The sequence below is a fragment of the Kogia breviceps genome, chromosome 9, assembly GCF_026419965.1.
Source record: "Kogia breviceps isolate mKogBre1 chromosome 9, mKogBre1 haplotype 1, whole genome shotgun sequence".
NCBI classification, from domain to species: domain Eukaryota; kingdom Metazoa; phylum Chordata; class Mammalia; order Artiodactyla; family Physeteridae; genus Kogia; species Kogia breviceps.
The window spans coordinates 36,240,477-36,528,834 of record NC_081318.1 but is presented as its reverse complement, the minus strand read 5'-3'; the positions used below and the strand labels follow the sequence as shown (position 1 = coordinate 36,528,834).

Sequence of the window (288,358 nt, the reverse complement as noted above, 5' to 3'; positions counted from 1 at the left end):
GCAGAAGAAGGCCTCATCCAAAGTAACATTCCTTCCTTACATGGTCCACATCCAGTGGTTGATCAGTGTGGATGCATAAATTCCTAAGCATCTCAGCCCAACTCAGGACAATTTTGAAGAGGTATTCTAGTTCCAGAGGGCAACTGTTGTTTTCTTTTGTCTGAGGGTAAACTGGTTATGGGTATCAAAGGACTTAAAAATGGTTTGTTGTTTGACTCAGCAATTCTATTTCTAAAAAAATAGTCATGAATGTAGGAAAAGATGTATTTCTAAGGATGTCATTGCAACACAATTGATAATATAGAAACTGTATAGGCAATCTACATGGCCAACTGTTGGATATTTGCAAAATTGTTTCAACCATACAGGTAAAACAAGGCCATGAAATATGATCCTGTGGGAAAACATTGAATAGAGTACAAAACTACTTATGATGTAGTATGTAAAAATAACAGTTTTCTAAGAAGCATATTCAGCATAATCTTTTTTCAAAGTGTCAATGCATACAAAAAAGATAGAAAGGAAATATAATAAAATGTTATCATTGGTTTCCTCTGGGAAAGTAAGATTATAGCACACTTTTTTCTTTGTGCTTTCTGAGTTTTCTAAATTTTCAGCAATAATAAGAAATGTCTTATAAATTTAGGGAAAAATACATATTTTACTTTTTTAAGTAGATTTTTTAAAACTCCTTCACAAACTCGTGAGAACTACCATGGAAACTGCTTTGATTCTGATTTATTTTGTTCCAGGAAGGGGTCGGGGAGCGGCTCTCTAGAAACACTTATCTTTTGCAGCCTGTTCATAACCATTTCTGATGGGACACCTCCTCCCCTATTATGTGTATCTTGCATGTGAAATTTTTTTTTTTTTTTTTTGCAACAACACAGTTCATCTGTACTCTAGACTCTCACCATGGAGCCTAAGCTTGAACTGATGACTAATCAGAACCTGTCAAAGGATAGTTGATGGAAGGGACTAGTTAGCCAACCAGTTTTTGTAGGGCAGTGGTTTTTGAAAAGTGCTCTGAGGAGGGCTACCTGATCATTGGAGCTGACCAGAGATGGGGTAGGGGAGTAAAGAGGGATTACTGAAAGATAGGGTCCCAGGCCTCCTCTGTTCCTTCTTCAACCAGAGTAGTTGTACTTTGATCTATTTTCCATGTCTTACTTCTGAGTAAGGTGTACCGGGAACTGAGTTTTCCTTGGTTTAAAGCAATTTTTGAATGACAGTTTTCTATGGTCTTTCAGTTCTATCCCGTAGATCACTCAGAAGTAGGTATTTGGACTTTATTAGCTTAGCTACTATTAGAAATGTCTTCAATGAATTATGATTCAACATCTGCTTTATATAAGGGGTGAAATAACTGAACATCCAGTTAAGTTTCTATTTTTGCATTGTCTGCAAGTATGCTCAGAGTCAAATTGTGTTCAATTTGTGGTAATTATCTTATTTTTCAACCATTATTCTACAAATAGCTTTGATTTTCAAGATTTATGATAGCTCATTTTCATATTTAATGACCTGCGTACTAATGATGTGTTTTTATTATAACCTGTCCTAAAACTTTTTGACAATTAAATGGAATATAAACATTATAAACAATACTTTAAAATTTCATAGAGACTATTACAAGTACTATATCAACTATGACTCATTTATAATTACAGCTAACTTGTTCATTATCTGAATGCAAATATTACTGTAGGCCTTTGGTTAATACTGTTCCATTTTACATACTAGATCAGTATTTCCGCTCCATCCCACCCCTCCATAACCATAGAGTAGTGTACTTGCATTACCAAGGTCCTATATGCCTCCATAGAACATGAACTGCACTTTAGACCAGGTGTTTTCCTTAAACATTTGTTTTTCTCCTCACAGCTGGAAAAGTAGTTTTCCTGGTACCTAGAGAGTGATTAGAGCAGAACCATGATATATAAAAATGTTTTCCTAAGTGTCCAAACTGTACTATATAGAAAAGAAAAAACTGTGTGTGGGCGGGTGTATTAAATCACTCTCTTTAGGGGAAATGAAGTTTTGAAATTCACTATTTATGCATAGGATGTTAAGTAGGATGTTTCCGTTAGAAATGAATGATTCATTTCAATTACAGAGAAAGGCATTTCATTAGTCGAAAACTTATCCAGACAAAAATTACATCAATCTGGTAAGAGATTATTTTTCTATTTTATATCTCTAAGTAGTAGAACAAAGCTTGTTTTCCATTATTCTAGGTGTTGGTGAACATTGTCTCTGTGTCCCTTCTATAATTAGTGAGTGTCCCATCTGTTTTTAAACACTTAGGTACTAAGATCTGGAAAAAGAGATTTCCTCTTCCTTTTTGTTCCTCCAGCGGGGGATTGCAACATTTTGGTGGTGTGTGAAAACTCTGCAGTTGGCTGTTTGAGTGGAATCCTTGGTTCCTAGTGAGGGAGTGATGATGGTGCCAAAGCTTCTCCTAAGTAGCCCTAGTATAGACTCCTCCATTCCCTGGGGCAACTGAAGGCCTGAAAATGATGAAAGATGTAGGAAAAAGTAGATCTATACAAAGTATCATAAAGTAGGTATGCTATTATCCTCCCTCTGTTATCAGAACTAGTTAAGCAGCTTAGACTAAATATTGTTTACTAGTTAGTTTTTCTACCTTACAGTCTTTATTCGTTCACAAATCTTATTCATTTGTGGAATGCCTATTTAGACTGGGGATACAGTGGGAGCAAGAAGAACATCATCCCTTGTCTGGTGAAGTTTAGAATTTAGTGTAGAGAGGCAGGAATTAAACAATTTTCACAAATACATATGCAAGTTGGAACTCTACTCTTTTAAAGGAAAAGTTCAAGGAAACAAAGTGGGGGCAAGGGTGGTAGTGGGAAATCAGCTTAGATCTAAAAATGAATGGGTGGGTGTAAACCAGGTGAGGAGTGAAGGGGTAGAGTATTTTACGCTCATTTTGCTTTGACTGTTTTCCTAAAAGCTAAATTGCATATATAATGAGCACCTTTCAAATGATCACACAGATCATAAAATGAATAATTTGAAAAATGGAAATAAAAAATCAAAGTAAAATCTTTCATATCATTCTCCATGTGTACTTGAAACAATAGTTTCATAGATCATGACGTTTTGTATAAATTTTTCACTGTAGCGTTTTTATTATTTTTTTGAACACTAAAGGGCAAGTTTTCTTATCATTAGATTCTTAGATCTTACTTTTGAGAGATTCCTTGGAAAACCAAAGCTATACAAGGTGAGTATTTTTCTAGATTGCTGACAATCTTGGCATTTTGAATGTTGTCAGCTTTTCCTGAAGGATTAGTAGGCTAAGACCTTTCCAGAACTGATTTCTGCTCTCCCAGGACTATCATTTATTCTCTCTGAGAAACATCTTCAGTGAAGAACGATTTGTCTTCAATAACTTTTAGATCTTGACATGTTTTAATTGTGGTTCATCAACCTCATATTGATTGTCCTGTGGCCTGAGGCTGAACTCTTCTTCCAGTTTTAGAGAGAGAGCACCATGGGAATTCAGGATAATATGATAATGCTTGTCTTGTGGATTATCATATTACAAATTTGCCATCCTTTACATTATTCCCACTTGCAAACTTTGCATTTGAATGACTTGTATATAGTCATTTTAGCAGACAGTTATATGCACACAGGTTGTGTTTATGAATATATGAATGTCTAAACATCCAGACAAAACATCCAGGCTTTGTCTGCATGAGGTCAAACATGCAGAAATTCACCTTTACCTGTTTCTTCTCCGTTACTGGAAACTGTGAAAAGACATCCAGACCAAACATAGCCCCTAGGGAGACTGGATATCACAGCTCCAATTCCACAAATATTTTGCTAAGTCTACTATCATGGGTTGACTTTTATTGCCCCCAAATTCATATTTTGAGGCTTTAAAAATCCCCCAGGGGACTTCCCTGGTGGCACAGTGGTTAAATCTCCATGCTCCCAATGCAGGGGACCCCCGGATTCGATCCTTGGTCAGGGAACTAGACCCCACATGCATGCCAAAACTAAGAGTTCTCATGCCACAACTAAGGAGCCAACAAACTGCAACTAAGGAGCCTGCGAGCCGCAGTTAAGGAGCACGCCTGCTGCAACCAAGACCTGGCACAACCAAAAAAAAAAAAAGATCTAACGAATTATGTGAACAACTATTAAAAAAAAACACCAATAAAACCCCAGTACCTCCCAATGGGACCTTATTTGGAAATAATTTGCTTGCAAATGTATTTAAGATAAGATCAAGCTGGAGTAGGGCAGGCCCCTGATCAAATATGACTTGGTAATTTTACAAAATGGAGAAATTTGTACACAGGCTCACACACACAGGGAGAACTCCATAAGAAGATGAAGGCAGAGATCAGGGTGATGTTTCTACAGGCCAAGGAATGCCAAAGCTTGCCAACAAACCACCAGAAGCTAGGTGAGAGGCATGAAACAGATCCCTCACAGTCCTCAGAAAGGACCAACCCTGCACATACCTTCATCTCAACCTTCTAACCTCCAGAACCTTGAGACAGTAAGTTTCTGTTGTTTAAGCTACCCAGTTTGTGCTACTTTGTTACAGCAGCCCTAACAAACAAATACACCCACATTTCAGTTGGCCCACCAGAATTAGTGGAGTCTCCAAACCCAAGTAAAACAATTTTGCAGCTCTCTGCTTGGATCTTACATCTTCCTTCATCTCTGTGACAATCAGGGCCTCCTCCCTTATCTGCCTCTTATGGAATATATATATTTTTTCCATTTCAGCTCTTTTCACAACTGCTCTACCCTACTGCCTCCCCTCCTCATCCTCTACTAGTTTCTTCCATTGTGCCTTGAAAAAACCCTTTCATCTTCTCTGAGTATTTCTTCTGCTTTTTTCACTTCAAATACAAACTGGCATTTTAATCCGAAGTATTGACATACACATACTTTGAAATCTGTCGTAATGAAATAATGCTCTGTGACCAGTATCTTGTCTGTGATTCTTTCTCTGTCTGGTTACAACCATGTTTTCTCCTCCCTCATGCCTATTCTTTCTTTTTCTACCTTTTGTGATCCTCATATCGTGGGCTTGTCACTCTTCTGTCAGGCCATTGATCCAGAGTATTCACTTGCCTTCGTAACCAGACTGGCCTTCTTCTGTCTCTTCAGTATTTTCTGTGGCATCCTAAAATTCTTTGCAGTCTTGGCTTTCTGACATATCCATTATCAATGATAAGTTACTCACATCACCCATTTCTCTGTTCCAACTTTGTCGGATAAAATGACAAAATAGTGCTGTTGGGTCCAATATCCATTTATGCTGTGTAATCTCAGCTGGGCCCTTGCTATTGCAGAGCCATTATGACATTTTCATAACAATTCTTCTGTTCTCTCTAATAAAATTCACCTCTGGTCTTGGTAAATCATTTTATCTTCTGCTTTGGTGAGTTTCAGCCCATATGACTTTGTGCCCTTAGAGTCTAAAAATGGAATTAATTGCATTCCTTTTACAAACAACTCTACTCTTCGAATTCCTTATGATTGTCTATGCAGTCAGCCAATGCAAGCCTCCAAATGTGAGCCCAAATTTACTTTCCTGGGAGTATTTCCTGTTTATATTTTGGATATAGTTCAAGTAGAATATATGGCATCCCCCAAACAGGCTTTAAAATTTCCCAACTTTATGCCTCTGCGAATATTTCATGCTTCTGAATGCTGCTATTTTCACTTTTCATTTTGTTCATTTCAAGTAATTTTCATCTTTAGAGACCCAGCTCAAATGCTGCATCTCCATTAAGCCATTCCTCATCACCCAGCTGGTACTTATCTATTTCCCTTTTACGGCATATATTCCACAAGTTATATGATAATTATTTTATTATTATAATGTATGCATTCTCCTTTTTTATATTAATAGATTCTAAGCTTCTTTAGGGCAGACGTGCAATTTTATTGCTCTTTATATCTCCTGTGTTGCCTGCATATGGTATTGAAACAAATATTGATGAATAAATAATTTAAAATGACTGTTTAATAATTATAGCCAAATAACTAGTCGCATGTTTAATTATTCATCTAGATAAAGGAAGATTTTTAAACATAGAAATCTTAGTATAGAAACATCATTAAAAAAATTTACTTAATTTATTTTTGGCTGTGTTGGGTCTTCATTGCTACGCGTGAGCTTTCTCTAGTTGCGGCAAGTGGGGGCTACTCTTTGTTGCGGTGCATGGGCTTCTTATTGCAGTGGCTTCTCTTGTTGCAGAGCATGTGCTGTAGGACCATGGGCTCCATAGTTGTGGGGCACGGGCTTAGTTGCTCTGCGGTATGTGGCATCTTGCCGGACCAGGGCTTGAACCTGTGTCCCCTGCATTGGCAGGTGGATTCTTGACCACTGTGCCACAAGGGAAGCCATGAAGCATCGTTTTTTGAGACGATGGAATAATCAGCCAAAACCAACTGAAAGGAACCAAACAACCCCCCCCCACAAACCCCCAAAACAAAACAAAACAAAAAACCAACCAACCAAACAAAAAACAACCAAATATAAAAAACTAGAGAATCTAATACATGAGGCTCAATTTTTTATAACCAGTATGCTGTAGCTTTCTCTTACTGTAAGGTATTATTTCCTAATTCAAAAGGGGGTTGTGAGGATAAATGAGAAAACAGATCTGTTTTTTTCTGTATATGCAGAATTAAAGTTGTGCAAAGCAGCCAAAAGCACCCTTTTAGAGTGTATGTCGATGATACACTTTATAGATTTACTCTGAATACTATTATTTCCCAGAGGATTTTCAGTGTAGGCGTTGTTCACTTCATATTGTCTGCCACAAGACACACTAACATAATGCTGAGAAATGCAAGTACAAAACCATGAGGATAAATTCTGGACTTCTCAGTTCTGTAACCTCAAAAAAGCAACAATGAATAAAATGTTGTCATTTGGGAACACAAAAAGAGATTCATGCCAAACTTTTCTTTTTTCTTTGAATTTTATCTTTTTTAATATAGCAAGTTCTTATTAGTTGTCTATTTCATACATATTAGTGTGTATATGTCAATACCAGTCTCCCAGTTCATCCGACCAACCCCCGCTTTCTCCCCTTGGTGTCCATATGTTTGTTCTCTACATCTGTGTCTCTATTTCTGCCTTGAAAACTGGTTCATCTGTACCATTTTTCTAGATGCCACATATATGCATTAATACATATTTGTTTTTCTTTTTCTGACTTACTTCATTCACTCTGTATGACAGTCTCTAGGTACATCCACATCTCTAGAAATGACCCAGTTTCGTTCCTTTTCATGGCTGAGTAATAGTCCATTGTATATATGTACCACATCTTTATCCATTCGTCTGTCGATGGGCATTTAGGTTGCTTCCATGACCTGGCTATTGTAAATAGTGCTGCAATGAACATTGGCGTACATGTGTCTTTTTGAATTATGGTTTTCTCTGGGTATATGCCCAGTAGTGGGATTGCTGGATCATAGGATAATTCTATTTTTAGTTTTTTAAGGAACCTCTGTACTGTTCTCCATAGTGGCTGTACCAGTTCACATTCCCACCAGCAGTGCAAGAGGGATCCCTTTTCTCCACACCCTCTCCAGCATTCATTGTTTGTAGATTTTCTGATGAAGTCCATTCTAACTGGTGTGAGGTGATACCTCATTGTAGTTTTGATTTGCATTTATCTAATAATTAGTGATGGTGAGTAGCTTTTCATGTGCCTCTTGGCCATCTGTATGTCTTCTTTGGAGAAATGTCTGTTTAGGTCTTCTGCCCACTTTTTGATTGGGTTGTTTGTTTTTTAAAATATTGAGCTGCATGAGCTCTTTATATATTTTGCAGATTAATCCCTTGTCCATTGATCCGCTTGCAAATATTTTCTCCCATTCTGAGGGTTGTCTTTTCGTCTTGTTTATGATTTCCTTTGTTGTGCAAAACTTTGAAGTTTCATTAGGTCCCATTTGTTTATTTTTGTTTTTATTTCCATTACCCTAGGAGGTGGATCAAAAAAGATCTTGCTGTGGTTTATGTCAAAGAGTGTTCTCCCTATGTTTTCCTCTAAGAGTTTTATAGTATATGGTCTTACATTTATGTCTTTAATCCATTTTGAAATTATTTTTGTGTATGATATTAGGGAGTGTTCTAATTTCATTCTTTTACATGTAGCTGTCCAGTTTTCCCAGCACCACCTATTGAAGAGGCTGTCTTTTCTCCATTGTATATTCTTGCCTCCTTTATCAAACATAAGGTGACCATATGTGCGTGGGTTTATCTCTGGGCTTTCTATCCTGTTCCTTTGATCTGTATTTCTTTTTTTGTGTCAGTAGCATACTGTCTTGGTTACTGTAGCTTTGTGGTATAGTCTGAAGTCAGGGAGTCTAATTCCTCCAGCTCTGTTTTTTAAACCTCAAGATTGCTTTGGCTATTCAGGGTCTTTTGGCTCTCCATACAAATTTTAAGAGTTTTTGTTCTTGTTCCATAAAAAATGCCATTGGTAATTTGTTAGGGATTGTATTGAATCTGTAGATTGCTTTGGGTAGTATGGTCATTTTCACAGTATTGATTCTTCCAACCCAAGAACATGGTATGTATCTCTCCATCTGTTTGTGTCATCTTTGATTTCCTTCATCAGTGTCTTATAGTTTTCTGAGTACAGGTCTTTTACCTCCTTAGGTAGGTTTATTCCTAGGTATTTTATTCTTTTTGTTGCCTTGGTGAATGGGATTATTTCCTTAATTTCTCATTCTGATCTTTCATTGTCCGTGTATAAGAATGCAAGAGATTTCTGTGCGTTAATTTTGTATCCTGCAGCTTTACCAAATTCATTGATTAGCTCTAGTAGTTTTCTGGTGGCATAATTAGGATTCTCTATGTATTGTATCATGTCATTGGTGCACAGTGACAGTTTTACTTCTTCTTTTCCAGTTTGTATTCCCTTTATTTCTTTTTCTTCTCTGGTTGTCATGGCTAGGACTTCTAAAACTATGTTGAATAATAGTGGTGAGAGTGGACAGCCTCGTCTTGTTCCTGATCTTAGAGGAAATGCTTTCAGTTTTTCACTACTGAAAATGATGTTTGCTGTGGGTTTGTCATATATGGCCTTTATTTTGTTGAGGCAGGTTCTCTCTATGCCCACTTTCTGGAGAGTTTTTATCATAAATGGATGTTTAATTTTGTCAAAAGCTTTTTCTGCATCTATTGAGATGATCATATGGTTTTTATTCATCATTTTGTTAATATGGTGTATCACATTGATTGATTTACATATATTGAAGAACACTTGAATCCCTGGGATAAATCCCACTTGATCATGGTGTATGACCTTTTTAATGTGTTGTTGGATTCTGTTTGCTAGTATTTTGTTGAGGATTTCTGCATCTATATTCATCAGTGATATTGGTCTGTAATTTTCTTTTTTTGTAGTATCTTTGTCTGCTTTTGGTATCAGGGTGATGGTGGCCTCGTAGAATGAGTTTGGGAGTGTTCCTTCCTTTGCAATGTTTTGGAAGAGTTTGAGAAGGATGGGTGTTAGCTCTTCTCTAAATGTTTGATAGAATTCAACTGTGAAGGCATCTGGCCTTGGACTTTTGTTTGTTGGGAGATTTTTAATCAGTTTCAATTTCATTACTTGTGATTGGTCTATTCATATTTTCTGTTTCTTCCTGGTTCAGTCTTGGAAGGTTATACCTTTCTAAGAATTTGTCCATTTCTTCCAGGTTGTCCATTTTATTGGCATAGAGTTGCTTGTAGTTGTGTCTTAAGATGCTTTGTAATTCTTTGGTGTCTGTGGTAACTTCTTTTTCATTTCTAATTTTATTGATTTGAGTCCTCTCCCTTTTTTGCTTGATGAGTCTGGCTAATGGTTTATCAATTTTGTTTATCTTCTCAGAGAACCACATTTTAGTTTTATTGATCTTTGCTATTGTTTCCTTTGTTTCTATTTCATTCATTTCTGCTCTGATCTTTATGATTTCTTTCCTTCTGCTAAGTTTGGGTTTTGTTTGTTCTTCTTTCTCTAGTTCCTTTAGGTGTAAGGTTAGATTGTTTACTTGAGATTTTTCTTGTTTCTTGAGGTAGGATTGTATTGCTATACACTTCCCTCTTAGAACTGCTTTTCCTTCATCCCATCAGTTTTGGATCGTCATGTTTTCGTTGTCATTTTTCTCCAGGTATTTTTTGATTTCCTTTTTGATTTCTTCAGTGATCTCTTGGTTATTTAGTAACATATTGTTTAGCCTCCATGTGTTTGTTTTTTACGTTTTTTTCCACTGTAATTTATTTCTAATATCATAGCGTTGTGGTTGGAAAAGATGCTTGATATGATTTCAATTTTCTTATATTACCGAGGCTTGATTTGTGACCCAAGATGTGATCTATCCTGGAGAATGTTCCATGCACCCTTGAGAAGAATGTGTAATCTGCTGTTTCGGGTGGAATGTCTTATAAATATCAGTTAAATATAACTGGACTGTTGTGTCATTTAAAGCTTGTGTTTCCTTATTAATTTTCATTTTGGATGATCTGTCCATTGGTGTTAGTGAGGTGTTAAAATCCCCCACCATTATTGTGTTACTGGTGATTTCCTCTTTTATAGCTCTTAGCAGTTGCCTTATGTATTTGAGGTGCTCCTATGTTGGGTGCATATATTTTTATAATTGTTATTTCTTCTTCCTGGATTGATCCCTTGATCATTATGTAGTGTCCTTCCTTGTCTCTTGCAACGTTCTTTATTTTAAAGTCTATTTATGTTTGATATGAGTATTCCACTATGGCTTTCTTTTGATTTCCAGTTGCATGGAATATCTTTTTCCATCCCCTAACTTTCAGTCTGTATGTGTTCCTAGGTCTGAAGTGGGTCTCTTGTAGACAGCATATATATGGGTCTTGTTTTTGTATCCATTCAGCAATCCTGTGTCTTTTGGTTGGAGCATTTAATCCATTCACATTTAAGGTAATTATGATATGTATGTTCCTATGACCATTTTCTTAATTGTTTTGGGTTTGTTTCTGTAGGTCCTTTTCTTCTCTTGTGTTTCCCACTTAGAGAAGTTCCTTTAGCATTTGTTGTAGAGCTGGTTTGGTGGTGCTGAATTCTCTTAGCTTTTGCTTGTCTGTAAAGCTTTTGGTTTCTCCGTCGAATCTGAATGATATCCTTGCTGGGTAGAGTAATCTTGGTTGTAGTTTCTTCCTTTTCATGACTTTAAATATGTCATGCCACTCCCTTCTGGCTTGTAGAGTTTCTGCTGAGAAATCAGCTGTTAACCTTATGGGAGTTCCCTTGTATGTTGTCATTTTTCCCTTGTTATTTTCAATAGTTTTTCTTAGTCTTTAATTTTTCCATTTTGATTACTGTGTGTCTCAGTGTGTTTCTCCTTTGGTTTATCCTGCCTGGGACTGTGTGTGCTTCCTGGAATTGGGAGGTTATTTCCTTTTCCATATTAAGGAAGTTTTCGAGTATCATCTCTTCAAATATTTTCTTGGGACCCTTCTCTCCCTCTTTCTGGGAACCCTATAATGCAAATGTTGGTGTGTTTAATGTTGTCCCAGAGGTCTCTTAGGCTGTCTTCATTTCTTTGCATTCGTTTTTCTTTATTCTGTTCCATGGCAGTGAATTCCACCGTTCTGTCTTCCAGGTCACTTATCCTTTCTTCGCCTCAGTTATTCTGCTATTGATTCCTTCTAGTATATTTTTCATTTCAGTTATTGTATTGTTCATCTCTGCTTGTTTATTTTTTCATTCTTTAAGATGTTTGTTCTTTAATTCTTCTAGGTCTTTGTTAAACATTTCTTGCATCTTCTCGATCTTTGCCTCCATTCTTTTTCTGAGGTCCTGGATCATCTTCACTATCATTATTCTGAATTCTTTTTATGGAAGGTTGCCTATCTCCACTGCATTTAGTTGTATTTCTGTGGTTTTATCTTGTTCCTTCATCTGGTACGTAGTTCTCTGCCTTTTCATTTTGTCTGGTTTTTTTTTGAATGGTTTTTGTTCCACAGGCTGCAGGATTGTAGTTCTTTTTGCTTATGCTGGCTGCTCTCTTATGGAAGAGGCTTCTTTCCTTCCTTCCTTCCTTCCTCCCTCCCTCCCTTCCTTCCTTCCTTCCTTCCTTCCAGCAATGGGCATCATAAGTAGTGCTTGAGTGCATTATTTAGACGTATCTTTATTGAGATAGGCCTAGGAATTGCTAATATGGCCTCTCCTCATTTAATATTAGCTCCCCTCCTTTCTTCTAATCATTCTGTTTGTAACTTCTTTTTTTTTGCTGCCTAATTGAGTTGAAAGATGGAATTAGAGGACCTACAAATGAGTAACGCTTACCATTTTATTTTTTGATAATGTTGAGCCATACTTTGTTGACTTGATAAGACATTTTGTTTTTGGCAAGTAGAGCATGTGCTTTTGAATTAGCTACACCTAAATTTGGATTCCAGTTCTACCATATATCCCCAGTGACTTTGAGCAAATCATTTAACCTCTCTTAGCTTCAATATCCTTATCTTTTTTTTTTTTTTTTTTTTTTTTTTGTGGTATGCAGGCCTCCCACTGTTGTGGCCTCTCCCGTTGTGGAGCACAGGCTCCAGATGCACAGGCTCAGTGGCCATGGCTTACGGGCCCAGCTGCTCTGCGGCATGTGGGATCTTCCCAGACCGGGGCACAAACCTGTGTCCCCTGCATCGGCAGGCGGACTCTCAACCACTGCGCCACCAGGGAAGCCCCTCAATATTCTTATCTTTAAGAAGGAGATAAAAACATTTACTTTGCAGAGTTTTTTTAAGTTTTACATTAAATGGCGTATATAAAGCACATAACACAGTGCTTGGCACATAATGCTTGTAATAAATGGTGGGTATTATTCTGTTTCTATTTAGGGAGACATATGATAATTTTTATTTAAATAACACACATTTAATAGGCCATAAATTCACTTTATAGAATGCTAAACAATTCATAGCTATGAATTGAGCTTACCCCATGTCTCCTCCACCACTTTGCCCTCCAAATCCAGCTTCCTTTTGGAAAGTACTTTCCCTGGGAAGACAGAGATGAGCTCCTGTGTTTGATGAACCACTGCAAGTAGAGTGGGGAGGGGACTGTATGTTGTCTCTTCCATGCAATTCATATATAACTTGCCCACTTTCCATGTATCTTCAGTCTTCTGTTGCCCCTGGATATTACTCCTCAGGAAAAACTATCTTTAGTGCCACACACAGGAACAATGTCTGCTGTCAAGCTCTGGGCAAGGGATAATGTAACTTCTCTCACTGCAAAATCTTGGTTTTACTCAGAATTGGACATCAACATGGAATTAGCTCCTTGGGAAAAGAGAAGAACCACTTAGGACTCTTCAGAATAATCTTTAGGTATTTTAACCTGTTCTAGGAAATTGATGTTCTAAAATTTTTAAGAAAAATATTATTCTTTCATTCGATAGAAATAAATTTTATAGTAGGAAGCCTGAACTTTAGCTTACACAGGGCCACTATAGAATTTCACACAAATTAATAGCATCAGAAGATTTAGTGATTTTTCTTACTTTTATTTTCCAGAAGAATATTAAAGGAAAGAGCCCAAATGAATATTTGACAATGTTTTAAGAATAAACAGAAAATTTAACTTTCATGTGATAATAGTTATAGAACCATTTCACCAGTTCATTAGATTGATTATACATACTTGTGGTACTATATTTATTGGAATGAATATGCATTGTTTTCCTGTTTCCTTATTACTTCTTTAATTATGAAGGTTCCTGAGATTGTGTCTATAGCCACAGTTACATTTTATTAAAAATAGTTATTTGGCTATTATTTGTATATTTGGTGATACATAATGTATCTTTATGTGCATCCAGTTGAATAATCATTTCCAGTTTTTTCTATTTTCTAATGAGTCATTTAATATGATATTAGATTTCAAATGATTAGTCATTTAAAAATAAACGCTAAGTACTTTTTTAGGTTTGTTTTATTTTTTCTCCAAATTTAAATTGCCATTTCTGTAACCTCTTTTGAAGAGCATGGGATAAAATTAGTTATATGGAATATGTGGTTTGTTTATTGGAAATAATTGTCACTAACTACTTATGGCAAAATCTGCTAATTCCATTCATGCTAAGCCTATGAACGGAAAGTATAAAATTTGTTTTAGATAAGAGTCAGTGAATTTAATATCCACAAATGGTGCCAGGTTGGCAGCCTTTGAATGATACCAGATGGACACGGAGATTTTATTTTATTTTTTGTAATGAACAAAATAGAGAAGCAGGTGCTACAGGACTACTCTCAGGGTTCCGTGGGGGAAATTTGGCTTCTGTTCTCATTCTAGCATTATTTCTTGCTTTGAAACAGCTAAGGACTAGGTATTGAAGGAAGTGGGTGAGTGGTCACCAGTTGGGAATTTCTGTTAAATGAATTACTACCATAACTACTACTGTGGTGTAGGTATGCTCACAATCAGGATTTCAATACTGGAACTCTCAACGTGTTACAGCTGTTCAAATCAATTAGTTTAGCATCACTGTATCTCAGTAGAGAAAGAGATTAGGATATTTTCACAGATGTGACAGAAGAAGCCTACAGAAGGGAGGAGATTTGCCCAGTGTTACATAGCTAGTTAGTGGTATACCCAGAACCCAACTCCACATTCCTAACTTTGAATCTGTCACTCTTACCATCCCACTACATTGCCAGAGTCTTAACAAGGAGAAGAATAAAAATATCATCTGTTGGTTTTTCCCACCTACAGTATGAACGTATGAAACAAACAATCAAACAAAGGAATTAGCTGTCTCTTGGAACATTTGCTTTGAGATAGCTCTTTCTTATTTGGTAGATTCTCCCCAGAGTTTCCACATAGACTTTTCTTCTTTGGCAATTAGCATATTAGAAAGGAAAAATATTTGCAGCCTAGTTTAAATCTTCTAATTAACAGTCATTATTGTTTTTAATGTAATCCAGTTATACTACAAACATTGGAGAAAACAATCAAGGCAAGCTGAGAGAGAGAAAAAACCTTTCACAGTCATCACACTGCTGATCTCTTCTAGATCATTTCATATTGTGGATATTTTCCTGGAGTTAAATAAAAGGTCATTCCCCAGTCTCTTCATATGAGTTGTATGGTATATGACTGTGTCCAAATAACCTAAAAAAATACTCTATATTTAATGGTTATAGCAGTGAAAATTGTCTCATCACAACATTGCAGAATGACCAAGTTATAGGACATAAAGTGAACAGAAACATGTATAAATGTGTAAATGTGTCTTGGTTTATAGTTAGAAGTTTTGCTAGCCAAACTTTAAGTGGTTAAGATGATTTTATACTGCTTATTCTACATCCTTCCTTTGCCATTTATTATTTCTGTTAGCTGCCATTCATTCTTGGCTGGGTATCTAGCCTGCGTATTTCTCAACTCTGCATCACTGGGACTGTGGGTCCTCTGGACAGGCTCTGTCCAGATTGCCTGGCACTCCTCCTCCCTTCTCTTCATGGACCTCTCCTCCCAGTTCACCCACCACTCATCCCAACCAGACTGGCTGCTACTAAGATCAGTCATGGCCAGGGCTGGCTGCAGGAAAGATTCAAGCCCTTCATTTCTAGCTCAGTGCTGAGACTCTATCCCAACAAACCCTTGTTAATTGTGTGGCCCTAATCCAGGACTTGTCTCCTCGTAAAGATTAATTTTTAAGAGTGGGGATAACAATGCAAAGGATAAGCATTTGAGCTTTGGAGACAGGCAGACCTAGGTTTAAAATCCAACTCCATCTCTTGTTGCCTGTTTGACATCAGGCAAAATACTTTTCCTTTCTAAGTCTCAGGTTCTATCTAATTAGAGTTGTAGGGGGGGTTAAATGAGAGAATTAATGCAATTAATCTGGCAGAGAGGAGTAAGCACCCGTATATGGTGCTTATTATGATGTAAGGCAGGAGATCATGGAAAGTCAGAGCTTGGGCTTGGGAGGCAGACAGACATATACTTAAATCTTGATGCCATTCATCACTAGCAAGTTACCTTTTTCTCAGAGCCTCAGTTTTCTCATTTGCAAAATAAAATGAATAATAGTGCCTATTTCACATAAGATTGAATGAGATAATAATTCTAAATTATTTGACACTCTATGGTATATCTGGAGAAAGAATGCAAGAAATCAAGTTAACGCTGTCTGTCCTACATTGCCTTCTCTGACTTCTACACTGTCATGGTCAGCTTTTCCATCAGAAGACTGGGTTACTCTCTTGCCACCCTCCTAGAAGCTAAGCACATTACCCAGAGAATCAGGAAATCAGCATTCATCCATCCATCCATTTATTTATTCATTCAACATGTATCTATTATTGGACTGTTGCTGCCCTTTTTTTGATCTCTGTGTTGGATTTCCTCCCATAACTGACAGATAGGTCTGTTCCCAAAGTCTTCCACCTCTCACTGGAAAAGCTTAATTTTAAGTCCCCAGCAGCAATTTTCAGTCTTTCCTGTCCTGCTATGGGTACTGGAGCCATATCCCATGGCCGCTGACCCCCTGAGCTTGTCCTTTACACTGTGCCTGATTGACTCTTTTTTTTTTTTGCGGTATGCGGGCCTCCCACTGTCGTGGCCTCTCCCGTTGCGGAGCACAGGCTCCAGACGCGCAGGCTCAGTGGCCATGGCTCACAGGCCCAGCCACTCCGCGGCATGTGGGATCCTCCTGGACTGGGGCACGAACCCGTGTCCCATGCATCGGCAGGCGGACTCTCAACCACTGCGCCACCAGGGAAGCCCTTGACTCTATTTTTAATCCAGAATGTTTTGCTTTTAAACTAATACTCAGCCCTTCCTCCCCCTGAAACTTATTTCTCCCTTATTTTCTTCTTTAAAGTCTAGGTTCTCATACTATCTAACATGACAATGAACTCATTTGATAAACTATTCTGAGCATATGGGAAAGAGTTAGAGGATACTATTTATTCAACCAGTATATTCTAAGGACCTGCCAGATGCCAGGCACTGTACCTACTGTGGAAGGCAGTGGTGAATTAGATGGATGCAGTACTTGTCTCCACAGATCTTACAGTCAAGAGGGGAAGTAAATAGGCAATTAAAACACTGTGTGCTGAAGATTTCTGTGACAGGAGAACCACTTAGGATGTGCACCTAATCCAGATTTGAGGGATCAGGGATGGCTTCCTGGAAGGAGAAATGTCTTAACCAAGAGAAAGGGGTGTTTGGAAGTCAGTGTTCCGGGCTAAAGCAAGTATAAAATTTCTGAGTAAAGAGAGGGCATGACTTGCTCACGGGAGCCAGAAACATTCAGTATGTCTGGGGAATGCCATATAAACAGGGATTGAAAATAGATTAGGTGATAGAGGTACACAGGGCCCAGGTTAAAAGTGGCTTTATAAGATACATCAGAGAGCTTAGACTATCCTAGGAGCATTAGGGAGCCATTCAGGGGTTTTAAATAGGGCAGGGACATTATCAAGTTTGATTTTAGGAAGCTCATTTTGATTAATGTACAGAAAGTGGTCTGGAAGCGGGGGCTAAAATACTGAGAATAGTCCATCCAGTTAGAAAGCTACTGCAGTGTTTCAGGTGAGCGATGAGATTGCTTGAGCCAGAGAAGTAGAGGAAATCTGCAATCATTCATGCACCCATTTATTTATTCATTCAACAAATACATATTGTGCTGGGTACTGTGCTGGGTTTTAGGGATTAAATGGTGAATGAAAGAGGCTAGAGGATCCCAGCCTTTAGTGGGGGATTCTGACTGGTTGTGATAAGTGCTAGGACTGTGTGCTGAGTATTATAGTGAGGGTGTCTAGCTGATATTTTTAGGAGTCAACTGAAAGACAAATAAAAGAAGTAAAAAGCAAGTTCAGATCTAAATTCAGTTATTCCACAAATATTTATTAAACATTTCTTGTGTTTCAAGAACTCTTCTTGTCTTGGAGGATATAGCAGTGAAAAAGAAAAATTATCTAGGTCATAGGGCTTATATTCTTGTGCAAGCTTTACTTTCTAGTCTTCTGATTCATGGGTATCAGTAAGAACCTAGAATAGGGGATGGTGATAGAGAGATTTTATAAGATAGATTGACAATCAAAGGTAAAAAAGACTAAGAAAGCAAGGCTAATTAATGTCTAGAGAATTCAGGAAGAGAAGCAGATTCGGGTAAGGAATAATGAGCTCAATTTTATATATGTTGAGTTTGAGGTATCCCAGAGATGTCAAACAAGAATTTTTCAGTAAACAATATTATAAAATGGTTAAAACATGTGAGCTTTGTATGTAGGTTGCCTGGGTTTGAATACTGATTACACCATTTATAAAGATTGGACAAATTATTTAACCTTCTTGTACCTTGGTTTTCTCAGTTGTGCAATGGGGATAATAATAGTACCAGTCTTACAGGTTTCTGTGAGGATTAAATGAGCTAATACATGTTAAGTGCTTAGAACAGTGAATGACACATAGTAAGTCCTAAATATGTGTTAGCCAATGTTATATCTGAAGCTAGAGTTGTGTATTTGGGAATCATACCCATACATTTTTTTTTAAACATCTTTATTGGAGTATAATTGCCTTACAATGGTGTGTTAGTTTCTGCTTTATAACAAAGTGAATCACCTATACATATACATACATTCCCATATCTCTTCCATCTTGCGTCTCCCTCCCTCACACCCTCCCTATCCCACCCCTCTAGGTAGTCACAAAGCATTGAGCTGATCTCCCTTTGCTATGCAGCTGCTTCCCACTAGCTATCAGTTTTACATTTGGTAGTGTATATATGTCCATAACACCCTCTCACTTTGTCCCAGCTTACAATTCCCCTTCCCCTTGTCCTCAAGTCCATTCTCTAGTAGGTCTGTGTCTTTATTCCCATCCTGCCCCTAGGTTCTTCATGACCAATTTTTTTTTTTTTAGATTCCATATATATGTGTTAGCATATGGATTTGTTTTATCTTTCTGACTAACTTCACTCTGTATGAAAGACTGTAGGTCCATCCACCTCACTACAATGACTTAATTTTGTTTCTTTTTATGGCTGAGTAATATTCCATTGTATATATGTGCCACATCTTCTTTATCCATTCATCTGTTGATGGACACTTAGGTTGCTTCCATGTCCTGGCTACTGTAAATAGAGCTGCAGTGAACATTGTGGTACATGTCTCTTTTTAAATTATGGTTTTTCTCAGGGTATATAGCCACCATTGGGATTGCTGGGTTGTATGGTAGTTCTATTTTTAGTTTTTAAAGGAACCTCCATACTGTTCTCCACAGTGGCCGTATCAATTTACATTCCCATCAACAATGCAAGAGGGTTCCCTTTTCTCCATACCTTCTCCAGCATTTGTTGTTTGTAGTTTTTTTTTTTTTTTGTGGTACGCGGGCCTCTCACTGTTGTGGCCTCTCCTGTTGTGGAGCACAGGCTCTGGACGCACAGCCTCAGTGGCCATGGCTCACGGGCTGAGCTGCTCCGCGGCATGTGGGATCTTCCCGGACCGGGGCACGAACCCGTGTCCCCTGCATTGGCAGGTGGATTCTCAACCACTGTGCCACCAGGGAAGCCCTGTAGATTTTTTGATGATGGCCATTTAGATTATTGTGAGGTGATATCTCATTGTAGTTTTGATTTGCATTTCTCTATAATCACTAGTGATGTTGAGTATCCTTTCATGTGTTTGTTGGCAATCGGAATATCTTCTTTGGAGAAATGTCTATTTAGGTCTTCTGCCCATTTTTGGATTGGGTTGTTTGTTTTCTTGATATTGAGCTCCATGAACTGCTTGTAAAGTTTGGAGATTAATCCTTTGTCAGTTGCTTCATTTGCAAATATTTTCTCTCATTCTGAGGCTTGTCTTTTTGTCTTATTTATGTTTTCCTTGGCTGTGCAAAGGCTTTGAAGTTTCATTAGGTCTCATTTGTTTACTTTTGTTTTTAATTTCCATTTCTCTAGGAGGTGGATCAAAAAGGATCTTGCTGTGGTTTATGTCATAGTGTTCTATGTTTTCCTCTAAGAGTTTGATAGTGTCTGGTCTTATATTTATGTCTTTAATCCATTTTGAATTTATTTTTGTGTATGGTGTTAGGGAGTGTTCTAATTTCATTCTTTTACATGTACTGTCCAGTTTTCCCAGCACCACCTATTGAAGAGGCTATCTTTTCTCCTTGAATATTCTTGCCTCCTTTATCAAAGATAAGGTGACCATATTTGCGTGGGTTTATCTCTGGGCTTTCTATCCTGTTCCATTGATCTATATTTCTGTTTTTGTGCCAGTTCCATAGTGTCTTGATTACTGTAGCTCTGTATTATAGTCTGAAGTCAGGGATCCTGATCCTCCAGCTCCGTTTTTCTTTCTCAAGACTGCTTTGGCTTTTCGGGGTCTTTTGTGTTTCCATAAAACTTGTAAACTTTTTATTCTAGTTCTGTGAAAAATGCCAGTGGTAGTTTGATAGGGATTGCATTGAATCTGTAGATTGCTTTGGGTAATATAGTCATTTTCACAATGTTGATTCTTCCAGTCCAAGAACGTGGTATATCTCTCCATCTGTTTGTATCATCTTTAATTTCTCTCATCAGTGTCTTACAGTTTTCTGCATACAGGTCTTTTACCTCCTTAGGTAGGTTTATTCCTAGATATTTTATTCTTTTTGTTGCAGTGGTAAATGGGAGTGTTTCCTTAATTTCACTTTCAGAATTTTCATCATTATTGTATAGGAATGCAAGAGATTTCTGTGCATTAATTTTGTATCCTGCTACTTTACCAAATTCATTGATTAGCTCTAGTAGTTTTCTGGTAGTATCTTTAGGATTCTCTATGTATAGTATAATGTCATCTGCAAACTGTGACAGCGTTATTTCTTCTTTTCTGATTTGGATTCCTTTTATTTCTTTTTCTTCTCTGATTGCTGTGGCTAAAACTTCTAAAACAATGTTGAATAATAGTGGTGAGAGTGGGTAACCTTGTCTTGTTCCTGATCTTAGTGAAAATGGTTTCACCATTGAGGATGATGCTGGCTGTGGGTTTGTCATATATGGCCTTTATTATGTTGAGGAAAGTTCCTGCTGTGCCTACTTTCTGGAGGGTTTTTTTTTTTTTTTTTATCATAAATGGGTGTTGAATTTTGTCAAAAGCTTTTTCTGAATCTATTGAGAAGATCATATGGCTTTTATTCTTCACTTTGTTAATATGGTGTATCACATTGATTGTTTTGTGTGCATTGAAGAATCCTTGCATTACTTGGATAAAACCCACTTGATCATGGTGTATGATCCTTTTAATGTGCTGTTGGATTCTGTTTGCTAGTATTTTGTTGAGGATTTTTGCATCTATGTTCATCAGTGATATTGGCCTGTAGTTTTCTGTCTTCTGGTTTGGGTATCAGGGTGATGGTGGCCTCGTAGAATGAGTTGGGGACTGTTCCTCCCTCTGCTATATTTTGGAAGAGTTTGAGATGGATAGGTGTTAGCTCTTCTCTAAATGTTTGATAGAATTCGCCTGTGAAGCCATCTGGTCCCGGGCTTTTGTTGTTGGAAGATTTTTAATCACAGCCTCAATTTCAGTGCTTGTAATTGGTCTGTTTATATTTTCTATTTCTTGCTGGTTCAGTCTCAGAAGGTTGTGCTTTTCTAAGAATTTGTCTGTTTCTTCCAGCTTATCCATATTATTGGCATAGAGTTGCTTGTAGTAATCTCTCATGAACCTTTGTATTTCTGCAGTGTCAGTTGTTACTTCTCCTTTTTCATTTCTGATTATGTTAATTTGAGTTTCTCCCTTTTTTTGTTGAAGAGTCTGGCTAATGGTTTATCAATTTTGTTTATCTTCTCAAAGAACCACATTTTAGTTTTACTGATCTTTGCTATTGTTTACTTCATTTCTTTTTCATGTATTTCTGATCTCATCTTTATGATTTCTTTTCTTCTGCTAACTTTGGGGTTTTTTTGTTCTTCTTTCTCTAATTGCTTTAGGCGTAAGGGTAGGTTGTGTATTTGAGATGTTTCTTGTTTCTTAAGGTAGGAATGTATTGCTATAAACTTCCCTTTTAGAACTGCTTTTGCTGCATCCCATAAGTTTTGGGTCATCGTGTTTTCCTTGTCATTTGTTTCTAGGTATTTTTTGATTTCCTCTTTGATTTCTTCAGTGATCTCTTGGTTATTAAGTAGTGTATTGTTTAGCCTCCATGTGTTTGTATTTTTTACAGATTTTTTTCCTGTAGTTGATAGCTACTCTCATAGTGTTGTGGTCAGAAAAGATGCTTGATATGATTTCAATTTTCTTAAATTTACCAAGGCTTGATTTGTGACCCAAGATATGATCTATTCTGAAGAATGTTCCACAAGCACTTGAGAAGAAAGTGTATTCTGTTGTTTTTGGATGGAATGCCCTCTAAATATTAATTAAGCCCATGTTGTTTAATGTACTATTTAAAACTTGTGTTTATTTATTTTCATTTTGGATGATGTGTCCATTGATGAAAGTGTTAAAGTCCTCTACTATGATTGTGTTACTGTCGATTTCCTCTTTTATGGCTGTTAGCATTTGCCTTATATATTGAGGTGTTCCTATGTTGGGTGCATAAATGTTTACAATTGTTATATCTTTTTCTTGGATTCATCTCTTGATCATTATGTCTTGTCTGTTGTAATAGTCTTTATTTTAATGTTTATTTTGTCACAGATGAGTACTGCTCCTCCAGCTTTCTTTTGATTTCCATTTGCATGGAATATCTTCTACCATCCCCTCACTTTCAGTCTGTATGTGTCCCTAGGTCTGAAGTGGGTCTCTTATAGACAACATATATCGGGTCTTCTTTTTGTTTCAATTTAGCCAGTCTGTATCTTTTGGTTGTAGCATTTAATCCATTTACATTTAAGGTAGTTATCGTTAGGTATGTTCCTATTACCATTTTCATAATTGTTTTGGGTTTGTTATTGTAGGTCTTTTCCTTCTCCTGTGTTTCCTGCCTAGAGAAGTTCCTTTAGCATTTGTTGTAAACCTGGTTTGGTGGTGCTGAATTTTCTTAGATTTTGCTTGCCTGTAAAGGTTTTAATTTCTCTGTCGAATCTGAATGAGATCCTTGCTGGGTAGAGTAATCTTGGCTGTAGGTTTTTCTCTTGCATTACTTTAAATACATTCTGCCACTCCCTTCTGGCTTACAGAGTTTCCGCTGAAAGATCAGCTGTTAACCTTATGGGGATTCCCTTGTATGTTATTTGTTGTTTTTCCCTTGCTGCTTTTAACAGTTTTTCTTTGTGTTTAATTTTTGATAGTTTGATTAATATGTGTTTTGGTGTGTTTCTCCTTGGATTTATCCTATATGGGACTCTCTGTGCTTCCTGGACTTGATTGACTATTTCCTTTACCACATTAAAGAAGCTTTCGATTATAATCTCTTCAAATATTTTCTCAATCCCTTTCTTTTTTCTTCTTCTTCTGTGAACCCTATAATTCAAATGTTGGTTTCTTTAATGTTGTTGCAGCAGTCTCTGAGACTGTCCTCAATTCTTTTCACTCTTTTTTCTTTATTCTGCTCTGCAGTAGTTACTTCCACTACTTTTTCTTCCAGGTCACTTATCTGTTCTTCTGCCTCTGTTATTCTGCTGTTGATTCCTTCTGGAGAATTTTAAATTTCATTTATTGTTTTCATCATTATTAGTTTGCTCTTTAGTTCTTCTAGGTCCTTGTTAAACGTTTCTTGTATTTTCTCCATTCTGTTTCCAAGATTTTGGATCATGTTTACTATCACTATTCTGAATTCCTTTTCACGTAGACTGCCTATTTCCTCCTCATTGGTTTGGTCTGGTGGGTTTTTACCTTGCTTCTTCATCTGCTGTGTGTTTCTTTGTCTTCTCATTTTGCTTAAGTTACTATGTTTGGGGTCTCCTTTTTGCAGGCTCGTAGTTCCCATTGTTTTTGGTGTCTGCCCCCCGTGGCTAAGGTTGGTTCAGTGGGTTGTCTAGGCTTCCTGGTGGAGGGGACTAGTGCCTGTGTTCTGGTGGATGAGGCTGGGTCTTGCCTTTCTGGTGGGCAGGTCCACGTCCAGTGGTGTATTTTGGGGGGTCTGTGACCTTATTATGACTTTACGCAGCCTCTCCCATTTGCAGATGGGTGCAGTTGTGTTACTGTGTTGCTAGTTGTTTGGCATAGGTTGTCCAGCACTGTAGCTTGCTGGTTGTTGCGTGGAGCTGTGTCTTGGCATTGAGATGGAGATCTCTGGCAGATTTTCGCCATTTGATATTATGTGGAGCTGGGAGGTCTCTGGTGGACCAGTGTCCTGAACTCGGCTCTCCCACCTCAGAGCCACAGGCCTGATGCCTGGCCAGAGCACTAAGACCCTGTCATCCACATGGGTCAGTATAAAAGGGAGGAAAAAAAGAAAGAAAGAAAGACAAAATAAAGTTATTAAAATAAAAATATAAAAATTTAAAAAGTAATTAAAAAAGGAAGAAAGGAAGAAGAGAGCCACCAGACCAAAAACAAATCCACCAATGATAACAAGTGCTAAAAAGTATGCTAAAGAACACCCCAAAACCCAAAAAACAGTTAGACAGAATCCTAGGAAAAATGATAAAAGCAAAGCTATACTGACAAAATCACACACAGAAGCATAAACATACACACTCAGAAAAAGAGAAAAAGGAAAAAAAAAATTCATTGGTCCCAAAGTCTACCGCCTCAGTCTGGGATTATTTGTTGTCTATCCGGGTATTCTAGAGATGCAGGGTACATCAAATTGATTGTGCACGTGTAATCCACTGCTCCTGAGGCTGCTGGGAGAGAGATTTCTCTTTCTGTTCTTTGTTCGCACAGCTCCTGCGGTTCAGCTTTGGATTTGGCCCCGCCTCTGTGTGTAGGTAGCCTGAGGGCATCTGTTCCCACCCGCACAGGATGGGGTTAAAGGAGCAGATGATTAGGGGGCTCTGTCTCACTCAGTCTGGGGGGAGGGAGGGGTACAGATGTGGGGCGAGCCTGCGGTGGCAGAGGCCAGCATGACGTTGGAACAGCTTGAGGTGTGCCATGTGTTCTCCGGGGAAGTTGTCCACGGAACACGGGATGCTGGTAGTGACAAGCTGCACAGGCTCCTGGGAGGGGAGGTGTGGATAGTGACCTCTGCGTGCACACAGGCTTCTTGGTGGTGGCAGCAGCAGCCTTAGTGTCTCATTCCCGTTTCTGGGGTCTGCGCTGATAGCCAAGTCTTGCATCCATCTCTGGAGCTCGTTTAGGCGGCGCTCTGAATCCCCTCTCCTCGTGCACCATGAAACAAAGAGGCAAGAAAAAGTCTCTTACCTCTTCAGCAGGTCCAGACTTTTCCCCTGACTCCTTCCCAGCTAGCTGTGGCGCACTAGCCCCCTTCAGGCTGTCTTTATGCAGCCAACCCCAGTCCTTTCCCTGGGATATGAGCTCTGAAGCCCGAGCCTCAGTTCCCAGCCCCCGCCCACCCCGGCGAGTGAACAGACAAGCCTCTCCGGCTGGTGAGTGCTGGCTGGCACCAATCTTCTGTGCACAAATCTCTCTGCTTTGCCCTCTGCATCCCTGTTGCTACACCCTGCTCCGTGGCTCTGAAGCTTCCCCCCTCCACCACCCGCAGTCTCTGCCCGCGAAGGGGCTTCCTAGTGTGTGGAAACCTTTCCTCCTTCACAGCTCCCTCCCACTGGTGCAGGTCCCATCCCTATTCTTTAGTCTCTGTTTTTTTCTTTTTTTCTTTTGCCCTACCCAGGTACATGGGGAGTTTCTTGCCTTTTGGGAGGTCTGAGGTCTTCTGCCAGCGTTCAGTAGGTATTCTGTAGGAGTTGTTCCACATGTAGATGTATTTTTGATGTATTTGTGGGGAGGAAGGTGATCTCCACTTTTTTTGTTTTTTTTCTTTATTCAAAGTCACAAAAATTATACTGATCCTCATCAGTTCATGCTGTCTCATGTAATTAATTTTTTTTCATCTTGATCTTTTGTTGGCACTTTTATGAATTCATCAATTTTCCATTAGAGTTCTGAAAATGCTTATTCATTCAGTTCAGCAGTATAAGTCAGTTACCAGAAACTTGTACTTGTCAGAGTCTTTTCCATGAATTCCTTGAAAATGAAACCCTTTTTGTAAACATTTTTGCAAAAGCATCAGAGTGCACCCAGAACTGTCTGTAATGTCAAAAGACATAAAAATGACCACAGTTAAAGATTTGATGAAAGTTCATAATAATGCAATTGATAAGGAAATTTAGTTATTTCTGAGATATACATTTTAAAGTAATAATGAGAATTATGACTTATAACATTATGCCAGAATATTTAAGATTTTTAGGAATTGCATGTAATATTTGAAACATTTATATTAACATATTTCCATACAAATAACCCAAATAAAGTTTAGTATTAGTTTTTCTTTTTTTAAATTTTTGAATTTAATTTACTTTTTTATACAGTAGGTTCTTATTAGTTATCAATTTTATACACATCACTGTATACATGTCAGTCCCAATCGCCCAGTTCATCACACCACCATCCTCACCCCACCATGGCTTTCCCCCCTTGGTGTCCATATGTTTGTTCTCTACATCTGTGTCTCAACTTCTGCCCTGCAAACTGGTTCATCTGTACCATATTTCTAGGTGCCACACACATGCATTAATATACGATATTTATTTTTCTCTTTCTGACTTACTTCACTCTGTATGACAGTCTCTAGATCCATCCACGTCTCAACAAATGACCCAATTTTGTTCCTTTTTATGGCTGAGTAATATTCCATTGTATATATGGAATATATATTCCACAACTTATTTATCCATTAGTCTGTTGATGGACATTTAGGTTGCTTCCATGACCTGGCTATTGTAAATAATGCTGCAATGAACATTGGGGTGCATGTGTCTTTTTGAATTTTGGTTTTCTCTGGGTATATGCCCAGTAGTGGGATCGCTGGGTCACATGGTAATTCTGTTTTTAGTTTTTTAAGGAACCTCCATAGTGTTCTCCATAGTGGCTATATCAATTTACATTCCCACCAACAGTGAGATAGCGTTCCCTTTTCTCCACACCCTCTCCAACCTTTGTTGTTTGTAGATTTTCTGATGAAGCCCATTCTAACTGGTGTGAGGTGATACATCATTGTAGTTTTGATTTGCATTTCTCTAATAATTAGTGATGCTGAGCAGCTTTTCATGTGCTTCTTGGCCATCTGTATGTCTTTGGAGAAATGTCTATTTAGGTCTTCTGCCCATTTTTGAATTGGGTTGTTTTTTTAATATTGAGCTGCATGAGCTGTTTATATATTTCTCTCTATATAGTATCATGTCATCTGCAAACAGTGACAGTTTTACTTCTTCTTTTCCAATTTGTATTCCTTTTATTTATTTTTCTTCTCTAATTCCCGTGGCTAGGACTTCCAATACTCTGTTGAATAACAGTGGCAATAGTGGACATCCTTGTCTTCTTCCTGATCTTAGATGAAATGCTTTCAGTTTTTCACCGTTGAGAATGATGTTTGCTGTGGGTTTGTTGTATATGGCCTTGTATTATGTTGAGGTAGGTTCCCTGTATGCCCAGTTTCTGGAGAGTTTTTGTCATAAATGCGTGCTGAATTTTGTCAAAAGCTTTTTCTGCATGTATTGAGATGATCATATGATTTTTCTTCTTCAATTTGTTAATATGGTGTATCACGTTGATTGATTTGCGTATATTGAAGAATCCTTGCATCCCTGGGATAAATCCCACTTGATCATGGTGTATGATCCTTCTAATGTGTTGTTGGATTATGTTTTCTAGTATTTTGTTGAGGATTTTTGCATCTATATTCATCAGTGATATTGGTCTGTAATTTCGTTTTTTTGTAGTATCTTTGGTTTTGGTATCAGGGTGATGGTGGCCTCATAGAATGAGTTTGGGAGTGTTCATTCCTCTGCAGTGTTTTGGAAGGGTTTGAGAAGGATGGGTGTTAGATCTTCTGTAAATGTTTTATAGAATTCACCTGTGAAGCCATGTGGTCCTGGACTTTTGTTTGTTAGAATATTTTTAATCGCAGTTTCAATTTCGTTACTTGTGATTGGTCTGTTCATATTTTGTATTTCTTCCTAGTTCAGTCTTGGAAGGTTATACCTTTCTAAGAATTTGTCCATTTCTTCCAGGTTTTCCATTTTATTGGCATAGAGTTGCTTGTAGTAGTCTCTTAGGATTCTTTGTATGTATTTCTGTGGTGTCTGCTGTAACTTCTCCTTTTTCATTTCTAATTTTATTGATTTGAGTTCTCTCCCTCTTTTTCTTGATGATTCTGGCTAATGGTTTATCAATTTTGCTTATCTTCTGAAAGAAATAGCTTTTAATTTTATTGATGTTTACCGTTTTTTTCTTTGTTTCTATTTCCTTTATTTCTGATTTGATCTTTCTGATTTCTTTCCTTCTGCTAACTTTGTGTTTTGTTGTTCTCCTTTCTCTAGTTCATTTAGGTGTAAGCTTAGATCGTTTATTTGAGATTTTTCTTGTTTCTTGAGATAGCCTTGTATGGCTGTAAACTTCCCTCTTAGAACTGCTTTTGCTGCATCCCATAAGTCTTGGATCGTCGTGTTTTCATTGTCATTTGTCTCTAGGTATTTTTTGATTTCCTCTTTGATTTCTTCAGTGATCTCTTGGTTATTTAGTAATGTATTGTTTAGACTTCATGTGTTTGCGTTGATTATGTTTTTTCCCTGTAATTGATTTCTAATCTCATAACGTTGTGGTCAGAATAGATGCTTGATATGATTTCAGTTTTCTTAAATTTACTGAGGCTTGCTTTGTGGTCCAAGATGTGATCTATCATGGAGAATGTTCCGTGCAAACTTGAGAAGAAAATGTAATCTGCTGCTTTTGGGTGGAATGTCCTATAAATATCAATTAAATCTATCTGGTCTATTGTGTCATTTAAAGCTTCTGTTTCCTTATTTATTTTTACTTTGGGTGATCTGTCCATTGGTGTAAGTGAGGTGTTAAAGTCCCCCACTATTATTGTGTTACTGTTGATTTCCTCTTTCATAGCTGTTAGCAGTAGCCTTATGTATTGAGGTGCTTCTATGTTGGGTGCATATATATTTATAATTGTTATATCATCTTCTTGGATTGATCCCTTGATCATTATGTAGTGTCCTTCCTTGTCTCTTGTAACGTTCTTTATTTTAAAGTCTATTTATATTTGACATGAGTATTGCTACTGCAGCTTTCTTTTGATTTCCAGTTGCATGGAATATCTTTTTCCAACCCCCCACTATCAGTCTGTATGTGTCCCTAGGTCTGAAGTGGGTCTCTTGTAGACAGCATATATATGGGTCTTGTTTTTGTATCCATTCAGCAATCCTGTGTCTTTTGGTTGGAGCATTTAATCCTTTCACGTTTAAGGTAATTATCGATATGTTTGTTTCTTAATTCTTAATGACAATTTTCTTACTTCTTTTCGGTTTGTGTTTCTAGGTCCTTTTCTTGTGTTTCCCACTTAGAGAAGTTCCTTTAGCATTTGTTGTAGAGCTGGTTTGGTGGTGCTGAATTCTCTTAGCTTTTGCTTGTATGTAAAGCTTTTGATTTCTCCTTCAAATCTGAATGAGATACTTGCCGTGTAGAGTAATCTTGGTTGTATGTTCTTCCCTTTCATTGCTTAAGTATATCATGCCACTCCCTTCTGGCTTTTAGAGTTTCTGTTGAGAAATCAGCTGTTAATCTTATGGGAGTTTCCTGTATATTATTTGTCATTTTTCCCTTGCTGCTTTGAATAATTTTTCTTTGTCTTTGATTTTTCCAATTTGATTAGTATGTGTCTCGGCGTGTTTTTCCTTGTGTTTATCCTGTATGGGACTCGCTGTGCTTCCTGGACTTGGGTGGCTATTTCCTTTCCCATGTTAGAGAAGTTTTCTACTATAATCTGTTCAAATATTTTCTCGGGTCCTTTCTGTCTCTCTTCCTCTTCTGGGACCCCTATAATGTGAATGTTGTTGCGTTTAGTGTTGTTCCAGAGGTCTCTTAGGCTGTCTTCATTTCTTTTCATTATTTTCTCTTCATTCTGTTCTGCAGCAGTGAATTCCACCATTCTGTGTTCCAGGTCACTTATCCATTCTTCTGCCTCAGTTGTTTTGCTATTAATTCTTTCTAGTGTAGTTTTCATTTCAGTTATTGTATTGTTCATCTCTGTTTGTTTGTTAATTCTTCTAGGTCTTTGTTAAACATTTCTTGCATCTTCTCGATCTTTGTGTCCATTCTTATTCCGAGGTCTAGGATTATCTTCACTATCCTTATTCTGAATTCTTTTTCTGGAAGGTTGCCTATCTCCACTGCATTCAGTTGTTTTTCTGTGGTTTTATCATGTTCCTTCACCTGGTACATAGCTCTCTGCCTTTTCACCTTGTCTATCTTTCTGTGAACATGTTGTTTGTTCCACAGGCTCCAGGATTGTTTTTTTTGCCTCTGCTGTCTGCCATCTGGTGGATGAGGCTATCTAAGAGGCTTGTGTAAGTTTCCTAATGTGAGAGAGTGGTGGTGGGTAGAGCTGGCTGTTTCTCTGGTGAGCAGAGCTCAGTAAAACTTTAATCGGCTTGCCTGCTGAGGGGTGGTGCTGGGTTCCATCCCTGTTGGTTGTTTGGCCTTAGGTAACACAACACTTGAACCTACCTGGGCTGTTTGGTGGGGCCAATGACAGATTCCGGGAGTTCTCACGCTAAGGAGCACCCCCAAGAACCTCTGCCGTCAGTGTCTTTGTCCCCACAGTGAGCCACAGCCACACCCCACCTCCGCAGGAGACCCTCCAACACTAGAAGCTAGGTCTGGCTCAGTCTCCACTGTGGTCACTGCTACTTCCCCTGGGTCCCGAAGCTCACACTACTTTCTGTGTGCCCTCCAAAAGTGGACTCTCCGTTTCTCCCTGTCTTGTTGAAGTCCTGCAGTGAAATCCCACTATGCTTCAAAGTGTGATTCTCTAGGAATTCCTCCTCATGTTGCCGGACCCCCAGGTTGGGAAGCCTGACGTGGGGCTCAGAACCTTCACTCCAGTAGGTGGACTTCTGTGGTGTAAGTGTTCTCCAGTCTGTGAGTCACTCACCCAGCAGTTACGGGATTTGATTTTGCTGTGATTGCACTCCTCCTGCCATCTCATTGTGGCTTCTCCTTTGTCTTTGGATGTGGGGTACTCTTTCTGGTGAGCTCCAGTGTCCTCCTGTTGATGATTGTCCAGAAGCTAGCCGTGATTCTGGCGTTTTCAGAAGAGGGAGTGAGAGCACGTCCTTCTCTCTGCCATCTTGGTTCGTTATTGATCTCCACTTCTTACTCTTCCACCGTCTTGAAGCTCCTCCCCCTTACATTTTTGTATGAGTTGTGCATATCACAAAGTTGCCACACCTAAGGTGTTACCATTAATATCATAGACATAGTAGATTTCCGTATTTATCATAACATCTGTCTGGCAGGTGTAAGCAGGGAGGAGTATCTTTTTGTATTCTGTACAAAGGTATTGAAATAGTTAATAGTGGCCCTAATATAGTTGATTACCATTTTTATGTCTATGGTATTAGATTTCCCAAGGAGGGAGTGTTAAGAGAGAGGCATGAAAGGCCTAGGGTAGCACTTTAATAAGGATAAAAAACAACATTTAAGGAAGAAGTGGAAACTGCAAAGGAGACTGAAAGAGCATGGTCAGAGAAATAGGAGGAAAACCATATGCTTATGATGTTTTGAAGGCCAAGGAAAGAGCATAATAAGAAGGGCAGAATGGTAAACTATGTCAAATGGTGCTGAGAAATCAGGCAGCCTAAGTACCAAGAAGTGTCTCTGGATTAGGATCCAGGACATGATTGGTCACCTTGGGAATAGAAATGGTGAAGGAAATCTGGCTGTCATGGATGGAGAATTATATAGAAGATGATATTTGGTGGTGAAAATGTGAGATGGCCTGGTAACTGGAGGAGACACAGAATTGAGAGGAGTTTCCCCCTTTTACTGGAGGCAGCAGAGTCATGAATGTATTTAAATGCTGCATATAAGAAGCCAGCAGAAAGGTCAAGTTCCAGGAGTGGAGTGGTGGTGATTGATAGAACAAGGGCTCTTGGAAGTTTGGGGAAAATGGGATGGGACATGGGGGCCTCCCCAAATCTCCAGTGTCACACATGTACAACTTAACAGTGTCCTTCTGGAGACTACTTCTCTTGCAGGGCAAGAATTTCAGGCCAAGTAAGTGGAAAAAATTATTTTAAGAGAAGGAATCTTGTGGCCTGAAATTACACACTGTAGATGGTCATCTACTCTGTGTATTGTTAGTCTTAACCAGCTGTTGTCCAATTTACAAGTGCCTTTACCTTCATTAGCTCTGCTCTCTGTGCATCAATAACATGACATTTTTGTTGATTTCAAGCTACAGGTACCTTCTAAAGCTGCAATTATTTTTAAGTTATCTAAGTTCTCTTGAGATTTCAATGCACACTGTTACTTTCCGCCACTATTTGGTTCCTAGAACCATAAGTAAAATAATACCTGGTTTCTACTTTCCAAGTACCCATAGGATCTGAATCTAGATGTGTCTCATGTCCCATCCATCTAATGTATTATTTCAGTCATTCTCAGACCTATGTCCTTCAGAGTATCAAAATGACAGATTATCTTTCTTCCTAACATCAAAAAATATTTTCTCCTTAGTCATTTTATAGCTTGTATAACTTTCAGGATATATAATTGTTTAAAGTTCCTTTGTACATGCTGAGGGCTTTATGTGTGTAGGGAAGATTCTCCGTAATTCACACATTTAGAATCTCCATAATTTCTTTTAGACCACTTGGGTGCTATTTATGGAACTAGAGTTTTTGTTGTTATATTAATCCATTATTATTAAATCTATTTGAAAGAAACAATGCAGTGTGGATGAATTAAAATTTCATCATGATACTCTTAGTAGAATAAAAAAGCATAGTTTAAATGGTGGAAGAAACTGACTCTGAGAACAGAAAAAGTTTGTCTCAGAGGTCATTTTAAGAATGATGAGACTGAAATCAAGAAAGATTGATGACATTGGCTGGGTCACTCAGTAGGTTGTCAGCGGCGTTGAATTAGAATTGAATTCAGGTCTTGGACTCTTAGTTAGAACTGCACTTTTTGTCATTTTATGATACTTAGAAAGAAATAGTCTTGCTTTTTCTAAAATATACCAGTATAATCAATTTAAAAGTAAAAAATATAAATAGTACACACACATTTTTGGCTACATAATACCTATGAATAGGTTAAGTAACCAATTTTCCCATCGAATTTTTTGTTCTAGGCTAATAAACAAACCAGTGACTTGCTGTCAGTTGATAACATAGAAACTAAAAGACATAAATTTATTTATGAAGGCTTTCAGGATAGTCAACAAAATACTTCCGGCTCCCCTGAAATTTCACTCTATCCAATGATTTGTAATTCCTTTCATTTCACTGAAACAATATGATGTGATGTGCTATAATAAGAATTCAATCCGTTGTGATATTATTGCCTAGGAATATTCATCAGACTCATAAACTTAGACATGATTAGGTTTGTCCTCCTCAGAGCCTTTCAGACTCCATTTTCCCATTAACTCATTGCTGTTGTGACATTTATGCCTTGGAAATGCCTTTTTATTTCCATAGACTTAAAACAGTTGTTTGTATTATCCCACGATGCCATTTATTTCATCAGCAGAAATCATGACCTTTGTTTTGTGTCTTCTCTTCTGTTATTTTGGTTGGTTCATGAGGCTGAGTCATTGGAATCCTGAGGGCAATGTGGGGTGGGCAGCCTTGGTTTTGTGCCCCCTGATTTGCCCTTTAGTGGGCATCCATTCACACATGGTTTTATTCAAATCCTTTATACCACGATAACCTTGAAAATCTTAATTTTATGGTATATCCTTTAGAAAGAGGAAGCATCTAGCAATTTCAAGTCTGTACAGTGGTGATGAGGGAAGAGAAATAGGAAATTGCATTTTTCGTTTGCCTTCTTTCGTTGTGATGCAGTGTAACTCTATCTGAATTTCTCAAAAATAATGCTTGCTAGAAGTTTCAAAATAGTGTAGAAATTCAGAGTGAAAGAAATAGAAACTTGTGCAAAATAGAAGCATGCAGTTTTTAAAAGCAAATTCAATAGAGAAATTTTTGTATTGGTTGTGGTCACTCAAAACAATCATTTGAATCTCTTGACCCAGAAAGCATTTCTTATTATTGCTGATGTGTTTATCATTGACATGATGGAGTCAGGTTGGTATTAGTCTTTAGCCATTTTACGAAAGGATGGCAGATGAATTGTGGAGTGGGCCCTAGAGAAGTAGAGCTGGCCCTAGAGAAATAACAGGTGATTGTAAATTCCTTCTGCTTTTCAAAGAATCCAGTTTCTCTCTCATCTTACACTTACTTTTGTGCTGCCTTGTTAAAGTTTAAAAAATTAAAACTTACTTGACTACCTTACAGTCGAAGTGGATATTGTGTCTTTGTTTTATTCACTATTGTATCATTGTACTGAATACAGTGGAACATAGTAGGTGGTGCATAAATGTTTGTTGAATGAGTAAATTAATTCTCTTGAACATTGATTTACAATCATTAAACAATCTTCTTTATGATCTCTCTCTCAGAAGTAAACCATAAGCCAACAGTCAGCTGAAGAGAGAAGGTCATTTGGGTTAATAAAAAAGGCTTATAATTATTTGTCCCTGATTCTTACAATTATTTAACTTTCAGGAGAACCACTGAACTGAAAGTTTTAGTTTTTTGTTTTTAAAAAAGGTATTAGCTGTAGGAATGGGTTTATGCAGATACATGCCCGTTTTCCTTTTTCTTTTAAATAGTTACAAAATCAAGAAATCCAACCATCCATTTTTATTTTTCACTGATTAATACCCAGAGTGTGCACTTCTCTAACAAACTATTGAGGTTTCAAGGTTCTCTTACTCTTATGACCAACTGACACTCAAATTGTCTCCACTTATTTTGATTTAAAATAACTATGATCATGATAACAATGATTTAATAAAATAATAAGTGCCCTCATATACCAAAGTCAACAGTATTTATGTTGTTGTTAACAGTCTATATTTGAAATGAAACAAAATTATTCTAAAGTTTACTTGAATATACCTTAAAAATTCAGTTGCTATTAGAAGGTTAATATTCTTAGCACATAAAAAAATGTATTATAAAATTGTAGGGTTATATTCTTTTTTTAAGTGTAAGTTTCCTTTATTTAATTTATTTATTTACTATTTATTTTTATTATTTTTGGCAGAATTGGGTCTTTGTTGCTGCATACAGGCTTTCTCTAGTTGCAGTGAGCAGGAGCTACTCTTTATTGCAGTGCGCATGCTTCTCATTGTGGTGGCTTCTCGTGTTGTGGAGCACAGGTTCTAGGTGTGCGGGCTTCAGTAGTTGTGGCTTGCGGGCTGTAGAGTGCAGGCTCAGTAGTTGTGGCGCACGGGCTTAGTTGCTCTGTGGCATGTGGGATCTTCCCAGACCAGGGATTGAACCCATGTGCCTTGCATTGGCAGGCAGATTCTTAACCACTGTGCCACCAGGGAAGTCCAGGGTCATATTCTTTTTTTTTTTTTTTTTTTTTTTTTTGTGGTGCGCAGGCCTCTCACTGTTGTGGCCTCTCCCGTTGCGGAGCACAGGCTCCGGACGCTCAGGCTCAGCGGCCATGGATCACGGGTCCAGCCACTCTGCGGCATGTGGGATCTTCCCAGACCGGGGCACGAACCCGTATCCCCTTCATTGGCAGGCGGACTCTCAACCACTGCGCCACCAGGGAAGCCCCAGGGTCATATTCTTAATGGCATTTCAAAGAGATTTTTCAATCATGTCATTAGAATCATCTGGTAAAAATTGGCTTATTCTAGAATATATTTTACAATTTATTTTAATTTGGGGGGAAAATACTGATATTAAAACAATATTTATTTATACTTGATAAGCCTAACTCTTGTTCTTAGTGATGTAAAATGCATCTGTGTGCCTTATTCCACTATAGCTTAATTGATTTCTAAATGGTGCTGTTTTTGTAGTCACCATGTGATTATTAAAATATTAGTCCTTATTGAAGAATAGATTAAGAGATATCCTTGTTTAACACAGTGTGACCACCTCTGAATATTGTCCAATGTGAAGAATGTTCCAATATAAAAATGTCTTTAAAAATTTGAACATGTAGCTTCAGTATTGCCTAGCATCTTAATGTTAAAATTGCAGAGCTGTTATAAATAAAATGTCACATAGCCTTTCGGATTATTTAGGACATTTGTCTGAAACTGATCACAAGGAAGCCAAGTGAGAAAGTATGATAGTTCAAAATTCATCACCATTAATGAAAACTTTAAAGTTCATTTGCCATTAAAAGATTAGTAGCATATTTATTTACAAAGGAGAGGGCAGGATTATCTAGATTTTGATTAAAGATTCTCTCTCTCTTTCTCTCTGCCTGTTTTGGAAATAATATTTGAGTTAACTTCTCAACTGGGACAAGGCAAAAATATTTCTAATTTAAAAATTTCCAAAATTACTATTTTTGCTCTTCTATCCTTATATGCAAATAATATTTCTACTTTTTAAGCATTTGTTTATCACCTAGTAGTAAGCTAGGGTACTTTGTGGGAGTGGAAAATAGGTAAATGACAAGGCCCATGAGCTTACAATCTTACTGGAGAAATCTGAAGCAATTAGAGAACAGCATCTTATCATGTAAAACCACACACAGATCACATATAACCTAGGCCTTGGAGAACTGAGAAGTTAACGTGGGTCAAAGTGATCAAAGATGGAACTTGAGTGGGCCTGTGGATTGGGTTGGATAGCTTGGGGAGAAAGAGAAGTGTGTGCCTATAGGAGGGGTGTGTGTGTGTGTGTGTGTGTGTGTGTGTGCGCGCACGCATGCATGCATGCACGCGTGTGTGTGTATGTTTATATGGTGTTGATAAGGAATGGAAAATAGAAAAGAAAAAGAATATGGGTAAATGACCACAGTGCTATATCATAAAATGTCTTATAATGGGGTTTGAACTTGGTCTTATGTACACAATAGAGAGATATTGAAAGTTCTTTAAAGTAAGGTCAAATTCTAAACTGCTTAAAATATTAGCCCCATCCTTTTTTCCTATTACTTTCAAACTTTTCTAACTTTCCTACAGATGAAGATTTTTTTTCCCTAGTGTCACTAGTTCACATCACTGGAACAACTTTATCATTCTCTATCATTTCTTAAGTACCTTCTGTTTGGTGATTATGTACATATGTCCTGCTACCTCTTGTTTCTGCTACTAATAGGGAAATGTACTTAACTATATTTTTCTGTCTTCTGTCATAAATATCTAAGGAGAAAGTTGGGTCTGGAATTTTCTTTATATTTCCCCCTGTTCATTATAATGAACACTCTATAATTGATCATGATTATCAATATAAGTATAGTTTTAGTTGACTGAAAATAGAATAGTTCTTGGTTGAATATTTATGAGGATCTATTTTATCATGTACGTAAAATTTAAGCTGGTCTTAAAATTGTAACAGAGCAAATATTCCTCAGCAAAAGTCAATATAGTAAGAAATGTCTTTCTCTCTTACTATTTTTCTTCCTAAAAATGATAATTTTTCATGCCCATGATGGAAATACAAAGCACTGGTACTCTGGCACTGCAGAAAATGCTCAAGACCTTCCAGGCATAACAAATAATAGCACAACAGAGAAGAATACAGGTTCTTTCTGCATCAGGGAACTGAGTGATATCATATCTAAAAGCACTGATGCAATAGTTGTACAGAATTCCTAGTGCAAGTTGGGTGTATCAGGGCCATGTAAAAATGGGAACATTTGTTTCCCTGAATTATGAATTCTAGCATGCATGAATATTTTCCCATGTGACCTACCAAATTCTTTATTAGTAGCTAAAAAGTTACTACCATGATAAGAATAATATTTTTTCCTAGTTCATTCTCATAAAAGTCAAGCCACTAGACTCAAAATATATAAAAATAAAGTATAATTAAATCATTTTGTTGCTGAAAATCAGAAATTGTAAATTTAAATGCACACTAATTATAGCCATTTAAACGTAAGCCTAGAGTGTGATTAAAAATAATAGCAAAACACTTTTGTACTGGGTTGAATTTATTTATTTATTTATTTATTTTTTATTTTTTATTTTTTTGGGTTGAATTTAAAAGCCAGTGTTTTTATGCATGTAAAGCATATCAAAAACAACTACAAAAAGAAAACTAGATTTGTGTTCATTTCACAAGTCTTTAAGACTAAAACCTCAGCCATACTAGATTGAATTTAAAGGTTTTTAAAGCATATAGTACAACTCATTGTACACAGTAGATGCTTATTAAGTAAGCATGTTCAGAGATGGATCATTCTGAATTGCAAACTGTGGTGGCATACTAAAATGTCTTCCTAAATTTTAAGTTTCATATATTTGAAACAGGAACTTGAAACAAATGTAGTTTAGTGGTCTCTAAAAGAAATCTATGAATTATTTATAATTGAGAGTAGAACATAAAAGGAATAACAGGGCACAGATATCCATAATTTGGTCATTTGAAATGGAAGCAGAGCATCAAGTCTGATTAAAATTAAAAGTGCTATTATGGGAGACCTTCAAGATGGCGGAGGAGTAAGACATGGAGATCACCTTTCTCCCCACAAATACATTAAAAAAAGCATGTCTACATGTGGAACAACTCCTACAGAACACCTACTGAATGCTGGCAGAAGACCTCAGACTTCCCAAAAGGCAAGAAACTCCCCATGTACCTGGGTAGGGCAAAAGAAAAAAGAAAAAAACAGAGATAAAAGAATAGGGATGGGACCTGCACCTCTGGGAGGGAGCTGTGAAGGAGGAAAGGTTTCCACACACTAGGAAGCCCCTTCACTGGCAGGGATGGGGGGTGGGTGGGGCAAAAGCTACAGAGCCACGGAGGAGAGTGCAGCAACAGGGGTGCAGAGGGCAAAGTGGAGAGATTCCCACACAGGGAATTGGTGCCAACCAGCACTCACCAACATGAGATGCTTGTCTGCTCACCTGCTGGGGTGGGTGGGGGCTGAGAGCTGAGGCTCGGGCTTCAGAGGTCAGACCCCAGGGAGAGGACTGGGGTTGGCTGCGTGAACACAGTCTGAAGGGGTCTAGTGTGCCACAGCTAGCTGGGAGGGAGTCAGGGAAAAAGTCTGGAGCTGTTTAAGAGGCAAGTGACAATTGTTTCGGGGTGCACGAGGAGAGGGATTCCTGCTCCGTGCTTCCACAGAAGGCAGAGCACCGCCTAAGCAAGCTCCAGAGATGGGCACAAGCCACAGCTATCAGCTCAGACCCCAGAGATGGTCATGAACACTAATGCTGATGCCGCTGCCACCAAGAATCCTGTGTGCAAGCACACGTCGCTACTCACACCCTCCCAGGAGCCTGTGCAGTACACCACTGCCAGGGTCCTGAGATCCATGGACAACTTCCCTGGGAGAACACATGGCGTGCCTCAGGCTGTTGCAGTGTCACGGTGGCCTCTGCCACTGCAGGCTCACCCCACATTCCAATTATGACTACTGTACCCCTCACTCTCCATGGCCTGAGTGAGCAAGAGAGCCCTAATCAGCTGCTTCTTTAACCCCATCCTGTCTGGGTAGGAACAGAAGCCTGAGGACAACCTACATGCAAAGGTGGGGCCAAAAGCAAAGCTGAACCCCAGGAGCTGTGCGAACAAAGAAGAGAAAGAGAAATTTCTCTGTGCAGCCTCAGGAGCAGCAGATTAAATCCCCACAATCAACTTGATGAACTCTGCATCTCTGGAATACCAGAATGGACCACAAATGTTCCCAAAATTGAGGCAGTGGACATTGAGAGCAACTTGGGGCTTGCTTTCTGTGTCTGATTTGTTTCTGGTTTTTATGTTTATCTTAGTTTAGTTTTTAGTGCTTGTTTTCATTGGTGGATTTGTTTATTGGTCTGTTTACTGTCTTCTTTTTATTTTTGAAAATTGTATTATAAATTTTTAATTCTGTTTTTTTCCAGTTTTTCTCTTTTTGTGAGTGTGTATGTGTATGTTTATTTGTGTGATTTGTCTGCTTAGGTTTTCTTGTACCATTTGTCCTAGGGTTTTGATCTTTTTTTTTTGCTTTCTTTTTTATGAGTGTGTGTGTGTATGTTTCTTTGTGTGATTTTCTCTGTTTAGTTTTGTTTTACCATTAGGTTTGGGATTCTATCTGTTTTGTTTGTTTGTATTTTTACTTTTCTTCTTTTTCTTCTGAGCCATGTGGCTGGCAGGGTCTTGGTGCTCTGGCTGGGTGTCAGGCCTGAGCCTCCAAGGTGGGAGAGCTGAGCCCAGGACATTGGACCACCAGAGACCTCCTGGCCCCACATTATATCAATAGGTGAGAGCTCTCCCAGACACCTCTGTCTCAACACTAAGACCCAGCTCCAGCGAATGGCCAGCAAGCTCCAGTGCTGGACATCCCATGCCAAACAACTAGCAGGACAGGAACACAATCTCATCCATTAACAGAGAGACTGCCTAAAGTCATCCTAACTTCACAGACACCCCAAAACATAGCACTGGACATGGCCCTGCCCAACAGAAGGACAAGATCCAGCCCTACCCACCAGAACACAAGAACAAGTCCCCTCCACCAGGAAGCCTACAAAAGCCCTTGAACCAACCTCACCTACTGGATGCAGACACCAAAAACAATAGGAACTATGAACCTGCAGCCTGCAAAAAGGAGACCCCAAACACAGTAAGTTAAACAGAATGAGAAGACAGAGAAATATGTAGCAGATGAAGGAGCAAGGTAAAAACCCACCAGACCAAACAAATGAAGAGGAAATAGGCAGTCTACCTAAAAAAGAATTCAGAGTAATGATAATAAAGATGATCCAAAATCTTGAAAATAGAATGTAGCAAATAAAATAAACATTGTATTTTCTACATCTAGAAGAAGGACCTAGAAGAACTAAAGAGCCTAGAAGAACTAAAGGACCTAGGAGAACTAAACAGCAAACAAACAGTGATGAACAACACAATAAATGAAATTAAAAATTCTCTAGAAGGAATCAATAGTGGAATAACTGATGCAGAAGAACAGATAAGTGACCTGAGAGATACAATAGTGGAAATACTGCCACAGAGGAGAATAAAGAAAAAAGAATGAAAAGAATTGAGGACAGTCACAGAGACTTCTGGGACAATATTAAACACACCAACATTTGAATAATAGGGGTCCCAGAAGAAGAAGAGAGAAAGAAAGGAAATGAGAAAATATTTGAAGAGGTTGTAGTTGAAAACTTCCCTAACATGGGAAAGGGTGTAGCCACCCAAGTCCAAGATGTGCAGAGAGTCCCATACAGGATAAATCCAAGGAGAAACATGCCAAGACACATATTAATCAAACTATCAAAAATTAAACACAAAAACTGTTAAAAGCAGCAAGGGAAAAACAACAAATAACATACAAGGGAATCCCCATAAGGTTAACAGCTGATCTTTCAGCAGAAACTCTGCAAGCCAGAAGGGAGTGGCAGGACATATTTAAAGTGATGAAAGGGAAGAACCTACAACCAAGATTATTCTACCTGGCGGGGACATCATTCAGGTACGATGGAGAAATCAAAAGCTTTACAGACAGGCAAAAGCAAAGAGAGTTCAGCACCACCAAACCAAATTTACAACAAATGCTAAAGGAACTTCTCTAGGCAGGAAACGCAAGAGAAGGAAAAGACCTACGAAAACAAATCCGAAACAATTAAGAAAATGGTAATAGGAACATACATATTGATAATTACCTTAAATGTAACTGGATTAAATGCTACAACCAAAAGATACAGACTGGCTGAATGGATACAAAAACAAGACCCGATATATGTTGTCTACAAGAGACCCCCTTCAGAACTAGGGACACAGAGACTGCAATTGAGGGAATGGAAAAAGATATTCCATGCAAATGGAAATCAAAAGAAAGCTGGAGGAGCAGTACTTGTACTCATATCAGACAAAATAGACTTTAAAATAAAGACTATTACAAGAGACAAAGAAGACAATGATCAAGAGGTCAATCCAAGAAGAAGGTATAACAGTTGTAAATATTTATCCACCCAACATAGGAGCACCTCAATATATAAGGCAAATGCTAACAGCCATAAAAGAGGAAATCGACAGTAACACAATCATAGTAGAGGACTTTAACACTTTCATCAATGGACACATAATCCAAAATGAAAATAAATAATGAAACACAAGTTTTAAATAGTACATTAAACAAGATGGGCTTAATTAATATTTATAGGGCATTCCATCCAAAAACAACAGAATACACTTTCTTCTCAAGTGCTTGTGGAACATTCTTCAGAATAGATCATATCTTGGGTCACAAATCAAGCCTTGGTAAATTTAAGAAAATTGAAATCATATCAAGCATCTTTTCTGACCACAATGCTATGAGAGTAGATATCAGTTACAGGAAAAAAATCTGTAAAAATTACAAACACATGGAGGCTAAACAATACACTGCTTAGTAATCAAGAGATTACTGAAGAAACCAAAGAGGAAATCAAAAAGTACCTAGAAAAAAATGACAAGGAAAACATGATGACCCAAAACCTATGGGATGCAGCAAAAGCAGTTCTAAGAGGGAAGTTTATAGCAATACATTCCTACCTTAAGAAACAAGAAACATCTCAAATACGTAACCTAACCTTACACCTAAAGCAATTAGAGAAAGAAGAACAAAAAACCCCAAAGTTAGCAGAAGAAAAGAAATCATAAAGATCAGATCAGAGATAAATGAAAAAGAAATGAAGGAAATGATAGCAACGATCAATAAAACTAAAAGCTGGTTCTTGGAGAAGATAAAGAAAATTGATAAACCATTAACCAGACTCATCAAGAAAAAAAGGAAGCAGACTCAAATCAACAGAATTAGAAATGAAAAGGGAGAAGTAACAACTGACACTGCAGAAATACAAAGGATCATGAGAGATTACTACAAGCAACTATATGCCAATAAAATGGACAACCTGGAAGGAATGGACAATTTCCTAGGAAAGTACAACCTTCCAAGACTGAATCAGGAAGAAATAGAAAATATGAACAGACCAATCACAAGCACTGAAATTGGAACTGTGATTAAATATCTTCCAACAAACAAAAGCCCGGGACCAGATGGCTTCACAGGTGAATTCTATCAAACATTTAGAGAAGAGTTGACACCCATTCTTCTCAAACTCTTCCAAAATATAGCAGAGGTTGGAACACTCCCAAACTCATTCTGTGAGGCCACCATCACCCTGATACCAACACCAGGCAAGATATCACAAAAAAAGAAAACTACAGGCCAGTATCACTGATGAACATAGATGCTGTTCACTGATGAACATAGATGCAAAAATCCTCAACAAAATAGTAGCAAAAAGAATCCAACAGCACATTAAAGGATCATACACCATGATTGGGGGAGTTTATCCCAGGAATGCAAGGATTCTTCAATATATGCAAATAAATCAATCAGTATGATACACCATGTTAACAAATTGAAGGATAAAAACCATATGATTATCTCAATAGATGCAGAAAAAGCTTTTGACAAAATTCAACGCCATTTATGATGAAAACTCTCCAAAAAGTAGGAATAGAGGGAACCTACATCAACCTAATAAAGGCCATATATGACAGACCCACAGCCAACATCATTGTCAATGGTGAAAAACTGAAACCATTTCCTCTAAGATTAGGAACAAGAGAAGGGTTTCCACTCTCACCACTATTGTTCAACATAGTTTTGGAAGTTTTAGCCATAGCAATCAGAGGAAAAAAAGAAATTAAAAAATTCAGATCTTTACAGAAGAAGTAAAACTGTCACTGTTTGCTGATGACATGATACCCTACCTAAAGAATGCTAAGGATGCTACAAGAAACCTACTAGAGCTAATCAATGAATTTAGTAGAGTAGCAGGATACAAAATTAATGCACAGAAATCTCTTGCATTCCTATACACTGACAATGGAAGATCAGAAGGAGAAACTAAGGAAACACTCCCATTTATCACTGCAACAAAAAGAATAAAATTCCTAGGAATAAACTTACCTAAGAAGGTAAAAGACCTGTACTCAGAAAACTATGACACTGCTTAAAGAAATTGAAGATGTTACAAACAGTTGGAGAGATATACCATGTTCTTGGATTGGAATAATCAACATTGTGAAAATGACTATACTACCCAAAGCAATCTACAGATTCAGTGCAATCCCTATCAAACTACCAATGGCATTTTCCCCAGAACTGGGACAAAGAATTTTACAAATTTTATGGACACACAAAAGACTCCGAATAGCCAAAGCAATCTTGAGAATGAAAAACGGAGCTGGAGGAATCAGGCTCCCAGACTTCAGACTACACTACAAAGCTACAATAATCAAGACAGTATGGTACTGGCACAAAACCAGAAATATAGATAAATGGAACAGGATAGGAAGCCAAGAGATAAACCCATGCACATATGTTCATCTTATCTTTGATAAAGGAGGCAATAATATACAATGGAGAAAAGACAGCCTCTTTAATAAGTGGTGCCAGGAAAACTGGACAGCTACATGTAAAAGAATGAAATTAGAACACTCCCTAACACCATACACAAAAATAAACTCTAAATGGATTAAAGACCTAAATGTAAGGCCAAACACTATAAAACTTTTAGAGGAAAACATAGGCAGAACACTCTATGACATAAATCACGCAAGATCTTTTTTGACCCACTTCTAGAGAAATGGAAATAAAATAAAAAATAAACAAATGGGACCTAATGAAACTTAAAAGCTTTTGCACAGCAAAGGAAACCATAAACAAGACGAAAAGACAACCCTCACAATGGGAGAAAATATTTGCAAACAAAGCACGTGGCAAAGGATTAATCTCTAAAATATACAGGCAGCTCATGCAGCTCAATATCAAAAAAACACAACCCAATTCAAAAATGGGCAGAAGACCTAAATAGACATTTCTTCAAAGAAGATATACAGATTGCCAACAAACACATGTAAGGATGTTGTACATCACTAATCATTAGAGAAATGCAAATTAAAACCATGATGAGGTATCACCTCACAGTAGTCAGAATGGCCATCATCAAAACATCTAGAAACAATAAATGCTGGAGAATGTGTGGAGAATAAGAAACCCTCTTCTATTGTGGTGGGAATGTAAATTGATATAGCCACTGTGGAGAACAGTATGGAGGTTCCTTAAAAAACTAAAAATAGAATTACCATATGACCCAGCAATCCCACTATTGGGCATATACCCTGAGAAAACCATAATTCAAAAAGAGACATGTATCAAAATATTCAATGCAGCACTATTTACAATAGCCTGGAAATGGAAGCAACCTAAGTGTCCATTGACAGATGAATGGATAAAGAAGATGTGGAATATATATACAATGGAATATTACTCAGCCATAAAAAGAAACAAAATTGAGTCATTTGTAATGAGGTGGATGGATCTAGAGTCTGTCATACAGAGTGAAGTCAGAAAGAGAAAAACAAATACCCTATGCTAACACATATATATGGAATCTAAAAAAAAAAAAGAAAGGTTCTCAAGAACCTAGGGGCAGAACAGGAATAAAGATGCAGATGTAGAGAATGGACTTGAGGACATGGGGAGGTGGAAGGGTAAGCTGGGATGAAGTGAGAGAGTGGCATGGACATATATACACTACCAAATGTAAAATAGATAGCTAGTGGGAAGCAGCCGCATAGCACAGGGAGATCAGCTCGGTGCTTTTGACAACCTAGAGGGGTGGGATTGGGACGGTGGGAGGGAGACGCAAGAGGGAACAGATATGGGGGTATATGTATATGTATAGCTGATTCACTTTGTTATAAAGCAGGAACTAACACACCATTGTAAAGCAATTATACTCCAAGAAAGATGTTAAAAAATATGTTAAAAAAATAGTGTGCTGCTATGAAGTTAGCACATGAATAAAGGAGAAGCCTGGTGAAAGAGCATTTTAATATGCTATAGATATTCTGTAGCATTGATATCAACAAGCTGGGATTAGTTTGGATCTACAGCTTCTTGGGTAGGAGCCTAGTTAGTTGAAATATTGTATGTGAGAAATGGCTCTCAGTGGGCCAGTGTCAGTTGTGGGAAGCTCTGTTTGTTAGAAATAACCATGTCATTAATGTTCTGGGTACACAGTTGACCCAGATGGACAAACCATAGATTTGTCCAAGCTGGAAGAATTTTAGAGATCAACCACTTTATTATACAATTGAGGGAACTAAAAGGTCAAGTGATTTGACGATGGCCTATAGGCAGTCAACATCTCAGTTTCTGACACCGAGGCTGGCACCCTTTTCCACATGGCACAGGACAATTGAATAGAAACTATATTTATTGAGACCCACACACATGACCAAACTGGAGTGGTGGTATGGCAGTGGCTGTCACTTTAGAAGATGAAATCTCCTTGGTACAGTTACTGGTAAAGTAAGAGATCAAATATAAAGAATGAAGCTGAATTGGGATGGATATAGGGGGGTTCAAATGGGAAAAACATCAGCTTTAGAAAATTCAGTGAAGGATCACCAGGCATGTAAACAATGACTATGAGTTAATAGTTATACAAGTGTGAGTACCATGTGGATGCATGAATGCCAAGTGGGAAGGACTCATGAGGTAATTCTGCCATTATATTCTCAATTAATCATTCCTTTACTATGTATAGTTTTGAATGTTATGAATGGTAGAGTTACAGAAGGCTCTGGAGAGATTTCAGAATAGGGAAATAAGTGTAAGTAGTTGGGACGTGGCTGGGAATGGTGATCCTGAAAGGTGGACTTTAAAGGGAAACTGGGTAACAGATGTCGTGAAAGGATTTTACCCAGCTTACTATAATCATCCCTTTAAAATCTTCACTTTATATAAAATGTGACAAAACTGATTTAGGACTGAAGAATATGAGCTAGATGTAGGTAAAACTCTACACATGGTATGAGTTGTGTAGTCCGCTTTCAAAATTTGAGTGATGTAATGTGAACAGTGTCCTTCTAAACATTCATTTGAAAGATCAGATGGATTCTTCTGTTTCTGTGCTAATATGATCCTACGTGAAAGTGGAGAGGGCTGTTCGACAACTGACTACTTACTATTCTTTGCTTCCTTTAGTGGAAAAAGGGAGAATAGCAAGGTGGAGCTGAAGTCTGAGGGCTGGAGCTCTGTTTTTGTTTTTGGAACTCTGTTTCTGCTCCGTCACTTCAGCTTCCATTAATCTCTAACCTTCTTCAGTTATTTTGTTAAAATGAACAATAGCAATAGCAGCAGCAACATAGCTAATATTTAGTGAATGCTCACTCTGGGCTGCCTGCTGTACTAAGTGCTTTACATCCATCTTTTGCCTATTACTATTGGGTTGGCCAAAAAGTTCGTTTGGGGTTTTCTGTAACATCTTACAGGAAAACCCAGACGAAAATTTTGACCAACCCAAGACTTAACTTCTCTGTGCTTCAGTTTCTTCATTTGTAAAGTATGGAGAATGATAGCATCTACTTCTTGTGATAATCAAAGGAGTTCATATATGAAAAGTGTTTAGAACAGTCTTTAGCAAATAGTATTTAATTAATAATAGTTATTATTATCTCATTTTTTAATCTTCAAAGCAAATCTTCAAAAGTAGTGGTTGCTGCTACTTACTCCCCCGTTTACAGATAAGCAAACTGAGACTCAAAGAGTTTAATGAACTTTTTTCAAGATCATAAAGATAGTAAGGGACAGAATAAGGACTTAAACTTCCATGTCTTGTGCTTTTTAACCCCTCTGCCATTTTGGTCCTCCCCTTCCAGGCACCTAAGCCCCAGCCACACAACATTAAACTTCTCTGATTAGTACTGGGATCCTTATGTTGAACACATCATGAGCTTTCAAATCTCTCTACAGTTTGCTCATTTTATTATTTCCTTTCTCTGAAATGGCTTTTCTAACTTTGTCAAGTAGATAAAATTATCCTTCAAGACTGAGTTCAGCTGCCACCTTTTCTCTCACCTTCCTTCTCCCATCTTCACAGAGTTAATTGCTTGTCTGTGTTTCTTTTACACTTATCTCATATGTCTCTTTCAGCACTTACCACATTGTCTCATAATTTGTTCGTGTCTCTGCTGCTAAATGGTGAACTATGAGAGAACCAGTAAAAACTAAAATTTATTTAAGATGCTAGACTCTCTTCTAAAGGCTTCATAAGGATGCACTCATTGAATCCTCTCAATAACACCAGGATGTATGCTGTATTATCCCTTTTTTATTGAGGAGGCATAGAAAGGTTAAGTAACTCGTCCAAGATGATATATGCAGTAGCCACACAATAAATGATTGTTGAATTGAATTATATTTAAGTAAAAATACTTACTAAAAATGATCAAAATTTCTTTTTTTCCCTGGAGAAAATGAAGTCTCTAGGATGGAGAAGAAGAGAACAAACTCCTCTTTCATCTAGTCCAATTTTTTTTCTTAAAGCTATGAAAAGAAACAGCTAATTAACTTTAGCTAGTTGAAGCTCAATTATCAATTCAGCTTTAAAGGTTTTTAATAATATAATAACTTTTTCCCATGCTATAGTAAATGACTTACTTCCCATTGATCATTATTCCCATGATCTTGAATACCCATATAAGTTAAATGTTATTTTATTGTCTGTTCAAAACTTCATAATCCAGGACATGCATTACAGTGTCAATTTTAATGCTGTGTCCAGAAACTATAATTTTCCAAACACACAGAGAAAAAAGCAACTGTTTTCTGCCTCTAAGCCAAGCTTAAGAACCTGTCTTTCTGAGGATGAGATCCTATGGCACCAGAAGGAGCCAAGGGACTAGATGTGAATGCCAGGTGTGAATAATTTCAAACCCCAAACCACCTGTTACTCCTTTAAGGCCTTTTTTCACAGTCACTCAGAGGGAAACACACTCTTTTTTACTTTGCTCTGGGGCCTTTCAGGGCTCCAGCCCTTGTATTAACTGCCTAATCTGGTGGGAGGAAAACTAGCTTTAAAAGCCTTTAAAGGGTTTGAGCAGCTAATAGACATCATTCCCTTGGCAAAAGGATGTGATATAAAAACTGCTTCTCCATTTTAAAAACAAGGTCTTATTTATGTAATCCTTTTATAAAGTTAAAGCCTCTTGGTTTAAATATATTTTTTAGAGCTTGTTACAATGCAGTAAATGGCAAAATGAGTTAGCCAAAACAATCTTTTCTCCATTGCCCCAGTTCTCAATAGCCCTTTAGCTTATTTGACTGCTTCGACTGATGGCAAAAAATAATCCAGTCATTTCCAAATGCTCCCTTAGTTTTAACCACTGTATAGACTAATTATGAACTTGTGCCTCAAAATTGAGCAATTCTATAATTTTAATATGGTATAAAAAAAGTTTGTGCGAGAATTAGCAAAGTCACAGAACACTAGCATACCCAGAGTTAAGAACAAAAGAAAAATGTCAGCAACAAACAATTATCTTAGTAGACCCTGCAATTTCCATTAAAAACATTTATGAGACTATTAACAAACATGAAAGTGATGCATTTTTGCATAGAAAAAGACTCACGTGATTCTAGAATGGTAAATAACCCATAATTCTGGTAATCATCAGTCTTGTATTTAGGCAGTACTTGAAACACTGCTATTTGTCATCTTATCTTTTTAATTTTCTTTTTAATATAAAGTTAATATAAGTTGGAATTTTTGTTTTGCTTTGTTTTAATAACAATATAGTTTATACTACACGTGGAATAAAGAATGGAACAAAGTAAATTTATCTAATGTAAGTAAATTTATCTACAGAAGTGAAGGGTTTTGGTTCTGTTTGCAACTGTCCTACAGTAATCCCCATTGCAACACAATGTGCTAATACATGCCTTAGCTGAAAAGGATATGTCTCTATAATTGTAAGTACATTTCATTGTATTTGCAATAGAAGTAAATTTTGGAGGCCAAATAAACTTTTCAGCTGATGAGGGCAGGGGTAGGGAGTTTTGTTGTATCTACAGTAAGGAATAAGAAAAACGCTGAAGGAGTAGCATGCTTTCATAATAAAAGATATGTACCCTGTTTCACAGGTTATTCCCATCTTTGCTTGAGCACCACGGGAGGCCCCCTGGGAATTGACATCTTAGTGCCTTCCTTTGATTGCACTTTACCCAGGCATTCTCATGCTAACTTGCAGGAAGGTAGGAGTATGGAAGAAAGAACATCTTCCTGTCATTTGAAGGAATTGAAATATCTCCACGTGGAAGTGGAGAGTCAGGAGTGGGAGGACTTTAACGCTCAGGTTTTGCTGTTACTTTGTGTAAGCACTAACAACGAGGGAACTTAGGGTTCCAAAACACAGCACGGGTGATTCATCTAAATGAAATGTGAGCAGAATGGGGGGGCTCCCTCTGAATTGAGGGAGTATGATATATAAAAGATCCCAGGGAATACTGGGAAAGATAGGGGATAAGGCATGAAGGGAAAATGGAAGACAGTCCATTTATGGTCATTAATATCAAGTCCATTTTAGAAACATTTACTATTTTAACACTTGTAACTTGTTGCTACTACATATTTAATTCTGTTCTGCCTGTTTTCTACTGTGCTCTCAGCACCAAGCTCCGTGCCCAACACATATTTGTTGAGTGAAGGAATAAATAAGCATTTCAGTTAGTATTCATGGATGTAGAGGCAAATGGATAAGGGGCCATAACCATGTAAAGACAAATCAGTTATTAACCTCTATGAAAAATGCTGGTGTTGAAACCCAACCAGCTAACATTTGAGAAGATAATTCAGTCAATAGGTTGTCCCACAAATAATTTTAAAATCTAATCACTAAGGTTAATTTTGTATTATTTAAATGGAGCCTCCGTGGGAAACTGAGCCAGTTACTCACCTCCTTCTGCCTCAGTTAATATCTGCATAGGATTTCACAGTCACAGACTTAATGCCTAGCTCCAGCCAGGCATCTCACAAATAAATCCACTGTGCACAAAAGGAACCAGATGAGATTATAGACACATCCATGCAAACACATCACCACTATTAAGGAAAACAATCTAAAGCCTGTTCAACTCAGATGTAATTAGTCCTAGAGGGACACATTATTACTGATAAAGGGTTTTTCTCACAGGGAAGTTGGACTCCCCAGTGGGAATGTATTTTTATGGGTTGAAGATTAGTAACATTTTCAAATTGAATTAGTTGCAACTGTTTTTCAATATTGAATATTGGAATGGGTGCCAAAATAGATAATGTGATTTGGTCCTTGAGTCACTGAAGCAGACTTTTATTTTATATAATTGCTACCATTACTTATTGATTTAAAAATAGCATTGATTAACTGGGGATATATCTCACCCACTGCTTGCCCCTTGACCTGAAATGCCAAGTTATTCAAGAGTAGGCTTAAATGAGAGTCACTACAGTTCAGTATTATTCACTGATCACTGGGGTTGATCACTTACCAAAGCTGTTGGAATATGTTGTTCCAAATAGCTAGGTAGAATCAGGCAATCTCACATGGTTGTTGCTCTTGACTCCCCAGTCTCCTAGTCTTAATCCATGCCTCAGGTTTTTGTGTGTATAATGGAAGCCAGTGTTGATAAAACCTGGTCTCTCTGGCCTCAAGATCATTGTTGAATTTTCTACTGATTGCTGGTGATATTTGAACCTCTAAGTGAAGCTCTTTATAAATACAGTCATGGTAATTAATTATGTCTCTACTGTAAACTTTTTGAGTTGGAAACATAATGTTATCCCAATATCTTTTGATAGCATTTCCTTAATTGTATTTTAGATAATGATTTTAGTACCAAAAGGGGTCTTTATTGCTAGATTCAGTTCACTGTTGTACATTAAATTTTGTCTCAGATCCAATCAACTTTGGTATGAAGTAAAAATGAGTTCAGAGTGCTCACTAAATCATGGCTTGAGCTCTCCTTATATGAGCAAAACTGAATTGTTGCATATATCATTGAAATATTTCAATGATTTATTTTTCATTACTTATATTTATATTGATGTTTCCTTTACAGAAACACTGTAGCAATAAAGAATTCTGTTCCATTAGACTCCTAATCTTTTCAAGTACCAAATACAAATAAAAACCCCAAACAAACTAAAACAATGAATAACAAACAAAAACAATAACAACTTTTCTGGTTTTGTCATAATGTAATTGTAAACCATTCTTCTTACAAGTTATGTATTTAGAATCCAAAATTTCTACCATGGCCCAAAATAAAATGTGATGGTTATATTAAAATTCTGAACCAACCAACTAAGCAGGTTTACATCTTTAAATATTACTGGCTTGTAAGAATAAATAGGATAAATACGACAAAAGGTACCAAATAATGCTTTTGCAGATAATATTATTTGTCAGTTTATCAGCTTTAGGTTCCCGATCATTCATGCATTTTCAGTTCCAGAATATAGTAGCTACAAAAATAAAGAAACAAAACCATAATAAAGCTAGTCTTCCTATTTTGTGCTTTCCTCCCAATTAAAAAAAAATTAAGTGCCAAAAATGTAAAATTTATTCCAAGAAAAGTAACAGGCTACACAAGTAAATTTTGGCAAATGCAACTTTATATTGAAATTCACACATCTGTATCTTGAAGAATGAGACTCACAGACTCTAATGTATTTCTGAAATACTAGAAATCATATTATAAGCTTTCACAAGTTAAAACTGAAATAATTTAAACGACCAATACACTGAATGTGCAGAAAGTATAAACAAGACTGTGCCTTCGGTAGAATAAAGGCTTTACAAATTGTGCAGGATGTCATACTAAGGCGGTGGTCTCCCCTTGACAGCTGACTTAAAATATAAACACACATCAACTGCCTGCTTCTTAGAACACACTAGAATGGGTAGCACAACTCAGAAGAAAATCTCATTATCCCAGTGATGTGCACCTTAATTTTCAAACCATGTGAGGAAAAAGGAAAAAGAGTATTAAATGGTGGTCCATGCACTTCCAGTTGCATGACCATGACCAGTTACTGATTCAATTTCCCATGACTCCAATTTGCTCCAATGCTAAATAAGATGAAAGATACTAGATAATCCTTTAAGGCAACATGTGTTTATTCTGCATTATTAGAACTGCTCAATTGTGACCGGTTGGAACCATTAATGTTGCCTCCCAGACCAGTATCTAGTATTTGTAAAATATAGATGAATTGCAAAAACTTTATACCAAATCAACAAAAACCACATAATACAGTTCGATGCTAGCAATTTCACTAGTAGGTAAGGAAAGTGGTATTTTGAAACAGTAATGTATTAATACAAAAAAAGTAAACTCTAATTGGAACGAATATACTGCTTTGGAATGCTCCCCAAAACTTACAAGGCGAGTTTTTTAAAGTGTGGTAATCCAATAATTCATGGCATGTCTTTAGTGAATTACAGTACTTTAAGTCCCCAAATATTTTAGTCCTTGCAAAACAATAATAGTATGAAATGTTTTAAGTCTTCAAACTTCTAAAATTAGTTTTTATCAACACATTTACCTCATGTCAACTTAATTTATTAAGATGTCCAATGCTAATTGTTTTTTTTGATGTTTTTTCATAAGTAGTGATATACACAGCGTTTAGCACTGATACTTAGCACCTGCTACTTTCATTATCTAGTTTTCAACCACATAAAGAAACTTAGGGCAGTGGTTCAGTCCTTTCTTAATTACAAACCTTCGCCGGCAGTCAGCAGGATCACTCTGAGATTTAAAATAGGATTATAGGTGAACTATTGCAAAGACTGCAGAGTGTTGCCCAAATCCTTATAACTGCTGATCCCATTCTTGATTTTCTTCTCAAGAAATGGCTACAGGCCACAATTGCTTAGCAGAGAAGGTTAGTGTTTCACAAGGCTAAAGATTTACAGATGCTCCTTCATATAACACAGTAAGGTTCCCTTGGTAACCTGGATTTTCTGCAGTAAAGAAGGGTTGTGCTGAAACAGCGCCTCAGCTCCCTGTTGGAGAAAATGCAGACAAAAGGATTGATTCCTGCTTGGGCAAAACTCATCCAAACAGCAGCTGTTAGAAATCCCCCTGGTACTACAGGCCCTCTTGCAAAAACTCTCCAGTAACAGGCCACCAGGTAGGGGCCCCACAAGGTTAAGAAGAGAAAAGTCATTATATAGAACATTCTGCTGATTCTTTTCTCCATTTTGAACTCATCTAAGACCAATAGCCTTCTTCTGCTCGTGGTGTTTGCATTTTGCCTGATGCCCAGCAAGGTGGGTGGTGTGGGACCCCTTCCAAATCCTGCTAGCCAATTGGCAGCTGCCTGGCCACTGGCTCCAGGGCCATGAAAAGTCCAGTTCTGGCTGACTGCTGCTACAAACTGGACTGGCTTCATTTTCCTTCGGTCGTGGACAAAAAATATCAGCTTGAGGTAGACAAGCTGTGTAGCTAGGAGGATGAGGGCAAGGAGCAGCATAAATCCTAAGGAATCATTAGCCCTGAAGGAGCGGTGTTGGAAGGTACATTGATCTTCTTCCCTAATGAATGAGTAAGTGCCCACATCCAAAACTGGGGGGAATGCCATGGCCACAGACAGAGTCCACACCATGCAGATCACAGCCAGACACGTCCAAAAGGTCAGCCTCTTTGTATAGAAGCGGTGATGGGCAATAGCTAAGTATCTGGTGACACTGATACAGAAGAGCATGAAAGCAGTGTGGAAACAGGACAAAACCCCCAGAAAGGCAATCACTTTGCAAGTCAGAGTCCCATAAGTCCAGGTAGAGCCATTTTTGACAGAGTTGAATACAAATGGGAAACAAATTGCAGATCTGAGGATATCTGAACAGCAAAGATCCAACAGGAAGTAGTAAGGTGCTCTATGCAAGGTCTTATCTTTCACTAGCAAAATGGAGATCAGAAGGTTGCCCACCACGCTGACTCCTATTATGAAACCCAAGGAAGTCAGTTTCAGAAAGGCTGTTAGAGGAGAGAGATTTTGCAAAATGTTGTCAGCTGCATGGCTATAGTTCGCCATAGATGGATGGAGGATAAAGATACAGCCTCAGTCAAGTCTCATGATCTAGATATAAGAACAAGGAAAAGATATATCCATACATTTTACTGAAAATGTAATCCACAAAGAGAACTGATCGGATCTGCAGTCATGCTTCCTCTTTTCTTCCATTTGATTTGCCATCAGAATATCTGGAAAAAAAAAAAGAGCTATCAGTTCTAAAGTTAACAAGCAATGATGTCAGGCAGTGCTAACATAAAGCTGTTCATTTATGGGGAAGCAAATAAAGTTTTAATTTGAATAGTATTATTTGCTTTAGTATTTTTGCTTGAGATTTCAGAGAATTGGCTTGTTTAGTTTTCTGAGCTAGATGAATTTTAAAATGTCCCTATTTAAAAAAACATACATTTGATTGGGCACCTTTAGGAGAGAAGGAATAAAATGTTCCCCAGTTGTAAAATATGCCAGTCCAGGAGTTAATCACTAGTGTTGCAATGGAATCTACAAGATTGCTAATAGGAGACAGAGAAGAGACTACCCACATTTATCTGAGGTCTGTTAGTATCTGTCAGTGTTTTCCCCGCAGCTTCTCTGCTGATATGGATCCAAAGAACCCTTCCAAAATATATGTCTTTTAACTCAAGTGCCACTATTCATGCTGCATATTATAAGAGGAATATTTGTTGATTCATCTTAAAGCACGATTTCAACATTAGACTTCTAAATTAATAGGAACTTGTCCCAGGATTTGATGTGATTTAATCTTTTGTCTTTCCCTCCCCACCCCCCCCATTTTTGGTAAATCTTTTCTCTTTTAAACCCACATGATTATTAAAAATGGTTAATGTAAATATTGGTCAGGGAAACACCCAGAGGAATAATGCATTTATATTTGTAAACCGTGGCTGCCTGAATTAAAATGAATTTAACATGAACCTGTATTTCTTGGGCAATTAAGCTTTTCCCATTTACACTGATAATCTTTGTTGCAAATTGCAAGTGGCTTCATTTTAAAACAAAATGCACATTGTTTCCTAGGTGTTGGGGAGCTCCACCAGGGAAATCGGCTTTCTCTGTTATTCCCACCAAGCATGTTTCCTTTGCCACTTCTCACTTGCCCGGAATATGCTGATAGAAGCCCAGGCAACACTGCGTTCGATGATTTTAATTTCCCCACCGGTACATCCCCGGGTAAATACCGATCGCATCATGCAACATTACGAAACCTGAAATCCGCCACCCCTGGATTTATAATGGGGGGGTGGAGGAGGGGGAGGGGGAGAGAGACATGCATTACATACGCGAAGATGGGGAGAGATTGCTTCTGTGCTGCAAGGGAACTGTTCCCGGTGATTCGCAGTCTGATATTCCTCAGTCTTGCAACGCTTTCCAGAAATGGAGCTCTCAATAAGCCCTACTGAAGATGCATTGTCTGAATGTACTTCCATTATGCAGTTTATTGTCAAAACAACAACAACAACAACAACAAAAAACTCAAGGAGGGCTCTTTCCCGGTGAACCTGCAGTTTCATCAACACTGTGCGCCCCCTCCCCCCAAACTTAACCGAGAGTATATCCTCCTACCTGTTGGTGTTGGATATCCCGACAGACTATAGCTTCTTCTTTCTATAAATTGCTGATTTTTTTTTTTGCCTTAGTGCCTTGACTGAGCATCCAGGCAGGGCTCGGCGGCGCCTGCGCGCTGGAGCCTCCTTGAGCTCCAGCCGCGTCCTCCCCTGTCGCAGCGGCACCGTCTCCCCCAGTAACGCAGGGGCAGCGGCGGCGGCGGCGGCAGCGGTGGCGAGGGCGGCGGCAGGGGCTGCCTCAGCCTCTGTGGAGCCAACAGGAGCCCCGACCCGTTTCCAGAGCGGGCTGGGTTTATTGAATGTCCTGTCCTGTTGAACTGGCAAAATTGGCCTGTGTCCCCTTGCGGCTCCTTCTGAACTTTTCCCTCCCTGCACTGGGAGTGGGGTTTGGAAAGGCTCGTTCAGGACCTCAGGCCCACCCTCTTCCCTTAGGGCAGCGCACCCCGGAGCTCGGGGTGCCCGCCCCCACCTCAGCTTCCGGGAACCCTCGCTTTCCCCATTTTCCTCCATGCTCTTTTAGGGCGGTCCAAAGCATTGGGAGCTTCTTTCAGCTTTCTTCTTTAATGATTTCCCCAGCTGACTGCATTTGCAGGTTAGCTTGGTGTGGGGGAGAGTGGAGGGGAGGGGAGGGGAGAAAGAAAAAAGAAAGGAAAAGAAAAAAAAAAAGGAAAAAAGGCATAGTCAGGAAAAATCTTGTCAATGGGGAAGAAGGAAAAGCAGGTTAGGGCAGCCCTTTGTTAGTCTTCTGTTCTCCAGTGCACGCAGATATGCGTTAAGCAGGAAGAAACTAAGTTCAGAGGAAAGCTGCAAAATGATTTATGTCCATTCTACTTTAACGAATATGACTATAGGACCAGGCTTACACAAATTTTAAATGAATGCTCCTCGCATTCCACCCCACCAAGCAATAGCCTCTCTTTTGCTTCTTGCAAGTAAGGCTGACCAATAGATTGGTAATGTCACAGCAGTTGTATGTATGTGAGTTTCCTTCCCCCCTTTGTTGTTAAGGAAGAAAAATACTAGGAATATAACGATTCATAAAACTTACACCCGTCCAAAAGGTCCGATGATATCACAAGACAGTACATAGCCTGACACCTGGGTGCTTAGGGATGTCTCTGGAATCATGGATTTCCTTATTTTACCATTTCATAAGAATTTTGTTTGTGGGGGTGGTATAAGATTTTAAACGACAACTCCACCTCCACCTCCAAAAAACGAGCAGAAATGCTTTCATTAATTCCCAAGGTAAAACGTCTGATTCTCCTCCTTCATGCTTATTGCTTTATAATAATCTGTTAATGAAACAGAAAAAATAAAGATCTTTTGTACAGCAATAATTTGATCTCCAGACAGCAGTAAAATACCTCATTGCTGGGTGGTGAGATTGTGACATTCGGAGGAACTCAAGCCAATCAGCATACAGATAATATGGATTAATTTACATATTGTATTTCTATTGGACATACCGAGGTAAAGCTTCCTCTGTTTAAAGCTTAAAAAGATTAAAAATGAATACTTCACTTTCATAATGTCACAGTCATGTTACAGTCATTACAAAACGCCCTATGTTGGTAATACTGAAATGAAGTTACATTTTCCTGATTTGTTTTGGGATGTCCTAAACCCAGTTAAGAAAAATAGATAATGATTAAAAAAAAAAGTATCTCCTCACTTTGGCGTTCCCTTAACCTAGAAAAATCAATTCTACAGCAGTACCGGAAATAACTTGAGGGCATTTCCATTCTAGTGAAACATTCCACTTTTTTGCAAAACATATAAATTCAGAAGTGTTCAAAACTATACGTTGGTTTGCAACTTGTAAGTGAAATGTCAAATTCATTTCTGTGAAACTACAAATCAATTCAGTTTGTTCTTTTTTACTTCCCAATTAGTGTCCTGATGTACTTTGCAAAGAGTTATCTCCTGAATTTCTAGGGAAAAAAATCTAGAAAATTTAAACTTAAAAAAAAATTTTAACTAGAAAAATTTCTAGTTAAAAAATCTATAGAGGGCTTCCCTGGTGGCGCAGTGGTTGGGAGTCCTCCTGCCCATGCAGGGGGCACAGATTCGTGCCCCGGTCCTGGAGGACCTAGCCGCGGAGCGGCTAGGCCGGTTGAGCCATGGCCGCTGAGCCTGCACGTCCGGAGCCTGTGATCCGCAACGGGAGAGGCCACAACAGTGGGAGGCCTGCGTACCGCAAAAAAGAAAAAAAAAAAGAAAAAATCTATAGAATAAGTGAAGAGCTATTATTAAGAGCTATTAAATAGCTCTTAGGGAAGAGCTATTTAAAAGTAAATTGAAAGAATGACTGCACAGCCTCCCCCTGAGGCAGTAATTTACTCTGCCAAAAGGGATAGGGCCAAGATCCAAGATTGATTCCTTAAAAATAAGGGAGGGGATATGTGTATGCAATATTCTTTCATAACCACAACTCAGGGTATATTAGAGCTATTACCTTTGCAGTTGAATACAGTTACATTTACTAGTTCTTTGGTTTTTCCAGCTGTTAGATGAGAATGTCATTTTCTTGCCTCACAAGGGGGTTTATGAAATTAGTGAGATATTTTCCATTTAGTTCATTAACTCTACTGGAGAAAACATGGAAGTCTGCATCTTTCATCAACAGAGATTTTTAAAAATATATTTAATACATTAATGGACAAAAGCTTCATATTATCTACAAATTCTCATATATAAAATTATCACTTCAGTTCAGATCATAACCTTATTTGATCATAGCTAATTTCTGTTTGATTTCTTATATCACCAAACCTGGAAAAATTGATTTTCAGGTTGAGAGTAAAGAGACAAAGCAAACAACAAAATACTGTATACCCTGGGTTTGAAGGATTCTAAAAGTTTGAAGAAGTGTAACGGTTTTCAAGCTCTCGGCATATTACATTTACTATATTGATCAGTGGATTAGGAAGACTGATGTAATCTGCTTAATTTGGTTCTTGTAATAAATATATACAATTTTTATTTCAAGCAGCAATTATCTTCTTTTCAGAATTAATCGAACATGTCAGATTTTTGCCAAATGCACAGTCTCATGATGGACAAATGCAGTATTTTTGTTCTAAGCATTATGTGAAAATGTGTGTCAGGAAGTAAACAATCCTTCACAAATGCAGAGAATGACAGGCTAGGATAAGCATTCTAGAGATTTTGTGACCATTCATTTAAAATACTATCTCTCCCACTTAACGCCTGTCATTAAACCTTTAAAAATATGTATCTTTGATAGTCCCAACTCTTAGTAAAGTCTAAAGTTATATATGAAAAAGAAGCTTCCATAAAATTTCTGGATCTTGGTAAGAATGGCTCTCACCAGGGACTTTTGTGCAGAAACATTTTCTAATAGATTATTTAAAAAAAATTCACTAACCTAGAATAAGTGACCAACAGAAAGGGAGAGTGTGCATTTATATTTTGAAAATGTTTTTCAGCTCCTAGTCTGTGGCAAAAAATAACCTTTTTCACAGGGACATCTAAATAACTGAAAGTTTCTAGGGGGCTTTGTACTCATGCTTGAGGAGCAGAATGGTGAAAGAATATACTATACCTAAAAAACTGCCACTGGATTTAAAAAATCATGCCTCTGGAGTTTGGAATAACCATAAGTGTGAACACCTCAAACAGTGAGATTTCTTCAGAATTTTAATGAGTTTTTAAAAGATTAAGAATATGGCATGTTTCTTTCCAAAATGCTAAAAGTTCATTTGTCAGATTTTTCTCTTTACTCTGTCACAAAACAGGTTCCAATGTGTTAATATAATAAATTAAAAATTTTAAAGCTAGCATCTCTAAGACCTTCCTTCTCATTTTAAGATCCAGGCTTTTAAAACTTAGCAATTTACCTGCTCTGATCTCTATTGTTCACAATTTCCTTCTCTCTGAAAACTTTAAACCTTGTTCCTTTATTTAATTCATTTAACAAACATTTGTTGAGGTTACTCTGTAGGAATCACTATGCTAGATCTTGCAAGAAATGAAAAATCAAGAGATAGGATCAGTGTACAGGCAGTTGCATCAGTGTAGGAAAAGCCTGAACTAGTAGAAGTAGAGCAGCTGAAATGAACAGAAACAAAGCGATAGATCTGATTGGTAAGAGAAGGTAGAAGCTGTGTTTTTGTTTTTGTTTTTTAATCAAGTGATTAGATAAGGGAAGCAAAGGAGATTGAGGAGTAAGAATTGACTCTAAGGTTTGGAGCTTGGATAACTAACTGGGAGGTAGGAGATGCCATTAACTAGAGGTAGCAAAAGTTAAAAAAGGGGGAGCTGGTTTGGTAAGGAAGATAATGAGTTAATTTTAGACAGATTGAATATGAAATGCTGGTGGAACATTTAAATGCTGATGTCTTATATGCAGTTGGAAGTGAAGACCCCAAATTCAGGAAGCACTTATAGGTAGGTGATGGTGGAAGTAGGTTAACTATTGGATGACATTGCCAAGGGAGAGACTGTTGAGGGATAAGATTGAGGTTAAATAAATAAACAGGCCCATCCTTCTCTTTCTGAACAAACTGTAAAGCTAAGATAATGTCTGTACTTAAGAAACAAGAAGGAACATGTAAGAACCAGAGCTAGAACAAAGGAAGAAACACCACTGTCATAGACCTTGAGGGAGGAGAGAATTTCAAGGGGAGAGTGGTCATCAGTATAAATTGTATCCTATAATTACCTCCTATAATAACCTATCCTATAATTACCTCCTATAATATCCTATAATAACCTCCTATAATTGTAGGAGGTTTAAAAGGATGAAGGATTAGAAGATATCATTGAATCTGGTGGTGAGGAAATCATTAGCAGCCTTGGAGAGAGCAGTTTCAGAAGAGCGAGTCAGACTGAAAGGGATTAACAAGTGAGGGGCATAGGCTTAAAGGCTTATAAGGTCAGTTTCAGAAACTATTTTGCTATTAATGACAGCACTGTTAGTGATGAAGGTTTTAATGAATCCTCTTGATGTTTTGTGAACAGTGTTATTTAAATAAATATAGCATGCCTTCTTCTTCTGGAAGTCTTTAAAACGCTTCTTCTATTACACACTGTTTAAATGTGATCCTGTGAATGAGAGCAAGTTTCCCTACCATGCCTGGTAAAACTTTAGAGATTTGATAAAAAGCCCTTGGTCTATTAAAATATTCTAAGTTGTCTCATTCTTTGTCTTTTTCTTAAAGATGAAGTTAGTCTCAACCATGAAAAAGAGAAAAGTGACCTATGTGGTATAGTATGAGCGAATGTGGTCTGTGTGTGCGCACGCGCGTGTGTGTGTGTGTGTGTGTGTGTTGGAGCAAGGTAGGGAGGCAAAGCAAGTGTTGGTAAAATAATTAAGAATTGGGAAATTTAATTTAATATTCAGGTTAATGGAGGGTCATACATATGTTATATGGATTATAAATTTTTCACAGAATAAAAATGCAGTCTAATTTTAAAAACTCAAGAAGTCTAAGACATTTTTTTCTTTGATTATTCAGAGTTACCTCAGTAATACAGTGAATTAAGGCTGTTATTATAAGCACCAGTTATATGATAATATGAGCAGATTATGGTTCTTTAAGCTTTTGTGGTGTTTATCTTTTTGATAAATGGGCATTATTAAAACATGACTGAAAGTAAAGAACCTTAGACTCTGATTTAAGAGCTTCCCATAGTAACTGTCCAGTCCTGCATTCTGATTTTCTGGTTAGCCCTTTCACTTTCATTTCTCCTAATTTTTAAAACTTGTTTTTCTCTTTACAGAGTAATAATTCTATAAAACAAGGACAAACCCCAAATTCCCATGCTTCATAAACATGGTTACTACTTTAACTTGGTTAACATTTGGTAAAAATAAAAGTGTGATATCTGCCTAATTTTACATCGGAAAGGGCATAAGTCCCGGCACAACATTATTTCATTCCTTCTGTAAATGTCAGTCTCCATCAGAATATGAACCCTATGCGAGTTCAGACAGTATCTTATTTTGCCCTTTTCTTCCCTGGTGCCCAGATCCAGCACATAGAGGGCACTCCACACTTTTTGTTGAACGGGTGATTATGAACCTACTACATAAAGGGTGCTGTGCTAGGCACTGTGAGGAGGACATGAAAGAAAAAGAAGAAAAAAAACAGTGACAGGCTCCAGCTGAACTCTATGTTTTCTTAATTTAATAAGGCTGGGATAATTATTTGTATTACGGGCAGAAAGTTTTCTTGGCCAAGGATTTACTCTGGATTTGGGGAAATTTTGTTTGCTTCTTAGCCTTATTACATTAGCATTTACATGATTCCTTATTTGCCTTACTACTTAATAATTTCAAACCATTTTTTAATAACAGTGTCTGTCATGCAGATTATGAGCCAAGAGCAGAAATTTATGCTTTGAGCTCCTAACCTGGTGCTCACATACATGACAAAATATCTCAGCTTTTATCTGGCTTTGGACTTATGATCATTACTTTTTTTTTTTTTTTCTTTGCGGTACGCGGGCCTCTCACTGCTGTGGCCTCTCCCGTTGCGGAGCAGAGGCTCCGGACGAGCAGGCCCAGCGGCCATGGCCCACGGGCCCAGCCGCTCCGCGGCATGTGGGATCCTCCCGGACCGGAGCACGAACGCGTGTCCCGTGCATCGGCAGGCGGACTCTCAACCACTGCGCCACCAGGGAAGCCCATCATCATTACTTTTTTTTTTTTTTTTTTGCTGTATGCGGGCCTCTCACTGCTGTGGCCTCTCCCGTTGCGGAGCACAGGCTCCGGACGCGCAGGCCCAGCGGCCATGGCTCACGGGCTTAGTTGCTCCGCGGCATGTGGGATCTTCCCGGACCAGGGCACGAACCCGTGACCCCTGCATCGGCAGGCGGATTCTCAACCACTGCGCCACCAGGGAAGTCCACATCATTACTTTTTTAACAGCCAAAAGGGTGGTGTATCCTGAAAACAAATTTAAATCTGATTTACCAATACAGAAGTGAAAACTCGATAATATAAAAAGAAAATTTTAAATGATGAATACTCTTTAATTTTGCAAATGGATTTTCATAATTATCTATAGAACAGACAGGACAAGGGTGGAAACAGAATCTGTCCATTTAGCTACTTGGAAAAAGACTTCACAAGGATGATATTACTCTTAGGTAAAAATCAGGATTATCTTTTCTTACACTTTGTCTTCTTTTTAGAAGATATTCCTTTCCCTCCTTTACCAGGCATAAATTAGAGCTGAATATAAGAGTTTCTTCTATAAAATAGTGCTGATTCATCTCATTAATTAAATACAATTAAAAAAAAGCTAAATCACTCTTTAAGTCCTCTTAGATTGAACAAAGCCCAGAGCTGATGATAGAGTTTGTAATCCTGGAACAAGGAGGGCATAGAAAAATGCTTCCAACAAATTGAAACAGGATGATAGCTCACTATCAGCAGGTGGTAATGACTGGGGGTGGGTGTATACAATTTCACCATATAGAAGTTGGTTGAGATTAGCTTTCTCCTTTATCTGATCTAGAATCATGGCATCCTGTATTGACAGTTGGTATGTGATTTATAGCAGTTTTTTTCTGGCACAGCTATCGTTAATGGGTCATTAATCATTTCCATGGGGTATGAGGAATACTGTTGCTTGCATGTATTATGAAAAATGTGAGTCTTGTTTATAGAGCTTCAAAATACCAAATGCCTTATACCTCTAAACTCTGTAGTCTGTACTGCTAACTGTTACCCACCATCTCCTTGAATGTCACTGTGCTGTAGAGAGGTGGGCAGGCTTACAAGGTGGAAATGGAAATGGTTCCATGCCAAGAGTTCCAATATTTGAATTATTTTTTGACTGTGGATTTCATATCACTTGATCCCAATTAAAACTGTAGAGTAGAGAGCTACGATTGTAGTTGTTAGTTGTTTGGGCAAGCAGTTGTCTAAGAGATACAGACCTGTGTTAGGTCCAGGTAAATAATCTGTGCTCTTGTGAGGCTTCTTAGTGTGGAAATTTCTGACAGTTTTAGTTCGTGTAGTGTCTCCTTCAGTCACTATGGGGTTGTGGTGTGTAGCTCCAGGACTGCTGTCCTTTTATTCTGTTCGTATTAAATTCTTTAACAATCAGGAGTCTTTTTAAGCTTCCAGGTCTTTACTATCAGGTTTCTTCCAATGGAACCATGGATCTCTTGAGTTTCTTTTATAGCAAATCGGTCAGTTAATTAAAAACAACAAATCCATCATTTAAAATTTAAAATTCTCTATTCATTAGGTATTCACTGGTTCAGGTATATATATTGTGTGCAGGTCCAGGTGTATTTATTGCTTAACATTATATAAAACACTTCCACATACATTGGTCCTTCTGTACCTAGAAAGCTTGTAAGTTCTTGAGGCAGGGACTAAAAGCCAGTTTGTCTGTACACACCCAGCCCAGGGAATGTTTTCCACTACACCATGCAGCCTTTTCAACATTCAGCCTCTGTTTAAGCCAAGTCAGCACATGCTTAATCTGCGCCCCCACTTACAACCTAAGCAGTTCTAAAATTTATCTTTAAAAGGCCCTTATCAACACCATATATAAGATGTGCACTTTTATCTTGGAGCTCTTCAAGATTTCACCTTCCACTTAAAATTTTTTTTTTACCCATTCATGCACTGTTAAGTCCCGTAAATTCTAATGGGAAATAAGCACATAAATCCTTGGCACTTGGTTGAAAAACTAGGAATCATGCAAAGACAGCACTTTTGTGTATAGCCTGCTTATAATCCACTCTATAATTGGTTTGTTTTTTGTGCCATCTGGTATTGAATTGGTGAGATTCTTGGTGGGGTTTTATGATGTCTTACTGCTGTAGAAGATCATACATACATTGACATTTGGTGAAGAGATGGACTGAAGGTTTGATTCTACTCACACACTATGTTCAGAATGATGTTTTAGTAAAAAGTCAAAAAAATCATGATTGATACATGCCAACATCACCCTCTAACTTGGGCATATACACATATGCTCGATATTAAACTTTCTCTCTCAATAATTTTGATACTGCATAGCTCTGTGAGTGCAAGATTTCTGTCTATGTTGCTCATCTTTGTGTCCCTGGGGGCTAGAATAGTACCTGGCAAATAACAGGCATTTAGTAATTATTAGTTGAGTAAATATTTCTGTTAAAAACATTATCATAACTAAGAATTAAATGCTTTTTCTTTTGCATATATTTCTTCTACTAAATCTCCAAGTACATACGGTACTTTGAAAATGAATTAAAGAATAATCTCTTTCTTCCCCTCAGGAGTTGTACCGTATATTATGGCTGAACTCTTTTTCTTATAATATGCTCAAATAGTTCTAAAGTACAGTATGTTCTAGAGAGCCCCAAGTCAACTTAAAAACTATGCAGTATCAAAATTAGCAAGAGAGCAAGTTAAATGCCCAGTATATGTATATATACACAACTGTGTGAAAAGGTTGGCATCAATCCTGAGCTTTTTTGACTTTTTACTAAAAGCTCATTCTGAACATAGCCTGCAATAGAATACAAAAAATATGTACAGTAGACTAATCTACTGATACTCTAGGGTAGAGGACTATAAGTGCTGAACTCATGTTTATCTTGGAGGACTGAAACTTTGTAATGACCATCAGGGTTGCAAAGATTTATTGACTTTTAGAGCTGAACAGTTACCAACATTTACCTAGTTTTTATGATTTATAATACATTATTTTATTGAATTCTAACTTCATCCTATGAAGTATCATTCTCCTTTCAATATAAAAAAAGACAAGTTTAGAGATAGGAATAATGAATAGTTATATGGTGTTTATAATGTGACATGTGTTGTTCTTTGCATTTATTAACTTACTTGATTTTCACAAAACTTTATAAGACAGGTTGTATGATTCATTTTACTGGTGAGGAAGCTTGAAGCACAGAATGATATAAGAACCTGCCCAAGGTCAATAGAAAAGTTGAGATTTGTGCTAAGTGACTTACCTCAAGAAGTGGTAAAACCATAAACTTGATTTAGGTTTTTCTTACACTAAATCTGACTCTAGCATCTAAACCAGTCCAGAGATATTTAAAGTGAGCCACATACGTAATTTTAAATTTCCTAGTAGCTAAAATAAAAAAGTAAAAAGAAACAAATAAAACTAATTTTAATAATGCACATTGTTTCAATCAATATATCCAAAATAGTATCCCAAATATTAAGTCAGCATATAATAATCCAAAAGTATTAAAGAGATATTTTATATATTTTTTGTTACTAAGTCTCCAAAATCCAGTATGTATTTTGCATCACTTAAAGGGCATCTTAATTCATACTAGCCACATTTCCAGTGTGCAAACCAGCTCTGAGCCATCAAGCCTAAAGTCTTTACATATAGGTAAGAATAAAAAGCTCGGAGAAGTGCATTCCCATACTCAGTTATTAATCAGGTGCATAAACGTCATGTTGGTAACCAGACTTGAAGAGAAAAATCAGTTGCCAAGACTTGAAGCCCGGTGAATCCTCTGCTGCCCTATTGTGTGAGTTGTGGCTCTGAGGGACCTGCTGCTTGGTTTCTATCAACAGCCAGTCTTTGGACCTAAATACGCAGAATCCACTGTACTACATTCCATCTTCCACACCTTGAAGGCCAAACCAGCTGGTTTCACTCCAGTGGGATACATGTTAAACCCTATTTGTTTATTTACTGTTGCCAAGTTGCATGAAACAGAAAGAAAGAGCCAAAAAAAGTTCAATCTCCATGGAACATAGGAGCCTGGAAACTCTTTTTTCCCTAGATTCATTCGCTGTTTAACTACAAATGAGCTGTGGAAAGCATATTGTCATAATGTGCTTCTGTTTGGGAAAAAGGCTGGAATCCTATGGACTTCAGAATGTGTGCTGTCTTAGAGATGTTTCCCTATTTCTTCACAGATGCTGTGGACTCTTAGAGGCTTATTACACTCTCCTCCTGTTGACTATTTGGAAACCCAGAATAACTTCTGTATTTTTACCCTAAATTTATTCAAACCCTTCAAGTTGCCAGATCCAGAATTGATCTAAAGATGCATATTAATAAGTAGAAGCTTAAACTAGTAATTTCTTTAATTCTGTCTTAATAATTGTATTACTATATTTCACAGGACTTGAATTTTAGAGGTAAGAGGGCCTTAAAAAGTCACCTGACAGTGGTTTTGGAACTTTTTTCCTTAAGGTAATAGCACAGGTTTTTTCAGATGAGATCATACTTGGAATTCACACATAAAACAGATAATGGTGGAGCTGCTAGGAGTGAAGTGGGATTGGGGCTGGGGCCGTACTCTGTTGGTGTTTTATTGTTTGATTTGGCAGCTGCCAAGGCAGCTCTGTGGAGCCTAGATGTCTAATTAACACAGTGAAAAACACTGCTTTAGTCTATACAAAACCCCTCCCCCCATTTTTTTTCTCCTTGCCAGGCTGATGATAGTCACAGACTTAAAATTCTAAAATATTTGACTTCATGAAAAATAGTCCAGGTGTGAGTACTAGAGTGATAGAACAGTCAAGGGAAAGAATTGTAATGAGAAAGAGCCAAGGTAGATCAGAATTATTGCCTGGGTATGAGAGTAGAACAAGTTCAAACTTGGCTGGTAGTAGATTGATGGGGACACACACACACACAGAGCGGGTGGCAGGGGGAGAGAGAGAGAGAGAAATCAGACAAAGCATTCAGTTTGGACAGGAAGGTAAGTTTCATTTCAGCAAATGAATGTAAAGTAACAGCCAGCCATTCACATGGCATCATTTATAAGTGCTAGTCAGTCTTGAACTGGAGTGTGGAGAGTCAGAGCTAGCCATATGGAGTTGTCTGCTCAAAATGGAAGCCCTGGGGCCCTACCCTGAGTGAAGTAATATGGAGACAGGAATTTTCTAAGAAAGAGTATGGGCAGAAGAGAAGGCCAAAGTCTGAGTCTTGAAGAATGAATGAACATTAAGGCATCAGAGGAGCAAGAAAAAAGAGTTAAGAAGATAGTAAAGGAGTAGCAGAGAGGTATGAGGAAAACAGTCCCACCATTCTCAGCCCCTCCCTGAGGCTTCCTTGACAAAACAACTAGCCTTTCTTCTTAAAGGCACTGTAACAACCTTGTAATCCGACCAAGTATCTTTTTTTTTTTTTGCTTTTACAGCAAATAAAAGCATAAGTGAAAATTTATTTTATCCATACAATTATTCATTATAGTAAAAGATCTTTAAAATGACTATGGATTCTCTTAAATAGAATAACTTCATTCCTTCCTCCCTCCTTTTCTTCCTTCCTGCCTCCTTTTATTTTTTGAGTTCTGTCATTTGAGTACAATGAGATGTAGTCTCCCTTACCAGGCCCGAGGTAGGAGGGGAACCTCTTATTTGGAAGAGTGCTTCCATTCACATAAAAAAACATGAAAGCAACCATTTAATGCCAGTTTTATTTAGAAAAAACATATAAACAAATTGGCAACAGCCAACTTATAAAATCATGAAATGCTCCTTCCTTGCTTTGATTTTATATTTTTATGGTAATGCTACTAATTTTGAATTTTATTTTGATTCTACTTGATTTTTACCAGGCTACCAAAGTAGATTATATTTCCTATGAAATCCTTTATTTTGTCATTTAAACCATTTGGGGTTTTTTTCTATGGACAGAGTCCTTGAGTCAGTCTTCAAATGTTTATTGAGTGCTCATTATGTTTTATGCTTTATCTTGGGTATTCTAGAATAATGCAAAACAAAAAAGACAAGTTTTCTGCTTTTAAGACTATTGCTATTAGATTGACATGATTAATTTAACGGATAATAAAGCAAAAGTTAACCTTCTTTTAAGCAGGACTAATCCTCAGCCACATGGTATAATTGTCTATATATTCTGGGGGCATTGACCACCCCAGAGCCTTCCCCACTTCTGGAAACCTTATCCTTCATCCCTCTTCCTAGTCTCAATCTCAGGAGTCTAATCCTAATTTGGATTTCCACTTGGAAGTTCTTGTTTTTAGCTTAAGATGCAGCCTCACGTCGTGTGATCATTCAGTAGACTCAGCCAGAATACCTCTAGGCCTTTAAGACCCAGAAGAGAGGTACCATTCATGGTGGAATTGCAGGTATCACAAAAATATTGAAGGGTGTATAGAACAGAGGCATTTTGGTTTTGGGTGCTTCCTGCTGGCTTTTCTTAAATCATGTCGTCTATGAAGGAACCACTTCTGCCTTTTTTCAAGGCTGGCCCTACTTCTGGTAACCTGTTTGCCAAGGCCTTCCTTCACTTTGCCCATCTCCCATCAAAGAGGAATTCTTGTTTGAAGTTCCTGTCAGTGGAATAGATATGTTGGGTAGACCATTCCTACTCATTTATATTTTCCTTTTACACATTAAGAAAATGAGGCCCACATTAACTTGTAAGTGATTTGCCCAGTGACCTCTAGCCTGTTTGCAGTGCAGCCAGAAGTGGGATCCTTATCTCCTTGACTCCTCACTTACTGCTCTTTTCATTATATCACACAGCCTTTCTTAGCCATAAACTTGTCACTTAGCACTGACACTGAGGAAAGAAACACTTCACTGTGTGGTTTTCTGTTCATTGTTGTAATAATGATGAAATTAATATGATTTCTTGATAGCTATCATTACTATTGACCACTAACAATAATAAATGTAGGGATCACTGGACAAGTAATGCTTATTTCAATTATGAAAACAATAAGAATAATCTTGAAAATGAATATTCAAGAACATATGATGATTTTTCTTTTCACTTCGTGTGCTCCCAATTGTAGACTGCATATTATAAAAGTACACAATGATTCTGGGCCTCTTCTCTAATAAGAAATTTATCTTTTCTCCCTGGGTAGAAACCTTTCTCTCCGCACTTAGATTTCAAAGTCTTTTATAAACCTAGACCTCTAGCATATCTGGTACAATACTGTATAGTAACCTCAATTATCCTCCACTTTTGATTGTATTTTTTTGTTTGTTTTTCTTCTGGCCATGCTGTGCATCATGCAGGATCTTAGTTCCTCGACCAGGGATTGAACCTGTGCCCCCTGCATTGGAAGCATGGAGTCCTAACCACTGGACTGCCAGGGAATTCCCCAATCCTCCATTTTAGAAAACATGGCTTCTTTAGAGGTTTAAGATAACAGATACTTTACAAATACATTTGTGTACGTATATCTGTCTATTGAATTATAATCAAACAATTAATATTTAAACATCAATTTCTACCTCACACCTGTCAGAATGGCTATGGTCAAAAAGACCACAAATAACAAATATTGGCGAGGATGTGGAGAAAAGGGAACCCTTTTGGTGGGAAAATAAATTGGTGCAGCCACTCTGGAGAACAGTATGGAGGTTCCTCAAAAAATTAAAAATAGAACTACCATATGATCCAGCAATTGCACTCCTGGGTATGTATCCAAAGAAAATGAAAACACTAATTTGGAGATACATGCACCCCAGTGTTCATAGCAGCATCATTTACAATTGCCAAGATACAGAAGCAACTGCACTGTCCATCAATAGTTGAATGGAGAAAGAAGATGTGGTATATATATACAGAATACTACTCAACCATAAAAAAGAATGAAAATTTGCCATTTGCAACAACATGGATGGATCTGAAGGGTATTATGCCTAGTGAAATAAGTCAGAGAAAAACAAATACTGTATGTTATCACTTATATGTAAAATCTAAAAAATAAAACAAACAAATGAATATAACAAAACAGATAAAGACTCACAGATATAGAGAACAAACTAATGGTTACCAGTGGAGAGAGGGAAGGGCAGAGGGGCAAGATAGAGGTAGGGAATTAAGAGGTACAAACTACTATATATAAAATGAATAAGCTACAAGGATATATTATATAGCATAGGGAATACAGCCAATATTTTATAATAACTTTAGATGGAGTATAATCTATAGAAATTTTGAATCACTAATGTTATGTACCTGAAACCTGTGTAATATTGTAAATCAACTCTACCTCAATTTAAAAAAAGTCAATTTCTAGGCTGGTTCAAAGGATATGAATATCTATTTGGCAACTGGTAAGAGTTGCCTATTTTGCTTATGGTAGTGCAGTGTTATCAATAAATGACAAGATGTTGGAAAGCACTGACATGTCCAGTATTATTTAAAAAATTGATTTTGAATAAATGATGGCAAATGTATGGGATGGAATATTATTTGATTGTTAAAATATCCATTAAATACTTAAATGTTAAATGCTGGGAAAACAAAATGGTATGTGTGCTCTACCACAGTTTTGTTAAATTTATGTTGTGGAAGGTGGCCTGCAAAAGTGAGGATAGTATAAAATGTGAGAGCACAAACCTCTCAGACAATTTGAGAATTATCTCCTCAAGTGGTTGTTCATTCTATTTCGGGTCACCTACCTTATTCACAGGGCTCAGCACTGATTTACTTCTGGCTCATTCCCCAAACCAAATGCTCAATGGTAAAGTCTTCCCTTTGTTGGGAGTATTCAAAGGAGCATGTCACAGGCCAAATATGCTTTGAGTAATGGAAGCATCAATGAAATTGAGTCCACATTTTTCTAAGAGAACTATTTTATAGAGGCCCAAACATTTGGATGATCAGGTTGATATTTGAAAGGTGAATTTTATTGCTTCTTTGTACCTTTAGTCATACCTGGGCACTGAATTGATTTACTCTTCATAAAGGGAAAGTCATAGGGCCCAAGTGAAAGATCCAACATAACAGCAAGGCGGAATCATAGAGTGGCTACATGATCCATTTGCCATGGCTAAGGGTGAAAAGTGGGTGGAACCCTATTTGGGGCTCTTTATTTGAGAGTCATCTTTGGAAATGTAGAAGCACTTTGAGCTTCAGTTATCTTTTCTTCTCTTTAAATTTTTGTCTGATAAAGCCTTCTCATCTGAATGAAATGTAGGCTTTGACATCACCTATGGTAGCATCATCTAAGAACTACAGTGTGTTGACAACTGTCTTGTGAGTACTTCACAGTGGATGATTTTCAGTGGATGACATTTAGAGTAAACATGAACTGCTTTCAGATAGACAGAGTTCACACATTTGTGTGTAAAAAGAAAACTCCCAACCTGCAGTATTATTAAAAAGCAATTATATTAGCTTCAGTATCATACCTTTTTCAGCATATAGACTTGTTTATTCAATGCTGTGTTAATTCTTCAAGATTATTTAGGAAATAAATTCAGTGCACAAATAAACAAGTATTTACTGAAACTTCTAACAGTATAGACAAGGTATGTTAGTACTTACAATGATAAAAAGACACAATTTTGATTTCAAGAAATTTAAGATAAAGGTGACGGGCAGGGGTCGATGGGAAGGGGAGGGGTTGGTAGGACTGGTGGTACAAAAGGGACAATAAGTATCTAAATAACCATAAAACAAGACTATAAGAAATGCAGTACTACAGTTATAAACAATGAGCTATGGACTCTAGAGTTTAGATGTCATTAACTCCTTTTGGGAAAGACTTCATGGAGGAGATGACATTTATAAAGCAAATGAAATATAAGCATGGAGGCATGGCAAGGCATTTGATTTTGGTAATTCAGGTAGTTTGGTGTTGCTGGAGTAGGAATAAGAGAATGAGAAATAAACAGGAAACATCTTGTGTTTCAAAATGGTGGGTCATTTCTAAACTAAATTAAACCAGTCATTAAATGTATCTACAATGCAAGATATTATATGAAGCATTTTTTTTTTTTTTTTTTTTTTTTTTGCGGTATGCGGGCCTCTCACTGTTGTGGCCTCTCCCGTTGCGGAGCACAGGCTCCGGACGCGCAGGCCTAGCGGCCATGGCTCACGGGCTTAGTTGCTCCGCGGCATGTGGGATCTTCCCGGACCAGGGCACGAACCCGTGTCTCCTGCATCGGCAGGCGGATTCTCAACCACTGCGCCACCAGGGAAGTCCTACAATGCAAGATATTATAAACAGTGTTTGCAATCATTCAGATCAACTAACTAGACTGTATCTTAAAATTTACCAAAATCATGTTCTATCATTATAATTTAGATGTTCAAGAAAATGTTAAAATCTTGCAATGAATCTCAGACCTGTCCTGGGCAAAATCTGAAAGGTTGGTAGCACTGTACTGAGGACATTAAGGGCACACACAGGCCCAGTGAGAGGGTGCCATGATCCACTGTGTATCCTGGGCTGGGGTGACCCTTTGCTACATTAACTCTGTATCATATATTCATTCTAAAAAAGATTGAGCAGCAATTTCTATTTGCCAGGCATTGTGCTAGAAACTAGGAATACAACAGTGAATTAATGATTCAGTCCCTCTCCTCATAGAACTTACAGTCCTGAGATGGGGTTGAGGTTGGTTGAGATACAGTAGACAGAGATTCAAATACAGGGTGGTATGTGCCTGATGGGAGATGTAAAGAATGCTGTGTGAGCATACTGTAGCCTGTGTAGTTCAGAGAGGAAGGGCCAGGGAAGACGTCCTAAAGAAGTGCTGTCCAAGCCTAAGATTTTAGGAATAAGGCAGGTAAACTGGGAAAACTAGGCCAAGCAGAGGAAGGAACATGCACATGAAGAGAGCAGGGTAAGTGGGGGGAATGAGAGAGAGAGGAAATGAACACACGTGGTGCTTTCTGGGAAGGCAATAGCTTAGTGTGGCTGAAAGCTAGAGTGTGAAATTGGTTGAGGGTCATGGACATAGAAGAGACTGGAAAAGTAGGGGAGGAAATAAGGGTAGATTAACAGTGCTAAGGTTTGTTAAGGATTTTATAAAACTAAGAAATCTGCTAAAAAAATTTTGAGCTGGTTTGTAACAGGGTCAGATTAGTGTTTTAAGAAGTTCACCATGGTTGTGTTTAGAAAAGATTGCAGAGGGTTAAGATGGGAGGTCAGAAGACAAGGCTAGGGTTCTGGTGTGGATCTCATCCACGTCATGATGTTGGTCTGAACTTGGGAAGAAGCCTTGAGGATGGAGAGAAGTGGGTGGACCCTAGGTATAATTTGGAGGTGGGTTCCATAGGACTTAGAGATGGACTGGATGTGGAGTGTGAGGGAGAGGAAGGTGCCACACACCCTCTCAAGTGTCTGTCTTGGCCACTGGGAAGATGGTTTCTATTAGCTGAGTCTCACCAGTAGTGCCATAAAGGACTGAGCACACAAAACTTCAAGGTTGTTTGTTCCTGGATCCTGCCAGGCGGACTTCAATTAGTGCGTGGGCTGTTTGCTGTGAGTGGGAGTGGCAGGGCTACGGTTTGTTTTTATTCTTCCTTCTTGAGACAATTCGTAATCATACTCATTCAGTACAGAAAATGAGCTGCCCCTGCTTCACTAAATTGAAATCCAAAAATGTACCAAATGACTAGACTACAGTTTTCACTGAGGAGTTCAAAGAGGAAATCAGCTCCTCATGCTGCCATATGAAAATGGGTAATTACAGTATTTTTTAACACGTTAGACCTTGTTATTTTCAAAATTAGGAAAACTATATGGGGCACATTTTTATCACTAGGAAGTCTTTTAGAGATTAGTGACAATTCTACGGATGAAAAAATTGTGGAGGTTAAATTATTGGCTCAAGGTCAATCACCTGGTAGTTGATTAATTTCTTTCTAAGTTGTACTGATGATGTCTTGAAAAGTGTTGATTAAACAAGTGAAAATGTGCACATGTTGTCATAGGGCCCATAAAATTGTTTTATGTAGGTATTTCAATGCCCTGGTAATTTTTGTGGCAAAATGAAAGAGTTGTTCTGACAAATCATCTGAAATAGAATATGGTATAGTTTCTGTTCTTGGTGCTCATGCCTGCTTCTAAAGTGTTTTGTTAAGTGATTTATGCACATTTATCTGGAGCATAATTATCTTGATTGAGACATATGGTATTTATAATCCCAATGTTTAACGAAGTGCTTCATGATTAGCCGTTTAAAAATAATTAACCCTCTTGTATATAAAATTTTGTAATTTCATTTCAGATTATCAAGAGCTAACTAATATTTTCAAAATTTTAATCACCCATATATAGTGGATTCAGTGGAAATAATGTGTGAGAGGGGTATTGTAGCTCTGATACTACAAATCAGTGAGAAATTAAACCACGTTTTAGTGTTTTACAGCAGTCATATTTTTCTGGTCTGCATTTTGCATTTAGATGTTTGGTGTATATTACTTAATCACAGAAGTGATTTAGAAAAATGAAGTTACTAAAAATTAGAAAAAACCTTAAATATGCTATTCTGCACACATATTTATTGATTTGGACCTATTCTCACCTAAGAATAAAAATCCTGTCTGGGGTTCGTAAGTCAATATAAGGGCTTTCTCTACATTCCCCATGTAGGAAACAAACATTAAACACATTTTATGGTGCTTATATCTTTATGACTTCTAATGAAATGAGATATGTTAAGAGTATTTTTCCTAGTGGAATATGGACCAGATCTTCTATTTTCCTGAACAGAGAGAAGCAAATTCCTTGCATCTCCTTAAATGACCTGGGCAGTTGCTGCTAAGCTTTCATTATGTAACTTAGTGAAGACCCATGGTTGAGCATGTTAGGAATTACTAAAACAGGTTCAATTACTTTCTTTCTTTTTTTCCTGTTTCTTTTCCTTGGGAGACTCAGGTACAGAAAAGGCTTGAGGAAACTTAGGGAAGCCAAATTTTCTTTTCTTCACAGATGTCTTTGAGTTTTAGCAATTTGTAAGCCTAGAATGATGAGGGGAAAACTAGAATAAAGAAAACAGACTCAAAGAAAATGTCAAAATTAAAATATAATGAACTGTTTAATAAGGGATTTGTTTACATAACTTTCTAAAGATGTCTTTATATATAAAAACAAAATTGATGCTAGTAGGTTTTTTCCCCCCTTGTGTCTAGAAAATATCTCCAAATTCCAATTATAATAACATCCAGCATGCCAAGTCTTTCACAGTCATTATTTTATGTATTCCTTACCCATCTCTGAGGCAGGTACTATTATTTTCTCCTTTTAACAGATAGGGAGACAGAAATTTACAAGAGATTAAGTGACCTGTCCAAGATCACATTTTAAGTGATGGAATCTGGTTATCTATCTAGATCTATTATTGGATTCCAGAGCTTGGGCTCTTCATCACTGTTGTGATACCATCAAAGAGGCTGATATGTCTGGGAGGGAGATGGTTTGGTTCCTATGCAGAGAATTCTCCCTTCATTATGTGCTGCAGGCTGTATAGCTACATCACTTTTCCTACACTCAAGGTTGGAAATGGCATTTGACAAGCTTCTGCAGAGCTTAGAAAGCCTAAGAGGGTGAAGGTGAATGTGATGTGTAGCTTCTGAGATTTCCTGGGCCTGGCTGGCTCCTTCACAGGTGGTACATTTGATAGTTTTTCAAAAAGCTGCCTTTGCACTCTCAATGCTGAGACAAAATATGGATACAGTTCATTTTTTAAACTTCATCTGCACTCCTGCATTCTTGATTGAGCTTATTGGGTAAGAGACAGGAATAAACAATGTATTATTGGATGGGTGAAAAGGGGAGGGTAGATGTGAGCGATCCTAGGAGAAAGGTCTGTGAGTAAAATTCCTTGAATCGATCATTTACCTGGTGCTTTAATCACTCCACTCCTTAAATACGCACTGAGGAGACTTGTGATTCTAGGATGGAGTAGACATCTTTTTTCCTATTTCTCCCACTAAATACAGCTAAAAATCCTGGATATTATTTATAAAACAAACATAAGATTCTGAAAGGTAGAAAGAAGGCAGATTGGCTAGGGACCTCAGGACCAGAAGACACGGTGGTGAATTCTCTAGATTTTCTTTTTGCCTCATAGATCTCTGACTAGGTACTGGACAAGGTGGCAACCCAGAAATGCCAGTGCGCTTAGACATGGCCATGGGCCAGTGGAGAACACAGGTGGAGTCTGAACTCCTACTCCCACCCAGTAGCCACAAGGTACCCCACCTGCAGGGTCAGAGGAGGGCACGTAGGGAACAGTAATGAGGTTCCCTCTGGACTTTTACCTCTGTCTGGCAGTAATAAGGCAGATGGAGTCCCAGAAGGAAAGAAGTAGATGTGGTTAAAAGAGTATTTGAAAAAATAATGGCTGAAAATTACCTAAATTTGGAAAAAAGACACAAACCTGTAGGTTCGAGCTGAGCAAATCCCAAACAGGATAAACCCAAAGATATTTATGCCAAGACATACCACAGATCACTTTCTGAAAACTAAGAACAGAGAAAAAATATCTTGAAAGCAGCCAGAGAGAAATGACAGGAAACGCACTGATTTTTGGCATTGGAGGAATAGGCTGGTTACCAGCGCTTCCCTTGATTTCATCTGTTAGTCTTCTATTTAACCAGATTCAACCAAGCTAAGGTGTACAGAGCATTTACTAGTTATCTGCAAATTATGCTGGGCACCCAGGGGACATTTGCTAATCCCATTCTTCCTGAAATTGCTCCACAGCGGATATTATCCCTCAGAGCAAATCAAGGAATTTCAGAATTGGAAACAACCTCAAAAAAAGGAAATAAAAGGGCAGAAATTTGCAATTTGGGATTTCTGGATGGGCTTCAGTTCTGTGAACTCCCTGAAATTAATCTAAAAAAATGCCAGCATGTATGTGCATTTTTCTAGGGAAAGGACCATAGCTTTCATCACAGTCTCAAAGGAGCTGGTTGCCCCCAAAACATTAAGAGCCACCATTAAGAGTTTCTGCTCTTTTCAGGCAAAACTATATAATCCAACCTAGATAGAAAACAGCTAAAAACAGAGAAGGTATTCCCCGTCATATACATCAAAATTCCTGAAAGCCACCTCATAATTCTCTACTTTTAAGGAGAAAATAGGAAAATGGCAGTTTTCTAATTTCTTCTAGGAACTTGTGGAAATGCAGGTTTATCAAAGAATGTTTGCCTGCAGTCTTATTTTGAACATTTAAAAAGTAGTACCTATAGGTGACTAAATAACCAATGCACCGTGATTTAAAATGTACTTTAGATTTCCCCTATCCCTGAAGCCATTTTATGAACTGTCATGTGCTACCTGAGCCTCCAGTAAAAACAAAAACAGGCTTTCCTGTTTTTTAAAAAAATGTACTTTAGGTATGATTTCTCCCAATGCCAATCGAAAAGTTCAGACATACAAGGAAGCAGGAGCAGCCTCTCTACATCAGTACCAATAGGCTGGTATTTTATAAGAGACAGGACAAACTGTCCCACAATCTGCATTCCTTTTTCCGTCTTTCAAAAAAAAAAAAAAAACATGTAAAAAAGTTCTATTATAAATCAACTAAACTCCAGTAAAAATTAAAACAAATTTCTATTGATTACACAATGTATAACAGCCAATTTATCAGACTAAAAAACTATTGGTGTTTTCTTTGGTGAAAAAACAACTATAACAAAAACAGATCCATGTGGTTTCTGTGTCTACAGTGTGGCTGTCCCTCACTCTTTGTACCCTCTACCAAATCCCTCATGCAATCCAGGTCTGCTCACACCTGGAGAAATGCACATTAAGGATTTTTTTTTTTTTTTTTTGCTACGCGGGCCTCTCACTGTTGTGGCCTCTCCCGTTGCGGAGCACAGGCTCCGGACGCACAGGCTCAGTGGCCATGGTCATGGGCCCAGCAGCTCCACGGCATGTGGGATCTTCCCAGACCAGGGCACAAACCTGTGTCCCCTGCATCGGCAGGCGGATTCTCAACCACTGTGCCACCAGGGAAGCCCCACATTAAGGATTTTAGATTGCTGCTGCCTGTTTTCTGATCAAAATTAAGGCTCCCAATGTTACCTGGAGAGCTAGAGATTGAATAATGCATTATTTTAGGAAAAAATTTGACTACCTGCTTTCATTAAGACCCTATAGTAGTTTGATTTACTCATACAATTCTATGCTGGCTACATCTACACAATCAAAGGAATCACTGGAGACCCTTGTTAAACATAGAATTCCAGACCCCAACCTACAATGACTACAGTGCAACCAGGAGAGGAACCTGAGAATCTAACAGTTTTTATCAAGTGCTTTGGGTGATCCTTGGGTTCAAACAAGTTAGAGCAATCTTCTTAAACTTGAATGTGCATATGAATTATCCTGGGTTCTTGAAACAAAAGCAGATTCTGATCCAATTTGTCTGGGTGGGACCTGAGATTCTGCAGATGTAACAAGTCCTAAGGTGATGCTGCTGGTGTGAGGACACCTTAAGTAGCAAGGCCTGGGAGATTACGCCTCATCTGGCTTGTGTGTAAATCAGTATAGGCCATTACATTTTCCTTCTGCATCTGTGGATTCTCTACCAGAGGCCTCTCCCCTCCCATGATGCTGCCCATTTCTCACTGATTGTATCTCTACAAGCTAGTGTGATCAGTTAAGGTAAGGCATTCTACTCTTCTCCACTTACTTTATAAAAAGTTCACACAAAGATAAAAACAGTCTGAAATAAACACCACACAGTAACTTACATAATGGGTTTATATTTAATATAGTACTTCTCACCATGGAGATGTTAGCAGTTTATAAAGTTTTTTTGTTTTTGTTAAACATTAAATCTTTTCTCCATTTCAATGTCAATATAAAGTATTTTTTTACATTAAATCTTTTCTCCATTTCAACGTTAGATACATCGAATACATTTTCTAAACTTTTTCCCCCACAAAGAGATGTTTTAATTTTTGACCAACTGTATTTAATATCTAGGTACAATATTAATTTGGGAGATAACAAAACAAAAATGCATTAAAAATATGGAGAAAAGACTCCTCAGTGATGAAGGAGGCAGTGATTATTACTAAACAGTGGCAATTTCCTAGGATTCTGGGCAAGAGTTTTCTTCTAATTGAGAATTCTGAAACTATGAAATATTACTTGTGCAAAGTTCAGCCATCTCACTTCTTTGACCTTCTTTCTAACTAGCAAATGCAAATTACAGACAGCATTTTTCAGTGTATTATTTGTTGTGAAGAAAACGTTCTGTTTTCCATTTAACATAAATATCAATTTGTTCCTATTTATAGGGAAATAACCAAGACTATGAAGCTACCCTATTTACTGTTTCTTGAGAACTTTCAGACACCAAAACTCAGTTCTGAACCTCAATAGCACAGAGGTTTTCAGGGCAAGGTTTGATTCAGGAGGCCCTTCAAAGTCACATCTGTCCATTTCTCTTTCGTGCATATACCCCCAAACAGGCACAAATGCCTGTAATGCTGAGAACCACACCTAACAAGAGAGCGATTGCATCTCCGGCTTCTACTGCTTCAACAACAGGCAGCACCAGAAGCAATGAAAAGACTAGGAACAATTGTGTTGAAACTGAGGTCATGATGTTGAGATCTTGAGGTGACTGGTTCTTAAAGGCTGAAGGTTCCTAGAAATTAAAACATGGAAACAAAAAGGAACAATTAAAAATTCCTACCTTTTCAAATGACAGTATAAATACATGACAAGTAACAGTCCATACAGCCTTTTAAATCAGAGACTTTATAAATTATATTCAGACCCATCTCCTCATTTTATGGTGGAAGAAACTGAGGGAAGTAAATGGTACTTAAAGATGGTCATTTGAGGCTAATCGCCCCTTCTCATGATAATTCCCCTACTCCAGCGATTTTTCCCCACTCTATAACGCCAACACCGTGTGAATCAACAAAACAGAAATTGAACAGTAGAACAAGAAAAGACAGAAGAGGCACAAGATACTAACTTGGAAACTATCCTAGTGAATGAAAATTATATTTTCTTAGGGTCTCTCCCATCCAGGAAATGCAAACAAATCCGGCAAAGTCAAACCACATATAACTCTGTGAAGTCGTGGGGGAAATAGTAAGACTTACCAAAGAAAGCGGTTTTTGTTTAATTCTATCAGTTCAGGATGCTGGCTAAGAGGTTCCACGTGACAGAGCCTATTATCAGAGGGGCGTAGCAGGATTTAAAAAAAATCGCACATTATTATTATTATTTTAAAGCGGCAGCTAGAGTCAGTGCAGAGCGGGGAGGTTGTACGTAAGGGAGAAGAATGGGTAATAACTAACGACAACAGTTTGTTCAAGCAGGGGAACTAGATTTAAAAGTTGGTCAGTTAGCCTATAAAGGAAAAGCTAAAAAAAAAACCCAAAACCAAAAAAACAAGTTCGTTCGAGGACTTGATAGTAGGACTTTAAAAAGAATCTCTGCTTTGGCTCGGCAACGTGCAAATCTGCTCCCTGATTTAAAAATACCCTGGGCAATCTAAGTAGCCTTCGGGGACAAGTTCGTACATTACCTTCCAGGAAGCAGCCATTACAGGAATGGCGAGCAGGGCGGAGTCTCTAAACTACACTTCCCACAATCCCCGGTGAGGACAACTCCCAGGATGCGCCGGCGCGCTCCTCTGTAACTGGTTGCGGGAAGATGGTCACGCTCTACCGGAGACTCTGAGGAGCGAGCTCCCGGGGCTTCTTCACGTGGCCAAACCTGTCACTGGTGAAGTAGTTTAGTGTAGCTGTACGGAAGCTGACACACACACAAAAAGGTAAAAAAATGACAGCAAGTGTTTTTTTTCACCCTGTTCAAGGTTTCAAGACACAAGAAGTTATGTCCTTTTCTTTGACTGAAATGCAGACACAGCAGCCGGAAGAAATCACCCGAGCAGAGCCATCTGTTTCAGATGCATTTAAACTAGCGGCTTCTAACATTTTTGAAGGAGGGAATCCCCTGACACCATCTTCCAAATGTGCCTTCTGACATTTGTTAACTCTTAAGCAATGGGGGAAAACATGTTTAATAAGACGTTTTGGAAAATGTCAAGAACATCTGTAGGGAAAAACAGGCAGTTTGAGGAAAAACAGGTTAAGCACTATAAGAAGGTCTCTGATTCAGTTTCTAGAGTTCTGTTTCCCTATATCAGGAGTGCAGTGTATGGTACGCTTTAGAGATTTCTTCTTCTCATTCATGTGTTTATGATACCCACCGTATATATCCCCAAATATTTATGGAAAGTTGTAAATTATTACTTTTAAGTCATTAAGGATAAATTATTTGCATATGTAAATCTCAGCCCTTTTTGAAAGGCTTTATTGAAGTCTAATTTAATCTATGAAGTCCTTACTGAACCTTTCTAATTACCCAGTCTAGTGAACTCTCATTTACTGACTAGAGGACTTATTTGGTACCCTGGAAATTGTCAGTTATTAATGATGTGGTTAGGGGTGAAGTCACTTGCCCTGTCTGAAAGCCGCCTAGGACTCTCAGACACAGCAGGTATATTTCAGTTCAGTGCCCATAATTGGCATGTAATTTTTATTGTTGTTCATCTTTTTTCTTACACTTTACTAATCTCTCTGCACTGACAGCAAAGCTTTATATTCCTAGCTTCTAACACACACACAGCAGGTGCTCAGAGATGTTGGCTAATAACAATTCTTTGAACAAATAAATGTGCCAATAGGACTTCCTGAGAGACAAAGCAGTGCCAAATAAACCAAAGCAAGGTGTCTTGCAAATTGGAAGTCTATGGAAAAGTACACAGTAATGTCAGCATTGCTTCTCTAAACTTGATTATTTTAACAAGTTCTGTCTTTGATTCATTTGCCTTGAGCTACTTCGGTTTTGTACCTTTCTAATCAGTTATATTTGAAATAGCAGCTATTTAAAAATACTCTTTTGCATTCTAGTGTGAACAATTTGGGGATTTAATTTTTCCCTATATGTTTATTCAGTTTGCTGAAGTCAGCAGAGACCACGGTAAAGTTAGTATTATTACAGACTTTTTCTAGGGGTGTCAGCGTTGAAGATAATGGGTTAGTTTTAAGTTTGAAGGTCTGCTGGTGATAAAATGCTTTTTCTTTAAATTATTATATTAAGAGATCATGATGACCTGGCCTATCTGAAAAAGAGTAGCAGAAGTTTGTGCAGAGATGTTTTGGGCCTGTGTAGTTTCAAAATAAAATTGGTTAACTTTACCTAACCACCATCTACCCTAATCAGGCAATTTAACAGGTGTTGCTGTATATGCTTTTGTCTGCCATATTACAACCCTAGTTTCTGAGTAGAATGGTATTCTAGTTCTCAGTGTTCTCTTCTTACTACCCTAACTAGTGATTTAAAAATAAATCAGACACCAAGGGGGCAAAGCGGTGGGGGGGTGTTGGGGGTGTGTGTGATGAATTGGGCTATTGGGATTGACGTGTATACACTTATGTGTATAGAATGGATGACTAATAAGAACCTGCAGTATAAAAAAATAAATAAAATTAAAAAATTAAAAAAATATATAAAAAATCAGATCATTTATTCCTTGCTTAAAGCTCTCCAGTTCCATCACAATAAGCAGAAGTCTATGTTCCTTATCAAGACTCACATCACCCTACACGTTCTGGCCTCTGCCTGCCTTTCTGACATCAGCCTACTACTCACTGATGCTCATTCCAATCACACTCATCTTTTTGCTGTTTCTTTTTTTTTTTTTTTTTTTTTTTTTTGCGGTACGCGGGCCTCTCACTGTTGTGGCCTCTCCTGTCGCGGAGCACAGGCTCCGGACGCGCAGGCTCAGCGGCCACGGGCCACGGGCCCAGACGCTCCGCGGCACGTGGGATCCTCCCGGACCGGGGCACGAACCCGCATCCCCTTCATCGGCAGGCGGACTCTCAACCACTGCGCCACCAGGGAAGCCCTTTGCTGTTTCTTAAGCATGCCAATTTTGTGGTTTTATTGATTCAAATGTTTATTGAATCAAATTTTGTTGATTAACGTTTAGTCACTGTTACACTGTTCGTAGTAGAAACTACCTTATAAGTAAGAAGTCTGCTTTTGGGCTAAATCATGAAGGTATTTCGACTGAGATTATTTTGAGTCTTTATTCAAAATTTAGGTCTTACATATTTTCTCCATAATATTAATAGCAAGGCATTATGTCTATGTATGTATAAGATGCAGTAGTACCTAAAACAGGAGCTACTTTGTTCAGAAACCTGTCTATAATGGTCCCTATTTACTTCCTCTGCCCACTTGGGGTGCAAATATTGATTAAGTCCACCTGGATGGTGTATTTTTTTTGTAGCAATACCTGAATGATTTCTTTAAGTACTTTTTAATGTTGGACGAGCAATATTGGCATTTTTGGTGAGACAGTGCTTTGTTGTGCCGACATAATATTGCAGGATATTTAGCATCTCTAGCCCATGCCTGCTAAATGCCAGTAGAATCCCCCAATCATGAAGACAATCAACTGCCCTCATGTATTGCCAGATAGTCTTTGGTGAGATACTGTCCCTAGCTGAGAACTACTCAAGATTTCATCAAGAAAATAAAAGTAGTAGTTGAAAACAGAATGAAATAGTACACACACACACACACACCCCAACATCAACACTGCAGTGCTCTAATGTTTTAAATTCTTCCTTCCTTGGTTATGCTGATTTTGTTGTTATCTACAGATTTCCTTCTGTGTCCTATCAGTATCCTTGCCAGACAGTTTCCACTGGTCACATTTTTATTCTCTTTTTAAAGAATTATTTATTTATTCATTTGGCTGCGCTGGGTATTAGTTGCGGTCCTTGGGATCTAGTTCCCTGACCAGGGATTGAACCCAGGCCCCCTGCATTGGGATTGCAGCGTCTTAACCACTGGACCACCAGGGACGTCTTGGTCACTTTGTTATAACAGTGCCGATATGCAAATTGAGGTGAGATTTCTGCTTTTATTTCTGCCACTTAGTCTTTAAGCTGTGGAGAGGTGCTGTGATGTAGTATATGGAATATTAGCTTTTTCCCTTGCTAGTTTTATGGATTTGAGTAGTTAATCTCTATGAAACTTAACTTTTCTTTTATAAAATATGCTGTGTGAGGATTAAATGAAATGTTTCTAAAGTGACCAAAAAGTTACCAGAGCTCAGTACTTATCAATTCCCTCTTATTTGTAGATCTGTTCCCCTGGTTACTGATTAAGAGTTAGGGTCTTTGGGGTTAGACCAGTTGGTTAGAATTCTGGCCCTGCTGCTTACTAACTGTATGACAATAGACAAGTTAGTAAGCTTTTCTAAGACTCAGCTTATCCATCTATAGAATGGGGTATAATAGTACCTACTTCACACGTATATTATGAGGATTAAATGAGTTAATTTCCAGAATTAGTGGCTAGCATGTAGTAAGCCCTCATTAAATATTAACTATTGTTACTATTTCCTGTTAATCAAATCCATGAAATATATGGGGTCTTCAGGATGTGGCTTCTCTCCATTGTGAATATGCTCTTCTGCAGACAAACATGGTAAATAGAAAATGTCTGTGGAACTCCCTGGATACAGAGGCATTTTAAGCTTCCTAGGCTTTGGGTTGGGAGCTGACTGGAAAACACTCCCCTGGTACTCAAAAGCTGTCCCTTTGTTGCCTTGATGGGATTTTACTATTTATTTCATACCTACTGGTGGTTACGTTTATGTTTAAAATATATTCTCCATTCCGTTATTGTCACATCATTGATTCATCATATTAGGTCCAAAGGGTTTTGAAAATGTGATTGAGAGGGTCTAGATATGGGTGAATAGCTCCAAGAAATCATTCAGCTGGAATGAACTCTATGGCCACCCCAAGAAAACCCAGCAAACAAAGACTCTTAATTCCTTTTGAATTCTAATTACAGCAGCTAATCTATAACTCTGCAGTGCTTTTTCTATAAATTGCAGCAAAGGAAATGACAGCATTAGAAGATTTGCTAAGAGGGAATTATAATAACTGAGACTGTAAGCTCAGAGGAATGTATTACTCTTGATAGATTGTTATGGGATACTTAATTGCAGAGCTTGCAGGACAGAAGGAAATACTTTTGTATTACCCCTGAGAGATGGCACTGTACACAGTGTTGAACATGGTACCAAGATTTTTACCTTACCTCCTTGGCTTCAGTAAGGTCCACTGTTTGAAGAGGATAAACATTATTCTTACAACCCCTACTTAGAACTAATTTGCTTATACTCATGGATGAAGGAACTCTATTTTCCCAGATAGCTTCAAAAAATCATGTTTGTTTCTTTTTAAAGTTTGTCTTTGACTTAGAAGTCAAGAGTCATATGATTGGTTTTCATTAGTTTATATTGTATACTGTAATTGGAAATGTCAACTCAGGGTTTACTAGTATTAAGTGATGTAGAGGCAGGGATTAATTTCTGGGATACAGTGAATATAATGATCTCCTCCACTCCTTTGACCTGAAGCTGATTTTTGATTTCTGACGTGCTTGCAAACCATCTTAATGAACTGTTATTTCTTAGTTATACCTCACATTTAGATGTTTTGTCCATATCACTGACCAGGACAATGACTGCCATGTTGTACATGTGTAGTTCCCTCTCTTCTAAAAGAGATGATCATTTCCTTAGCAGTACTAGAGAGATGAGCAGCTTTTTCTGTGCCAAGCGTCTGCTAGCTACAAGTTCTGCCTGTGAACATTTCTGATAGCAACATGAACCACAGCTCTTCTGAAGCAGTGCCACATTCCATCTCCCCTGACATTGCCCCGCCCAAGCTGTCTGAATGCTTCTGTAGGCTTTTATATAGTTCCTCTTTTGGCATTAAGTGTCTAGTGTTATCAGATCCAAAATTTAGTCTTTCAATTCGGAAGAACCTACGCTTACACTATACTTCACTGAAACAGAGATCACTGGTAGCCAATGATACTCAGAGACAAAGAACCTTACTTTAGACACTTATCTGAGTGGTGGAGGGCAAAATTTCACAAGTCAGTTGTTACTGAAAAGTGGTTTCAGAGAAGAATGAAGAAGTGGCTTCTGCTTATTTTATAACTGTTAGAAGTGAGTCATTGGTAGGCCCTGAAGGAAGGCACTTCTGGTATGCATCAGGGAAGGCATGATAGGCTGACATCAAGATTTTGCAGTGACTGATTTGTGTCAGGAAGTTCATACAACCCAGACTTCCTTATTAGCAATTGAACCAAGCCAAGTGAGTGGAGACATTTTATTGGAGCTTCACAATTAAAAAAGGCCAACCCAGAGTTAATCAGTATTTCCCATCAGTAATAGGACATTCATCACTGAGACTGTTACATTAGCGCCAACTAAGCTAACAGGATGAGATAAGCTGCACTTTCCAGAGCTATTCAGCTGCTGCTGAGTCTAAACACTCTGGTGTCAGTATCTTACAGACATGAATGGGCAAGCTGCAGAAGGTCATTTTTGGCATGGTTCCCGGCACCATCTAGAGCCCATTGCCGATGTAATCTTGATTTTCACTGATGAACCTCAGTAATCTGTGGGAGTCAATCGCACACACGAGCCTATGGTGTCCAGGAAGCAGAGAAACCACACCCACAGGCATTGACAGATTCAAATTTAACATTTCTGGGCTTCCAGGAGCAGGCTAAGAATACCTGGACCGGACAGATTTATAGTTTTGAAAAGTTGTGAAATTATCTTTTTATGTAGTACTTTATCCATGGTAATGGACTGATTAAAAACATTGGCTTTGGAGATGTCATCAGTTGGCCCATCTCTGCCACTTACTAACTCAGTGAATTTGTGCAAATTATCTAACTTCTTTAAACTTGAGTTTTCTCATCTGTAATGAGAAAATCACCAATCTTTTGTAGGACTCCCACTGTAGATTAAATGAAGTGACACATAAAATGCTCAATATGGTCAGTGTCTAGAACTCTCATAGATATGGGACTAGCTGATCAGATAATATTTAAGTGCTTCACAAGGAGATTTAAAGTGAAGATTATCTTGCCTCACGGGAGGGTGAAAAAGTATTTCTCATGGGAAAAAAAATATTTTCTTAGAAAACATGGTTTCATGATACATAGGCTAGGACTGATTGATTTATATTTAATAAACACTTAAGTAGTGACTAATATGTGTCAGAAACTATTCCACACATTAACAAATGTAAATCCATTTACTCCTTAAAATAATCCTGTGAGGGAGACACTATTATTATTCCCTGTTACAGGTGAGGAAACTGAGGCATGGTTAAGTAATTTATCTAAGGTCACGTAACAAGTGAGTGGTAGAATCAGGTTATGAACCCAGGAAGTCTGACAAAGACTGACTCTTAATCATTTGCCCACATGCTTTCATGTGGAAAATGTCCACAGTATCAAACTGCATTTTAATTATCTTTGAAATAAGGTGCTCTAGTGTTGCTTAGGAAGCCTAACTGTGGTGAGTCACTGAAGAGTTGTTGGTGTTTATACACTTCCCTCTAGGCCCTAGTTTGGTGAATGAATGAATACCAGTATTCACCTAATTTGTTAATTGATTTTGACTTAGATTTAATAGGTATATAAAAAATGTTTTTTAAAAATTAAGGGATGTTTGACTGAGGCTCAGAAGAGCACTTACCAATGGGCACAGACATCATATATCAAAGAACATAGATTGTGATGTGTTGGCAAATCTCAACTATCATGAAATCACTGAAGTCCATATAATATACAAAATTCAGAAAGGAAGAAAAGAAAGTCAAAAGAACCTTTTGAAAATCTTTGCTTAGAAGTGAAAAACTTAAACTAGTCATTGCAAAAGTATAGGGAGGTTATTAACAATTTAGTATGTGGAAATAGTAAGGAAATAGTAATTCCTGTGTATAGACCAGGGGCTCATTATGATTAAGCACTGGTAACAGTGCTTGACAGCACTGACAGACAGCATGAAATTTATAAAATTAAAAACATACCAGATAGAAAATGCAGGTAGCATAGGAGAGTGAATCATGCCCCAACTGGTCTTAGTGTGATTTCTCTTAAGTCTAAAGACTTAAAAAATTTCTATCTGGCCATTTTCTGAGTAAAATCACTCATTTTTCAGATCCGGAATTTCTTCTTTGGATATCTTAACTTGTTCTTTGAAAATGCTTTTTATCTAGAGTCAATTTAGACATGATAGAATGTGTTGGGGTAGAGTTTTTATAGGTAAGAAATATCTTGGAAGTGGTAACGTTTAGATTGATCTTGGGAACTTAAATGAGTACCTGAACCTTTTATGTAGATATTTACTGTGAATTTTCAGTTGACATATTGTAAGTGATTGGTCACTTTAGTTTTTAAATGTTTCTTTTGCTAAATCATATAGATGGTCCAGGTAGAGAACTTTATGGTATAACAGCAGTTTCTGTCATGGAATGATTTCTTCATCCATGAAATGGTGAGCTAGAGAGCAACAATAAAGTTTCTTTACTCTTGCCTGTAATATTTTGATTGTTTATAAATCTGTTCCCTGAGTTCTTTATGACAACAGGTTACTTGCCTGTAGATATTCTAAAAGTGGTATTGTTTGAATTTAAAATCTTCATGAATAAAAAATTATGACAAAAAGATCTTACTTTCTGGAAGAGTGATTTTACTCAAGGAGGTTGCCAGATTTTTTATTCAAAGGAAAATTCTTTATTTAAAAAATGGAGTAGATTATGTTTTAAAAGATGATTGCAGCTGGTTCAGTTGACGAAAAAGTCCCAAACAATGCTCTTCACAGTTTCACTTGATTGTGATTTGGACCCACTTTATGCATTTTAAGCTCTCATTTGTCAAGAGAGTCAAAATAAGTCATTGAACTCAATCTGACAGTCAAAGTGAAGCACTGCTTTTGTGAGCATGCCTATCAACACTACGACGTATTAAAGCGAATGTGGTGTGCTGCATGTTACGGAGATATAACCCTTTCATCTACTCTGCTTTAGTAGCACGCTTAGTAAGAATACTCAACATACCTTTTGGTCACCAGGCTTTTAAAGGGACCTCAAGAGACAACAGAGAGCCCAGGGATGAGTGACAGAGTTAATTCAAGTGATCCAAAAATTGGTCTTGGAAGAGGGTTCTAAAAATATATTATGTGGTTCACTTGCATCCCAATTACATGGGGAGTTTATTTTAAAATGCAAATTTCTAAAACAAGTTCTCTAGGTAATTCTTAGGTTCATCAGCTCTTAGAACCTTTGTTGTTGGGGAGAATAAGTTATTGGGCCTCATTATTTGGGAAGAGGAGACATAGAGGCAACTGAACAATGATCTTTAACTTAGTTAATAATAAGTTTATTAAGACCCAATTTGGATTATCCATCTTGCTCTCATGGACCCCTTTTCAGCTGCTGATGAAGCAGGAAATACAGATATTTCGTGCTATTTGTTCATGTTTCAAGTGGCATTTTTTCTCATTATTTCTTATAGACTTACCTTTCTCTAAAACTTACTTTTAAAAAAAATTAATTTATTTTTTTAAACAGCAGGTTCTTATTAGTTATCCATTTTATACATGTTAGTGTGTATATGTCGATCCCAATCTCCCAAACTCTGTAACTTACTTTTTAAAAAAATGTATAAAACATTCTGATGATTTCCATCTTTAGAATTGTAGAAACATCTCATTCCTCAGAGAAAACAAAGCCTTTCCTAGCAGGAAAAGGGACTCAGTCACAAAATGGACACTATTGGCAGCTTCAAAACATAATAATGCAGTTGTGACTTTCACATGGTTACTTCTTACAACAATCTTCTGTTAAAGATTAGGACAAAGCATTAAATGCAACTCGCTGAAGGTGATCAGAAAGGTATTATGTGGTTGGTTCCTAACATGTAGCTTTCTGGTGATTCAACATTAACCAAGGATTGAATTTTTAAAGCCTTGGACCTATCTTCCCTAAACATTTCTTCTCTCAGTAGGTGTTTGGAAGGGAAATGGATAACCTGGAGTGCTGGTATTCTAAATTGCTGGCTGAAGGCCCATCCATATGCTTTGGAACTGCGACCAGCAGGTAGCAAGATAATTCTGAAAATTGAGTAGCTCTAACAAGTGTTCTTGCCCACACAGTTACAGCTGGATAAAGTGGGGCTTGGGCCCAGGTCTTAACCTCTTTCAGTTATATCTCACTAATTTCTCATACTGTTCCAAGTATTATAATATCCTTGTAGTAGCATTACATAAATATTTATTGAGTAAATGAATAACTTGTCAACTGAAAAAAATGCACAATGTGAGAATTGTGAGTTAAGTTTTATTTGGGGCAAAATGAGGACTATAGACTGGGAGACAACCTCTCAGGTAGCTCTGAGGAACTGCTCCAAAGAGGTAGAGGAGGAAAGGTCAATATATATATGATTTTGGTGAAGGGGGATACGTGCAATCAGGCACACATTTTGGCAGAAGGTGGCTGGTAGTCATGAGGAGCAGATGTCTCTGTTAGTGATTTTAGTGCTTTTCTGGATATGAGAATATACAAGAAATTGGGCTCATAAAATATTCTCCTGAAAATATCTAACTATCTGAAGGCCTGTTGTGCCAGTTTTTCCCAGAGCACAGAGTGCTTCATTCTTGATCTCTACCCTGAACTCCTTTCAGGGCATGTTGAGGGTCAGCGACTGAAGTGGCTAGTGACTTCATCCTTGTAGAGGCAGATGGTGAGCAGCAGTCTTTAGTTGACACACTAAGACTAAAGTTTTAGTCAACATAAAGCTCAGTTTGAATCAATATGTGTGACATAGCCATGGAAACAGTGAATGTAATCGTGGGATGCAGGAATAGATGTGTAGTATCTCGAATGGAGAGGGAAAGTTCTGCTTTGCTCTTTCCACTTTGGGCCAAGTCTAGCAGTATAGTGTTCTTTTATGGGTTCCCCACTTTCAGAGAAACATTAACAAACTGGATATTAACCAGGACTGTGCTATGATAACACTAGAATCGTTAGTTGAAAAACATAGTTGAAAGACTATGAGATGTAAAGGAAAGGACTCATTGAGACTAACTAGTATTTTTGATAGCTCATCCCATAGGAGAGGCCCTAAACTAAAGGGAAGGAATTGGAGTTGTTCTGGGTGGCCAGTGGGTGACAGAGATAGAGAGGCATGTATTAGCTCAATGTAAGGGAAAGCTTTCTAATGTTCTAAGAGAGGAATGGCTACCTTGGTGAGCACTGAATTCTTGATCAGTCAGTAGGCTGGCTTAATGAACACTCTACATGATGTAGAAAGGATTCAAACTTCAAAAGGATGATGAGTTTACATGTCCTTGAAGGTTCCGTCTGAACTTGACATTCTGTCATTCTCTTATCTCCTCCTCCTACCACCCAAGTCTTACGCTAGTTGTCTGGAGCTCATTTTAAGAGTTTATTCAAGAGTCTCTGAGACACTGCTATTTATCTTTTCAAAGGCTTTATTCTTAGTATTTCTTTCTTTATTCAAATTGGAAGGGAAAATGGACTTCTTTTTCTATTTCTAAAAAAGAAAACTTTGTTAATGATTTCTTAATATTTATAAATACATAAGTATATATGATATATTGTTAATATTGTTCATATTTTATCACCAGTCTGTGTAACTGATACTGTTTCATAAACTATTGTATAATACTAAAGTGAACAGATGAAAAGTGGGTTCTGTATATTTTATTCAGACCAGTGACAGTTTTTAATCTGAGGATCAAGATAAAAGCTTAATCAAACTTTTGAATGTGATGTGTCCCTAAAATGGATTTGTTGTGGAATACTTACAAAATGCTTCCTGCCGTTAGTCAGAATGATCTTAACAGACTTGTGGATATCAAGTCATTGTACTGTACATTTGTACATTTCTGGATGATTAAATCTTGGGCCAAAGTAAGTTTTCATATTTCTTCTTATTCTAAATTTCAAATTGTGCTTTCCTGGGAAATGAACTATTTTGATTTAATTTCTGAATGAGTAAATCCATGAAACATTGGACATCAAAGTACAGTTGACCCTTGGGCAACATGGATTTGAACTGCATGGGTCCACTTATACATAGATTTTTTTCCAGTAAATGTATTGGAAAATTCTGTGGAGATTTGTGACAATTTGATAAAGCTCTCGGATGAACTGTGTAGCCCAGAAATATAGAAAAAAATTAAGAAAAAGTATGTCATGAATGCATAAAATACACGTAGATACAAGCCTCTTTTATCATTTAATACCATAAAATATATACAAATCTACTATAAAAAGTTAAAATTTATCAGAACTTACACATACACTTACAGACTGTACATGGCACCGTTTGCAGTTGAGAGAAATGTAAACAAATGTCAAGATGCAGTTTTAAATTATAAACATATAGGGACTTCCCTGGTGGTTCTGTGGTTAAGACTCCATGCTTCCACTGCAGGGGGCATGGGTTTGATCCCTGGTCAGGCAACTAAGATCCCACATGCCGCGGCCAAAAAAATAATTATAACTGTATAAAATCTGTGGTACATTATTGTCCTAATGTAATAATTTCATAGCCGCCTCTTGTTGCTATTGTGGTGAGCTTGTTTTGTAGCAAGAACTGTATTAGAAATTTTTGTGTTTTCTTAAAGTAACAATGTTTCCTATACTGTATTATGAATGTGACCATAATACTGTATGCCATGAAAGTTTTATAACAATTCATTCATTAGCATATAGGCTAGGCTACTGTGAAGCACTCCTGTAGATTACACTAGGCTACTATAAAGCAATTATATTGCTGCTTCATTATTAATACATGAATCATTATACCTGTAGATAAAAATGAATTTCTCTTTCAATATTTTATTTATTTATTTATATGGTTGTACCAGGTCTTAGTTGTGGCAGGCAGGTCCTTAATTGCGGCATGTGGGCTCCTTAGTTGTGGCATATGAACTCTTAATTGCAGCATGCATGTGGGATCTAGTTCCCTGACCAGGGATCGAACCCAGGCCCCCTGCATTGGGAGCATGGAGTCTTAACCACTGTGCTACCAGGGAAGTCCCTATCTTTTTGTTTTTGATGTCTAGTGTTAGTATTATGTATAACATCTACGGTGTTTTATACCATATAATAGGGTATTGATGTAGGTACTGACAGACAATTCATCTTGTCAACAGTTGATGTAAACTTATGGCATCTGTAAATACAGTATAGTACTGTAAATTTTCCTTAGGGTTTTCTTACTGTTTTTTCTTTAGCTTACTTTATTGTAAGAATACAGTATATAATATGTATAACATACAAAATATGTGTTAATCAACTGTTTATATTATTGGTAGGGCTTCCAGTCAGCAGTAGGCTATTAGTAGTTAAGATTTTGGGGAGTCAGAAATTTTCAGCTGCATAGGGGTTGGTTCCCTTAACCCCTGTGTCATTCAAGGGTCAATAGTATATTTGACTTTTGAGCATGTGAGTACCAAAATATGTGCAGTGTGCTGATCTGGAAACATGTTGACCCTGCTTATCATACTGTCTAGGTGCTTAGCTACTCAGTTAGGGAAGCAAAGCCTGAAAAAAGACCTAGGTTAAATTTTTGGTGTCTTCTTTTCTAAACAGTTCCTTGGAATCAGTTGTTTAGGTAAGAAGTTTTCTCCCTGGATTGCCAGAGAGTTTGGGAAGAAAATGTTCAAATTCTTTTTAAAATTAATTTCCTCTTGAAAGTAAGAAATATAGATTTACTAATATTTATCACGTGGTTTAACACTGGTGCCCTTACACTGCCAACTTGTCAAATAATCATGTGTTCTAAAGAGTCTCCCAGCTATTCTAGGAAGAGTGAGAGTCATCCATAGTGCCCATATTTATTAGTTCACTTTCAACATATAGTTGTTTACTGTAGTGTTTGTCTTTCTGGTTAAGTAGATGGAGCATATCATGCTATCTGGTTTTGATTTAATTAACTTTCAAAGATTCTTGCAAAAAAAAACCATGGGTTAAATATAATACTAACCACTCAAAGGGCTATAAAATGAATTTCATGATTTAATAAACACAGCCAATAATGTGCCTCATCTGTTTGGATCTTTTTATCTTTGTTTAGCATTTTCTTTTTAGCTTATGACAATCATAATTGAATTTAGAACCATACTTTTGAATCATAGCATCAATAAATGTTAAGCTAAGTTTGAGAGAAATGATGTATATTTGATTGCATTGATCTTTATTTTAGAATTTTTATTAAGAATATTTTAGTATGAGGAAAAATTTTTGGACCACTAATTAATAAACTGAAGTTATGTAAAGTTTTAATTTCATTTTTGTTTTATTTTTATAATACTTCTATTACTGTGTTTTTGAAATGTACCTACTAGCACAGTAATGGATATAATTTATATATTATATATATGAATATTTAAAACACTTTTACTCATAAAAGTACATAGTTCAGTTGACCCTTGAATAACAGAGATTCAAACTGCACAAGTCCACTTATAAGCAGATTTCTTTCAGTAAATATACAGTTGGCTCTCCACATATGCTGCTTCTGAATCTCCTGGTTCTGCACCCATGGATACAGAGGGCCCACTATGGGACTCAGGCATACTTGGATCTTGGTATCCATGGTGGGTCCTGGAACCAACTCCTTGTGAATGCTTAGGGACAACTGTAGAAAAATCTAGAAAAACTAGTCTACGTTTGATATACTGGGAGTGAAAGAGAAAGACACATATCATTTTATTTTTCCTGTAAAACATAAAAGAATGGATTTCTGCCTCCACTTGCATCTTCCTTTCCCCAAAAGGAATAGGGCCTTGTCATTCAGTTATAGGAAACTACTTTTAAGTTAGTGATTCTATTTGTACTTGACAGAAATTTCTGCTTAAAGGAAACAGATTTATTTTTGTGGGCAAGCCTCCTTTTCTGTTTGGCAGCTTGCATCTATATATAAAAGTTATATTTTCTTAAAAGGATAGCACATCAGCATTTGCTGTTGTACCGTGATCTATTTAGTTTTTGTGTCCATATGCTCTAGAAGAGAAACTTAGGTTTGTATCAGCTAGACAAATGAGACTACAGTTAGGCAGACCAACTGATTTAATTTCTACTCTTCAAAATGGCGGCGCCACCACCACAACAACAAAACTCAAAAAAAACAAAACAAAACAAAGACCTCAAAACCTAGGATCTTTTCATATCCTTTGGATTGAGAAGTGAATGGAATAAAAGAATCAGTTGATTTCATGGCAACCTTTCTTTCATTTCCAAAGGAGATTTTAAGAGATTGATTGAGAACATAAAAAGTAGATGCTATTCTAATAATTCTTTTATATTTTGATCAGAAAAGGCCTGAATCTTCATAAGTCCAACAAAAGTACATTTCCCCTATCTTTGAGAACATAGAGATCTACTGTGGACATATCATTTTTTTTTTTTTGGACATATCATTTTTATTCTCCTTTTCTTCTTATGCTCTTTTAATTAGAATTTCATCTAGAATATTTCTTCTCTTATAATTGGGTGATGATAAAATTATCCAATAATTTTTGCCAAACATTCAAAATTGTTCAGGATAAAGGGTAGAAGTAAGATAACCTATAATACCAATGAGTTGGTTCCTAAATTTTCTTACAATTAAATGTGAACTGGAGTCAGTTAGTGGTGGATTAAATTTTAGATCTTGTCTTTGCCTCAGTTAATAGGTTGACATCTGTAACAGAAGACCAAGACTGATACCAAGACCTATGAAGTCAGCAAAATTACTGTATACTAGTATATTTGCCTTTCATAGTTATTGACTTGAGTCTTAGATTAGGCTGCCTGGACATAGATTCTCAGATGAAGAGGTTTTCTGAGAAGTGGTCTCCAGAAATGCATCTGTAAGGAAGTGAGAAAAGGAGGATCAGGAAGCTGGAGAACCTGACCCACAATGCAACTGAGGCATCAGTAGAGCCTTTAGGGAGCTCTTGAGCTGGGATGTCCCTTCAGAGATACTCTATATTGAAGCAAAGAGGTTTTTGTTCCTTTGTATGAGTAGCTCATTGACTGTGAGCTCTCCCCTGAGAGGGAGCTTAACTTTAAGTGAGGCAGTTCTTTGTGGCCAAGGGCATTTCTCTGTGAGGGACACAAATGTGAACTGTAAAAGATGGTATTCCCAACAGCTGAGGGAAGGATGAGGAAGGAATCTGGGTGGAGCATCCAGTACCAATTATACTTAGTAAGGTAGCACAGTATTCTGCACTCAACCATACAGGATGTAGAATAGCAGCTTGGCTGGGAAGGTGAGTCCTTGTGGATTATGGCTTCTGATACTGGCAAGATTAATTAGAACTGTGCTTACTATGGATCATCAAAGCAAACAGAGAATATTCACATTTTACCCCCCTTCCTCACCCATCACACTCAAAATCAAAGCTTAGGTACTGTGTTTGACAGTTGAACCTTAGATTTTTTTATCCAAGAGATTCTTCTAAATTGGACAGATACAGAGTTTATATTGATGCTGACTGACTTATAATAGAATTAAGCTTTCACATTAGGAACTCCTAAGTCTTGGGTCACCTTGAATTTTTTGTTCTAAATTTTTTTCATTAGATAACTGGTTTCATGTTAATCATTGAGAAAGTGGTAATGTTTCTTTTGATTGAATTTGCTTTCAGTTATCACATTTGTTTACATTCAGATAACACTAAGCATGTTACAGCTGTGCAATTCTCTACCTCTGTTAACCAGGCAGTTCTTAATCACTGTGAAAAGGAAGCAGCTGATCAATTTTCAGACAGTTTTGTGTCACTGAGATGACCCTGAAACAATAAAGGTTGATTTTTATATTAATAAAACTAGAGTGAGCTCTTGCAAACTCAAACCTTGGTTTTCTGGTAAACATAAACCCATATATTTTTATATTTATAGGACTTGGCTTTAATGATATCAGGGTCCCTGTCAACCCTTAATAGTATAAAGTTAAAATTGCCTAGTTTATGTGTGTCCAAGTAGTTAAATGTGGGATGCAAAGCTAAGCAGCTTGGTTCATTGTTAGTTAACTTGGATCTTTATACACATATGATACAGTAAAACCAATAGTCATGCAACAAAATGATTTGAATTAAAAATTTTTTTTCAACAAATACTTACTGATGTGTTGGGGAAGCTAAAAGTGAACACTGACTGATGATAATCAATTTCTGTGGGAGTGCCAAGCAGGTAAGGTAGAAGGCATCCTGGAGGAACTAACATCTGAGATGAATCCATTAGCTTGAGTAAGTTTCAGCCATGTTCAAGGCAGGGATATGGCAGGGACGATTTTCTAGTAAGAGGGGGCAACAGGTGCAAAGGCCTTAGAGAGAGCTTGGCTGTAGTTCATGATAGTGAAAACAGACTATTTTTGTAAGGGTCAGTAAGGTGAAGAGGAGTTGAGATAAGCAGGGGTCTGATTACAGAAACATATATTGTGAGCATACCAGACTATCCTAAGAACATGGGGGAGCCACTGAAGTGTCTTTAACAGAAGAGTAACTTGACCAGATTTGCATTTTTGATTGATTACTTGCTGCAGTGTGGTGAGCAGATAGAAAGGTTATGAGTAGAGGCATCAAGGCCAGTGAGGAGACAAGGAAGAGATTGTGCAGGCCCAGATTGTGTGGAGACATTGAGATGGTAGGAAGTGGACAGATTTGAGAGTCTGTTAGCAAGAATAGTGGGTCTTGGTAACTCATTGGATATTAGAGGATAAAAAACAAAGGTGATATGCCTAAGCTGTTTGTTTTTTTTTAAAGAAGATGTTGGGGTAGGAGTTTATTAATTAATTTTATTTTTGCTGTGTTGGGTCTTCGTTTCTGTACGAGGGCTTTCTCTAGTTGTGGCAAGTGGAGGCCACGCTTCATCGCAGTGCGTGGGCCTCTCACTATCGCGGCCTCTCTTGTTGTAGAGCACAGGCTCCAGACACACAGGCTCAGTAGTTGTGGCTCACAGACCTAGTTGCTCTGCGGCATGTGGGATCCTCCCAGACCAGGGCTCGAACCCGTGTCCCCTGCATTAGCAGGCAGATTCTCAACCACTGCACCACCAGGGAAGCCCATGCCTAAGCCTTTGATGTAGACACCTAGATAGATAAGAAACAGAATTTTTTCTCTGTGGGTAGGTGATGTGAAGAAGTGACAGGTTTACTCTGGGTGATGATCCGTTGGTCTTCCAGTGTAGCCTGAGATAGGGATTGCGGTACATGTAGACCTACTAGCACCCAATTTTTTTCACTATTGGACAAAAGAAAAGACAATCTGGAGAGATGGAGAAAGGGAGAGAGAGGGAGGGAGGGAGGAAGGAGGGAAGGAAGAAAGGAAGGGGACCTAATGAATTTTTTTAAAGCCTCATTTTATTAGTCATCAGTTGGAGGTACTTAATTAACATCAAATGAGTGCAGCTGGTATATTAATGTTATCATTGCTACCAGTAGGGATTAGCCTGCGTGACACAGAGAGAGGGAGTTCCTTTGTAGGTCATGCTTTGAGAAACTGCAAAAGCCATCCTGACTTCTGCTTCTTTTGAATCCTGTTGTTTGTGAAAACACCTCAGTTTGGTGAGAGGGCATTGTAGGGAACAGTTGACTTGCATGGTATGCTGGTATATACTTCAAATACTTTTAGCAATGGGAATAGTATTGCCTGTTTTGGGGCTATTCTGTGATTAAGTGGAGTCTCTGATTTTTTTATAATTAAAATTTTTATTGAAGTATAATTGACTTAAAATATTACATTAATTTCAGGTGTGCAACATAGTGATTCAGTATTTTTATACATTACAAAATGATCACCATGATAAATATAGTTACCACTGATCACGATACAAAGGAATTACAATATTATTGATTGTATTCCCCATGCAGTACATTACATCGCTCTGGCTTATTTACTTGATAACTGGAAGTTTATACCTCTCTTAATCTCCCTCACCTATTTCACTCATCTCCTCACTTCACTCCGCTGTGGCAACCACCAGTTTGTTCTCTGTATCTATGTTTGTTTCTGTTTTGTTATGTTTGTTTGTTTGTTTTAGATTCCACATATAAGTGAAATCATACAGTATTTGTCTTTCTCTGACTTGTTTCACTTAGCATAATACCCTCTAGGTGCATCCATGTTGTCGCAAATGGCAAGGTTTCATTATTTTTTATAGCTGAGTAATATTTAGTTGCATACCACATCTTCTTTATCCATTCATCTATCAATGGACACTTAGGTTGCAACCTGGCTGTCTCCATGACCTGATGGGTCCTGGGGCTGGTACTGTCCCATTGGTGCGTGGGTAAGCCCCTAACACTGATAGGCTAGAAGGAGGACTCCAAAATGGTGCATGCCAGCACCAGTGTCCGCCTGGTAGATTAAGCTCCCAAAATTGACTGCCACCAGTGTTTATGTCCTCAGGGGAGTCTCAGTTGCCTCCCACCTCTCTAGGAAGCTTTCCAAGATTAGCAAGTTGTCTAACCCAAGCTCCTTTCAAATTACGGTCTCTGTGCTGGGACTGGGAGCATGTGAGCTTTTGTGTGCCTGGAGTCTCTCATTTCCAACAGCCCTTTGGCTCTCCTGTATATAAGCCCTGCTGGCTTTCAAAGTCAGATGTTCTAGGGGCTCGTCTTCGTGGTGCAGGACCCCCAAGCTGGAGAGCCTGATGTGAAGCTCAGATCCCTTGCTTCCTAGGGAGAACCTCCACAGTTGTGATTATCTTCCCATTTGTGGTCGCCTTCCTGAGGGTGTGAGTATTGATTACATAGTGTCTCTGCCCCTCCTACCCATCTCATTGTGGTTCCTTTTTTATATCTTTAGTTGAGGAAAATCTTTTCTGCTAGTCTTCAGCTCGTTCTCATAGAGAGTTGTTCTGTAAATAGTTGTAATTTTGGTGTGCCTGTGGGAGGAGGTGTGCTCAGGGCCTTCCTACTCTGCCATGTTGGCTACGCCCCAGGACTCTCATTTCTTTTTGTATGTTAAGGAAATATGTAGGACAATTAAAAATATGTTTTTAAAAGCAACAGAAATAACACCATCACTAAAATATCTGGTAGAATTTATTACCAGAAATTGTTTCTTTCCTGTGTTGAGGAAAAAACAATATTTTCACCCTTGAGACATTTATGAGATCCATTAATTTCCCTTTGAATTTCTTTTTTGTTAATTTGTATTTTTCCAGTGTTGAAGCTGGTCAATTTGTGCTAAAGCCTTTTCCTTTTGCATTTATATTACTTGAAATATATACACCATATGCTAAAATGTTTGTGTAAAGGTTTATGATACACACATTGTCATTTTTTATATACAACTGCCATAGATTTTTTATTTTCCATTTTATGAAGCTCTTTTGCCTCATGTCATCCTGACCATTGCCTGGCACACAAGACACAAGCAGCAATTCACAAGCATTGTAAACCCTCATAAACTACTCAGCAAGTTTCGGGGTGAGTCATCTTTCCCAGTTGAAACTTCAGGTACTTATTTTCCCTCTGGGGAACTGTAGAAGTACAATGGGATGAATAAACATGCTACTGTGTGTGAAAAAGCAGGACTCTTTAGGCCTTAGCCTACTGTCTTCTGATGTCATAACTCCAGTTGTTTTTTTTTTTTTTTTTTTGCAGGTATTCAATATGTGACAGCTCTGTATCCATCTGTCTTCATTTTGGCATGTGATCAGAGATTTTGATGCTCCTGAATGTGGGATTTGGACTGGGGATGGATGGTCATGAGAAATAAAGAGTTTTTGGTTCCGGATTACAAGTAAGTCACCTTCATATAATGAGAACCTATTATTTTATCCTGGGAGACATAGTCTTTACTAAATCATGGTAAAATTACCCCAAATAACACTCACCTTTATAGTCCCTCTGATCTGTTTATATTCTAACCATTCTCACTATGTTTCATTATAGTAAGTGGAGAACTGTCACTGTAATTATTCTGTACAATTTCATGATTAATGTGTACAACGAATTAAAATGATTTTATCAGACATTTTTTCCTCTAGATAAATCATTTTATTTTTTTAAGGAAAAATACTTCTAAACCGCCCTATAAAGAATATTGAGATTATTCAAAATCAAAGAACTAGATTTGTAGCCTATGCTGTTGTGTTGAAGACAGTATGTTAAATGAACTTGAAAGTCTGTGATCAATTTCAGCAACTGAATTTCCTTTTTTCTTATTTAACTGTTAGGGACAGCAGTAGAAATTTGACTTTAGAAGGGAATGAATAGCCATTTCCAGAAAGATGCTTGAGATTTAGAAATTGCATAGATGTATATTAAACAGGTTAAACAAAGGTGTTCTTTTTCAAGTCTGAGATTTTATATTCAAGAATAATATTGCTTTTCTGACATTGGGCATTGCATTTAGAAAAAAATAATGTCTCTATAAACACATTTGTCAAAAAAAGGTACTTTTGTTCACAAAGACCAATATTTGTGACTAAGGCAGTGAGGCTTTTAAACATAAGTTGTTATGAGGTAATTTAAAATCCTTTAGAAGAGCAGTAGGAACTGCCTGATGCACATACCCATAACTGTGAATCTCAAGATAACATCCTACAATTATAGGAAATGCTAGGTTTCAGGGTAGAACTAATAGACTTATATACTTCTCCAGGCATACTGAGCTCTGACTCTGTGCCTCAAGGTGGAGCTAGATGGAGTGTGATGATGTGGCCACAGACAGCACTGTAAAACCAAAGCACTTCTTGTAGTTTTATTGCAGATCACTGTCTTGTTCTCCACCTTCATCTTTTTGTGACCTCACTTTCCCACTTGTGCTTTGGTGTTTTAATGGAGGAACTAGCAGCTAACAAATTCCTGCTCTACTTTTTTTTGTGTGTGTGTGTGGTATGCGGGCCTCTCACTGCTGTGGCCCCTCTCGTTGCGGAGCACAGGCTCCGGATGCGCGGGCTCAGCGGCCACGGCTCACAGGCCCAACCGCTCCGCGGCATGCAGGATCCTTCCAGACCGGGGCACGAACCTGCGTCCCATGCATCGGCAGGTGGACTCTCAACCATTGTGCCACCAGGGAAGCCCTCCTGTTCTACTTTTGATACCTTCAGGGGTCCACATATTTATCTTGCCCCCCCTCACCTCCTCTTCATAATTCATTGAAACTGTTTGTTCTGTTGTGTTCCTGCCACACTACACTGGAGAAACATTTATGTCAAGTAATACATGATCCACTGGAAGTGTCTGCTCATTTCTTCAGATTCAGTTTGGGGCATCTTTTCCTTCAACACTTCTTTGATCTCCCCAGGTTGGGGATAGCTATTCCTGCCTTGGATCCCCAGAGCATGTTGTACCTGTTTCTTTCATAACCACATAACCCTTTATTGCACTCGTCTTGTTCTTCACTCCCACTCCAGACTGCAGGTTCTTCTAGGATGGGAAGTGTGTCTTAATCGTTTTTAATGCTACTGTGCCTAGCACCATGCGTAACCAGTTCAGAAGGACAAATATATACATTTATGCTTTCTCTTTTCCTGAATAAATTATTTTAAAAAGGAAATGCTGATGGGCAGGGAGGTAGGCATATTCAGTTCATCACCAAGTTCTGCTTATTTTGCCATTTAGACATGTCTTATTTCCTAGTTTTCCATCTTGTTCTCTCCACCCAAGCTCAAGTTCTCATTGTCTTTCTGTTGTATATTAAAATGGTCTCCTTACTGTACTGTATACTTACAAATTATTAGAATAAATTCATGTTGTTTGTTTTTTACAGTAATAATAATGATGATGACTATCTCCTAATGGGCTCCCTTCCCTTTAGTCTTAACTGACATTCATCCTCCAAATAGCTGGCATAATCTGAAGACATTCTTCCATAGCTTATAGGATAAATTCTAAGAGCCTAGCATGTTACATAAGACTTTTTGTGGTCTGGCCCATAATTCTCTAATTTCATCTCTTGTTATTTCCTGCTTCAGTCATACTGTACTTATATGGTCCCGTACAGTGCAGTTTCTTGCCTTTGCCTTGCTCTCAATTTTCCTGTTGCAAAAAATGCTCCTCTTCAGTCTACTTTTCTGGCAAACTCCTACTCATATGCAGTATACTGTAGAGGTTAAGAGAGAATAGGTTCATATCCTGGCTCTACCACTTGTTTATAAATGATTTAAGTTGCTCACTTCTCTGTGCTTCAATTTTTCTCAACTGTAAATCAGGGCTAATAATAGTATCTGCCTAGTAAGTACACAAATGTAAGCTATTGTTGTTTCTTTTATTCCTTCAGACCTAACAAAGAATTCTGCTCCTTCAGGAAACCTTCCAGGATTTTCCAGGATGGATTAGGTTTCCTTCCTATGTACTCCATAACTTCTTCTGCAAGTCTCTATTCTTGGACTCACCACATTTTGTTGAAATGGTTTCTTTCTATAACTGCCTCCTCACCAGACCAGAACTACTTGAAGGAAGAAATCATGTTTTATTTAGTTTTTTATCTTCAGCACAACACTTGCTCAGTAAATGTTTGATGAATGAATGAGTTGTATAGTGGGAAGAATTCATGCTTTGGAGTCAGACATATGTGTTCAAATCCAGTACTTACTATCTGCATCTGTAGAGAAGTAGCTTAGTTTCTTTCACACTGTTTCTTTATGTATAAACAGGGATTATACCACCCCCTCCTTTTTTTAAGAATTAATGATAGTATGTAGAGTGCACGGCAGTGCCTGAAATAATGTTGTTATTAGTATTATCTTGAAAATGTATAATAATTTTATCTCAGAGTTAGTAGGCAGATACATTTTTTTCCCCTGAAGAATCATCTTAACTCTAAAGAATATATACTGTATTGCTTGTGTTTTTCTAAAGCTCATTTCTTGTTTAATTTCCCATGAAGGTATCCATGGTTTCTTGAATACCTGCATTGTCCGTAACACTCAGTGGACACTTAGCTTTTTCTCCTTGCAGTTTCACCAACCTCTGTATGTTTGCTTTGTCTGTGCAAATAGATTGTAAGCCTTTTGAGGACAATAATCATATCTTATATATCATTTAGTTGTATTCTTATCTTCCCTGTCCATTGCTCTTACCCCGTCTTCCTAACAGAGATCTCTATATAAATAACAGGCCAATAAATGTTGATCTATGATGATAGAGGACCAAGAGCAGGCAGCAGCAACTGGAATGTCTTGTCTCTGGGAAGGTGCATCTCATTTGAAGTAGAATCTCAGCCAACAGTTAATGCAAAGATTGCACTGGATGTGAAGGGGAACATTAAAAGAAATATAAGACATGGTCCCTTCTCTGCAGAAACTGACAATCTATTTGGCAAGATAAAACATGCCCAAACTGAAATGTTAAGGAGTAGCACTGGACAGAATGAGATTAGGTCTACACAGTGTTCAGAGGAAGAAAAATTAGGAATTCATGCAGGTGAGGCTGAAGTCAAGAGGTTGTTGGGAGACTCAAAGGCAAAAAAGGCAGAACCTCATGGATATCTGAATACCTGTGATGTGCCAGACATTGTGATGAATCTGTGTTGTGCATGTGTGTGTGTGTGTGTGTCCCTATACATGTGATGGGAACTTTCTATTCATTCATTAATTCAGTAAACATTTTTTAAAATTGTGGTAAAAAACACAGAACATAAAATTTACCATTGTAACTGTTTAAGTGTACAGTTCAGTAGTGTTAAATGTATTCACATTGCTGTGCAACAGATTTCCAGAACTTGTTTCATCTTGCAGAACTGAAACTGTATACCAGCTAAACAACAACTCCCCATTTCTTCCCTCTCCTTGAACTTCTATGGTTTTATCTAATTCCTACAACAAAATTTTGAGATAATGTTAGGGATTCCATTCCACAAGGAATTAAATGCAGCTTAGAGGTTTAAGAAAATTTCCCGAGGTCTTAGAGTTAATAAAGGTAGAACTGCATGAGCCATGGTCTGCAAGGGAATGAACTATTAGGAACCCACAATTTTAGGCAAGATTGTGGAAGAGCTATATTTTGATTTTTTGTACGAGTTGGTTTTTATGGGCCATTCATGGCCACGGTGGCTCTTGCTTCTAAAATGTGCCATAACGCATCTGATACTGCTCTGCTTTCAGTAATTCTTCTTCCTAGGCCTTAGGTGTCTGATGTCTGGAATGTTTCAGAGGAAAATGGCTGCTGGATAGAGAACATCAGGAAAATGATAGTGAGTTTGTATGTCTGCTTTTTGGGCGTGTGATCCTCCCGGACACAAGGTATTGAAGACGTTTCTTTGGGGTGAAAGGTGTTGGATCAAGTTTGAAATATTGCTAGAACTGTTTGTGGAGTGGAAAGAAGGAACTTGAATGTATCTTAATGGAAAGCCAGCCTATTGGATTGATGGTGGCAAGGGCAAGGAAGTGTGTAGGTGATATTTTTTGCCAGATGTTCAGGATGACAGGGAGGAATGGAAGTGAAAATACAACAGCCAAAATATGGTCCCCAACTTAGAAGATTTCCCTGTTGATTGAGCCCTTATAAATAGACTTTTCCTGCTGAGATATATTCTGGCAATAGATTAGGCCACACGTGGGGTTCTACAAAGTAGTTGTTTAAGGAAGGCACCGGAGGTGGCAGATGTACTTGGAAGGATGAATCAGAAGTGGAAACCATTAATTGTGAAAAAATGCATTTTATTTTTTAGGCACTATGTGAAGTACTTTATATATATTTTGTCTAATTCTCAAAACATCTTCTTGTGGTAGGCATTATTGTCCTTATTTGATAAACTGTGTCTTCAAAAGGTAAATAATTTGCGCTAGATTGCTGGGATGGTTATTTAAACTATCATCTCTCAGTTTCAAAGCCACTCTTCTATATCTTGCTTTTTGATACTGGGGCTGGGCATTTGCAAATCACATTTCTGCTTTGTCAATTGGTTTAACTCTGTCAGTGGGTGTGCTAGAGGGAGACTGCAAGCAGGAGGAAGTAGATGGAATATGCTTCTTCCTCTTTGCTCTTATTTTCTGTTTTTCCTCCTATTTGTTTTCTATTGGCTTTTCTCCCCCCGTGAGTGTCATCCCAGCAGTGCTTCTTTACCTCTGTAGCAGCAGTTTGTTCCAATAGCAGCGGTTGAGTCCAGTTTGCAGTTTTTTCCCAACACCTGTAGAGCCAACCCTTAAAGACCCCAGTAGCAGCTGGGTAGCTCCCCATTTTCAGAGTTCTGGGACACCTCTGCCCCAGGTCTGGGATGCCTCCTACTTCTGAGCTCAGGGACCTAGCACTATCTGAGTATCTCCTCTTCTCAGAAGTCTGAGTTTCAACACCATGGGGTCTGTCCTCCAGGCTTCTATAATTCCCAGTTCTTCCTTTATTTCTCCAAACTCAGTGATGGCAGTTGCATCTTGCAATTACTATCTCTGTGATAACTTAGAGTTCTCTTTTTGTCTTTTCAATAGCTAATTAACAACTTTTACTGAATTAACAATTTTTTTTTGTACAGTATAGTGATTCACGATTTTTTTTTTTTTTTTTTTCGGTATGCGGGCCTCTCACTGTTGTGGCCTCTCCCGTTGCGGAGCACAGGCTCCGGACACGCAGGCTCAGCAGCCATGGCTCACGGGCCTAGCTGCTCCGTGGCATGTGGGATCTTCCTGGACTGGGGCACGAACCCGTGTCCCCTGCATCGGCAGGCGGACTCTCAACCACTGCGCCACCAGGGAAGCCCGATTCACGATTTTTAAAGGTTATATTCCATTTATAGTTCTGATAAAATATTGCCTGTATTCCCCATGTTGTACAATATATCTTGGTAGCTTATTTTATACATAATAGTATGTACTTCTTAATCCGCTACCCCTTTATTGTGTCTCCCCCCTTCCCTCTTCTCATTGGTAACCACTAGTTCTCCATATCTGTGAGTCTGCTTTTTTGTTATATTTACTAGCTTGTTGAAAGACAAACACTATATGATATCAGTTATATGTGGAATCTAAAAAATACAACAAACTAGTGAATATAACAATTCTTTATATTACTTTCTGTTTAAATAAATGATGTGATTTCAGTCTCTTGGTTGGATCATGAAACAAGTATATAACTACTCATCATTATCATCATCTTGTCCTCCATTTATTATTTAATATATGTTTATAAGGTAATAGAACTACATTTCTTTTCTTGCTACCGATCTGGCTGCCTGTGGGCTGGAGCAGAATTGTTCACGGGCACAGGCAGTTCAATCTTGCTAACACTGGTAGTGTCCAACAGCCCTGTCTTGATGAAGTTTTTTAACCTAAATATTCACCACTACTCAAGCCCTGAAGCAATTCCAGCAAAGCTCTTTACAAGGGTAGGGATGATGCTTGTTTTTCTCTGTTGAATCCATAGGACTAGGAACAAGTGTCTAGCAATGTTTAGTAGGTGTTTAGTATGAATTTGTGAACAAAGGATTGGATAAATGAATGAATGAGCAAGGCTCAGCTAGAACTTCGTCTTTTCTAGTGGATGGATTCTAGAAACTGACTTCCTGGATTTCTAACTTTATACCTGATTTACCCTTCAGTTTCCATCTGGAACCCAGGATGTTTGACTGAGGCATGACTGCCATTCTAGAACTTGTCCATCTCACACTTCTTCCTTTCACTATTGACACCTTTGAGCTAGTGGCTGGGGATTTGCTTCCAACCAGGTGGACCTTCCTTGAATCATGGTATTGCTATGGTCTCTGCCTGCTGCTGGGCTCTACTTGAAATGTCTCTGTGGAAGTAACTTCACCTTGAGCACTGGGGCAGTCCTCTTTGTCATTAGGATTTGCGTAGTAGCCAACCTCTTATGCTGTATACTTCCAGCTGCGTGAGCTCTGTCTGCCCCTGTCCCAACCCCAGCCTCTTGCCCACCCTTACCCCCCTGGAATCCTGGCCCATGCTCTTCTCACTGCCCGCCTTTGGAGATTCTACATGTCATGTGATTAAGCCTCAACAGTTTAGGATGTTTATATTTCAGATATTTTTTTCACTGGTGCTTATTATATTCAGCACAAACCAAGAAAACACTTTCTCCTTAACCTCACCTCAGAGGTGAAATAAAATTCACTTTATTTAGATTTTTTCCCGGTCCCTTTTATGCTTGAGTAAACTTTTCCTGGGTATATGACTATTAAAGCAAGGGTACATTAATATACATCCCTATGTTTATATTTAAACATGACTTAATATTATTTCCCCTCAAATTGGGGTCAAACATGATTTTGTGTAAGATTTAAAAATGAATATCTCATGTTTTATTTTCACTTGTTATTGTCTCTACTGTTTTAACTTTATCATGCAGAGAAGAACCATTCATGGATGGTTCTTCTTGGTATCACCTTGCTGACTTCTTTCTGGTTTTGCCTTCTCTACCTGTAATATCAGAGAGTTGTAGAAATTTCTGCATGACTCAGAATGTTAGAAAGACTCATATCATAGTAAAACAACATAACAGCATATCCTGAGCAGATTTTTCTTTTAATAATCAGAGTTCTGGTTGTCAGGTTGTACTAGAAGGCTTTGCAGGGTGGGATGCCTTTGAAGTAACCACACAACTGCTTCTCCTCTCTTTCCTCTGTGATTACTGTTGTTTTGGAATGAATAAATAGATGATTGATTTTATGGCCAGATGTAACGATGAGACCTCACAGAACAGAGTTAGTTGGAACACAGAAGTGGAGTAGAACCACAAGGTTCTACCCACAAGAGCAGACAGGGGAAGATATTAGCAGGAAATTACCCAATGAAATCTCAACAAATAGATTACGGTTAGCTGGGAAGTGTGTAGCAGGTAGTAGGGACCCAACAGTGAGGTCTGGAGAATAGGCACTACTGCCTAAGAAAACTGTGGAAGCCAGGCAGGGATTTAGGAATGGTAGGAATATAAGAGACCTAGGTCCTGGAACAAAGTTTGAAATCAGGGATTTAAGAGCTCAAATTCATACAGACTGACTCAGTGCTGGGTCATTGAGCTATGGCCTAAGGCTCTGTAAGTCTTTTTACCAGTAACTGGAACAAGCAATCATGAACAATAATTTAGGAGTTAAGTGGGATACATAGTGAGTTGGGTCTGATTTCCCTTTGTGTAAAATTTAGAAATGATAACATTGCCATTGGGCAAGGGTTAGATACTGTTTAGGATTAGGACAAAGGACTAAGACAGTAGTACTCCTCCTGCAGCTAATGTCCCTTGCACTTTTGTTCTCATTGTCGTCTGGGTGATTCTGTGATGTATTGGGAGGAGGAAATAATTAGTCAGAAGGGATCTTGGAAGTCATTGTAATAAAACATTTATGAATATCAGGTTGGATCTGGGGTACCACTTGACTCCTGAAGTGTGGATGATGGTTTATGGTTAATTCTATATCTTAAAAGTTTCTGTAATCCACAGGTTCTCAACCAGTTGTGATTTTACCCTTTCCTCCCCCAACCTAGAACATCTGTCAGTGTCTGGAGACATTTTTGTTTGTCATGACTAAGGGAGGAGAAAAGGGAGCTGCTGTTACTCCATCTAGTGGGGAGAGGCCAGGGATGCTGTAAACTATCCTACAGTGCACAGGAGCTCCTGATGACAAAGAATTATCCAGTCCAAATGTCAGTAGTGCCAAGGTTGAGATATTGCTGTAAACCAAATGAACTGTCATTCTTTTTATTATCTGAGGATTCTTTGTCACTATGGATATATTTCTTAGGCAGTTGTAACCCCCCCGCCCCCAATTTTTAAAAATTTTATTTTGAATGTCACAGAATCATCTTTCAGCACACAGTTATCTACTTGTTCTCCACAGATGAGCATTCTCAAGCTATGGTCCCTCTGTGTTTATATTTGTATGTGCGTAATTCATAGTGGTGGAACAGGATGAAACTGCAGACCTTCATAGACAGACATTCACAAGGGATTAACACATGACCTTGACTTTTGAGGCTTTCACCACCTGAGCTACTCAATGAAATAGGACTCTATACAGAGATGAAAAATGGTTCTCTTTTTTTCTCTAAGTTTGAAACTGCAGTGTGACCTAATATTTGTTTTAATGCTGATGAGTTCTTTCAGTGCAGTCAAAAGCAACAAAACCTTGAATGAAATCCTATTATTCTTGTAAACTCATGTGCATATTCTCTCCTTATCCAGAAACAACTTGGAGACTTGGCCTGGATTTTTTAGTGTCTGTATACCCTGGGCTACCAATAAAATGTATGCTGACTGACCAGAGTGGAGGGACCTTTGTTAATCTTTTAATCAGCTGGGTTTACTTAGGTCTTGATTTTTTCAGAGGAATTTTTCAGTAATGGGGAATTTCTATGCACCTTTAATTCTGGGTTATTGAGGGGCTAGATGAGTTCATTCCCTCTTCTAGTGTTCAGGTGCCTTAATATGTATCTAACATATAGAATCTTAGATTTGAAAGAGACCTGACAGGGGTTGGCAAGCTACTGCACAAAGCCAAATCTGTCCTGCTGTTTGCTTGTTTTTGAAAATAACCTTTTATTGGAACACAGAAATGCTCACACATTTACGTATTATATATGGCTGCTTTTACATTAAAACTGAAGAGTTGCTTGGTTGCTACAGAGACTGTATGTCTCTCAAAGCATAAAATACTTATTATCTGTCTCGTTACAGAACAAATTTTTTGATCCCAACACAATCCAACTTTCTGATTTTACAGATGAAGAAACTGATCCTAGAGATATTGACTGGCCCAAGGTCAGAATTGAGGTTAAAGCATGATAAATACATTTTGAGGGAGGATGATGAATATCAGACCAGTGACAAACTATGTTCTAACAGCAAAATGAGGGAAAAAATAAATATGCTATAGGTCATTTACCTAAAGACGAAAAAACCTGGCTTGATTGATTTATTTCCCCCACAGAATCGATCAGTCGTCTTTGTGTCATGCAGGTATAGCTGAAGTAAGGCCTGCGTCAAGTGATATCACAATGTTATGCAGTTAGGTCCCTGTTTTCCAAAGAATGGCAGCATATTTATTGGTCAGCCTCCTGTGTCTCAGTATTATATTCCTCAAAAGTTGAATTATTGATGGTAAGTCAGGGAAGACATTTTGGTAATTGCTGAAATCCTGAATGTATTAAGACTGACTAAGTGTCCCTGTGTTCTGCTGTGGCACCAGCTGACAGTGATGAAATCTATAGAAGTAGGACACATTTCCATAACATGAATATTCAGGGTTGGTGATGCAAGAATTATTATTAACCACTGAGAAGGAACACGTTCTCCTTATTATTTGATTGAATACTAAACGCTGCCTTTTAAAAATAATTCAGTATGAATACTTTGATAATGAGGAAAGAGATGCATGGGAAAAAAAATCTCATACAATTTTTCTCCTGATACATAAGAAGGAAATTAAATTAAGTTTAAAACATATAGCATGTCTAGAGGAACTATTTTGGAATCATTAGCTATATTTTATCTAAATCTGTCTTACAAATATTGAAGTATAATGCAATAGAAGTCAAGATAGAGTTTGATTTAAATGATTTATATAAAAATAGAATATGTAAAGAAGCATGCTTAACCATAAATAAAGACCCCCTGAAAATAAGTAAAATGCCTATTACAAATGACAATAATTATTACCCAAACAGTATTTGTTAGATATTGGACATTACTACATTTCTGAGAAAAGATATTTGCTTTTCTTAAAATGAAACAGTTTATACTTTTCAAAAGGCCTTAGCACCTGTAAGAATCCTGAGTATACAGCTGAAGTGCCACCATATATGAAGTACATCTGGTTCTTCATAGCAAGGATTTTATGTGTGAGTAATAGAAAATTAAGGAAACTTATTTCATTCATTTACCCTTCAGACATGAATTGAGCCTCTACAGTGTGCCAGGCCGTGTACCAGGCTCTGGTTTCGCACAAATAAAATATACACAGAGTCCCTGTCCTCTAAAAACCCATGACCTGGAGAAAGGAGCAAGCAAATAAATAGACAGTTTCTACAAAGAGCAATATGTGATACTTATTCTGTAATGGAGATAAGCTCAGGAGTCTGTTGTGCCCAATTTATCTCCGCTCTTGCTAGTTTCTCATTATTTGTTCTAGTTCTTTTCCCCTAATTAGTTTCCATGGGGTTGCCCCTTAGGCCAAGATTGGGTTTGGTACCCTTCTATTTTTCTCTTCCTACTGCCTCCTCCTGCCTTGAGGGTTTCAACTCTACCCTGATTTACAAATTGGGTTGTGTTTCCCCTTGACTACCCTCCCCAAACTCTCCGTACCTCAGTGCCTTGGACTTTAGATTTTCCACTTCTTCCATCTTCTCTTCCTCTTTTCCCTCACCAAAACTAAGCTATCTAATGCTGAGGTTCACTCTGTTAACTAGTAAATTAAGTAAGTATTCCATTAATTCATTAATTAATTCCATTAATTCATCTGTTAGGTGTTCCTATCAGGTATAAGCAAATATATCTCAGAATCTATGTAGCATTTCTAAATAGGAATTCTTGATGACCACAAATCCTTTATCCAAAGGGAATGGAGGGAAGTGAGGCTAAAGTTACAGGCATTGTCTTCAAAAGGTGGAAGGACATTTTTTTTGTTTCTTATATCACGCTATGTAGGTAAAAGGTAAACAAATGCGAGACTTGGTGAATCAAGGTTAGTGAGAGACTAGAACAGCCATAGATGTTTCACAGGCAGTTCTTTTTAGCACAATGGCCACTCATCCCATACTTTTTTCTTCCCCAGTTTCTTAAAAATATACCAGCTCTGTATGGGGCATGGCAGCATGATGTATTGTGAAGAAATATGGATTTAGTGTTTCAACAGTGTTCAAATCAGACTCAGTTTCTGCAGAAATACAAATGCATGTGCAAACACTTAACGTATGGGGTGGCTTCAGATGTCACTATATGTGTTCAGCCCAATATATGTGTTACTTTTTTCATTATTTTTTACCCCTTCCTTTCTTTACTAAGAGGGATAATAAGCAGTAGCTATTTGCACAAGTCTGAGTAAAGGAGCTTTGTAGAGGAAGCAAAAAGTTTTTCTGGAACTGACCTCCACAGGGCAAATTCAGAAACTGGCAGATCTACATTATTTATTTTTTTCGAAGAGAGAACTGCATCATAATCACACTCCTGGAGGTATGGTGTGAATGAGTGACAGCTGAATACCTCAGTCAGGCTGAGATGGCAACTGGAAATGAGTGCCTCTGAGGGAAGGGGCAGGGACCTCCTCCAAGGTTGCACAGAAGCAAGACAGCAGGCGGCATTGCAGGGAAGGCAACTGCTGGGAGATGAGCTATTATGGGATGCCTCTCTCTGAGATAGGGTAACAGGGTGTATATGCTTCAAGATGCTGATCCTATTCAGTGAGCCACTCTGGAAACTCTGGTTTTGACCTATGTTTTAGGCTTTTAAAAAGCAACACCCTGAAGGTAATTTGTTTGTTTTGTTTTGCTTTAATGACTTATAACATTACAACATGTGTTTAAGTGCAAGAGAGTTTAGAAAACATTTAGAGAAATGGAAAGTCACCGATGTAAGCAAAGTTGAAAAGGAAACATGAGTCTTCTGTTAATTTTACCAACAGGACTCAGGGCAGAAGTGGCTGAACTTTTTGACAGAAGGAATAGGGTATTGCTGGAAGGTATTTCATGGTCCTGGCTGAGATAGTGAGGGTAGGGTGTGAGCCAGGAACTCTTATCCTTACTGGGAAGAGGGGAAGAATGTCTGAAACCACTTCTTTATTGAGCAGAGTGTCAGAGATAGAAACAAAAAGAACCAAACTAAACTCAGTCATTACAAAGCATCTTCTTTATCTCTTCAGGCCCACAGAAGAGTTGGAGTAGGGGTGGTCCTGGGGATGAATGGCTATTGTCCAAGATACCGTGGTGGGGAGGCTATGGAAAGATGACATCAGCAGTGATTTCAGGAATAAGTAGATTAATTGTGAGTATTTGGACACTACCTGAGTCACTTGTGAGACCAGGAGGACACACTGGATAACTTCAGGGATCTGAAAGTCAAAAAAAAAGGGCTAGGAAATGGGCTGGAGAATGGTATAACCTATGATGTAGTCATGAGCCCAAAATGGGAAGACAAATAGGAAACAAAATACGTGGGGGAGGAGCAGGTGCTGGGATTAGAGGCAATTCTAGGATAACTTCCAAAGGGTAGAGATGTGCCAACAGTAGCTTGATGATAATCAAGTATTTTGTCAGGGCAGCTTGGTGCATTCTCTGGTAACCCACCCCCAAAACTGCTGTTCCATCAAAACTATAGCTTCTTTGGTCTAGGAATTTCCTGAATCTGTCTTGGGAGGCAATAATACCTTCTGGGTAAACTGGAGACTTCACCAGAGCCAGATGGGAGCTGACTCTAAAGAGTCTCCATGATAACTGCTATTGGTCACATTCCTTATGTCTGGGCTCATATAGAGAGGGTTTAGATTGGGTCTCTTTTCTGTCTTCTCAAGGAATGGAAATCATAACTGCATATTTCACTTTTTGTTATTGTAAATGATAATAAAGTCATTGCCAGTATATCATAGGATTAAACAAAAATGACCAAAAAAAAAAAAAAAGACCTATCAGAGCATTTGTTTCTTGATGTTCAATGTAGCCAACCTTATTAAGGACAGTATATCAATAGTATTGTTCTCATTTGTAGCAAAATTAAAATAATATTTCTGCCTCATGTAAGAATATAAAAATAAAAAATTGTCATTTTCTGGTATAAATGCAGTGATAGAATATGTAGGAACTTGTGATAACGTACTGTTTTTTAAAGGATGGAATTCAGTTTTTTGGTCCTGAATTAGAGTTGTGATTTGCTAAGTTTATTGTAAAAAAAAATGAACTCATTAATCTAGAGCTAGAAGCAATCAGTGAGGCAGATAAGGAGATTTCCCTGAGTAACACTGCTGGAATGTGTCTCAGTGTAGAGACTGTGAAGTCAGGGGGAGGCATAAGGAAGCCCAGTAAGAAGAAGTTAGACTAGGAGAGGGATGGACTGGGCTGCCCCCGAGGACCAAGCACTTCTATCATTCTTATTAGGGAGGAAATGCAATATTTCAAAAAACTCTTCTAAAGGAGAGGAATAGCTATATCTTCTAGGGCAACCTTCTCTCGTAAGATCTGCTTGTGTCCTGCTGCTGGGTCCTGTTTGCCTTCTATTGAATTGCACTCCTCAGGCATGTTCAATACTGTACCCAGAAGAAGACTGGTCATACAGGGAAGAGTGACTGTTTGGAGGGACTTGGGTCTCATTTGGAGAGTGAGATCATCTAACGTGCCCTTCAGCACATTCTTGCCAATTGACAATGGATGAAAATTGCTCTTCATGTTGATCTTTGGAACTTCATAGGAGCAGAGCAGCATCCCAACATGAAGAGGATTTTTGACACCAGTGACTTTTTCACTTTTTTAAAATGAATGAACTTATTTATTTTTGGCTGCATTGGGTCTTCGTTGCTGCGCGCAGGCTTTTCTCTAGTTGCAGCTGGTGGGGGCTATTCTTTGTTGCGGGCTTCTCATTGCAGTGGCTTATCTTTGTTGGGGAGCATGGGCTTTAGGCACGTGGGCTTCAGTGGTTGAGGTTTGCAGGCTTAGTTGCTCCGCAGCATGTAGGATCTTCCTGGACCAAGGCTTGAACCCATGTCCCCTGCATTGGCAGGTGGATTCTTTTTTTTTTTTTTTTTTTTTTTTTTTTTGTGATACGCGGGCCTCTCACTGTTGTGGCCTCTCCCGTTGCGGAGCACAGGCTCCGGACGCGCAGGCTCAGCGGCCATGGCTCACAGGCCCAGCCGCTCCGCGGCATGTGGGATCTTCCCAGACCGGGGCACGAACCCGTGACCCCTGCATCGGCAGGCGGATTCTCAACCACTGCACCACCAGGGAAGCCCTGGCACGTGGATTCTTAACCACTGCACCACCAGGGAAGTCCCAGAGTTTTTCATTTTTACTTCTTATTCGTTTGCTAGGACTGCCATAACAAAATACCACAGATTGGGTGGCTTAAACAACAGAAATTTATTTTCTCACAGTTTTGGAGGCTGGAAGTCCAAGATCAAGGGGCCAGACAGTTTGGTTTCTCCTGAGGCCCCTCACCTTGGTTTGCAGATGGCCTTCGTCTTGCTGTGATCTCACATGACCTTTCTTTATGCATGTGCCTCCCTGGGGTCTCTTCCTCTTGTAAAGACACCTGTCCTATTGAATTAGAGCCCCACCCATATGAACTCATCTAACCTTAATTAATTCTTCAAAGTCCTTGTTTCAAATACAGGAGTTAGGGTATCAACATATGAATTTTGGGGGAGACAAGTTAATCCATAACACTTCTCATGCAGCTTCTGTTGGTGGAGAATGTCAGTAGAGATGTAGCATAAGCATAAAATAAATATGATTTTTTTCTGAGCCACTGAGATTTTAGGATTGCTTGCTAATTCAGAACAACACAGTCTATTCAGATTAATAACTGTGGTTTATATTTTCTCTGAATTGAGCAGCAGCATATTTTTCCATTTAATAAGACAGGACAACTTTTAGTAGTTCCTGCGCTGCTATGCCCCTGCATATAATCAGGTATACTAGATTCCCCAGAAAGGATGTTTGAGTATGGTGACATTTAGGTGAGAAGCACCAGGTGGCATTGCAACATTATTTAACAACCATTTATTGAGCACCCACTATGCCAGGCCTTAGAGGTACAGTATAATAACTAAGACACTATATCCCTCCCACCCCAGATAGCCCAGGGAAGGAGAGATAGTAAACAAACACATAATTTATTAAAATGTAGGTAACTGCTAATAAAGGACTCTATTTCAGTTTTTATCTTTTCATTTTTGGCTTCAAAGATGACTGGTTTCCTATAAATCAAATCTGGTGTATCTGGAAGTTAGGACACAGGCAAGCACTGAAAGGGTAGTGTGGTAGGCAGGATGACTGTGAAATTGTTTCAGCTCTTTGTGGTCAGAGTTGAGAGTCATCAGCATAGAGATAATAATTGAAGTTGCTAAAATGGATGAGATCACTCATGTTGGCTGAGACTAATGAGTGAGAAGAAAAGAGGGACTAGAGAAGGAGCCTGAGAACACCACCATTTAAAGAACAGATAGAGAACAAGGTACTTTCAAAATGACTGAGACAGGACCTCTTGGAGAGGTAGGGAAAAAAGCCAAGAAAGTAGTACTACAAAGTCAAATGATGAAGAGAACATTTTCAGGAGTAGGAGGGAGTAGACAGTCCTGCTAATAGTTAAGTAACTTGAGAACTAAAATATGTACAGGGGATTTAGCAATAAGAGGTCAGTCATTGGTGAGTTTAATAAAAATGGTTTTAGTTGCATGGTAAAGATAAAACCAGATCCAGTAGATTGAAGCATGAATGAGAGTTGAGGAAATGGCCACGGGAATGTACACATCTCTTTTCAAAAATGTGGCTGTGAGAGGTATGAGGCAGAGTGATAGGACGAAATAGAAATGGGAAGGTTAAGGGCAGGTTTTAATGTTTTAAATTAGGAGAAGCAATTATAAATTATGATGAGAAGGGACAAGAGAACACAAAGTGTTAAAGATACAGAGGAGAGGGAGTAGTTTAATAGAGCTGAGTCCTGAGATATCAGGGGCAGAGGAGGGAGGGTAAATCTTAGGAAGGAGGACTTCTCTTGTTATAGGAGGGAAGGATGAGTAGGTGGCTGGAGGAAAGTTTATAGATTTGTAGCAGGAAAGTGAAGGAATTTATGTCTGGTGGTGTGGTAATCATTAGTGCTTCTGCCAGTTATTTCTGGTTTCTCCTGCAGGCATTTTGAAATTACACTTCCCTCCCTTCTTGGAGTGATCATGAGTCTTGCTTTGGTCATTAAAATGTGTGCAAAATCTTCTAGGTTGAAACTGCTAGAGCCAGTGGGTGATTTGTCACACTGTCTCCTTTTCCCTTTGCCAGTGTGATTAAGAGCATTCCAAAGAGTGGCTGCTCTATTAGCCAGCATGCTAGTGAGGACAGCACAGAGCAGACCCAGGTGATGTACAGTGAATGGGTAGCATGAGTGAAGAATAAATCTTGATTTTTTTTTTTGGAGCTACCGAGATTTTAGGATTGACTGTTGATGCATTGTAACCTAGTCTATTCGAACTATAATTGAGGCATGTATTTTCTTTGAGAAGCGAGAAGGGAAATCCTTCTAAGATGAGCCCTGAAGTGAAATTATTTTTTTTAAAGTCAATCTAGCTTATCAATCACATTTATCAATTTTACACAATTGGTTGAAAACAGAAGAAATGACTGACATGTTCATTTATTTCAGGATTTTAATTTTTCACATAGAAGCAGTAAAGACTCACAGTTATAATATCACAAAACCACTTTTTTGAAATATGCAGAATAGGTGTATTGTATTGAATAGTTTTTAAAAAGTAAAGGACAAGCAGGCCATTGCTGAAGGAAAGCTTCATTGCTAAACACGTACTTTAGAATATCCCCTTTCGAAATTATCATAGAATGAAAAGATAAAAGCATGATCTGGAGAGATATACAAAATGAGGGACTTGTGGGTTCCTGAAAACATCAAGAAGACTTGCTTTTCTACCAAAACATCAAGGCACAGTTAGGAATTTAAGGACAGAAAAAGATGGTAGAAAACCAGATCTTGATTCATGGTAAAAGTATGTGAAAGCTAGTAGTTTTATAAAATCTTTTCAACAGATAACTAGTGTCCAGTTAAATACAATTTCAATATATAGGGCTTCATATACATATATTTACATGAATATGTATATATATTATATATAAAAAACACAAAAATAGAAACACATTTATATATAGTTTAAAGAGGGTAGATAGTTCTCAATGCAAACCTTATAACAACAATTTGATAATAAGAGGCTTTATTGTCTTTGTTCCACTTTAGTTTAACAGCATTTTAAAAAATTCCTAAGTGAATGGCTTTGCAAGATGGAGGAGGAAAAAAAATTCTTTAACCTTAAACTCACTCATCACCCAGAATCATGCTTGTGTATATTTAATTGCTCAGATTGTTTAAAAACAAATAAAAAAAGAATAATGCATCATCATTTATTCTTCCAATTTCTTACCTCCGATGAAGTTCTAGGCCAAGATACTGCTACAGCTAATAATATTTTTATGTAGAGACTTTCCTGTTGCCCTAAATCTCACCACCTGATTGGTTGCCTACTCCGTGGCTTTTCCTGAGGTGAGTCTGTCATCTATAAAGGAAGTCACTGAATGGAGAAATCAGTACTTCTGTGTAAGGCACAGCCAGAAGGAGGCAAAGATCCTGGAATGGAAGAGCAGTGCATAGGCTATGAATTGCCTTATTTCATTTCCCATCTTTTCTGAGGATGACTAAATCTATGGACCACTTCTGAGATGATTTATATGACAAATTTATCCAAAAGAAGCATACATTTTAGGTGGGTGGCTAATGATAGAACTTACCTGAGATTGTAGGAGTAAAAAAGTGACTACACCTTCTCTAATGCTATGATATTTATTTTACATTAGATCAGCTAACCCTTTCTAAGTAACTCTTATAAATTGCACAGCCATTATATTAATTGATTTCATATTTCATCACTTGTGGATGTCACTGAGGTTTCCCCTTAGTTGATGACATTGTTTCCATGGTAACTAATGCATTTTAAATGATTAGAAATGTGAAGAGTAAAAAAGATCAATTAGAAATACATAAATCCAATTAATATATTGCAGTATAAATGTTTGAGGTTACAGATGTGAAATGCAATTTTTCAAAAGTGAACAAAACAGTCCAACAGAGCTTCCCTGGTGGCGCAGTGGTTGAGAGTCCGCCTGCCGATGAAGGGGACGCGGGTTCGTGCCCTGGTCTGGAGAGATCCCACATGCCGCGGAGCGGCTGGGCCCGTGAGCCATGGCCGCTGAGGCTGTGCATCCGGAGCCTGTGCTCTGCAATGGGAGAGGCCACGACAGTGAGAGGCCCGCATACTGCAAAAAACAAACAAAAAAAACCCAGTCTAACAATTGTGGTTGGACACTGGTAGATAGTGCATATACTGGTGATAAAGAAATCTGTACTCTATTGCACAAATTGTTTGACCATGCCATACTTTAGGCTTTTATGTAAATGAGCAAATGTGAAAGAGATAATCATACAATCAGCCATTAATTAATTGTGTGTTATCTTGATGCCTCCTGCCTCCCTCCTCTATTTTTCTGCCATTTCATTCTTTATTGGCATTTCTATCATAAGAGAAGGAAGAGAAAGTAAAATTTAAATGATTTTTATTTTGCTTCTCAATAGCTCTGTGAGGATGCATTAATTAATTAATTAATCAAAGGTTTATTGAGCACATACCAGAACTAATCCATGCTTAGATACCACAGATACAAAGATGCATGGTTCTTAACTGCAAGAAGCTCATTGTCTGTTGGAAATATAGACAAATTAGCAAATAATTGCAGTTGGGTAAAATAAGCCATTTGAAGTTGTCTTTAATCTGTATTTTTGCCTCTTTTGCTATAGTTGCATAACCAATGAAGTGCTAGAACTTCCCAAATATTTAGGGAAGTACTTACAGTTACTAATTTAGATAAAAAAAACATATAACTTACTGGAATTAAAATGCCATTTAGAAATATTAGAGTTCAAAAGAGGAAGAAAGCTGAATTGGATTATGGGGATCATAATCCAATGGATCATGTAAGTGTCTTTATCCGATGGTTCCCTCAGTCTTACTAACTGTAGTACCACTTAACTCAAAACTGCCAGAACAGACTTCCATATAGAAAATATTGTTTTCCCAAGTAGACTTACCAGAAAAGGGCATGCTTTTGACTGAGGTGGTCTCTGCTGCTGAGGTAGACCCTAAAGTAGCTGACAACAGTGACTGTCTGCTGCCCATACTTCCTTAAACTGGGAAGCAAGTCCTTCCTTGAAGGGGAAATTTGGGTGGTGCATTTCCATGGTACTGTCTTCATCATGACTATGTTTCATCTGGTCATTTCTCCTCATCTCCAAGACACCTAAACCTCGGCAAGCTCTGAGTCTTTGGACCTCTTCTCCTTCTACAATAATGTCTTTGGTAATTCCATCCTGTCTGTCTTTTTTTTTTTTTTTTCGGTACACGGGCCTCTCTCTGTTGTGGCCTCTCCCGTTGCGGAGCACAGGCTCCGGACGTGCAGGCTCAGCGGCCATGGCTCACGGGCCTAGTGGCTCCGCGGCATGTGGGATCCTCCCGGACCGGGGCACGAACCTGTGTCCCCTGCATCGGCAGGCGGACTCTCAACCACTGCGCCACCAGGGAAGCCCCTGTCTGTCTTTTTGAATATTACCTATGCTCTGGCTAATCTTAAGTTTATATTTCCAGTCTGGACATCTTCTCTGAAGTTGAGAGTCATAAACATCCAATTGCTTCCATGACGTTCCCTCTTGGATGCCCAATACGCATCACAATTTTTGTCCAGCACCGAACTCCTGATTCTTCCCTTGCCCTCACCCCAGACCAATTCCTCTCATAGTCTTTTCCACCTCAGTAAATTAACAACTTCCTCTGTTTAGTTTCTCAGGCCCAAAATTTTGACTCCTCTATTTTTCATATCCCACATGCAATCCATCAGCAAGTCTTGTTGGCTCCACCTCAAAATATATACAGAATCTGATAGCCTTTTACCATCCTGTCTGCTACCAGTCTGGTCCACTTCACCATCATTTGTTGCATTTCATTATGGCAATTCCCTCCTAACTAACTGGTCTCCTTTGTTTACCTTTACCCTCCTTCCACCTATTCTCAGTTTTGTAGCCACAGTAATATTATTAAAACATAAGCCAGATCATATCCCTCCTGCAGTGGCTTCCCATCTCATTCAGAGTAGAAGTCAAAGTCATCACAATGGTCTGCCAGACGCTGCATGAACAGCACCCCCTTTTCTTACCTTTCTGTGCAAATTCCTATTCCTGCCCTTGCTTTCCTCCTCTTCAGCCACACTGGGTTCTTTGCTGTTCTCCAGTCAGGCAAAATACTTTCTACTTAAGGATGTATGTGCTTAATGTTCCTTTTGTCTGGCAAGCTCTTCCTGGATATCTATGTGGATCACTCACCATTTCTTTTATGTCTTTGCTCATATGTCACCTTCTTGGAGAGATCTCTGTTATCATTTATAAAATATAAATCCTAAAAAAAAGGGGGGCTTCCCTGGTGGTGGAGTGGTTGAGAGTCCGCCTGCCGATGCAGGGGACATCGGTTCGTGCCTCGGTCCGGGAAGATCCCACATGCCGCAGAGCAGCTGGGCCCGTGAGCCATGGCCGCTGAGCCTGCGCGTCCGGATCCTGTGCTCCGCAACGGGAGAGGCCACAACAGTGAGAGGCCCGCGTACCACCAAAAAAAAAATAATAATAATAAAAATAAATTACCTTCATGGACCCTCTAGGAATGTGTCGGCAACCTCTGATTCAGAGGATTGCAAGGATTGGGAGGTTTCCTGGAGTGTTCAGAAGGATATATGCTGAGCCTGAGGTCTTGTAAGCCTTAATGTGAATCAGAATAATTGATCTTATACAGTAATGCTATTTTATGGTTTCAGAGTACATTGGATAAAGTGTCATATCTTGGACTTTCACAAATTCAGAGTAAATTTTTAAAATGAATGCATGTCTGACTGCTCTATTTTTAGGAGGTAGAAATATGAATCAAAATGGCACAACCATATACTATTCAGAAAAATGTAAGATTTAAAAAATATGCATATTTGAAATGGGCTTTTATTTCCTTCACTGTTCATTTCTGGGGGTGAGGCTTGTGGGGGTAGCGGTTAGCATAGCTTGTGAAGTAACAAGAACCAATACTGCAGTGTTTACCTTCATCAGACCCTGTTCTGATCACAGGTGAATCTTGTTTGTCGATAGCCAAGCAGCATGGCCTGGAATTTCGGAATGCAGACTCTGGAGCCAGACTGCTGGGGTTTGAATTCAGGTTTCCCCAGCTACCAGCTGTAACTATGGGAAATTACTAAACTTCTCTGTGCTTTAGTTCCTTCCTCTGTAAAATGGGAATAATAATAGTGCCTACTTGGTAGGGTTGTTATGAAGATTATATAAGTTAATTTATGTAAAGCACTTAGAATGGTGTTTGTCATTAGTAATCTCACAATAAATGTTAGCCACTATTACTACTATTATAAGAATTATTGTAGAATATCCAAGAAAATTCTGGAAGCTGTTAAACTTTTCTGGAGAAAAGATATATTGTACTGATCATGTTGTTCTCAGGAAGAAGGTAAAATGTAAAACAATAATCTCATGACTGAAAATAAGAACATTATAGGGACTTCTCTGGTGGCGCAGTGGTTAAGAATCCACCTGCTGATGCAGGGGACATGGGTTTGAGCCCTGGTCCGGGAAGATCCCACATGCCATGGACCAACTAAGCCCGTGCGGCACAGCAAGAGAAGCCACCGCAATGAGAAGCCCGTGCAACAACGAAGACCCAACACAGCCAAAAATAAATAAATAAAATAAATAAATTTTATAAAAATGAACATTATTAAGGCTGCCGTCATTTAATTTAACAATATGGCTGTCAACTTACGTAATTTGGAAAAAGAAACGCGGTGTTTTTTTAAGATGCTAGGAAGGAAAAACTCTTGCAGAATTTGCCTATCTCAAGATCTTATAAGTAGCTACTTTTGGAAAGAAATATCTAGTAGCCTGAAAAATACTTCACAACAGCAATCTTGTTATAATCTTACAAGGATAATCCTACAATTCAATAATGCTTTTGTGTACTTGCATACCTCAGGTATGCCTCATAAGGATACAGTTGCAAGGGTCTTTTGTGTCCCACTTTTGAGTTTTCGGTAACATCGAATTGGGCAATGCAGCTTTTGGCTGTGCCCCCACTTCTTAGGTTGTATAACATTTCACCTCATACCTCAAGAAGGATGAAATGCAGTTCTTGGGGAGTGCATCTGGGCCAACTGCTGGAGGGAAACACCAATTTCTCTCCCATTCTTGAGTACAGAGTTGCCAGTGGAGGAGAACGGGAACAAGACAGCAGACTATTTCCAGGCTTGGGAAATGGGAATTAACCCTGTCATCTAATTTTGTCTACATTTGCCTGTCTTATTTGTTTCTCTCTAATCAAGATCCACTGAGAACATGGTTGGGGGCCTGCTGGGAGGACTGGTAATATTAGAAGCCTGGCTCATAGTAAATCAGTCAGAATGGAAAGGGGTGTACTGTAGCCTCTGCAGACTACCATTCATTTATGTGACTCCTGCCAACATTTAAAATTTTAGAAGAAAGTATTTACAGGCATTTTTAAAGGTATTTAAAAGAATTCAGACAATTAGATAAAGTTGTTTGTTTTTAAACAGCTCTTACTTAGTGTAATATGTTTTGCATTTCTTATTTAAGATAAAGACTAACCAATGTAACATCATGTGTGAGCTAATGCACAACTATATTATCTATTTGAGGGAAGTGGTTATAATAATACTTCAGTAAACACTTACTGTGTGGGATGCACTTTACCTGCATTCTCTTAGGGAATCCACATGGACAACTAAAGTAAGCACCACTATTAAACTATGTAACTGATGAGGAAATTGAGTCTTAAGTACCTTGTCCAAAACACACAACTAGAAGTTGCTGAGTCAGGATTTGAAGCCAATCTTTTTGATTCATAGAGTTTTCTTGTTTAATCATTGTTGTTTCTCATTAAAAACACCAAAAGATATGTAGGTCAAGAAATGAACACCAACTCACAAATTGGTTAAGACTGAAAAAAGATATCTACAATTTAATGAAAAGAAAGAATTCTTAAGTAGGTTAAGGTAAAATTAAGGTTCAAAAGGCAGCTACATTTCTTATAGATTTCTGTACAACAGAGATTTGTTTGGAGTGAAAGTATGTAGCTCAATTCTATAGGGAAGCTTAAAATAATAGAATAAAGGTAAAATAACTGGGATTTAAAGCCAGTTTTATTATTATTTGTGCATATATTTCCCTTTATGGAAATGGATTCTACACATGCAATTTTAAATTCATGAGTTAGGGAATTCCTTGGTGGTCCAGTGGTTTGGACTCTATGCTTTCACTGCTGAGGGTGCAGGTTCAGTCCCTGGTTGGGGAACTAAGATCCTGCAAGCTGTGTGGTGCAGCCAAAAAAAAAAAAAAGAATGGTAGAATTTGAGTTCATGAGTTGTTCATTTGTTAATTCTCATGTTTAAATATAACTTAGCATTTGTGAATGAGTTAATGCTTTTACTTTTACAGGATTGTAATAAGGAAGAATAAATCTGACTCCATAGTGGATCTCTTTCTTTTAATTTAACCTTTGTATTCTATTGTTTTTGCTATAAGTTAAGAATGTTACATACATCTTGAAATATACTGGATAGCCCATTCTCAAAGCTGACCTTTAAAGGTAGCAACATAACACTTTTCCATTCATATAGAGGTAAAAAGTTGTAGAACAGAGAATAACATTTATCTTGTTGGAGGTTTACATGAACATCATGACCTGACCTAAGTGGACAGATGCAAGAACAAAGGATTCTGACACCAAGAAGTTTTCAACAACCAACCACACCCTCTCCCCTTTTAGTATAAAAGAAGCCTGAATTCTAACTTGGGTAAGGTGGTTCTTTGGGACAGTAGTCTACCATCTTCTTGGTCTTCTGCCTTTCCAACCTTTCCATATAAGGTTGCTGTTCCTTGCCCCAACAACTCGTCTCTCTATTTATTGGCCTGTTGTATGGGGAGCAGTACAAGCTTGGTCTCCATAACAAGATGACACTATTTCAGGATGTTTTCAGGAGTTCTTTTTTCTCCTAGTTTTCCTACCTGCCTGTCTGACATGTTGCACCCCGCAGGAGGTTTGTGGCAGTGTTGTTAACCAACTTGTAGTGACTAGGTTGAGAAATGCCATACAGCTCCCCCAGAGTGCGAAAGGAACAACAAAACAAGCACAGCAACAGACAACAGTATTCACAGGTAGCATCTCTCTCTGCTTCAGGTGTCAAAGCATGGGATTTTAGGGCAGAGGCTTCCCATATATGCATCAATGCAGACACAGAACCTGAAGATTATGGCGAGTACTTTTTACCCTGTGGTTTCAGCTTCTTATCTAAATTAAAAAAATTTTTCCGCCTCTGCTAATGGAGAAGAAAAGAGTGGTTAAAATATAAAGAAGTTTTAAAGTAATAGGCATTAGTGACAATCAAATGATGTACACATGTGCAGTTCCTCCCTTCTCATACTACAATCTCATTCTTCATAGAGAGTCTACCTTAATGGTTCATAAATATCCTTCTAGACTTATTCTAAGCATAAACACATAAGCACATGCACATATAGGCTTGTTAGCTTTTTTTTTTCAAAAAAATGGAGTCATATAGAACATCATTTGCAATTTGCTTTCCATTTTATTTAAAGCTATATAAGGGATATCATTCCATGTCAGTACACAAGCTTAGCCTCATTACTTTAAATCACTACATAGTGTTATATGGTATGTGAAATGTGTTATTTAGCCATTCCCCTTTTTAAAAAATCATAATTCAGATTGTTTCCACTTTTGCTATTAGAAACAAAGCCTAAATTTACAGCCTCTTGTTCTGAGAGATGGTGTAAGTAGGATGGATTTCTAAAAGTAGAATTACTGAGCGAAAAATATATGCATTTAAATTTTTGGTAAATATTGCCAAATTCTCTTCCTAAAACATTATCTAAATTGTTTGCTCCTACAGTAGTATATGAGACCTTGTTTTGGTCATATTCTTACCATCTAGACATTATCAAGTTTGAAAAATGTTATCAGTGCAACAGGTGAAACATGGCATCTTACTGTTTAAAGTTACATCTCTTTACTATAATAAGGCTGAACATCTTTTCTGTGAATTATCAGTTTATATCTTTTATTTATATTTCTTTTGGGCTATTTTTTTCTTATGGATATACATACAAAAGGATTTTATACATATATATTTATCAGTTGAACATGCAAGTCTTTCTTCCTAATCTATCAGTTGAAGAATAATTTAGCTAAGCTCTTTTAATTTTCCCAGCTCATTTTCTCGTGAGCATGTTATTGAGTAGAAAAAAGTGAAATATTAAGCAGCAGGACTAAAATGGAGGAGAGATAACCTATATAGATAATCCATATATTGTACCACAAATTCCTGAATAAGCAAGTTGATTGGGTCTCTCTATCTCCAAACTAGCTGGTCAGCCTTGTTAATTTAGTAAAATATGAGATAATAATTACAATGGCTCATAACATTTTTTACTTAACCAGAATAAGAATTCTTGAGGTTAGAGGCATTGTGCTTCTGTCTATTATTAGTGCTTAGCAGAGTGCTTGTTACATAGCTGGCTCTCAGTAATGATTGATGAATAAATGGAGTAAAAAGAAAATCAGGCAAAACAGAGGTCTTTTGTTAGAAACCATAGCAATTCATTTTTAAATGACATTTAAACATTAGTAGCTGATGCCATAGTCATACAGCCAGTATGATGCTTTAAGCCTACAATAGTTCCTAGGTAGGTTCATTTTTGCCATTTTTTTTTTGCCAGTTTTAAATAAGATTATTTTTCCCCCATGACTTGCGATATAAATCTGTAAATTATTTAAACATATCTGACTACCTTTCTGCCTACTAAGAACTCATACGAATCCTTGTAATTGACATTTAAAACCATTACCTTTTAAATGCAAACATCCATATGGAACTCAAGGCAATTTATTACCAAATGGACAGACTGTTTTATTGACCTTTTTTTTTCCTCTTGAGAAAACCCTTGGCAAGAGAAATGATCATTCAGGTACCTGGGAAATGTCATGAAGGCATTATGACACTAGAAAAAGTCTCCATTTACCTTAGAAAGAAGCTAATTTTGTTATCCCAGGGTCCACTTTTAGTTCCTTCCACCTCATGACTCATGACATATCCTCAAAAGATGTTAGTGACAATCCTTGAACCTCTAAATTACAGATTGATCACTCTTGCCTTTCTTTTAGAAAGGGCAGTAGCAAAAGCCTATAGTAAGTCAGCTTGATTGGTGAAAATTTGGAAAAATTGTTGGTCTAATGTTACCACTTGAAAAATGAAGTCAGTTAGGCAGGACTGTGCTACCATCCCCATGGCATTTAGCTTAGTTTGCAGATGCCTGAAAGTGTCACTCATTTATTCTGTCCATCTAAAAACATTTACTGAGCATCTACTCTATGTCAGGGGTGGGATAGGTCTTGGATTAAAGGCAATTAAGACATAACACTGCTCTCCAGGGTCTCACAGTTTGAAGTAATAGTTGCTTTACTCTTTTCAATAATGGTGAATAACATTTTCAAATCAATTCTAAGAATAGCTATAGATGTAGTTTAGGTATGGCCAGTTATTGCCTATCCACTGTAACAGGGAAGTGCTGTATAGGAAGAATAGAAATCTGAAATTGGATTGAACTATAGGAATAGAGCAGGTGTTTGGAGTACATGAGTTGCAGGTGCTGGGAAGAAATCCAGTAGGAGGCAAAAGTGATATCCAGAATTTCTGTCAATGAGTAGGCAAAGAGTCCTTCCTGGAGGGTCTAACACAGTGGTCAGTGAGAATGTACAATGAGAGATAATTCAACATCAGTAATCTTAGATGTCCAGATAGTCAGGCAGTTCGCATCCAAGAAGTTTGTCAGCAGATATTGAAGTGAGCAAGACATGGTTTCAGAGCTGGATTGTAGCCTGAGGCAGGTTGGAAGGGAAAAGAATGGAAAGAGTGTGGAATGTTTCTAGTTCTAAGAATATTTTTAAGGTAGATACTTAGTCATAATAGAAGAAGGCAGAAAACTGGTTAAGCAAACAGGCATATAGACTGGTAGGGGGACCCCAGGGCTCTGTTCTTTGCTATTCTTGCCCTCCACCTCCCACCTCACTGCCCCCCTCTTTCCTGCAACTCCCTGCTCCCCATATCCAGGCACATATTTCCCCCTTAAGGAGGAATACTGTTAGGGATAGGTCAAGTTCAAAGGCCCTCTTTAGGTCCTAGTACTAGAAGGTGGAACAAGCTAAGTGTACTTCTGCTGCAGGGCCTTTGTAGTTACTGCGATACTTCTGTCTCTCAGGTACATGCACAGCTTGCACCTCCACTTTATCTTTTTGCTCAAATGTCACCTTCTCAGAGAGACCATCTTGGCTTTGCTATATAAAATAATACTCCAACTCTAGGAACTTTTACTGTCCTTACACATTTTTAGTTTTCTTCATAACACTCATAACCATCTGATGTATTGTGAGTTTCCTCCAGACTTTTATCTGTTTTATTCATTAGAGTAGAGCTTGGCACAAGCAGCGCTTGTGCTCAATTAATACGTTTTGAATGAAAAAGTTGATAAATTAATGAATAACTCTTAAATATCTGTTTATAACTGAGACTGCTTTCCTGGGCCCCAGAGTCCTGTGAGTCATGAAAAGTAGATGTTAAGATGATGGACCTTGGGGCCTGACCATCTGGGCTTAGTTTCCAGCTCCATACAATTGTATGACCCAGTTACCTATTCTCTCTGTGCCTTAGTTGACCATTTATAAAGTAAGGATAGTATTAATAGTATTTACTTCATAAGTTGTTTTAAGGGATAAATTATAATGTAAGTGATAGATGTAAAACACTCAGAATAGGAGCTCTTATGCAATAGAAGTGCTCAATAGTTCTTAGCTATTATTATTATTGTTATTACTATTAAAATATCTAGCTACCTGCTTATCTACTGGGTTGTCAAACAGGCATCTCAAACTTAATATATCCAAAACAGATCTTTTGATGTTTTTCCCCAGACTTATCTCCCCTCCAGTGTTCACTGTCTCAGTCAATGGCACTATCCATTGTTCACAAAATTAGGGGAAATATCTTTGATTTTTCTCTTTCCTTATCTACCACATCCAGTCCACCGGCAAATTCATGAAGATTCTGTCTTCAAAATATATCCATGTCTCTGTAACTCCATTGCTATCACCCTAATACAAGATACCATGCTTTCCCCCTTTAACTCTAGTGCTATCTCTAAACTGGTTTCTTTCTCCTCCTCTTGCTCCCTTACAATCCATTATCACATAGAAGCCACAGTAATTTTTCATAAAGACTCCCCTGCTTATGTCCTTCGGTGACGTCTCATTGCTTGTGGAATAAAATACAAACTCTTTACTGTGGCCTGCAAGGCCCTGCCTATCTGAAACCCACCTACTGATCCAGCATCATCTGTTCCACTTTCCTCTTCATGTACACTAATTCAGCCACACTTGCTATCTTTTTTCTTCCTTGAAACTGTTTTCTCCCCTTTACTGACTCAGGGCTTCTGCACTGATTATTCCTATGGCATGGAATGCTCTTCCCTGAATTCTTTGAATAGTTGTTGCTTTTCATTCTGCACATCTTAGATCAAATGTCACTTATACAGAAAGACCTTCCCGTAATACCCTTGGTAAAATTTAAAGATTATATGTGCATAATTATATGATATTTTAACCTGAGTAGTTTACTTTAGTGAAATAATTAGCAGCGACTTTCAAGCTTTGTTTGTTGTTCTTTGGACAACAGTATATTATATTGAACCTGTCAGTAAGCTATTATATTGAACCTCATTATGTAAAAATGATAAGATCAGAATTGCTTTGCTTACACTGGGATGGGGTAAGGAGTGAGGACCTAGATTCCCAACTGCACATCCTTTTTGGTGGTACGCGGGCCTCTCCCTGTTGTGGCCTCTCCCGTTGCGGAGCACAGGCTCCGGACGCGCAGGCTCAGCGGCCATGGCTCACGGGCTCACGGGCCTAGCCGCTCCGCGGCATGTGGGATCTTCCCGGACCAAGACACAAACCCGTGTCCCCTGCATCGGCAGGCTCAACTGCACATCCTTTATGTGGTCCCCCAGAGTGATACTGACTTTTTAGGGGCCCAGTTCGAATACCAGAAGTCTTTATAATCTACACATAAATTGATTTTTGAATTAGAAAGTTGATCACAAAAGATCAACATATCTGGTCAATGTAACAAAGTCTGTAGAATAAGAGTTTCTTACTGCATTTTTAAATAATTTTTTTCTCATGCATTTGTTCCTACAGCTACATTTTCCACCCTCTGAGGTCAGTAAATAGGTATCTTTGTATTCCTAGCACCTAGGAATCCTTCCACACACAAGACACTCAGTAAATGATTATTGTCTAAATGATATGCATAGATGAAGACAGGTGAAATGTGTAACTGTGGCTTTATATTCTTTGTGGCCTTTATGAAAGTTCCATGTCATACTCTCATTTCATAGTTTATGCCAGTAACTGTTCAAGCGTGATACACTTTTGGCATACCTGCTGAGTACTTGGAAATGCTAAGTGCTTGCCTGGGTCATGAGGTTTTTTTTTTTTCCCTCATAAAAATTCTTGAAAGTTTAAGAATTATCCTCACTTTACCTATGCAGAAAGTGAGGTTCATAGAGTTTAATTAATTAGCACCTTGTTAAATGGAAAAGATAGGATTAAAATATTTTTCTGACCTCAAAGTCCATTCTCTTTCCTTTACATTATGAAAAATCCAAAACATAATTCCTTGATCAGTACAGAAAAATCCTGAAAGAATCATGTTAGTTTTGGGAGTAAAAATTTTAGAAGCTCTATAATGGTCACAGACAATGGGAAAGGGCAAGTATGATGACACCTGGCTTCCTCAAATATTTTATCTCTTTATATTAGAATTTTAAAACTATAAAAGTTTTAAAATAACACCAGAAGTGATTATGGTGAAAAACAGTATGTTCCTTTATTGTCCATCCAATTTCAATCTCTAGGTCAGTAGTTTTAGTTTTTTTTTCTGTGATTTCCACATATTTCTATATCAGGTTTTTACTGTTGTGTATTTACTGATTAGTTTTGGTAGTCATATATTGACTGCTTTTTATGATACGTGTACTTCTCCCGTGTACTTCTACCTCCCTTTCCCCATCCTCTTAACGTAGTTCTATTACTATTTTTAATTAACTCTATAATCTATGTGTACATCATCATGACAATGTAAATACTGTTTGCTGAGTTAAGAAGTACACTATAGTTACAGTAAATAATGGCCTTAGTTTTATTTGCCTACTTTTTAAAACATCTATATCCTTATTTTTCCATATACTCCATTATATCATTTATCATATAATTATTTATCAGGTCTGTTATTTCCAGTGAAGGGGATCTTGAAGAACTCCTTCCTCCTGTCTGAATTGGACTTGTTGCTTTTTGGGACTGCTGTGATGCATTGCTGTCAAGCTGTAGATTTTCTTTCCTACTCTCCTGGTTTGAGCCATCATTTCCTGAATCCAGTGCCTTCTGCTTTCTTGGTTTGCTCTTTTGTTTTGCTAGAGCACATTTCTCTAGTTGCTCCCCCAAAGAGGTTGTTTGGTGGTTCTACCATATTAAAGATGTCTTTTATTCTGCTTTTGGGTTGGGTTTAGTTTGAAAAAAATTCCTCCAGAATTTTGAAGGCATTCTTCTATTTTCTTCTACCATCCAGTGTTGTAAAGAAATCTAAAGCCATTCTGGTTCTCTATATTTTCTCTTCCCTCTAAGTTTTACCTATCCTTAAATTTCTCATGAATTTTCATGAATTATTTTGTATTTTATCCAACTCTCCTCTTGATCATATACTTCTGTGTAATCCAAGCCACTCTTGATTTGCGGTAGCCATTTAACTCTTCTCTCTCCTTCAGTTACTGATTGTTTTCCCATAGTAGTCAGACCTATTCTTTTAAAACTGAAGTCTTACCATGTTGCTTCTCTGTTCAAAGCCTCTCACTGGCTTCCCATCTAAGAGTAAAAGACTTCATATGATTTGGCCTTTCTTAGTTCTTTCTACCCTCACCTCGCCTCCTTGCTCCTTCCACTCTTGCCTCACTGGCCTTTCTCCATTGTCACCTTTCAGTTGACTACCATGTTTAAAATTTGTTAAGTCCTCTCATGTTCAATCCTTCTTTTCTGTCTTTATTTTTCTCCATGGCACTTACCACCATCTCATATATGGGCATACTTCAGATATTGAAGGTTCGGTTCTAGACCACCACAGTAGGGTGGATATTACAATAAAGTGGGTTACATGAATTTTTTGATTTCCTAGTGCATATAAAAGTTATGTTTATACTATACCGTAGTCTATTAAGTATGCAATAGCATTATGTCTAAAACAACAATGTACTACCTTAATTAAAAAATACTTTTTTGCTAAAAAATGCTAACCATTATCTGAGCCTTCAGCATATCATAATCTTTTTGCTGGTGGGAGGTTTGAAATATTGTGAGAATTACCAAAATGTGATACAGAGACATGAAGTGAACAAATGCTATTGGAAAAATGGTACCAGTAGATTTGCTTGATGCAGTATTGCCACAAACCTTCAATTTGTAAAAATAGAATTATCTTCAATTTTATTATTAAGCATAATAACATGAAGTATGCTTGTGTTGTTTATCTTGCATATTTATTTTCAATCTTTTCTCTACTGGAATGTAAATTCCACAATGACAGGGATTTTTGTCTCTTATGTCTTCCCTATTGTATACTCAGCACCTAGAAGAGTGCTTGGCTTATCCTACAAATGCAGTAGATAATTTTGATTAAATTAATAAAAAGTTAAAAATAATAACTATGAAGTAAAGGTAGAGCAGGAGACACAAGCATCAACACAACTGGTGATGAACACAAACACAAATGAGTGCAAAAATGGGCAAACAGAATAAATGGGGTTGCATAGTTTTGTTTTATTGTGGTAACAAGTGTAAATTTCTTCATAAGAAACAACCTTTATTCCTGGACATTCTAAGAAAAATTTATCATGAGAAATTTTGTGTGAGAGTATGGAGTAAATTTTATAATTATAACGTTGATATCTGTTTTGCCAAGAAAAGATTTCCCCAGGTAATTATTATTATTTTTTTAAATCAATTTTGTATAGTGAAAGCAATTCTTTGGGAGATCAGAGTGTCATTATTTTGGATAGGTAGTTTAATACAAGGATAAAGTGAAGAATTTTGAAGAATAAATATTTATCTACCCTTCAGAATGTCTTTCTTAAATATTAGCTGTCTCAGCCAAGCTTTGGAAACTAGTCAGATAGCAAGTTAGTCATGACTGAGGTCTCCATTGAGAACAGAGTGTAAGTAATCCCAGTTTGTATGTGAAAGGAGATTCACATTCTCTAGATATGTGTGTGAGTGGCCAAGACAGGAAATTTTTTTTAACAGAAAACGATATTTGATCTGAAAAAGAACCCACATTGAAACTTGGTTGAAGTCCCACAATAGCCAAGCCAGAGGCACAAATTTGGGAGCCTTTGGTATGCAGGTGGGGGTTGATTCTGTGAAGACACATAACATTATTAAGTAAGAAATTTTTGAGGTAAAAAGATAGTCAGAATGATATAGTTGCAGGTGTAAGATGTGATATGAGAAATATGGAACATTTGGTTGCTTTTTGGTTACTCGGCCTGTGAAACCTTTTCCTGTGTTTTGGATAATCTGTTTTATGGGGCAGGGTCTGGGACCACTGTTGAGTTGGCGTTAGAAGCAGTAGCTACACGCAGGCCACAGAGGCAGCAGTTACCCTTGTTGTGTGAAGTGTCCAGAAAGCTAAGTTATTAGTGGTGGCACTGTAGGTTCTGTTGTCTGTACCCTGGGCCAGTGATAGAGGTGTCTTCATAGGAGTAGCTTTTCAGCATGGTTTAGGTGTATTTTCCCTTCATAGCCCACAAATATATTTCTAAACAATTCGCCAGAATGATGTTACCAATTAATATTTCCATCAGCCCTGCAAGGAGAGTTGCTCTACACTCTCACCAGCACTTGGTATTATTTCTGATAATACATTTTTAGTAAGTTGTTTCTCTTTAAATTGGCCAAAATTTGTTTATTTGTTGGTTGGTTGAAACTCAGAACCATGTTTGATGCCAAAGGGGAGGCCTAAAGATACAGGATCAAGGAAATGTGCACAGGAAGGATGAAGAAGAAAGGGAAGAGCAAAAATATGAGAGAAGTTAATTTGTGTAAATAACAAATTAACTTCCCTCTATATTTTCATGTCACTCTGAGTGATGATATGGGAGCAAAGACACGAGAACCCATTGGAGAAGACATGAAAATAGAGAGGGAAAGTAAAAATGGAAAATTTTCATATAGAAGCTTACAAAATGATAAAATTTTAAAACATTCAGAGTAACAATTAAATTGAAAGTACCTGAAACTTGAAATTCAATTTGTTATTTATAAGTGTTAACTGTCTATGTGAAGTTTAACCTTAGATAAATAAGCCTTTGCATTGACAATACATAGACTGATAATTAAAGTGTAATTTTCCTTTTAAAATACATGTTCTCACATAAAATTAGAAATTTACTTAATTTTCCCAAATAGCCATAACTCCAAGAAACACCTTTCTTTCTCATGGTTACCATTTGAGGAGAAGGCAAACTTCTTCTGCAGGTATTTTCCTTAGGATTTTTATTGGTATCCTCCTTCAGTGTAAGAATTGTTTCAAATTACTACAAACAACACAAATTTATTATATCACAATTCTGTGGAGGTCAAAAGTCTGACACAGGTCTCACTGGGTTAAAATCAAGATGATGGGGTGTTGAGTGCCTTTTGGAGGCTCTAGGAGTGAATCTGCTTCCTCGCCTTATATGCTTTGGGTGGCTGCCTGCATTCTTTGGTTCGTGGTTTCCAATCCATTTTTAAAGCCAGCAGTGTAGCTTCTTCAGTGGTCTCTCTAACTGACTTTCCTGCCTCCCTATTTCACTTATAAGGACCCTTGTGATAATCCCACTCAGACAATCCAGGATAATCTCCCCATTTTGAGGTCAGCTGATTAGCAAGTTTGACTCCATTTTCAACCTTCATTCCCACTTTGCTGTGTAACATAACATATTTACGGTTAGACATGCATTCTTTGTGTGGCTATTATTCTGCCTACCATGCACAGAGGGGAGAGGAAACCAGTATTAGTAGTGAATTTTATCTGCTACTATAAAAATGTGATGGTCCTTTTCTTTTCACTTCTTGTAAGGACATTTCCTATAATGACTGGAAAAGGAGAGAGAATGCCAGTGAACAAAAAATTCATGTTTTGAAGCTTTTTTTTTTTTTTTTTTTTTTTTTTTTTTTTTTTTTTTGCGGTATGCGGGCCTCCCACTGTTGTGGCCTCTCCCGTTGCGGAGCACAGGCTCCGGACGCACAGGCTCAGCGGCCATGGCTCACGGGCTTAGCTGCTCCGCGGCATGTGGGATCCTCCCGGACCAGGGCACGAACCCGTGTCTCCTGCATCGGCAGGCGGACTCTCAACCACTGCGCCACCAGGGAAGCCCGTTTTGAAGCTTTTATTCACAGGCTGATTCTTTGTGAAGTTTCATGTAAATATTCCAAAAGTAATATTTATCTACTGTGATTACTAAAATCTACATATACTCTTTTTAAAATTAATTTTTATTGGAGTATGGTTGCTTTACAATGTTGTGTTAGCCTCCGCTGCACAACAAAATGAATCAGCCATACACATACAGATATTCTCTCCCTTTTGAGGGTTGCAAATTATGAACTTTCACAATACTCTATAATTACCTTCTCTTTTATGTATGCCTTACTATACCTTAATGTACTTGGCAGTAATGATGCTGCTCTCACTGAAGGGAGAAATAAACATATATATATATGTTTATTGAATCATTTTGCTGTAGATCTGAAGTTTTCACAACATTGTGAATCAACTATATTTCAGTAAAAATTAAAACAAAAAATAAAATCCTGGGCAGGCACAAAGTGTGCTATTGGCACAGATCACTAGTAAAACTGACTTAGCTCGCAACTTTGAATGGATGTGTGCTGACATTGACCTTAATATTCAATGCCTGGTATTTATTTTAAAAGCTAGTGTTATTGTGAATTCTGGATTCTTTGTTAAATAGCACCAATTTTCATATCGAATTTGTTGACTACCGAAGACTTTCTACCAGGTTGAAGTGAAATAATTGCCATAAGTGATATGAACTGTAGAATTCGATTTCATTAGAAAATCCGATTTCTCTTTTCACTCACTTACTACTATTAACTTTCAGTTTTGTCTCATAGGTTTTTTAGAGATAGTTATAATGAGATTTGACCTAATATGGTCTATTCATTTTCAGTTCGTGTCCTTAAAACTTATCTTTAGAATATGCAATGACATCTATGCCCATGGAAATCAAATCATTTGTCTCTGTTACGACTCCGTAGAGATTAGATGTATGATTTTTCCTAAGATTGGTCACAATCATAGTAGATTAATTTTAGAATATTGAAAAGAAAATATCATCAACACACTGAGTACTTGAAATTTTATATGCTCGTTTAGAAAATTGTATTGAGGGTAAGACATTTAAAATATACATCAGCCAGATCTGAACTTTTTAAAAAAATGATTTGACATATAGAAAGTATATTTGGTATACTGGTATCTCCAGGATAGATCACATCTTGGATCACAAATCCAGCTTCAGTAAATTTAAGAAAATTGAAATCATATCAAGCATCTCTTCTGACCATAATACTATTAGATTAGGTATCAATTACAGGGGAAAAAAATGTAAAAACACAAACACATGGAGGCGAAACAATATGTTACTAAATAACCAAGAGATCACTGAAGAAATCAAAGAGGAAATCAAAAAATACCTAGAGACAAATGACAACAAAACACGACAATCCAAAATCTATGGGATGTAGCAAAAGCAGTTCTTTGAGGGAAGTTTATAGCAATACAAGCCTACCTCAAGAGACAAGAAAAATCTCAAATAAAAAATCTAACCTTACACCTAAAGGAACTAGAGAAAGAAGAACAAACAAAACCCAAAATTAGCAGAAGGAAAGAAATCATAAAGATCAGAGCAGAAATAAATGAAATAGAAACAAAGAAAACAATAGCAAAGATCAGTAAAACTAAAAGCTGGTTCTTTGAAAAGATAAACAAAATTGATAAACCATTAGCCAGACTCATCAAGAAAAAGAGGGAGAGGACTCAAATCAATAAAATTAGAAATGAAAAAGGAGAAGTTACAACTGGCACCACAGAATTACAAAGCATCCTAAGAGACTACTGCAAGCAACACTATGCCAATAAAATGGACAACCTGGAAGAAATGGACAAATTCTTAGAAAGGTATAAACTTCCAAGACTGAACCAGGAAGAAATAGAAAATATGTACAGACAATCGCAAATAATGAAATTGTAACTGTGTTTAAAAATCTCTCAACAAACAAAAGTCCAGGACCAGATGGCTTCACAGGTGAATTCTATCAAACATTTAGAGAAGAGCTAGCACCCATCCTTCTCAAACTCTTCCAAAAAATTGCAGAGGAAGAAACACTCCCAAGCTCATTCTATGAGGCCACCATCACCCTGACACCAAAATCAGACAAATATAGTTCAAAAAAAGAAAATTATAGAGCAGTATTACTGATGAATAGAGATGCAAAAATCCTCAACAAAATACTAGCAAGCAGAATCCAGCAACACATTAAAATGATCATACACCATGACCAAGTGGGAGTTATCCCAGGGATGCAAGCATTCTTCAATATATGCAAATCAATCACTGTGATACACCATATTAACAAATTGATGAATAAAAACCATATGATCATCTCAATAGATGCAGAAAAAGCTTTTGCCAAAATTCAACACCCATTTATGATAAAAACTCTCCAGAAAGTGGGCATAGAGGGATCCTACCTCAAAATAATAAAGGCCATATATGACAAATCCACAGCAAACATCATTCTCAATGGTGAAAAACTGAAAGCATTTAGTCTAAGATCAGGTGTACAACACAGTGATTAAATATTTGTATGAACTGTGAAATGATCACCACAATAAGTCTAGTTAACATCCCTCAATCCATCGCCACATGTAATTACAATTTTGTTCTTGTCATGAGAACTTTTAAGATTTGCTCTCTTAGCAACTTTCAAATACTCAATACAGTATTATTTACTATAGTCACTATACTCTACATTACATCTCATGACTTATTTATTTTATAGCTTTAGGTTTGTAGTACCTTTTGACCCCCTTCATCCATATCACCTACTTCCCACCCTCTGCCTATGGCAACAACCAACGTATTCTCTGTATCTGTGGGTCCTTCTTTTTTTGTTTTTGTTTTGTTTTGTTTTAGACTCTACATGTAAGTGAGATCATATGGTATTTGTCTTTCTCTGTCTGATTTATTTCACTTAGTACAGTGCTCTCTAGGTCATCCATGTTATCTCAAATGGCAAGATTTCCTCCTTTTTTAGCACTGAATAATACTCCACTGTGTGTGTGTGTGTGAGTGTGAGTGTGTGTGTGTGTGTGTGTGTGTGTGTGTGTGTGTGTGTGTACTGCATTTTCTTTATCCATTCATCTGCCAGTGGATTTTTAGGTTGTTTCCACATCTTGGTTACTGTGAATAATACTGCAATGAATATGGGATTGTAGATATCTCTTAGAGATAGTCATTTTATATCCTTTCAAAGTACACCCGGAAGTGGGATTGCTGCATTATATGTAGTTCTTTTTCAATTTTCTGAGGACCCACCATACTCTTTTCCTTACTGGCTGTACCAATTTACATTTCTACCAACAGTGCACAGATGTTCCCTGTTCTTCGTACCTTCACCAGCATATGTATCATTTGTCTTTTTGATAATAGCCACCCTAACAGATGTGAGGTCATACCTCATTATGGTTTTGATTTGAGTTTTTCTGATGATTTATGATGTTGAGAATGTAGTCTGTTGACCATTTGTATGCTTTCTTTGGAAAAATGTCTATTCAGGTTCTCTGCCCATTTAAAAAATCTGTTTTTTTTTTTTTGTTGCTGTTTGTTTTGTTTTGTTTGCTATTGAGTTGTGTGAGTTCTTTGTATATTTTGGATAGTGCTTCTTATCAGATATATGGCTTGCTAGTATTTTCTCCCATTCTGCAGGTTACTTTTTCATTTTGTTGATTGTTTCCTTTACTGTGTAGAAGCTTTTAAGTTTGATGTAGTCCCATTTGTTTATTTGTGCTTTTCTTGCCTGGGTTTTTGCAAGAAATCATTGTAAAGACTAATATCAAGGAACTTTTTCCCTGTGTTTTCGTCTAGGACTTTAACAATTTCTGGTCTTATATTAAGTCTTTAATCCATTTTGAGTTAATTTTCATGTATGGTATAAGATAAAGATTCACTTATAATCGTTTGCTTGTGGATATTTGGTTTTCCTAACACTGTTTATTGAATAGACTATCCTTTCCCCATTGCATATTGTTGGAACTCTTGTCAAAGATTGACTCTATATGCATGGGTTTATTTCTGGGTTATCAGTTCTGTTCTCTTGGTCTGTATGTCTTTTTTAAAAATATATATACCTTTGTTTATTTTTGGCTGCATTGGATCTTCATTGCTGCCCACAGGCTTTCTCTTGTGGCCGCGGCGCATGGGCTTCTCATTGCGGTGTCTTCTCGTTGCACAGCACGGGCTCTAGGGCTCAGCAGAGCATGGGCTCTAGGGCTTAGCAGAACACAGGCTCTAGAGCTCATGGGCTTAGTTGCTCCATGGTACATGGGTTCTTCCTGGACCAGGGCTCGAACCCGTGTCTCCAGAATTGGCAGGTAGATTCTTAACCATTGTGCCACCAGGGAAGCCCTGTATGTCTATTTTTATGCCAGTGCCAAACTATTTTGACTACTATAGCTTTGTAATATAGTTTGAAATCAGGATGTGTGATGCCTCTGTCTTCTTTGTTTTCAAGATTGCTTTGGCCATTTGGAATCTTTTGTGATTCCAAATGCATTTTAGGATTATTTTTTCTATTTCTGTGAAAAATGCCATTGGAATTTTGATAGGATTACACTGAATCTGTAAATCATTTTGTGTAGTATGGGTATTTTAACAATGTTAATTCTCCCAATGCATGAACATGGGATATCTTTCCATTTATTTGTGTCTTCTACAGTTTCTTTAATCAGTATTTTATAGCTTTCAGTGTAAAGATCTTTTACTTCCTTGGTTAAATTTTTTCATAAGTATTTAGTTGTTTTTGATGCTGCTGTAAATGGGATTGTTTTCTTAATTTCTTTTTGAGTAACTCATTGTTAGTGTATAAAAACACAACTGATTTTTTATGTTGATTGAGTGTCCTGCAACTTTACTGAATTCATTTACTAGTTTTAACAGTTTTTTGCTGGCGTCCTTAGGGAAGTATGAAAAAAAATATTCATGTTATCTGCAAAGAGACAATTTCATTTCCTCCTTTTTGATTTGAATGCCTTTTCTTTTTCTTCTCTAATTGCTCTGGCTAGGACTTCCAGTGCTATGCTGAATAGGCGTGGCAAGAGTAGGCACCCTTGTCTTGTTCCTGATATTGGTGGAAAAGCTTTCAGCATTGAGTATGACATTAACGGTAGGCTGTCATTTATGGCCTTTATTTGTTGAGATATATTCTTTGTTTACCTAATTTGTTGAGAGTTTTTATCATGAAAGGATTTTGAATTTTGTCAAATGCTCTTTCTGCATCTATTGAGATGATCATAAAGATTTTTATATTTTATTTTGTTAATGTGGTATATCACAATGATTGATGTGCCTAGGTTGAACTATCCTTGCATTACAGGGATAAATCCCACTTGATTGTGGTATAGGATCCTTTTACTGTGCCATTAAATTCTGCTTGCTAGCATTTTGTTGAGAATTCTTACATCTATGTTCATAAGGGATATTGACTTGTAGTTTTAATTTTTTATTGTCCTTTTCTGGCTTTGGTATCAGGGTAAGTTTGGCCTGTAAAATGAGTTTGGAAGTGTTCTTTCCTTTTCATTTTTTGGAAGAGTTTGAGAAAAATTGGCATTATTCTTTGTTAGATGTTTGATAAAATCACCAGTGAAGCTATCTGGTCCTGGACTTTAGTTTGTTAAGATTAAATCTCCTTATTCATTATTGAGCTGTTCAGATTTTCTATTTCTTCCTGATTTAGTCTTGATAGGTTGTATGTTTCTAGGAATTTCCATTTCTTCTAGGTTATCCAACTTGTTGGCATGTAATTATTCATAGTAGTCTCTTACGATCCTTTGTATTTCTGTGGTGTTAGATAATACAGTGAAGTAATAATGCAAATATTCTTCCATAATAAGATTACATATTTACCCAAGGACTCCAATATAGTAAATAGTTGAGGTAGAATTTGTATCTACCTCTATATGATTCCATATTCTGTTTTCACTTGATTCACTGCCTCTCTTAGTATTTATAGCAAGGCTCTTCAAAGTACGCCTTGATGAGCAAGCACATTCTGCTTAAAGTGACCTAGAAATAGAAATTTACTATGGATGAGTGATAATATAGCTTTTATTCATTTTATAAGTAGAAAATGTTTTGCTAGGGGAAGAAAGATGAATAGGCAAGTTAGTGACTTAAACTCCCCAAATTGTTAACCAAAAACAGAGTGCTTAGCTACCAGTGATTTTTTTTTCCCTTTCCTCTTTAGACTGCTTTTGTTTGTCATCTATTTGTAAAGGCTGGGCCTGATGGCAGATAAGTAAATTCTGCTTAGGCAGCTATTGAACAGGGATTTTTACCTGGGTAAACCTGGTGACTTAATTACTCCAATGTGACTATTTTTCTTCCCTAGTCTTTCCTATCTTCATATTGTCATCATGTATGTTTGTACTTATAAAATAAAATATTTTATTTCCCTATAAAGTGTCCTCAAGTAGATGTTCAAAATGAAATCTTTTAACAAAACATTTGATTTCTTGACTTTTATATATCTACAGGTTTTGTTTAATAGTAAGAAGAGCATCTACTAAACACTATGACTCTAGTGGGGTATGGTAGATAAATACATTGGGTTCTCTTTTTATTTTTAAATATTGTACTTGCTTTTACACTCAGAATAAAGCACCCTTTTAAAGCTCTCTTTAAGTGGAGACTATACATGTAATAATTGTCATGGTCTGAATGTTTGTATTCCCCTCAAATACTTGTGTTGAAACCCTAAGCTCCAGTGTGATGGTAGAGATGGGACCTTTGAGAGGTAATTAGGATTAAGTTAGGTGATGAAAGTGGGGTCCTCATGATGGAATAAGTGCCCTTATAAAAAGAGACACTAGAGAGCTTGCTTTGTCTTTCCTTGAATAAAAGGAGAGGTCATGAGAGCACACAGGGAGATGGTAGCCCCCTAGAAGCCAAGAGAAGGGACCTTAGAATGAAACCTGCCTTTCAGCCATCTTGATCTTGGACTTTGCAGTCTCCAGAACTGTGAGAAATAAATTGCTGTTGTTTAAGCCACCCAGTCTATGGTATTTTGTTATGGCAGCCCAAACTGATCAATAGAATGCTGTCACACAGATGTTATGAGAGCTAAACTTAATATCTAAGACTTTGAGGTAGTCATTTCTCTTAAATACCCACATTTGTATTGAAACTTGTTACTTCTCACAATCTAAGAAAGATTGTAACAGATCCATTGTACTATATAGGTTAGACATTACCAAATTCATTACCTATCTGAATAATAATTGTCAGCCTTCCTCCCCATTATGTCTGATTTCTTTTCCAGCCTTATTTCCTTTTCTGACTTTGTGTTCATAATGAGAAATGTCAGCAATAATAGCTTTAATAATGGCAGCACTGTCTTGAATTTTTATAGCACATTTCCTCTGAGAGGTTTAAAGTGATTCAGATGAATTTCCTAGTTTTCACTGGCAACTTTCCAATGAGTTAGCACATCAGAATGAATGCAGCCTCAGCTTCACAGCTATCCCTATCGTCCTCTTCATGACTGCTTGTATTTTATGCAAACCTACTCTTTTTATCATCCTGTCTCCAGAGTCACAGGAGCCTATTATTATTCTCTTAACTATGGGTGGGTTTGTGTATGTGTGTGTGTGTGTTGCTTTCCATACCTCTCTCCTGCTGCCCCATGCACATCTGGGTGGTTAGCAATGCTCTGAAGTAAAAAATATAAAATGGAAATGAAATGCAAGGAGCTTAACAGAAGAGCCGATTCTGTTTATCAGAAATGTGACTACTTTAACCTTAACTCATGGCAAATGGCAATTTTCACATCTAGGCAAGAATAGGAAACACTAGGATTCACTGAAACCTAACATAAAATACTCAGTTTTAGAATGAGTTGGATAAAAACACTGAAGGAGGCATTAAAGTCTGGGAGATGCAGGATAACACTTGTTGCATGCCAAGGGCATTTGATTAAATAACATCTCAGTGTTTTTCTTTGTTAATAGCTAGTCACTGGTGTCAGTGCTGAACATGCGTTTATGAATCTTGGGGATCACAATAAGTCCCCTATATAGGAACATTCAAGGTGCAAACTTTCAAAGATGTGAACATGTTACTACCCAGACATCACTGGATTGTTTTTCAAGAGGGTAGAGAGAATTGAATCCAGCAAGGAACCAGAACCCATGCCATCAATGTCAGGCATGGGTGAAATTGCAGCTTGCCTTCCGTCTCCTATTGCTGACAATCCTTCAGCTCTACCACCTCCCTCCTCCTCTCCTGCCTTCAGTCAGCAACTCTTCTTGCCTGTTCACTCAATGCCAGCCCTGTATGCCAGCTGTTGTACTGTACTACTGTACTTTCCAAGGTACTGACTGTACTGTAAGATTAAAAATGTTTTCTTTATTTTTTGTGTTTGTTTGTTTTTTATGTATTATTTGTGTGAAAAGTATTATAAACCTATTATAGTACAGTACTGTATAGCCGATTGTATTAGCTGGGTACCTAGCCTAACTTTGTTGGACTTACGAACAAATTTTGTAACGGAACTTGTTTGTATGCAGGGACTTACTGTATATTGCAGTAATATAGACTGAGAGAAAGAAGAGGGATTACTGGACACAGACATTAATTTTCTTTCTCGTTATCTTCTAATAAAGATTTTTAGTTCTTACATTTAAAGACATACGTAAAAGAGAATCTCAATTCAACCATATTTTTACATCTCAAAATCTTAAATGCATACTGGAAAACAGTACACAAAATAAATGTAAAATCATGAAAATGTTCATATTTTAGTCAATCTTTTGAAAAATTTGTAATATGATTAAGAAATTATGTTAATTTATATTATGAAAGTAAATATGAAAATATCTATATTTAATTCACTTATAAAATGTTCAGTAGTAATATCAAATGGTGAAAATCTCCCAGAGATCTCCATCTCAACACCAAGACCCAGCTTCACTCAAGGACCAGCAACGAACAGTGCTGGACACCCTATGCCCAACAAAGAGCAAGACAGGTCTACAGCCCCATCCATTAGCAGAGGCTGCCTAAAATCATAATAAGGCTACCAACATCCCCATACACACCACCAGACGTGGACCCGCACACCAGAAAGACAAGATCCAGCCACATCCACCAGAACAGAGGCACTAGTCCCCCCAACCAGGAAACCTGCTCAACCTCAGCCACTGGGGACAGCCACCAAAAACAGAGGGAACTACGAACCTGCAGCCTGCAAAAAGGAGACCCCAAACACAGTAAGATAAGCAAAATGAGAAGACAGAAAAACACACAGCAGATGAAGGAGCAAGATAAAAACACACCAGACCTAACAAATGAAGAGGTAATAACCAGTCTACCTGAAAAAGAATTCAGGATAATGATAGTAAAGACGATTCAAAATCGTGGAAATAGAATAGACAAATTGCAAGGAACAGTTAACAAGGACCTAGAAGAAATAAAGAGGAAGCAAGTAACGATGAGCAACACAATAAATGAAATGAAAAATACTCTAGATGGGATCGATAGCAGAATAACTGAGGCAGAAGGACGGATAAGTGACCTGGAAGATAAAATAGTGGAAATAACTACCGCAGAGCAGAAGAAAGAAAAAAGAATGAAAAGAACTGAGGACAGTCTCAGAGACCTCTGGGACAACATTAAACGTACCAACATTCAAATTATAGGGGTGCCAGAAGAAGAAGAGAAAAAGAGAGTGACTGAGAAAATATTTGAAGAGATTATAGTTGAAAACTTCCCTAATATAGGAAAGGAAATAGTCAATCAAGTCCAGGAAGCACAGAGAGTCCCATACAGGATAAACCCAAGGATAAACATGCCAAGACACATAACAATCAAACTGTCAAAAATTAAATATAAAGAAAACATATTAAAAGCAGCAAGGGAAAAACAACAAATAACACACAAGGGAATCCCCATAAGGTTAACATCTGATCTTTCAGCAGAAACTCTACAAGCCAGAAGGGAGTGGCAGGACATATTTAAAGTGATGAAGGAAAAAAACCTAGAACCAAGATTACTCTACCCAGCAAGGATCTCATTCAGATTTGATGGAGAAATTAAAACCGTTACAGACAAGGAAAAGCTGAGAGAGTTCAGCACCACCAAACCAGCTTTACAACAAATGCTAAAGGAACTTCTTAAGCAAGAAACACAAGAGAAGGAAAAGACCTACAAGAACAACCCAAAACAATTAAGTAAATGGTAACAGGAACACACGTATCAATAATTACCTTACATGTAAATGGATTAAATGCTCCCACCAAAAGACACAGACTGGCTGAATGGATACAAAAACAGGACCCATACATATGCTGTCTACAAGAGACCCACTTCAGACCTAGGGACACTTACAGACTGAAAGTGAGGGGATAGAAAAAGATATTTCATGCAAATGGAAATCAAAAGAAAGCTGGAATAGCAATTCTCATATCAGACAAAATAGACTTTCAAATAAAAACTATTACAAGAGACAAAGAAGGACACTACATAATGATCAAGGGATCGATCCATGAAGAAGATATAACAATTGTAAATATTTATGCACCCAACATAGGAGCACCTCAATACATAAGGCAAATACTAACAGCCATAAAAGGGGAAATCGACAGTAACACAATCAGAGTAGGGGACTTTAACACCCCACTGTCACCAATGGACAGATCATCCAAAATGAAAATAAATAAGGAAACACAAGCTTTAAATGATACATTACACAAGATGGATTTACTTGATATTTATAGGACATTCCATCCAAAAACAACAGAATACACATTTTTCTCAAGTGCTCATGGAACATTCTCCAGGATAGATCATATCTTGGGTCACAAATCTAGCCTTGGCAAATTTAAGAAAATTGAAATCGTATCAAGTATCTTTTCCGACCACAACGCTATGAGACTAGATATCAATTACAGGAAAAGATCTGTAAAAAATACAAACACATGGAGGCTAAACAATACACTACTTAATAACGAAGTGATCACTGAAGAAATCAAAGAGGAAATCAAAAAGTACTTAGAAACAAATGACAATGGAGACATGACGACCCCAAACCTATGGGATACAGCAAAAGCAGTTCTAAGAGGGAAGATTATAGTAATACAATCATACCTTAAGAAACAGGAAACATCTCGAGTAAACAACCTAACTTTGCACCTAAAACAATTAGAGAAGGAAGAACAAAACAATGCCCAAATTTAATAGAAGGAAAGAAATCATAAAGATCAGATCAGAAATAAATGAAAAAGAAATGAAGGAAACAATAGCAAAGATCAATAAAAGTAAAAGCTGGTTCTTTGAGAAGATAAATAAAATCGATAAACCATTAGCCAGACTCATCAAAAAAAAAAGGGCGAAAACACAAATCAATAGAATTAGAAATGAAAAAGGAGATGTAACAACTGACACTGCAGAAATACAAAAGATTATTAGAGATTAATACAAGCAACTCTATGCCAATAAAATGGACAACCTGGAAGAAATGGACAAATTCTTAGAAATGCACAAGCTGCCGATACTGAACCAGGAAGAAATAGAAAATATGAACAGACCAATCACAAGCACTGAAATTGAAACTGTGATTAAAAATCTTCCAACAAACAAAAGCCCACTACCAGATGGCTTCACAGGCGAATTCTATCAAACATTTAGAGAAGAGCTAACACCTATCCTTATCAAACTCTTCCAAAAGATAGCAGGGGGAGGAACACTCCCAAACTCATTCTATGAGGCCACCATCACCCTGATACCAAAACCAGACAAAGACGTCACAAAGAAAGAATACTACAGGCCAATATCACTGATGAACATAGATGCAAAAATCCTCAACAAAATACTAGCAAACAGAATCCAACAGCACATTAAAAGGATCATACACCATGATCAAGTGGGGTTTATTCCAGGAATGCAAGGATTCTTCAATATATGCAAATCAATCAACGTGATACACCATATCAACAAACTGAAGGAGAAAAACCATATGATCATCTCCATAGATGCAGAGAAAGCTTTTGACAAAATTCAACACCCATTTATGATAAAAACCCTGCAGAAAGTAGGCATAGAGGGAACTTTCCTCAACATAATAAAGGCCATATATGACAAACCCACAGCCAGCATTGTTCTCAATGGTGAAAAACTGAAACCATTTCCACTAAGATCAGGAACAAGACAAGGTTGGCCGCTCACCACTCTTATTCAACCTAGTTTTGGAAGTTCTAGCCACAGCAATCAGAGAAGAAAAAGAAATAAAAGGAATCCAAATTGGAAAAGAAGAAGTAAAGCTGTCACTGTTTGCAGATGACGATACTATACATAGAGAATCCTAAGAATGCTACCAGAAAACTACTAGAGCTAATCAATGAATTTGGTAAAGTAGCAGGATGCGAAATTAATGCACAGAAAGCTCTGGCATTCTTATACACTAATGATGAAAAATCTGAGAGTGAAATTAAGAAAACACTCCCATTTACCATTGCAACAAAAAGAATAAAATATCTAGGAACAAACCTACCTAAGGAGACAAAAGACTTGTATGCAGAAAACTATAAGACATTGGTGAAAGAAATCAAAAATGATACAAATAGATGAAGAAATATACCATGTTCTTGGATTGGAAGAATCAACATTGTGAAAATGACTCTATTACCCAAAGCAATCTACAGATTCAATGCAATCCCTATCAAATTACCACTGGCATTTTTTTACAGAACTAGAACAAAAAATTTCAAAATTTGTATGGAAACACAAAAGACCCCGAATAGCCAAAGCAATCTTGAGAACGAAAAATGGAGATGGAGGAATCAGGCTCCCTGACTTCAGACTATACTACAAGGCCACAGTAATCAAGACAGTATGGTACTGGCACAAAAACAGAATTATAGATCAATGGAACAGGATAGAAAGTCCAGAGATAAACCCACACACATATGGTCACCTTATCTTTGATAAAGGAGGGAAGGATATACAGTGGAGAAAAGACAGCCTCTTCAATAAGTGTTGCTAGGAAAACTGGACAGCTACCTGTAAAAGTATGAAATTACAACACTCCCTAACACCACACACAAAAATAAACTCAAAATGGGTTAAAGACCTAAATGTAAGGCCAGACACTATCAAACTCTGAGAGGAAAACATAGGCAGAACACTGTATGACATAAATCACAGCAAGATTCTTTTTGACCCATCTCCTAGAGAAATGGAAATAAAAACAAAAATAAATGGGATCTAATGAAACTTAAAAGCTTTTGCACAGCAAAGGATACCATAAACAAGACCAAAAGACAACCCTCAGAATGGGAGAAAGTATTTGCAAATGAAGCAACTGACAAAGGATTAATATCCAAAATTTATAAGCAACTCATACAGCTCAATAACAAAAAAACAAACAATCCAATCCAAAAATGGGCAGAAGAAATAAATAGACATTTCTCCAGAGAAGATATACAGATTGCCAAGAAACACATGAAAGAATGCTCAACATCATTAATCATTAGAGAAATGCAAATCAAAACTACAATGAGATATCATCTCACACCGGTCAGATTGGCCATCATCAAAAACTCTAGAAACAAGAAATGCTGGAGAGGGTGTGAGAAAAGGGAACCCTCTTGCACTGCTGGTGGGAATGTAAATTGATACAGCCACTATGGAGAACAGTATGGAGGTTCCTCAAAAAACTACAAATAGAACTACCGTACGACCCCGCAATCCCACTACTGGGCATATGCCCTGAGAAAACCATAATTCAAAAAGAGTCATGTACCAAAATGTTTATTGCAGCTCTATTTACGATAGCCAGGACATGGAAGCAACCTAAGTGTCCATCAACAGATGAATGGATAAAGAAGATGTGGCACATATATACAATGGAATATTACTCAGCCATAAAAAGAAATGAAACTGAGTTATTTGTAATGAGGTGGATAGACCTGGAGTCTATCGTACAGAGTGAAGTAAGTCAGAAGGAGAAAAACAAATACCGTATGCTAACACATATATATGGAATCTAAGAAAAAAAATGTCATGAAGAGATTAGTGGTAGGACGGGAATAAAACACAGACCTACTAGAGCATGGACTTGAGGATATGGGGAGCGGGAAGGGTAAGCTGTGATGATGTGAGAGAGTGGCAGGGACATATACACACTACCAAATGTAAATTAGATAGCTAGTGGGAAGCTGCCGCATAGCACAGGGAGATCAACTCTGTGCTTTGTGACCACCTAGTCGGGTGGGAGGGAGGGTGATGCAAGAGGGAAGAGATATGGGAACATATGTATATGTATAACTGATTCACTTTGTTGTAAAGGATAAACTAACACACTATTGTAAAACAGTTATACTCAAAGATGTGAAAAAAAAGTACTGTGTAATAGCATGCTGGCATTCATGCTTAATAAAGAGACATTCAGGTGTTCCAATTAAAGATATCCAAAAGCAGAAATCCTATGTTTGTTCTGAGTTAAAATGAGTTACAGTTTATTATGAGGATCTCTGCTTTTCATTAATTAAAAGTTTGATCTGTAGTTATGTCAAAATAAATGACATATCACTTTTAAAATATCTAATAGTATGTTTGCAGGAGGTATATGTAAAAGTGGGTAGAAAAATTTTTAAATATTAACCAACAGTTGGACTAGGAAAATGTCTGACTGTCTAAACATTTAATGTAAAAGCACCAAGATATGAAAAAAATATAACTAGAGAAACAAAGAGAGAAAGCCCTGTAATTTAGTTTAAGAAGCAAATACTTATTAAAGCAATTTAATATTGTGAATGCTCTGTCTTAGTTCAAACTGTTTTATACCATAGACTGGGTGGCTTATAAACAACAGAAATTTATTTCTTATAGTTCTGAAGGCTGGAAGTTGGTGATCAGCGTGCCAGTAAGGTCGGGTTCTGGTGAGACCCTTTTCCAGGTTGCAGACAGCCAACCTCTCATTGTATTCTTACTTGGAGAAGGGTCTAGAAAGCTCACTAGGGCCCCTTTATAAGGGCACTAATCCCATTCCTGAGAGCTCTACCCTCAGACCTAATTACTTCCCAAAGGCCCCACCTTGAATACTATCACACTGGGGGTTAGATTTCAACAAATGAATTTGGTTGGTGGTGGGGGACACATATCCCAGCCATTGCACAATCCAGTTCTGGACAAACTACTTTTTGAAGAACGTCTATAGAATAAAATTCTCCTTACTTAATATCCTTCCTTAATTGACTTCTTTTTATACATTGCACTATAACTGTATCTACAGAGTCCCTGACTTCAGTGTTTTGGTTAAAACCCTTGTGCCAGTTAAAGTCAGCAACAGTAAAAAAAAAAAAAAAAAAAAAAAAAGTCAAAGGTGAGAAAACCTTCAGTTACTTTACTGCCTATTCAGCAGTATTCACTTTAAAAATATTTGACATTTAGTTTATTCATTTGTTCATTTACCCATTTAACAATACTTTTTTGTAATTGTACTTTATATCAAACCTTGGACTAGGCATTCAGCAGTGATCAAGAGAAACACAGTTATGTACCTCATTTAGTAGAAGTTTAGTGGAAGAGATAGAATTTAAATAAAGAATAACACACATAACTATATGATAATGATTGAGTTAAGTACTATGAAGGAAAAAACACAGGAATTGTATTTATAGAGCTATTGTTTCCTTTTTCTTAAAAATTTTCTGATAGGGTGGTTCCTCCTGTCTCTTAAGGCCAGCTCCAGCCAATAAGGTAGCAGAATGGGTGCCTGGACTGTGAGTGTACAGAGATGAGAGTCTCTTGAAATACCTCGTTTAACTTGAGAGGGAGATTGATTAGGGGTCCTGGTGCAGAGGCAGCTTGGTTGGTCATGCTCATTGTCACCAGTGTAGCCAGGGTAGAGATGATACAGTCCTCCTCTGTTGGCACTCCTGCAGCCTGGATCCTTGTGGGACCTTACAAAAGCAAATGAAGATTGGTAAACTTATGGCAAAGTTAAAGGTTAAGATGGACTTAAACTAAAAATTAAAACTAAGTAGAAAATTGAGAACTATCTTATATATAAAATTTAAAAGAAAGAAGACTAAAAGACCCAGTAAAATTATGGAAGTAAAGAAAGTTAACTAGATAAGGTAAAAAATGAGCTACATAAATGCCAAAATTAGTAGAAAAGTGAAAGAAAAAATTAGAAAATTGGGAAAATGCACTTTAAAAATATTTTAATAAAAGGTAATATTAACATACATGATATTTTAATGTTAAAAAGCCTCTGTTAATAGAAAATTTAAAAATACTATACCATTAAATAAAGCTTAGGCCCACAATATTAAGCGCTAACCAAAAAAATATGGGGAAAATAGGAATAGGCTACATAGAAGTTATAAATATATGTAAAAGTGTGTCTGTGGTGGAGTCAGGGTGTTTAGGATAAGGACGGCAGAACCAGAAATGGGGCCTCTGACAAGGCAGTGGCTGTATCCAGAGCATTTTTTTTTTTTTTTAATTATTTATTTATTTTTGGCTGTGTTGGGTCTTCATTTCTGTGCATGGGCTTTCTCTAGTTGCAGCGAGTGGGGGCCACTTTTCCTCGTGATGCGCGGGCCTCTCACCGTGGCGGCCTCTCTTGCTGCGGAGCACAAGCTCCAGACGTGCAGGCTCAGAAGTTGTGACTCACGGGCCCAGTTGCTCCACGGCATGTGGGATCCTCCCAGACCAGGGATCGAACCCATGTCCCCTGCATTGGCAGGCAGATTCTCAATCACTGCGCCACCAGGGAAGTCCTGTTTGGTTTTTTGGTCTATTTTCTTTGACAAAGATACAGGGACAATGAACAGCCCATTGTTCCTTTTCCTTCCAGAACATTCCCAGTGAATCTTGCCTCTTGGAGTCTATCTGGAGAAAGACTGATGCTACAGTTGTTTCGTGCTGAGTTGATAGGGTCCTGTAGTCTCTGGAGAAATAGTCAAATTATTTCCACTTGTATGTAAATGTAATGAATTTGTAATGAGAACTAAGCCCCAGATATGTAGCATTTTACTTAATGTTATAGAATGTTTGCCACATAATAAGAGGACATTTATAAACCACACAGAAAATTTAAGAGTATTTTCACTATGGGAAGAATCTCTAAAGTATTTGGGCAGTTGTCTTCCTCTAATTCCTAAGTTTGATGAACACTATCATCAGCAAGTTTACATATAATCTCCTGAGTATGCTATTGCTCTGCATTTATGAGTTCCTTCAAAGACACTCTCAAAGCTTTTCCAAAGTTGCTTAATTTCAGAATGGTAAAAAGCAAATCCCTGATATGCCGACAACAGTGTCGATACTAATGAAATGTTTTTGTTGGTTTTTGCCAAAATGCTTAGGTAACCCTTAATGTCTGCCTCAGTCTTGCAGCAAAATGCAGTTTTTTAAGAGCCTTATTGGGCTCCCAACAAGGCAAACCGTTTCTTTCTAGAGTGCTGAGAGAACTATATTAGCAGTGGGAGGGATTATGTAGCCTAGTAGGTGTTGTAGGACTGATTCCTGTAACAGACTTAGAGATGAAGACCTATACCTATGTTCAGGAAATTTAGGGGCAAGGGCCCTGGGAATAACACCTGTCATAGAGGGAGAGAAGTAAGGTGGGCAGACAAGGATTTCGAACTAGCGGTGACAGTGGTCTCAGCCCATCCTGCAGAGAGCTCTGACCTGGGAGTTGCTTTTGACCTCCCCATGGGGAAAAGTTTCTGTCTAGCACCACACAGGCAACCTTGACTGGCATGTGGAGGCATTGCAGTTAGCTTTGCCACTTTCAGTTACAGGAATACCCAGAAGGATAGTTTTCTCAATAATTGTTTAAATAAATTTTAAAAGGTCCTATTTTTTTTCTCCTTCAAAAAACAAATATTATGCCAATACATTGCTAAGTGCTAGAAATCTGTTATGACATTTCAAATTCTGTTCTGATCTAATTCAATTCTGGTAAAACAAATTTTGACCTGAAGAACATTGATTTTTCTATCTAGTGATCTTTTAAAAAATTACTTGAAACTGGGTTGATATATCAACAGGAAGATTCTATTTCTTCTACCTTGGCATCATTGTCAGTGCACAGCGAGAGACTAGAGAGACTATCTTTGGATTATCTGTGCTTTTCTATCTAATCTTGTTTGAGACACTTTTTTGTGTGAAAAAAAATGAGAGGAAAGGTGTGAAAAATGAAAATTTCTTGAGATACTTCAAAGATTTATAGCTCTTTTCTCTTTAAATATATTCTCCAGTAAACATTTTTTCTGTGTCTTATGTATAAGTATACATAATGTAAGCAATGAAAATATAAGATAATGATTTCATGCCAATTCCAGAGTTCATATTATAAATTAATTTCAAATTTAAAAATACGTAAATGATGTTTTATAGTTTATGAGACTGACATGGCGCCAGCTGCACCAAGAGGGCAGCTTTGGTATTTTATAGTTTAGGAAGAATTTTACCCCTACGGTATTTTCAATTTTTACCTCATTAGTTTAGTAATGAGCAGGTGTCAGGTATGATGCTAGACCCAAGGACTAAAACTTTCCATCTTCAAAGGTCCTACAGGGTAGTGGGACAATGGATAAGAAAGAGAGATTTACAATATGGTGTGATAAGTGCCTGAGTACATTTATTTCCCAGTTTTTCCTATATTATAAGTGATGTGGAAAGAAAATAAGTGTGGCTTAGGAAAAAGACTGGATATTTTTGTCTGGTTCTAATCCTGATTTTCTTAATTTGCAATAGTTACAAATTTTGTTCATGGGTAAGGTGGGGATAACCACAATCAAATTAGATGGTCTATATACAACAATTTTTGAAGTGTAAACATTAGTATAGGTAAGTTGATATTAATGTCATAGGTGAAACCTTCAAAAACTGTAGTGAGAATTTAAGAATTTACACACATAGAAAACAAATATGCAAATTATATATATGTTTATACAAATCAATTACAAACAGTATTGTGCAACAGTTTTTGAACATTGACTTATAATAATTGCAGTTTAAAGTATTCAACAAAATCTTGAAATCCATCAACAATCCTTAGGCCTGCTGAGTGTTTCTGAAATCTCCAGCAGTTTTGCTTAAATGAGATAGAAAGTTAAAAACGAAAGAGTGTTTATCTCCGAGAGTCAAGGTTAGCTAAGAATGCAATCTTAGCCTAATCCATTCGAGATCACAAATTTACAGTATTATTCTCGATATGATAAAGAAGTCCAGGGTATTTCCTAATCTTTCAGTATTGGTGGAAGAGGTAGTGTGGGGTGGATGTTCACTTCTGGGCTGAGACTGTATAAGAAGGTTGCCTACTTCCTCCTTGGCCTAGCAAAATGTTTTTTCCTAAGGTATAGATCCACCAGCTCCTCATGATTCTGGACTTTCTCACCTTGTCATTTGAGCTTGCTTCTGTCACTTTATGCTACTTGGGACTGAATTTGTAATCCTGTAAGAGGTGTCTCAGTTTTTTGGCCCTACATCAGAGTCTCTGAAATATCAGCCATGAAGTGCCACTTTCCCATGCTCATCCAGTATACTTAAGTCATACTGTGTTGGTAAACCCACTCTCATGCTTCATCTGGGGAAGGGGGATCATAGTGGGAGAAACCAGTTAGTTTATCCATTAGAAACAAACTAACCAATACTAATGGTAATACTACAGATTATAGACAGATAAGCCTTTTTACATGTTATTTCATTTAATGCTCACTACAAATATAGTACTATTACAAAATTCCCACTTTACAGAAAGTAAAACTGATACTTGTAGAGGTTAAAAATCATACCACCAGTAATCTTAGGAGAATATTTGTACATTTTTACATAAAGAATTTAATAAGCCGTACAAAATAAAGTTTCATTAGTGTACAAAAAGGAAGATTTACTGAAATGCCTGATTAAAAAAGAACATAAACCTTTATTAATATGATCTTTTATAATATGACAGATAAATAAGTTTAGAGAGTCCCACTTTAGGTAGGCAAGAGAAGAGAGAAAGGTAAACTTTGTAGTTGGAGTTTATAATCAATCTGAAAACTATAAAGGGGGAAAAAATGAGCCAGGCTTTTTTAGAGAAGCTTGTTGAAACTTTTTAGTAATAGAACTTGGTGCTGATGAGAGCCTTTTTAATTATATGAACATTTGTTGAAGATTAATGCCCCTTGGTCACAAAATTCTGTCACTAAATTCCTATAGTGCAGTGAAGACCATGTAGAAGTGCCAACTAGAACAGATGCCATTCTTAACTTCATCTTCTCAAACAGGGAAATGCTTAAGGATTTAAAATTGGACCAAATCTTCAGATAAGCAACCATGACTTGGCAGAATTAGGAATTCTGAGGGAAGGCCTAAAAATCCGGAAAAATTAAATGCATGTTTAGAAAGCTGATTTTGACAAATGTAAAATTATAAGGTAGACTTTCAGTCCATTTTTTAATACCCCTGTAAAGCTGTAGTCACAGATGTTCTTTATTCTAAGCCCAGACATGAGCAATGCCCTGAGTCAATTCTACCAGAGCAGGGTGTACATGATGAGCTTGAGATGCTTGATTGGAATCAGGATAGATCATATTCATTCATCAGGGTCACACCTGATGTAGCCTATGCCTAACAGATGTCCCTGTACTGATAACACCTTCATTGCAGCACCTGTTTTGTTTTCTGGCTAGGATGAGTCCCACTCCTAGTACTTTGTGCAATTGACTGAGATCTTGTTCAGAAGTATCTTATTTTTCATAATTGGGATGATAACATTCACTCAATTTTGAGTATTGTTTATTGCATTGTATCTCTAGCCTCGTACCCAGATATTATCCTTACTGCAGGTGCTGTTAGAAGTAAGCTGGAATTTGCTGTGACTTTTTGCATACCTTGGACAAGGACCTAGCTTTTATGCTAGTCAGCTATTCTCAGAACAACTTGACCCCTTCAGACTTCTGGGCAGAGTTCCCAGCATATCTCATGGGCTTGCCCACATTATCATTTGGTTCTCATGAGATGGAATTACATTAGGGTAAAAAAGTTCCAAGAAAACAATATTAAGGATGTTAGAAAAATCTAATATTATGACTCATGGTACAGAAAAGTTGACTTTAAAAATAATTCAGTAAAAATCAAGTACAGTTGAAATAAGATATGTAATAGGAGCTAGGCTCTGGGTTCAGTGACTAATATAAAGTATAAAATTTGTAGAGTCTCAACACTTGAGTGAGAAAAGCAGGGGTTTTTGAACTTCCAGAGACAAAAGATGGATGCTAGAATCATTAAACAAATGTGATCTTAGCAATTATTAAGTAAAATTCATTATATAATACAGGAATTCCTTTCTATGACATTGCGGAAACTGATAACCCACGACTTGAATTTTTGCAGCTCTGGGGAACTTATTACTGGTAAGTAGGCTACTCCATAAAGGAAAATAATAAGGGAATATATTTTCTTCTTAACAAGTGGAAAAGGGCCAATAACAAAACACTAAAGATTTTTAATGGTTAAAAAGACTTAATATTTTTTAGCAGGGAAAGCTGAAATCTACAGTGTGAACTAGACTGGGCATGACTCTGGGCCTCAGGGCAAAAATGCTACAATAGGGAATAGTAAATAAATATTTCCTAATTACATTAGCTCCATTCAAATGTGCAGATCTGGATCCCCTACATCTAAGGGGATCTAAGAATATATTTTAAATCACTGCAGCCACACTGTTATCCTGTTACTGCTTTTTTGATACTGAATAAGGCAAATGCCTAAAATGGGAGTGTCGTATTGGAACCCATATTTCTTTCACCATAAAAAGACAAATTATATATAAATATATAAAAATATGTGTATAGATTTATATCTGTATATATCTATCTGCATATATATGTATATATATTTATTTCCATTGACTGAAAAGACCAGTTGGTAAATATGTAGATGAAAGAAGGAGACATGTTTTCAGACTAGCCTTTCCCATGCTAATCTGAGAATCACAGACTAGAGAAAGTATCACAGAATCACAGAGCAACAAAGCATTAGTACTGGGAAGGGCCGTGGAGATGTATTCTTCCTATAAATGGGCCTACAGACTGTTTTTAGCCTCAGAACTTCTTTTTCCAACAAAAAATTATACATGAAAATTCAGTGTTAAAAACGATGAGAACCTGTCCTTCTCCCCACTTTTCTCCCTCCCCGTTCATTCCCTCTGCCCCTTTCTCCTGCTTTCTGTCTCTTCCTCCCTCTGAGCAGCACTGAGGCACCATCATTGAAGCCTATGACTGTATTGGCTGGACTGTCAAACACATTACAAAATATTCTACAGAGATAGAACACTCACAAAATCAAACATACCTAGCAGTTGTTGGACTGTGACCAACCAATGGTATTTGCAGGGAAAATATTCTTAAGTAAAGATGTCTAACGAACTTCATGGATGTTCTATAAAAGGTCAGAGATAATAAAACTTCTTGGGGCATTTCACTGGAACCACTATAGTGTTTTCTGCTACATCATGACCAGATTGGCTGCTTTGGATTATAGTATAACTGTTTTTACAGAATAATGTGTGTGTGTGTGTGTGTGTGTGTGTGTGTGTGTGTGTTACAGAATAATGTGTGTGTGTGTGTGTGTGTGTGTGTGTGAAAGAGAAACTATATCTCTGAATGAAATTAGGTGATTAATGTATCTTTTGAACACTTATATTCCATGTCTACTGATATTTTGTTTCAGAGTATTATAGAAATAAAACTAATTGATTATCTCACATGGGAAATTGGGAAAATATTTTTCTTTTTCCACTTCTTTAACTCTGCATCTGATTGGTCATTAGAACATGTTGAGCTTCTTTTATATCCTTCTGCTCTTCTCCTCAATTGCTGACCCTGCCTTAAGTTTGGAGCTTACAAACTTTACTAGGTAATGGAATAGCTTACTCCTAACTAAGTCTCTTGCCTCCCATGTGTTCTCCTTTCACTACATCTTTCACATTGCCCCTGAGTTCTTCTGAAAAGAGAGATCTGATCCAATTGCCCCTTTTAAAAGTAAACAACTTAGATGGCTCCCCATGGTTGACAGAAAAAGTTTAGCATTCCTGTTTTTCACCTATGAATTCCTCTAAGAAACATTCTTTGACTATGTTTGCTACCAACGTTCCATGCTCTTAAAGATTTTTGTCTTTTCCCTGTCATAAGATCTTAACCAAAATGTGTTGGAAATCTTGATTTAATTATTGACCTACTATGCTTACATGGTCAGTCTTGTTTCCAGTTGTATCAGTCTTTCCAGTATTCACTGCTATATAGTATGTGCTCATTAAATATGAAAGTTAAGTCTTGGAACATTTGGACCTTAATTCGGGTTAGTTGTATACTTCATGCCCTTCTTATGCATACTGCAGTACATCTGTTCCTCAACACTTCCCAAAAGCTCTTAGCTTTTCCCCTTGGTACTGTTTACATGTAACGTCACCTTCCCATACATAGCAAAATCTTACCTGTTTTTTAAGGCAGACTTCTAATTCCACATTATCTTTGAAGACTTCTCTCATCTTTTTGGCTTATTTCCTTTATTTTTTGTAATCCAATTGCATGCTCTTTTGGACCTCTACTATGGCACTAAATTCCTTCTGCTTGGGAATGCAGTTAGTTTTTAACCTCTCATTTCTTTCACTTCTTTGAAACTGTCTTGAGGGCACAGGTGATGCTTAACTCATCTTAATTGCCTCCATAGCATAGATAAAAGACCCACTAACTTCATGAAGAAGAGGCTTACTAAGTTTTTATTAAGTGGAGGTTTGATAGATCAGTATATTTCTTTGAGTATTCTTCTGAACTCATTGCTTTAGGATGTCAGAAATACTATATTAGATGAGTTCTTTGGCCAAATAGGTTTGGAAAATACTGGGTTAAACAGAGTTGAACACATTAAAAAAAAAAAAAAACTGAGATGCTTATCAGAGCCCTAAATGCTGATTTTTTTTGTTTGTTTTTGAAGAAATATTGTACCTAGCATTTCCAAACTTACCTGGCCACAGAGTCTTCAGTCACAGAATGATCTGCTACATATGAGTCCGGTGAGATCTGGCTGGTTCCTGTCTTAGAGGTGAAAACAGTTGCAAATTCCAAACCAGATAGCCTGGGAGTTAACTAGATTAGGGATTAAATCTTTAACAGAATTTGGCACCTGAAGATGCTCTGATCTTCCTGTAGCTGCAGCCATTGACTTTGGAGCTGCAGGAGGCATTTTAGGGATACTCAGCAGGTCAGGCATTGTTAGAAGATTTTTTTAACATTCTGAATGTATAAAGTACACTTAGGTGTTATGGAATGTCTCAATATTATGTAATTTATCTGTGTATGGGATTTTTGTGTGTGTGTGTGTGGTACGCGGGCCTCTCACTGTTGTGGCCTCTCCCGTTGCGGAGCACAGGCTCCGGACGCACAGGGTCAGTGGCCATGGCTCACGGGCCCAGCCGCTCCGTGGCATGTGGGATCTTCCCAGACCGGGGCACGAACCCGTGTCCCCTTCATCGGCAGGCGGATTCTCAACCACTGCGCCACCAGGGAAGCCCGTGTATAGGATATTATATAAACATTCTCACAATGAATTGTTAACGTGATTTCTCTTAACATATATATATATATATATATATATATATATATGTTTACATATTTTCTATAGCATGTGACGACAATGAAGAACAATTTTATAGGTGCACAATTGTGTGGGCTTTTTTTTTTTTAACATCTTCAATGGAGTATAATTGCTTTAACAATGGTCTGTTTCTTTCTGCTTTATAGCAAAGTGAATCAGCTATACACATACATATACCCCCGTATCTCCTCCCTCTTGCCTCTCCCTCCTACCCTCCCTATCCCACCCCTCTAGGTGGTCACAAAGCACCGAGCTAATCACCCTGTGCTATGTGGCTGCTTCCCACTAGCTATATATTTTACATTTGGTAGTGTGTATATGTCCAGGCCACTCTCTCACTTCATCCCAGCTTACCCTTCCCACTCCCCGTGTCCTCAAGTCCATTCTTTACATCTGCATCTTTATTCCTTTCCTGCCCCTAGGTTCATCAGAACCATTTTTTTTTTAGATTCCATATATATGTGTTAGCATATGGTATTTGTATTTCTCTTTCTGACTTCACTCTGTATGACAGACTCTTAAGTCCATCCACCTCACTACAAATAACTCCATTTCATTTCTTTTTATGGCTGAGTAATATTCTATTATATATATGTGCCACATATTCTTTATCCATTCATCTGTTGATGGACACTGAGGTTGCTTCCATGTCCTGGCTATTGTAAATAGGGCTGCAATGAACATTGTGGTTACAAGACTCCTTGTGAATTATGGTATTCTCAGGGTATATGCCCAATATGGGATTGCGGGGTCATACGGTAGTTCTGTTTTTAGTTTTTTTAAGGAACTCCCATACTGTTCTCCATAGTGGCTGTATCAATTTACATTCCCACCAACAGTACAAGAGGGTTCCCTTTTTTCCATACCATCTTCAGCATTTATTGTTTGTAGATTTTTTGTTGATGGCCATTCTGACTGCTGTGAGGTGATACCTCATTGTAGTTTTGATTTGCATTCTCTAATGACTAGTGATGTTGAGCATCCTTTCATGTGTTTGTTGGCAATCTGTATATCTTCTTTGGAGAAATGTCTATTTAGGTCTTCTGCCCATTTTCGGATTGGGTTGTTTGTTTTTTTGATATTGAGTTCCATGAGCTGCTTGTAAATTTTGGAGATTAATCCTTTCTCAGTTGCTTCATTTGCAAATATTTTCTCCCATTCTCAGGGTTGTCTTTTTGTCTTGTTTATGGTTTCCTTTGCTGTGCAAAAGCTTTGAAGTTTCATTAGGTCCCATTTGTTAATTTTTTATTAAAAAATTGTCATTATTTCCATTTCTCTAGGAGGTGGGTCAAAAAGGATCTTGGTGTGATTTATGTCATAGAGTTTTCTGCCTATGTTTTCCTCCTAGAGTTTTATAGTGTCTGGCCTTACATTTAGGTCTTTAATCCATTTTGAGTTTATTTTTGTGTATGGTGCTAGGAAATGTTCTAATTTCATTCTTTTACATGTAGCTGTCCAGTTTTCCCAGCACCACTTATTGAAGAGGCTGTCTTTTCTCCACTGTATGTTCTTGCTTCCTTTATCAAACATAAGGTGACCATATGTGCGTAGGATTATCTCTGGGCTTTCTATTCCGTTCCATTGCTCTATATTTCTGTTTTTGTGACAGTACCATACTGTCTTGATTACTGTAGCTTTGTAGTGTAGTCTGAAAACTGGGAGCCTGATTCCTCCAGATCCGTTTTTCTTTCTAAAGATTGCTTTGGCTATTCAGGGTCTTTTGTGTTTCCATACAAATTGTGAAATTTTTTGTTCTAGTTCTGTGAAAAATGCCAGTGGTAGTTTGATAGGGACTGCATTGAATCTGTAGATTGCTTTGGGTAGTATAGTCATTTTCACAATGTTGATTCTTCCAATCCAAGAACATGGTATATCTCTCCATCTCTTTGTATAATCTTTAATTTCTTTCATCAGTGTCTTACATTTTTCTGCATACAGGTCTTTTGTCTCCTTAAGTAGGTTTATTCCTAGGTATTTTATTTTTGTTGCAATGGTAAATGGGAGTGTTTCCTTAATTTCTCTTTCAGATTTTTCATCATTAGTGTATAGGAATGCAAGAGATTTCTGTGCATTAGCTTTGTATCCTGCCACTTTACTCTAGTAGTTTTCTGGTAGCATCATTAGGATTCTCTATGTATCATATCATGTCATCTGCAGACAGTGACAGCTTTACTTCTTCCTTTCCGATATGGATTCCTTTTATTTCTTTTTCTTCTCTGATTGTTGTGGCTAAAACTTCCAATACTATGTTGAATAATATTGGTGAGAGTGGACAACCTTGTCTTGTTCCTGATGTTAGAGGAAATGGTTTCAATTTTTCACTATTGAGAATGATGTTGGCTGTGGGTTTGTCATATATGGCCTTTATTATGTTGAGGTAAGTTCCTTCTATACCTGTTTGCTGGAGAGTTTTTATTATAAATGGGTGTTGAATTTTGTTGAAAGCTTTTTCTGCATCTATTAAGATCATCATATGGTTTTTCTCCTTCAGTTTGTTTGATTGATTTGCGTATATTGAAGAATCCTTACATTCCTGGGATTAAACCCCACTTGATCATGGTGTATGATCCTTTTAATGTGTTATTGGATTCTGTTTGCTAGTATTCTGTTAAGAATTTTTGCATCTATGTTCATCAGTGCTATTGGCCTGTAGTTTTCTTTCTTTGTGACATCTTTGTCTGGTATTGGTATCAGGGTGATGATGGCCTCATAGAATGAGTTTGGGAGCGTTCCTCCCTCTGCTGTATTTTGGAAGAGTTTGAGAAGGATAGGCGTTAGCTCTTCTCTAAATGTTTTATAGAATTCGCCTATGAAGCCATCGGGTCCTGGGCTTTTGTTTGTTGGAAGATTTTTAATCACAGTCTCAACTTCAGTGCTTATGATTGATCTGTTTATATTTTCTATTTCTTCCTGGTTCAGTCTTGGAATGTTGTGATTTTCTAAGAATTTGTCCATTTCTTCCAGGTTGTCAATTTTATTGGCATATAGTTGCTTGTAGTAATCTCTCATGATCCTTTGTGTTTCTGCAGCGACAGTTGTTACTTCTTTTTCATTTCTAATTCTATTGATTTGAACCTTCTCTCTTTTTTTTCTTGATGAGTCTGGCTAATGTTTTATCAAAATTGTTTATCTTCTCGAACAACCAGCTTTTAGTTTTTTTAATTGATCTTTTCTATTGTTACCTTCATTTCTGTTTCATCTATTTCTGATCTCATCTTTGTGATTTCCTTCCTTCTGCTAACTTTGGGTGTTTTTTTTTTGTTGTTGTTCTTTCTCTAATTGCTTTAGGTGTAAGGTTAGGTTATTTATTTGAGATGTTTCTTGTTTCTTGAGGTAGGATTGTATTGCTATAAACTTCCCTCTTAGAATTGCTTTTGCTGCATTCCATGTTTTGGGTCATTGTGTTTTCATTGTCTTTTGTTTGTAGGTATTTTTTTATTTCCTCTTTGATTTGTTCAGTGATCTCTTGGTTTTTAAGTAGTGTATTGTTTAGCCTCCATTTGTTTGTATTTGTTACCGAATTTTTCCTGTAACTGATATCTAGTCTCATAGAATTGTTGTCAGAAAAGATACTTGATATGATTTCAATTTTCTTAAATTTACCAAGGCTTGATTTGTGACCCAAGATGTGATGTATCCTGGAGAATGTTCTGTGAGCACTTGAGAAGAAAGTGTTATCTGTTGTTTTTGGTTGGAATGTCCTATAAATGTCAATTAAGTCTGTCTTGTTTAATGTATCATTTAAAGCTTGTGTTTTCTTATTTATTTTCATTTTGGATGATCTGTCCATTGGTGAAAGTGGGGTGTTAAAGTACCCCACTATGATTGTGTTACTGTCAATTTCCCCTTTTATGGCTGTCAGCATTTGCCTTATGTATTGCAGTTGTTATATTTTCTTCTTGGATTGATCCTTTGATCATTATGTAGTGTCCTTCTTTATCTCTTGTAATAGTCTTTATTTTCAAGTCTATTTTTTCTGATATGAGAATTGCTACTCCAGCTTTCTTTTGATTTCCATTTGCATGGAATATCCTTTTCCATCCCCTCCCTTTCGGTCTGTGTGTGTCCCTAGGTCTGAATGGGTCTTTTGTAGACAGCATATATACGGATCTTGTTTTTGTATCCATTCAGCCAGTCTGTGTCTTTTGTTTGGAGCCTTTAATCCATTTACATTTAAGGTAATTATTGATATGTGTGTTCCTATTACCATTTTCTCAATTGTTATGGGTTTGTTATTGTAAGTCTTTTCCTTCTCTTATGTTTCCTGCCTAGAGAAGTTCCTTTAGCATTTGTTGTAAAGTTGGTTTGGTGGTGCTGTATTCTCTTAGCTTTTGCTTGTCTGTAAAGGTTTTAATTTCTCTGTCGAATCTGAATGAGATCCTTGCTGGTGAGTAACCTTGGCTGTAAATTTTTCCTTTTCATCACTTTAAATACATCCTGCCACTCCCTTCTGGCATGCAGAGTTTCTGCTGAAAGATCAGCTGTTAACCTTATGGGGATTCCCTTGGATGTTATTTCTTGTTTTTCCCTTGCTGCTTTCAATATTTTTTCCTTGTATTTAATTTTTGATAGTTTGATTAATATTTGTCTTTGTGTGATTTTCCTTGTATTTATCCTGTATGGGACTCTCTGTGATTCCTGAACTTGATTGACTATTTTCTTTCTCACATTAGGGATGTTTTGAACTATAACCTGTATAAATATTTTCTCAGTCCCTTTTTTCTGTTCTTCTTCTGGGACCCCTATAATTTGACTGTTGGTGTGTTTAATGTTGTCCCAGAGGTCTCGTAAGACTGTCCTGAATTCTTTTCATTCTTTTTTTTTTATTCTGCTCTGCAGTAGTTATTTCCACTATTTTATCTTCCAGGTCACTTATCCATTTGCTGCCTCAGTTATTCTGCTATTGATTCCTTCTAGAGAATTTTTAATTTAATTCATTGTGTTGTTCATCATCGTTTGTTTGGTCTTTAGGTCTTCTAGGTCCTTGTTATACGTTTCTTGTATTTTCTCCATTCTATTTCCAAGATTTTGGATCATCTTTACTATCATTACTCTGAATTCTTTTTCAGGTAGACTGCCTATTTCCTCTTCATTTGTTTGGTCTGGTGGGTTTTTACCTTGCTCCTTCATGTGCTGTGTGTTTCTCTGTCTTCTCATTTTGCTTAAGTTACTGTGTTTGGGATTTCCTTTTCACAGGCTGCAGGTTCATAGTTCCCGTTGTTTTTGGTGTCTGCCCCCAGTGGGTAAGGTTAGTTCAGTGGGTTGTTTAGGCTTCCTGGTAGAGGGGACTGGTGTCTGTGTTCTGGTGGATGATGCTGGATCTTGTCTTTCTGGTGGGCAGGACCGCGTCCAGCGGTGTGTTTTGGGTTGTTTGTGACCTTATTATGATTTTACGCAGCCTCTTTGCTAATGGGTGGGGTTGAGTTCCTGGCTTGCTAGTTTTTTGGCATGGGGTGTCCAGCACTAGAGCTGGTCATTGAGTGTAGCTGGATCTTAGCATTGAGATGGAGATCTCTGGGAGAGCTTTTGCCATTTGATATTACATGGAGCCAGAAGGTTTCTGGTGGACCAGTATCCTGAACTTGGCTCTCCCTCCTCAGATGCACAGGCCTGACAACCAGCTGGAGTACCAAGACCCTGACAGCCACATGGTTCAGAAGAAAAGGGAGAAAAAAAGAAAGAAAGAGAGAAAGAAAGAAAGAAAGAAAAAAATAAATAAAATAAAAGTTATTAAAATAAAAAATAAAAGAAATTATTAAAAATAAAAGAAATTAAAACGTAATAAAAAAAAGGTAGGTGAGAGCAAGCAAACCAAAAAGCAAATCCATCAATGATAACAAGCTCTAAAAACTATGCTTAAAAAAAAGGACAGACAGAACCCTAGGAGATGGTAAATGCAAAGCTATATAGACAAAATCACACAAAGAAGCATACACATTACACACAAAAAGAGAAAAATAATCTATATTATATTTAATAAAAAGAAGAGAAAGAGAGCAACCAAATGAATAAACAAATCTACCAATGATAGTAAACTCTAAATACTAAACTAAGGGTAAACATAAAGCCAGAAACCAATTAGATGCAGAAAGCAAATCCCAAGTCCACAGTTGCTCCCAATGTCCACTGCCTCAATTTTGGGATGATTCGTTATCTGTTCAGATACTCCACAGATTCAGGGTACATCAAGTTGATTGTGGAGATTTAATCTGCTGCTCCGGAGGCTGCTGGGAGAAATTTCCCTTTCTCTTCTTTGCACAGCTCCTGGGATTCAGCTTTGGATTGGTCTGGCCTCTGTATGTAGGTCGCCTGAGGGCGTCTGTTTCCTTTTGAGAAGTCTGAGGTCTTCTGCCAGCGTTCAGTAGGTGTTCTGTAGGAGTTGTTCCACATGTAGATGTATTTCTGATGTATTTGTCGGGAGGAAGGTGATCTCCACGTCTTACTCCTCCGCCATCTTGAAGGTCTCCCTGTTTGGGCTTTTGACAAAAGGATTGAATCTCATTTTTTGGAGTCAAAATGAAAGGGGGCTTGATAAATAGTTTTTAAATAGGGGATTCATACTGCTCCAGTTTTAATACCCTTATCAGTAATATGCATTGTGACCTTTCTTGACAGATCACATAATATCCACTAATTTCTTAGCATTAATGTACGCTCAGTTTTCCCTTGGGATCTGTACTTGGACATAATAGCAGCAGTTGCCTTGGGATAATATGCTTCAGTTTCTGTCTGTCATTCTTTTTATCTCAAGTTCAGTCTTTTAAAGAGCTGAGCTGTATCCCTTGTTTCCTTTGTAATTTCCTCTAACTCGAGTACTGTGCTGTATACCCAGCAGGTACTTCAAAGACATTGTTAGGCTGACTCTCACAGTCAGCATCTTCATTAAATTTTACATGAACGAACATCTTGATGATAAGGTCGGGTGGAGTGTAGGGGTGGTGGTGGGCAGAAGTAGCAGCCCTCTGGAGACTAGGAACAGTATTCAAAAGACCTTGATGAGCAAGAAACAAATATAAGGCCATTCACTAGTACACTCAAAGAACAAAAACCACATTGTACAAATGTAAAATGAGTAATGAGGAGCTAGATCCAGATACCTCAGAGAAACATCTAAAAGTCATAATGAATTACAAAAGTCTCCATGAGTCAGCAACATGGTGCTTTTAAAAACAGAGCATTTTCCCCAGGATGTGTTAAAAAGGAGTATAGTATGCAACATTTAGGCTTGAAGTCTATCTCATATTAAATGGCATAATTACATGAGATAACTTGGAAGATATGTTGTGAGCTAAAGAAGTAAAACTCAATTTATATTTTAATTTTGTTAGCCTTCCTTGAAAGATTCCTGAAAATATGGTGCCCATTAAGTCCCTTTATAAGTAATGGTAGCATTCATCCACAAGTTGAGATCTCAGGTTCACAAGTAAATATTAGTTACAGTGCAGATGAAGTATCTACCGTGTTTTTAACCATAATGAAGTGACAGTCACCATACTGGGGAGACATTCCCATGTGAAGAAGTGTGACTTTTTCCTGTTTTTGTAATACCTCTGGTAGTATTAAGAACAGTATTCGCATGCTGTCAACCTGTACACAGCGCTGATGCTGAATATTCATTTGACTTCAGTTATGCATACTATGGGATTTCAAAAATTTGTAACAATTTAAAAATTTTGTATATCTGTTATGGAAAATTTATGTTGAATATTAAAGATGAAATGAAATAAAATGATTCTTTCTCTGCCATTAACTCATTAAAACTATTGTCTAATATGTTTAAGAATTTTAAACAAATTATGTAACTGGAAAAAATGAAAGCAAACACAGAATTTTACCATAGTTTATAAGCAGTGTGTAAAAGGGCTCACTTTGTCATCAAATGGGTTTCATTAATGGGGAATGTACATATCAAATAAATTCTAAAGCTGAAGAGTAGAAATTCCCTGTTTTATACAGGCCAGCCAAAGCAGAAAGTATAGAGAGATTTTGGATAGTATAGTTGATAACACTGATAAGAAATATCAGCTCAGCTTTGTACTTCATAAAAGAAGAATGCACATTTTCAAATTGTACCTTTATGAAAACACAAGCCATCATGCTGGGAGAAGCCCAACAAGCCCAAAGAGAGATATTTGGGCCCACATCAAGAGATATTCAGTCCAGCCACCCTAATTTGCCAGTCATAGGAGTAAGCCATCTTGAAAGAGGATCTTCCAACAGCCAGTTGAGCTGCCTACAGCATGTTAGGTTTTCTGGAAGCAAACACTGAGATGGAGCTGATGATATAAATGATTAGTAGACTTTAACACTTGTGTAAGGAGGGACAACAGCAGGACTGGGCAGAGGAAGAATCTAAACTTCAGTGAAGGTCTGACAAAGCCTTTGCCAACCAGGTATGAAGATCTACAGTGAGTTTTGCTCATCAAATTGGTTCCTGGTCAATCTGAGATGGCTGGACCTTCATATTCCTGCCTTGCTCAGTTATCAGATGTGAGCTGTTCTGTAAAGGATGTGACTTCAGATGAAGCAGCTCTCTGTAGCTGAGGCCAGACACTGAAGGAGCTGATCATCCCCCCCTGTAGCTGGACAGCAAGTCCTTCTTTGAAAAGAGGATCTTGGTAGTGCTTCTCCCTGCTGCCGCACTGCCCTACTTGGAGCAGAGATGAGTTGCCCTGGTGTAGTTTATTATACAGAAATATTAACTGTAATACATCAAGAAAACTTGGGGAAAATTAAGTTATAAAATGAAAAACAAACAGCGAAGTCTGTTACTTAATTTAGGTATTTTTTTGATCTCTATATGGGTAAGAATTGTTTCGGTATTTACTTATATGGTCTCTGTATATAATGGAAGGAATAAAAAGAAGAAAACATCAAGGGATAAAAAACTCTTTAATGTCAAACTGTCATAAAATGAAAGTTTGAACAATAAATGGGACAATATTTGTAACAAAAAATAGGCAAAAGATTTCTATCTCTTAATATGATACTTTCAAATAAAATATATGAGATTTTTAGTACAGAAACAAGACATGTGAGAAAAGATGTATGTACAGATAATGAACATATGAAAAATGTTCAATCTCATGAGTAAAGAAATGTAAATTAAAACTACAAAAATACCGTTTTAACTTATCAAATAAACAATATTAAAAGAAAGTGGTGCATAGCACAGGGAGATCAGCTCAGTGTTTTGTGACCACCTAAAGGGGTGGGATAGGGAGGGTGGGAGGGAGGTGCAAGAGGAGGGGGTTTGGGGATATATGTATACATATAACTGATTCACTTTGTTTCTGTGTTAGCAGAAACTAACACAACGTTGTAAAGCAATTTTACTCCAATGAAGATGTTAAAAAAGAAAGTGATACTTATTGCTTATGCTGATGGATAAGGTCATTCACATAAATCCTGGTGGGAGAAGAATTCCTTAAGACTCTTTTAGAAAGCATTTTGGCAATATGCATTAAAAGTCATAGAACCATACATTCTCTCTCACCCAGCAATTAAATTTCCAAAACCCTGCCTTGGAGAAATGTTTCAATATTTATGTATTAAAATATTCATCCCAGCCTTTTATGTTTTTTAGTAACCAAATAGGGGGATAGTTATAGTAATTTGATGGGATAGAACATTATATAGCCATTAACATTATATGGCCGTTAAGCATGCTATTTGGTAAAAAATTTTAATAGTGAGAAAAACTGTTATATTCAAAAAATTCATAAAGTCTATATACAATAAAAATTCAACTCTGAAGAATGTTTATACATGTTTGAAAATGTGGCAGTGTGTCTGTCGTTGCTTCTACGGCTACGAAGATTCTCAAGTGGTGTTGATTTCCATGCACTTGGACAGGGGAAAGATTTTCATGTCAAGCTGCCTGCCACCTTAATACAAGCCATTCATGTCATCACTGTCTGGCACTTAAAAGTATCCAGGTTCTGTCAGACATTGAGTTGTTCCCAGGCCATGATTAGCAAGCAGTTCACTCTCAAATATGTCCAAGTGCTGAGCTTTGTCCTCTCACCCTTTGACTCTTGTAGCCTTTCCTCTATTGGACTTCCTTTCTCTCTCTAGCTTCTCTAGGTCCAGTTACCACTGCTTCTTCTTACTCATCTTATCCAATCACAGTTTTCTCCCACGAATTGGATTCAGCCAGGGTTAGAATGGTGTTTAAATCTTTTTTTCTCCTCTAGTGAGAGTGTCAGTTGCTACTGAGTAGTGACAGAGCAGAAGATATGAAAATATACATCTAAGTGATTTGGACTAATAATTGTTTTGTCTTGATGTATCCATATTACTGTCCTATGACTTGTGCTAGCTAAAGGAGACTAGATGAATTGAAAATCTGCTTGAAATCTTATAGTTGCTACTTGAAATCCTATAGTCTGAGAACTTTTGGAAAGTGCATTATATTTAGGTTTTGACATAGTTCTTATTCAGGGAATTTACAAGACTTCTAGAGAGCATTGAAGTCACACTGAGGATTTGTCATCTGAGGTGTAGAGGAATTTCTCAGTTACATCATGAGATCTCTGTGCTCAATTTTTCCTCTAATCTGTTTCATGGCAGAAGTAGGCAGTGCCATAGTCTCTTACACAACTGAAAAGTAGTAGTCTTCTCTTATTCAGAAATTTCTCTGTTCTTGGCTCAGACTTTCTTTGTGAGGAAAATAGATACTGTGTGTGGGGGGTTTTCAAGGCTATTTTAGGGGAATTTAGTGACTGTACCAACCTTTTGAGCAGGCTCTCTGTTCTTACTTCTTTTCCAGTAGAGGAGAAAAATCAACAGAAGCTGTGTTGACATCAAAGAAAGCATTTCTGCCTGTGACAATGTGTCAGACACAAAGCATTGACCTTGAAGCACTAGTCTATTCATTTGTGGATGGTTTAATCAGTGAGTCCTTTTAACAGCTGGGCTGTTTCTCCCTGGTATATAACCCAGTGGCTCACCCTTGCTCTTATTTTCTATGTCTATCTTTATTACTCATCAAGAAAAAGGAGGCTCTAGACTTCCACTTCTAAGGGTATTTCCTTAGTCTTACAAAAACATGGAAGCAATGGAGCAAAATTTGAGAATAAAAGAAACTATCAAACCATGCAAAGTATTTGTGAAAATACATTCATAGACACAGAGAACTAGAGCCTTGCATATATAATATGGTGAAGATAGTTCTCAGTTCCTATTAAAATCCCTGCCACTTTTTGTAAGTAATCTGTGCTCATCAATGATTTTCTTCTGAGCAGCTGGGATACATTTATGAGATTGTCTAATATGGGCCTTTAAGAAAACAGTTATGTAAATATCCCTACCAGCAATGTATATTCCCTAAAGTCACTAAATTTTTTAAATATACAATCATCACTTAAGCTTTTATGGAGAAAAAAACCAAATGACCATCGTAGGAGCCAAAGTAAGAAAAGTTGGATTTCCTCTTTGCACCAATCAATAAAAGTTATAGTGGAATAATAACTTTAAAATCTTCAAAGAAAAAAGAGTGTTCTACTTAAGATCTTCAGCTGTGCCATCATTCATTGGTGAAGTCTACTGAAACACATCCTCTAACTTACAACCATTCGGAATACTTACTACACAAATATCTTTTTTGTTGATATTATCTGTTGAAATTTATCTGCAACTACAGAAAAAAAATTAAATGGAGGTAAGGTAGATGAGTATGTGGAGAAGGAGAAAGAAAACTTTTGATTAAGGAGGTTGCTTGAAAATAACCTTATGATTACAAAAGAAAAGAACCATCCATTTTTAGAGATAATATGATAATAAAAGGTGTGTGTGTGTGTGTGTGTGTGTGTGTGTGTGTGTGTGTGTGTGTGTGTATGATGAGCTGATGTTTGTTGAAATGATCATAGTAAAGGAAGTGTATTATTTCTGATTCACTTATCTGTGAAAACAAAAGCAGAACATAAAAAATTAAAAACTTACTATGGAAGTACTAAACCTCTGTACAAAGTAATACATTTGAAGTAGGGAAAGAGTTTCAGAAAGGGAAAAAGGCCCCAATTTTTACAAAACTTGAAGGAAATTTAAAAAAATATGTGCTTGATTATGTGGTTATGAATTAATATTTATAGAATGAGTAATGTCTGTTAAATTTGTTATATTAATCTCAATGTTATAAAAACCTTCAATTCATTCTAAAACATAAAAAGAGAGAAAGTGATCCATATTTCAAAACCATATCAGAAAAATGGCAACATATTCAAAAAGAAAAACTTGAAGGAAAATAGCGTATCTTGGAGCTATTATTAAAATTATGAACACTACATAAAGCTATTGAAAATGTTTGAGTAATATTGGGTAAAATATAACAATACTGAAATGTGTGAATTATATAAATTATGTAAATATACTGTCATATGATCATGTTAGGATAGTGACACTAATACTATCATTACTATTAAGTTATTTTAATATTATTTTATTCTTTTTAATATTCCCACAGTTCCTTATCCTGAAAGATCAATTGCTTTTATAATCATATACTTGAAATAAAATATCTTTGAATAAAATGCAAGGCTTTTCAAAAATTTTGCAAAGAAAATGTTTATTTTTGTTTTGTAAACAATTTTAATAATCCTGCATTATTTTTAATATCTAATAAGCTAACCATTTATACAAGAGCATCACATATACAGTTATTTTAATGAATCTGTGTTTTTGGTCCATGATGGAATAGAATTTTGGTTTAGATAATTATCAAATACTCAAAGCAGTTACCTTTTGTGACTCTTTAAAAAAATTCTTTAATAACCTTGTGTGTTTTCCTCATTTGAAGCTATTGCAACATCACTGGAATAATATGACTCATCTTCACGCTGTTTCAGTGTATGTTATATTTCCCAGGATTAATAGTCTTAGTGTACATTTACTAGAGCAGAAATGGAAAGTGCCATTAAACAGAGCTCATGAGACTTATTTTTATTGAAGTCTCCCTGAGGACAGGGAACATTCCTATTTAAGGTTGTTCATGCTATTGCTACCACAGCCCCAGTAAGTCAAAGAACAATGAAGTATCCCTGCAGTCAGGGGTGCACCATATTAAGGAGAGGCAGCAGGATTGGTCAGTGTTGTGATGTGTCCATCCAATTATCAGCATTGATAAGTATGGTCCTAGTAGTTGGATCCGAAGATCTATTGAGGAGTTGTGCTGTTGCCTGGACTCAGTTTTTGATAGAATACATTTTCTTTGAAAGGAGCCATTTTTTCCCCAGTGATATAATTGTTTTCAAATGATTGAGTTCTAAATTAGGAAGAAAATGTGGGTAGTGAGTAGCACTCATATTGTTCAGTCATGATCAATTACTCTATGTCCCTGGCATAGTCAATGGTTCTTTTAACACAGAATAAACACTGAGGTCACTGGAACTCTGCTGATGACATGCAGAACTCAGAGTGATCCATCTTGGACTCTCAGTGAACCTTCAGATCCAAAAATGATGTGAAAATAGAGTGTAGATAAAGTTGCAAAAAATACCATTAATTCATTTAACCTTTTTGATAACCCTGTGAGGTATGTAAAGAAGCATGGCTTGAGAAGTAGAACCTGAAGATCCTTTCCTCTGCCTCCTAAAATAGACTCCATTAAGGCTGGCTGAGGTACTGAGGTTCCCTGCAATAAGTAGTCTTATCTGAAATGTACTTGCCACTCCTGCTAGAAAAAGTTACCCTGTTTCCTAACAATACAACAAAATATTATAGGCATGAGTGTTGTGGGCACACCAGCTCCCTTATTCCCAGGTCTCTAAAATATAACTTTTAATCTACATATTTTGGGTATAAAATTTAGATGCATCTAACCCTTAGATGCTATGGCTTAGAAATTTGTTTCTAGATGAGTATTTATCTCAATCAAATTCTCTTTTATCAAAAGTATTTATAGCTCTTACAGAGTTCAATATGTAATGATTCTGTTATTAGAATTATAAATAAATACTTCTTACATCAGCACAGGCATCACACTTGGATGTAGCAAGCTATCTGAGTCTGATAGTTTTAATCTCAAGTCATAACTTTTTACTATAGAATATATTTATAAATATAGCATGTGTGGACATACACACACCCAGGCATACAGACACAGCACACATGTGTATATATATATATATATATATATATATATATATATATATGTATATGTACATGTATAGCTGTATATCACTTGGTCAATAAATATTCTTTGAGAGCCTATCACATGGTAGGCACTGGTGATAAAGAAGATCCCTGTCCTGAGGTTGCTGACATTCCAGTAGGGATAGGCAGACAATAATAATGTCAAAAACAAACAAGATAGTTTCAGGTACTGATAGGTGTTCTAGAGAGAACAAACATGGTGATATCAAGAGTGACTGTTGCAGTGGGGGAGTGTTACTGCTGGTGGGGAGCCAGGGAATACTTTTCTGAGGAGGTAGAAGGAGGTCTGAGCTGGGATCTCTGTGGAGAGAAAACGGTGGTCATGCAAGTCTGGGGAAGAGGGTTCACAAGGACTAGCAAGTGCATAGGCACAGAGATGGGAAAGAAAATCCAGTATTGCTGGAGATTTATATTAAAAAATTGGAGAGCAATGAGGTTGGGGAGTAGTGAAGCTGAGGAAGTAGGCAGGGGCCAGATTTTATGAAGCCTTATAAGGCAATGGATAGAGTTTAGACTCTAAGTGTATAGGGAAGCCATTGGAGTGTTGTAAGCAGGTGAAAAATATGAACTTACTTCTCCTTCAGAGAGGTAATTCTGAAAAAATTCCTTCTACTCTTTGTACCTCACATTCACTAGTTTGCAAAGCCTGCTGATTTTATCTCTGTCATAGCCCTTTCATCTACCTACTCTTCTCCATTCCTACTGTCACTACTTTAATTCAGGTTTTCATTTTCTTCAGCTATTACTATCACCTACTAACTTGCCTCCCTGCCTCCAGTCTTTTTCCTTTTTGATCCATTCTAATTTCTGCCATTAGAGTTCTTTTACTTAAAAACTCATCAGCCTCTCAATGTTTCCAGAGTTAGGTCCAGAATCCCTATGTAGAAGGGTTTCAGAAAGAAGTCCTGTGTTTGTACCCAGACGTCTGGCAGGGCAGATCTAGCATTGTTAAATTTATTTGAGGAACCAAGTTTCTTAAAGGAAAAAACTCATTTTTTAAAACAATTTCAGCTTACTGGCTTGGTCCAAAGCTAAGGGGTCAAAATTGGAGCAAAAGACTGATTTTTGAATGTAGTTAGGCATGCCACACCAGTTTCCCTTTAGCTCAGTCTCATGGACTAAAGCAAAATGTCCAGGGAAAGTTAGATGTAATAAACAGAGATTCTTTAAGAGAAAATGAAGAACACAATGTAGCAATAGTTTGTGTCCTCATAAAAGATATACCATGAGCTACTCCCTTATTTGGAAAACGCATGAATCCCAAAGACAAATACTAGTAACAAAAGTGAGGTTACTAAGCACTCTAGAAAGATTAGACAGTGGGGTCCTCACACTATTTAATGAAGAAAACCATCAGCATCCATTGGAATGATTCTAACAGTTTAGGTTTTAGCTTTACAAGATACAAGCTTTATTTAAATTTGGACTAATCTTGTACAACTCAATGAGTTATTCAGGGCACTATTTGGCCTTTAGTGGAAATCATCACAGACAGGCTTGTAGATAAGTGGGTGATATCAGTGAAGAACACATTGTGCTGCGGGTTTATATTACAGCAATTAATCCAGCATCTGGGAGGAACACAGACTTAGGCCTTAACATCATCTCTCCATCAGAATCATTCCTCATTTAGCTCATTTGGCAAGCCTTGCCACTGCCTGAAAATAAAGGATCACAGATGAAAGTTGCCACATCCTGTTGAGAACGGGCAATTATCCTTTATTTGGTTTCCAACTTTCCTTGTAAACATGCCAACAGATAAAGTGTTGGTTTGAATGTAGTGCCATTAGAATTAACTTTTTCTCACCACATGAGTGAGGCATGTCCTCAGGTCTCATTTCCTGGAGATGGCTGTGTTCCTACCAGGCATTACTTTTCAGTGGCTATGTCTGTACGACAATGAGTAATCATTCTAAAAGGGAATAAAGTGGTCAAGTCAGTGGACCAATGGCCTATCTTTGTGATCACGCCATACCGATCACTTGTTTTCAGGTAAAAAAAAAAAATAATGTTTTCCCTTGGAATACTGGGTCTAAGTATGGCAAGATGGGAACTGCTTCCTCAGGCTTTGTCCTGCAAGGGTCTGTGCTTATTCCCAATTCTTGTCCCACAAAGGAATGCTGATGCATGATTGCAATGGGCTTGCAGTCATGCAGGTGATATAGTCACCTATTATTTGGGGAATAGTTCTTACAGGGGAATTCAGGGTAAAGAACACAAGATTTTGAATCACAGCCTAACTCTTGAACACGAGATTTTGAATCACAGCCTAACCAGTTTTATGTATCTTAGAAATTACATTTATTTTTATTGTGGTAAAAAACACATAATATGAAATTTATCACTTTAAGTATTTTCAGGTGTACAGTTCAGTAGTGTTAAGTACATCACACTGTTGTGAAGCAAATCTCCAGAACTTTTTCAAATCTGGAACACTTTCCATTTCCTTCTCCTTTCAGCCCCTAGTAATCACCATTCTACTTCCCATATCTATAAACTTGACTATCTTAGATACTTCATATAAATGGAATCATCTAGTATTTAGTTTCTTTCGACTGACTTTATTTCATTTAGCATAATTTCCTCAAGGTTCATCCACATTGTAGCATATGACAGGATTTCTCTGCTTTTCAAGGCTGAATAATACTCCATTGTATGTATATACCACATTTTGTTTATCCATTCATCCATGGAGGTTACATTTTGTTATCTGCAAAATAGGAAATAATAAGTCATTTTTAGCTCAAAGAGTCACTGTCATCTTCTAGTGTAAACTTTGAAGCAGTACATGTTTGTTACTGTTATATTGGAAATTTATGTTATACTAGAAAGCATGGTAAAAGATTCATGAAACTGGGTTCTAATCTTGACTCTGCTACCACTTTTCTAAATATATCAACAGTCTGCATGCTCTGGGGCTGCAAGATACTCATCTGTAAGATCATTTCTCTTAACTACTCAATAGGATTTTTGAGAGGTGAAGGAGACAGATTCATTTCTCAGAGATCTCTCAGTAATTTTTGGTGCCAGGTGCTCAGCTGTTAGTTCTGGATGTGGCCTTTTTTATCATTCAGGAGGGACAAGCTTGTACCAGAGCCTCAGTCTCCTGATCTATGAAAATGATTGAAGCTAATCCAGAGCAATGAAGTCACTGAACTTTAAAACCACCAATTAAAAAAAAAACGTTATTGATAAACATAGACATTTTGTGTCCTACTCCAATGTTATTGTAACATTTTAAAAGATGCTGCGTGACAAAAAACAAAGTACTTTAGTTATAGAATGTGCTTTTTTCAAAACTGTATGTTCCAACCACTTCCTCCTTTTCCTCGTGAGAGTCCAATAACAACAACACTGTCCACCACATACCCTCAAAATATCCTGTAGAATTGAAATAGAAAAGTTTTAAGGCACAATTTGGAATTCTGTGACTTGTATTTTTGAACTTTAGGTAGTTTTCCATTGCATTGGTTCTTGCATTTACAAGTTCTTTCTGTGCCAAATGTGTGGCTGGCCTTGTCACTAATGACTTCTAGCAGTGTAACTCTTATCAAAATGACAGACTTAACAATAGATAGAGAGATCTATATTTTGAAGGACACTGGATACTAAATAGATAATATTAATAAACATTATATTCATTTTTGTCTAAATTGGGTAAAATAAAGCAATAGTAGCATGTTTGAAAAGTGCCAGTCTAAGAAATGTGCTGCCTGGCTAAACATTAAGCAGTAGGAGGCAAGGACTAAGAAGATACAGAAGTTTGCTGAATCCTCATTCTCCTCTGTTCTACTGTGCCACTTAATCACCTTGTCACCAGATTAAGTGTAAGCTTTGTGTTGGAGATGGAGTGGGCAAAGGGCATCAAGTGAGTGTGAAGTAGGAAACCTGTCAGAATAGAAGGAGCTTCCTGATTACAGTTAGAATTTTATTGGCTTGATTATCAACCTCTCAGGTTAAATTAAATTCATGTAGACAAACACTGATTTCTCAAAGGTAATGTTTAAGATCTAGCTATTTTAGAATAACTTGTTGATTACATATTTATACCATTTAAATTTAATACTGAAAACTTCTTTAATAAAAGCCTAAACAATTAACAATATATGAAGTATGAATTATGTCTTACTGTGTTTTATTTTGAATATCTAAATGTTTAGTCATCAAGAATGTTAAAAATAATGTCATATATAGTTTTTTACATATTACAAATTAAGACCATCTATCCTATTGATAAGCAGTTATTTACATTTCAGGGTATTATTAATTGGACATGAAGCTATTAAAAACACACTTTGATAAGTATGTTGATGAAATGGAATGAAAGCCAGAACAAAGAACTTTAAAGAGAGAATTTAGACAAGTCTTTTTATTGTATCTACCGTAACCACTATCCTAAGTGAGCATGATACCCAGTACTATTCAATTATAAGTGATGATATCAAAAAAACAAACATTGCAATCCAAAAATGGGCAGAAGACCTAAATAGACATTTCTTCAAAGAAGATATACAGATTGCCAACAGACACATGAAAGGATGCTCAACATCACTAATCATTAGAGAAATGCAAATCAAAACTACAATGAGATATCATCTCACAACGGTCAGACTGGCCATCATCAAAAAACCTACAAACAATAAATGCTGGAGAGGGTATGGAGAAAAGGGAGCCTCTTGCACTGTTGATGGGAGGTCATTTCTTTAGAAATAAATATTAAATAATACCAGTTTGAGGGAGTGTCAAATTATTGGTCGGCTCTGAAGATGAACATGTTCTAGTCTGGTTGCAAGGACTTTTTATGGAAATTGTGGTTTTGTCTATGCATGGGAAGAAGGCTGATCAGGCAGTTACAAAGAAGCATAGATGAAGGAGTGATTAATTTTACCTGGTAGTAAGGGTGTTTATTCAGGAATCCTCTATATAAAACACAGTGCTTGAGATGAGCTTTGAATTCTGACTTGGTGTTCACTGGGCAAAGGGGATATGTCCATCACAGAGGATGCAATGTGTGTGCAAGGCACAGCATGTCGAGCAGTGTGGTTTGTCGGGGGAACTGGCAAAATTTCAGTGTGTACACAGAGATGAGGCCAGGTCAGAGATCAAGGAGACCTTAAATGCTTGCTGAATGATCAGAGATGGAAGAAAGAGAAAATGGGATCAAAGATAAGGCTAAGGTTTCAAATCATATTCATTTTTCCTTGAGAACATTTTTGGTTGCTATGTACATGGGTACTACAATGTTTTTGATCAAAATCTTGTAAATGTATTTACAAACAGGAAATCTCCTTGTCATCAAACGTTAGAAAAAAAAGTTTTTGTAACAATGATAATAATGCTGTTAAATAAAATATCTTTCTGGAACAAAAACACCAATCAATTTTAAAATAAGGAGTAAACCTCATTTAACCTTGTGACTTTATTTTTTGCATAACCTTGTGACTTTTATGCAATGTTATAAAGAGATGCTGTCTGAAGTGTGGGAATTAAGAAATCCTGCTCTAATCCAGGGAATGTTAAATCAATCTTTAAGCCTTTTAATGCTTTATTCAAGTGTGAGTGTGGGGGGGGCGGAGGGAGAGGTTTTAGAAATATTAAGAAGGACATACCAGGCAGATACAACATGCATAATCTGCACAGGGTTATAAACTTAATTGTATTTAAAAATGCAATAATTATTTGATTGGTTAAATTATAAATGAAGTATATAAACAACTGAATTTATTTAGAATTTTTTATACAAATAGACATCCATGATATGAAGTTGAAAAATAGAGCAGAGTGCATTATAACATTGTTTTTTCTTCAGTGATGATATCAGATGTAGCAAGGGTTTATTCCTCCCCCATTTCCTGGTTAAGGTAGTACAAAATTCACCACCACTCCATAAATACATTTAGAATGTCCTCAACTGTTTGTGCAAGACAAGCTAGTGTCTCATGAGTGTTCCTGAATAGGTCCTCTTAGTCACTGCATGTTTCTTCCTCTTTTGGCCTTTGTTTTTTTTGGAGATGTTACCATGAGGATTCATCAAGGTGTGTTTCCCTCTCCTTGCTTTTCAGATTGTCTCCTGTTGCTTCCTGTAAATAACCACTGTGCCGAAGTCTCACTGGACTGAAGTTGTTCTTTTTAAGAGGAGAAGATGCCTCCAAACACACACACATCTATGTGCCAAATCCTGTAAAGAAGGTTTCAAATACATGTCAGTTGTATTCCCTGAAACTTACTTAGATCATGCATAAACCATTATTTCAGCATCTGCTTGACCATCTTTCTTCTTTCGGCTTAAACAGGAGTTCATACGAACTGGCCTGGAAGCTATCAGTCAACACAGGGATTGTGTTTTATGCTAAATCTTTTCTTTTCATTGAATTGAAGTTTAGAATTAACAAATAATTATTTGATTTTAAACTTTTAAACAATCTTATTAGGTAGGTAGGACAGGTATTATTATCACCATTTTATAGACTAGAAACCTGAAACTTGGAAAGCTGCATTTACTCAGCAAGTAAGTTGTAGAGCTGAAACTCAAATCCAGGTTATCTGAGTTCAGATCCAGTGTACTATGGTCAACTGTCTCCACAAAGATGGAGATATGCCATCCTCTAATGCTTGCTGACTCTAATCACAGATTGTCATTCCACCCTTAACTGAAAGTAGATTCCCCTCATAGGAACCTCATCAAAGCCATGATTCCTCTCCCCAGAAAAATCCATATTAGTGGGCAACCCCATGCACAGACACACACTTCACATCCTTTTGTAAGTAGTTACAAGGGTTTTAAGTATGTTGTGAACCACAAAGCCACATTTAGAGAGATGTCTCCCCTGTAGATGCTGATTCTGTCCTCCAAGGCTGGTTTTATAGAAGAAGCTTTACCATGTATATTTTGGTGCTAGTGCTATATATTTCTTTTGTTTTCAAAATTCTTTATCCAAGGCATGTGTCCTCATTTAAAAATATGTAAACGTGCATACAAGTGATTGGGTCTACATGGCAAAAAAGAAATTTAAATACTCAAGAGTTCTGTTTTCCTGAAAGTTGTCGTAACACATTATGGTTTCTTATCATGTTTGCAGTATTGAATTGAACTGTTAAATAATACCTATATATTTGAATTTAATTTTTTGTCTATATATATATATATATATATATACATATATACACACACATACATATTTAATTACTTCTTCAAATTACTTAGAGCATATTTGAACAAACGCTTCTTGAGCAAACACTTAACTAAATATTTTTAATACCTTAAGTATGTCTGCCTGACCCTTTTGGTCAATTGAGTGATTGACTGACTTGTATCTGATCAATATCAGTAATGTATGTGAACACTGTCAAGGATGGTAGCAGAGGCAGGGTCTCAGACTCAGTGGTTCCCAACCTTGGCTGCACTTCTAAATCACCTGGGGGCCCTTTAAAAAAATGCTTTAGACTGTGGCTCCAATTCCAGGAATTTCGATTTAACTGTATGGTGCATGGCCTGAGCAATAGGATTTTTTAAAAGCTTTCAAGTGATTTCAGTTTGTACCTAAGGTTAACAATCACTGCCCTAATGTATTTGTTTCCCCTCAAAATGGGACAATTGTCAGAAAGCACAGAAGAGAGTATATTTATTATAATCTATCAAGCCAGGATAAACTGACATTATTTTGAGGAGAGGAGCTGAATTTAACTGGAGTATAGTAGACCAAAGTGATAAATTCAGCCCACTCTTTCATAAATCAGTCTTTATTTTTCCCTATTATAAGTCACACAGAACATATAAAATCTGAATCTATAAACGAGCAGCAATATACTGATGACATAGTCAATGTAATTAGCCTTTCCACTCTGTCTGAAGAATCATAATCTGTGATTGTGTTTCATCAGAATCATGGAATGTAGTATCTGTAAGCCTCACCTGAGCTGTGATGCATTTCTTATTTTTAACATATTACAAAATATCATGTATACCAAGTTATATTTGTGAATCATAGTTTAATAAACCCCATCAAAAGTTTTGTTGAAAAACCTTCAAGGCTGAATTCCTGTCATCAGAGGAACTTTCAGTTTTTTTGTAACATATCTAGAGTGGTTTAGGGAGTTGGAATACTAGTGAAGGGGAAGGAAAGGAAGAGCTTTAGAGGAGCCCAGGGAAAATGGGGCCAGCTTAATAATTTTAACTCATATTTATAATGGTGTCTTTCCTGGAAACTTATTCCTCCTGCACCATCATTTCAGGAAATGTAACATAAACAATTGAAGATGTGCAGTTACCTGAGGAGCAAGAAGAGTAGAGTTAGAAGTGTGACTTCAGGGCTGACTCCTGTTAGATTACCTTGCGCCTCTTTCTACTCCTGCGTTTAGCCTATGCGATAACCAGCAGAACTCTACCTGAAAGGACTGGGAGCAAAGAGCTATCTCTGGAAAAGATTTAGCGCTTTTTTTTTTTTTGCCGTGCATGGGCCTCTCACTGTTGTGGCCTCTCCTGTTGCAGATCACAGGCTCTGGACGCGCAGGCTCCGGACGCGCAGGCTCAGCGGCCATGGCTCACGGGCCCAGCCGCTCTGCGGCATGTGGGACCCTCCTGGACCGGGGCACGAACCCGCGTCCCCAGCATCGGCAGGCAGACCCTCAACCACTGCGCCACCAGGGAATCCCTTTAGCTTTTAAATGTAGATGATTAGATAAAAAATGGAGTGAATGGGAAAAAATGCAAATACATCTGCATCATTTATCATATGCCTCCGTTCTTTTTTCCTTCTCCATAGTCTCTCATAATGCTAGTTTAACAATGCAGTCTTTTTCTTAAAGTATGGTGTTCTATTTAATGATGGGCAACAGATATCCCTCCCTCCCCTAAATGATGGTATAAATCCAGGTTTACAAAACTGATAAAAATGATTAAAGGAGAAAGTGTCAAAGACTATAAACTCATCAGTTTAATAATAATGGAAATGTGTCAACATCCTGCTCGAAATGTTAATACCTATGTCTTTTTTTTCTATGTACAATTCAAAACAAATATTTTAAAAATGAGAATAGTAAAGGACACTTCAGCAGTGTAGGAGAGTTCTAGTTGCTCCCTGTCCTCATTAATCCTTGGTGCTGTCTTATTTTCATTTTAGTCATTTTGATATGTGGGTAGTAGTATCTCACAGTAGATTTAATTTGAATTCCTCTAGTGAATAAAGAAGTTGATTAATTTTTCATATATTTATTGGCCTTTGGGATATCCCTTTTTAAACAAGATATTAAAGTCTGTTACCCACTTTATTATTGGGTTGTCTGTCTTTTTCTTATTAATTTGTAGAATTTCTTTATATATTCTTAGTACAAGTCTTTTGTCAGTTTCATGTGTTGAGAATATTATCTTCCACAATGTGGCTTGTCCTTTTATTCCATTGATGATATCTTTTGAAAGTTTGGATCACCCCACCGCTTAGGCCAACAGAGGCAATATCTGAGGGTGGGGGGGTATTTAGGGTGGATAGTGGAGAAAGGAGAACATGCATGGCAATAGGGCCCTGAGATTAACGATGTGACAGGGATGCGGTTCATCCCACTGACCTTCCGTTTTTGGATTTCTCCTCAGGAAGAAAAGCCTGTGAACATGGCACGAGTGGTGGACTGGCAGGCATGAGATGTGCCTCTCGGACCTCTAACTCCAGGGAGTGTGAGTAATGATATTAAGCACCTTTTCTTGTTTATCGGCCATTTATAAATCTTCTTTTGTATAGTGTCTGTTCAGTTCTTTTGCTCACTTAAAATTTTGGTGTCTTTTTGTCTTATTGACGTACACTAGTTTTTTACATATTCTAAATATGAATTCTTTGTTAGATAAATGTGTAGAGACTATTTTTCTCCTAGTCTGTGGCTTGTTCTTAATGGTAGTTTTTGGATGATTTTCATTTTAAAGAAGTCCAATTTAACTTTATTTCTTTTATGGTTAGTACTTTTTACATCCTGCCCAATGACTTATAATCCATCCTGAGTTCTTTTTTATTTTTTTTAACACCTTTATTGGAGTATAATAGCTTTACAGTGGTGTGTTAGTTTCTGCTTTATAACAAAGTGAATCAGCTATACATATGTCCCCATATCTCCTCCCTCTTGCATCTCCCTCCCTCTTACCCTCCCTATCCTACTCCTCTAGGTGGTCACAAAGCACTGAGCTGATCTCCCTGTGCTATGCAGCTGCTTCCCACTAGCTATCTATTTTACGTTTGGTAGTGTATATATGTCCATGCCACCCTCTCACTTTGTCCCAGCTTACCCTTCCCCCTCCCTATATCCTCAAGTCCATTCTCTAGTAGGTCTGTGTCTTTATTCCTGTCTTGCCCCTAGGTTCTTCATGACCTTTTTTTTTTTCTTAGATTCCATATATATGTGTTAGCATACGTTATTTGTTTTTCTCTTTCTGACTTACTTCACTCTGTATGACAGATTCTAAGTCTGTCCACCTCACTACAAATAACTCAATTTCGTTTCTAAGTTCTTGAAAATATTCTGTTAAAGGCTTTAGATTTTAGCCTGCACATTAAAGCTGTGTTGCATCACAATTACTTTTATATGTAACGTTAGGTAGGTGTGAAGTTTCTTTCTGATATGTAGATGTTTCATAAGAATTTATTGAAAAAAACCCTCTACCCCCACACACTTTCCCATTGAATTGTATTGGTCAAAAACTATTGATCATGTGTGTGTTGTTTTTAAATGGACTTTGTTTTTTTATCTTGACCTATTTATTTTCTTTTGCATCAGTACCAAACTGTCTTATTTACTATAGCTTTATAGTAAATCTTAAATGTGATAGTATAAATCCTCCAACTTTGTTCTTCTTCAAAATTTTCTTGGATTTTCTCAGTCCTTTATATAACCATATGAATTTTAGAATTAGCTTTTCAAGTTCCATAAGAAAGCCTACTAGGATTTTGGTTGGAATTTTACTGAGTCTTTAGATCAGTTTGGGGAGAATTGACCTCTTAACAAATTGATAATTGTCTACTCCTGCCTTAGAAGCAAAACTGACACAGTAAAAAACCAGCTGAAGGTTACTGAGAACAGGCCAGAAAGAGTCTTATAGATAAAGAGGTGATTGTCATCTGAAAGAAGACGATATACGTGAAAAAATTTTTCAGAAGTACAGCATATGGCAAATAAAATGCTAAAGGGGAGAATGGAGCTAATGGGACAGAATCAACATTCAGATTCATAGTGGAGCATTTACTAAAGTAAAGCATCAATAAGGCTAATTATATTTTAGGAAAAATGAATAGAGGATAGCTTCATCAAGATAAGATTTAGGGAAGTTACTGAATTTCAAGGACAGAGAATAGTATATTAGATCTCTGGTCAATATGGTGTGCTAAACTAACATAGAAAATGCCACCCCTATCTAAAACACATGTTGATAAATTTAACAACAGACTTTCAAAAAAACATGTCAATTCTTGAAAACAACAAGGAAAGTCCCTAGGAGGGAGAAATAAAGAAGGATTGGAAAGCTATAGTTACAAGCGAGGGAAGCTGAAGCTGAAAGTTTATTAGAACTGGACATGTGCTGCAGTGGCTAAGATTCCAAGACCTGGACTCAAATCAGAGTGAAACCTAGGGCTGTGGTTGGCAGGCGACTAGAACTGAATTCCTTATATAAAACTCAGAGCCGGGCTTCCCTGGTGGCGCAGTGGTTGAGAGTCCGCCTGCCGATGCAGGAGACGCGGGTTCGTGCCCTGGTCCGGGAGGATCCCACGTGCCGTGGAGCGGCTGGGCCCGTGAGCCATGGCCGCTGGGCCTGCGCGTCCGGAGCCTGTGCTCCGCAACGGGAGAGGCCACAGCAGTGAGAGGCCCGCATACCGCAAAAAAAAAAAAAAAAAAAAAAAAAACCTCAGAGCCATCAAGTGTTGTCTAGTCCTTGAAGTAGAGGCTACAAAAACGTACAGACTAGGAAATACCAGCATGGTGTGGTGGGAAAAGAACCACCCATGAGAAATCACAACTCCAAATCTGAATTGCCAGACTTGAGTGTGGAGTTCAAATTTGCACTTCTCATACATTTTAACAATTATCAGTCCAAAAATAAGCACACATGATCTAAAATTAGTGAAATACATGAGGCTGTAGTAGAGCCATATGAAAAATCCCATGAAGGCTTTTCCACAACCCAGCACATGTAGACTTCCCAGGAAATAGCACTAAGGGAATGATATCACAACAAATAATAATATATAATAGGAAGTAATGAAAAGAGAATGAGAGTAAATATACAAAATGGCTTGATTTACATGCCAAGAAAAATCTGTATGAAATGACCAAAGGACTATTTTCCATATGTTAAAGAGAATAAAAGAAACAATATCAACCATTAGACAAAATCAGAACATTATGGAAAAAGAATAGGGAAAGTTAAAAATACTAAAATATAAATTCCAGAAACTAAAAACATGTGATTTTTGAAATTAAAATTATAGTATATATGACAAAGAAAAGGCTAGCTATAGTTGAAGAGAGAAAGATATTTAGAATACAACAGAGAGAGATTAAGTGTTGGAAATAGGAAGAAGAAATGAAAAGACATGGAAATATGGAATGAAAAGACCAATATACAAGTTACAAAAGGATAGATAGAGAGTTGGGGAGAAAAAATGTTTGAAAACAGGTTGATGGTCTAGAGTTTTAGGAAACTTGTGAAAACATAGATTTGCTGACTGAAAGATCCGTCTCAGTTCTGAAATGGACAAATAAAACCAAATCTATTCCTAAATCTATTTCGAATCAATAGAGAGAAACAAAGGGGAAAAAATAAAGAAGAAACGTCAATTAATTCAGTACAAGAGCAGAAAAAGAATGAAGCAAGTGAAGCAAAGAAAAATCATTATAAAAATAAAACACAAAAGAAGATGGTGGAGATAGGATAAAACATACCAGAAATCATCATAAAAAATAGATTAAATTCACATATGTAAAAGAGACACTCAAATTTGTCAGACACTATGTAGATATATTCCATTTGTACTAGATACAAAACATTATATAGTAACCCAGAAATGTAAAATACATTTTTGGAAAAAATGTACCAGGAAGTACCAAATAAATACTTGTTGATTAATAAAAAATTATATAACATGTGAAACATTAATAGGGATGAAAGCGTTATCACATACGAGATAAAAGGACTATTCCACCAAGAAATAATGAAATTAAACTTTATGTATCATGGCTTCAAAATATTTGAAGCATATTTAAATATTTAAATATTAAATATTTAAAGAGTGAAGGTGTTCAAAGGTACAAACTTCCAGTTATAAAATAAATAAGACCTGGGGATGTAATATACAGCATGGTGATGATAGTTAACAATACTGTATTGTATATTTGAAAGTTGCTAAGAGAGTAGGTCTTAAAAGTTCTCTTCACAAGGGAAAAATTTATTAAAAAGTATATATTTAAAGCAAAAATTGACAGAATTATAAAAAAATTTGACTAATCCAAAGTTATGGCAGGAGATTTGCATATGCCTTTTTTAGTAACTAATAAGTCAAGCAGACAGAAAAATTTTCAAGCATACAGAAGGTCTAAAGAATTCAGTTAACAAGCTTGATCTAATAGATATTTATGAGACCTGACACATACGGGTTCTGACCTTAACAAATAGAGAACCCATGTTCTTTTTAGGTACTCAGAGATTAATGACCTTGATTTCTAAGTTTGTTAAAATTTTCAAAAGTGACAGATTTCAAAAATAAAGTGTTGTATATACAAAGTACAGCATGACTATTATATATGTATATTGATCTGATGCAATGCAAATTTAAAATGGTGTTCATGTACATGATAATGTATAGAAACCTGAATGAGTTGGATGGTGGTTGTCTCCGAGAAGAAAGGAAGCAGAATGACTCAAATAAAGGCTCAAAGTCTGGAATGATTAGTTTTTTAACAATAATTAAAAAGAGATCTAAAGCAAAATGTTGTTACCATATTATCAATTCTGGGTTGTGATTATGTAGTTATTTGTTATTTTTTTTTCTATACAGATAATTTTTTTAACACCTTTATTGGAGTATAATTGCTTTACAATGGTGTGTTAGTTTCGGCTAGTTTCGGCTGTATAACAAAGTGAATCAGCTATACATATACATATATCCCTATATCCCCTCCCTCTTGTGTCTCCCTCCCACCCTCCCTATCCCACACCTCCAGGTGGTCACAAAGCACCGAGCTGATCTCCCTGTGCTATGCGGCTGCTTCCCACTAGCTATCTGTTTTACATTTGGTAGTGTATATATGTCCATAACACCCTCTCACTTTGTCCCAGCTTACCCTTCCCCCTCCCCATGTCCTCAAGTCCATTCTCTACATCTGCGTCTTTGTTCCTGTCCTGCCCCTAGGTTCTTCAGAACCATTTATTTATTTTTTTCAGATTCCATATATACATGTTAGCATATGGTATTTGTTTTTCCCTTTCTGCCTTACTTGACTCTGTATGACAGACTCTAGGTCCATCCACCTCACTACAAATAACTCAGTTTCGTGTCTTTTTATTGCCGAGTAATATTCCATTGTATATATGTGCCGCATCTTCTTTTTTTTTTTTAACATCTTTATTTGAGTATAACTGTTTTACAATAGTGTGTTAGTTTCTCCTTTACAACAAAGTGAATCAGTTATACATATATACATATGTTCCCATATCTCTTCCCTCTTGCATCACCCTCCCTCCCACCCTCCCTATCCCACCCCTCTCGCATCTTCTTTATCCATTCATCTGTCAATGGACACTTAGGTTGCTTCCATGTGTTGGCTGTTGTAAATAGAGCTGCAATGAACATTGTGGCACATGACTCTTTTTGAATTATGGTTTTTTCAGGGTATATGCCCAGTAGTGGGATTGCTGGGTCGTATGGTAGTTCTGTTTTTAGTTTTTTAAGGAACTCCCATACTGTTCTCCATAGTGGCTGTATCAATTTACATTCCCACCACCAGTGCAAGAGGGTTCCCTTATCTCCACACCCTCTGCAGCATTTATTGTTTGTAGATTTCTTGATGATGGCCATTTGGACCAGTGTGAGCGGATACCTCATTGTAGTTTTGATTTGCATTTCTCTAATGATTAGTGATGTTGAGCATTCTTTCATGTGTTTGTTGGCAATCTGTATATTTCTTTGGAGAAATGTCTATTTAGGTCTTTGCCCATTTTTGGATTGGGTTGTTTGTTTCTTTGATATTGAGCTGCATGAGCTGCTTATATATTTTGGATATTAAACCTTTGTCAGTTCATTTGCAAATATTTATCCCATTCTGAGGGTTGTCTTTTCGGCTTATGGTTTCACTTGCTGTTCAAAAGCTTTTAAGTTTAATTAGGTCCCATTTGTTAATTTTTGTTTTTATTTCCATTTCTCTAGAAGATGGGTCAAAAAGGATCTTGCTGTGATTTATGTCATAGAGTGTTCTGCCTATGTTTTCCTCTCAGAGTTTTATAGTGTCTGACCTTACATTTCGGTCTTTAATCCATTTTCAGTTTATTTTTGTGTATGGTGTTAGGGAGTGTTCTAATTTCATTCTTTTACATGTAGCTGTCCAGTTTTCCCAGCACCACTTATTGAAGAGGCTGTCTTTTCTCCATTGTATATTCTTGCCTCCTTTATCAAAGATAGGGTGACCATATGTGTGTGGGTTTATCTCTGGGTTTTCTATCCTGTTCCATTGATCTATATTTCTGTATTTGTGCCAGTACCATACTATCTTGATTACTGTAGCTTTGTAGCATAGTCTGAAGTCAGGAGCCTGATTCCTGCAGCTCCATTTTTCTTTCTCAAGATTGCTTTGGCATTCGGGCTCTTCTTTGTTTCCATACAAATTGTGAAATTTTTTCTTCTAGTTCTTTGAAAAATGCCATTGGTAGTTTGATAGGGATTGCACTGATTTGTAGACTGCTTTGGGTAGTATAGTCATTTTTACAATGTTGATTCTTCCAATCCAAGACCATGGTATATCTCTCCATCTCTTTGTATCATCTTTAACTTCTTTCATCAGTGTCTTATATTTTTCTGCATACAGGACTTTTGTCTCCTTAGGTATGTTTATTCCTAGGTATTTTATTCTTTTTGTTCAAGTGGTAAATGGGAGTGTTTCCTTAATTTCTCTTTCAGAGTTTTCATCATTAGTGTATCAGAATGCCAGAGATTTCTGTGCATTAATTTTGTATCCTGCTACTTTACCAAATTCATTGATTAGCTCTAGTAATTTTCTGGTAGCATCTTTAGGATTCTCTGGTATAGTATCAGGTCATCTGCAAACGGTGACAGCTTTACTTCCTCTTTTTGATTTGGAGTTCTTTTATTTCCTTTTTTTCTCTGATTGCTATGGTTAAAACTTCCAAAACTATGTGGAATAATAGTGGTGAGAGTGGACAACCTTTTCTTGTTCCTGATGTTAGAGGAAATAGTTTCAGTTTTTCACCATTGAGAAGGATGTTGGCTCTGGGTTTGCCATTTATGGCCTTCATTATGTTGAGGTAAGTTCTGTGTATACCTACTTTCTGGAGGGTTTTTCTCATAAATCGGTGTTGAATTTTGTCAAAAGCTTTTTCTGCATCTATTGAGATGATCATATGGTTTTTCTCCTTCAATTTGTTAATACGGTGCTGCTGTACTTTGAAAGTTTGAGAAGCATAGGTGTTAGCTCTTCTCTCAGTGTTTGAAAGAATTCACCTTTGAAGCCATCTGGTCCTGGGAATTGTTTGTTGGAAGATTTTTCATCACAGTCTCAATTTCAGTGCTTGTGATTGGTCTGTTTATATTTTCTATTTCTTCCTTGTTCAGTCTCAGATGGTTGTGCTTTTCTAAGAATTTGTCCATTTCTTCAGGTTTTTCATTTTATTGGCATATAGTTGCTTGTAGTAATCTCTGATGAACCTTTGTATTTCCACAGTGTCAGTTGTTACTTCTTTTCATTTCTAATTCTGCTGATTTGAGTCTTCTCTCTTTTGTACTTGATGAGTTTGGCTAATGGTTTATCAATTTTGTTTAACTTCTCAAAGAACCAGCTTTTAGTTTTATTGATCTTTTCTATTGTTTCCTTCATTTCTTTTTCATTTATTTCTGCTCTGATCTGTATGATTTATTTCCTTTTGCTAACTTTGGGGGTTTTTTTTTGTTCTTCTTTCTCTAATTGCTTTAGGTGTAAGGTTAGGTTGTTTATTTGAGATGTTTCTTGTTTCTTGAGGTAGGATTGTATTGCTGTAAATTTCCTTCTTAGAACTGCTTTTGCTGCATCCCATATGTTTTGGGTCATTCATTGTCATTTGTTTCTATGTATTTTTTGACTTCCTGTGATTTCTTCAGTGATCTCTTGGTTATTAAGTAGTGTATTGTTTAGCCTCCATGTATCTGTATTTTTTTCAGATTTTTTCCTGTAATTGATATCTAGTCTCATAGTGTTGTGGTCTGCAAAGATACTTGATATGATTTCAATTTTCTTAAATTTACGAAGGCTTGATTTGTGACCCAAGATATGATGTATCCTGAAGAATGTTCCATGAACACTTGAGAAGAAAGTGTATTCTGTTGTTTTTGGATGGAATACCCTATAAATGTCAATTAAGTCCATCTTGTTTAATGTATCATTTAAATTTTGTGTTTCCTTATTTATTTTCATTTTGGATGATCTGTCCATTGGTCAAAGTGGGGTGTTAAAGTCCCCTACTATTATTGTGTTATTGTCAATATAATTTATTGTGTTTGGGGTCTCCTTTTCACAGGCTGCAGGTTCGTAGTTCCTGTTGCTTTTGGTGTTTGCCCCCAGTGGGTAAGTTTGGTTCCATGGGTTGTGTAGGTATTCCTGGTGTAGGGGGCTGGTGCCTGTGTTCTGGTGGATGAGGCTGGATCCTGTCTTTATAGTGGGCAGGACCATGTCTGGCGGTGGTGTTTGCCTGCCTTGCTAGTTGTTTGGCATGGGGTGTCCAGCACTGGAGCTTGCTGGTCGTTGAGTGGAGCTGGGTCTTAGCATTGAGATGGAGATCTCTGGGAGAGTTCTTGCCGATTGATATTATGAGGGGCTGAGAGGTCTCTGGTGGACCAGTATCCTGAACTCGGCTCTCCCACCTCAGAGGCACAGGCCTGACACCTGGCTGGAGCACCAAGACCCTGTCAGCCACAAAGCCAGGTATGTGAGTAGTTTCTTGCCTTTTGGGAAGTCTGAGGTCTTTTACCAGTGTTCAGTAGGTATTCTGTAGAATGTGTTCCACAGGTAGATGTATTTTTGATGTATTTGTTGGGAGGAAGGTGATCTCCATGTCGTGGTTCTCTGCGATCTTGAAGGTCCTCTGGTATTTGTTATCTTATACTGTAATTTTCTGTATGTTTGAAAATATAAAAGTATTTTAAAAAGTGAGAAAATCTTGTGGAAAAATTAACTGGTAGATAAAAATTTGCTTTTGGGATGTAACATCCTAAGTCATATCTTGATATGTTGATAATAAGCTTGATATTATGGGCTCTGATAAAATGCAATGTTAGGAAGATCTTTATATAAGCCACAGGATTTTAGCAAATTTCTTGGCATTTGTCTAAAAAAGTTCTGTAGAAGTGGAACAGTTTTGGGGTAGTTTATCCAAAGTACCATAGAGTCTTCCTTCTTTATCACTAAGACCAGAGCTGATCACTTTGGATGTGTTGCAGTGGACCTCAAATATCATAGAGTTGTTTCAATAATTCAAGGCAGTAATGTATGCCAGGTATATAATATAAATAAAAAACAAAATTATGCTGTTAATATTAAGTATCCAATGAGAAGAAACAGTTTGCTCAAAAATGTGTAAAAAATCAAGCTAGCTTCAGTATTCTCTTGGGGACCTTAGATACCAGCAGTCAACCAAGCAATACATAAATACATAAAGAGTCAATAAGGATAGACTAACACGCCCCCAGTGTTTCACATCAGCCATGTTTTCATTCATGTATGAATGTAACCAAAAAATAAATATGCAAGGAATCCTCAGATATATCAACTGTGTCTTCTCACTAAGAAACTTACCTAAACAAAGAATCCTTCATCAAAAAAAAAAGACCACCTCTCTTTGTTTTTGTTTAATTTCTGTATATTGTGTTCACTTTTGCCCAACATTGATGTTACTCCATTTGTTCTCTTTTTATTTGTATACTTCTGGTTTTCCTTTGCCTACTCTTTTATTTTCATGCTATGAATTATAGTGTTTTAGATATCATCTTGTGTACAGTACATGTTTGAGACTTATTGTCTTACCTCTTCTCAATTTGAGTCAGTTTCTTTTAAAAAGTGATTTTTATCTCACTTATCTTCATTGCTATGATAGATGTTTGGACTTAATTCTCTTGTATTCATGTTTATTTATGTATGATCCTATTTTTGTCTTTCTTGCTGTGTCCTGTTTCCTTTCTGTTTATATATAAACAGGGGGTACCTGTTTCCTTGGTACCCCCTCCCAACTCCTCCGTCATATCCCAGTAACTTGAAAGTATATACTGCAGCATATTTTTAGGTCTACTAGTAATTAACTCCATTAATATAAGTTCTCATTTTACAGCTTAAGGAATAAAATGATACATATTGATCTCCTCTTATAATAGGTAAGGAATTAACAAATGTGTAGTTCTGTTTTCTTTTTTTATTCTCTTGCATCATTAATCTTTTTGTCTTTACCTTATGTAGCTTTTGTTTAAATAATGATAACAATTGTATTCTCATTTGTAGAGAGCTATGTATTACATCAGTAATTTGGGCCTGACAGGGCAGGAAGATTAAAAAATAGGCAAAATGAATTTGAACAATTATTATAAATATATTTATTAATAGAATGTACCATACTTAATGCCCTTCAAAGAGAAACCAAATAGTTTAAATGCTATGATAAATTTACAAAAATGACCATACATTAGTCCACAAAGAAAACCTTAATAAATGCTTTAGATTGGAAAGAGTGCAACTATACCTTCTAATCACAATGCAATAAAAGTTAGAAGTCCACGACAAAGAAAAGGAGTAAACAATGAAAATTATTTTCAAATATTTAAGAAACTAAATAACATTTAGAAAAATAAACATTTCAAACATTGAGAAGAGTAAATAAATATAAAATTTTAAAAACTTTTCCAAAATAACTTAAAAAAAATTGGGGTGTGGTTACTTTACAATGTTATGTTAGTTTCTGTTGTACAAAGAAGTGAATCAGGTATATGTATATATATATATATATACCCCCTCCCTCTTGGACCTCCCTCCCACCCCACCCCTCCATCCCATCCATCTAGGTCACCACAGAGCACCAAGCTGAGCTCCCTGTGCTATACAGCAGGTTCCCACTAAGCTATCTGTTGTGAAATAGAAAAACAAAATATTTACTAGCTGTGTGACTCTGAGTAAGTTATATCTCATCACTGTGCCTCTGTTTCTTTATATGTAATATGATTATTTGTGAGGATTAAATAAGTTAATATATATCAGATCATTAGAACAGTGCCTGGCACATGGTTAAGCACTCAAGCAGTGAGGCTGAGATTCAAAATCAAACAGCTAACTGCCCCAGCCACTGCTCTGAGCCACTCCACTGTGCTTCCTTGGTTTTTGGCGGGCAGATACTGTATGTTTGGCTTTTCAACCTGCCAACAAAATCGATTTTTAAAAATTTACTGAGAGCCACCTATGTGTAAGATATCATGAAGACTTTGTAGCTAATAAACACATGAATATGACATATTTCTTGCCCTCAGGAACTAATTCTCTAGCGAAAGAGACAATACCAGTGAATAACCAATTATACTTCAAGTCTGGATGTAGGATGTTTGACTGTGGCTGAGGGTAGGTCAGAGCTCCTCAAATTACACTTTGGGGATGAAGAGGCAGAGAACCTTCTTTGTAATATCCATGCTTTTGGAGTTTCTTTTTTTTTTTTTTCCTTATGGGCCACAAATCTGTGGTGATATTCTCTGAAGTTTATGGTGAGTTCTATACTTTCAGTGTTTTGATTGCATGTCCTAAAAAGACAATGAGACTCCCCCCGACCCCAGGCATTTTGTTACTCATATGGCCAAGGAAAAGACTTTGGGAGAAACTCAGTAAGTAAATTTATAAATAAATATGACTAAATAGAACGCAACTTCTGAGCCTCTCCCCTTTCAGAAAATGAAATGAGTGATACTATAAAAAGAAAGACACTATAATTTATTCTCTAATTTGGATGACCCACTGAGAAAAATCTTTGATAGTCATAGATAGGAGGTTGAGAGAAATCAGTCCTGCTAGAATTGCTCTTTCCGTTGTCAGCACATTTTAATGAAATGCCACTCTTTTCATGCCAAATCCTGAAGGAAACCTCTGGGTACAATTGATGAAACGATTTCACTCCTAAATGGAGTCTAAACTAAAATAAAGCCTCTCCCATTTTGCAAAGGACAGCACTCTATAAGTTCAAAAGGTAAGATATCCTTTCAGTATGTATAAACTGTGGAGTACATTTAAAAATAAAATTTTTAATTATATTTGAAATCTCAGGCCCAGTGCTGTCATCCTATAAGAAAGTAAAATCTGTTTTGACATTTCTAGTGGTAGAGACTTTAAATCAGTTTCCATATTGCTTATCTGTTGGCTAATCAGAATGGATGTGGCATTCTTCTTACCAGCTCATTCACAGGGAAAAAAATAAAAGGTATGGAGAGAAGTAAGGTTGGGCTCAAATTGATATGATGAATTTAAGTAAAAAATCTAAACTCCTTTGAATATGCTACATCTAACATCTAAGTTTTATTTTTTTTAACATCTACATTGGAATATAATTGCTTTACAGTGGTATGTCAGTTTCTCCTTTGGAACAAAGTGAATCAGCTATACATATACATATATCCCCATATCTGTTCCCTCTTGCGTCTCCCTCCCACCGTCCCTATCCCACCCCTCTAGGTGGTCAAAAGCACCGAGCTGGTCTCCCTGTGCTATGTAGCTGCTTCCCATTAGCTATCTATTTTACATTTGGTAGTGTATATATGTCCATGCCACTCTCTTACTTTGTCCCAGCTTACCCTTCCCACTCCCCGTGTCCTCAAGTCCATTCTCTACATCTGTGTCTTTATTCCTGTCCTGCCCCTAGGTTCTTCAGAACAAATTTTTTTAAGGTTCCATATTATATGTGTTAGCATATGGTATTTGTTTTTCTCTTTCTGATTTACTTCACTCTGTATGACAGACTCTAGGTCCATCCACCTCACTACAGATAATTCAATTTCGTATCTTTTTATGGCCGAGTAATATTCCATTGTATATATGTGCCACATCTTCTTTATCCATTCACCCGTTGATGGATGCCAGGGTTGCTTCCATGTCCTGGCTATTGTAAATAGTGTTGCAATGAACATTGTGGTACATGACTCCTTTTGAATTATGGTTTTCTCAAGGTATATGCCCAGTAGTGGGATTGCTGGGTTGTGTGGTAGTTCTATTTTTAGTTTTTTAAGGAACGTCCATGCTGTTCTCCATAGTGACTGTATCAGTTTACCTTCCCACCAGCAGTGCAAGAGGGTCCCCTTATCTCCACACCCTCTGCAGCATTTATTGTTTGTAGATTTTTTGATGATGACCATTCTGACTGGTGTGAGGTGATACCTCACTGTAGTTTTCATCTGCATTTCTCTAATGACTAGTGATGTTGATCATCCTTTCATATGTTTGTTGGCAATATGTATATCTTCTTTGGAGAAATGTCTGTGTAGGTCTTCTACCCATTTTTGGATTGGGTTGTTTGTTTTTTGATATTGAGCTGCATGAGCTGCTAGTATATTTTGGAGATTAATCATTTGTCATTTGCTTCATTTGCAACTATTTTCTCCCATTCTGAGGGTTGTCTTTTTGTCTTATGGTTTCCTTTGCTATGCAAAAGCTTTTAAGTTTCATTAGGTCCCATTTGTTTATTTTTGTTTTTATATCCATTTCTCTAGGAGGAGGGTCAAAAAGATCGTGCTGTGATTTATGTCAAAGAGTGTTCTTCCTATGTTTTCCTCTAAGAGTTTTATAGTGTCTTGCCTTACATTTAGGTCTTTAATCCATTTTGAGTTTATTTTTGTGTATGGTGTTAGGGAGTGTTCTAATTTCATTCTTTTAATGTAGCTGTCTAGTTTTCCAGGCACTACTTATTGAAGAGGCTGTCTTTTCTCCATTGTATATTCTTGCGTCCTTTATCAAAAATATGGTGACCACATGTGCGTGGGTTTTTCTCTGGGCTTTCTATCCTGTTCCATTGATCTATATTTCTGTTTTTGTGCCAGTACCATACTGTCTTGATTACTGTAGCTTTGTAGTGTAGTCTGAAGTCTGGGACCCTGATTCCTGCAGCTCCATTTTTCTTTCTCAAGATTGCTTTGGCTGTTTGGGGTCTTTTGTGTTTCCATACAAATAGTGAAATTTTTTCTTCTAGTTCTTTGAAAAATGCCATTGGTAGTTGGATAGGGATTGCATTGAATCTGTAGATTGCTTTTGATATTATAGTCATTTTCACAATGTTGATTCTTCCAATCCAAGAACATGGTATATCTCTCCATCTATTTGTATCATCTTTAATTTCTTTCATCAGTGTTTTATAGTTTTCTGCGTACAGGTCTTTTCACTCCTTAAGTAGGTTTATTCCAGGTTTTTTATTCTTTTTGTTCAAGTGGTAAATGGGAGTGTTTCCTTAATTTCTCTTTCAGATTTTTCATCATTAGTTTATAGGAATGCAAGCGATTTCTGTGCATGGATTTTGTGTACTGCTACTTTATGAAATTCATTGATTAGCTCTAGTAGTTTTCTGATATCATCCTTAGGATTCTCTATGTACAGTATCATGTCATCTACAGATAGTGACAGCTTTACTTCTTCTTTTCTGATTTAGATTCATTTTATTTCTTATTCGTGTCTGATTGCTGTGGCTAAAACTTCCCAAATTTTATTGAATAATAGTGGTGAGAGTGGACCACCTTGTCTTGTTCCTGATCCTAGAGGAAATGGTTTCAGTTTTTCACCATTGAGAACAATGTTGTCTATGGGTTTGTCATATATGGCCTTTATTATGTTGAGTTAAGTTCCCTCTATGCCCACTTAGTGGAGGGTTTTTATCATAAATGGGTGTTGAATTTTGTCAAAAGCTTTTTCTGCATCTATTGAGATGATCATATGATTTTTTTCCTTCAATTTGTTAATATGGTTTATTACATTGATGACTTGCATATATTGAAGAATCCTTGCATTACTGGGAGAAACCCCACTTGATCATGGTGTATGATCCTTTTAATGTGTTATTGGATTCTGTTTGCTAGTATTTTGTTGAGGATTTTTGCATCTATATTCATCAGTGCTAATGGCCTGTAGTTTTCTTTCTTTGTGACATCTTTGTCTGTTATTGGTATCAGGGTGATGGTGGCCTCGTAGAATGAGTTTGGGATTGTTCCTCTCTCTGCTGTATTTTGGAAGAGTTTGAGAAGGATAGGTGTTAGCTCTTCTCTCAGTGTTTGATAGAATTTGCTTGTGGAGCTATCAGGTCCTGGACTTTTGTTTGTTGGAAGATTTTTAATCACAGTTTCAATTTCAGTGCTTGTGATTGGTCTGTTTACATTTTCTTCTTGGTTCAGTCTCAGAAGATTGTGCTTTTCTAAGATTTTGTCCATTTTTTCAGGTTTTTCATTTTATTGGCATATAGTTGCTTGTAGTAATCTCTCATGATTCTTTGTATTTCCGCAGTGTCAGTTGTTACTTCTCCTCTTTCATTTCTAATTCTGTTGATTTGAGTCTTGTCCCTTTTTTTCTTGATGAGTCTGGCTAATGGTTTAACAATTTCATTTATCTTTTCAAAGAACCAGCTTTTAGTTTTATTGATCTTGCTACTGTTTCCTTCATTTCTTTTTCATTTATTTCTGCCCTCATCTTTATGATTTCTTTCCTTCTGATAACTTTAGGGTTTTTTCGTTCTTCTTTCTCTAGTTGCTTTAGGTGTAAAGTTAGGTTGTTTATTTGAGATTTTTCTTGTTTCTTGAGGTACGATTGTATTGCTATAAACTTCCCTCTTAGAACTGCTTTTTCTGCATCCCATAGGTTTTGGGTCATTGTGTTTTCATTGTCATTTGTTTCTAGGTATTTTTGACTTCCTCTTTGATTTCTTCAGTGATCTCTTGGTTATTTAGTTGTGTATTGTTTACCTCCATGTGTTTTTATTTTTTTCAGTGTATTTTTCCTGTAATTGATACCTAGTCTTATAGCATTGTGGTCAGAAAAGAGACTTGATATGATTTCAATTTCCTTAAATTTATCAAGGTTTGATTTGTGACCCAAGATGTGATCTATCCTGGAGAATGTTCTGTGTGCACTTGAGAAGAAAGTGCTGTTTTTGGATGGAATGTGCTATGAGTATCAGTTAAATCTCTCTGGTCTGTTGTGTCATTTAAAGGTTGTGTTTCCTTATTAATTTTCTGTTTGGATGATCTGTCCATTGGTATAAGTGAGATGTGAAAGTCCCCCGGTATTATTGTATTATTGTTGATATCCTCTTTTATAGCTGTTAGCAGTTTCCTTATGTATTGTGATGCTCCTGTGTTGGGTGCATATATATTTATAATTGTTATATCTTTTGTTGGATTGATCGCTTGATCGTTATGTAGTATCCTTCTTTGTCTCTTGTAATAGTTTTTATTTTAAAGTCTATTTTGTCTGATATGAGAATTGCTACTCCAGCTTTCTTCTGATTTCCATTTGCATGGAATATCTTTTTCCATCCCCTCACTTTCAGTCTGTAAGTGTCCCTAGGTCTGAAGTGGGTCTCTTGTAGACAGCATATGTATGGGTCCTGTTTTTGTATCCATTCAGCCAGTCTGTGTCTTTTGGTGGGAGCATTTAATCCATTTACATTTAAGGTAATTATTGATATGTGTGTTCCTATTACCATTTACTTAATTGTTTTGGGTTGTTCTTGTAGGTCTTTTCCTTCTCTTGTGTTTCTTGCTTAGAGAAGTTCCTTTAGCATTTGTTGTAGAGCTGAATTCTCTTAGCTTTTGCTTGTCTGTAAAGGTTTTGATATCTCTGTCAAATCTGAATGAGATCCTTGCTGGGTAGAGTAATCTTGGTTGTAGGATTTGCTCTTTCATCACTTTAAATATGTCCTGCCACTCCCTTCTGACTTGCAGAGTTTCTGCTGAAAGATCAACTGTTAACCTTATGGGGATTCACTTGTAGGTTATTTGTTGTTTTTCTCTTGCTGCTTTCAATATTTTTTGTTTGTGGTTATTTTTTGATAGTTTGATTAATATGTGTCTTGGCGTGTTTCTCCTTGGATTTTTCCTTTATGGGACTCTGTGCATTTCCTGGAATTGATTATTTCCTCTCCCATATTAGGGAAGTTTTCATGTATAATCTCTTCAAATATTGTCTCAATCCCCTTCTTTTTCTCTTCTTCTTCTGGGATACCTATAATTCGAATGTTGGAGTGTTTAATGTTGTCCCAGAGGTCTCTGAGATGGTCCTCAATTCTTTTCATTCTGTTTTCTTTATTCTGCTCTGCAGTAGTTATTTCCACTATTTTATCTTCCAGGTCATTTATCCGTTCTTCTGCCTCAGTTATTCTGCTATTGATTCCTTCTAGAAAATTTCCGATTTCATTTATTGTGTTGTTCCTCACTGTTTGTTTTCTCTTTAGTTCTTCTAGGTCCTTGTTAAATGTTTCTTGTATTTTCTCCATTCTATTTCCAGTATTTGTATTATCTTTCCTATCGTTACCCTGAATTCTTTTTCAGGTAGAATGCCCATTTCCTCTTTATTTGTTTGGTCTGGTGGGTTTTTGCCTTGCTCCTTCATCTGCTGTGTGTTTCTCTGTCTTCTCATTTTGCTTATCTTATTTTGTCTGTTGTCTCCTTTTAGCAGGCTGCAGGTTCATAGTTCCCGTTGTTTATGGTGTCTGCCCCCAGTGGGTATGGTTGGTTCAGTGGGTTGTGTAGGCTTCCTTGTGGAGGAGAGTAGTGGATTTGTTCTTGTGGATAAGGCTGGATCTTGTCTTTGCTGGGCCAGACCATGTCCAGTGGTGTGTTTTTAGGTGTCTGTGACCTTATTATGATTTTGCACAGGCTCTCTGCTAATGGGTGGGGTTTTGTTCCCGTCTTGCTAGTTGTTTGCCATAGGGTGGTGAGCACTGGAGCTTGCTGGTTGTTGAGTGGAGCTGGGTCTTAGCTTTGAGTTGGAGATCTCTGGGAGAGCTTTCACCATTTGATATTACATGGAGTTGGGAGGTCTCTGGTGGACCAATGTCCTGAACTTGGCTCTCTCACCTCAGAGGCATAGGGCTGACACCTGTTCAGAGTACCTAGACCTTGTCAGCCACAATGAAGGAAGGGAGGGAGGGTGGGAGGGAGGCAGAGAGGAAGGAAGGGAGGAAGAAAATAAAGTAAAGTAAAATAAAATAAGGAAAAGTTATTAAAATAAAAAAAATTATTAAATATAGAAAAAAGTTAAAAAGTATAAAAAAGAAAGAAAAATGAAGAGAGCAACCAAACCAAAAATGAAATCCATCAATGATAACAAGTGCTAAAAACTATAAAAACAAACAAACAAACCAAAAAAACAGATAGACAGAACCTTAGGAGAAATGGTAAAAGCAAAGCTATACAGACGTGACACAAAAAGCATACACATACACACCCACAAAAAAAGAAAAAGGAAAGTAATATATATATCTGTATATATATATGTATATATATATATTTATATAAATATATATATATATGTATATATATATATTTATATAAAAGGAGGAGAGCAACTAAATCAATAACAAATCTACTAATGATTATAAACTCTAAATACTAAACTAAGATAAACATAAAACCAGAAACGAATTAGATGCAGAAAGCAAACCCCAAGTCTACAGTTGCTCCCAAAGTCCACTGCCTCAATCCTTGGATGGTTTGTTGTCTATTCAGGTATTCCAGAAATGCAAGGTACATCAAGTTGATTGTGGAGATTTAATCCACTGCTCCTGAGGCTGCTGGGAGAAATTTCCCTTGCTCTTCTTTTTTCACACAGCTCCTGGGGTTCTGCTTTGGATTTGGCCCCGCCTCTGCATGTAGGTCACCTGAGGGCATCTGTTCTTTGTTCAGACAGGATGGGGTTAAAGTAGCAGCTGATTAGGTGGCTTTGGCTCACTCAGCTTGGGGGGAGGGAGGGGTGTGGAATCCTGGGCAAGCCTGTGGCAGCAGAGGCCACAATGTCGTTGCAGCACCCTGAGGTGCGCCACGTGTTCTCCTGGGGATGTTGGATCTCGGGATCCTGGCAGTGTTGGGCTGCACAAGCTCCCAGGAGGGGAGATGTGGACAGTGACCTGTGCTTGCACACAGGCTTCTTGGCTGTAGCAGCAGCCTTAGTGTTTCATGCCTATCTCTGGGGTCCGTGCTGATAGCCGCAGCTTGCGCCTGTCTCTGGAGCTCATTTAGGCAGTGCTCTGAATCCCTCTCCTCACACACCCAGAAACAATGGTCTCTTGCCTCTTAGGCAGGTCCAGAGTGTTTCCCAGACTCCCTCCCGGCTAGCTGGGGCTCACTAGCACCCTTCAGGCTCTCTTCACACAGCCAACCCCAGTCCTCTCCCTGTGGTCTGACCTCCGAAGCCTGAGCCTCAGCTCCCAGCCCCCACCTGCCCTGGTGCGTGAGCAGATAAGCCTCTCAGGCTGATGAGTGCTGGTCAGTGCTGATCCTCTGTGAGGGAATCTCCCCACTTTACCCTCTACACCCCTGTTGCTGCGCTCTCCTCTTTGGCTCCAAAGCTTACCCCCTGTGCCCACCTGCCGTCTCTGCCAGTGAAGGGGCTTCCTAGTGTGTGGAAACTTTTCCTCCTTCAGAGCTCCCTCCCAGAGGTGCAGGTCCCATCCCTATTCTTTTGTCTCTGCTTTTGCTTTTTTCTTTTGCCCTGTCCAGGTACATGGGGAGGTTTTTGCCTTTTAGGAATTCTGAGGTCTTCTGCCAGCATTCAGTAGGTTTTCTGTAGGAATTGTTTCACATGTAGATGTATTTCTGATGTATTTGTGGGGAGGAAGGTGATCGCTATGTCTTACTCCTCCGTCATCTTGAAGGTCTCTACATCTAAGTTTTAATTCAGTGCAAAATTTGAAAATGTTCATTTCGTTCCTAAACGTGTAGAGTTTTTTTTTCCTTATTTCTGATATATGCTTTTTTATTTGACTTAAAACTAAGAGAACATTAAAAAAAAAAAAAAAAAAAAAAAACTAAGAGAACATTAAAGCATATTTTACTTCTCAAACCAGTTGGTTTGATCTCAAGTTCAAGGTTTTACTTGGAGAAAGTTGGTTTGCTATTATGAATAAGAAGTGCTATAAAAATGGCTGAAATAGATTTTTAAAAAATGTTTTGTGTTTCATATTACAGGCATTTGAAAGGCATTATGTTATACTGTTTCCTTGATGGTTGTGTAGTCTTAACATGTATTGGTTCATCACGTACATTATTTAAAAGCATAGTCAAAACAGATTCTTTTTTTTTTTTTGCCGTACGCAGGCCTCTCACTTCTGTGGCCTCTCCCGCTGTGGAGCACAGGCTCCGGATGCTCAGTCTCAGCGGCCATGGCCCACGGGCCCAGCCGCTCCGCAGCACGTGGGATCCTCCCGTACCAGGGCACGAACCCATGTCCCCTGCATCGGCAGGCGGACTCTCAACCACTGTGTCACCAGGGAAGCCCCAAAACAGATTCTTATAGGAGTCATTGCTTCCATATCTTCCATGCTAATGGAGCTTTCTTAAAAATATACCAACTTAGGGGCTTCCCTGGTGGCGCAGTGGTTGGGAGTCCGCCTGCCGATGCAGGAGACACGGGTTCGTGCCCTGGTCCGGGAAGATCCCACATGCCGCGGAGCAACTAAGCCCGTGAGCCATGGCCGCTGGGCCTGCGCGTCCGGAGCCTGTGCTCCGCAATGGGAGAGGCCACAACAGTGAGAGGCCCGCATACCGCAAAAAAAAAAAAAAAAAAAAAAAAATATACCAACTTAGGGCTTCCCTGGTGGTGCAGTGGTTGAGAATCTGCCTGCTGATGCAGGGGACACGGGTTCGTGCCCCGGTCCGGGAGGATCCCACATGCCGCGGAGCGGCTGGGCCCGTGAGCCATGGCCGCTGAGCCTGCGCGTCCGGAGCCTGTGCTCCGCAACGGGAGAGGCCACAACAGTGAGAGGCCCGCGTACTGCAAAAAAAAAAAAAAAAAAAAAAAAAAAAAATATATATATATATATATATATATATATATAAACTTAATTTTAGACATCTCTTTTGAAGAAAAGAAAAGATTTCTACCTGAACAATTTGGGATTTCCCTCAAAACTTTATCTCTATTTTTTGGGTATTAATCATGTTGCCTCCACTCTCTTCTTTTTATATGTGTAAGCACAAACTTCCTGTTTTTACTTAATCACTGGCCTATTAATTGTAAGCTGTTTGTTTGGGTTACAGAGCACACACACCAAATTATTCAGTCCAACTGGCCAACTCTGTTAAGCCATTTTGTTAGTGTAGATGCAGCTGTAGTTAAGGGAGAAGCTGGGAGAAGCTTACAGATCATTTTATTGGTAAATATGTGGGAAGACAATCATTTAACTAGATTAATACTAAGAGAGACTTGTGTGTTCTTCAAAGAAAAAGGCAGAATTTAAACTAAGGAACCTAAAAATAATTGAAATAATTTTCACATTAAATGTACGTTTATTGGAGGATATATTTGAATGAGTAAATATGTGCCATATTTTACGATCTAATTTACCAAACAAGCAAACAACAGACATGATTGCTTGGATGCAGAATGATTAAAAATAATTACCAATACTCATTAATAATAAAGTAAGTTTTAATAGCTTTTCATTGCCTTTGACTCTGTTGATAATGCTTATATAAGACTATTATTTAATGCTAGAGTGCTAGAGTGAAGGTCAATAACAATAGTATTTTGGCAAAACAGATAAAAATTTCTTATGGATTAAAATAGGGAAATGGTTGAGACTTTTTTTTTTTTTTTTTTTTTTTTTGTGGTACGTGGGACTCTCACTGTGGCCTCTCCCTTTGCGGAGCATGGGCTCCAGACGTGCAGGCTCAGTGGCCATGGCTCACGGGCCCAGCCGCTCCGCGGCATGTAGGATCCTCCCGGACTGGGGCACGAACCCGTGTCCCCTGCATCGGCAGGCAGACTCTCAACCACTGCGCCACCAGGGAAGCCCGAGACTTTTAAATTTATAATTATGATGCCATTTTTGGATGATGAGTTGCAAACACAATTACTTCTTCTCTTGTCACCACATCATAGAATTCTATATTGTTTGTTCAAAATACAGAACTTATATAATCATCATAATTACTTAAATTATTATAAATGTTTTAATTCTCAGTAGACTCCTAGTGCATGCACATACCCATAAGAAAGTGTCTTATCTAAAAATTATTTAGAATTTGAAGCTACATAGAAAGAATCTTACTTTTAAATTATTGGTTGTTTTTTCTTGTTAAATATAACATTTATTGACTGAAGGAATAAAGGAACTAATAATCTTCTATGTACAAATCATTTCATTTTATCCTCATAAAGTAAAAAACAGCTTTAATTCTAACTGTATTGCTGGAAGGGAGTACCACAGATAAACTTTGAACCAAAAAGTCCTGTTTGGTAGATGTCATATAACTTTAGTAACCCTGTTCTATAAGATATTTAATTTAACTTGTAATAATTTTATCTTGGAGGATACAATAGGGAGTTACACTGGTGAAGACTAGACATTTTGTGGGTCTTTTATTGGGTAACTTTTTCATAGCTATGGTGAATGTTGGATATATCTTCTTAAATATATCATTAACACCACTTCAGTTATAGCAACAATAGTAAATAACTGGGTTTTCTCCAAGAATTGTCATGAGTTGGTTTTAACCAAATTTCGTTGCCTACAAAATCTGTGTAAGCAATGGGTCAGGAGTGTTGCTGATATGCTAGGTCACATACTGTATGGAGAGATCAAGATTTCCAATCCTCTTTTTATAATATTTTTCTGATATTATTCAAAGACAAAATTAATTTGTCAATAACTCAGAAATTAGTAATTTTCCAGGGGATTTGAGTTTTTATTGGAAAGAATAATGGAATGACTAATTAATGAATTGTGACAATAGCAGATTTAGCTGTTTATTTCTTTTTACTAGCCTATGATTCTGGTATTGTGGTTGAGGACCTACAGGTTCCTCCCATTTCAGAAAATTCTCTCCATCTTGAAGTTCAGGTGGGACAAAATTGAGGAAGACCAAGAGGAAAGAAACATCAAATATCAGACTTAGGGCATTTTTAGTAGGAGGAAAGACTCTTGCAGACTTCATTTTTTCTACCCTTGCCATTTGAGTGATAAGTTTTGCAGAGTCAGAGTTTTGGAGAATCAAAGCTAAGACAATGCCCAACAGAATGGACATAAAATGATGTTTAGGCTAGATTTTGGTTTAGACCTTGTCAGAAAAGAGCCAATGGGTGGTGTCTTCAAGGTCTTGAGTGAGAAAAAACTCAGCTTTCCAGGTTTGATAGCTTGTAGACATTTGGGTATAAAATCCTAATTAGCATTTTCATGGACTGAGGCTGATGGAGGCTTTGAAGATCTGAAGAAGCTGTCCATTTCACACTGTGGCCTTGATGAACAAATGCTTGAAGGCCAAAAAGTGTTGTAGGAATATATAGCGTCTAGAGTTCACAGAGCCTCAGAATTGCTTTTGAGGGTAACTCCATCATATTTTCCTCAAGTGATTGTGATTGTAGACAGTATTCTATGAATAGTTGATTTAAATTAGTTAAAATAGAAGTAAACAACCTATAATTCCTCATGTGTAGTATGGTGAAGTATGAATGTAAGTTTTGGGCACATTCTAGCTGTTCATGTGTCTTTTCATTAAAAAAAGATATCCCATCTCAAGATTAATTTGGATTCCACATGCAATTTTATATAGTAGGAAAATGTAAGTTAGAGCTTTCTTTTCAAATTTTTGGCATTTTAATTATAAAGGAGAACCAGACTAACATTAGTAGCTTAAAAAAAGGTCAACGATATAATTATTCGTTCAATGTAATTTCAAATTCTGAGTCAAGCAATTAATTTTTTGGTTTCACACCATTTCTCTTTAGGACACATGACTGTACTTTGAAACAAGTGACATTGGCAATTTTGATTTAATTTCTGTCATTTTACACCATAATATGCATTTGCACTTGATCTATATAGGCTATATTTGAAATAAATAATAACACAATGCTTTAAAGTTTTCTATGATTTTTTTCATATGTGTACTCTGTTTGATATATTATTCCTTTTTGGAATCATTGAAGTTTTGTTGTATTCAAACATGATTAAATAGAATTTGGACTATTAACACTCTGTTAAAATAATTGTTTTTAACAATTAGCAATTACTAAATGAACTTGATTAATAAATAAGCAAAAGCAGTCTCAAACCTCCGTTCTGAACCTTGAATCATGTGTTTTTCTTCCAGATTGGATTTGCCAGATAATTTTTGAATCTCCACTTTGAGCTATGTATTTTGTATCTCCTGGCTTTCTTATTATATCTTATAAATATTAAATAGTAGCAAGAGTATTTTTTTCTGAGTTACTTGAGATTAGTTTTTCCTCAGACTTTCTCCCAGCATTTTTAAACTTGAATTCCTTAATGGTATCATTTTATGTTTATTTTTTTCAAGGATAACTTTTACTTTTGAAACCTCAAATCCCTTTTTTCTATGGGAATGATGACATAAAAATTTCATCTGCATCCATGAGTCCATACTGATATAAATTAATGAATAAATTTTTTTAAAGGGAGAGAATAGAGAAATCTGTGTGGAAGAATTCCAAATGATTATGTAGAAACTCCACCCTCAAGGAGTGAGACCATGACTTCCTATGCCTTAGACGTGAGCTGTGGATAATGACTTTCTTCCTAAGAGTAAAGAGGGGAAAATAATAACTTTACAGAAGGGAAATGTGATAAACACTATCTCAGCCAGGTGGTCAAGGTTAAAAATAAACATAATAAGAAATATTGAATAGTATGTGCCCTTGATATGATGTACTGAGAATGGCACTTTACTTCTGTAGTCTTCCTCCCTAAAACCTGTAGCCTAAGTCTAATCATAAGAAGAACATCAGAAAAATCCCAGTTGAGGGAAATTCTAAAAATTACCTGACCAGTACTCCTCAAAACTGCAAAGGTTATCAAAAGCAAGAAATGCCTGAGAAAATGTCACAGCCAAGAGGAACCTAAGGAGAAATGACAACTAAATGTAGTGTGGTATCCTGGAACAGAAAAAGAACATTAGGTAAAAACTAAGGAAGTATGAATTAAAACATGGTTTTAGTTAATTAAAAAATGCATTTGCTAGGCAATCCCTTTTGTTGATATATGAAAATTTATTCCTAGACTATTTATAATGCTTTCTCAGGCATTCAGTTTAATTCAATGCTATGCTAGAACAAAGAAAATGACACCATGGTCAGATAAAAGACAATCTGTAACAAATACCAGTACATTTTTCTTTTTCTTAATTTCATACACCAAGAAAAATTAACCAAAATACCATATGGTATACTGGAATAAGAAAAGGACCAACTATCTGAAAACTTAGCAATGGGAAAAAGCTAACATAGAAGCATCTCTAAATTAAAGAGGGAAATATCAATACATACATTTATAAAATATCAGGCATAACTACTTAGAATATAAGTTACTTGGGATTCTGTATGAAACATCTGTCTTGGAGACAATCTGTATTTGAAGATATGTCAAAAAGGACATGTAATTATGGAATTGTGCAGTTTTGGAAATTACATCTGCTGTGATTCAAAACAAAGTATTAGGTGATACCTCCCATACAGGAAAACTTTTACCAAATATGTAAGTTATGATTCTAATTTTTCTTTGATTTCCAAGCTTTATTAGGACTTTGATTAAATTTACTCGTGAGCCTGGGATAAATGAAAATATACACATCTTACATTTTGCATCACCAGTGGTATCATCTTAAGAAGAACAGCACCTTTTGGAGGAACCTTATGACTGAGGCATAATTATTTTTATTCTCTGTGGACTGTAGTGCATATATTAGCAGGCATATTCTCTGGTGAATAGCAGCATAATGTAGAGAAAGAGGACTCTGGAGAACCATATGGAGGTTCTGTGTTCCCATAGCAACTTGAGCATACATTGAAAGGATCTGTTTATATGACTATTCTCTATCTGTTGTATAATGAACTTAGTACAGGGACTGTGTCTCGTTTTTCTTTCCTTATTGTCTACACAGTAATTAAGGTGAAACATTCTAATCTTAACTGATTTTAGAGTCAGATAGATGGACTACAACATAATATATAAATATAATCCCAACTCTGCTCTTAGTATAAGTATGGCAGTATAGAAAAATTACATTTCCTAATTCATAGAAGTGAGATCAGTTTGTAATAGTTTAACCTAGAGTAGATGCTGAATAAATATTTGCCTCCCTCCAATCTAAGTGAGGTTATAGACATTTTTCAATATCATTTCAAGCATGTTTTTATTTCCATTATATAAAAAAATTTTTGCTTCTATTACCATTGTTAGAATCAGACCTTATTTTGAAAGAAATGCCTCCATACAGGACAACTGATGGACTATATGGCAGAGAATATTTTTAACGGTTGATGATTCCACCTTGGGCATAAAGGGAGAATGTGTTGTAACTCTTCACTTGGTTTCTTTCAGGAAACGTAACAGTACAGTCATTGGCCTTATTTTCCTAACTTTATAGGTTTTAGTTCCCTTTCTTTTTTGATTTTCCGTTTATAACTGTTTGTAATAAATACAAATGATAAATATAAAATATAAGTAATAGAAGTAAAATATTGAAATTATGTATATAATGACTGCCTTCATTTTAATAAATATGGGCAAAGTACAAAAGACAGAATTTGTAACGTTAGGATGATAGACTTACATTTTTCAATATTTTCTTAAGTTTACCATGCATTTTTAAGTTAAAAACGCTTGAATTTTCTGTTTGTAATTTATTTCTAAGAAAGACCTGACATAGAGAAGATCAGTTGTCTCTTCAATCAATAACTTTCTGAATTTCTGCTCAGCCTTCTACTCTTAACATTAACATGTGTATTTACTCTTGTCAAGCTGCCTCCCTTGCTATTACCAGACAGCATTACTCCAGGGTTCCACATCATTCTTCTGGAGTAGGGCTCTCACACTCAAATATTTCAGGGGACTTCTGCAGGGAAGGTATCCTGTGATGTAGGGAGTGATGGTCCTATTACTGGAGTATGAAGAACCTGCCTAGAGGCATTAAAATGTATTTCCTTTTTAACATTTTGATACATTCTGATATACAAAGACAAATCTCTGGGCTAAATTCTTTTATCAGCTGGCAGTTTGCTATTTCTGCTCTATCTAGAGTACATGTTCTTAACCTGGGGTCTAGAGACAGAATTCATCTTTATTTAGATGGAAAATTTTTTTTACTCTAATTGAAATTAAGTATTTAATTTTGAATGAAAATAATCACAGTAATATTAGCAGTAATTATGAGTTTGTCACCATTATAAATCAGAGATGTTTTCATATCACATTACAGCTGGTGTAAATATCTCAGTATGTTTACATTTGCTGCTACTTTGAAATGCAGTACTTATTAGACTCAGCATTAGGTCTTGTTACTTAATGTCTTACTAAGGAAGATGGATTTCTAATAAGGAAGATGGATTGATTAAGACACAATTTGGGATATGGAGGCTGGAAAATGAGATCAAGAAGCACTTTCTATTGTATTTGTAATATTCCAATTCTTAAGTTAGATGGTGAATTTATGGATGTTCATTTTATTGCTATGTTTTATTACCCACTTAATATTCTCTGTGTTCTTTAGTATGTAAAATTTTATAACTTGTGAATCTTCTTATAATATCTCTATTAGATGCCAATATTGCCTGCTCTACTCTACCCCTTTCTGAAAAACTCTCACTCACTGTCCTTGTTGAGCTGGTAGAGCACCATGTGAACCTATCCTATGGGATAGTTTGTTGGGCCAGAGGTGAACTCCTGACCTATGGAGTAACCTGTGAGGTACTATGGAGTAATTTTGAGGATGTGGTTTGAAAAGAAGAGTTGGCTGGAACTGCCTCATGATCAAAGTCTTGAACTGAGACACAGAAAATTTACCAGTTATTATAGGTAATTAAACCTGAAGGCTTATACCTAATATAAGATACAGCAAAAGGGCCCATGGTTAGACTTTGTAGGCCAATGAACCCCTAAAATTATGTGCAGATTTTTAAGTGTATACTTCAGGAGGCTCATGGCTTTCACCTGGGGTTTCTGATCTAACCCAAGATAAGAACCACTGGGGCAAAGGCTTGTAAGGAGCCTAAGTAGTTAAGTGAAAACAAAGTAGATAGTAGGAGGAGACAGAGAAGCTAGGAGGGACAGTTGAGATAAAGGTGAATAGGCTAGAGCTCAGAGCTGCCTCTGTTTCTGTCTTTCCTGAGCCATCCTTCATCTTTTGGGGGTGGATCTTATGAGAAGTCTGAACCCTTCAAAAGAAAGATCAATTGAGATCTTTTTAATTCTTTGGACTAACAGAGTCCTGTTTATGAAAATGTGGAAATGACACTCTTAATAATTTTAAAATTAATTTTCAAATTTGCAAGTTTTCTGGAAGAGCAAATTAATTTATGGTTTTTGAAAAACTGTTCATAACTTTAGAGAATAGTTGCAATGGTTAATTCTAGGCAACTAATTAACACTTGAGCAAGAACCAAAGGGAGATTTTTAAATTACAGAAAATAGTACAGATAGAATCCTCTAAGTCACTCTAGGAATATTAGCTGGGTTGAAATACTAGCAGGAATTCTTTTTTCTCATCAGTCATTGGTCTGGGAAGCACTGCTAGTCACCTTTCCAACTATAATGTGCTTGGCTGGGTATTACTTTTATAGGGTGATTTGTGGTTTCAAAGAAAGCTCAATGCTTCTGATCACACATACTCAAAACCAAAAATCAACAGGCAAATCACAACAAAATAGTTGTTTCTGAGTTACAAATACCTGTCTTATTCAACCAGAATGAACCCTGTCCAGTAGAAATAGAACCATGTTCTAGCTTCTAAAATGTATTTCTTTATTGCACATCCTGCTACTTGCTATTGTCCTTGTTGTTTCATTTTTAAAAAATTGTTCATGAGGAAGGGGAGCTAGAACTTGCAAAAATCTTTAAAATGTTTTTCTTACCATGTAAAGAATTTATTGGCTTTGTATCCTCCAACCAGTATTTCTGAAGTCCCTTTGGATTTGTACACTTCTATAATCATTCAGAGGAATTATTATCTTACTCATAAAAATTATTTTTTGTTTTATGATGTTAGGAGACTTTGTCATTCAGCACTTCAGGAGGCAGTCATTGTTTTTTTTTTCCAAGTGGCAAAAGCTGCAAGAAAAACATATGACAATTTGGCACCCTCTTGTAACATAGGGCAATGTCAGTCAGTGGCCCTGGACTGCAGGTCTCTCCTTAAGGTAATCTAGTAGAAGACAAACCAAATAGGAAGTTAATGGTTTTCTTCCTACCTTTTTCTCTCATTTTAGGTACTCACTCTCAAAGTGATTGTTTTGGTGCTATTTGGAAAGTAACTAGTTGTGTACTTCACTGTCACACAGTTTGAAGTTAAACAAATGTGACTTCTGAACTTTCATGCAAAGAAGTATTACTGAACTGCACTTGGGTACTCTCACCTGCCACGCAGCAAAGCCAATCCACCGACACCAGGTTGTGGTAAAGGAAATTATAGCGTTTATTGCAGGGCACCAAGCAAGGAGAATAGGCAGCTCGTGTTCAAAAGACCAGAGCAGAATTTCTCAATGGCTTTCAGGGAAGGGTTTTTGTTTGTTTGTTTTTGCCTCACTCTGCGGCTTGTGGGATCCTAGTTCCCCAACTGGGGACTGAACCCGCGCCACTGAACTGCAAGTACCAAGTCCTAACCACTGGACCCCCAGGAAACTCCCTGTGAAGGTTTTTTTAAGGCAACATTTGGGGTGAGGGTTACAGGGTGTATGACTTTCCTCTGATTAATTGGTAGTAAGGTAGCAAGGTGATGTTTTGGGAGTCTTAATCATTACCCTTCTGGTACCAACCAGTCTGGGGTCTATGTGCTTGTTGTCAGTATGTAGTCACTATTATCCATGTGGGTGGGTGGGGGTCTTAGTTTCTGCAGAACAACTCACAGATATGAGTCAGATTGTTATGTACATCCCATGAGGAGAAACCAGGACTCTGTTTTTTTGCTGAACTGTTGTTTAAGATATCATTACTTTTCTTGCTTGACTGCTTTTCTTTTGTTTCTGCATTCCCTCACTTCCCTAATTAGTTAACTGCTTGAGCATGCTGGTTGGAACTCAGGGAAGGCCTAGGAGACTAAAGCCTTTTTCTACAAACAAGAAAGAGGGAACACGAAGGAGCTTCTGTACCCAGGAGGGCCCCGCACGGTCCTGCTCAGTTTCAGAACTAATAAAAAATGATACCTTTTAAGTAGGTATAAGTACTATTAAGCATTTTATATCATACATGAACAACCCACTGTAAATAACATACAAAAGCCAGTTTTTGGTGGTTTTAAGTGCAATTTAATTCAAATATATAGGCATCTTCAGCTATGCATGGTTTAATCTGATTTTTCCTATCAGTGAAAATTTTCTTCTTTTGATATAGTAATATAATATCATACCTGTGATCCTGACTTCATTCAGATAATGTAATTTTGATATAGAACCTATGAATTTTATGAGGCTCAGTTGAAAAAGCAGCTTAAAGTGGACAGGCCAGGTGAGTAAGGTAAACATGATTTTAATGTTCTGAAAAAGTGTTATTAAAAAATATCACATATGGGAAGCACAGGAAAGGAGCATTGACTGCATATCATTGGAAAGACTTCCTTATTATAGGTTAGGGATAAAGGCAGTCTGAAAAATGTAAAGGAATGTTCAGCATTGATTGCTGTTGCATCTTTAAGAAAAAGAAAGGAGAAGTCATAATGCTTGACTGTCAGAGAAGGTATCAGGATTTGGGAATAATTCTCTAATGGGAATTAGCAAAACAAACAAACTGAACACAAAGAAGAAGAGATAGCTTTAACTAAAATTAAAAACTTGATGAAAATTGCGTTTGTGTAATGTTGCAGTTTGACTCTAGTGGTACATACAGGGTCATTACACTTAAAAACTTGCAGAATGCTTTTTCATACACAGTGTTTAATTATGTAAAAAAGTAGTTTATTATGTGAAAAGCAGTTCAGGTAATATTTTGAAAAGCCACACAACATTTATTATTGGATATGACTCTATTTATGGGTTGAAATGTGTTCCCTCAAAATTCACATGTTAAAGTCCTAACTTCCAGTGCCTCAGAATGGGACTTTATTTGGAGAGAATACCTCTAAAGAAGTAATTAAGTTAAAATGAGGCCGTTAGTGTGGGCCCTAATTGAATCTGACTGATGTCCTTATAAAAAAATTAGCAAGCACAAAAAGACACCAGGGATGCGTGTGCACAGAGAAAAGATTATTTGAGGACGTAGCAAGAAGGCATCCATCTGCCAGACAAGGATAGAGGCTCTCAGACGAAACCAAAGCTGCCAACACCTTGATCTTGGACTTCCAGCTTCCAAAGCTGTGAGAAATAAATTTCTGTTGTTTAAGCCACCCAGTCTGTGATGTTTTGTTAGGGCAGCCCTAGCAAACTAATACATTCTATCTTATATAAGATACTGAAAGAGGCTGGTTCTAAAATGGCCATTGTAAATGAGCAAGAAACTGCTGCTCACTTGTGTGAGCTTGTTACTTGAATCATCACAGAATTATAAGAAAAGTCAATACCAACTCAGATTCAAGAAACCTAAGAATAAATGAAATCAATTATAGTATCTCAGACAGTATTTAAATGGAAACTTATATATATCTCTTTAAAAGATATTCTGAGTATAAAATGTCCATTTCATAATGCTTCATGTTAATTCGCATCATTTTATAAATTTAAGAAGAGTAACAAGTTTATTCAACAAGAAAATTTTTAGATGCTGCACTGGAAAGGATTACAACATATTATGTAATTGGTTCAGAGGAATAAAACGTATTACAGAATATTAAATGATAACCTTCTTTGAGTACAAATTGGTAATAAATCCTTTTGCTGCCCTCAGTTTGACACTGCTTTATTTTAAATGCACAAGAAGCTTCATTTTTTTTTGTCTTATCTTAATTTTAGATGAGTCTTTCATGTAGTTAATTTATCAGTTACTTTTGGTATTAGAGTCACTTAAATGACCACAGACCACCATTTCTAATTGAAATGTCTTTTATCTTCCACTGCAGCAGTGATGTTTGTTGTAGCTTTGATAGCATAGGTTATGCCTGCTTCATCAGTCAAGGCATCAGTTTGAATGGTTTAAATAGTAGACTCAGTAAACCTCCCTACCCTAGCTCCTCCACTCTTTTTTTGATGTGCGACTCAGTTCATCTTAAATGTCAAACTGTCTTTATTTATAAAAAATATCTTCTTTCACATTATATTTCTCAAGGGCTATTTATAAGATATACAAAAATGTACTGTTCCTATATGAGTAAAAATGATGATCTTTGAAGAGAATGTGGTGCTCAGAGGTTGCTCTAATAATAAATATGAATTTTCAATTAATATATTTCTGTATGATACTCACTTTTTAATTAGGGTTGATCAACTAGTGTGTGAAGTATTTTGCTTCATAATTTCTCCTCCAGTCATTTGTCTGATCAGATATAACCTGTAAAAAATGGTGGGGAAGCGTTATTAAAAGAAAGAAAATTTTAATCAGCATAGTAGTTGTGGTAAAGGATGAATGATTGGAGGTTTTAACTATTGATTAACATTAACTTTATAGGTTATTTATTAAATAAATGGTTTCTATTATATAATGGGAATATATTAACTTTACGACTAAATTCAAGTAATATAGAAAGCAAATTATTATAGTGCTTTTTATCATTTTAAAGAGGGAAAAATAACTGAAAAATAGAAATACAAAGTAACAATAATAATTAACTAGGGTTAAAGTAGACTCATAAAAGTGATCAAAGAGCCCAGGATTTTGTGTCACTTATAATTTGTCTTCTCCCTAGAAAAGTGTAAAATAATTGCAGATCATACTAACAACTGTGAAAATGCATTAATACTTTAAAAGCAGCTAATATTGTCCTCAGAAATTCATGCAAAGGAATACAGTTCCCTGTTCTTTTTATATTAGTTGTAAATATATTATGTATGAAATGCATGTGTATTTCACTGATGATTAAGATGGTAACAGAATTCACATGGAATGCTTTAGCCATCTTACAATATACCCTAAAAAGAAAACAAAAACCAAGGTAATGATATAACCTCCCCACCTCAAATCTGATTGTCAGGTTGCAAATGTACAGGGGTTAACGTGTCCATTTCTTCCTTCTCGACCTTCCTATTTATAGACTTAAGAAAAAAATTTGCCATGACTGGTGTAAGAATAAAATGTCAAAAGGTTATAAAACACTGCAGAGAAGACATTTTTAATGAGTCTTCCAAAACTCTGAAATAAGAAAGATCAGAAATAAGGTTATTATAATGAAACCAGATAATGAAGCTAGTGTTCAGGACATGTTTTCTTGTATTATTTCTTCCTATCTGTACTGCATAATTAGTGGTAGGCAAGTTAGGTTGTAAACTGTGAGAAAAACAACATATTTTCCAACTCTGGCTCCTAGCTCTACTTCAGGCAGCTGGGAGTGTTTTCCAGAAATAGAAGATGGCTGTAACAAACAATAAAATATAGGCAGTGAGAGCCACAATGATCTCTTCATCACATCTGTCATCACTGCACATACTAATGGATTTATCAGAATGCCATGTGAATCTGAAAGCTAAGTGTCACAATCTGTGGGTATGCCTAGTCCTGAAGGATGTTTTGCTTCATCAGGGAACAAGGGAAGAACTTAACTAAAACATTTAAGAATGAATTCATATTCCCTGATAACCTGGAATGAGATTTTGAATGCTGTAATAAACATGTGTTTCAATTGTACAAATTTACTTCTGCCTTTACTCATTTCTTTTTTTTTTAAGTTAAGTTTTAGTTTCTTATAAATCAGGCATACAAAGGCTTGGCTGTTTATACTTAATAGTTTGATGATGCTGAAGACTGCAAAACCCAAATGATAAAACTGGCTGGAGGCTCTATTTTTTTTTAACTGTCTCTTCTTATCAAGTCAACCAGAAAATTAAACCACTTGTCCACATTGCTCAAGCCTGAGTGAGGTCTTATCCCATCATATAGATTAATTATATGACCTTAGGTCTAAATAGGAATGTGTCAAAAAGTGTGCAGATAAAGGTCAGAAAACCTAGGTTCCAGTTCAACTCTTTGGAACTGTATGACCTTAGAGACTCATTACATTTTACCTTAGTGTGTTGTGAGATTAAGTAGAGTAGAGTATTGCAAGTCTTTTGTGAAGTAAAAAATGATATTTATTCATTTATTTGTTCATATATCTACATATTATTAAGGCAACCAAATTCTCCCAATGAGAATTATTGGACTGTAGTCAGAGAATTGGGGCTCTAGATCCAATACTATATGTTCATTAAGTTCTTCTAGTGTGGGATTTACCTGAATTCCTCTTTGGCAGTATAAGACTGCTTTGTTGAAGATCTGCTAGTATCCTTCTTTTTATTTCTAAAGATTGTACCTGTATGACCTTGGTTTAGTCACTTAACCGCTTTGGAAAAATAGCTTACTTTATAGGAACACAAAGGGATTGGAGTAGATGATTATTAACGTCCATTCCAGTCTTATAGTATTCTACCACATTCATGCTGCTTATTCTTTGTTTTGAATTCTGGGACACCAGGCACAGAAAGGACCTTCAGACTCAGCATTTCCTATTTGCATGTCGGTGAATGGAACTGAGATTGTCTCCATCATTGGGTTCCCTATCCAATTTATCTTCACATTACAGATTCTGTTACAAAGTACTCACTATTTTGGTCATAGGGATTCTTGCTTGTTTTTGCCTGAGGCTTGCAAAGTTATGAGTAAATATTTCATCAGTCAAACTAACACCTAAACTAACCCTTTCTTTTTCTTTTTATCCCCCTGTTTTCATGAAAGATGGTTCACAGAAACCCCTACATACTATTGTTGTCATGGAAACAGACCATCAGTAATTCAAAGTTCAGAACCATAGATTCTGGACTGATTGTCAATATTTTGAATTTTATTTTCTGCTTCGTTTGTGATTTTGAATCATGTTAAATCAGTTATCTCTTTTACCCTTTTTAAAATCAGCTTGTGTTCATCAGGGTTCTCCAGAGAAACAGAACCAATAGGATGTTTATGTCTCTATCTATCTCCCTGTCTATCTGGAAAGAGAGAGGTTTTTTTAAAAAGAAACAGGATTATGCAGTTGTGAAGGCTGGCAGGTCCAAAATCTGAGGGTTGCCCAGCACATTGGAGAATGGAATTGTTGCAGTTTGAATGTGAAGGCGATCTGCTGTCAGAATTCCCGCTTTTTTGGGGGAGGACAAGGTGTTTTTTTTTTCCTACTAAGGCCTTCAATTGACTGGATGAGGCCCACCACATTATAGAAGGCAGTCTGATTTATATGTTAATTTCATCTAAAATACACCTTCACAGAAACATCTAGAATAATGTTTGACTAAATATCTGGGTACTAAATATCTGCTTAGCCAAGTTGACCCATAAAATTAACCATCATACAACTCTTTACATGTGCTTTATTGTTTTCACCAGCATACTGTTTTTAGCCCCCCTTGGCAATCTTCAAGGCTAAACTACCACATAAAACCTTCAGTTCTCATCTCTTATCATAGTTCCAGCTGTCTCTTGAATATCTCCCCCCTGCATTCTCTTCAGGCCCTTTTGTTCCAGCAGGTTTAAAGCAAAAGCTCATGATCTTTTCTCCCTTATATATCTTCTGTTTCCTTTTATTAATGATGACATTGTTCAATCTAGAAAGCTGGGAGTCATCTTTGAATTAGTCCCCTTCATCCTTTCCTCTAATGAAATTCCAGCTCACTCACTTACTCAAGATAATGTCCTAGGCAATGTAAACAAAATAGTGAGAAGGCAAACAATAAGCAAATAATTCCTCAAATAATTGTAATTGTGATAAATGCTATGATGAAAAAGCATAGGCTGCTAGAATATTGTATAACTGAGGGATCTCATGTAGTGTGAGAAGGTCAGGGAAGACTGGTATCAGAAAGATACATATGAGTTAGTCAGGTAAAATTGGGGAGTAAGGAGATGAAGAGTATTCCAGGCAGAGGAAGCAGCATGTGTAAAGACCCTGATATAGGAAAAAAATGAGAAACTATATGATGCCTCAGAGTACTAACTCTGAGTCAGGAACTTTTATTCTCACAATGAATCTATGATATAGGTATTATGATATAGATACTAATTTTGATAAATTGTAAGGGTTCAAAAAATGTTTGTTGCATAAATAAATAAATCTTTATTTTAAATGAGAAAAGTGAGACTCAGAAAGATTAAGTAAGGAATTCAGGTTTAGTCAAGATAAAGTGGCAGAATGAAGATTCTGCTGTTTGCAGGAGACACAGAGAAGAGAACCACTGCCTCTAATCACTCCATTATTTCCCCATCAGCAAGGATAAGAAACACTGTCAAACTTCTAAATTATTGGTAAATCCTGGTAAAGCAGTGTACGATATTCTGAATTTGCTAGACCAATTTTTTTCTAATGTTTGGTTTGCATGATCTTGATAACTTTGGAATATAATCACATTAAATAATCCTAGAGATTGATTAAATGATTCGGTTTCTCTTCTGCTTTTTTTAAAATTTAATTTTATTTATTTTTTTATACAGCACGTTCTTATTCGTTATCTATTTTATACAAATTAGTGTATACATGTCAATGCCAATCTCCCAATTCATCCCACCCCCACCCCCCACCCCTGCTTCCCCCCCTTGGTGTCCATACTTTTGTTCTCTACATCTGTGTCTCTGTTTCTGCCTTGCACACCAGTTCATCTGTATCTCTTCTGCTCTTAATCTCAGCATTAGTTTATTTCTTTCTTTACTAAAAGTAATAATGACTTTTTTAACCTACCAAAATATTTGCTTTAATCTCATAAAAATGAAGTGATTATGAATTTCAGATTGGCTGATTTCAGAATATTTAGTACACCTTTTTTTTCTTGCAGTAATAAATAACACTTCTAATATAGAATACAGTATCTTGTAAAAATAGAATTAAATTTTTTTTTTTTTTTTTTTGGTGGTACGCGGGCCTCTCGCTGCTGTGGCCTCTCCCTTTGCGGAGCACAGGTCCGGACGCACAGGCTCAGCGGCCATGGCTCACGGGCCCAGCCGCTCCGCGGCATGTGGGATCTTCCCGGACCGGGGGACGAACCCGTGTCCCCCGCATCTGCAGGCGGACTCTCAACCACTGTGCCACCAGGGAAGCCTTAGAATTAAATTTAAGTGAACTCCATTAACATCCCTTTTAATTTGCAATTATAAGCTTCACCAAAGGAAGAATTAGAATTCTTATAAAGAGAATCACTTTGAAATTAAGAAATTTGTCATAGATTCCCAGCTTTAATATCACTGTGGTGGTAACAGAAAATTTGAAACAGATATGGAACATTCTCTGAACATGAAGATTCATTGCCAATAAGGGATCAGAGCTGTTCTCACTCTCTTGCCTGCGGCTACTTTTCAACTCATTGCACTGAGGCTCTGGCCCCACCACTCCACTAAAATTGATTTTGTTCAGGGCCCCAGTGATGTCCAGGTTGCTGAATTCAGTAGAAACTTCTTAATACCATTAGATACAGCAGACCTCTCTTCATTCTTTCTTAGTTGTAAGGACATCAGCCACTTGTGGTTTTCCTTTCATCTTCTCGTAGTGACTCTTTCACCATGTTCTTTGCTGGCGCTCCTCCTTACTTAACCTCCAGATGCTGGAAGGCAGGCATATTGGTTCCTCTTCTTGAGCACCATGTCCTTTCTAGGTGATCACAAATATTATCTGTGTGTCAAAGGCTTCCGAAGTTATCTTTCTAGTCCAGGTATTTCTTTAGAGCTTCAGGATCATTTATTCAGTAGTCTCTTTGATATTTCCATTTGGATTTCTCTTCAGCATCTCAAATTTAAAATGTCTAAAAACTGAGCTGCTCATCACCCCTCACACCCAAACCTGCTCCTTTCATTTGTCTTCCCAGTTCAATTAACACCTAGCCAAAAAACTGTTTCATCTTTGATTTAGCTCTTTCCCTTCCAGCAAATCTCATTAATCTTATCTTCAAAATATATGAAATATTTTCACTTTTCTTCTTTTCACTGCTACCACTCTCATAAAAGTAACCATTGCCTTTTGCCTGAACTCCTTCAGTAGCCTTGTAACTGGTCTCTTTGCTTTTACTCTTGCCTTTAGTCTGTTCTCAATACAAGGATCGTTTAGAAATATAGGTCATCATCTAATGCTCCTGCTCAAAACTCTTTTCATTGTACTTAGAATGGAATCAAATGTTACCATGGCTTCCAAGGCCCTGTGCCATCTGGCCCTGTCTACTCCCCTTACTATATTGTAAATCTCTCTTTCTTACTCACTATACTCTAATGTTGCTGATTAGCCTTGTCAAGGTAATTTCTGCCTTGTTTCTGTTCCTCAGACATGTAAGGTCTTTCCAGCTTTTGGGTTCTGTTGTTATAGCCCTGCCTAAAAAACTCTTTCCTCAATTATTTTTTTGAGTTTTGTTTTTCTTTTTTATAATGGCTGATCATTTTGATCCTTTAGGACATTTCATGAACGTTTCCCTCTCAGTAAGGTTAATTCCAGACTGCCCTACCTAAGTGCTTCTTTTAGTCCCAGTCATACTCTCATGTTGTTCTGTTTAGTTCCTGCCATCACTTACCCCAGTTTGAAAGTATCTTATTTGTTTATTGCCTTATTCCTAAAGCTAGATTGTAAGCAGTTTTTCTGTAAATTTTAAACTAATCTTAAATATCTAGAGTTGGTTTTTTTTTTCTTTAAGGTGATTGAGCAGACAAAAAATACTTTAAAGTGAGTTGATGATCTGACAGGAAGCTTAGGAATTTGCAGAGGTCAAAAATGAAAGCAGGAGTTCCTGAATTCATTGTGATTGCTACATTGGAGGAATGGTGTCTTTTCTTTTTTCTGAGAAATTATTTTTATGTGGGGATGAGCTGCTGAGGGTCTGTTTGCTCTGGGCCTCTTGTGCATCTGCTTGTCTTGCTGAGTCTTGCTAGGCCAAAATTGCAAGTCCCTGTTGATTGAGCCACTTATCAGAACTTTTTTATGCCAAAGACAATCTTGAAAAGTGAGGTTCTTGCACTACATCAGGTATCCCTCTGGACAAAGAAGTTGTGCTTACTTCTTGTTATAAAAGCAATAGATTCTCTAAGTTCAGGTTTCCTCTCCTGTAGCAAGCACATCCTCAGATGTTTGCAGATTTCCTCTAGCTCTCCTCGTTGCTCTGTAGAATTTGGGAATCAGTGAACCAATGCAACTAGACTGATAATCCTTGTATTGTTCTTCTTCAATAAAGTCCTTTTCTGTGGCCCAGGAGCCTTGTGTCTTCTGTCAGCTTCTATGGAACTGTAGAAGGCTTGTACAGATATTTTGGTGGGCATTCTCTTGGTTCTTGCCCTTCTCAAAACTGTTATATTTATTTAAGCAGCATAAAATCCCAACACAATGTAAGTTTCCAATTCTTTCTTCTACTCCAAAACTGTGATTAAACATATAATGGCTTTCTTATTATATTCTTCAGGTTTTTTAAACATCTCTTTTATTTCTTCCATCTCTTTGGTTCCCTGTGTCTCATTATCTCAGTTACTAATTCTCTTTTCAGTTGTTTTTATTATGCTTATTTAAATTGTCCATTGAGTGTTTGATATCAACAATTATGCTTTTTTTCTAGAAATTTCATATGTTTGTTGTTTTTTTTTTTTGGCGGTACGTGGGCCTCTCACTGTTGTGGCCTCTCCTGTTGCGGAGCACAGGCTCTGGACGCACAGGCTCAGCGGCCATGGCTCACGGGCCCAGCCGCTCCGTGGCATGTGGGATCCTCCCGGACCGGGGCACGAACCCGCGTCCCCTGCATTGGCAGGCGGACTCTCAACCACTGTGCCACCAGGGAAGCCTTCATCTGTTTTTTTTTAAAAATCTGCCAGACCAAAAAAAAAGTCTCTTGTCTCTTATTTATGTTTTCAGTTTCATCTTTTACTTACTTTAAACATTTCAAAACACATAAACACATTTAAAATTTTTGTTTTTGATAATTCCAATATCTGAATTCTTTGAAATTTCATAGTGTGTTTTCTTTGCTGTCTCTTCCTCATGGTGCCTTATTTTCTCATGTGTTTGGTAATTTTGGAATTTAAGCACATGTTCAATTAGGCCTACTTCAGTGACCTAGCTTGAGATCATACCTATAGAAAGGATTTGAATTTGCTTCAGCCAGGTACCCTGGAGGACCCCAATGTGAGATCCTTTAAATTAATTACCATTAACTAAAGGTGAAACTATTGCCAAAATTATCAAGGGTGACTTCCTTGCCTGCTGAGCCAGCATCCTAGAATCCAAAGCCCAGGAGGAGACTGAAAATTTTTCCTGTTACTTTTACCTGTAGGTAGATATTTTTCTAAGTGCATCATTTCATTGAGATTGTAGCTTTGAGGATCTCTACCTTGCCCAAATTACTGTCTCTTTTTCACCTGTAAATTGTTGTACTACGATCTTCTTTCTTCTATTGTACACATAGAGCTTTCCTCCTTTTCCTATTTTTACAGTCCTAGCTTGGAAGTTTTACGTTCCATTTGTATTCTTTTGTTGTCACTGTTACCCTTAAATTTTATTATGCATACTTAACAATATTTTAGTCTTTCTATCCTCATTTATAATAACACAAGCACATTAGATCAGTATAACTGTAAATCTTCTCTTCCTATCTTCCATGTATTTTTATTTAGCATGTTAAGTGCTATCATTTTTCTTAAACTTTTAATTGAAATATAACATACATAGAGAAAAATAAACTTAATGTACTTGCTCAGTGAAATTTTACAAAGATTTTACAAAGTGAACACAGCTGTGTATTCACTATTCAGATCAGAAATAGAGTATTTCTGAAAAAGAATATTTATAGCACCCCAGAGACCCTTGTATACCCTCTCAGTCATTACCTCTCTCAAATGTAACCACAGTTTTGTCCATTGATTAATTTTGACTAAGTTATGGTTTTGAACTTTATATAAATGGAATAAATAAAATATTACATACTTTTTTATGTTTGGCATCTTTCAGTATTATTTATGAGGTTTATCCATATTTTTGTATGTGGCAGTAGATTATTTATTTTCATTGTTGTAAAGTATTATAATGTATGGATATATGTTTTTATTTATCCATTTTATTATTGAGGGGTATGTGTGATGTTTCTGGTTTTTAGCTGATACTAATAACAGCTATGCTGATATGATACCAATGATTCTGTGAAAAGGCTATGAAAATTTTTATATATGTCTTTGGTTGCATATATGTGTGTATTTCTGTTGGAGTAGAATTACTATAGCATAAGGAAACATGTTCAACTTACCAGACATTGCCAAGCAGTCTACCAAAAGTGATTATTCCAATTTACACTCTTACATAAAGTGTTTGAGAATATCAGTTGCTCCACATCCTTGCCAATATTTGGTATTGCCAGTCTTTTTCATTTCAGCATGGTGTGTGGGTAGTTGTATTTTACTGTGCTCTTAATTTGCATGTCCCTGATGAATAACAATATTGAACACCTTTTCAAATGCCTATTGGCCATTTGTTCATCTGTTTTGTTTTGAAGTCCCCTTTAAAGTGTTTTGCCTCTTATATTAAACATTTGGTTTTTTTAAAAAAATTATTCATTTGTTGAAGTCCTACATATACTCTGGATACAAGTCCATTTTCAGATAAATATATTGCAAATATATTCTACTTGACTCTTCATTCTCTTAATGGTATGTTTTCACAACAGAAGTTCTTAATTTAATGTAGTCCAGTTTATCATTTTGTCTTGTTTACAAAATCTTTGCCTACACCAAAATTTTTATCTTCTAGAGGCTGCATTGTTTTAACTTTCACATTTAGATCTACAGTCTACCTGGAAGTGATTTTTTACGCATGGTATATTATATGGGTCACTTTATTTTTCTGGTATGGATATGTAATTAATCTAACATCATTTTTTTAAAGATCATCCTATTCTTCACTGTACTGCAGGGCCATCTTTTCCATAAATCAAGAGCCTATATAAATGTAGGTCTGTTTCAGGACTATTTCTTCTGTTCCATTGGTCTTTTTCTTTATCCTTGCACCAATACCACAGTGCCTTAATTACTATAGCTTTAAAGCAAGTCTTGATAACCAACTTAATCCTCCAAGTTTTTTCTATGTATTATTTAAGATTGTCTGGTTATACTTACCCCTTTGCTTTTCCACCTAAATTTTGAATTGTCGTGCCAATTAAAAAAAAAAGTCATGCCGGTATTTTGATTGGTATCTCATTAAATTTATAGATAATTTTGGGAAAGCTTAAAATCTTTACAAAATTGAGTTTTACAATTTATGAACATGACATATTCCTCAATTAATTTAGGCCTTTATTTTCTCTCGATAATGTTTCATGTTTCTTTGCATTATACTACCCTCACCTTTTGTGCTATTGTCATGCCACCTTGTTTTTAACCTCTCCCCAATTAATCATATTTATACTTTTTATGTAATTATTTAGATCTACTAATCTACTTTGTAATTTATTTACTTACCACTGATTTTTGTATTCAGCTCTTTCCATCTGGGATTAATTTCCTTCCTGTTGAGTATGTCTTTCAGTGTTAATTTGAGAATATGTTCATGATGTGTAAACTTTCTCAGTCCATGTTTGTCAAAAACAGTTTTTTTTTTGGCTGTTTCATGAATTTCTTTTTTAACTAGATTTAGAATTCTAGGTTTGATAGTTATTTTTCCTCTGTACTTTGAACACCTATTTCTACTGTCTTCTAATTTCTTTTGATACTAATGCAATGTCTTCTGCCTGTTAAGAGCTCTGTTAGAAGGAATCTGTCTTTTTCCTGCAGATGGAGTCTTTTACAGTATCCCCTTGTAATTGATACTCTTCAGATACTTTATATTCTTAAGGTTCCATCAAATCCTCTTTGCATTTTGTTTTCATCAGTCCTGCTAAGAATGTGGTGGTTTTCTTCAATCTGAGAATGTTTTAAAATTTTTAAAATTTCATTTTGGAAAACCTTAATCTAGTATCCCTGTGAACAATGACTCTCCTTAATTATCTGTTCTTTCATTTCAGAATCCTTGTTTGAACCAATTGTTTCCTCTTAATTCATGCTGCATGGCTTCTAACCTATCTTTCCTATTTTATATCTCTTTAAATTATTGTGTGGCATTCCAGATAATGTCCTCGGATATAACTTCTACTCACCTTACTTCTGCTTTAGCTGTCTATTCTAGTCACTAATGTAACCATTGAATTCATCCAGTAGGTTTTTAAAAAAAATTTAAGTAACTATATATGCAATTTTTGCAATCAAATCAGTCTGCTGTTTTCATATAACTGTAATTGCTTTACCGTTTTTGTTCTTTCTTTCATCTTTTTGAAATTTATATGTACTAATTAAAATTAACCTTTCAGATTATATTATTTTGTTTTATTTATTTCTTGAAGTTAGAATTTTTCTATTGTTTTATATCTCTTCCTTTTGGTAGTATTCATATTACTTACACTTTGTGACGTTGAGCTCATTTTTAGCAGTGGTTAATTTTAGTGGAGGACCTGTTGCATCCTGGACTACAGAAGCATGAGTCTCTTGGTGTTTCATTAAGTTCTCTGCTGGAAATTTTAATAAATGTTTACTCATTTTCTTCAGTTTTCAGCAGCAGGCAAGCATCAACGTTTTGACCTGTTTAGCTTACAATTTCAGTTTCTTGGAAAAACCGTGTTTTCACCCATGTTGGGAACAGATAGCAAGCTTTAATCATGTTCAAAGAACCAGCGAACAGAATTTCTCTAGTTTCTATGCATGGGCAGGGTTGCCCTTTATGGATCTTAGCTTTATATAAAGTTCACTTCTCTGCTTTATACTGTCTTGAGACCTCTGTTGCGTTTATGTGCAAGAATTAAATTTTCAGCCCCTGCCATTAAGATATATATACTGTAAAAAAAAAAAAAAAAAAAAGATATATATACTGTGATCCTAATGAACCATTTGGCTTTTGCTCCAAATTATTGCTTTGAATAGATTTTGTTTCTGGAACATGGAATTTTCTCTTACTTCTTTTCTTCTTTCATTCATTCAAATTTGACCATATATTAAAAATATTTTGAATACAATTTATTTACATTTTAAATGTTTGGAGCATGGAAGATCAAACATATTGATCAGATGTCTTAGTCAAGACTCTTCATATATAGGAAACTATGTGTTGCAGTAGATAACATCCTATCCCTATAATGTATATAATAAAGAACTGTATATTTCTTGTTCTTAAGTTATATCATTATTTTATTAACTTTTTATATACTTAAAAATTTATTGAGAGCTTACTTGTGTTAGACATTGTGCTATATACATTTCACATGAATTATGCTCACTCTCATAGAGCTTATTTTCTAGTTGGGGAGACATACATAAATATTCATACACATAAATTACTATTACAGAATGTTTTGAGGGACCGATTTTACATTGGAGAGATTTACAGGAGAGCCCTCTCTCAGAAAGTAATATTTAAACTGATGAGAAGGAACTCATCAGCTTAAGGGGGAAGAAAGAACATCCCAGACAGAAAGAACAGTGTATGTAAAGATAGGAGAAAACTTGATACTTCTGAAGAACTGAAATAAGACCAATGTCATTGGAGTGTCCTGGGAAAGGGGAGACTACCCAAAGGTGAAAATGTAGAAAAAATTAGGGATCAGGACATCCAGGGCCTTGTCACCTTTGTAAGGAATATGGATTTTGTTCTGAATGCAATGGAAAACATTAGAAGGATTTTTCGTAAGTGGTGATATAACCTTATAAAATATCACTTTGATTGCTGTTTGTAATAGATTTGAAGGAACCAAAAGTAGAAGGAAGAAAAAAGTTATTATAGGAGCCTAGATACAAGATACAATAGTGACTTGAACTAGAATGGTGGTGAAGATGGGCAGAAGTGGAAAGTAGAGAATGGCGTAATATTAAACAATATAAGAAATTCTATAAGTGATAAGAATAATGACATCTAAGTATACAACTCTTTTGAGGCTTGATCTAGGGGTCAATTTTAGCATATATATTCAGGGGTTCTTAGCCTGGGAACTATATGAACTTCAAAGGGCCTTCAAGACCTCTGAAATTTAATGTAAACTTTCGGTCTACAGACATACATGGGAAGTTTTCTAGGGAGATGGTCCAAATATCTTACTAAATTCTCAAAGTATCTGTGTCCAAAATACCAAGAACTCCTGGTATAGGGGAATTATTTATAAATATTGTTTTTATAAAGTAGGCTTTTGATTAGAATTTTCTAATAAGACATAATTGTACCCCTTGGCGAGAACCTAGAAAGAATATGTCCCACGTAGGCATGATATTAAAAATATTTAACAACCAGTTGGCATATACCAATCTGAAGATGGCACAAACCAAATGGATGCTGGCTACAATCAATGACTGTTTCATTACTGTGCATTGCAGTCCAGATTCTATATTGTTAATTAAGGAAAAAGTTTGTTTGTAATCAACCATGAAGAGTATAACACTAAAATCCATTTATGAAAATTGAGAGGGGATACCTACATATAGAGTAAAAATAAACCCATCACCCTTTATGGTAGTGGGTCATGGTTCCATATTAAGGAGCTTATTTTCTAAAACAGTTTTGAATTATAGAACATGAAAACTGGTTAAAAATAGTGTAGATAGTGAGAAGGTATGCCATTATTTTTTCTTTGAGCTTCAGATTCTATAAGATTCACCCAACAGAATAGAAATTAGACTAATATTCAAGCAACTAAAATACTTTTAAAATAATGGAAAATAATTTTTAAAACTGATAGACAACAGTAATTGTTTCTAAGCTTTGTTCCATGGAGATATGAAATAAATGCCAATTAGAGCACATGAAAAAAAAAGTGTTGTTATGCTGGATATAATTTTTCTTCATCAGTTCTAGACTCTTCCATTACCTTGAGCGGTGTTAAGGTCTTAAGTCATGAAAGTAATACAAGGAGTTTTATTTTGCAACCCAAGCAAATTGAAAAAAATACATAGCAGAGAAACTTAAACCAGACAAATGTTTTAAGACTCAAGATTTTGGACTAATGGAAGGAAAGACTACCCTGTATTCCTAAAAAGCCTGAATGATAGACTATTCTTGAAGACATGCAGTCTTGTTTTTCTTAAGAACACACGGTTATTTAAACAAGTTGTTCTCAAACCATTCCAAGCAGAGCTCCTATGGGTCTTCATTTAAAGAATTAATGAGAGTGACTTGTAATTAAGAACATCCATTTATGTAAACATTTGTTAAAAATCTATAAAAAATGATTCTTAGCCTATTTAGAAACCCAATTCCTCTCCTATAATTTTGTCTACACTGTTAGTTTGATGAACAATAGCTTTTTCATAGTACCTACTTCAGTTTTAATTATCATGAATCTTAAATTTGTGTAGTCCAAATTAATGAGGTTTGACTGTATTTAAAAATAATGCTTTTGGACTTTCCTGGTGGCGCAGTGGTTAAGAATCTACCTACCAGTTCAGGGGACACGGGTTCGAGCCCTGGTCCAGGAAGATCCTACATGCCATGGAGCAACAAAGCCCGTGTGCCACAACTACTGAGCTTGTGCTCTAGAGCCTGCGAGCCACAACTACTGAGCCTGTGCACCACAACTACTGAAGCCTGCTCACCTAGAACCCGTGCTCCACAACAAGAGAAGCCACTGCAGTGAGAAGCCGGCGCACCACAGTGAAGAGTAGCCCCCATTCGCTGCAACTAGAGAAAGCCTGAACGCAGCAACAAAAACCCAGCGCAGCCACAAAACAACAACAACAACAACAAAACCCCACAACATTGTAAGTCAACTATATTTCAATAAAAGTTATTTAAAACTTTAAAAAAACGAATGCTTTTTAAATGTAACTCTATCTACAAAAATTGATGAAACATAGATCTACAGAAATTCTAAACATATTTTTGACGTAATACTTATTATTGTTTTTTTTTGTTTTTTTGTTTTTTTTTCTGTATGCAGGCCTCTCACTGTTGTGGCCTCTCCCGTTGTGGAGCACAGGCTCTGGACGCGCAGGCCCAGCAGCCATGGCTCACGGGCCCAGCTGCTCCGCGGCATGTGGGACCTTCCCGGACCGGGGCACGAACCCGCGTCCCCTGCATCAGCAGGTGGACTCTCAACCACTGCACCACCAGGGAAGCCCCTTATTATTGTTTTAAACTGACTTGGCTGGGATAGAGTTGAGAGTTAGTTATACCAGACAGGTGGACTTAGAAACACCTTTCCTTCCAAGTATATCTTTATATTCATTCATTCATTCATTCAGTACATATTAATAATGTCCTTTTATACATTTGTAGTACAGTTAGATCCTTTTGTCACATTCTACACTCCATTCTGAGATCCTCAGACCTCCTAAATGTTTCGTTATTTTTAATTAGCATACATTAAGGTGTTGCAAAGTTTTATGGGTTTTGACAAATACATAGTGTCATATATTCATCACAATAACATCATACAAAATAGCTAAAAATCCCCTGAGCTTCATCTCTTTTGAGCTACAGAGTACAAGGCTTTAAATAATCATCTTACTCATTTGTGTTTGTGTTTAAAAGCTACCTTTTTTTACAACTAATATTTAATGAGTGCTACTACATGTTACGTGCCATTTGCAAGGATTAACTCTTTTTTTTGCCACACTGTGGCTTGAGGGATCTTAATTCCCTGACCAGGGATCGAACCCATGCCCCATGCAGTCCTGCGATGGAAGTGCAGAGTCCTAACAAGCAAGTGCAAGTCCTAATAAGAATATAAAGAGGAGGAGTATGATTACGACATACCAATCTAGTTAGTTCTAGTTATATAGTGCTGCTTAACAACCTAAAACTCAAGTCATGTAAAAGAGCAATAATTTTTCTTCTCTTCCCTTCCCTTCCCTTCCCTTCCCTTCCCTTCCCTTCCCTTCCCTTCCCTTCCCTTCCCTTCCCTTCCCTTCCCTTCCCTTCCCTTCCCCTTCCCCTTCCCCTTCCCCTTCCCCTTCCCCTTCCCTCCCCTTGGGCCCCTCCCCTATCTCTCTTTCTTATTACAAACTTTCAATTCGTGCAAGGCTTACTGAAGAAGGCTTATCTTGATTCCTCTACTATGTGATCCAATTTTATTTCTTTGGTGACTGGTCTACTTATATAAAGATGTTATGTAATGAACATTTGGAGAGGTATGTTCAGTGCAACAAGTATTTATCGAGTACTCATTATGCATAAGGCATTCTGCTAAGCAAGATGATGAATACAAAAGATTCAAAAAGAAGACGTGATTCCTGCCCCTAAGGAATTTGTAGGACATACTCATTTTAATGGAGATTTAGGTTTAACAAATCTTTGCTTTAACAAAGACCAAAATAGCAGTAGATTCAATAAAATAAAGTAGTATTTATTTTTCAGATTATAATCTAAGTGATTCAGGGTTGATATGGTGGATCCATGTTGTCAAAGACCCAGGTGTCTTCTAGTTGTCTATCTAGTAGCTTCACCATTTCTAGGACTAAAGTGTTTCACAAACACCACCACATTCTGGGTAATAGAATGCTGGAAGAAGGGACAGAAAGACTAATAATACATCACTCTTTTTAAGGCGGCGATGTGGAAATTGCTCATATTACTTCTGCTTGCCTCCCCTTGATGAGATTTTTATCGTATGAACACACCTACATTCAAGGGAGGATGGAAGATTATCTTGGAAGCCAGTTCAAAGATTATGTTACTGAATGTAGATGGGGAGAATATATCCACAAAGAAAATACAAATCATTTTGAAAAATGTCTGCGATATAAGGAAGAATGATATAGACATTGTTCGACTGATATAAACAATGCAGTTTGGAAATTCAGAGGAGATAGAGATTAATTCTGGATTAATAAACAGGGAATTGGAGATACACTACTGTGAACATTCAATTAGCCATAAGAATACAAAAGACAATTCTCATCAGAGTCTGAAAGATATAAAGTTGAATTTTGGGCGAGCAGAAACTCCAGTCTAGTTTTAAGTCATGCTTCAACAGTAAAAGTATCAATAGCTGAAGGTAAAGCTAGAATGGAGACAGTAGCCAGCTGAAGAGGACCTTTAATCTTAGGATATATTCTGGAATGAGGTTTGTGGATGGACACTGCTAAATGTATAGCACATTATAGATTATTAGTAAATACATTTTAATAAATATCAGATATCCTTTCCTTTAATTCTACATTATTGAATGTGTTATTTTTAAAGGAAGTGACATATAACCTTACTTTGGAGAAGTTGCTTCAATAGTGGGTGTCAGTCCCCCATGGCCAGTGGGTGTTTCCCAGTGCAAATGAAGGGCAGTTGGCCTATGCGCCCCCCTCTCATGCTGTAGTGGAAGGAGCATGTGTGCTCTCCACAGAGTACAGATATAACAGTGGGGTTGGCCAGGTGCTTACGCAGAAAAAAAGAGCATATATTGGGCTTGTAGCAGGGGAAGATATTCTCACACAGGTGATAAGCCCAGCACAGACTGTGAGGCTCCTTATCTCTTGGTAAGGAAGTGTTCCATGCCCAAGGCCCATTCTTACGTGACTGAGTGGGGGTCAAAAGACTGCATGCATCTTTCCCAACACTACTTCCTACCATAATTTTTAAAAAGGTATAAAGAAAATGATAAAAAATAAATTACCTGGAGGTACTCTCTTTCTTTAAAATAATTGCTTGGAAAAATGTCAATAGATAATACCGCAACATAGATATTGCAGAAATGGCATATTCTATTATATGTGGAAATTATAAATAATTAATAAACATTGTGTCATTTAATCTTCTTGATTCTAATAGTAAAGTACAAGCTTGATTTAAGTACTGTGGTAATGAAAAATTATTTTTATAGCACGGTATGATTCACTGAGTTTTTCTTTTTGGTACTGCGTTGATTTCTGCTTTTATCTTTATTATTTCTTTTCTTGTACTTATTTTGAATTTATTTTATTCTTCTTTCTCAAGGTGAAAACCTAGATTAGTTATTTGGGCTATCTCTTGTTTTTTAATGTAAAAATATGTTACTATAAATTTAATGCTTTTATGGCAGCCCACAAATTTTGTTATATTGGGTTTCCATTTTCATTATATTCAGAACATTTTTCTCATTTCCCTTGTGATTATCTGTTTGACACATGGATTATTTACAGGTGTGTTATTTAATTTCTGAATATTTGTGTTTTTTTCACATTATTTGTAGTTTAATTCCATTGTGGTCTATAAATATACCTTGTATGATTTCAATTCTTTTCAATTTGTTGAGGTTTGTTTCCTAGCCCAAAACATGGTCTGTCTTGGCGAACATTCCATTGTATTTGAAAAAAATGCACATTCTGCTCTGATTGGGAGAGTGCCCTATAAATATCAACTAGGTTAACTTGGTTGATAGTGTTCTTCAGGTCTCCTATATCTTTATGAATTTCTTTCTACTTTTTCTGCCTTTTACTGAGAGAAGAGTGTTGAAGTTTCCACCTATAACAATGGATTTGTCTATTTTTCCTCGGTTCTATCAGTTATTCTTTGATGTGTTATAAAATTTTGTTTTTAGGTACATAAACATTTAAGATTGTTATGATCTATATAATGGTAGTGAATCTATATAATTCAACAATTCTTGATGAATTGATTTTCTTCTAATTATGTAAGTCCTGGTACTATTCCTTGTTTTGAAGTCTATTTTTATTTGACACTAATACAGTCACTTCAGTTTTCTTCTGCACAGTGCTTGCATGACATATCTTTTCTATCCTTTTACTTTTAACCTCCGTGTGTGTTTATGTTTAAAGTGTTTCATAATTTCTTTATTTGGTTCTTATCCCATTGTCCAATCTGACAATTTCTGCCTTTTGATTGGGATTATCAGATCATTTAAATGTAGTGCAGTTATTGTTACTTACGTTGTTTTAAAAGATTTATACCCACCATCTAGTTTTCTATTTGTCTCATCTGTTCTTTGCTTTTTTAATTGAGTATTTTTATGATTCTCTTCTGTTTCTACTATTGGTTTATTAGTTAATACACTTAAAAACATTTTTTAGTGAATGCTCTAGGATTTGCAGTATACATTTGTCACATATCACAACCTCCAAATATTACTATATCACTTTATGTAAAGTTTAAGCAGCTTGTAACACTACCATTATATCTACCCCCTCTCATTTTTTGTGCTATGATTGTCACACATTTTATTTCTGCATATCTTATAACCCCACAATCATGTTACTATTTTTGCTTTAGACAGGTAATTTATCTTTAAAGTGATTGAAAATAAGAAAAAAAATCTTTTGTGATTATATTTATTTTACCATTTCCGACGCTTCTCATTTCTTTGTGTACAGCCACATTTGCTTCTGGTATCACATTTCTTTTGCTTGAAGAACTTCCTTTAACATTTCTTGCTGTAGGTGTGTTATTGTCAATAAATTCATCTTTATTTTCTCTGAAAAAAACCCATTTTGCTCTCAGTTTTGAAGAATACTTATACTGGGAATGGAATTCAGAATGAATAGATTTTTCTGTTTCAGTGCTTTAAAGATATGCTGTTGTATTCTGACTTGCTTAACTTCTGATAAATAAGTCTGTGGTAAACCTTATCTTTGTTTTCCTCTATGAAATGTTTCATTTTTCTCAGCCTGCCTTTAAGATTTTCTCTTTATCTTTCAGCAGTTTGACTAGGTATGTTCAGTTTTGTTTTGTTTTGTATTTGGAACGTATATTAGATTGATGTTTTCCAACAGCTCTAAATTATTTATTCTGTGTTTTCCAGTCTTTTTTCTCTTTTTATTTTAGTTTGGATGATTTATTTTGCTCTGTCTTCAGATTTACTGATTCTTTCCTTAGCTGTTTCCACTCAGGTAATGAGTACATCAAAGGAATTTGTCATCTCTGTTACCATGTTTATTTTTATTATTATTATTTTTAGCATTTCCATTAGACTCTTGTTGTTTCCATCTCTGTAATGAAATCCCCTATCTGTTCATACATATTGTCTATTTTTTCCTCTGGATCATTTAACATGACTATTATAGTTATTTTTAAGTCCTTATCTGATAGCTTAAACTTACAGGTCAACTCTAAGTATGAATCTGTTGATTGCTTTATCACTTCACAATGGGTCATTGTTCTTTTTTTTTTACTTGTCTCATAATTTTTTATTGAATTCTGTCATAATATATAGAATAATAGAGACTGAGGTTAATTAACAGTGTTTATTCTAGAAATTCCTCTTCTTCAGTATGTATTCAGTGCATTCAGTATGCATCAGATTATTAGTATGCATCAGTCTAGTCAGGAATTGAGCATGGTTTAGGATTTGTTGTTGTTATGATTACCTTCAGGGCAACAGGGGCTTCAAATTTATCCAATGGTTGGAAGGAGTTACCCTGTGTTTTTCTCAGCATTCTTGCTCTACTTCAGCTTTACAAATTTCTGCACACCTGAACCATAGAGTGGAGCCTTTGTCTATGCTCTTGCCCCTTCTCTAGTGTTAGGCTGCTGTTGCTTGTTACTTGGTGTTAGTCTCATGTTAAGAATCAGGAGGGGTTTCTTCTTTTACTTCTTTTTTTGTGTGTGTCCATCTTCAGTATTTGGCAGGCTCTGTGTTCCTGGGCCTCAAAGGTGGACCTTTGCTTTCATTCCTTCTCTTCCTTCCCATGATAGCCAGACTCTGAGTTGTAGCTGTGGTTGGTCTAGGGCAGAGATAATTTCTTGCCCCTTATTTAATGCTAGCTAATGCTGCTTGCTATTGGTATTGAATCCTGGGTTCAGGAGGCTTTTCTGCAGTTGCCTCATGAGTGTAAGGCTTTTGCTTATGTACCTCTCGCAGCAGCAAAGTATTTTTGCCTGTGTCCTGTGACTGGGGAGTATTTCTATCCCAACCCTAATGGGTTTTCATTCTACCCCTGTACCAAAATAATGGATCTTTTATCTACATCTCAGGGAATGAGAGAGTTTGCTGCTCTTCTCTAAGTAGCTTAAAAATTTGTTCATAGAAAGAAGGGTATAGGGAAATATGAGACTTTGTGCAATAGCAGGTTATATCCTGAATGCCTGTGCCAAGTGGGGAAAACTCTCTCCAGTCTCCCTCCCTGTACCAGACTTTCTCAGGAGCACTAGGGGAAAGCCACAGAAAAGAGCTTGCAAGTGAATTCAAACTCCTCTTGTTTCTGGCTTCCCAGATATGACAACCGACAGGTTCCCCATACTTGTCCTTTAAAAATTTGTTGAAATTTTAGCTTATTTATTTTTATCTGTTTGTTTGATGACCACCTATTTATTTCTCCTTTGCTCTGTCATAGGTGAAACAGTTTTTTTGTTTGTTTGTTTTTTGGTTTTTTTTTTTGTGGTACGCGGGCCTCTCACTGTTGTGGCCTCTCCCGTTGTGGAGCACAGGCTCCGGACGCACAGGCTCAGCGGCCGTGGGTCACAGGCCCAGCCGCTCCGCGGCATGTGGCATCTTCCCGGACCGGGGCACGAACCCGTGTCCCCTGCATTGGCAGGTGGACTCTCAACCACTGCGCCACCAGGGAAGCCCGGTGAAACAGTTTATAAGTCCTGTCTCTACTCTTATAGGCTTGTCACTCTGTAGAATTCAGTTTCCTTGGTTGTCTGGAGAACTCAGCTCTCTGATGGGCTCTAGAAAAATTATGATTTTTTTAGATTATCAGTCTCTCATTATTAGTGTGAAAGCAGCATTCTCTTGTGGCCTTCTATATCTTTGTTCTAAGTGGAATTGAATGAATTATGGTGGATTCTTATTCTTATTTTCATGCTATCTTAATGAAGCATTAAGCATATTTTTTTTTCTTATTTTATCCAGAATTTTAGTTGTTTTCAATGGAAAGGTCTACACAGTGTTTAGTCTTCTATGCCACTGGAATAATACTGATTAAGTCTTCTTTTTTCTTTTTAAAAAAATTTATTTACTTATTTTTGTTTCATTGAAGTAGGCTCACGCATTTTTAACGTAACATTTAAACTTACATAAAAGTTTAAAACTTTAGAACTATACAAATGAATACACATATTTCAAACATATATATAATTTGGGGGAATAGTATAGTGAACCCCTGTGTACCCATCATCCAGCTTCAACACTTATCAGTACACAGCAAATTTTGTCTCATCTCTGCATCCATCCCCCTTCACCCACTGGATTATTTTGAAGCAAGTTCAGGAAGTCATGTAACTTCATCCATAAATACTTTAATATGGCTATCTAAAAGATAAGGACTCTTTTTAAAAAGATATAAGACTGAACCATAGGAAACTGTCATTTTTGTAGGTTGAAATGTTGTAATATCAGCAATTCTATATGTTTCAACCTTACCACAATCCATTAGCACACCTAAAAATTGAAGAAAATTCCTCTAATATAACCAAATTCAGTCGTTGGCCAAATTTCACCACTGGCCTCATAATGTTTTTTTGACAACTGGTTTGAATTGGGATGCAAACAATGTCCACATATTGTATATGGTTAATATTTATCTGGTTATCTCTCAATTTTGTGATGTTAAGTTTGGCTGAGACAATCCAACCATTCATTGTAAAGTTCCTCATCCTCTTTCAGTCAATGATAATCATTGCCTGCAGCAATTATTTCATTAGGAATTGCAAAATGGTGATATTCTAAAATTTCTTCAACATTTATTAGACACTTTATAAAGAATAACTTTTCCTTTTTGCCTACTTGCTTTCCCTGAAAAGGCAGAGTAAATGTTCACTTCTTTCCCTTTACCTTAATTATCAGTTCTCAATTTGTTTCCTGGTTTCTTCCAAGGTGGAAATATCATTATGAATTCATGAATTTTTACCATATTTAATGAGCTTTTTTAAACATCTTTATTGGAGTATAATTGCTCTACAATGTTGTGTTAGTTCTGCTCTATAACCAGGTGAATCAGTTATACATATACATATATCCCCATATCCCCTCCCTCTTGCGTCTCCCTCTCACCCTCCCTATCCCACCGCTCTAGGTAGTCACAGAGCACTGAGCTGATCTCCCTGTGCTGTGCAATAGATAGTTTCCCACTAGCTATGTATTTTACATTTAGTAGTGTATATATGTCAATGCCACTCTCTCACTTCGTCCCAACTTACCCTTCCCCCTCCCCGTGTCCTCAAGTCCATTCTCTACATCTGTGTCTTTATTCCTGTCCTGCCCCGAGGTTCATCAGAACCATGTTTTTTTGTTATTTTGCTTTGTTAGATTCCATATATATGTATTAGCATATGGTATTTGTATTTCTCTTTCTGACTTACTTCACTCTGTATGACAGACTCTTAAGTCCATCCACGTCACTACAAATAACTCAATTTCGTTTCTTTTTATGGGCGAGTAATATTCCATTGTATATATGTGCCACATCTTCTTTATCCATTCACCTGTTGATGGACACCAGGGTTGCTTCCATGTCCTGGCTATTGTAAATAGTGGTGCAATGAACATTGTGGTACATGACTCCTTTTGAATTACTGTTTTCTGAAGGTATATGCCCAGTAGTGGGATTGTTGGGTCATATGGTAGTTCTGTTTTTAGTTTTTTAAGGAACGTCCATACTGTTCTCCATAGTGGCTGTATCAATTTACATTCCCACCAACAGTTCAAGAGGGCCCCCTTATCTCCACACCCTCTGCAGCATTTATTGTTTGTAGATTTTTTGATGATGGCCATTCTGACTGGTGTGAGGTGATCCCTCATTGTAGTTTTGATTTGCATTTCTCTAATGATTAGTGATGTTGAGCATCGTTTCATGTGTTTATTTAAGTATATCTACTTTGAAGAAATGTCTATTTAGATCTTCTGCCAATTTTCGGATTGGGTTGTTTCTTTTTTTGATATTGAGTTCCATGAGCTGCTTGTAAATTTTGGAGATCAATCCTTTCTCAGTTGCTTCATTTGCAAATATTTTCTCCCATTCTAAGGGGTGTCTTTTCATCTTGTTTATGGTATCCTTTGCTGTGCAAAAGCTTTTAAGTTTCATTAGGTCCTATTTGATTATTTTTGTTTTTATTTCCATTTCTCTAGGAGGTGGGTCAAAAAGGATCTTGCTGTGATTTATGTCATAGAATGTTCTGCCTATGTTTTCCTCTAAGAGTTTGATAGTGTCTGGCCTTACATTTAGGTCTTTAATCCGTTTAGAGTTTATTTTTGTGTATGGTGTTAGGGAGTGTTCTAATTTCATTCTTTTACATGTAGCTGTCCAGTTTTCCCAGCACCACTTACTCAAGAGGCTGTCTTCTTTCCACTGTATGTTCTTGCCTCCTTTATCAAACATAAGGTGACCATATGTGCGTAGGATTATCTCTGGGCTTTCTATTCCGTTCCATTGCTCTATATTTCTGTTTTTGTGACAGTACCATACTATCTTGATTACTGTAACTTTGTAGTATAGTCTGAAGTCAGGGAGCCTGATTCCTCCATCTCCATTTTTCGTTCTCAAGATTGCTTTGGCTATTCGGGGTCTTTTGTGTTTCCATACAAATTGTGAATTTTTTTGTTCTAGTTCTATGAAAAATGCCAGTGGTAGTTTGATAGGGATTGCATTGAATCTGTAGATTGATTTGGGTAGTAGAGTCATTTTTACAATGTTGATTCTTCCCATCCAAGAACATGGTATATCTCTCCATCTATTTGTATCAACTTTAATTTCTTTCATCAGTGTCTTATAGTTTTCGGCATACAGGTCTTTTGTCTCCTTAGTAAGGTTTATTCCTAGATATTTTATTCTTTTTATTGCAGTGGTAAATGGGACTGTTTTCTTAATTTCACTTTCAGATTTTTCATCATTAGTGTATAGGAATGCAAGAGGTTCCTGTGCATTAATTTTGTATCCTGCTACTTTACCAAATTCATTGATGAGCTCTAGTAGTTTTCTGGTAGCAGCTTTAGGATTCTCTGTGTATAATATCATGTCATCTGCAAACAGTGAGCTTTACTTCTCCTTTTCTGGTTTAGGTTCCTTTTATTTATTTTTTTCTTCTCTGATAGCTGTGGCTACAACTTCCAAAACTATTTTGAATAATAGTGGTGAGAGTGGGCAGCCTTGTCTTGTTCCTCATCTTAGTGGAAATGCTTTCAGATTTTCACCATTGAGGACAGTGTCGGCTGTGGTTTTGTCTTGTATGGCCTTTCTTATGTTGAGGAAACTTCCCTCTATACCTACTTTCTGGAGGGTGTTTATTATAAATGGGTATTGAATTTTGTCTAAAGCATTCTCTGCATCTATTGAGATGATCATATGGTTTTTCTCCTTCAATTTGTTAATATGGTGTATCACATTGATTGATTTTCGTATATTGAAGAATCCTTGCATTCCTGGGATAAACCCCACTTGATCATGGTGTATGTTCCTTTTGATGTGCTGTTGGATTCTGTTTGCAAATACTTTGTTGAGGATATTTGCATCTGTGTTCATCAGTGATATTGGCCTGTTGTTTTCTTTCTTTGTGACATCCTTGTCTGGTTTTGGTATCAGGGTGATTGTGGCTTTGTAGAATGAGTTTGGGAGTGTTCCTCCCTCTGCTATGTTTTGGAAGAGTTTGAGAAGGATAGGTGTTAGCTCTTCTCTAAATGTTTGATAGAATTCGCCTATGAAGCCATCTGGTGCTGGGCTTTTGTTTGTTGGAAGATTTTTAATCACAGTTTCAATTTCAGTGCTTCTGATTGGTCTGTTCATATTTTCTATTTCTTCCTGGTTCAATCTTGGGAGGTTGTGCATTTGTAGAATTTGTCCATTTCTTCCAGGTTGTCCATTTTGTTGGTGTATAGTTGCATATAATAATCTCTTATGATCCTTTGTATTGCTGCAGTGTCAGGTGTTACTTTTCCTTTTTTATTTCTAATTCTATCGATTTGAGTCTTCTCCCTTTTTTGTTGATGAGTCTGCCTAATGGTTTATCAATTTTGTTTATCTTCTCAAAGATTGAGCTTTTAGTTTTATTGATCTTTGCTATTGTTTCCTTCATTTCTTTTTCATTTATTTGTGATCTGATCTTTATGATTTCTTTCCTTCTGCTAACTTTGGGGTTTTTTTGTTCTTCTTTCTCTAATTGCTTTAGGTGTTAGGTTAAGTTGTTTATTAGTGATGTTTCTTGTTTCTTAAGGTAGGATTGTATTGCTATAAACTTCCGTCTTAGAACTGCTTTTGCTGCATCCCATAGGTTTTGGGTAGTTGTGTTTTCATTACCATTTGTTTCTTGGTATTTTTTGATTTCCTCTTTAATTTCTTCAGTGATCTCTTGGTTATTAAGTAGTGTATCATTTAGCCTCCATGTGTTTGTATGTTTTACAGATTTTTTTCCTGTAATTGATATCTAGTCTCATAGCAATGTGGTTGGAAAAGTAACTTGATACAATTTCAGTTTTCTTAAATTTATCAAGGCTTGATTTGTGACACAAGATATGATCTATCCTGGAGAATGTTCCATGAGCACTTGAGAAGAATGTGTATTGTGTTGTTTTTGGATGGAATGTGGTATAAATATCAATTAACTTCATCTTTTTTAATGTATCATTTAAAGCTTGTGTTTCCTTACTTATTTTCATTTTTGATGAACTGTCCATTAGTGAAAGTGGGGTGTTAAAGTCCCCTAGTATGATTGTGTTACTGTTGAGTTCCCCTTTTATGGCTGTTAGTATTTGCCTTATGTATTGAGGTGCTCTTATTTTGGGTGCATAAATATTTACAACTGTTATATCTTCTTCTTGGATTGATCCTTTGATCATTATGTAGTGTCCTTCTTTGTCTCTTGTAATAGTCTTTGTTTTAAAGTCTATTTTGTCTGATATGAGAATTGCTACTCCAGCTTTCTTTTGATTTCCATTTGCATGGAATATCTTTTTCCATCCCCTCACTTTCAGTCTGTATGTGTTCCTAGGTCTGAAGTGGGTCTCTTGTAGACAGCATATATACAGGTCTTGTTTTTGTATCCATTCAGCCAGTCTATGTCTTTTTGTTGGAGAATTTAATCCCTTTACATTTAAGGTAATTATTGATATGTATGTTCCTATTACCATATTCTTAATTGTTTTGGGTTTGTTATTGTAGGTCTTTTCCTTCTCTTTTGTTTCCTACCTAGAGAAGTTCCTTTAGCGTTTGTTGTAAAGCTGATTTGGTGGTGCTGAATTTTCTTAGCCTTTGCTTGTCTATAAAGTTTTCAATTTCTCTGTCAAATCTGAATGAGTTCCTTGCTGGGTAGACTAATCTTGGTTGTAGGTTTTTCTCCTTCATCACTTTACATATGTTCTGCCACTGCCTTCTGGCTTAGAGAGTTTCTGCTGAAATATCAGGTGTTAACCCTATGGGGATTCCCTTGTGTGTTTTTTGTTGTTTTTCCCTTGCTGCTTTCAATATTTTTTTCTTTGTACTTTTTTTTTTTTTTTGTGTGTGTGTGTGTGTGTGCTAGGTGAGCCTCTTACTGTTGTGGCCTCTCCTGTTGTGGGGCACAGGCTCTGGGCGCGCAGGCTCAGTGGCCATGGCTCACGGGCCCAGCCGCTCCGCGGCATGTGGCATCTTCCTGGACCAGGGCACGAACCCGTGTCCCCTGCATTGGCAGACGGATTCTCAACCACTGCGCCACCAGGGAAGCCCTGTACTTATTTTTTGATAATTTGATTAATATGTGTCTTTGTGTGTTTCTCCTTGGATTTGTCCTTCATGAGACTCTGTGCTTATTGGACTTGATTAACTATTTTTTTCCCATATTAGGGAAGTTTTCAACTCTAATCTCTTCAAATGTTTTCTCAGACCCTTTATTTTGCTCTTCTTCTTCTGGGACCCCTATAATTCAAATGTTGGTGCATTTAATGTTGTCCCAGAGGTCTCTGAGACTGTCCTCAATTCTTTTCATTATTTTTCATTTATGATGCTCTGCGGTAGTTATTTCCACTATTTTATCTTCCAGTTCACTTACCTGTTCTTCGCCTCGGTTATTCTCCTATTGATCCATTCTAGGAAATTTGTAATTTCATTTATTTGTTGTTCATCACTGTTTCTTTGCTCTTTAGTTCTTCTACGTCCTTGTTAAATGTTTCTTTTATTTTTCCATTTTGTTTCCAAGATTTTGGATCATCTTTGCTATCATTACTCTGAATTCTTTTTCAGGTAGACTCTATATTTCTTCTTCATTTGTTTGGCCTGATGGGTTTTTACCTTGCTCCTTCATCTGCTGTGTGTTTCTCTGTCTTCTCATTTTGCTTAAGTTACTATGTTTGGGGTTTCCTTTTCACAACCTGCAGGTTCATAGTTCCCGTTGTTTTTGGTGTCTGCCCCCAGTGGCTAAGGTTGGTTCAGTGGGCTGTGTAGGCTTCCTGGTGGAGGGGAATGGTGCCTGTGTTCTGGTACATGGGGCTGGCTCTTGTCTTTCTGGTGAACAAGACTGCTTCCGGTGTTGTGTTTTGGGGTGTCTGGGAATTTAGTATGAGTTTAGTCAGCCTCTGTGCTAATGGGTGGCTTGTTTTCCTGTCTTGCTAGTTGTTTGGCATGGAGCATCCAGCACTGGAGCTTGCTGGTCATGGGTGGAGCTGGGTCTTAGCATTGAGGTGGAGATATCTGGGAGAGCTCTTGCTGATTGATATTACATGGGGCCAGGAGGTCTCTGGTGGTCCAGTGTCCTGAACTTGGTTCTTCTACCTCAGACGCTCAGACGTGACACCTGGCCAGAGCACCAAGACCCTGTCTGCCACATGGTTCAGAAGTAAAGGGAGAATAAAAGAAAGAAAAAAAAATTTAATACAATAATTAACATCAAAATATTTTTAAAATTATTAAAATTAAAAAATTAAAAAGTAGTAGAAAAAAAAGAAGAGAGCCATAAACCAATAAATAAATCCATTGTTGATAACAAGCATTAAAAACTATACTAAGATAAACATAAAAATCATAAACAATTCAGTCACAGACAGCAAGCCCCAAGTCTGCTTTTGCTCCCAAAGTCCACCACTTCAATTTTGGGTTAATTTCTTTTCTTTTCAGGTATTCCACAGATGCAGGGTACCTCAAGTTTCTTGTCGGGATTTAATCTGCTGGACCTGAGGCTGCATGGAGAAATTTCCCTTTTTGTTCTTTGTTCACACAGCTCCTGCAGTTCAGCTTTGGTTTTGGCCCCACCTCTGCATGTAGGTCACCCTCAGACTTCTGTTCCCTGTGCAGAGGATGAGGTTACAGCGACGGCTGATTAGGGGGGTCTTGTTCACTCAGACTGGGGGAGGGAGGGGTACCGTAGTTATAATTGGAATGTGGGGTGAACTTGCGGTGGCAGAGGCCAGTGTGATGTTGCAATAGCCTGAGGCACGCTGTGTGTTCTCTCAGGGAAGTGTCCCTAGATCACGGGACCCTGACAGTGGCAGGTTGCACAGGCTCCTGGGGTGGTGGAGGGTCATGTGGATAGTGATGTGTGCTTGCACACAGGATTCTTGGGGGCCACACCAGCAATGTTAGTGTTTCATGCCCATCTCTGGAGCTCTTTTAGACGGTGCTCTGCCTTCTATGGGCAGACAGGGAAGGAATCCCCTCTCCTTGCACACCCTGAAACAATGGTCTCTTGCCTCTTCGGCATGTCCACAGTTTTTCCCAGACTCCCTCCCAGCTAGCTGTGGTGCACTAGCCCCCTTCAGGCTGTGATCATGCCGCCAACCCCAGGCCTCTCCCTGGGATCTGACCTCCGAAGCCCAAGTCTCAACTCCAGCTCCCACCCGCCATGGCAGGTGAGCAGACAAGCCTCTCAGGCTCGTGAGTGCTGGTGGGCACCTGTCCTTTGTGTGGGAATCTCTCTGCTTTGCCCTCTGTGCCCCTGTTGCTGTGCTCTCCTCCGTGGCTCTGAAGCTTCGCCCCCCACCTACCCCCAGTTTTCACCAGTGAAGGGGCTTCATAGTGTGTGGAAACTTTTCCTCTTTCACAGCTCCCTCCCAGATGTGCAGGTCCCGTCCCTATTCTTTTTTCTCTGTTTTTTCTTTTGCCCTACCCAGGCACGTTGGGACTTTCTTGCGCTTTGGGAAGTCTGAGGTCTTCTGCCAGCGTTCAGTAGGTGTTCTGTAGGAGCTGTTCCACATTTAGATGTATTTTTGATGTATTTGTGCGGAGGAAGATGATCTTCACGTCTTAGTCCTCTGCCATCTTGGAGGTCCCCCCCTGATTAAGTCTTAAAATTGGTAGCAAAACTCTACTCTTAAATATGAAAGTAAAATGTTTAGGATAATCACTAAAGCTTTATAATTAGCATATATAATTTCTAACACATTAAAGGGGAAAAATACAGAATTTGACTAATTTAACTAAAGGTAGGGTATGTAATGACACTACTTTTCATCAGAAAAAAATGTCCTGCATGTATTATTTTAGAGAATCCTCTTGAGTTGGAAACATTCTGCACATGTTATATTTTATTTATTTTCTAAAATCAGAATTTTTAGAAAATAATATGAAAGTATCTTCTCTGAAGAAACAAATGGGAATTTTTCATTTCTCTTAATGTCTATGCTAGAGAAATGGACTTGCATTTTGATTAGGCTATTCATTATTAGAGTTGTTATTCATCATTAGCCCTCCAAGAGCATTTATTAAAAATAAATAATCCAACATTAGGGACAGATTATTCTATGAAAGGTGGGATTTTCAGTACTTCTCCTCTGCAACCCTTCCCCCCGGGAAAGAGATCTTTTCTGACCTTTGCTTTTAGTACTAACAGAAATGTCTTTTAAGTGACATTACACTGTCATGTTTGTGCTACCCAGCTCAAAAATGTAGTCAGTGTTATTTCTCTCTTTGAGGTCATTTTGTATGGAAATAATGGAGAATTGTGTTACTGTAGTACCCCAAAGTCATCTTTATATAGATGAGCTGGTAATGGTGATAAATCCCTTGAAATGCTTAGTTAATTCTCATAGTTTACATACAGGTGGTTTACATTGACCACTCCTGCACCAGATAAAGGTGACATCGTTATCTTTTTTTTTTCTTCAAATTCTGGATTTTCTTAAGAAAAAAAATATACTGGAAACTTGCTCTTCTCTCATGGAACCCCTCTAGCTCTAAAATTCAATGACTCTCTAGTGTCAGTAATTAAAGAGCTTAGTATAATGGTGAACCTGTCTTAGACCCCACCCGAGATTGTCTAACTTAAGTTTCAGTATATGACAGTTCCCCAGCATGGAACCAAGAATAGTGAGATATGATAAAGCTTCACTGTCTGTTGTAGCATACTTCCTGGAAAAAAGAGAATCATCTGTTTATTGTACAGTGTGGTGAACAATTTAAAATCATACTGTTTGTAAGCTCTCTGAGTTAGAAGTCTAAACTGAATTCATGTCTATAAATTACCTTTAATATGTAAATGTCTTGAGGAAGCATTTGTAGAACATTCAATTTAGAGAGTGTGTTTAAATCCATTTGTTAGGGTAATACTCTGAGTTAGGTTGAGTTTATTGCCATCTTACAGAGAAAAAAATAAGTATAGAAAGGTTTTTCAGCTGTCCTAGCATGAACATTAATTAACAATGAGACCTCCGTTCTTTCATTCATTCACTACATCTTTATAGAGGATCTCCTTTAATATATAGGCACTCTGTTAAATACTGATAACACAGAGATGAAACCTACAACTCCTGATCACAAGATGATTATGTAGTCATAATCCTTGTCTGGTAGGAAAGTAGAACCTAAAGTAAATAATGAATACAATATAATAATTGCTATAATGAGAATATGGACAAAATGCAATGAGAGCATAGGTAAAGGATAATCTAATTGTATTTTGGAGTGTTAGGAGAGACATCACTGAAAAATTACACAGAACCCTTGAATAGCACCTTGAATAGAACCCTTGAGTAGACATATGCTAATCACATATTGGAGGCTAATGATTGGGTAGAAAGAAGAGCTTTTAAGGTGTATGAAACAGCATGTCCAAAATTTGGGGTAATGTGAAGGTTTGAAACATTTGGGTAACTTCCAATATTTCCAGATTCATGAAGCAGAGCTTGAATGCAGAGATGGAGGAAAAGGAGGCTGGAGATAGGGATAGGCCCAGTAGTCAAAGATTTTGCATATTTTCCAAAGAGTTTTAGGCTCCTGCTTTAGGAAGTAGGAGTCCATTGGAAAGTTTTAAGATAAATTAAAGGATTTGATTTGCATTTGGACAAGATTTATTCATTCTTTCTTTGTGCCCCAAACAGTGTTAGAGAATGGGTGCTGTGTTAAGCACTGGGAGTGTAATAATAAAAAAGGATAGCCAGTGGAGTTTACAGTCTAGTGGAGAAGATGCACAAAAATCAAGCAAATATATACCCTTTAGAAATTACAAACTGAATGAAGGAAAGGGCTTTAAAACAGTCAGGGAAGGAGACTGAGAACTTTCATTACTGTAAACAACATTTATACTATTAGTGACAAACCTTACAACTGATTACAGCAACCAGTTGTCATGGCACTTTAGCTGAAAGCACTAAGGAACTCTCAGGTGACATTCAGTCTGGAATTTGCTCTCTTACTTCCCAAATCCAGGAAGATTTATAAAATATTTTTCACTGCAGTTGTACGCAGAAAAAGTTATTTTTGTAATCTGTATTTTTTAAGACTTGAGTTGGAAAATAGCCATACCTCTGGAAGTTAATGCATTGTTTGAATCTTTGTATAGGAATAGAAATACTTGAAGTCTGTATTTTAAAGATGTAATTTTGTGCAGTTGCAAAGGTGTAAAAAGATGCTGCACTGTAGTTAGCATATGAAGACTGATATAACAGAATAACCTGATCTGTGTGAACTGGCAGAGATAATGGTGAACCATGGACTGGTGTGATATACTGAAGTGGGTCAGGGCATAGCAGAGAAACAGCTGTCACAAAGAAGACTCCCTTAGGGAGTAGGAAAGACATTTCATAAGCTCCTCTGGCCAGTGATGGGGATTTGTGATTCAGAACAAAACCACAGTCTATTGCTTTTTATTTGATAACATGTGAGATTTTTAAAATTTTATTATACATATGAGTATGTACGTCTATTAAAGTTACATATTATATAACTATAAAACATGTATTTTATAATGTAGGTTCTGTTCTTCTCAACTAGAAATTTTAAAATAATATTCCAAGTGATCTTTTACCAATGTACCTGGGTTGGTTAGATTCTACAGCAATTGTGGAGAATTACATGAAGCAACACCTCTTACCTAATGACATACAACCAAGGCCTACTCCTGTGTGGTATATTGGCAAGTAGTTGATTCTTGTTACATTAAAGGGATGTTTATGTCTTTCGGGAAGTGTCATGTTTTAGTGACTAAGAGTGATGACTCAGGTCTCAGATGGACTGGGTTCCAATCCTGCATCTACCATTTGTTAACTTGAACTTTAGGCAAGTTACCTAATCTTGTTAAGTCTCAGTTTCTTCACATTTAGATTAGGGAGAGAAATGCTACCAAAACATAGGCTGGTTTTAAAAGTTCAACAAGATAAGCCACAGTCTCTGCCATATGTTAATTGCGCAGTGTTTTAATTTATGATTATTTAGCAAAAACTATACACACAGTCTCCCTAAAGAAAATAATTTACTGGCTAAAATCAAAAGTGAAGTTTGGGCTTTCCTGGTAGCACAGTGGTGGAGAATCTGCCTGCCAAATCAGGGGACATGGGTTCGAGCCCTGGTCTGGGAGGATCCCACATGCTGGGGAGCAACTGGGCCCATGAGCCACAACTACTGAGCTTGCGCATCTGGAGCCTGTGCTCCGCAACAAGAGAGGCCACGATAGTGAGAGACCTGCGCACCGCGATGAAGAGTGGCCCCTGCTGGCTGCAACTAGAGAAAGCCCTCGCATTGAAACGAAGACCCAACACAGCCAAAAAAAAAAAAAAAAAAAAAAAAAAGTGAAGTTGGAAAATATGAACTTATTTTGCTCTGAATAAAGTAACAAATTTATATACAATTATAAGGTCATCTCATGATGAAAAGGAGGAGAAAAAAAAAACAACTAACCTTTATCCATTTTAAGAAGTTTCATTCAAAAGCTTTCAATAATCCAGGTTTCACAATGTGTATATATAGATAACATAGTATTCATTTTTAACAGGCTTATCTAGTTGATACATTGTGAGTTTTTATTAGTATTATCAGTTGGCTGGTCATGAGTATCTTGTTTGAAGACAAAAATCTCTTAGCATGTTTTAAGTATTTCAAGAAATGTTTCAAAAATCAAATCTTATATTTATAAACTAAAATGCTAATAAAAGAGTAGAAGCAATAATATAATAAATGAATTGCTGTTTAGTGAAGTGCTCCCATTAAAATTAATGTCTTATTTGGGGCAAGAGGTGATGAAGAGAAAAGAATAAAGTTGAATAAAAATTCTCCTTGGTGTTTCCAGTATGCAAATGATGTCAAAATGCAAAAATGATGACCACTATTTTATTCCAGTCCTAGGAACGTTTGAAATGTATCTGAATATTCATAGAAACACAAAGAAATCTTGCTATTGCAATGTCTAAAATGTTTGGCATTATAGTTGAAAACACTCTATAATGAAATTAACATTGTTATTTTTAAAAATTATTTGTACTTCTCATATCTTTAGAATATTTTCATCTGAACATCTTGAGAGCAGTGACTATATTTTTCTTATTTTGTGTTTCCTTCAGGGTAAGACACGTAAAATTTTGTTTAACCATCATAATGTTCATAACATATTTCACTTATACCAAGTTTTACTCTAAATAGGATGTGTTCTAATTAGATTCTAATGTAGTCATCAAATATCTCCACTTTGAATTTCACTATGAAGTAGATTTTCTGTCACTGTTAGGGCTTACTGGGAAGATGAAAGTACAGAATATTTTTAGTCTGTACTGACAAGGTTTCTAAACTGATATTTATTGACCTTTTGCAGATACACTAGCTATTAGAAATGTTGAAAAAATACATTTCAAAGATCTGTAGTATAGATTGGAAAAGAAAAGAAACAACTCAAATTAATTTTGATGGCTATAAAATAATGAAAGCCAAATTTCATTTGAAACAAGGCACAAATTTTATATTTGGAAAGTAATAAATAGATATACAATTAAAAACTTGATCTTCATGTGTAGGCTATATTTTTAGAGAGAACTGGTGCTGAGGTTATGTTTGGGAAGAAATCTTTTAAATGAGGTGTGAGGGTCTACAGTGAACATTTTGATTGTATTACTTGTGTACAATAGAAAAAAAATGTATAAATATAATTATTTCGGCCATTATTTCAAACAGAAAAGCTGAACTTTTTTAGTTTTATTTTTTCTTTTTAGTGTAATAATACCTTTATTTTGCAGTTGAAAACAACATTAGTAATGTTGAACTAGCCCCCCTACCAATGTTAGTACTGTGAAGTTTGGTCTAACTCTCTTCCTCCAAGCTGCCGTTTTCTTTTTTAAACTATTTTCCAAAAGCTAGCAGTTCATTAAAACATCATGACCTATACACTCCTTTTCTCAACACTTTTCTCTTGGCAATGGAGAATAGAATGTTAACCAAATTTTTGATTAAGTGGATATAGAAATTAATCCAATACCTTGCCATTTTTGTTTTATTTGGAACCTGTTAAGAGTTTGGAGTTTCATAATACATTCTAAGTGGCTTTTATATCTGAAGAGTAAAGTCCTTTAAGGGTGTTCCCAACATCCTACTTCCACTTTTTTTCTACAAAATGTATGACTCTGCATCCAACTTAAAACAATATTGCTGAATTTAAACTAACATTGTTTATCACTGACAGATATTTCAATACTGCCTTTTATGTGAAAAATGCTAGTGTCATGTAGAAAGACAATTACATCTTTCAGCCTTACCAGAATCAATCCTTATATTTCTTCTGGAATTTTTTTCTGTCTCTCTTAATTCACTTGTGAAAGTGGATACTGCAACTAAGACCACAGCTAAGATATAATTGTACATTCTGCTGCCATAAGAGAGTTTTATTTTTAAGGAGACATTCCTTTCTGTTTCAGGGTAGAAGTAGATATTTTTTAGTGACATATTTGTCCTAAATCCAGCTGTGCTACCTTGGTATCTGGTTTTAATTATTTTTGGTGAGGAAGGCACTGTCCTAAACTCAAATAAGGACATGTGAATACATTTAGTTGGTGTTACAACTCAACACTTTGTGATTATTAGCTGCGACTGTGTACAGCCTGGAGTTCATGTAATTTGATATCTCTCAAATCTGAACTCAGACACACAGAACAGTTCTTTAAACACAGACACAGAAAACCTCCTTTCCAAAATGATTATTTTAACCAAATACAACTGGAACTCTGCAGTTTTGAAATGTATCATTTTCCCCCAAAAGGAACTTCTGGGAACAGTGCCCAAATCATACTTTTATCTTCTGAAATGAAACGTGAAATTTAGCAGAGATGAATTTCTTACCACATATACATATCATTATATGAAAAAATTAAGGACATCACATCATCCCTGTAGTGCCTGAATTGGTTGACTTACTGTTTAATTTTAAATGAGAAAAGGAAATTTTCTTAAAATTGAGAGTTTTCCCCCAAAGACCTAGTTAAAAAGCCTTCCAAAGATAAGGGGAAAATGTCATCAGATGACAAATAGAATGTTCTTCAGAGAAAGAGATATTCATGATCATTATTTCTTAACCTAACCAAAAAGTCTCTTGATTTTTATCCAGATTTAGATAAGCAAAGATAAAAAATAAATTAGGAGACAGTTTACTTCTTTCATTTATAATGATAATTCTGTATAAACAACCATTTTGTATCTATTTATCTGTCTTTATCCGTGTTAATCTTTGTGTCAGTCAATATACCCTTGAGCATTTTGTAACAATCTCATAAAAGCAACATGAGCATTTTGTAACAATCTCATAAAAGCGACATGAATAATTTTTATACCTTTAAATACAAGTATCTTTGGTCATATGTTATCTGGGAACTCATAGGTGGTAATATCATTAAAATGAATTATTTGGAAACTTAACATTTGTAGATGAATTTCAGGGAAGGCACAGTTTACACTAATTCTACGGCATGGAAGCTATTGAAAATTATTATATATAAATTCCAGCATATATGATTCTTTTAGGTTATTTCTGATTCATTAGGGACAAAGATTGATGTGTACAAAAGTGCTAGTGGAAATAGGTTATGTTCTTATGGATTCTGTGAATTAAAAATAATTCCCACAATTTGTACTCTATATTAACACAAATTAAAATTCTTAAAGTACTACTTGCATCATGCTGTACCTCTGCTCAGAAAAAAAAAATTGCTAACGCCCAAGATTCTACAGAAAAATTATTGCCCTGTATTGAAGGAACTTATTTTACCATATGCCCCAATTTGTCTTTTTTATTTAAACTTTTACCACGTTCCTACATAAATTATCACAAGTAGTCATATTTGTTTATTAACTTTCAAACATTCAGTCTCTTCATTCCTGGTCCTCCAGTTCATCACCCCTGGTGAATCAAGTGTAGAGATTGGCATTTCAACACCATGGATAGTTTTGTATTGTTGAAGTCCTTGGCCTCCTTTGATAAAAAGTCAGTCTTGATAACTTTATCTTTAAGCCCTTCAAAAAGCTGAGCCTTGTAACTCTGAGGGATGCTTATGGTCATTATCACTGAATATAGATAATGTTAACATTCTTGGGAAGTATATGAGTCTACTCTATGGTGTCCTGAGTTCCCATTCATTGAAGTCTTCTTCTCTGAGGTTTTGGGCCCTGTTGGACCCCAGGAAATAAGTGTAGACATACATTAGGATTCAAGTCCCTTTAATTTTAGAAATGACTCTTCACAACACCACACTAATTTAATAGTTTTTCATCATTCTTATGCCTAAACCAGAGGCTCAAAATGAGATGAGGATGGAAATGGGTGAAGCTTCGTTGAGAAGTTGGAACTTTAACCATTTGCCACTTCTCTCTGCTTTTTCCACAGTAGGCAGTTGTAAATATCATAACACCCTGAATCACACAGAAAGAAGAATCATAAGTTACAAACTAAAAATGCATGGAAGGGACTGTAAAATTATATACTTATGTAATTAAACTTTGTATAAATTCTGAAGTAAGTTTTAGATTTTTTAAAATTTCTGGATGGCTCTGTTCCGTTGCCCAAGGCTAAGAAATCTCAGTCCAGAACTTTTGTGAATCCCAAAAGTCCAATTTATTTTCTTCTCTTTACCTTGAGTTTAATCCATGAATGTCATGAAGGCCTATTTTTCTTGGTGTTTGCATTTTAAGTAATCCTATCAGTAATGTGTCCGTTTTACACACATAATGTCTTCATCTTCATTGCAATCTTTGTCATTTTTTTTACAGAGATCTATAGTTTATAAAACTTTATTAATTTATTGGGAGAATCCAATTACATATGTGTATGTTGGACATAACTGGATCCATTTTCCTGTTTCAAGATGAAGAATTTACCTACACAGTATTTCTCAGTTTTCCAGTCTGTATTTACATCTAACCTGGCTGCATCCATTTTTGTAGTCGGTTCTAGTTGGCTAACAACTCTTTATTTATTTCATTCCTCCTGATTTATCTCTTCTTCTTCTTTTTTGTCTTTTGTTTACTTTATCCCTTTCACTGGAACCTGGATTCAATCTGGTATCCACTTATTTTCTCTTTCCCCCAGTCACCCTCTTAATTAGAACAAGTTAGCAATTAGAAACAGGTATTGACATTAAGAATTATCAAGTCTTTCCTACAGCCAAAATCATATAAAGAAAATAAAGACTTTAAAACTTCATACATTTAAACTAATTTTAGAATAGCAATATCAGGGATTTTAAAGAAATATAAAGTACATGATTTATCATTCAGTAACTTGCAAGCTAACCAGAAATATAAGGAAGCAAGCACACTGATAGATAAACAGTAACATAAAGTAGAATAAAGACTGGATATTATTAACAAATGGCTCTTGGGTAGGTCCTTTTTGATAATGGAAATTTTTAGTTCTCTTCATTTGCTGAAATTTCTAATATCTGTCTTCCCTTACATGGAACTGATTAAGCAGGCTTACCATTCAGGCTTTAAAACCAAAGCCTATATATAGGATTTCAGAAGTAAAAGAGAAAGAGTGCAGTTCTGCTCTTCTCATCTTCCCCTGTCCTATTTCACACCTACTCCCTGATCCTAGACCATTAGGACTCCTCAAGATCATGGCTTTTAGGCATGTGAATCCCACGAATAAGGACACTGTGTATATAGAGAGATTTAGTTGATTTAAGCGTGAATGGATCTCCCTTGGCAAGTCAGAGGCTTCCATATAGAATCCTTCTAATTGGGATCCTTCTATATGGGATCCTCCCATCAGCTTGCATGGGGTCTTTCTGTTTGCTCATTTCTTTATGTCAAAGGAATTGTGTAGTACAGATAAATTTACAAATTGTCCATCTTTTATCCTCTCCAAGTTTTTCTGCGGAATCTGTTACATATTTACCCATTATTAGGCAACTGGATCATATTGTATCTGGACAGAACAGGGCCTCTGAACACACTGCTAAGGCAAGACATTACAAGATAGTTGATGGTTCATTTTTATTATCACTGATGAGTTTATGTTTGTGGTTTTCAGTCTTTAAAAAAGCCTTGTATCAGGAAAGTACTTATTAAAAAACAATAGTGAGGTATACCTTTAAAGGTGAACTTTTTGAAAGATCTTAGTGCTTAGTATGTGAGGTGATGCCAAGTATTAAACTTAGAGTTAGCAGATATAAAATTAGTTCTGCACAGTAGCTCATCTTCACCTGAATGTCATATGAGTGTCATAATCTGTAAATGATTTTAAACTATAGAGTGCCGTAAATGTAAAACACTGAAATTGTTGGTCATTGATAGTAATATGTTTTTAATTCAGAAAAAGCTATTTGTTGCAAAGTATAGTGGTAAGATTTAGGAAAATCTCATTGTGGAAATAGGTCTTGACATAGTCTGCAAAGGAAAATAAGAGTTGGATAAGCCATTCAGAATGGAAAGATATTAAAGACAGAAAACAGGATGATCACAGTGTCATAGACTAAACTGAGCGGATTGAGCAACAGCATGATATATGGTCAGCTGGTATGAAGAATGTGTCATAAAAAGTTAGGAAACATATACCATACCTCTGATTAAAGAGATCGTTTTTTTCTAAAGAGATTATAATGATACATTAGATTGCTATGGCCAAAGATAAAAGAGGGAAGTATGAAATATATATTAAATTGTTCCTAATATCAAATATCAGTCAACATTTTAAAATGCTTTCTTTTCCAAGGAAGAGAAGCCATTTATTGCCTCTTGGAGCACTTTTAATAAACCTAGAACATAATGTATATTATTTTCCCAGATTTACATATAGACTAAAGCTTAAAAATGTTAGTTAACTTGCTTAACGTTACAAAAATGGTTAGGTATAGAGCTGGGATTTGGACTCTGATGTTTTTAGTTTGGAGTACAGATTCTTAATCATAAAACTATACTGGCTCTCTTGGCCAAAAAACTAAATGATAGTATGCAGAAAACATGAATATTTAGCACACCTCCCAAACTAACATCGCTTTAATCATTCTTAGGATAAAATATTTCAAATGCATAAACAATAATATAGAATATTTTAACAATCACTCCCATACCCAGGCTTAAGAAATTTTAGTATTGTACTATATTTGTTTTATATCATTAAACTAAAGAAAATATTATAGCTATAGTTAAGGCCTCTGGGAATCTTTCCTGATGCTAATTTCCTCACTTCCTAAAAGAAAGAACTACCAAGAATACAGTATTTATTATTCCCATGCAAGATTATTTTCTCTTTAAAAATAAATTTATTACATAAATTATTATATAAAAATAATATATGGTAATTATTACAAGTTTAAATATTATATGAATGGCATACTAAACTCAGTATTTTTGAGAATTATACAGGATTATACATATAGGTTTTGTTCATTCATTTTAGCTTCTGTTGAGTCTTCTATATAACTTCTCTTAACCACTCACCTCTAATGGATAACTAAGCTGATTCCAACTTTTCTGTTTTATAAACAATTCTGTCATGCATACAAGGAATGCTGCTAACAAAATTTTTTTTATTGGCAGCATTTGCAAAAGCTTCATGGACGCATATACCAGGAGGTGAAATCCCTGGATCCTGGAATATGAGCATCTTCAGCTTTACTACATGTTGCCAGATTACTCTTCAAAGTGAGTGGACCTATTTACACTCCCCTCAGCAGTGTATGAGTGTTTCCATTTCCCTATACTTTAGTCAACACTTCCTATTTTTAGACTTTTATTTTTTAATCCAGTGTAATGGGTATACTATATCATACAGTTTGCATTTTCCCTTTGACTAATGAGATTGAGAATCTTTTCATATATTTGTTGGAAGACAATTATCCATGGGTCTTTTATGTTTTTGAACATCCTGCAAGTGAGGCACTGACTGCTCTTTATTTAGGACTTTAAATCGATGTTTGTAAAGATCATTATTGGGTATTAGAGACACCATTTCCCTCTGGAGCAAAAGGACAGGTGTTCTTACTTTCCAGTATAATATGTCTCCCTCTAGAGTGAAGGGCAGGCATGTTTACTACATACTATAAGAATTTGGGTTCCCTAAACTCAGGGTTCCTCTCCTGTAATGCAGTCCATTGTATGTGTAAGTGTCATCTACTTCTCTTTGATTGCCTGTGGAAATTTGAGCTCAGGGAATTAGCACAAAAATACTGGCATTCTGGTACATGAATCATTTTCTAAACTTTCTTCCTGTCCCTTCTGTCATGGTCCAAAAGAAATGATATGGAATCCCATGAGAAAAAAGGAAAACCTTTATTTAATTAGTGTTTCTGTTAATTAAGAACTTAAAGGCAAAGAGAAAGTAAGAAATGCGTATCTTAATACAGCCACTTAAAAAGACTAACAGGAACTGGAGGCTTATAGTGGTTTATCGCCAACAGTATTCAGGTGTATCTCCCAATGACCTGGGTGTTTAGACATAGTGACTGTAACTTTCTCTATTGCAGAGACTGATGGCACTTGTTACACAGTCTTAGACATGGCCAAAGCGACTCTTTTTTTTTCCTATCTCATTAGCACCTGTTTACATGGCAAGGCGTCAAATATATAATATATGTTTTCAGTACTCCCTGGGAATATCTGAATTCCCCTGCTCTTTGCCACCAGTGGATAGTTGAGGGTTTAGCCTCTGGCTTCATGCATGTTGATCTGTACCAATGATAGGAGTAGAACTTCTGGCAAACTCTGCTTATTTTGGAATTCTAAGACTCACCGGCTTTCAGGTCCTGTCTCACACAGTGTTTCTGTTCTATGTCTTGACCGCAGAGCTGCTTATCTTTTATTTGATCTCAATTATGTCTTTTAGTTTTTCTCCTTTTCTAATTTGCCCATCATTGCTATGTGATTATAGCATAGGGGAATATCAAAGCATAAACTTATTATATTATATTATCGTTTTTTTTTTTTTTTTTTTTTTTTTGCGGTATGCGGGCCTCTCACTGTTGTGGCCTCTCCCGTTGCGGAGCACAGGCTCTGGACATGCAGGCTCAGTGGCCATGGCTCACGGGCCCAGCCGCTCTGCAGCATGTGGGATCCTCCCAGACCAGGGCACGAACCCGTGTTCCCTGCATCGGCAGGTGGACTCTCAACCACTGCGCCACCAGGGAAGCCCTATTATATTATGTTGATCAGAAGCTACCCCAAATATACTTTTTATACAAGGGATATGTGGTTGAAATAACTCTAACTCCAGTCAATTCTGAAGACAAAGGAAAATAAATTATGAAACGGGAGTCTGAGGGGCTTTGTGACTATTAAATGAATTTAAAGTCCATAGACATGTCAAACACACCATCTGAAATATGGAAGGTATTTGGTAACTTTTTGTATTTCTCTTATTCTTTTACCCCTCATTCCCTCCTTTCTACCTTTCTTTCAATAGGTTGTAATGGCACAGGGAGGAGAAAGTGCGAGGTATGCCTAACTGAAGATATATTAACCCCAAGACTCTGAAAATTAGGGTTCTTCTTAGGATTAAATAAAATAATGTAGGTATATAATATCCACTGTTGTTAATTTTTATTTTTATTTCTGATGCTTCCTTTCTTATTCCCTTTTCAATTCCATCTGATTCTATCTCAGCAAAGGCCAGGTAGATCTTTTCCCCTAAAAGGCAATTCATACCTGAAGAGTAAATCAATGTCAAGTTGTAGGTGTTCCTTTGTCTCTGAGGACCTCTAAATTGGGTTGCTCCACTGGTTTCCTGTTCTGCCACATAAGAAGCTTGAAGTTGCCACTTCATCCTAACAAGAAGTAAAAAGCTGAACAGACAAAAATCAGCAACTCTTCTTGGATCTGTAAGTGAGGGGATGACAAAGGGTAAATCCTTGTGTCCAAGACTGGAGAGACAGACAGGTGATACAAGGAGTTACAGCTTCCCAGAGCATAGACACATGAGTGGAAACTATGTGGGAACCAGTGTCAGGGTAGGAAAACCTGAACTGTAATTGACAAATTGCTGGAGGCTCAGTGTAGACAACTCTAAGAGTTAGACTCTAGAGGACCCTGTCATAGGGGCCTCTATTCTATTGTGAGAATTACCTCCAAGAGCTTGATGCAGTTTTCAATAGTAAATACTGGAGAAAATTCCCCATGTGCTTTCAGCAGGGTAAGAGGAAAAGGAACTATTATGAAATACATCAGAGCACTCTGTTCTTTTTTTTTTTTTTTTTTAAACACTGGAAGCATATGATCAGCAACAATTTAATGAGGCCATAGCAGTTACAGGATTCTCAAATGGGTACAGTATAAAACCTGTCATAAAATTAGTAAGAGATGTAAGACAGAACACACTTCAATGCTGGTACAACGCTAATAGCAGCTTTACAAATGTTTATCTATAGGATTTCTATAGCTTTTTTAAAAAAATGAACCTTTATCTCACAAGATGATCAAATCATTTAAAATAAATTGATGCAGTACACAGTGGTTTATTAATATTATAAACATTATAAATGTCCCAGAAAATATTTACAAATACTCACTGGCTTTATTCTCAGTGATTATTCCCTTTAATTTCACTTAATATAAACATAGTAGCAGGTTTAAAAAAATTTTTTAGATGTTGGGGGTAGGAGTTTATTAATTTATTTATTTTTGCTGTGTTGGGTCTTCATTTCTGTGCGTGGGCTTTGTCTAGTTGTGGCAAGCGGGGGCCACTCTTCATCGCGGTGCGCGGGCCTCTCACTATCGTGGCCTCTCTTGTTGCGGAGCACAGGCTCCAGACGCACAGGCTCAGTAGTTGTGGCTCATGGGCCTAGTTGCTCCGTGGCATGTGGGATCCTTCCCGGACCAGGGCTCGAATCCGTGTCCCCTGCATTAGCAGGCAGATTCTAAATCACTGCGCCACCAGGGAAGCCCCATACATTTCTTTTATATATATATAAATTTATTATTTTTTTTGGCTGCATTGGATCTTCGTTGCTGTGCACAGGCTTTCTCTAGTTGTGGCGAGCGGGGACTACTCTTCATTGTGCTGCGTGGCTTCTCGCTGTGGAGCACGGGCTCTAGGCACGCGGGCTTCAGTAGTTGTGGCACATGGGCTTAGTTGCTCCGTGGCATGTGGGATCTTCCCCGACCAGGGCTCGAACCGGTGACCCTTGCATTGGCAAGCGGATTCTTAACCACTGAGCCACCAGGGAATCCCAGAAACAGATATATTTCTTAACTTCCATTATCTGTTTAATTTGCATCCATAAATGTAAATACAAATGTGGGTCTCATGAAAAAAAGAACTGTCCCCACGTCTGCCTTCCAGTTTGGTGACTTTCCACAACACTGTATTTGGCATCTCAAAGCTATATTTATCTGAGGATATATAGGCATTTTGGGGATATTGCTAAAATATCTTTGTAGCCTGAGATAACCAGGGGATATTTCAGGGATATCATCTTATGTAGCTGTTTCCTGTCGGGCTAGAAAGTTCAGTGAAAAACTGCCACTCCTTGTTTCCCCTCCATGAGGAGCTGCTATCCTTATTCTTAGAACTGCAGCGGAAGTTATCAGCATCAAAGCTAATCCTGTGCCTTCAGAGTCACACTTACCCTGATGAGAGTTCCTCCTCCTCCATGATATTCATCACATTAGTGATTAGGGGTCCTGGCTGAAGCTAGAGTAGTGTCTACTGCTAAGTAGACATGTCTGACAAACTGGGGGCTCCCAGAAATTGGCAACTTTGTAGAAGACTGACTGATAGGGTTGCCAAATAAAAAATAGGATGTTCAGTTAAATTTGAATTTCAGATAAACAACGAATAATTTTTTAGTATAAATGTGTCCCATGCAATATTGGAGACATTTAAACTTCAAAAAATTATTCATTGTTTAATGGGACATATTTATACTTAAAAGTCATTTGTTGTTTATCTGAAATTAGACTTTGATGGGGTGTCATGTGTTTGTATTTGCTAAATCTGTCAACCCTGTACTGTCAGGAAAAAGCAAAATCCAGTGAGGTGTGCATGATTACTGTTATTGCATCAACAGGTGGTTGAGGACAGGGAATCAAATCTCACAGTGAACCTACTATGGACTTCAGAGAATCCTTGGTGGGGCACTGTGGAAAACACAAGGTTGCTGTTGAGGTCTTCGTGAAATTTATATTTAGCGTCATGAATGTGGATAGCAGATATCAAAGTGAGGAATATCTCAGACTTCAGTAAGCCAGATATAACTACATACCTAAGATGCTAGAAATGATATTCTAATTTTTTTAAAAAAACATTTATTTATTGTTTTGGTTACGCCAGGTCTTAGTTGCAGCAGGCAGGCTCCTTAGCTGTGGCTCTAGAGCTCCTTAGTCACAGCTTGCCAGCTCCTTAGTTACAGCATGTGGGCTCCTTCGTTGCGGTATGCGAACTCTTAGTTGCAGCATGAATGTAGGATCTAGTTCCCTGACTAGGGATAGAACCTGGGCCCCCTGCATTGGGAGAGTGGAGTCCCATCCACTGCACCACCAGGGAAGTCCCATGATATTTTAATTTTTAAGGTCACATTGGAGTTTTGGTTTCAAATTCTTTTGGAACAGTTAGGTTTGAATGGGGCATGGTTTTACTTCTTAATTGCTTATAGGGAACAGAAATAAAATCTAGAGGGTCTGTTTTTTATGGTTAAGTTTGTAGCACTTAATGAGTGCATGAGCTTTATAGGCTGAAATACTTTGCTTTTCGATTACCTGAGACTACTCAAGATGAATGGGCACCAGGTTATTTTCTTAATGTCATAACTGCACGTATAGAGTAAAAGTTAGCGTTATCTAGTTAAACTTGAATAACCTCCCCAACCTAAATTCGGTAATTCCAGGATAAACATCACTTTGGGGATTGCATTTTCCCATCTGTTCTATTATTGATCATGTAAACTAGAAAATATCCTAATACTCGCTTTACGCTACAGTATGTATGGGCTCCATACGTATTCTAATTCTTTGAATGAATTATATATTAATATAATTATTTATACATACTACATTAAAAAAAGGAGTGGGATAATATTATCTGTATATTTTATGGATCATCATATGGAGTCAGGCAGAGGTGGCATCAGTTTTGTTCATCAAAGCTGCTTGTAGAAAGTGGCAGAGTTTGAGTTGGGCTTCTAGGGTGAGCCAGCTGAAACTTTCTTTTCAAGGCCTGGGTCATTACTGGGGTCAGTCCAGTTCCTGTTTCCATATTTTCTTTATTGGTAAGTGGGGTTCCACCTGGGCTCCTCTCTACATCAACTTTTCTGAGTAGTTTCCGCAGATCTAACTGGCTCTTACCAGGAGTAATTAAGACATTTGTAACTCGAGTTGATAACACTTTGGACTTCGGTTTCAGGGAAACGCACCGCAGGTCAGAGACAGTGACTAGTGGATTCTGTGCCTTTGGTGATGGTACAAGCTTTCTCCTTTCATCAAAACTCTGTGTCTTCTTTAATTTCACAGTCAGTAGATCTTTAACTGTTATATGCATGGGTCCACTTTTTTTTACTGGTCCAGCCTGATGTGCTTTAGTGAGATCAGATTTTCTGAGCAGCAAAGGTGCTGTCAGTGGTGGAGGCGGAGGGGGCGGGGGCGGAGGCGGAGGTGGGGGCGGAGGAAGACGACTGGCTGGCTGTGGCAGTGCGGCGGGAAGTACAGCCTCGGAGTCTCCAGGGATGGTTAGAGCACATGCAGGCACGTTCGTAAGTTTACCATGCATGTGACACATCTGACCACAGCTTGGACAGGAAGAATTTTCTGAGACGGCCTTCAATTCTTCCCGGAGCTTGCATAATTCACTTTCCAAAATGCGAAACCGTTGTTTTAGACTATGAAGTTCTTGGTGGCAGAAACGGGATGGAAAGATGGTGTCTTTCAATACTTCCAAACTCCAGGCCATGCAGTTCTGAAACCAGTTGTATATAGACCATACTCTATTTGTCCAAAGCTTTATTGCATCTTTAAAATTGGGAAATTTGAAGATCCAGGACGGTCTTAGCCAGCTTCTGCTAAGGGGTGTATCTGTTGAAGCAATAACCACTCTTTCTGGTGAGGGTGGTGGAGGGGGAGGTGTAACTAGCTTAGACTGAAAGTGAGAGGCTTCTTTTCTTTTGAAAAATCTTTTTGCTTTGGCTTTTAGCTTTCTTCTTCGTTGCTTGAACTTGGGCATAGTTTTAGGCTAAGAGTCCAGGGATTCGATGGAGTCCCGGCAGTGGCCTCTCCTACAATAATATAAAAATAAAATCAGTATAATGATTTGGTGTGTCAGCAGGAATGATAAATAAGTTGTGCTGTGCATTTACTATTATTCTCCGCTCCTGAGTTCCTGGCAGACAAAGATTATCAGTTATGGAGCATTTTTCAACTGGGCTTGAATATTGAGACATTTCAGTTGGCACTTGAGTCACGACATATTTGCTGGCTTTATGTGAACTGCAAATTGCCTTTCCAACCCTGGTCAGCTGTCTTGCTTGGGAGAGAAAGTACAGCTGGGGTTAATAGGAATGTATTGCCTCTACTAGAAAAAATCAATTCAGAGAGCATGCACTGATGATATATAATCAGAACTGCAGCTGTGTATATAAAGGACACAACATTATTAATGACCTAAACTGAGGGGGCTCTATTGGGGCCAGCATATATGCATGAGCCTAACTGAGAGGACTCTTAGCTATCCTCACTCTTAGCTCTGGCAAAACACTGGGTGAATGCCAGGGAGCAGGGATTTCCCCCTTTATTAAATGATTATATTGAGATTTGAGGCAAATTATTGAAGTAGAAGAATAGAGAATCTTGATGGTGACTAAGGTCAGTGTCTGAATTCCATTTTTTTTTTTTTTTTTTTTTTTTTTCGGTACGCGGGCCTCTCACTGTTGTGGCTCCTCCCGTTGCGGAGCACAGGCTCCGCACACGCAGGCTCCGCGGCCACGGCTCACGGGCCCAGCCGCTCCGCGGCATGTGGGATCTTCCCGGACCGGGGCACGAACCCGTGTCCCCTGCATCGGCAGGCGGATTCTCAACCACTGCGCCACCAGGGAAGCCCCTGAATTCCATTTTAACCAGAAAAAAAATCAGCTTAATACTATACCAGATCCCCTTTTTAATTAGTAATATTTATACTCTTGTGCTAATGGTAACTATGCCCTTATGCTAATGGTAACCATACTCAATAGACATTTAAAAAATGTTTTACTGAAGTAGAGTTGCTTTACACTGTTGTGTTAGTTTCTACTGTACAGCAAAGTGAATCAGCTGTACATAGTCATACATCCCCTCTTTTTTGGATTTCCTTCCCATTTAGGTCTCTGCAGAGCACTGAGTAGAGTTCCCTGTGCCTTACAGTAGGTTCTCATTAGTTATCTATTTTATACATAGTATCAATAGTGTACATATGTCAATCCCCATCTCCCAATTCATCCCACCCTCCCTTCCCCCTTGGTTTCCTTATGTTTGTTCTCTATGTCTGTGTCTCTATTTCTGTTTTGCAGATAAGATCATCTATACCATTTGTTTAGATTCCACATATATGCATTAATACACGGTATTTGTTTTTCTCTTTCTGACTTACTTCACTCTGTACGACAGTCTTTAGGTCCATCCACGTCTCTGCAAATGACCCAAATTCGTTCCTTTTTATGGCTGAGTAATATTCCATTATATACGTGTACCACATCTCGTTTATCTATTCACCTGTTGATGGACATTTAGGTTGCTTCCATGTCCTAGCTATTGTAAATTGTGTTGCAGTGAACATTGGGGTGCATGTGTCTTTTCGAATTATGGTTTTCTCTGGGTATATGCCCAGGAGTGGGATTGCTGGGTCGTATGGTAGTTCTATTTTTAGTTTTTTAAGGAACCTCCATACTGTTTCCACAGTGTCTGTACCAACTTAACATTCCCACCAACAGTGCAAGAGGGTTCCCTTTTCTCCACACCCTCTCCAGCTTTTATTGTTTCTAGATTTTTTGATGATGGCCATTCTGATCAGTGTGAGGTGATGCCTCATTGTAGTTTTGATTTGCATTTCTCTAATGATTAGTAATGTTGAGCATCTTTTCATGTGTTTGTTGGCCATCTGTATGTCTTCTTTGGATAAATGTCTATTTAGGTCTTCCACCCATTTTTTGATGGGTTGCTTGTCTTTTTGATATTGAGCTGCATGAGTTGTTTATATATTTTGGAGATTAATTCTTTGTCTGTTGATTTGTTTGCAAATATTTTCTCCCATTCTGAGGGTTGTCTTTTCATCTTGTTTATGGTTTCCTTTGCTGTGCAAAAGCTTTTAAGTTTAATTAGGTCCCATTTGTTTATTTTTGTTTCCCAACAGACATTTTTAAATGCTTTTCCTTTTAGAAATGAAATCTCAGTACCAAGAGCTATCTGTGACTTAAGTAATTTATGGCCTTTAGTTAAGTCCTTACTGGTGAAATTTTACATGTTCTGACCAGATGATAGTAAACTCTGTGTACTTAATTTGGATACCTGAAAGAAAACAATGATAGTACCGTACTCATGTTCCCTTCCTTTTGGCTTCATGCTTTCCTCTTCATTAAAGCTTTAGCACATTTTCCTAGATCAACTAACCAGGACAATTGCATTATCTATAATCATTAGTTTCTTCCTGATTCACTGCTTTTAATTGACATCACCACATTTCATTAAATTAAATTTGAAAAGTGTTGTGATTAAAAATAACCAGTTAAGTGAACCAGCTAGAATGAACAGTGATTAGTAATAAAAAAGGTAATGATATGCATTGTGACAATTATTGCAATGCTTTCTTATCAAATGATCCTTTTAATTTCTCCCCCCCCTTTAAAAACTAATTAGCATTCTTTCTGTATTTTTAGAATTGAGTGTTTATTTTAAAACTAGTTGAGTCAAACTGGTTGTGACGTTCATTTTTATTGATCCTGACAATGAATTGAGACAAATGGATTAAGGAGCTGTATTTCTAAAAAAAAAATGTAGTCTTACCCCAGTCCCCGTCACAGTTTCCATTACCTCTGTGAATCTCCCTGATCCCTAAACATCACTTGGCAGTTTTGGCATTGGCCCACAACAAAATTTTACACAATTGATCCATCCCATCTTCCAATGAAATATTAATAACAGTGCATAAAGCCAACTCAATAGAATGTGTCCTTCCGTAAAATAAAGGTTTTTTTTGTTTATCATTTTTCAGTGTCATTATCAATGTCATGGATGCGGCTTACAGCTACACTGCAGAACTATTTGTGATATCAGAATATAGCATTCTTTTCAGGTAACCTACAAAAAGGCAACCTGTCTTTGTTATTCAATCTAATTTTCTGCTTTCAACCTTGAGTCCATCTAACAACTGGGCTATTATTGTTAGGCACAGTTATTTTCAGAGCGTTTTCACCCATTTCATTTAATTTCTCTCACAGTATTTCTGTAAGTGTTAGCAACTTCGGGATTTTATGGTTATTCTTGGCATTTTAATTTGATGGCATTAGCTATGTCCCACAGGATCAAAACAACCTACTAGTAAATGAATAATACCTGAACTTTGAAAACTGGTCCTAAAGTCCAAAGACATGCGTTTCCCTCTGGATTCTTACAATTACTGGATATGTGACTTTGGATTGGGTTCGTTGGGCCTCAGTTTATTTAGGTTTAGTAATAGACATTTAAGAAGGTGGTTTTGGGACTTCCTTGGTGGCACAGTGGTTAATAATCCACCTGCCAATGCAGGGGACACGGGTTAGAGCCCTGGTCCGGGAAGATCCCACATGCCCCCGAGCAACTAAGCCCATGAGCCACAACTACTGAGCCTGTGCTCTAGAGCCTGCGAGCCACAATACTGAGCCTGAGTGCCACAACTACTGAAGCACGTGCCGAGCTCCGCAACAAGAGAAGCCTCCGCAATGAGAAGCCCGCGCACCACAGTGAAGAACAGCCCCCGCTTGCCGCAACTAGAGAAAGCCCGTGCGCAGCAACGAAGACCCAACAACGAAAACCCAATGCAGCCATAAATAAATAAATAAATAAACAAACAAACAAATAAATAAAGGTGGTTTTGAGAATCATTTAAAATAATGTGAAAGTGCTTTGCAAAGAATTATGTTTAGCAGCTTGGTTGACTCTCCTGCATTTCACATGCATATGCTCATCTGAGGAAAATTGAGAGAATTCCCAATAATAGATTTATAATTTGTCAGAGTTGCAAATAGTTGTTCTAATGGTGATATACTGATATAAGATTTTGGATTTTTTCCCCCTCTTTCTGAAAATTGGTTTCCATGTGAATTCCACATTTATTCTAAATATCCTTATTATCTCTATGTTTACTTCTGGTAACGATTAGGGACAAAAGAAGGGACCATTTTCTAGGGCAAATACTTACAACAGAGTACACATGGCTAACCCTGTCCTAAGCTTCCACTCCCAAATTGTAATTTTTGACCAGGATAAAGTAGTTGAATTGAGGTGCTCTTTGCTTAACTGGTACCTTAGAATTTGATCCCAGAAAGAGCCTGAAAGATCAAGGAGTGCCTTCCAGAAACATAAGAGCATTCCCCTGTGGGGCAACAATAAACGTGCTACAAAAGAAAAAAATTTACAAAAGTTCAGTTTATTTACGTACTTAAAATAGTGGGGGGGGGGGAAGCAACCAGAAAATGCAGTAGCCCTTCAAAATATTACTGATTTTCTATCTAGTTCTTTCAATTAGTTCTGGTCATGGTTCCCAGCTTGACCATGCAATTTAGAGTTGTTACTCATTTTGAGAAACATGTTTGCTTCTCTTCCTAGCATACCTTTTATCCCTCTTACCAATGGCAACGAATTATCTCATCTTTGTTCACTTGTGTCAACATTCTAACATTTTCCAACTCTGCCCTGAAAAATAGCCCCCATACATTCAAGATTTTAAAATCTCTTCTATTTTTCATTAACTGAACTCAGAGCACTTCAGGATTGAATGCTGTCTGCTCTTGTGACTGTGATCCCTTTCCTGCTATGCATGTTAAAAGGGCTTTAACATACATATTTAAAACATTGTTACCTTAGGTTTTAAGAGGGTATGCAATATTTTACTGTCACTGCAGTGAATGCAAGCTTCTTTGAAGGACTACCAATATCAGTTACTTTTGTCAAGACATATTTATGCACTTACTCTGCTTATGAGAGTCTGTTATGCTCATTCTAAAAACAAAAGTCATATACAAATGCTTTTATTTTCTCCCCAATGAATCAAGAAATTTTACTCCCATTTTAAAGGAAAACTCTTTATTACTATTAGAGGTGGAGAGAGGAATAGGTCATTGGAGTGTGTCCCTTGTGAAAGCTGGACAGTGTCTTAGTTTGCTATTATTTCTTCTTTAAAATGGGGGAAAATGGTACATACAGATTAGACTTTTATTTATATGACTGATACAGATGGTCCAAGCATTTATGAAATTAAGCTAGGTAAAACTATCTCTCATGATATCTCTAGTTATTTTGCCACAAATATAAACGCTATAATATTTTCCTAGAAATGTGATGGCAGAATTCATTCTTCTGTTAAAAAGTGCTGATGGGCCCTGTAGAATGTGACCTGAATAAAAATCAAAATATATCCAGATTTTAAAATGCTGAATACGGTTGCGTAAATTTCCTATGGCTGCTGTAACAAATTACTATAAATTTAGTGACTTAAAGGAACACATTTATTCTCTTACATTTCTGGCGGTCAGAGATCTAAGATGGATTGGCAGGACTGTGTTTTTTTCTCGAAGCTTTAAGGGAAAATCTGTGTCCTTGCCTTTTACAACTTCTAGAGGCTGCCTGCATTCCTTGGCGTGGACTGACCAATGTCACTCCGACCTCTGCTGCTATTGTCTCATCTCCTTCTCTGACTTATTCTTTTGTCTCCCTCTTATAAGAACCTTATGATTTTATTGGGATAATGCAGAATAATCTCCGTACATCAAGGTCTTTAATTACATCTGCTAAGTTGCTTTTGCCATGTAAGGTAACAAATTCACAGATTCTGGAGATTAGGATGTGGACATCTTTGGGGGTCATGTTTTGTTTACCACAACGGTAATTTAAACATATGTGTTTATAAAAGATAAAAACACTAAATCTAAGAGGGAAAATTTTTTTGATCCTTTTTGTGAGACCATTGTAGTAACCAGTTTAGACCGAGGCAATTTTACTTAAATCAATCTTGATTTAAAACTAGGGGAGAAGAGACATAATCATGGCTTATTCAATGTGTTATAAATCAGAAGGAGAACGATTTGCCATGTCTTTTAACAATGACTAGTAGCAAAGTGCATTTTTACAGGATATCTAATCTCCAGGTGGAAGGAAAATGTACATGATTGGGGTTTTGTGAAAGATTGCTGTTTTCTGACTTAATGGAGATGCATGAACATGAACCACCCCCTTCACAGGGCAGGATTGTGTTCACCTCACTGACCACTAAGGAAGCATTTGCCTCAGGTAATTATATGAATAAAAACACACATTCAGTCCTCTGAAAATATCTCCAATAGCATTTTTAAGATGATTCAAGTATATCTTATAGTTGGTATTTTTAAAAACCTGAGTATTACTTTGCCACTATGGCAACTCATTGTGGCACCTCTAATAACGACATCCTGAAGAACGTGATTAATGAGTTTTACTTTTTTTCTTTGTCTGGAAGGAACATAGTCCAAAGTTTTAGATGTCTCTTTCATATAAACATGTAGAGTGATTACTGTCACTGTTCAGTTTTGAAATGATATTGGTAAGGAATGAACTAAAATAATTCAATGATATTTGGAACCCTAAATCTGAGCATTTGATCATATCCCTATCATCATTCTAAAAGACGAAATATAGATGTACCAGTTAGATTTTCATTATAATTTTTGATCAGACGAGGGACAAAAGATAGAATTTTAGGGCTTCCCTGGTGGCGCAGTGGTTGAGAATCCGCCTGCCGATGCAGGAGACACGGGTTCGTGCCCTGGTCCGGGAAGATCCCACATGCCGCGGAGCAACTGAGCCCGTGAGCCATGGCCGCTGAGCCTGTGCGTCCGGAGCCTGTGCTCCGCAACGGGAGAGGCCACAACAGTGAGAGGCCCGCATACCACAAAAAAAAAAAAAAAAAAAAAGATAGAATTTTAGATACTTGAACTATTCTTTTGAGAGATTTTTGTAGAAACTTAGGACAATATAAGCGCAGTAAAAAACAGCATGAGATTGATGTGTATAGGGTGTGAGGTTCATCTTGCCGGAGGCAGTTGGGTCAAGGTGGTCAGAGGAGGTTAGCCCTCCCTTGATGATGCACAGTGACACCCCACCCTGAATTACTTTTCCACTGGTGTATAATGTTCCTGACACATGAGATGCAGTTAATAAACACTTCTGAAAATAAAAGAAGGAAAGAATATAAAATTAGGGGATGGAATTACTGGTGCTTAGGTCACTCTCAATTTTATTTTTCACAAATATGAGTATATTAAGCTGAAAGATGAGAATGAGCATGTTTAATTTGACTAAAAATGATTAAACCTCTAAAATTATGTTATTTAAGACAAATCATTTGTTTCTAATTTCTAAATCTCTATATGAAAGAGAGGTAAGATTAGAGGCTAGACAGAGAAGGATGGATTTTAAAATAAATTTAGTATGACTTATTTTTTATTTTAAAATAATATTACTGGATATTCTGATTGGACATAGTCACAATTGATGAATATAAATGAATTATATCTGCTTGTCATCCTGATATTGGGTATACAGGTGTTTGTATAATTAAAATCTGTAGTAGGTGAGACAGTAATGCTACAGATATTGGGTGTTATGGGGTCACTCAAATGACTATCAAGGGGCTCTGGTCCTTAAAATCCAAATGAAATGTACCTGAATCCCAAGTGGGCTGTTTACCTTTTTCCTAGGTGTCTTTGGCTACAAACTCTTTTCGTAGCAAATTAGTCTATTTCTGTATCTACTTTGAATTCTCACATATGCTTTCCTTTTTCTGCCCCATGATATGCTCAGCAAGATCTCTATCCCTTTCCTTAAATCACATGCATTCACAGTCTCATTAGGTCAAGTTTTCAAGTGTAGAGGGTGAGCCTTGATGTTTTGGAGGTATGGAAAGGATTTTAAATCACAGGGCAGAGAACTTGTAATTGAATATTAGACATGCCTGTTCTTAAAAAAGTGTTTTAGTTATTTTTGCAAACTTTAGTCTCTAGCCTCATTAATTCTTGTCGGATCAATTCAGAACCCTTTAGCCCAGTCTTTCAACTCAGTTTTGGACTTCTCTTCTCAATGGCCCTTTGGCCCTGAATCTTACCTTTTCTCTTTTTCCCGCTCATCTCTCCAAAGAAAAAAGAGCTTGTTTTCCCATTGATATGAATTATGTTTTCCCCCACAAAAAGACAGAATCACTACAGGCAGTTTATGGATTGAAATAACATTTTTGTCTGTATCTTGTTTACTATTTAAAATATTAGTTGAAGGTATGGTACTGCTGTCAATGTTAGATTACAACCAGTAGAGATAAGAAGAAAGCCTGGGAAATTCAAATGGTTTAGAGCTTGTGACACATGACAGCTCTTTCCATGTTTCTTAAATAAAGATTAAATAAAAATGATTTAGTTCATAATGCTTGGGAAATTGAATAATAGAATACATGTGCAAGACTAATAGAGAATCAAGTTAGAGTTGTTTGGCTGGGAGCTCTCAGGAACCTTGGTTGCTCGTTTTCCTCCAAATGTATGAACAGGATGATCACCTTGTACAGAGAGCTCAGCTCCCTCCTAGCTAGTAAAGGAAACAGCACAAAAACTCAGCTTCATGCTCACAAAAACATTGCTTTGGGGTCCATTGTTACCAAGGCAGCAGTAAGCTGAGAGCTTTCTTTGGGTACATGAAAACATCTGCCATTGAAAGTTGGTATTTGAGAATTTCACAAGCTTTTCCCCTGAAAGGGGTTAACATGGTATAGATACACAATGAATCAAGTATTAGATTCTCTGTTCAAATACTTCCAAGGAGAGGTAAAGTAAATTACTTCTTCAGTATATTTACATGTTAAGTGATAGTCCTTAGGTCTTGAAGGAGTTCATGTAACCTTCATAGGAACATGAATTCAAATCCAAATAGCTGCTTATTGAAATGAGAAGTTTTTTTCAAGTGATTGTCCATTTGTGGCCTAGAAAAGGTCTTGCCTACACAGTTTCAGATTATGCAGTAATTTGACTCAATTCAACAGCCTGTTTGAAATTAGGTAGAAAAGATTGATTATTTGAATATTTTTCAATGCATTGTTTTGGTGACACTTGAGATTAACCTAAGCCAGAAATTTAACCCATAGTCAAAGCCAGTGAAGATAGAATAGCACAGTGGACACAATGCCAGACTTGGGAGCCAGACAGCCTGGGTTTGAACCCTTCTTCTGTCATTCATTAGCTTTTTGACTTTGGGAAAATTAGCCTCTTTTTCTGACTTTTGCATCTGTAAAATGGAGATGTTACCAAACCAAACTTGGGTCTGCTTGCCTGTGCACAGTAAAGCCAATCTACTGACACCAGGTGGTGGTGAAGGAAAGTACAGTTTATTGCAAGGCCAAGCAAGGAGTATGAACAGCTAATGTTCAGAAGTCCCAAACTCCCCAGTAGTTTTCAGGGGCAGGTTTTTAAGGCAGTGTGAGGGAGAGGCTTGTGGGTTGCGTGATCAGCTCATGGACATTATTCTGATTGGTTGGTTGTGATGTGATTAAGAGTCAACATCATCAACCTTTTGGTTCCAAACAGTCTGGGGTCTATGTGCTTGTGGTCAACACACAGTTAACTTCTTCCACCTAGTAGGCATTTCAGTATCTGAAAAATAGCTCAAAGATATGGCTCCGAATATTATCTATAACCCTTGAGGAGGAACTAAAGGTCCTTGACTTTGTTTAATGGCTGTACGATTATTATTTTGTCTTGCTTGTTTTCCTTTTCTTCTGCATTTTCTCACTTCTCTTATTAAATTTGTTCTTTAGAACTTGAGGAAGGCCCAGGAGGCTAAATGTTTTCTACAAACAGGAGGCAGGTGAAGGACCAGGTGGGGGAGGTCTGTCCCGGGAAGGACCCATGGGGTCCTGCTCAGTTACAATCCCCCCTTTTCTTTGGTACTCCTCAACCTTGAGGGGGAACAGGTACAGGGCAAGAAAAGGTGTAAGTTTTTAGACAGAGCAGTTAATCATAAACTTGTCAGAGGAACTTGGGTTTAGGGGCACTCAGTTTCAGAGATAATAACAGATTCCCCTTCAGATAGTTGTTGTGAGGAATAAATGAGTTAGTAAGTAAAGTGACTGGCAATAGAAGCTTTAAAAACATTTTCTTAATTTATGTAATATTTTATCTATGAAACAGACATGCAAAAATATGTATGGAGAACATGCTAATCTTAAGCTATTTAGATTTCAAAATGCTCATTTATTTTAAATATAAGAAAGTGAGTGTTAATATGGAATTTTAATTAGACTATCAATTGAGTGAATTTTTACCTTTTGGTTATATTTCTAGTTGGAATAGCATATAAAATACCTATTCATTTTAACAAGCATTATAGTATAATAAACACTCAATATAGAAAATCTGCCTGTTAATTTTCCAGGGCTAAATAAATTCACATAGCAGTGAGTAGGGTTCAGCCTTAGGTTGTTTTCCTGAGACTTACACTGTGTAATAAAGTGTTGCTCATAATCTGTATTTTTATTGGGAAAAATATTAATTTAAGAAATAGGAGAATGAAAGTTTTTAGTGGCAATAAATAATGAGAAAATTAGTTTTGCAGTCTTCATGGAAGTGAAGCTGTTTTTTCTCTTTTAAATTCTTTTTACATTAACAGAGCAATTCATTTATATTTAAGGGATAGTTGGTTAAATCTTATAATAGCCTTGAACTGTTTTTTTTTTTTTTTTTTTTTTTTTTTTTTTTTTTGCGGTATGCGGGCCTCTCACTGTTGTGGCCTCTCCCGTTGCGGAGCACAGGCTCCGGACGCACAGGCCTAGCGGCCATGGCTCACGGGCTTAGTTGCTCCGCGGCATGTGGGATCTTCCCGGACCAGGGCACGAACCCGTGTCTCCTGCATCGGCAGGCGGATTCTCAACCACTGCGCCACCAGGGAAGCCCAAGCCTTGAACTGTTGAGATAGAAATGACTACAAAGTTTCCACGGAGGTTAATTTATCTTGTAAGGTTTAACCTTGTGACAACCATTATAAAATTTCAAATCTATTAATATTTTTGCTGTTTAAACTGAAATAAAACATAGTATGTCTTGAATAGCATTGTTAATAAAAATGCAAATGAAAGAGTTAAGTCAATTAAACATTGTAGATATTCTTCATTACTGCTGAATCATTTGATAGAAAAATAGAGACTGATCCTACGAACTTAGTTATATTTTTGTATCTTGTCTTTGAGGGCGGGAACTCTCCTATTCCTATTCTGTTTTGACCTCACCTACTGGATTTGTGCTACCAATCTCTATATTTCTCTGAGACTTTCTCATCATATTCTTGCACCTTAAATTTCTTTTTTTCCTTTTATATTTTTCAGCTTCAAAAGCTGCTAAAGACTTTTTGGCAAACTTCAGTAATGTATTTCTAGTTTTGTCTATACCTCAAGCTACCAAGGCAACTCCTTTCTTTTCTCACCTGCCAACCATTTTAATGGACCTTCTACATCCTTTCCCTCTATTTTCTCACTTCTCATTTGCTTCTTACTATAGTTTTATTGATAGCCCCCCAGTCACTCTCCTGTCACTGCTCTTAAAAGTTACCAGAGATCAGCTTACGTCAAATTAGATGGTCTCTTATAATCTGAAATTTACCAATTCTTTCTGCTGCATTGAACAAACTCTTTTGTTTTTGAGATATAATTGATGTATATAACATTGTATAAGTTTAAGGTTTACAATGTGTTGATTTGATACATTTATGTATTGCAATATGATTACCACCAGAACGTTAGCTAACATCTCTATTATATCACGTAATTATCATTTATTTATTTTTGTGGTGAGAACATTTAACATCTAGTCTCTTAGTGACTTTGAAGTATGTAATGCAGTATTGTTAACTATAATCACTATGTTGTGCCTTAGATCTCCAGAACTTATTTAACTTCTAGTTGCAAATTTGTATCCATTAGTATCATCTCCCCAATTCCCCTACACCCCAGCCCCTAGCTCTACTCTCTATTTCTATGAGATCAGCTTTTTTAGTTTCCACATATTAGTGAAAAACTTTTTGCATGGTTTATCTGCTGAGATCTAGTTTTGCGTATTTTACTTCTGGCAACACTTTCAGTATTTCTTATTCCTCCTACTGTCCCTAAAATATTACTGTCCCCTGGGAATTTACCTGCATGTCTTAGAGGACACATAGACTTTATGTAACTCAAACTAAACTCATGTCTTTCTATTGCCCCATTTGTTTCTCTTCATTGTGACCTCATATCCTGTGCTGTTCATTAAGCCAGCAACCTACGCAGAATCATTGTATGCATTCTTCTAGTGGGTCATGAACTTTTGGTATTAGCTCATCTCTTCATCCTCTGCACCCTTCACCTTTAATAACAGCCTTCCACAATTTGCTCTATGTCTGTGGTGACATAGATGAAGTTCAGAAGTTTTTCTGTGACCCTTCCCAGTGGTCTTCCAACATTTTGGCTGGTTCTCTGATTCATTCACTTTTCTCTGATTTCTGAATTTGCCCTCTAAAGGTCCTTCAGAATCAATATTCAGACTTTCTCTTGCTTCTCTAGCCATCAATATCCAGAAGAAGTAAATACCAGCATCCCTTTGCCAAGGACCTCTAGGCCTACGCTCTGCCAGGGTCAGACTTAAAGTGTCTACCTGCAGAACAAATGAGAGGGTAATGGGGCTATGATTAAAACAGACAGTTGTCTAACTCCCCCAAAGATACTGCCTCTCTGAAAGCAAAATTAATCATTTTCACTGAACAAAAAATTGGGCCTAGTGAAAAATTCTCTACATCTTTGTAAAGATTACATATGTTTAAATTAGTTTCTAAACTAATTTTAGTTTCTAAAGGCATGTCATTTTGACTCTTTGAGATAAAAATGTTCAAGTCACTTGTTTAGACACAGGATATCCTGTGTTGGAGAAGAATTGTTAACGTGTTAATTTTGTATAGTGATGGTAGGGTGATCTACTCTGTTTTTTTGAGAGTGAGAAGAAAAGACAATATTTTCTGCTTGAAAGTATTATTTTTCTTAGTTGTCTACTTTTTTTGATCCTTGCAAGTTAATTGTTAACTTGTGTTATCTTCTGAACATGTTAACATAAGTAAATGCTTACCTAACAAGTATCATATAGGGGAAAAACTGCAAAGGTGCTTTTAAAATCACATACTAGAAATGAGAATAGCTGCTGCTAAACATGCGTAAAATCATGTTCTTTTAGATTATTTTAGGAGGCCTTCCTGTTGCCTCCAGGTCTGATTCCTATTCATCCAATTGTTTCCTTTATGAAAATATCTGAGTTTTTAATATAAGTATTAGGAATAAATAGAAAGAGCCACTTTGATTATCACAGTGGGACAAAGACTAATCCAAAATTTATCTCTAGCTTTCAAAACTTTTTAAAAAAGATTTAATTCTCTTCCTTTAGAACTTAGAACTCAGGCAACTTTGTTTATTATTGTCTGTGTTTCTAGGGAGCAGTTTTAAATGCAGTAAATATATTTTCCATATTAATATTCCTACTATATTTGTCATAATTTTCATGATTGCACAGGGCCAGTTAAAGATTTTCTGTTACCCTCTGGAAATTTATAATTATATTAATATATATGATTTGTAGTTAAAGATGAAAAATAAATTTTTAAAATACATTTATTCATGTAACAAACATTTCATTTTATAGGACATAATAACAGAGAAAAACATTTTTAACTAAGAAGGTCGATGTGTAGGAGAGAAAGATCTTTCTGCACCCTCATTGCCTTTGATGATCATCAGGTGTGCAGCAACAGTTAGTGTTGAACTCAATACGTCTTACTTATTGATTCATTTATTCCTGCCAACTTTGGAAAACTTATTTGTCCAAGAGAATCCAATTCTCTTCTATGAAGCTAGTATATATTTGTCATTATAATACATTTACTATCTTTGTTTCACTTTTTGGATTCATATTTATCAGTTCACTTATTGACATATATATGACATATATATATATATATATATATATATATATATATATATATAACAGGGGTAAGTCTTGACAGATTTCAAACTGTATCTTCATGGAAATAGGGAATCATTAAAAGAGAATAGCATTAAGAAGAGAACATAATTATACTTATACTTTAGAAAGCTCAAACTAACTTCAGTGGGTGAAAGAACTAGTTGGGCATAAGAGAGGAGGGTGAGTAGCCAATTAGGATTTATTGTGAAACAGGCAAAGAAGTGGTGGGAACTAATCTTAGAGGAGTGATAGTGGGATGCAAGGGAAATGAAAGCTACCTTGTGAGTACAACCAATGAGACAGTGTGAGTAGATATGGGACTGGAAGGCAATAATGTGTATTGTGCAGCTGGAGAGACTGCTCTTCACGTAGACTATGATGGCAGCCAGAGTGGACCCTCACAGATGATACCCAGGTTGCTGGTTTGAGTAAAGAAGTGTATAGTAATCCTATTCACTGACATAGGGAAAAAAGGAAGAGACATGGTATTGGGGAGGAGGGAGATAAAGAGTTCAGTCTTGGATATGCTGGTTTTGAGGTGTCTGTAGAATATCAAAGGGTTCAGGACCAGTAGGAAGTGGGATATAGGAGTCTGAAGTGCATAGAAATTTTGTTGACATTAGCTATGGATCTGACAATGTCAACATGTAGATAATATACAGGAATCAATGAATATTTTCAGGGAGAATAGGTAGTGTGAGAAAAGTTGAATGGCAGGACACCCATTTTAAAGATAAAATTGGAGCAAACTGGCCCCTGTCACAGTGGTGTTAAGAGTATCTGCCCCTAAGGTCCATGTTATTTCTTATGGAGTCTCTTAGAAAATAGACTGGTAGCATCAAGGCTCTTCTCTTAATATTTAAAATAATTGGGTCAACTACAGTACTGGTTTTGAAAATCTGTGCTTGTGCATAAAAATCGCTCACACTTGATTTTTGCTTTGCTTTGCATAAAATGACCTGTTCTAGATTGTGTCCTTTTTGAAGTTTGTGCTGTGGACATTGAATTATAAGGGAAGATGTGGAACAAAATTATACTGCATGACCTAGATTCTATCAAGCTACTTTCAAGAGTTTAAAATTTGGCAGCAAATTTTTTATTTAGGCCTTACCATGGCATATGAGAATTTTCCTGCAGGGCAGATATTAAAAATTAACTCATAAAATTTGTTTGACTTATATTAAACTCAAGGCAAAATGTGTCAAGATAGGTCATGGTTGTTTTTTTTTAATTAATTTTTATTGGAGTATAGTTGCTTTACAATGTTGTGTTAGTTTCTGCTGTATAGCAAAGTGAATGAGTTATATGTATACATATATCCCCTCTTTTTTAGATTTCCTTCCCATTTAGGTCACCACAGAGCACTGAGTAGAGTTTCCTGTGCTATACTGTAGGTTCTCATTAGTTATCTATTTTATACATAGTAGTGTATATGTCAATCCCAATTTCCCAATTCATCCCATCCCCCACTACCCCCCTTGATATCCATAAATTTGTTCTCTACATCTGTATCTCTGTTTTGGCTTTGCAAATAAGTTCATCTGTACCATTTTTCTAGATTCCACATATAAGTGATACTATATGATATTTGTTTTTATCTTTCTGACTTACTTCACTCTGTATGATGGTCTCTAGGTCTATCCACGTTGCTGCAAATGGCACTATTTCGTTCCTTTTTATGGCTGAATAATATTCCATTGTATATATTTACCACATCTTCTTTATCCATTCCTCTGTTGATGGACATTTAGGTTGCTTCCATGTCCTGGCTATTGTAAGTAGTACTGCAGTGAACATTGGGGTGCTTGTATCTTTTTGAATTATGGTTTTTCTCAGGGTATATGCCCAGGAGTGGGATTGTTGGGTCATATGGTAGTTCTATTTTTAGGTTTTTAAGGAAACTCCATACTGTTCTCCATAGTGGCTGTACCAATTTATATTCCCACCAGCAGTGCAAGAGGGTTCCCTTTTCTCCACACCCTCTCCAGCATTTATTGTTGTAGATTTTTTGATGAAGGCCATTCTGACCGGTGTGAGGTGATACCTCACTGTAGTTTTGATTTGCATTTCTCCAGTAATTAGTGATGTTGAGCATCTTTTCATGTGTTTATTGGCCATCGTATATCTTCCTTGGAGAAATGTCTATTTAGGTCTTCCCCCCATTTTTTGATTGGGTTCTTTGGGTTTTTAGATATTGAACTGCATGAGCTGCTTGTATATTTTGGAGATTAGTCCCTAGTTGATTGCTTCATTTGCAAATATTTTCTCTCATTCTGAGGGTTGTATTTTCGTTTGGTTTATGGTTTCCTTTGCTGTGCAAAAGCTTTTAAGTTTAATTAGATCCCATTTGTTTATTTTTGTTTTAATTTTCATTACTCTAGGTGGTAGATCAAAAAAGACCTTGTTGCGATTTATGTCAAAGAGTGTTCTGCCTATGTTTTCCTCTAAGAGTTTTATAGTATCCGGCCTTACATTTAGGTCTTTGATCCATTTTGAGTTTATTTTTATGCATGGTGTTAGGGAGTGTTCTAATTTCATTCTTTTACATGTAGCTGTCCAGTTTTCCCAGCACCACTTATCGAAGAGGCTGTCTTCTCCACTGTATGTTCTTGCCTCCTTTATCAAACATTAAGTGACCATATATGTGTAGGATTATCTCTGGGCTTTCTGTTCCATTCCATTGCTCTATATTTCTGTTTTTGTGACAGTACCATACTGTCTTGATTACTGTAGCTTTGTAGTATGGTCTGAAGTCAGGGAGCCTGATTACTCCAGTTCCGTTTTTCTTTCTCAAGATTGCTTTGGCTCTTCGGCGTCTTTTGTGTTTCCATACGAATTGTAAAATTTTTTGTTCTAATTCTGTGAAAAATGCCATTGGTAATTTGGGGGTCATAGTTTTATACATATGATATAGCAAAGCAAATGTTAAACCATTGGCAAACCACTCAATTTATTTTTTGACTGACCAATTTGAAGTTAGGTAAAAAGAATGGGTTTTCTGGTGGGTCAAACTGTGCTGAATATTTTAGTTTTTATTGAAGATTTAAAAGTAATGGGATTGAAGAGACTAATGAATTCAACTCTTGATTTACCTTTGATATTGCTTTATAGTAGTAAAGGGGACAAATTCATCTGACACAGGTAGAAACAGGAAGTATGCATATCATGACCTATTTGAAGTATTAAACTGTTTTCTTTTTTGAAATGCTAGTCAAAATAATTAGATTTAAGAAAATCAGCGTTTGGATATTTCTCTAATATTACTCTATAATTTTGTCAAAACTTGGTACCTAAAACTCCTCTCTGAAACTGAGGGTTATACAAGGGTTACCCTCATTGCTGATGTTCCCCAAAGCAAACTATTTGTTCCCTCTAATCTCTGGATGTATCTTCCGTACTGTTTACCACAGCTGCCCTTTCTTTTCTTCTGCCAAGGTTAATTATTTCTATTTTTCCAAATACTGATAAGAACGTATCAGTTCTTATCCTAATCTGTTTGTCCAAAATGTATATATTTATTTACTAAGCACATATTCAAGCTGGTGACAGAAAGAGGAAATGCACAGATTCTGTCTTTTAGAAGCCAGTGTATAAGGAAGGACAGACAAGAGTAAGGAAAATTATAACAAGAGGGGTAAGAGCCATGACATAGACCCATGCACACAAAGTTTTGTGGTTGTACAAAGAAAACATGCTCTCCATGAAGCTTTCCATAATTTATGCAAATGATGATAAAAATAATAGTACATATTTATTGATATCTATTATGTGTAAAGGTACCTGGTAAAAATACTCTCCAAAGTGCCTTATGTGCATTATTTCATTTAAATCTCACAAAAACCTGGGGGTTAGAAACTATCTACCTCCCTTTTATAGATGAGGAGTCTGGGGCTCAAGGAAGTCAGAAGAGCTTCCCTAGGTCACACAGTTAGTGAGTGAGATAAGTGTGAAATAAGCACAAAAGGATGCAGGTTTGTCACCCCCAAAGGCTGACCTCTTATCATAGGCAGAGCTGCCTCAAGACAGTGCTCCTTAGTCCTATAGCCAGTTAAGAAATTGCTCTGTTCAGTGCATGACATTTGATACTGGGTTTTCTGTACATTCCTTTGTATATCTTTCTTCCATTATGTTCTGCTGCTTCTCTTCAATAGTGAACTTCTTGAGGACATCACACATTTATTTTGGTCAATTGATTTTGATTACTAAATAAACCTGGAGAGAGAAGGATAACAAAAGGAAAAGAGATCAATTATTGGTGAAACTGACTAAGCGAATGAGAAAAATGTGAAGTTACTAAATTTAGAAATTGTAGAACTTAAAACGGTTCTCATTTTGGATCAGACTGATGTTTTATCCAGCTCTAGTACTGCCTTTAACACAGGCAATTTATGAGCCTGGTGCATTAGGATTTTGTGGTAGGCAGAATTCTAAGATAACCCCTAAGATTGTCTGTACTCTGGTGTACACACACCTTCTCCCAGTTATTCAGTTAGACATGAATCTAGGTTCCACTGTGAAGGGATTTTGTAGAAGTAAAGTCTAAATTCTTAAAACGTTTGTAGGATTGGGAGATTATAATTAGTGGATGTAATCACATGAGCCCTTAAAAGGGACTGGACTTCTTGGAAAGAAATTGGAAGTGTGAGAGGGATTTGAGGCAAGGAAGGTTTTCTGTTGCTGGCTTTGAGGATGGAGGGGGCTATATGACAGGGAATGGTGGGTGGTATCTGGAAGCTGCGAGTGACTTCTAGACTACAGATAACAAGAAGACAGGAACCTAAGTCTTACAACTGCAGGGAAGTGCATTTGCCAAGAACCTGAATGAGCATCGAAGCGGATTCTTCTCCAGAGCCTGATAAAAATCACAGCCAGGGACTGACACTCAAATACCTTGAGTGTGAGTCCCTGAACAGCAAGCCCAGTCAAGCTGCTCCTGGACTTCTGACCCACAGATGTAGGAACAATAAATGAGTATTATTTTAAGCTACCAAGTTTGTGGTATTTGTTACACAGCAATTAAAACATATACAGATTTTTAAAAAACGCAGAAAAATCTGTCTGTGCTGCTTATTGTGATGATTTTTTTTTTTTTTTTTTTTTTTTTTGCAGTATGCGGGCCTCTCACTGTTGTGGCCTCTCCCGTTGCGGAGCACAGGCTCCGGACGCGCAGGCCTAGCGGCCATGGCTCATGGGCTTAGTTGCTCCGCGGCATGTGGGATCTTCCCGGACCGGGGCACGAACCTGTGTCTCCTGCATCAGCAGGCAGATTCTCAACCACTGCGCCACCAGGGAAGCCCTGTGATGATTTTTTTTAAGTTAACTCCACACTACAGAAAATTTAGCTCTTATTTTCAGTTCATGTGATTACCACTGATGACTTAGGAATTACCACTGATGACTAAATGAATTATTCATAGTACTTAATATATTTGTTAAAACTTTGTATTTCTAAGCCCAAGAATTCTAATTACTTTAGTCTGTTTGCATACATCAGTGCATCCATCTCCTGGTATATATTTTTTTTTTTTTTGCTGGTCTTTTAAATTTCTATCTTGCTGGTCTTTTAAAATTGTATTTTTCCTGAAGAGCAGTGATTAGACCTGAATAGGAATGCATATGGTAGACAAATCAGGATTCTATACAAAGGCAGAATGGTTTTTCTGAATCAAAGAAAGAAATGGAGGTTTAGGAGATTATGTAAAACATAGATGGCATACCACTTCCTATAACAAGCACATTTATTATTACATTTACTACAAAACATATGTGTTTTACATGTACATATATTTTTTATATTTACTATTGTGCTTTTGGTAGGAAATGGTCTATATATGTAAGTTTTCTTCATTAGACTGTGGAATGATTATTTCAAATCCAAAGACTAGTATTAATGGCAGATTCTAAAAACCAGTATTGAAACCTTGAGAAGATACCTCCTTACTCCATATCTCAAGAAAAAAGAAGTCTAATCTGTGTCAAGAACCTCCAATTTGTTCACTTTGAAAAGCTGTAAAGGAGTTACAGTGGAGCTGGCTCTGAAGCCTGGATGCTCTTGGCTCATGGGGATTCTTCTCTTTCACAGGGTTTATTTCTTCACCATTTCTATCATGTGACTGTGCCTTGAAGCACTTCCTGATAAGAGGAGGCTTCTGTAGAAGGAGCCATGGAGCAGGCTTCTTCAGTTGGAGAAAACCCTAGGCCTTAAAGGAGAGGGGCAAAATAAATAAAGCCCACAAGCTCATTTATGGTCTAGCTCAGTTCACTAGGATTGAAGCTCATAATAAGCATGAAGTAAGAGTTCAATGAGTGACCAGATCAGGGGCCCCCAGGACCCTTCCCAGCCCAGATTAGATGATTTGCTCAGAGGGCTCATAAGACTCAGCATATAGTCATACTTCTGGCTATTTTTTTTTTTTTTTACAGTGAAAGAATGCAAGGCAAAATTAACAAACAGAAACGGTGCATGGAGAGAAGTGTAGAGAAAACTAGGCACGAGTTCCAGAATTCTCTCCTAGTGGAGTCACACAGGACAAGCTTAATTGCCCCAGGGGTGAGTTGTGTTAACATATATGAAATGTTGTCTACCAGGGAAGCTCATTAGAAACTCAGTTTCCAGGGTTTTTCTTGGAGATGGTCACTTAGTCAGCCTTTGCCTGGTAATCCAGACTTCCAGAAGGAAAGCAGGTATTTTGCATAAACCATATTGTTTGTACAACCAATTTAGGCACAGTGAACCACCCTTTTCAATTAGGGTGGTGAGAAGTCTCCCAAAATCTAAGTTCCCAAATGCCAGTTAAGTGTCAAACTTGCAAGCAGGCCTTTCTAAAGATAAGTCTCAGGCCTGCTGTGTTAACTTTTTTTTCTGCACAGTGCCAAAGTAGAGATTTGGAGCCAAGAACTATCCAGTGTATGCTTGGTCTGTACCCTTAGGAATAGAGCATATGGATTGGTACCCGGAAAAGTATGTGAATTTTTTATGTTTTAGCCACCTGCAGCTAATCCAAAGGCCAACAAATATATTTCAAAGGAAAATATGGACTATGGGAGATTAAAATAGGATACATTCATGATATAGAGTGTCCCTCAAAGCTCTGAATAAGCCTATTCAACTATTTTTTCTTGTAGTGTGCCTACTACGTGTTAGGCATGTTCTTGGCACAAAATTATGGCTTTTTTACTCTTGGAAAAAAACACCTTGCCTTCTGGAACACATAGTGAGGGAAGGCAGACAAATACAAATGAATAAATATGTGGTAAGTACTAAGAATAAAAATAAGGCAGAGAAGAAGTATGGAGGATGGTAGGGGGTAAATTTTTAAGTAGTTTATTTTGGAAAGACCTCATGAATAAGGTGAAATTAAGCAAAGACTTGAAGAATGTGAAGGACTAAGCCATGTAGATATATAGAGGAAAAGCATTTCATGTAGAAGGAACCATGAATGCCAATGCAAAGGTTTTGAGGCATGAGTATAAATGATGTGTTCAGTGAACAGCAAAGAGGCAGTATAGCTAAAGTAGAGTGAGCCAAGGAGATAAGAAATGGTGGAAGGGCCAGAGGGTATAGAACCTTGAAGGCAATTATAAGAGCTTTGGTTTTTACCTTGAGTAAGATGCGAGGTCCTTAGAGAGTTTTAAGTAGAGAAGTGACATGACCAAACTTTGTTTAAAAGAATACTCTGGCTGCTGTGTTGAGGATATATTGTTGGGAGCAGTAGTGGAAACATAGAGACCAGTTCAGAAGCTAATGCACTGAGATGCTGATGACTTGGATCAAAGTAATCATTTGGACATAGTGAGATGTGGTCATATTTTGGATATATTTTGAAGGTGAAGTCAAAACTCTATATTCTGCTTGACTTCTCAGCATTCAGTAGGGTTGAGCACTCTTTCCTCCCTCAAATATTGCCTTCATTTGTCTTCCAAGACACCACACTCTCTTGGCAGTCCTCCTCTCACACATGTGATTCCTTCTCAGTCTCCATTGCCAGTGTCTCTGGCTTTTAAACAAAGAATGCCTAAGGTTGGATCCTTGGTCCTTTTCTGTGTTTACACACACTAACTTGGTGATCTCATGTGTCATGGATTTAAATACCATCTATTGGCTCACAATTCCCCAAATTAGACCTTCTGCCCAGATATTTTCCCTGACTCGCAGGCTTTTATTTCCAGCTGCCTACTTGGTACTTCCACATGTATATATCTATAAAGCATCTCATCTTCTTCAAAATTAAACTCCCAAGTTTCAACCTGTAATGTGCTGCACTGGCACTTTTCCCCATCTAGTAAATGGAAGTTCTGTCCTTCCAGTTGTTCATACCAAAAGTCATGATATCATTCTTGACTCCTCTCTTTTTCTTATACCTCATATTCAGTTCCTCCCCACAAATGTTAGAATGTTTCTTTAGTTTTGCTTATGTTGTACCAAATTGACCAAATTACTTTTTAGTCAAGTTTTTATAGCACTTATCTTCTAAGTTTAAGGACTATGTTAAAAGAAGAAAAAAATACATGACTTTTATAGAGAGTAAGATTGGATGCCTGTTTCCTTAATGCTATATGAAAGACAGACGTGGGCATGGACGATTGGCTGAAATCACTTATAAATAATTGTGCAATTCAGTTAGTGATTGGAACAGATTTAAAGGTTTTATATCTAATGTTAAATCATAATAAAATTTTAATGTTTTTAATAAGTTGTTTAGAAAGAGTTCTTTTATTAGTTAGATTTGTAAATGTTAGCTTTGATTATCTAGATGGCTTCTTACATCTTCGTTGTTAGATTTTAACTTATTATAACATGAGTCTTCTTCTAAAATGTAACCTTAATTGTCACAAGAACATTGATTTCTTAAAGCCTTTGGACTATAATTGACCTTTACATTTAAAAGAGAAATTTCTTCACCTTCTAAGAAGAAGACGATACAGATTATTAAACTATAAGTGAGAAACTTTAATTTGAAGTTC

General features: G+C 37.0%; 3 protein-coding genes and 1 long non-coding RNA gene across 7 annotated transcripts; 1 reads left to right on the top strand and 3 right to left on the bottom strand.

Annotated features, from left to right (window-relative positions):
* Positions 1–49,673: 49,673 nt before the first annotated feature.
* Positions 49,674–57,153, bottom strand: GPR85 (G protein-coupled receptor 85). 3 transcript variants are annotated; one of them, XM_067041671.1, is made up of 3 exons: positions 56,574–57,153; positions 56,291–56,403; positions 49,674–55,180 (listed from the first exon to the last, which is right to left on the bottom strand). In XM_067041671.1, exon 3 carries the CDS (start codon positions 55,008–55,010, stop codon positions 53,898–53,900), a length of 1,113 nt encoding a protein of 370 aa, XP_066897772.1. In that variant the 5' UTR covers positions 55,011–55,180; positions 56,291–56,403; positions 56,574–57,153; the 3' UTR covers positions 49,674–53,897. The 3 variants fall into 3 exon arrangements, with proteins under 3 accessions (XP_066897772.1, XP_066897773.1, XP_058930580.1); XM_059074597.2 differs by having other exon boundaries at positions 52,151–55,180; positions 56,291–56,406; positions 56,574–57,090; XM_067041672.1 differs by lacking the exon at positions 56,291–56,403 and having other exon boundaries at positions 51,204–55,180; positions 56,574–57,090.
* A 22,819-nt stretch (positions 57,154–79,972) lies between these two features.
* On the bottom strand, positions 79,973–81,818 carry SMIM30 (small integral membrane protein 30). Of its 2 annotated transcripts, XR_010841990.1 has the most exons (3): positions 81,780–81,818; positions 81,352–81,420; positions 79,973–80,885 (listed from the first exon to the last, which is right to left on the bottom strand). XR_010841990.1 is itself a non-coding variant. In XM_059074603.2 (2 exons), the coding sequence occupies exon 2, from the start codon at positions 80,838–80,840 to the stop codon at positions 80,664–80,666; it is 177 nt and encodes a 58-aa protein (XP_058930586.1). In that variant the 5' UTR covers positions 80,841–80,885; positions 81,352–81,423; the 3' UTR covers positions 79,973–80,663. The 2 variants fall into 2 exon arrangements, 1 of the variants encoding a protein (XP_058930586.1); XM_059074603.2 differs by lacking the exon at positions 81,780–81,818 and having other exon boundaries at positions 81,352–81,423.
* Positions 81,819–81,925: 107 nt separating this feature from the next.
* Positions 81,926–268,446, top strand: LOC136794839 (uncharacterized). Its single transcript, XR_010842136.1, has 6 exons — positions 81,926–82,028; positions 101,783–101,921; positions 182,254–182,393; positions 185,778–185,858; positions 258,744–258,848; positions 268,366–268,446. It is a non-coding gene; the product is annotated as an uncharacterized lncRNA (long non-coding RNA).
* LOC131762806 (proline-rich protein 11-like) lies at positions 264,262–265,350 on the bottom strand. The gene has a single exon (XM_059074598.2). The coding sequence runs from the start codon at positions 265,348–265,350 to the stop codon at positions 264,262–264,264; it is 1,089 nt and encodes a 362-aa protein (XP_058930581.1).
* Positions 268,447–288,358: the final 19,912 nt, after the last annotated feature.

Excerpts from the sequence above, each read along its gene's own strand:
- GPR85 (XM_067041671.1), bottom strand. The coding sequence starts at position 55,010 with ATGGCGAACTATAGCCATGCAGCTGACAACATTTTGCAAAATCTCTCT.
- SMIM30 (XM_059074603.2), bottom strand. The coding sequence starts at position 80,840 with ATGACCTCAGTTTCAACACAATTGTTCCTAGTCTTTTCATTGCTTCTG.
- LOC131762806 (XM_059074598.2), bottom strand. The coding sequence starts at position 265,350 with ATGCCCAAGTTCAAGCAACGAAGAAGAAAGCTAAAAGCCAAAGCAAAA.